The sequence below is a fragment of the Amphibalanus amphitrite genome, unplaced genomic scaffold (assembly GCF_019059575.1).
Source record: "Amphibalanus amphitrite isolate SeventyFive unplaced genomic scaffold, NRLGWU_Aamphi_draft 000100F_arrow, whole genome shotgun sequence".
Classification (NCBI taxonomy): Eukaryota; Metazoa; Arthropoda; class Thecostraca; order Balanomorpha; family Balanidae; genus Amphibalanus; species Amphibalanus amphitrite.
This window is the reverse complement of record NW_024881595.1, coordinates 93,148-327,313: the sequence shown is the minus strand read 5'-3', so window position 1 is coordinate 327,313 and position 234,166 is coordinate 93,148. Positions and strand designations below refer to the sequence as shown.

The 234,166-nt window shown below is 49.1% G+C and overlaps 6 protein-coding genes across 10 annotated transcripts; 5 read left to right on the top strand and 1 right to left on the bottom strand.

Annotated features, from left to right (window-relative positions):
* Positions 1–9,783: 9,783 nt before the first annotated feature.
* LOC122380518 lies at positions 9,784–20,329 on the top strand. The gene is made up of 3 exons (XM_043363718.1): positions 9,784–10,045; positions 15,754–15,813; positions 17,756–20,329. Exons 1-3 carry the CDS (start codon positions 9,980–9,982, stop codon positions 19,415–19,417), a joined length of 1,788 nt encoding a protein of 595 aa, XP_043219653.1. The 5' UTR covers positions 9,784–9,979; the 3' UTR covers positions 19,418–20,329.
* A 20,717-nt stretch (positions 20,330–41,046) lies between these two features.
* On the top strand, positions 41,047–45,832 carry LOC122380517 (ATPase H(+)-transporting accessory protein 2-like). 2 transcript variants are annotated; one of them, XM_043363716.1, is made up of 6 exons: positions 41,047–41,161; positions 42,864–42,932; positions 43,179–43,306; positions 43,589–43,816; positions 44,135–44,591; positions 44,944–45,832. In XM_043363716.1, exons 2-6 carry the CDS (start codon positions 42,881–42,883, stop codon positions 45,021–45,023), a joined length of 945 nt encoding a protein of 314 aa, XP_043219651.1. In that variant the 5' UTR covers positions 41,047–41,161; positions 42,864–42,880; the 3' UTR covers positions 45,024–45,832. The 2 variants fall into 2 exon arrangements, with proteins under 2 accessions (XP_043219651.1, XP_043219652.1); XM_043363717.1 differs by lacking the exon at positions 41,047–41,161 and adding an exon at positions 41,226–41,239.
* A 28,593-nt stretch (positions 45,833–74,425) lies between these two features.
* Positions 74,426–128,722, top strand: LOC122380516 (integrin alpha-PS2-like). The gene is made up of 23 exons (XM_043363715.1): positions 74,426–74,829; positions 90,599–90,741; positions 96,419–96,522; positions 102,103–102,223; positions 102,637–102,698; positions 106,095–106,143; positions 112,672–112,847; positions 113,178–113,387; positions 115,329–115,431; positions 118,677–118,774; positions 119,224–119,360; positions 119,663–119,838; positions 120,421–120,569; positions 121,881–122,083; positions 122,685–122,797; positions 123,070–123,197; positions 123,480–123,652; positions 125,124–125,302; positions 125,479–125,570; positions 125,881–126,108; positions 126,219–126,332; positions 126,508–126,627; positions 126,872–128,722. Exons 1-23 carry the CDS (start codon positions 74,642–74,644, stop codon positions 127,052–127,054), a joined length of 3,249 nt encoding a protein of 1,082 aa, XP_043219650.1. The 5' UTR covers positions 74,426–74,641; the 3' UTR covers positions 127,055–128,722.
* A 4,457-nt stretch (positions 128,723–133,179) lies between these two features.
* On the top strand, positions 133,180–170,913 carry LOC122380515 (NAD kinase-like). Of its 3 annotated transcripts, none has more exons than XM_043363714.1 (9): positions 133,180–133,729; positions 154,472–154,555; positions 162,813–162,942; positions 163,222–163,419; positions 163,655–163,757; positions 164,051–164,242; positions 168,689–168,846; positions 169,583–169,665; positions 170,461–170,911. In XM_043363714.1, the coding sequence occupies exons 1-9, from the start codon at positions 133,602–133,604 to the stop codon at positions 170,636–170,638; spliced, it is 1,254 nt and encodes a 417-aa protein (XP_043219649.1). In that variant the 5' UTR covers positions 133,180–133,601; the 3' UTR covers positions 170,639–170,911. The 3 variants fall into 3 exon arrangements, with proteins under 3 accessions (XP_043219649.1, XP_043219648.1, XP_043219647.1); XM_043363713.1 differs by lacking the exons at positions 133,180–133,729; positions 169,583–169,665 and adding exons at positions 147,726–148,103; positions 169,371–169,453 and having other exon boundaries at positions 170,461–170,913; XM_043363712.1 differs by lacking the exon at positions 133,180–133,729 and adding an exon at positions 147,731–148,103.
* Positions 170,914–172,611: 1,698 nt separating this feature from the next.
* Positions 172,612–199,755, bottom strand: LOC122380514. The gene is made up of 6 exons (XM_043363711.1): positions 198,978–199,755; positions 191,540–192,749; positions 189,893–190,086; positions 177,145–178,497; positions 175,867–176,066; positions 172,612–173,392 (listed from the first exon to the last, which is right to left on the bottom strand). Exons 2-6 carry the CDS (start codon positions 192,720–192,722, stop codon positions 173,215–173,217), a joined length of 3,108 nt encoding a protein of 1,035 aa, XP_043219646.1. The 5' UTR covers positions 192,723–192,749; positions 198,978–199,755; the 3' UTR covers positions 172,612–173,214.
* Positions 199,756–203,134: 3,379 nt separating this feature from the next.
* Positions 203,135–228,593, top strand: LOC122380513. 2 transcript variants are annotated; one of them, XM_043363708.1, is made up of 9 exons: positions 203,135–203,810; positions 206,858–207,005; positions 214,935–214,997; positions 217,007–217,131; positions 218,104–218,279; positions 219,109–219,251; positions 221,413–221,508; positions 224,641–224,765; positions 228,265–228,593. In XM_043363708.1, exons 2-9 carry the CDS (start codon positions 206,859–206,861, stop codon positions 228,404–228,406), a joined length of 1,017 nt encoding a protein of 338 aa, XP_043219643.1. In that variant the 5' UTR covers positions 203,135–203,810; position 206,858; the 3' UTR covers positions 228,407–228,593. The 2 variants fall into 2 exon arrangements, with proteins under 2 accessions (XP_043219643.1, XP_043219644.1); XM_043363709.1 differs by lacking the exon at positions 203,135–203,810 and adding an exon at positions 205,915–206,495.
* The last annotated feature ends 5,573 nt before the right edge of the window (positions 228,594–234,166 follow it).

Genomic DNA, 234,166 nt, shown 5'->3' with positions numbered 1-234,166 from the left:
TATAGACAACAAAGCCTTTTTCCATGGCATCGAAGGCGAAACTTCAGGGGGCATTGAACTCCTCAGCTGAAGTATCTGGTCAACTTGGCAACGCTGAAAGTGAAGTTCAAACGGTCTGCTGAGCTGGGCATGTGATGTCCAACCAAGCATTGTGAGTGCACTTTGCAGTGCAGCAGCATCTGCGAGCGATATGGTCGATGGAAAGAACTGTTATCAGTAACGGTTCGTGATTTGATGTTATCCACCGATAACCATTCTACCACACGTGTGTGAAATTGGGAAACGAGATACCTATGTGCTATATGGAAGGTAGAGAAATGCGTAACAATTCATCCAAACAACTGGGGTCTGACAATCATGACAAGATATTCTTCTAACCCGAAACAAATTTCACACGAAAAAAATGGTGTAATTCAATTCAGTTATTCAATTCACCCGGCTTTTGCTGCAGCCCATCGCTGCAGCTATACCACCAGGCTGAGAGTGCACTTTGACACACGTAAATAGCACCATATCTCGTTACTGCACAACTATAAGAATTAAAGAAATATAAGAAGTAAATACGAGTATAAGAAACCTTACACAATGCGTTGGAGACTGTGAATGGGACCACGTGACCCAACTGCTCTGCGGAGACTGCAGTAAGCTGCAAGAGACGTAAATGACACCGGGCCGGAAATGGACGAGTAGACTGCAGTGAGACACACGCCAGTAGCACCAGTCCTGGCATACGCCGCGGAGACTGCATTGCTGACAAAGTGTCTAACTCTAACCCATTACGCTGGAGACTGCACTAAGCACACAACAATAACCACATCTCGCAGCCACGCAGTGGAGACTGCAGAATGACATACGACAGTAGCACCAATTCTCGAATAGCCGTGGGGACTGCAATAGGACACAAGTCAACAACACCAGTCCGCGAATGCGTGACGGAGACTGCAGTAAGCCGCATACGTCAATAACACCGGGCCTTGAATGGCCGTGGAGACTGCAATGCTAGAAAGGTGCCTAACCCAATACGCTGGGAGAATGCACTATGGCATACAACAATAACACCACATCTCGCGGCTTCGCACTGGAGACCGCAGTTAGGCACACGAAAATAACACAAGTCCTCAAATACGGCACGGGGACTACAGTAGGGCATAACTGGGGCATACATACATCAATAACACCACGTCTCACGACTGGTCCTTGGAGACTGCAGTAAGGCACACGTCAGCAGCACCGTGACCGGTCATCTAATGGCCGGGGAGACTGCGGCAGGGACACAACAATAACACTGGTCCTCGTATACGTCGCGGAGACTGTAGTGCTATTTAGGTGCCTAACACCATGTATCGCAGCATTGTGAAATACACACGATCATATAGTTGCGAACATCGGATCTGGAGACCCTGCAAACTAGTTGGCATTTGATCGCGACGTGGGCCACCGGACCAATACGGTTACTCTAAAAACCATGTCCTGAAACGAATGGAGTGCCCGTAAGCTCTTGGCCATGAATGCAAGATGTAACCATGCAGTTTCCCACAATTATCTGAAACGCCTGTTGCCGCCTGATCACCTTGGACTCACACCACTCAGCTCAGCCATTACGCCACCATTGCAAATCGTCATCCGCCGCAGACCATGCTTGAGTAGTTCCGTTACAGGCAGAGAGGTCTCGAGCCGCTGCGGCCATGGGAGGGGTCCGAAGCAGATACTCCACCGCTGTGCAACGACCGATACCCACAACGGGGTCAGTGACGACACTGAGCGGCGAACGGTGTGAATGGCCCTTTGGCAGTGTTATGACACATCAATTAATAACATAGTTGATTGATTTTCGTCATGTGATGTACTTATATCCATGATATTAAATAACGCGATTAAGTTGGCTGTCCGGTGAAGAAATGCAAAAGAAATAAATGGGCTGAATAACAAGCAACGTTTTCTACGTGGTACAAACGTCAATATTCCTCGGATATGACCATTATAGAGTTCAGTGGATATGACCAATATTCTAAATTCGCAAGAAATTTTACTAGCTACCCTGTATTTAGAATCCGTTATACATATGAGCATGTTCGCATAGCATTCGTTGTGTCACAACTCGTCGCTCGAAGTGAAACTTTATCATGCGAGAAAACCACATGAGCACGAAACGGATTTAGCAACTCTTGGAAAAGAAACCAGTTATACGGCCCAAAGGGCAACCTTCAGTTGAAATTTATTCTTATCTTATACACTCACAGTGTACCTACAATGGTACATGACATCACATCTTTACATCGACTCGAATCATGAAGTCGCTCGAAACCTCCCGTTTTCATGACTGAACACATTGGCGTGGCACCCCTCCACACCACATCCTCGTCTCTCTCCCGCTGAATTACGTCACAGCTGCTCAGTGAGTGGTTTATGTGGGCCATCTCCGTCTCGGCTGACCCTAGGATACCGATGAATGGAACGTCTACGTTTCCGCCGGATCTAGATGGACGCACGCACCGGACCTGCGCTGACAATATGCTCTCCCCCGTCTCTCTCCGTGCTATCCGTGCATTCGGTTTGGTCTGACTCATGCTACACTTGCACTGGCTGACAAAACGGGGTCAGAGCCGCCAGTGTCACTGTGCAGCTGGGGTCACGTCCCGTGCACCGCTCATCCCGTCACCACCCCTATCACTCAACGTTCGGCCTGTCACTGCACTGGTCCGGTCCCAGGCCCAACGGGAGTGGTGGATCGGGCGCTTGACGCCTTTCTGACCTCTCTCTCCCCTCTTCATCTCTCTCTCTCTCTCTCTCTCTCTCTCTCTCTCTCTCTCTCTCTCTCTCTCTCTCTCTCTCTCTCTCTCTCTCTCTCTCTCTCTCTCTCTCTCTCTCTCTCTCTCTCTCTCTCTCTCTCTCTCTCTCTCTCTCTCTCTCTCTCTCTCTCTCTCTCTCTTCCTTTTCCTCTATTTTTAGGTACACGCCGCTTATGCTCACTGTCCTTTACAAGTGTCTGTCCTCAGGTATTTCAACCAGAACAGCCGATTGTGATTCTCGTGACATGTTTTTGTTATGGTCGAAAACCGCTGCAAATGGGTCATTTTCACAATCGATGCTCTAATAGTGATCTCATCAACGCCAAAATCGATACCGATTTGCATATCAGTCATCAATCAGTCACTAAAACAAGTGAAGTGCGACATTAAATGGCAGATGCACCAATAACTCACCGGTTGCACCGTATATTTGAAACGCTAAATGTTGCTAAACACATAATATTACGCATAATAAGCGCAGTTACGATAAAATGTCATATGATGCATTTGCATTAACATTTTTGAGGTATGGCAAGGTAAACAGTGTCAGCAATCACTCATTCACATCATGACCGTTCGGAATTCTGTGATACCTTTAGTTCCACTCGACCCCTGCTGCCCGACACGGCGCCTGACCACGTGACCTACAAGTAGGGTATTAGCACGCATCACGTGACAGTGTCAGAGGTGGCAGAGCGCGTGTCTGGTGCACGGAAGCGTGACGGCGAAGGACACCTGCAACCTTCGGCCCAGCGACGCCCAGCGGGGGGGGGGAGGGCAGGGCAGGGGAGGGGAGGTGACTGGAGAAGGGGCAGGACGTCGGACTGCACCACCTTTCTAGGGGTGCATTCAAGCGTTGAAAATTACTTCAGTGAAAGCTAGTGGGGTAAGCGCACTAAAGTAGATGTGTGTTGCATTGCTTTGGTAATATTGTTGTCTAGAAGGATCGATGCATCATGTCCTCTACCTACTGCATTGTTTCGTCACCAAGCATAATTATCCCTCGCCCTGGCAGGGGGGGTCGATGCGACCCCCCCCCCTAAGGTTTTTCGAAGATAGCGTAAAAACGGCGGCGCGCAGCGCCGCCAAATTTGGCACAGCCTATGGGGCAATCTTTTTACATATGACCTGAAAATTTCAGGTCCGGGTGACCTTGGGTCAGGTCACCAGGTCAGAAAAACCGGTACAAGGTCATGGTCAAATTTCAATTTTCTTTATGCACCTGTCCAACTCACAGTTTTCGACTGATTTCCTTCAAACTTTCAGGATGTGCTAAGTTCACCGAGTTGTATAACATATAGTCCGGTTTTTTTTGAGGTCACTGACCTGAGGTCAGTTAGAGGTCATTACGTCGTAATGTTAAGCCTATGGGAAAATACTAAATTCGGAAAATACTGGAGATGTCCGCTTCGTTTTATCACTTTTGTGCTTTGAAACCACGGTACTTAACAGCAGGACACTTGGTGCTTCTTTGTTTTGTGTACTTATCCATGGGTCAGGTCAAATGAGGTCAACTGCGGTCAAATGACGTTTTTGCCAATAACTTGGCACATAATGACGCTAGAGCTTAAAAAATGGTATCATTGTGTTCCTGGTGATCAGGCGAATCAAATGATATGCGATATGATGCAATTTGGTTAATTTGAACTTAATTTATTAGTTTAAGTTTACTTAAAATTTAAGAAAAACTTTAAGTACACTTGAGCAAGCTAAAAAGTATATCATTCGACGCGCCTTGACGTGCTGAGTTCACTGGTGCTTTTCTTTTTGCTCTATCTTAATTAGATCAAAAGTTATAGGCGAAAAACTTTTGACCTGTTTTTAGCTAAATTTTTACATTTATACCCCCCAAAACCCCCCTAAATATTGACCTAGAGCAACCAAATTTGCACAGGGGCGAGAACTCCGGGGGGCCCACCTACCTACCAAATTTGGTGTTTCTAGGTGCCATAGGAGCCAATCGCGAGGGGGGGGTCGCATCGACCCCCCCCCCCCTGCCAGGCCGTGTTATGAAAAATGCCCTGCCAGGGCGAGGGTTAAGAGCTTGTTTGAAATAGTAACACATGAGACATTATGTCTTTTGGCAATATCATTTGAACCGTCAAAGCTCGAATAAAATATAACTATATAGACTTATGATAAGCAGATACTATGACCTTAATCGCCGTGCTGTCTGACTTAAAAAGATGTATAAGTCACATCGACAGCTTAGACTTCATGACAACAGTTGAGAGTGTCACAATGCACTATGTTAACAGGTGAATGAGCGCACAGGCATGGTACTGATATAAAACCGTGCCTTTTTATGTCGTTTGTTATGCAACTGGAGCTCACACATTAATAGAAAGCTAAGGACTGAGCTGAAATTAACACAAAGTAAGCGCCTTTAGACGACAGGATGTCATCTCTGAAAACACCGACAACATACTCAGCTAAACCATGCTCAAATGACGCTTCCGTTGACGCACATTCACGATAACAAGCTGAATCTATTTAACCCCTGGCCTCAAAGTCAGTGGCAATGACGTCAGTGACGCTTCAAAGTTCAAACCCATGTAAAAATTTCGCTCGGAACTCCTTTGTAACGTCGAATCTTCAGCAAGAGTTGGCTGAGTCGCACACTGTAGGACATATCCGGAACATTAGCATATTGTCAGCGCAGGTCCGGTGCGTGTGCCCGTTTAGATCCGGCGGAAATGAGGACACTCCCTCCATCGGTATCCTACATAGGGTCAGCCGAGACGGAGATGGCCTACATAAACCACTCACTGAGCAGCTGTGACGTAATTCGGCGGGGCGGGAGAGAGACGAGGATGTGGTGTGGAGGGGTGGGCTACGCGGAGTGTTGTCAGCAGCCATCGCATAATGTTGTTAGTTTAGGCCGTTAAGGCACTATGCTGATCCCGCGGCGCACTCACCAATTCACATTTAATGTTCCGTTGCTCAACATAGCTTTTACATTGCATTGCATGAGTAGTGCAGACACCAAAAAGGTAAAGAAAAAGAATTTCATTTGTCTCTTTGCGTGATCGCGTGGATAGATAACTTTCATAACGCTTTATTTCCGCACATCCGGCTTCCTTGGAGAATGTTAAAGCGCGGCTACAGGTATGGTCGTTAGGTCAGATGCCATTGTAATTGTAATCACGACCAATTCCCATGCAATAACGGCAACGCGGAAAGCCGTTATCCCAGCTCACTTTCCCTTTTACCCTGCACTGCACTGTAAAATAGCCCAGATTATTACACCACCAACCGGAATATCCGGATCTTGCATCGACCTCAGGACTATGGTCTGAGTCATCCCTGGCCTACCTACTGAGACACGTCACTGAAGATATTGCGTCAAAGTGGCTCAAGAGACCACCGGACCCACCGGATGTGGTCTTACATGACCGAGGAAGGTCGCCGGAGATCGGAATGTGTTAGATCCGGGTCGCAGCCGGATGGGTATCGAAGCTGGGTCAAGCGGACGCGGTACCTCGCCCGTGGGTGGCGTCGGTGAGTAGTTAATGATAATGCGGTATCAGTCGGCTGGAGAGCGGGAGAGTAGAGATGCGGACCGCTGGAGGTTATGCCGCTGACGGTATGGACAGTGCCGCCGGCACACCCTCGCCAAATGAGTGTTTACCGACCAGTCAGGAATGCCGATAAGACGGCTTCATCATCCCGCCGTGTGTTCCGGTAAACAATGGAGGATAATTGGTTGTAATCGGTTAATTGCCATTGCTGGACATTCTGAAGATGGAAAGGCAGGAAGTTGTTTACTTGTGTATAGGAGAGGAATATGCAAGGAGATAGAGCGACTGTGAGAAGTCCGTCTGATAGCCTAGTAGTCGGAAGGAGATGCTCGGTAATCGCCGTTTAATTCCACTACCGCATGTTACGTACAGACATCTCCATCACAATGGGTTGTCATGCGACACTCTCTGAATTGGCCCATCCCCCACCAGCCCACACGAACCCGGAACATGTCGCCTGGAGGCACAGACCGTCGGCAGATACTCCACCCCGCGACCCGCCACGCTCGAGTGAGCGCACTACATCGCCGTGCGGCACCCATCCCGCCATCGACTTGCCCTTCCTGGCCGCCTGTGACCGGGCCATTGCACAACGAAACGATCAGCGCCGCCGGAAATGATGGGTCGCCCGTGCCACTGTGGCCTCTCTGCCACCCGGTGACGTAACCCGCGCAGCTGCGCCCACACCGCCAACGCCGCGGCCGACCAGCCCACCCGATGGAGCAGCGCATGGCGAAACACGTCAGGAAGAACTAGCGAGAGCGCTTCCCAATGCCATTTTTCAGCACGTCGGGTGTGAGCGCACAGTAAACACCACCTTCCGGTCGCCGCGAGCGCTCGCGGCTGTTTTGCCGAAGTCGTGATTGCGGTGATGAGGTGATAGGACCCGCTCTGCTGCGGCCCTCGTCAGGCCACTGCTGCGCGAAATGGTCCCGTGGTGGTCCGGGTTGTGGCCCACGGGAGCCAGTAACGCAATCGGTGGCATTTTGTTTGCGCACATGCTGTGCAGTGGACTGCCGGAGCGGACCGGCCGGGTCAGTTTTTGCAGAACACTTTCCCGTGTCTGGTAGCGGAGCACTATCGAGGTGTAATGAAAGGCCAGGTCACGGGAGGCTGCTACCGCTGTCTGTTCCTGAGAAAGTGAGCAGGCGACTGTGCGGCTGCGCTCAGCATTGTTTGACAGCATCTGTAATTATAACCATCTCTTCCAAATACGTGACCGAGTTATCTGAATGGTGAAATCGAAGTGAAGGTTTGAGCCATTGACCTATGCTTATCATGCCCCTGAGCACCCAGGCCTGCGAATTATGTGAGAAGGATAGAGTCCCTCCCTTGTCATCTCAGCGGCTACTTTTGAGTGCTGAGTGTGAAAAATAAACAATTGGGAATTATTATCAATTTAGGGCACATCGCCACGATTTAGTCATAATCGGTTGATGTGCAATACTTCACTGCTGTACCAGATAATTTCACACCTGACGCATGCCCAGACCTTCAAGGACATACTCTCTCTGCAGTTTTCAGCCAATCGCGTGTTCGCTGCACCTTTTTGCGCCCTGTTTAGCCCAGATGCACAATGCATGCATGCCGCACTTATAGCAAGTGTTTACAAAACATGACACGAAGAGAAATAGAACAGACAAACTGCTACACTATCACCGACAAGGGGCTGTCAGACCCCAGTGACAGCGACAGACCAAATATTTCATAATTCACATCGTTTATAAACATTTACAAGTAAAAAAAAAAACGCAATAGAAAAGAAATTATTGTCCCACACCGTGGACATAGGTGATAGGTAACATACAATTTATCCTGTAACGCGTCATAAAACGCTATGGCAGACGCTCACTTATTTGCTATAATAGACGTTTTATAATTTCTTAAGCGTAGCCCATCCCGAGGTATAGACATGTATAAAGCGAAATGTCAATGGGCGACATTCCTCGTGGTATTCGTTTTTCGACAAACCCGATAACAGCCCGTAGGCATTGTCATCATTCCATCAAAAAAATCGCAACAGAGACGTATACATTGCTGATTGGGTCTATCATTTAACAATATTTCCGCCAAATATGGCATAAAAATACAAAAGCTTGTTTTGGGGCAAGATACGTATAGGGGAGTGTGGGACACACTCTGTCACTTTTTACAAAATTGGCTCTGGCGCGCACACTTTCAACAGCTGGTGTTTGATACTTTTATGGTATATCCCCCACAGCAAGAGCTTCAAATGCCCCACTGGTGTTCCGGCTGCATCTCAAGTGGTTTCGACGCTAGAGTTGGTTATGTGTCGATGCGTCATCTGACAGAAACTGTGCCCATATATAGAGTAGGTTCTGTCAGCAATGGGACACGTCCTTCTTATCACCGCACGCCATCCAGTGTCCATGGAATGTTTCATTTAAGTGTTTTCCACTAGTTTTCGTATTATATATAGAAAATGACAACCAGATTTGGTCCTGGCAACGAATTTTCTCACGTCTTCTATCACACGCCTGAAATATTTTAGACAACTTCAGGGAGAGGAGGATTGAGTGTTAAGTGTGAACCCAATTGCAAATTTTGGACTTTGGTTCGGCTCCGCCACCTGAACGAGCGTCGAGCGAGACGTCGGCATGCACAAATTCCAACAAATCTGAACAGATGTGGTTGATTCTGGATTGAGTGACCGAATGTGCCCCACTCGATGAAAATCAACATGATTTGTTTTTTATTACAATCCTCAACTATATGGACAAAATTATGGTTAGCACGATCATGCTGACATACATAGCTACCCGAAGGGGTATTCAAAGTCACCATCACATTATCTGAATAGTCATGACCTAACGTTTTATTCTAGTAAAAAATGGATTTCCTTGCAAAAACAAACTTTTCACATTTCATCGAAAATGGTCACGGGTATGTTGTTGTATTGATAGGACAGGACCTTGCCAAGCAAAAACAAATTTATCTCAAATTACCACGGTGACTATAAATTCAAACTAGGTACGCTAGGTACAACATAGTTCAAGGTAGGTACGTTTTTCGGCTACTAGTCGTTTATTGTTTTCGTTTCGAATTTTCGACCTTCGCATCGAGGTCGTTGTCAAGAAACATCAACATTTTCGAAACATCATCGTATATAAAATAATAATCAAGCAATGAGAGAGACAAGACCTGTCCCTGAATCATTTTTGGTAGCCCATAAAAACATTCAAATGCTGACAAAATTTAATATGTTAAATGGTTCTCGATGGTGCCAAAAAAAAAAAAAATATCGCAGAAATCCCACATCATTTTAGGATGAATTGTGTAGAACTGTACCAGTCATTAGTTTTGCAAACTAGTAGCAGCAGTGAAAACGATAAAATACCCGCATCTCAAAACGTTTCACTAAAATAAACTAGAACTATGAATTATGAAGCCCTTTGGACAATCTTGCAACACAAATATCATCAGATTACCTACGTCCGAAAGTCGATGTTTCTCGCAGAATTCCAACAATGCGGCCGGATTTCGCCGTTCGATTGCGCGTGTAGGAAGGGTGCATGATGCCGGCACCGGATCGATAGTGCCGGCGAGTGGCGGCCGCGGAGCCGGATAAAACTACCTTACTAACCTACTTCGAGCCAGTGCGGGTCCGGCCGTCGGCGCGAGGTGGTCTCTGTGGCGAGCGTGGTGCGCATGCGCAGTGGTGAGCCGACCCAGTGCCGCCGGAGTCGAACGGAACAGCTGATCGGAACTCGTCCGGTGAGTGACTCGGCGACTCGACTTGTGTCTGCTGGCTCTATACCTGAGGTGGTGGACGGGAGTGTGTGCTTGTGACCGCGAGTGTTTGTGTCGTATGTCAAGAGCCAGTCTATCTTGAAATAACGTCTTTAGTTTTAAGTTCTCAAGTCTAAAAAGTAATGTAGGTAACCGCAATGCTATTGCTTTGTGCTAGTCGCATGAAAGGTGCAACCGAGACTTAACACATAGTAAATGTCAATTTATGCCTAAATATTTTACACTTTAAAGACATCTGAAAGATGCTCGAAAATGCTAAGGTCACACTTTCTTTGCAGATATGAGAAGGCTAAAGGTAAATGGTTCCCACGTACGAGCAATTCATTCATTTGAAAACAAAGAACTAAGCGAAGTGGCAAAAGTATACTTTTTAACTCATAATATGATAATTGATCATGTTGCGCATCATGAGTGATGAGACGCTGTGGACATTGAAACCTGCATCCATCCCTACAAGCTTTGTATGTAGGTAACTCCTTTCTTTCAATCGTTATTTGACAAAAACGGTTTATGACTTTTATTATATTGAACCTGACCTATCAAGTGACCGTTGGCCACCATAACTAGCTGCAGCCTGATCATTACTAATGGGTAAAGTCATGCTTCTGAAAACATCTCGTGGTATGGGCTCGATTATTTATTTTTTTAAGTAGAAGCATCTGCTCATTTTTTCTTGTTTTATTACAATAAGGTCATGAATTTACCTGAACCCAAGTCAGAGACTTACAGCCTCGAAAGGTAAAACGAAAAAAATGTTATTGCTTACCTCTAAGCTACAAAACTTCACACTTTTTGAAAATAAGCTATAATGTAAGAGCCATAATTACATAGGTATTGTATGCGTTGCCAAAGACATCGTGTACCTAATATGTTTCAAAACCCGTTCTGATAATAACTGTATTCATCAGTGTTGCACGAAAACTGAAAAAGACACTTTGCATCTGTCAGTACCTATCCGGGAGTGCAAAAACAATGTGATGGGCGACAAATGATTTGCCTCTGGTATGCCATTACTCGTATTAGGTAGGTATGTGTGCCATTCGCGCTAGCGGTTTTTCCTAAAAGTAGGCTAGCAGACTTGACTATTTGTTTGATACCATGCCCTCCAATTCACTCACATCTTTGTCCATTCACTTTGCATTCCGCCCAACAATGATATATTTCCCCACATCATACAAATTGTGATTCGCTCATATGACAACAATAACAACTGCATAAGTACATCAGTCGTGATTCGTCTCCCTACCATATTCGGGTCACGCTTAGTTCACACAACACATGTGATCTAATTTTATGCCCATCGCTTTCTCGGTCGCTTAGTGACCCATTTTGCATTACGGTCAATCACTCCCTGTATGTATTCGTATATGTATTCGCCCTCTCCAGCGATATTGTAATTGTTCATTCACGTCTTATCACCAATGATCTCTCTACCCTTCCTTTATCTCTCCATAATCTCGCCACCTCTCTATATCTCCGCGCGATCTGCTCACGCGGCCCGCGGCGCGATCTGGTCATCCTGTTCAGTCGGCCACTGTGCCGCGCTAACGGTTCCCGCGGGTCCGGCGCGCGCTGGTCCGGCGCACCATCTCACTGGCACATCTCCCACCGCTGTACGGACGGCCGGGAGGTCGCCGCTGCAGCCGTGCCGCCGCAGAAAACGGACGGCGGTGCGGACCCGCTGCAGTCAGCAGACGGCTGTGGTGACGGTGTGGGTAATGTAGACGGTGTCAGAGGTCGCATTGTCTTCAGAAAAAATGGCGATTACAGTGATGAAAGTAAGAAGATGGCCGACGCAGACTTTACGCTTTCACTCGAAATTTGTTCCTTGAATGACATGAGGCTCACGCAGATAGCAGTATCTTTTGAGCATGCAGCAATCGGCAGTCAACGGTTGATAGTTTTCAGCCAGCAGTTGGGGCAGTAGATGTCGACAGACGGTCCAGATACTGAACCTGTGCCCAGTGGACCGGAGAGCTACAGCGCTGCGGCAAGCTAGTCTGGTCGTGGAGCTGAGCAAGCCTGTTCGCCGGTGTAACCGACTGTCAACCGCTCCTCATCTCGACGAAATGTAGCTGAATGTTTTTTTTGTCGTTCTCAGAAATTTCACAGCTTTACTATTCAAATCAAATCGACAGACACACACTTTCTAACGATCAGCTTCACGCCTATGTATCTTTCACTCATGAAATTGAAATATCGAACGTTCTCACCCCGGGCGGTCTGACTGCTCACGAGTCCTGTTTCCATGTCTGTTGGTCCCAACCACATCGGCACGTTTTCGTGTCCGGTCGTGTGTCCTACTTCTCCCGGTGTGATCCGTTTGCACATGGTCCCACGGGACGCCGCAGCCACGGCCGCTAACCGCCGCGCCGCTGACCCGCGCTGCCCTCGCCACGCGAGACTGGTGGTTAGTCTCGGTGAGACGGTGTACCGGTCACCTCTGTGCCTCCCGGGCGGCAGAGCTGGCAGCCGCGACCGCTCACGACCCATTGCCGGACGCTCCCACGGTACTCCGGCGCCGGTTGGCGTGCATTGGACCTCACTCCGCTAACTGTACTCCTCTCCGGCAAGCAGAGTCGGTGGAGACGACAGCGGTCCGAGCGAGATGACAGACGGCCGGCCGTGGAGCCCCGGGCAGAGAGTGACCGCAGGACGGAACTGGAGCGCGAGATGGGTCGGGTTTAGAGCTCACTACTTCGGCCAAACGCCGCTTGTTGCTAAATTAGCCATGCTGAACTAACTAGTGCCAGACTTAGTTTGTGGGTAACGGTGCTGGTATTATTCAATTACCAGGAACCGTGCACTCTGACAAACTTCTCGCAATACCCACTGAGCATTCTCTTTCAACATAACAAATAGTTTGATAAGTAAAGTAAAAATCTGATAACACGTGAATCTCATTCATCTTTGGACGCCTTATTCAGCCACAGCCGGTGACGTTACGTCTCCTTTACTGTCTCAAACCGTGTCACCGTTTCTCTAAAGCGCGGCTCTGTAAAGCAATAGCCGTCGATCGACCATATGGCGTTCTCCGTTATCCAAAGCGGCCACGCTGTACGACACGGTATGGTTCGCCAGCTGGAGGAGCTCCAGTCAGTCTGTGTTGCCTCTGCTCAGGCTCCTTGCTGGGGAGAATGTGACTGATGACTGACTGGACTGATTGAGCAGACTGGCTGATAGAGATTCAGTCAGAATTGGTGCTTAGTCGTCGTCGGAGGCAGACTGTGACTTTTGAGCGCCTGGATGGGTGTGACTTCTAGTTGATATATGGAAAGCCGGTAACATAACCCACATCTCAGCGAGGCCCCATGCGGAGAGAGAGTGGGAGGAGAGAGGAAGTGGCACTCCCATCCGGACCGTCCAGCTCCGAAAAGGGAGAGAGAGGACGGTTCGACACGCTTGGTGGGTGGTGCGTGGGATGGCCCCACTGTTTTTGTTACAGCGGAACCGGACGTCGATTGCTGGAAAGTTTATAACAAGGCCGAAAAACTAGATCAATGGAACAATGTTCCTAGTGTTGGAACAGGCTTGTGACTTGATTTGGAAATTAAGTACGCTTCTTTATTCGTTGGATAATGAAGCACGCCGCAGACATGACCATGTAGCATACTAGTTATGCGGACATTTAACAATCTATCGCTTCTCAGGTGTGATTCCTTTTGGACTTTTTATTCATATCAGATGCTCATGGAGATACTGCACTCTAATCTTCAAGTTTTATCAAAAAAGGCGCTGTTGATTCCCTCTGCCTATGAAATGAAAACAACCCAAGTCAAACTTGAAAACGCTTTCGAATCTAAAATGATTCATACAATGCTAGCCGTATTTGCAGCAAACGTCATTACACATTTCTGGTCGCTGAGCACCGATTCACTGTCGTGCCTCCTTTGGCCCCGGGACCTTACTTGCACTGTCACCGTAATGAACGCGCCGTGACTGAAAGCGACCTCTGAATGACAGACATAACTCTACTGGCCCAGTCATCACCCTGCGGCGTCCCCAGTCCCACACCGTACCGCCCTGTGTAGAGACTGGAGAACCGGACACGGACGGCCGGGCCGGGGGAAGGGGAGGGGACACGAGCCCGCTGCTGGCCGGCTAGAAAAGGGAAACCGGTGGGTGTCACGGCTGTGGAGCGGGTCACGGCGCGGCGGCCGACCGTGCCGGCCAGTCGGTCTCGCCCTCTCCCCGCGGCCATGCGTGTTTCCATTCCACGCAGCGGCGAGCAGCGGCGGCCCTCCGCGCGCAGCAACGCTAATCCACGAGCATAATTCACGGCTAGTTGGACGCAGCTTGGTGTCTTTTGCACCAACCCTGCAACAATCATGATGCAACCACACCTATTTCAAAACGTGTGCAATTGTTGTGAATATGACATCAATCTCAGCCTAACACATGACCTGTGCTCGGTCGTGCTTCAAACAGCCTTCGGCTCGGGCGTTGCCTCAGGCGTCACGGTAGACGTAGCGTGACTGGCAGTAGTGACACACAGTCCCTCGAAGGCGGCGCCTGTCAGCCGTGTCGGGCGGATACAACATCGGAGGGACGGCGCCCGGTTAGCGCGTTCCCTGCCATGTGACGACATCCTGGGAGATTGGGGAGTCGTAATGTGACGTTAAGCGCCCGGTAATGGCTTATGTTGGTTGTCAACTGTCGGCACCCACATTGGTGAAACGAGCTGCCTGAAATGATAACGACGTTTCAAACACTCGCTTATGAAAGGCAGCGTTAGATCAACGATCGTGCACTGAGCAGGACATGAACGGTTGCGGATCACAAAAATGAATGAGTTTTGTGAAATAACCGTCATTCGATTATAATCAATGTCATACAAAATCCACGAGCTGCTAGATGTCAGCAGAATCTAAAACATACACCTTTATCTATTTCACTTTCTCTTCCAACGGAAATTCGGATCCTCGCTAATCCGTTCCCAACGGCTTTCCCGTGTCGGCCTTCAGCCCACCCAGCCCCCGTCCGGCCGGCTCCGCGGACCAATCCGGTCGGCTCCGCGGACGAATCCGGTCGGCTCCCCTCTCTGTGGCCTACTTCCCGCCGGCCGGCACCACCGGGCGCCGTCACATGCGGGTAACGGACGCGTGACGCCGCCAACGGCCGCCAGCGTGACGGTGAGAGTGACGGTCCGGTCCGCGGCCGTCACCCCTCCGTCTCCCCTCTCTCTCCCCCAATGGGTCACCGTCACTGCCCTGTGACGTCCCTGTCAGACAGGGTATAAGCGAGCAGTGATTAGCTCCGGGAGAGCACCGTTGTCTCCCGCTCCGCCGCTGACCTGTCCAGCCTTGTTTGTTGGTCAGTGGTGGCTGCAGGTGACAATTACCCGATGTTGTTTGGCCCAAATACGCGGCGGGACCCGGCGGGACCCGGCGGGCAGCGCGCGGCCGAGGACTGCGCTGGAGAGACTGGAGGGTGCTGACGCCGCCGGGGTCGCCCGAGGGGAAATTCTTCAAAATATGTCGGCCACTGCCGCAGTGGAGTGATCGATAGCGAAGAGATCCTGATCTGAAGTTTATGGGACAGTGTTGGTAAATACGCGTAGAATCAAAATGAGCAACAGTGACACAGCTGGAATGTAGATTTGTTGCAGTCACCTCGATGTCGTATGGTATTAACCGTATCATTATGTGACCAGAATCTCTTCTTTGTTACAGATTAATTCACCAAAGATGACGCCCTTCAGGATAGCTGCGGGACTTATTCTTCTGCTTCAGGTGAGATATACCTACCTAACGCCGATGCTATGGCCATTAACTGAAAAATTGGTAATATCTGAAGATGAACTTCACTGCCTTCTTCTTAAAGATTAAAGCCTTTCTGCTATCAATTGTTCGTTATTATTTCCAGCACTAATGACAATTCATACCTAAGCTCACTAAAAACGTGATAGAAGCCCTTTATCGCGTTTAACTGGATTGGTGCACTATAATGACGGATGAGAGTAAAAAGGTTCTGCTTTGGACGGTCGTGAGCAACTATATTTTGCCGATCATGATTTGGGCTAGTAGTCAAGCTGTACAACTGGGATGTGCGAGAAAGTCGCAGTCTATTCAGTCTTTGTGGAGCGGAGCAGCATGTTTTGCGAAACGTGGGTTGGGCATTGTAAGAGACTCAAAAGGAAACTTGTCTTGGACTGGTGAAATGAAAAGGAACAAGTAGTACCGGTATCAAGACCGACCATTCTTGATAGACCATTGATAGACCAAGAAGTCAATTACCATGGCCCCAAGCTTGTGCGATAGTGGGCTTATTTCTCAATGCAAGATTTTGATAGGATCTAGGAATATTTAAATATTCAAATTAATTCTGTCATAATGTGAGCAGGATACGTTTTAAGGTAATGAATAATATTGAGAAGCCATTAAAGCGAGCATTTCATATTATAATCGGCTTCTTTATCTCACGAATCGGTCGTTTTTATTACGCGTGAGCAGTTCCCCGTCACACAATTAGGTCACTTGGCTTCGTTAAACACAAGCTGCCGTCAAACAAGGCAGCATGTGGAGGCAGGCTGTCTCGTTGTAACGGTGCCCGGCCAGCACTGACACCGTCTGTCCGCGCCGCAAACGTCGTGCCTGCTGCGCCACAAACGTCGCTCCGTCTCCGTCGCGCCGTCCGCCAGCCGGCTGACGCCTCCCGAGGCCACATACCTGGCACGGCCACGTCTGTCGGTCGACATGGGTCACACCAGTAGGCTCTGGTAAAGCCAGCGTCGGTTTTTCTTACTGACCAAATGGCCATCAGCTGTCGCTACCGGATTGTGCTCAGTCTGTGGTCTTAGAGCTGCTGTCTCAAATGACCAACGGCCCCTCCCTGTAGAACTGCCATAGGCGGTAACTCGGGTCGGCAAAGTGTCTCAGCCACAGCGCGGTCCGTTTGAGCCAGTTCGGCCGGCCGGCTCTTAAAACGGCGCCTTTGAGTGCCGAGTGCGGCGCCTCTGAGTGCCGAGTGCGGCACCTCTCGAGTACCGAGTGCGTCGGCGCAGTAACGGTGACGTGGCCGGTAATCCTCTGCCGGCACGGCGTCAGAACAACGGCCAGCGCCATTAGCCGGCCACAAGTAATCGAGGAGCGGGCTCCGAAGGTGGGCCGCGGTCAGTTAATCATCTCTGGAATCCAAAAACCACCCAGAGAGGTGCCCGGGTCACGATGAGCGTAAAAGATAATTTATTTAGTTGTGTTGGCGGATGTTCGGAAATGATGAGATAAGTTAATGATCCCGACACCGAATTGGATGCTGTTGAGGATGAGCGCATGAATGAACATGTTGAATGATGAAGATGATAACCGCTATTCCTACGTTGAATTAACATGACAGGCATGGCGATAGAAATAGCCTATTTGAGCTTTGGACTGTATCATGCCACGATATACCTATGATATGAAGTTTAGGTAGCATTTGACCGAGATATCAAATTGATAGCCAACTATCAAACTATGGTGCGTGGTAGATTTGAAGCTGTCAAATTTTACGTTCACAGCTATTGGAAAATAATCGACAATCAAAGCACCATAAATTTGCAGTCGCTCTGGAGCTACATAGCTCTGAAACGACATTAATTCCCGTATCAGTCGTTTAAAACCACCGCATATTTCACTCGGCGTGAGCTGGCCGTCTGCAAACATGTCTAACGCTCCTCCATCTCTCCTCCACCAGCTCGCCTCTAGCGATGACGTCAGCAATGCGGCTTCCACACACGACCTGGACGGCTCTCCGGACCTGCTGTCTGCCCACCTCCCCGTGGAGCACCGCGGCGCCGGCGGCGGCGGCCCCCTCCTGGGCGGCCTCTCGTACGGACCGCCGCCGTTCGGCCCTCCCGCCCACCCCGGCGACGGCTACGGCCCGCCGGCCAACGGGATCGGAGCCGACCCGTGGCTGCTGCCCGCACCCGACATGCCCAAGATCCTCAACATCGAGGTGCAGTGTGAGAAGTCGAGCATGCGCGTCAACGTCGACTTTGACCGTCCGTTCTATGGTATGATCTTCAGCAAGGGACACTACTCGGACGGCAACTGCGTGCACATGCAGCCGGGCTCGGGTGCGCTCAACGCCCAGTTTGAGATCTACCTCAACTCGTGCGGCATGGCGGCCTCGGAGAGCGGCAGCTACGGCCAGCCGAACCCGACCGGCAGCTTTGTGGAGAACACCATCATCATCCAGTACGACCCGCTGGTGCAGGAGGTCTGGGATCAGGCGCGCAAGCTGCGCTGCACCTGGTACGACTACTACGAGAAGAAGGTGACCTTCAAGCCGTTCCAGGTGGACATGCTGAACGCGGTGACGGCCAACTTCCTCGGAGACAACCTCCAGTGCTGGATGCAGATCCAGGTCGGCAAGGGACCCTGGGCCTCCGAGGTGTCCGGCATCGTCAAGATCGGACAGACCATGACCATGGTGCTCGCCATCAAGGACGACGAGAACAAGTTCGACATGCTGGTCCGCAATTGCGTTGCCCATGACGGTCACCGCGCTCCGATTCAGCTGGTCGATGAGAACGGCTGCGTGACCCGACCCAAGGTAATGTCCAAATTCCAGAAAATCAAGAACTTCGGCTCGTCGGCGTCTGTGGTATCCTACGCCTACTTCCAGGCGTTCAAGTTCCCCGACTCGATGAACGTCCACTTCCAGTGCGTCATCCAGGTGTGCCGCTACCAGTGCCCGCCGCCAGCGTGCGGATCCCTCGGCTACGACCTGACCCCGCGCCACCCGGCCGGGGACTACGAGGCAGCCGGCAGCGACCGCGACGCCACCGTGGCCGGTCACCCCGCGGACACCAACGAAGTGGACCTGCCGTCCCGGCTGCAGCACCGCCAGGGCGACGCCGCGCGGCCCGACGCTCCTGCCTCTTCGTTCCCCTCCAACCCGCTGCGCCGTCAGCAGTCGGGTCCGCGCCGCGACACCCTCTCGGGCCAGCCGCGCGCGCTTAGCGACGAGGAGCTGGAGCGGCAAGCCGCTGAGGCCAGCCATCACTCTAGCTCCGAGCGCCGGCGGCGGCACGTGCAGCGCCGCGAGGCCACCACCGACGTCGAGACGGAGCGCATCATCCAGGTGGTGGCTCCTGGCGACGTGGCCTTCAGCCTGAACGCCAACAACGAGACGGTGGTGGTGTCGGAGTCGCGCGCCAGCGCCGGCCGCCACAGCGTCTGTATGTCGGTGCCCGGTTTCGTGGCCGGCCTGGTGATGCTGCTGCTCGTGCTGGCCGTCGCCTGCATCGTCTCCGTGTTCCTCTTCTCGAGGGTGCGCGCTGTCGGCGGCGCCAAGGCCAGCGTCTTCGCTGCTGGCATCGACAACCCCGAGTTCATCAAGGGCGCCGATTGAGCGCCCGGGTTCACTAGAGGTTATCGGACAGACTTTGCGGCAAGTGAGCTGCCATACGCAGAGAGCGTGCGCCACTCTGAGTGAGGGCGAACGCGCCTATCTCTGGGGACCAAGCAGGCAGACGTGGCCTTGTGGTAGCGACCCATCCACTCAACGAGCGGCTTCCACTCGCGTTCTGCCCTGTTCCGGTTCACCCGTACTGCCCCGAAACAAGCTGCCCACAGACAAAGCTGCGCAGTGAAGAGAAGGGACTACTCGCCGTCTTTCTAAGTCACCCTGATGTGTAATAATCTTAGAAAGCGACCGAGCACATTGGAATGAGTGAAAGGCGTTACGGACTAAGCACTGCTTGGTAGATGATTTGAGTGTCGATTGTTGTGCATACCGATGTTTTCAGTATTTATTTATCACGCGTTACCGTTTTTCATATTGCTCCGCGTAGGCACGAAATTCGCCAATGCTTCCACGCACAGCCGCCTGTTGTTATAGCCTAGGACACGACCGGCGCGTTCTGGGAAGTGTGCAGTAGTCCGCGGCCGGTGAAACGGGTCACCGGTGTCCGGCGCGTATCACTCGCACGTGCCTGGCGCTCCAGTCCGATATGGGGCCAGATGCGCCAGACCGTGACGCTGACCCACTCCGCTGCGAATGTCTTCAGCCCGCCGCCGCCGCCGTAGTAGTGACGTCACCCATGTGGTGATGACGTCACCTGTGTTGTCAGAGGGGGCGGAGCGGAGGGCTGGGAGCGCGGGGGCGGCCGACTCTCACGGTCTATGTGTACAGAATGACCCGATGTCCGGCGCCGCGGGCGACAGGGAGGTCACAGAGGTCACCGGGTGGCGCCGGCGCCGCTCACCGCGCCAGTTTCGTGACTGGGTGTTACCGATGACGAAATACAGACCACACATGAGATGGGAATGGTTTCGCGGTTTTGCGGGAACGCTGAGATTGAAATGAACGGGAGAGCTGTGGGCGAGGCAGTCAGTGAAAACACAGGTGTGTCACTGTGCGACTGCACCTCCCAAAGAGAAACTAACTGATCATATTAGGCGAACATAGGGAGTGCCGGAAGTGGTTCTTCAGAAATAGCCATCATTTCGTCGAGATCTACATACACTGACCACTCTGCAGCATATACCTATGTAGGTAGGTATTAGCGCTCAATAAACATGTAAATATGCATCATCGGGATAAGTAACCCTCACACAGAAACTAGACATCGCCATGCCTAATGGAAAAAAAAATGCAGAAAAAGTCTCATATCCTCATGAACTACATAATTGAAGTTTTCGCTGGTCGAAAATACAGGATAAAAAGTGATAAAAAGCAAGCAATCAAGCAATCAGAACAATCACAATGCATAGAGTATTCCTTATGAATATCCAGTCAGCCGATCCATCAAAATGCTGCACCTCAAAGTCGATCTACATACCTGCACGCTTCCCATCATAACCCACCACGCCCTAGCGCCACACCTGGCTACCACCGACATCCTTCCCGCTCCGAGTTCAACCCCCGGCGGCGGCGGGCTCTCCGCGTCCCGGTCAGCTCCGAATCAGGTCACCAGGGAGGCTGGAGGTGTCGGCTGGGCCTCTCTCTGCCGGCCGCCCGGTCACTAGATTACCACTGGCACCGGTACCGTTGCCTGACCCGGGAGATACAGTGTGGGCTGCTCTGGCTGCACCCTGCAGCTGCTCTCCCGGTGACCGCGGTATATACCGTGCGAACCGGACGCATGCGGCGCTTATGGACGTCTGTTATGAGGCCTATTATGCTTATTGATTGGATGGGTTGTTAAAAGAACAAAGTGATTTGGCACCTGCCGTATCTGCATAACGCAGCAGCATCTGAGCAGAAGTATTCTATAAAAAAGACGACGCACTGTCAGCACGATGATGATTAGGAGCTAGGAAGAAAATTCTGGTCACCATTCAAATTAAGACTGGGCAACATGAAAATAATATTACGGTTGCTATATTGCCATCCGTAGGAAATACTTCAAGCACAGCTGTAAAAGTTTCAACTGGAGACAGAATACACTTCTCAAGATGGAAACCCGTTGGGGAACTAGGCAAGCGACATCTCTTAAGACAGGTCACCAACTGAATATAAAGTAAATCCTTCGCCATTATGCAAACTCAATGCAAACAATGGCTCGCATTGGCAAACTGCCAAGCCAAATGTAAATGGTATACCGCATCGATAAGCCTCGGCACCAAAAGTGGGCAAAATCGAAAGCCAGACACACACGTTGCACCGTTATATCATCACCGCTACCTCCATCATTCTTTCGTAACCAAAATCACAATCGGGTCTTCCTCGGTTTTGGTCATGACGAAGGAAAGACGTACTGAAGTCATTTCTCACAAGTTATATGTGTATAGTTATAGCCTGTAGTTATAGCCTCGCCTGTGCATAGTTATGATGGCCACATCTACTGTGGGAATATCACTAAACGCACTAAACTAACTAAGCACACACTCCACTCCACATTGCGCCTGTCACCTCCTCGCAAAACTCTACCTTGCGGCCCGCAAGTAACGGGTTGGCACCCACCGCTGTATATCGCTGTATCGAATTGACCGCTCTATCTGCGATGACCATCTCTCTCTAACACTTCATCTTCACCACCATCACCATCTTCATCATCATCAGCCCCTGTGGAGACGCGGCATCATCATCTCGACGGGGTCCACTGCGGATGGCTGGCCTCAATGAGGAAACCGCTGCCCGTCTGAGCCGATGGCAAGAGAGGTGACAGCGCTACCGCACACCATCGCTTCATCGCCCATCGTCTCATCATATTATCGCCCCATCGGGCTCCCTTCTCCGACTCGGGGCTGGATCGTGGTGGCGATTGGTGAGTCGGGGGTCAAGAGAGGTGGTCTTTGAATATGAGTGCTGGCTAGCCTCGGGGCCACATAATCATCCCCAACGGTTACATCATATGATAAAATGATCAGGATGATAGGACGGTGAAGGGAGATAGCAGGATCAAACGCAAGGGTACTGTTCGGTACGGATGGCTCTGAGGCTCTCTTACAATCGAAAAACGTTTCACTTAGATATTGTTTCACTTTCCCAATGTAAAACGCCTCTGGAGCCATAAGCAAGACAACGGGGAATGGTATGCTTAAAAGTATTATATACATTTGGTAGGTATATCCTACACATCGGTACATATTTCGGCTCACCCGGTGCGGTAAGGTTTTCTTTATTGTTTCTTTATTTAGTTTTATTTCATTATATAAGACATAATATGACAATAAAGATATATGAACAGGTATAGTCATAAGACACTGATTGAGAGCCACATATGGCATCGATGCAGTTCACCACCGACAGGAAAAGTCCTATTCATTTACATCGATGCATGTGCATGAATAAGACATAATCAAATACGGCCAGTGCCCAAGCCTGTTTGAAAGCTGGCTCGATTGTTGGAAATCACTTCATGACAGTAGGACATGGGACTAGGAGTGATACTTTATCCTAATGCGTCCAATGTCTATCCGGTAGCGTGTGACGGACTACATTCGGTAGATCGTAAACCAAATTCAAACTCCAGGACCCGCGCTGGTCTGTCCGAGCAGGGGCGTTCCGGTCACATGGGCAAGTGGTGTGCCTCGGAGATCGACAGAGATTAACGACCTCTCCGAGTCCGGCGTGCGTCGAGTGAGAGCGGCGCAATCGGTGACCGATATCTCCGGAATGGTTCACTCTTATCGGTAGGCTAACACGGTAGACGGGCAAGGTCTGTGGCGTGACACGGTTTGCACTGAATGTCTTACAACTGCAGCACGCTCGTGACAAAAGGCTTGAAGTGACACATATCGTGGTCCATTTTAGGGGCTGGTGCTACTCAAATCCGAGGTCTGAGGACTGAAATTCACAGCGCGCGATATGTGAAAGCTGATACGGTCCAAGTGCGATGTCCATTTGGGGCTGACAAGGTGCAGTCAAATTATCGGATTAGGCCAACACTCAAACGTGCTCGATATCTGCAAGGGCCAGGGGAATTCGTATTCATAGTTCTACTGACGCGCGTTATGTTTATGAAGGCTGTACCCGTTCTATTTTCTACGCTTTATATGTGCTTCTTGAGATTTTTATCTATACCGTCGATTTGTCTCGTCACGGTGTCAACAAATTAGCATATAGAAGACTAAAGGCTTTGATACCGAATCAGGCGAGGACGGATATGAAAGCTTTTCCTCAGAAGGGTTATGGATCATCGGATACGACGCACATGTAGTTAATGTATGAAAAACAAACATGCTCTTCCAGCCACCCTGCAATATACCCCTTATTGAAGCGACTTCACCAAATTTCAACACACAGGAAGGAAGCAGCTGCAACTATCACATCGCAAATCATGTAGTACGGCGTGGGTCGCTGATGAGCTCATTACTCCTATTCATTAACATCCAGCTCAATCATTCTCCCAAACCACCGGCCCGGCGCCTGATGCATGGTTCATCGCCGGATGTCTGCCGACCCTTCCCATGGAGACGCGGACCTCTGCATGCAGCGCTGGCGCCGCGGTAGACGAGCCCCGGGGCGGCATCGGCGGCAGACGAGCTCTAACGGTATATGGTCGGCTCTAGCTGACCGAGACCCGCCCACTGACCTCGGATGGGTCATATTAGGTCATGTGGCAGGCTAGGAAAGGGGTGGGGTCAGACTGGGCCAAAGGGTAGGGAGAGTCAGGGTCATGGACTGAGTCACAGGGAGGGACCGATACGGTCAGACTGAGTGAGAGGGCGGAACGAAACCGGTCACACTGGGTCACAGGGCGGAACGGAACGGGTCAGACTGGGTCAGAGGGCGGACCAGACTGGGCCAGACTGGGTCAAATGCCGGCAGGGGGAGGGTTGGGGTCAGGCTAGCCACATGGCGGGAAGGGCTGGCTTAGAATAGGTTATGGGACTGACCAAGGTCAGAATGGCTCGCAAAAGGCGAGCCGGGTCAGACTGGGTCAGAGGGCGAAACCGGTCGGGTCAGACTAGGTCACAGGGGAGGGGCTGGCTTGGGCCATCACCGGACGAGATGGAGCGGGGTAAGCCAGACTAGCGTGAACGGAGGCGGGAAAGGGTGGGGTAGGTCACCATGTCGGACACGGGGGCGTGGCTGAGCTGAGAATGACCCGTGAAAATGTGAAGCAAGAAGACGGAGCAGAGAAGTGATGAGGGAGGGGCGGTGTGACACCACAGTCAGAAACTGACATGTTTGATGCAACATAGCTAGCCGTGGCTAAGTTTAGCCGTAATGTCAAGTGCAATCGTGTGAGAAGTGGGTGCGGTGGCTGCACACCTCGCAAGGTAAGCCGCAGCGGCTTCTGACGCTCCGAACCGAGACAAATGGATGACGAGTGGGTACTGGGTACCGTCGGCCCAAAAGCCAATGACATCACGGCTGGTCCACATTTCCCACCAGCTCGGCAGCCAGTGGAGCGAATCCTTGCTGACAAACGATTCAGTAACACCGTGGCTGTTAGATTCAGTTTGCTGGTATAGTTGCTGTTGTCCCACGAATGCTGGACATTCTTGGGAGGCACAAGACTTGTATTTTGCGCAACGGCTGTGTGAGCGAATTCATGCAGCGTATGAAGGTAACGTGCAATAAAAATTCCTGCGAGTTTATAAAACGTAACAAGTAGCGGTAATCAAATTAACCCTCGCATGTGTAGGGGGGGTCGGATGGACCCCCCCCCATGGTTTTTCGCGAATAACTCGCGTAAAAAGCGGCCGATCGCGACGAAACTTTCAGTACCCTCGCATTGATCAATTTTACACCTACCCTGAAAATTTCATGACCCTGACCCAAATGACCTTTGACCTGTGACCTCTTTTCCGAGACCATGTTTGGCCGGAATCGCGATTTCGCGTATGTCGGCTCGCACTAGCCGCGTGTTTGCAAGCTTTTTGTGGTTTCAAACGTTCAAACATGTGATTTGATGTTACTCCCGTGTGTGTCAAGGTCACCTGAAGGTCAGGTCAGGTCATTGACCTTTGGTGACCTCGGGTGACCTCGGGTCACTTTTTCGAGTTTTACATGTTTCTAGGCTAGTTTTTGGAGCTGAATTCGAATTTAGCAACCATTTGAACATTTACGAAGTAGTTTTGGTGACTTCGTAACATGTTACGAAGCTGTCAGAGGCGGTTGACACGTACTACGAATACCCATCACGACGCCTACTGGTTGACCTGACCTGACCTGACCCGACCTGGTCTAAATGCTTCAAGACATCATCTGTGCTCAAAACTAATACGATATTCGTGATCAGCACCCCGAAAAACCCCTTAGCAGCCACACTTTACGACTTTCTAACAGGTCCCGATTTTCCCGACTTTGGGTCATTGACCTGACCTGGAAGGTCAACCAATGACCTAGGACCTTAAAATTGGGTATCATCGGCTTCCTCTCGTCGCGGGCAACACGCTCGTTTTTTCCGCGAAGCTCTAGCTCGATCAGGGGCCAAACGGCAAGGGGGGGGGGGTCCAACCGACCCCCCCCCCCCTACACATTAGAAGCTGGCAAACGCCGCACACATGCGAGGGTTAAGTCGCAATTGACCTTTATCGTAAAGTGCTGAACGTCAGGCGATAGTCATAGTGGGCAGCATGTTCGGGATGACAACATAAATATATCTGGAATCATAAGGCGACAAAACAGCCTCCTGCATAGTTAGCAAGTTTAGAACCATGCATGCTCCGTGGCTAAGGGTGTGACACAGTCACATATTGCCTGTAGTGCTACTTAGTCATCTGGTACAGAGCAAAGTTTCCAAGCCAGTGCGTCCATCCGCAGCTCGAGGTCATGTCGTCACGGAGCCAAAGCCGTGTTGTCACACACTTGTCACGCCCAGTTGGCGGCGGACAGGTCGCAGAGGTCACGTGACGTCGTCACGGACCGGTGCTGAGGGTCACATGTCATCACAGCCAGACGGCGGCGTGGATCACGTGAGATACTGCAATGCTGTCGCCGTCAGAATTTGCTAGATTCATCAGGACAAAGCGACTGTTTCACGGATCCCTTGCAACAGCGACTGGTAACTAACTGATGTGGAAACGTTTGTTTATCGATTTATCGTGAAGATGCGCTGCAAAAGCAGACAATATTTCAAAGTCACTGGATATTTATCCGAAAATTGTATAGATAAACCCCACTTGAAGGCATATGCTGCTGTAAACCATGCCTTTTGGAGAAGACAGCCTCTTCCGTCCTCCATAGATACCACATGGACATGATGTTTGGTCGATCCCGAGCCCTAGCTCTGTCCGAGTCTTCAGACAACAAGGCTGACCGTTACAGGTCATCGTTTTTGCCGGCGGCGAATTCTGCGCGAACGCCTCCGCCAAAGGCGTTAGCCCGCCACGAATGCACGGTCCAATGTGGGCTGTGCCGCTTCATTGATCGCGCGAATAGGTCATCCCGCCGGGGGTGTTCCAGCTCAGTGTTGCGGACTACCGGCGGCACCGCCCGTGCCCAGTGTACGACCTATAAACGAGCGGGCGCCGTCGGCATTCATAACCGGGCGGACGGTGCAGGGCCGCCTACTTGATCAGTGAGGCGTCCCCGGCACGCCGCTAGCGAAGGAGAGGAGCTGGGCAGGAGCCGGAGAGCCCGCCGGCGCCGCGCAGGGTCGGGAATGCTCCCACAGGGCCGCGGAAAGCAGCGGTTTGAAGATAAGGGATGATCGAACTAGAACAGCGCAATGTCGGTCACTCGGTGGAAGCCAGATGCACTAGAGCGAGACGTTGCAGATGGTGTGATAAAATTAGGAGGCGTGTCAAATATACCTACCTATCATAATTCCACAGCAAATGAAGAACTGAAATCAGGCACACAGTAGGCAATGCTCTGACGTTCCTAGTGGGCTGTGGGCATTAGGCATAGGAGAAACAAACATGTAGGTATGCAACCGAGGTTAGCAGCATCATGTGGTCCATAAACAAAACTCAGAAGACACCTGGAATTATGTTAAAATTTAAAAGCGATCTTCTATACCGCAATCGTTCATTTGTGTAAACGTAACATGACTTTGGAACCCCAAAGAGGCAATGGAGCATATCTACGTTTCCATTCCAGCCAATATTTTCAGGCCAGCCAGTTCGTAAGAAATCTAAATCGAGCCTCTATACCACAACGTTCTGTTGTGTGAACGGTAACATGGGTTTGAAGCCCGAAAGAGACAATGGAGCATACCTACATTTACAGCTGATATTTTCAAGCCAGCCAGTTCGTAAGAGTGAGGCATTATGTATTATAAATGTTCAGCTATCCATAAACTTTCGTCGAAGCTAGTAAATGAGCATAATGGGTTAAAGAGTAAAGACACACGCTCACTTTTCTATACTGTCCAGTGTCCAGCACTCTACAGTCATCAAATAGAAAGGTTTTGTGATGTGGCATGATTGTTTGATAGCCTTTCTATCGTTGCACGGTCCAGAAACTGATGCGGAACACTCAAACACCTGTTCAGTGTTCATCCAAGCTCGGTATCTAAATACGAGTGAGACACATGTTCGTTTAGTTAGGGTCACTTTATAGCGCCCGCCGCCCGACAGGATATACAGCCTGTACCAATATCTGATCGGGTTTCACTAAGCTCAAATTATAGGAGGCGGTCACCTTTCACGACAGTATTCCACTAAGAGCTTGTGCTTTGTCATGAAGCTGGGCCAATATCGCACCAGGATCAACCGATGCGCCACAGACATTGAGAGCACGAGTCCTCTCCATTGCAACACTACACCAGCCTCCAAGACGCGCTCGTGTTGGCAGGACACGAGTCCATCCTTAAGATTCCGGAACAGAATGCAAACGATATTACCACACAGCTCCCATCACCAGATCCATCCCGCATAATGACCATTTTCACTCGTTTCCTTGGTGAGCGGCTGTTCCGCGTGACTGCAGACACCTCTGCAGTCCATCCATCTCGAACGAGGCCCACGAGGCGGCGGGGTGACCGCTGGAGTGTGACGAGAGGACCCAAGATGGTGTTTGACGATCGCGATATAGTGCACGGGTGAGGACCCATAACCACGCCCGTGACGGCACATTGCATTTCATATTGTGAAACGTATCAATAAATTTGAAACATGTTACAAACTAGTCGCTTGTTTATTCCTTGCTGGCACCTTGCATCATTGTGCCAGGAAGTCAGATAGGCTTACGAGTGGAAAGTGCACATTTACCATGCTACATCTGCAGCAACGGTATACCTCAACGGAACATCTTGGTCGTTTATTCAATTACAGAATACAGCCATTGAAGTGAATGGCTTGAATGTCCACATGGACCCCTGGCCCAAATAGCCGCTCCACAATGCCACCGGAAGGAACAAAGCGCGAGTGAAAGCGAGACGCGATGTCACTCTTCATTCAATAGATAAATTGATTTATTATGCTTCCGGGTCAGTCGCAGCGTAACGTTTGTGCTTTTGAAACACTCTTACTTCACGCACAATCAGTGGGTGCTCCCGGCAATTATAGCTGTGACTGGGTCCAGACGACGCTTGGTTACGCCAGCGCGGCAGCTATCAATCTCCCATCAAGTAGGCATGGTTCCGGAACGGTCTCCCTTCCGAGACGCCTCTTGACGCGGTGCCCAGGGAGCGCTTTATGACGTGGGGAAATGCCATGCGATGTGGGGCTGATGTCCCATTGTTCTTTGATACGAGGTGGCATCCGTGACATCAAGCTTTAACGGTTGGAAACGCGTACCATTGTGGCTACCTACTGTTGAATGTTGGACTACGTGAAGTCATTTCATCAAAGTCAATCGCAGTCATTTACCGTTTGCATTACCGTTTCCGAGCTATAGCGTGTGTTTGCCGTATCTAATGCTAACCCTATGGCACACGTGAGCACGCGCAAAGAGAGCACCCCCGGGCGCATCCTGCCCAAAATTTAATACGACCTGTTGAATCACGTGACCCACGAGTGGTAAAAATTTCACCCTCCTGCGTCACTCGACGGCGCCGCAATAAGCGTTTTGTGCGTAACCCCGACGGCGGCGGCGGCGGCGGACTTTTTAGGATTTATAAGTCATGCGGTAAACGTTTCTAATAGTTCCGTTTTGATTAAATAGCGAACACTGATGTTGGTGGTAGACAAGACAACAGTTATTTTTTTTCCTGAAACAAACTGCAGCAAATAAACCAATATGCACAGGTATGGAGACAGTAGACACTACAGTATCTTACAATTTACATTCGCACTTAAAATGTCCAAACTTCTGGCGTGTGTCACTAAAGTTACATCATGTGCGGCACTACAGGTTGGTAATTGTTTTCTATCTTTTCTTTTCACGCTATGTGACTGGATGCAATAGGTGCTCCGAACAAGGCTATCTGTGGGCAGGTCTGCCCGAGTTTAAAGTGGTAATCTCTCTCCGGATATTGTGCCAGCCACAAAACAATGGTGCGACATTACCACAGACCGGAGGCACGCGCTGCTCAGACACTTTATGACGTCATAGAACTGAAACAGCGCACCCGCGTTCACTCTTTGACACTAAACAGGCTCATTCTTTTCGGTGCAGGGCGACTGTATGACGTAACTGGTATCACATACGGAACACTGAAAAGCGGTGAGAGGTAAGAGCATTTATACCGCGCATTTATCCTTTTAATATCGCTATTTCTTAGTTCACGCGCTCAACGCACTGCGTCATACAAAACACGTCAGGTGCCAACAGCACTTGAAATCTAAGCAAACTTAAACCATCAGTGGGTAGGTATTTATTTCCACCACAGGCAGCGCAACATAGAGTCTGTACTGGCAGTGGGGCGTCAGCTTAAGTACTAACTACCATGTACCAACCGTTATTAGCAATACGTTGCCCAATTCTGATAATGAAACTTACGCTATCTGACCGTCTAATGTCACCTCTTGCCACATGGCTCAAACAGCAGAAGATAATATACTGTTCGGTGCCGCAACCCATCATACAAGGCTCTAAACAGTTGGTCAACTCATCACCGTACCATCCTCTCCGTTTCTATCTCAAATTAGCCTGGTGATGTTCTGCCTCACCCTGTCCCTATTTTCCCCCTACCAGAAAGCCATCTAGCCGTGAGAAACTACCGAAAACCAATTGTCTTCCACTGCATTGCCTTAATTCCTACAAAACTTGGTCAGGCTCCACAACTTTGCATAACAAATTATTGAGCAATTGCAAAGTCACTTTTGTATGTATGTACTTACCTAATCATATCGACGCTGCTTTCTACAGATGGGATTGAAGGGAACTAATGAGCTAAATACAACAAATCTACACTAAAAGTGTCAAAAAGTAAATGCTTATTAAAGATATATACAATATGCAAATCACGTGGTTGCACACGTGGCTTTGTTGCAAATTTTTGGACATTTATGCTTTGTCCATTTAAGATGTATTTTACACCCATACGGAGCGAGGGCAGGAGGCCAAAGTTACTAGTCGTTTTTTTTTTCCTTATACAGATATAAGGAAAAAACAGGCTATTTACACCTCAACAGGAGGGGTGAATTACACTTATATTTGGTGCCATCCAGAAACATTGAAACCGTATGCCGACTTTTCAGGAAACGTTTCACTCTCTCACCTCGCTAAGTTCCAGATTATAAAAGTTTAAAAGGGCTTCTTAAGAGGTTTAAAAGGGCTCCTTCGATGCCAGCAGTTCCAGTCCAAAAAAGGCGGGGTCGCCCCACCTCTCGGCGGAAACTGTTTGAAAGGTTAGGGTCTTTTTGAGGGCCTTTGAAGATAACAAGAAGCTAATTTCAACATCAGAAACAGCCAAGGCCTTACAAGTTATCAAAAACAACCACTGTGACGGCTGTAGCCACTGCAGGAACTGGCTGGACCAGAAGTTCCTGGGCCAAATAATCAGCTGCCTCACCGCCCGCCCTCATGGCCAGCGCGAAGCCCCGATCTGTCACCGCTAGACTTCTGGTTTTGGGCAGTGACTCAGTAGCTCTCGCAGAGCTGAGGAAGACTCAAGTCGCATCACTTCGGGAGCTGAAGAGCACAATTCAAGGCTTTGCCGACAGTCTGAACGCTGAATATGAAAACGGACTGTGAGGCACCTCCGGACACGTGCCGAAACGGTGCATCAAAAGAAGGGGCGGATATGTGGAATAGGTTTGAGTGACGGTGATATCGTTGTTATATATTCAAATGTCCAACAATTGCGAGTGAAATGATATGCAAATTTCCTTAGAAAACATTGTTCTTATGTGCATTATGACCTTTTACTTTTTGACACTTTTAGTGAAACACCCTGTATATGCGAATTCTTTGGGAGTCTGTGGTTGCGTTATGCCTGTCGGTTAGTGCCAGTAAACGGGCACTGAAAACACCGAGATTGAATATACATTAGCTTATGCAAATGATAAACAAATCCCAATTTGTGGTCCGTTCAATTCTTCCCCCGTCAACTGAAAAGACCGGACCCGCGGCATCCTCAAGTCCGCAGTCCCCCAATCAGTGCGATCCCGCCGGGTACCACCTCCCCCATCGCTCCCGATCCCGACCGGTCATGACCGGCGCTGTCGGCGGTTTCATCGGGCGCGCTCGGCGGCACGTCACGGCCGACACGCGCCGCCCGTTGCGTCACAGCGCGCACGTGACGCCGGCAGCGGCGTCACTGGCGAAATTGTCCGGCCGAGTGCTCGCGCGCGACCCGCCGCCCCTCGTCGAAAGTGTAAGCGGGCGCGCCGGGCGACCGGTGACCCGAGCCGTGACGAGCGGCGGCGCCCGCGGCGGTCTAAGAGGACACAAGGGTGCTGTGGGGTCCCTGTTTTATGCCTGAAGCAGGCGGGCTGTCGACCACCTTCAACACTAAGTCGCAGACCGCTGAGACATGAAATGCAGGATATTCGCCTAAACACGCCGATCAAACAGTGAACCGTGGTCAATCTCTGCAGAGACGGCTATTAGTTACATGCGAGCTTTACAGTTTAGGGGGAATAGGTCAAAAACGCCCCCCTTAAGCGCGAAACCTTCTGACACTCAACCCAACACAGATTACTCAAACCTTTGGGCACCATCATGTAGCTCATTCTTTTTACTACGCTTTGAGACCAAGAAAAGACACCTGCGTGTGGTATTTAAACCCCAAAAAGGTTTTCACATACCCTTACAAAAGGGCGTTTTGCCCCACACCCTGGGTAATACGCCCACACCCATGTGCAAAGCGCCCCCATCCCATCCATCAACAGAACATGATGAACATGGCAGAACTTGACGTCATTCTGACGTCATTTGTGGTCAACCTATCATAGTCTTTGGAATATTTTTTTTTTTTTGCATTGCAATGTGTGAAATGGATGCCCGGAGGAGTCCTGAAAGTTTGGTGACGATATCTGCAGTCGTTTAGGATATATCAGCAAAAAAGGACAGGGAGAGGCCTTTTCGGCCCCGACCTACAGGGCGCTACCCTGCCCTCTCACCACCGTGCAAAACGCCCCCCTTTCAGAAAACTGGGGGCGTCTAGCCCCATGCATCGATAGGCGTCTTTCCCCATACACTCCATTTCCGGTCAACAAAATATTGACAAAAAACGCGCCACTAACGCCGCAGCATAATAAATTCAACAGAATGACAATAAAACGCAGTTTTGAGTGATGTGCACAATAGCAAGTTTTGTGATATAAGAGGGCATCAAAGTATTAGGAATCTTCTGTAAAAACAACAAAAACAACACCCAAAACCAACATCAGCACCTACCCACGCTGCTCCTCAAGACGCAGAGCCGGAAATAGAGACCTACGTAAACAAGTAGCTGACTGTTCTGAAAGACAGGATAAAACACCTATCCGTCGATAAGAAATACGTTTTTTTAGGGGAGGCGTATACCCCGGGGGTGCGTTTTCCCCACAGTTACCCTACGCTATACCGAGAAAGAATTATATGAAAAAAACAAGTATTTGTAGTTGTGACGTAATGACATAACTTCACCAACAAACCCACCTTGAAATGCAGAGCACGACCAGACAATTGATTATCGAATATGTATAATGTACCTACCTAATTCTAGCCTCGGTGACATTTTAGCAAAACACAGCAATAAGCAATGTGACCATTGAAAACAAATACCAAAGTCAAGAATGTACGTTAGTACTGTAGTTGAATGGAAATGCTCAAATTAATATCGAACTGAGAAAAAATCACCTGAAATAATCCTGATGATATAAGCATCACTCAAACGATGCACAAGACCAATTTAATAAAATATTATTCATTTAAGAGTCAGCAGGCCTTATTCAAATTGTATTGCCTATTAGCTGTTGTAAGAATTAACTTTCAAAGCGAAGTATTTGGCAGAAACTCGGCGTCAAGCCTGCGCCCTCACACGACTTCTAAAATCAAAAGACCGCAACTCGTCGCATGCGTTGATAGCGCGACTCACAACAGCAACTCAAATGCCCCATTTCTCAACTGGCTCAGTCACAGTCCTTGTGGAACGTCGAACGCAACTTAGAATGCGTCAATCGCGGGCCGACATAATTTTACCACAACACGTGCAATGTGCCATTGACAAGTCCGTTCCAGTACCGCAGCCAATTATCGCTGCCTTTACGAGCCGTCTAGTTTTGTAACCATCCAAAGGGCCTGGGACGCTCCAAATGGCAGTCAAGTGACTGAGAACTGGGAATGTTAATGTATTCTTTAATTGTCACTCTGTTGCGAACGGTGGCGATACATGACAAAGGGACCAGGCGCAATAACTTGCTCATCATTTCATTAAAGGAAATAGTTCACTTTCACGAAATTATTTTTTTTGCAACGATTTATGATTTTTTATGTTCAAAATAATCAGCAAAGAAAATAAAAGCTTTTTATAACAAAAGATTTTTTTTTCTATATTTTGATATAGGAAGAACTTTTCAGTTTCTGTAAGGCACAGGCGATCCAGTATGAAAAGAGCATGGGTCCCGAAAATTCTTCAGAAACAGAGAAATTATCGCAGCCACCGGCATTTGGGCGATCTGCTCGATCTGATAATGTTCCCCTGAATGTCCTAATTGATCAGTACGAGAATTTCTCTAGAGTTCTCGTAGATAATTTCTCTAGTTTCTGAAGAATTTTCGGGACCCATGCTCTTTTCATACTGGATGGAAATATATGCAAGGCACACATCCTCAACGCAAGACACCTTTTTCGGGACGAGAAATAGAATATCTTTGCCTAGGGTGATCGTTGGGCTGTAAAATCTCCTGATTTATGCTCGTCTCAGCCTAAGCTACAGAACTGCTATTCCAGTTCAAAACCCATGTTAAAAAGTGAACTATTTCCTTTAAATAACATTTCAGGCTGTTTTTTTTTTTTGTTCCATGGCAGTTCTTATAACCGCATGCCAGTAGCTGCGGAACACCTTCAATTAACCCGCGCATGACTGGGGTATTTTCCATAACGCGAGTGACTGGGGGGGGGGGGGGCTCTCCAGAGCCCCCCTCCTATCTCCGAAACTACTGGGCCGATCGTCAAAATTTGAACGGCGTCTGATAGCCCTGGAAAAACTGTCGAGCGAAACCTATTTTCATTGGCCTCGAGGTCACCGATGACGTCACAGGTCAGGTCAAAGTAAAAATTATCGACATTTTTGCTAGTTCACAATTTAGGCTCTGAGTTCTGACCACCGGACGGCCGGTCCGATCAGGCTCATTTTTGGTTTACGCACTCCTTGACGGATGCCTTAGATACCCTGAGGGTACCGAACTTTTACTTCGAATTTTTAAGGTCAAGACCAGGTCATCCTAGGTCACGAAAATTGTATATCATGTATCGGTCACGTGACGCATATTTTATGGTCCATTTTACTCGTAGATTTCGAAAATAGTGTCGTCTATGTCATTTGAGGTCATTGTCAGCTGAATTTACGGGAGGTCAGGTCACTTTCAGGTCAGAAAAGGTCGAATTTTGAAAATGAAATTTTTCAACAAAAAAGGTGCCTATCAGATGCAGTTTGAGCTCAGAAACACGATGGTGCCATTTATATTGCTGTACGACGTCAAAAACGTACTAAAATGGATTTGAAGAAACATAAATTGTAAAATTTTGACAATAATGCGAATAACTTGGCTATTTTTGAAGATATTGGGCTAAAACTTGCAAATGTAGTTCCTCAGTGTGTGTTCTATCACATATATTCCGGTTTTTGCGAAAAGTCAAAAACTTTTTGAAAAAATATATTTTTTTGTAATTGTAAATACATATTTTTCAAAATATTCAAAATATTGAAAATTCGAGATAGCAGTTTGATAGCTACGTGTATTTGTAGTCCACTCATGCAAAGAAAATGGATCTAGCTTTAAAACTGAGCTCTTGAGAGCGTTTGCCGTAATTCAGTATTTTACATATACATCGGCCGACATGAAGTCACTCTGACGTCATTTCCGGTCAAACTATGGTAGCTAGAAAGTTGAAATTTCAACACAAGGTGTCAAATTGATGCCTTTGAAGGTATCGCAAGTTTCGTGTTGATCCGTCAAACGGTTTAGAAGATATTGCTGAAAAACGGGAGAGGGGGGGGGGGGCTCTGTAGAGCCCCCCCCCCCAGTCATGCGCGGGTTAAGGAGGGGGGGGGGGGGGCACTGCCGACTTTTGGTCCCATTCTTTCCATGCAACGCCCATAGGGCTAATGTTAAAATGCCAAAATCATAGGGGGGCACGGTGCCCCGGTGCCCTCCCCGTTCCGCCGCCTATGCCGCATGCAATTTATCAACCCTCGCCCTGGCAGGGCATTTTTCATAACACGGCCTGGCAGGGGGGGGGGGTCGATGCGACCCCCCCCTCGCGATTGGCTCCTATGGCACCTAGAAACACCAAATTTGGTAGGTAGGTGGGCCCCCTGGAGTTCTCGCCCCTGTGCAAATTTGGTTGCTCTAGGTCAATATTTAGGGGGTTTTTGGGGGGTATAAATGTCAAAATTTCGCTAAAAACAGGTCAAAAGTTTTTCGCTTATAACTTTTGATCTATTTAAGATAGAGCAAAAAGAAAAGCACCAGTGAACTCAGCACGCCAAGGCGCGTCGAATGATATACTTTTTAGCTTGCTTAAGTGTACTTAAAGTTTTTCTTAATTTTTAAGTAAACTTTAATTAATTAATTAAGTTCAAGTTAACCAAATTGCATCATATTGCATATCATTCGATTCGGCTGATCACAAGGAACACAATGACACCATTTTTTAAGCTCTAGCGTCAATATGTGCCAAGTTATTGGCAAAAACGTGATTTGACCTCAGTTGACCTCATTTGACCTGACCCATGGATAAGTACACCAAAAAAAGAAGCACCAAGTGACCTGCTGTTATGTACTGTGGTTTCAAAGCACAAAAGTGATAGAACGAAGCGGATATCACCAGTATTTTCCGAATTTAGTATTTTCCCATAGGCTTAACATTACGACGTAATGACCTCTAACTGACCTCAGGTCAGTGACCTCAAAAAACCCGAACTATATGTTATACAACTCGGTGAACTTAGCACATCCTGAAAGTTTGAAGGAAATCAGTCAAAAACTGTGAGTTGGACAGGTGCAAAAAGAAAATTGAAATTTGACCATGACCTTGTACCGGTTTTTCTGACCTGGTGACCTGAAACAAGGTCACCCGGACCTGAAATTTTCAGGTCATATGTAAAAAGGTTGCCCCATAGGCTGTGCCAAATTTGGCGGCGCTGCGCGCCGCCGTTTTTACGCTATCTTCGAAAAACCTTAGGGGGGGGGGTCGCATCGACCCCCCCCTGCCAGGGCGAGGGTTAAGACATATCAATATGCACTGCCTACATCAAACTCTGAACTGACTAAATTCATGCTGCCAGAAACAATACTGGGGACTGTGACGAGCTACACCAATAAAGAACCAGTCACGATCTCAGTCATTCGAGCGAAGGCACCAATGCGCTATTCATTGCTTAGGTACTGTTGATTATTCAGTTTAATACGGATAATGCAATGCATAAGCAAAAAGTGATTTTCACATTATACTATTAAGAGCACCAGCACTGGTGCAGAAGTACATTTTCGTAAAAACAGCTCGCTCAGTGTGCAGGTAGAGCTCCGTTACTCCGGCAGCGCTGTGGCAGGCCGATATTACACGCCCCGGGAGCACGTGCAGTGTCGTCCGGTCACGACCCCCGCGCCGAGAGTGAAAGGCCCGCCATCGCAGACCACCGAGCGTGCAGTTAGCGACACGACGCTTTCTAGCGTTATGATGAGCGGTTCCAAACTGTTGGACAAACTCGGCTGGTTATTGTCCAGGGCCATATGTCATACAGAGCGCCACCTGTTTGACGTGGCGCATAAGCATTGCGGGATTTTACGCACCGGGTGTCTTTTTCGAAAGCAAAATAAAAGAAAAGAGCCGTGTTAATGTGGGATATGAAGATTATATTATCGTTATACCATGATTACCCAAGTTAGAGCTGGAAAAATATACACAAAACGCGTCTTTTTACGGTTTTCGTCTTTTGGATACCGGGTCGTTGGCCTAATTTATTGCCGAATCTTAAAAGTTTTTTAGCACAAGACCTTAAAAACATATAAGCATATTTTGTCGTATTGTTTAGCTTTATTAGTTCTTAAGAATTGAATACTTAATCGGACCACAGCAAATCGTTCAGGTCGGAGCTTTCGAGATGAAACTGCAAAAATTTGTCCGCGTTTTGTTATTGGGGTTCGGTAGTAGTAGTAGGTAGTAGTGGTTCATATTAAAAAGCCATCCACAAGACAAGTGGCTATTATGGCCTTCACGTCAATAAAATCGGATCATAACATGCAGGGTAAAATACACACTCATGATGTTACACAACCTAAAATATACATATAGCCTCCCCAGTCGGTATATTATCGATCACAACAAACTGAAACATTGCGCATAAAAATGAACGATTCCTTGTGAACTGAGAAAACTCGGGCCGGGGGGGGGGGATGGCGAAAAGGTAACAGCAATTTTCGTAGGATGTATGTAGGTATGTACGGGGTATCGAAGTGCTAACGACCAAAAGTATTAACGAAGAATGCATGCGGTGCGAAGACATTCATTGTTCAGATTCATCAGATTTCATGACATAACTTATAGGCTGCTTTGTTTCCCGAATATCAACTTTTCCGCTCAACGGACAACGCATAAGCTGGCCGTTGATTACAGTCCTTTCCAGCGACTCAGCCAGCTCCGTGTTAATTGCGGAGGCCCAGGAGCTAATGTTGGGGTTCGTGGATCGGCCTTTTGAAATTTGAGCCAAATGCCACGTAGAGGCTACGTATAAGCTTTTGTGGGCTCTCCGGAGGCCATGTGGGGTCCCATGAGACATGAGGAGTCCGTAGGAGTCCACGTATACATATAGTGCCTTCAAGAGCCGGGTTGTGAGCTGGTAGAGCCGGTAATGGCTTCCAAGTTCCTGCATTATGCCCCAAAAGACCGGCGAGGATCCAAGAAGCAGTTATGATATCTCGAGGAGCCGGTGTGGGTGCCCAAGAGGCAAGAACCTGTGTAGGGCCCTTATGGGCCTAGGTGGGTTCCTCAGAGGCCATCGTGATTCGTGGGGGTCCTCAGAAGTCAGAGGCCGTAGTGGGGACGTTCAGCAGCCAGTGTGGGCCGGAGGTCAGGTCCGCCCCCTGGAGCCTGCTTGCGGGCCCTCAGACCTCAAAGGCCGTCGTGGGGTCTTTGAGGCCAGCGAGAGGACTCCAGTTGCGGTCATATGGTGCATCAAGGAGCCGGCGTGGGGTCTAACAAACAGTGTGGAGCCTCAGGAGCCTGGATGGGATCCACATAGCATCTGCGTCAGCCCTCACAAGCAAGTGTATGTATAATGTATATGTTGCGGGCCAAGTGCGAAGGCTAGTCCATTCGCGAATGGTCTAGTCCAAGTGCGATAACGCACTTGGACTAGGCCGTTTGCGAATGGACTAGTCCATGTGCGTTATTGCAGTTGGCCTAGGCCGTTTGCGAATGGACGGGCGTTTATGCTCCCAGTCCAAGTGCGAAGTCAGGCCAAGTGCGAAATTGATCCAGCAAAGTGACGTCAACTTGGCAAGTCAACTTGGCATATGCAAAGTCCCGTGTGAAATGATGCGTGCAAAGTATTGGTAACTCAACCGGCGTCACTTAACCTGGCCTGGTGACCTGACCTTAGGTCATCTGGAGTCAGCATTTTCACACAATGTGCGCAGAATATGGAAGAAAAGGTATACAAAATTTGGCTTTGCTGCGCGCCGCCGTTTTCTCGTGATCTGTGAAAAACCACAGGGGGGTTGAAAGCAACCCCCCCTGCAGTGCGCAATGCAACACAACAGTTTTTCGAACACTCACCGCACAGCACTCACCACACACAAGCCGCACCGTCCCGGTACACCACACCAGAGCAGAATGAATCGAGCGCCACAAACTCGACCAAGGTCAGGTCGGGTCATCAGCGGGGAGCCCGGAGCACGGTACTAATGGTCTCCGCACACCACGCGACTCTCCGCTGTTCGAAGGTCACGGGGATATTTGACCTCCCCAGATCCAGATCGGTGGCCGAAGCCTGGCCAGCGGCAACACGTTGCTATAATTTCCGCGTTGTGCAGGGTTCAGCGGAAAGCCGCATCCCGAATGGACCAGGTGTGTGGAGACCTTAACCCAGAGTTGCGCCAGCTCGCAGATCTACTCCGGAGAACAAACTAAACATATAGACGCAGTGGCGTCGCCACGGATTTTCGACTAGGGGATCTGGTCGGACGGTCAGTCAAAGTAATCCCCACCAAATACTGAAAACTCCTGGGATTTAGACAATTTTATTTTGAGAATGCATCAAAATCGTTTTTAAAATATTTTATTTTATTATTGATCGATTTTCGTGGCCAAAAGTGTGTGTGCGTGGGGGGGGGGAGGGGCCGGGGGCGTCGGACCGGCATATTTTCAAGAATGTGTGTGTGTGTGGGGGGGGGGGGGGGTCCGGACCCCTCCGACCCCCCCCCGTCGGCGACGCCCCTGCATCGACCAGCGGTCCCCCATTCATTCGGAATCGTACCCCAATCCGAGGATCCATGCTTCCGGCGGCTAAGTGCAACGCCACAAACCCGTCCGTTCGCAAACGGCCTAGGCCATTCGCGAATGGCCGGCCATTCGCAAACGGACTAGTCCGTTTGCGAACGGACCGCCATTCGCAAACGGCCTAGTCCATTCGCGAATGGACTAGTCCGTTCGCAAACGGACTAGCCTTCGCACTTGGCCCGTAACATATATACGGGCCGGGCCCGTGGGCCGTGTGCCCCACTCTTGTCCTTGTCCTTGTCTGCATTTTGACAAATGCTGCCACCCTAGAAGCTGGTCAACACATGTGCTGCCACCTGCATGGAGAGCAGCGGGACTAACCACAAGCTAGGGCTTCTCGTGACATTCGAGATGCTCCAGTCATGTGATATCGGTTCGCGTACTGACCGCTAGATGGCTGGTCAGCTGACCCGTATCGATTATAGAGCTGCAAATGTTCAGTAGCAAATGATACTTTGCTTTATTATATTACTTTGTTCAAAAATATAGTAGATTATGAATTAATATTTTTTCCCTCTTACTAGCAAAATATTCGGTCGTAGAATAACCCATATTTCCGTAGTATTTTTGCATTAGTGGAAGCTGGTTGCACGTTTCCCATCGAATATCGATAAATTTGACGACAAATACGGCGTGGCTGCGCCAAGTAATGGCGTAATCGATCGAACAAAATTTCCCATTGGACATCGCCCGTTCGATTTTGGATTTTTGGAAAAGGTAGGTAAGGAGTGTAAGGACTCGAAATTAGGGAGTTGTTCCACTTCTTTCACTTCTCAGACAACGTACTAATTTCGAGTTAGGCCCTGCCCCTGTTCATTTATTAATATTTCGCGTTCCTTTTCCTTCTATGGATGATGTTATGAAATGATCGGTATTCTTCCTACTTTGCAGAGTTTTTCCAATTGAATTTTCATGACAGTGTCTCCGAATACATGAGCAAGTAAATGTGTGTCAGGAACAGATTTTCCTATTCATGTTATCTGTTAATAGTTAATATGATGCATTTACCCTGCTCATGTATCCCTTATTAATGTTGACGTTGGTTTGCCGACAAATGTAAGCCAGCGGCCCAGCATTTATCTAATTGATATACCAGGTGATTTTTCATGGGAGAGATGGACTAGTATGCATTTATCCAACACATTTTATTCTAAACATTTTTGCCTTGAGTATCTACCAATCATTTACTAACAATCAACATTGAACAATGCAACTGAACCACCTGCTTTCAAGTTTCAACCTCATGTTTGCACCTTCCAATGTATCGTCTGCATACATCCAAGTAAATTAAAGTTAACAAAACAAACTTCAAACATAATTAAATAATGGTAACCTCAATTTTATGAATGATGTTAGAAAATGATCTTATGCTCATGATACAATGAAATGATAGTAAAATAAAGTCCAAAAAGTATTATTTATCTAGGTACTGTAATATATGCCAAATGAAACGATGACACACATGTAACAAAAATTGACATTTTTTCAAAGCACATATTGATCTGTTCTCTTATAAATTTATGGGAGGGAACCATGAAAGATGCCTTTTAAAGTGTCCAATCATCCAATTCCAATCAAATATGTGTGTTTGTAGGCTTGTTCTGGCATTACTTTATCTGCCAAGATAGGCAGACTTGAGAAAAATTGAGTGACTGTACCTTTTTTAAATGTTCTATACAACTTGTCAGGAATTCAGGAGAGGAAATGCGAGTTTGAAAAAAATTGTGTCAATTTAAGCAGGTGGGTCTCTAAGTCTGCTTGCACTATTGCCTCACCAGGCACTCATGTGTGATGAGGTAAACTGCATCTTGCAACATTCTTCAAGCCTAATGCCAAACATTGTCTGAATCATCCTCACATTTATTAGCTGCCACCTGCCAGTATGGCTGAATCTGTTTCCCAATTGTATCAGAGCTTCATGTTGACATATTAACAGATTTCGTTAATAGGAATTCAGCAAAAAAAAAAACTTTTTTACTGGTTTGGTCGGCAGAAACCAAAGTTGATGGTAATCAACTTTATGGTAATCAACTTTATGACATCAGATTCAACTAATGACCTCTAGTCATCCTCTAGTCAACAACTCCTTTCACCTTCGGCTGTTTGGATAAGAAAAGTCTCTGGTGGCTAACCATTAATGATTAAACATCAGACATCCTGTAGATTAGGCAAAGTTTTCATACCTATATTTTGGCTGAGAATGGCATGTATGATGCTACACTGCAATGGTGCCTAATCAGACTGACCAGGTCCTGAAAGTTGCAGGGTGTATGGAGAAAAGTTCAATGCAAAATAAACCTGACATTTGCAGGGTGACACACACAGTAATTTGCAATTGTTGGTTTCACTGACATTTGTGGCAATGGCATGCTCCAATGTTTTAGGTGGATGTTAGCTAGGTTTTTCTTGCTGTTCACAGGTGAACATCAAATCAGCATGAAACATTTAACCCAGTGTGTGGTGCTAGGTCTGCTGGCATCAGTGATAAGTGAGTACCTACCTACTAATGTTCTTGCTGCCAAGTGCTACCTAGTTGCCAAAGATGACAAGGTGTCACAACCTTGTCAAAGACATAGGTACTGATAATGAAAGTGCAAGGAACTAGAAACCTTTAAAAGTACACTTTCTTCACTGGATTTGTTAAATGTGATCTTGATTTTTTGTTTGGTTTGTGATAAATACTTATTTCAACATAACATGGCATGGTCATAACACATCTTTGTCTCTGTTTCAGACTGTGATGACCTGTTTGTTGTGAACTCTCCGGAGGGCGGGATCGCCTTCTCGGACTCAGTCAGGGAGGTCAAGTCCAGTGAGCTGGAGAACATCCTCGACACAGTCTCCGGAGTCACCTCGCCAAAGGTCGGTAAACGCGCGGTGCTAATAATTCGTCCTGGTAATGAGCACCTCACTTTCACTGACAATGCTTTGAAGGGATTGCTCTGACAATTGAATGTTTATTGTTCACATCTCATGCGTCCTTCAGATAAGGAAATGACAGTCCATAAATCTCTGCAGAACAGTGTGAAAAGGTGTATCAATAGATTAGTCATTTTAGCTAACAGCCTGCTCTTGTTTACCTCTTTTGTTCAGGCTCTGCCCCTCCCACCTCGGCTCTAACCTCACACTGCTCTGTCTTCACAGGGGAGCTGGGCGGGCGCGCGCGTGCTCTCTCCGTTCCGGTACCCTCAGCTGGTCTCCCTGGTCACGGTGGCCGTCTCGGACCCCGAGCCGCTGCCCGGCTCCGACCACTGGAAACACTTCAAACTGGACGGACCCTCCCCGGACGCCGACACCGCCTTCCACAAGCTGCACGTGCGCCTGGCCGGCCAGCCCAACACGCTGCCAACAATCAAGCTCGAGGCCGAACAGGTAAACGGCAGGGGTAGTTGAAGGGTAGGGGAATGGGAGCAGTCTTTTTTTTTTTGCCTGGCACTTCAGCTACTGTGTCAAAACTATTTCGAGTTTGTACTGATTTGGCTTTCGATTTTGAGCTGTGTTTCATGACAAGAAGTCACGTGATTTGTCTTTTGTAAAAAGTGAGAGTTTTAGATCGTGTGCCCTTTTCGTTTCCCCAATGGTGAGGTTTGGCCCCAATACGCCCAGTGTCCTCGTGCTTTTCTGTTTATTCTTATAACCTGTCCTGTCTTCACGAACCTCCGTGACTGACCCCGCCGCCCCCTGCCACAGGATGAGGACTTCACGGCCGAGGCGCCGCAGTCTGCCGGCTCCCTGAACGCGTCGGAGCCGGCGGCGCGCCTGCTGCTGCGCGAGCTCTCTCTCCTGGACGGCGCCGGGGCGCAGCTGACGGAACAGCCGGGCCGGCGCGCCGTGCTGCTCTCGCTGCACGCGCTGCCGGGCGCGGCGGCCGAGGGTGCCGGCGCGGCGGCGGCGCGGCAGCTGACGGAGGCCGTGGAGCGGTACGCGGCGGCCGCCAGTCAGGCCACCGACGGCCGGGCGCTCACGCTGCTGCTCACCCAGCCGGTGGTGAGCCGGCGCGCCCGCTCACTGATGGCCGATCCGACCGTCGAGCCGGATACTGTGGACCTGAACCTGGCCGGAGTGTACTCGGACGACTACCCGGTCATCTTCAACATCCTGCTCATCACCTCCCTCATCCTGGTCTACATTCTGGTGGCCTTCTCCAGTGAGTATGCGCTCGGCTGTACCGCAGCGACGGGGCTGTTGCTAGCGGGGGTGGGGCGAATGACTGAACAGGATTTTGTTTGGTGGTTTTGCTTACGATTGTCTGTCAGTAATTTTTATTTATTTAAAGTTTTGGTTCAAATGCCTTCACTGAATGTGCTCATCATCGTTTCATCACGTTGTTTCCCAGCGCTTAGCTTACAACGATCGCGTTTCTATGCAATTATCTTAATCATAGCCGCCTATTCTTAATTTTTCCCTAGTTGCTTAGCCCATTACTTCCGACTAGCTTTCTATGCATTTGACCTATCTATTTGGACGATAGTGACGCCATTACGTCCCTTTGTTTCCAGTCATGACCGCCTACATGGACCCGGGTAAGGATTCCATTATCTACCGCATGACCAACCCCAACATGAAGAAGAACAACTAGGCGACACAGACGACACGTTCTTCCGTCACTGTGCCGCCACATGTGCGCGCATCGAAAGCTCCAACCCTCATCGGAGCAGCTGCAATTGAACACCCATGATCTGCGGTGGAATCACTACCGCCCGGCGCATTTATATAACAAGCGCTGGACTGGGACTGAAACAAATTCCTCGAAACGTATATGATTTGTCCTCATTTGTGATATATCCACGATGATACGACCCCAGTAGAAGTACTCGTTTATGTACATACAGACAGATGGAACATTCCATGCCCTACAGCCGTTTAGTCGTGTGAGTGGGAGGCACCCCCTGAGTTGTGTCCATCGGCGTAGGAACATCTGCCGTCTAACCGTGGCCTGTGTTGCAGCTGTCTAGCTCGTAATATTGGGTGCGACACAGGGGGACGAGTGCTGCCTCTGAACATCCGTGTTGTGAACAGTGTGTCTATATGTATGTATATGGCGGACGCAAAGTTCTCAAAGGCCAGAACCACTAGATATGGTGTTTTATTATCTGTTTGGAAAGGAACGCAATCGGAACGTAGAACAATACCGTAAAGGCAAACGCCTGGGATGTTAGAGAATGAAAAGGCGATAGTCTTTTTGTTTGTTGATTTGTTGCCATGGTGACAATTCTTGGTGGAGATGCGGACAGCCTAACGTTAGGAGGTCGAATAATCGAATCATGTGAGGAGTGAGTGTGACATGCACGTTTCACGTGTGTTGTGAATATCTGGAGACCTTTATGTAATCTTGTGTGGGATGCTACGTGTACGTTGAATATAGTAAATAAAACTGACTTAAATGATCGTAATGTTTCTTGTTATTTCGCCGTGGAATACTTGAGATTGGCGCTATCGTAATTTAAGCCCCCGTATACCGGTATGCTGAGGATTACGTCTTACCTAAAATCGGACAGGTTATGGTGAAAAAGGAAAGAGTGAGGAAGAGGGTACCATACTGCATGCGAGTATGCATGCACAATGCTGAATGCGCATAGACCTAAGACCTGTGGTATGCACCGATGTGCGCTGAAAACCGTGTAATCCAAATGTGCTCCGGTCGCCAGCGACATCTACAGCAATTGTAGCGATCAACGGGCATGCTGACGGTGAGACCTGGGTGGAAGCTAACAATAGCCTCATAACGCTAGCTCTCATATATCTTCACAGAGTGCTGTAGGTAACGCGAACGTAGCGACAAGCGGCAAGGGGCGTTAGATAGTTTGTAAACAATGAACATATTTGGGAAAATGTCTGGACAGCATGGGTCATCAACAGTCACTCTCACCTAACGGCTAACTGATTTTTTTTTTCTGACGAATTTTAATCACACTTGTGATCAAAGTCAAGATCGGAAAAACGACGCGTTTTGTTGAAGTAAATACAACAAAGGTATTCGAATGTGAACAGCCAAACACGCATGTGCATGCAGGTCCCAGGCCGTATATGCCCCATTGGCAGACAATGAAAGACACGGTGGGCACTGGGCATGACGCGAGTCAAAAAAGTAGTTCAATGTGATCGGTACTCGGTAGGTAATCTTTTAGTTAGCTTTTGCTGTTGCTATAGGTACAATATACATTATACATGCAGGTTGAAGCTAACAAGCTATTTCTATTGGTGTATCTTGTTGGTGATGTTTGCTTTTACCAACAGCATTGATCGTTCATCTGTGTTTGCAACAGCAGCTGCTCTACGGTAATGCCAAAAAAAAAAAATAGTCACTTCGGTAGCCGGTGTAGCGACCATAGATCTTAATTCGCACATTTACGGCAGTGGGCACGAGAGAAGCGCTATCGTATTTTCGTAAAGCAATACATGAACTCACCGGACAACGAAGCGTTACAGACCAACGGTGCATGGTTAGCTGGACATGAGGTGCAACTGTCCATAACTCATTCTCACATCTACTTCGCCAAATAAAACAGTCTATTGTAAAATACAGCTCGGCAGAGCCCCATAAATTAGGTGCACTGAGACGGCGCTCTGGCCCGCGGCTGATTCACTGCACTGTGTCTGAGCCGCGTCAGCCGGGGTGTAAAAATGACTGAGAGCACGGACACCACTAGCCGACAGCCGCTAGCGCTCTCAGCCGCTACCCCTCACCCCATGGTAAGCTTGCGTTCTCTGCTAGCGGCTGCCACTGTGCACGCCTGCCCTCGAAAAGAAGTGTTCGAGCAACGTTTCTGCTGAGTAGCCGCCTGGGGACCGAAGCCGATCGACGGTCCCCTAAATCAGTGGCGACATGCCGCGGGGCAAAAAAGGGCCGCTGGACCCCTCCTGGCGCGGCCAACTAAACGTACACATTACCCAGCGCCGCCGCCCTGCGTGCCGACTGTAAAAACGGACACAATTCGTTACTGGGACCGACCGTGACTATGATTTAGTGTCCACTGATTTGGAGGTGATTTATCTGTGATTAAAGGGGAACGCCGCCACGGGACGGCGGTGCCCGAACAGAGTCCAACGGGACCACACACCCGACATAAGCAATGATAACATTATATATTCGTGTGAGAAACACTGAACAGCGTTGGAATGGGCTGAGGCACCTAATTGCCTATATAAGCTTTCCAATAAATAGAAGATCCATTTAGGGTAAAACGGAAATCGCTACGTAACCATACATATAACACATGCTAATGAGCGCAACAGCCCTCAGTTGTCCGGTACACTTATCTTTCAAACAATGTGAGAGGATGAGAGCTCTGCAGATAAAAAGCTGCCAAAAGTCAAAGCGAGCGTGAGTGTCCATCACTTATGATTCCGAAAACGAACGGTGCAATTAACAGTTTCAATTCTGTAGGCATAATTTCATAACTGCGTTTCTGTTCCCCTCTGCGGTTTAACCCTCGCCCATGTAGGTGCAACCCCCCCCTGAGGTTTTTCGGAAATAGTGTAAAAACGGCGGCGCGCAGCGCCGCCAAATTTTGGGTACCTTATGGGGCAAACCTTGCGCATCTTTTGATAAAAAAAAATTGACCGGGTCATGTCAGGTCACGGAGTTATGACGTCACAAAGGGAACAGCCTCCGGCCGGATTTTCACAAACTGAGTGCCAACGCCCGAGGTTTCCTGCCGGTGGTACGGACATCGGTTGATGGATCGTGATGAAACTTCCCATGCATGTTGGGGCAAGTATTGGCTATCATATGGTATAAGAAACTTGACCGGGTCAGGTCAGGTCACGGAGCTATGACGTCACAAGAGGAACAGCGTCCGGTACTATTTTTGAAAAGCGCCCGAACCACTATTTTGCTAATTCTTGTCACCTCAATGGGAATATGCAGCAATATTAGCTTCTATAGGGAGCAAATGGACCTCCCAAATCCAAAAATACAATCAGATTTCAAAAATTTAAATTTTGATTTTTCGAATTTCTGCCGCCGACTGTGACCTTGCCGACTTCCGGCGCTCCCAACGCGCCATTTTTAGAGCTAGGGAAACGAAATACATACCAAACGATAGAGAATTGATCAAGGAACACGATAGTGAAGTTTTCAAGTCGATATCGCCCACCGTTTTGCCGCAATCGCCGCGGAAAGTTGAAAAAAGTCTATTTTTCCGAAAATTTGACCTTTGACCGGTCAAAAGTAGGTCAAATGTTGACCTAGGACCAAAAAATATACCACCAATCGCGAGATCTCGGCGAGAGCAATCCGATGGTCTTTTCCGCTAAGCTCTACGACGCTCCGTTTTCAAACGCCAAGGGGGGGGTCGCACCAACCCCCCCCCCCCCCCTGCATGGGCGAAGGTGGCAGATCGCCGTTTACGGGCGAGGGTTAAGGGGCGAAAGCACTTTGAATCGATTAATTAAAGCTATTAAAGTTATTTTCATGACGCGATTAGTTCCCAGTTCAGGCTTCATAGTGCACGACTATCAAAATATTTGTTTGTTTTGGCCTTCCTTACCGTCTTCCATTTTCACATGCAGGTAACGATCAGGTGCTGAGTGATTTATTACGACATTCATCAACGTTTTCCACATCCCCAATGGCTTCTGCTGCCCGCTGACCAGCGAATGGCGTGGTCCGGCGGCGGGCCAGCGCTGCAATATCTCAGAGTGATGACTTTATTTGGCCGCCTTCATGGCTCCGTTAGCCGCTCCATGTAGATGACTTTCTGAGAGGTTCGGCACTGCTGCACGCATCAATTTGAAGAGATAGACCGGCCGCGCTACAAAGAGGTAGGGCGGGGAGGGGCTCTTTAAATGCCGGCGATAATAAGCCTGGTGAAACCAGCTCGTCAGCGCGGTACGTGCGTGAAGGCATCTGCGGCCGATGACAAAGTGTCAGCTAAATACCAGCATGATTGGCCGCGGCCAAAAAGTGACAGCTCAAGCAGGGCACATTACCGGGAGAGAGTGATGATGGACGGAGAACAGAGCGCAGAACGGGAAGAGGGACGAGGTTCCGCCGTAGCCCTTTACCTATTCGTCCCCGGGTCTTCTAGCGTTCTGTACATAGATCGTCTTCATCAGCTGAGATATACCGACCCCGGACATTTGTGACACATCTTGGGTCAGACCTGGGCCTCCGGAGGGCCTATCGTTCGCTCCGATCGAGAAACCCTATCATTTACTGCACGCGCTCGACAATTGTGGTTCTGATACGACCCGGCCAGACTGCGATAACGCTGATTTACCGAGGCTCCAAATTAACGCACGTGCACCTGGACTGAATCGAACAGAGGTGGGCTGATCGGTGCAGCGAGAACATCACCCCTCCAAGTGCCCCGTCAAAGTTCGGCCGCGGCACAGCGTAATACGACCGACACAGATCGAACCCGGGCGTCTGCGATCCACCGCTTGATAGGCCGTGTTATGTGCTACATTGGAATGAACGCACACAGCGATGCACGTATGTTAATAAGCTGGCCAATAAACGTCAGATTAAAATAAATCAATTGAATGGAACATCAAAGGAATTGGGCACATGTGTGCGACAAAAAATTAGTGCGGTATGGGAACTTTATTGTTGAATTTTATGCCTACATTGGGAGACACATTTCTGCTATAGCAGAAATCATATCAACAGAAATCAGAAAGTCATATATGACTGTATCGTGATCCCCCTGGCATCCATTCGTTTTTCCACCAGGTCAGTCCCTTATCATGTAATGAGCATATAAGGGACGTTCCGTTGTTGATAAATCGCTATTACGTAGTCAAAATAGGTGGCTATACTTCTAATTTTTATGGAGATCTTATAGATACGAGTATCATATGGGCACCAATGAGATCACCAAATATACCTATCATCATACGAATCTTGGCTAACATTCCTATGAATGGCAATGATCGCTACCTACATTAAATCCACGAATTAGGCACACGGATGACGGAAAACAGAGTAGAAATATATGGAAATGCCATTTGGGGACGGCAAATTCAATGAAATGGCGAAGAGAAGGTACCTAGACCTAACTTGAATTGCTCAACAGCACTTCCTTTCGAACACCTTCAAAGACAAACAGCAGCCTAATGTGGCATCAGTTGACGCCCCTTTCGTTCAACGGACGCTGCCGTTTTCCCAAGATTGACAAAAACACCCGCAGTTTAACACCGAGCGGCAATAACAAATGAGACGGTGTTGTGACGGTGGTGTGGCAACAATGGCCTGAGGTTCTCCCTGCCTGGAGATTATTCTCAATCCTGAGTGGGTTGTGTGGTGGGCGAGACGGTCATTTCTGAGCCGATCAATCACCAGAAGAGCTGCCAGACAGAACTCCGACTCTCACAGCAAGGCCGGAATAAAACGCCTGAACAAACTGTGTCTGCAATTAAAGTTTGGAAGATTTTTGCGGACGAAGAACCAAACTTCTGAATAAGATAATTGAGAGACAAACGCTTTCAGCGTTAGGTATGAAAAAAATTCACCTTTTGAAGAGATGAGCAATCTTCGTCTTACTTGGTTAGTAGATGACCAATCTTATTGGTATTCTTTGTCAATATTGGCACTAAGCTTTTCTCTGTTGTTCATGATCTGACTTTGGTCTTTCCATGTACTTCAAACACATCTGCATGTGCAATGCAGGTGTGCAATGCGGGTGTGCCCAGCTTTCAGAACATACCAATGACACTCTCCTCCACCCGACAATGGAAACGGGTCGCAGATCGGCTCTAACCGCCGCTCTAATTAACGAGCCGGCTTGCACGCGCATGTCTTACTTCTGATCTCCAGCAGAGCCGTGGTGTGATGCCGAGCCGCAGCCAACGACATAAAACTCGGCATTATCTGATGACATAGGGCGAGAGCACAGAGCATCGGGACATGGCCCAAAGCGTATCCCACTCCCTGGCCAGACAGAGCGAACTAAGAGGCGAGATAACAGATTGAGTCGTAAAGTTTACTATCGAAGTGCTGTCGCTGTTGCTCGGTGAATGTTGACTACGATCACAGCAGGAGGTACGTGTGTTTGGCTCCTGCTGTGAAAGAAATATTCAGTAATGGCAGAAGCTTTTGAAGTGTCGCAATAGCAGGCGAGTCAATTACGACCACTAACGCATATAAAATATTTAATGTTAAGTCAATGGGCCGAAACCATGCCGTGAGATATACGAATGCTTTACGTAGATTTTTCAACGTCGACTCGTTCGATTGTTTAGCATTAAGCAAAGTCACCAGAAACTTTTACAAGGTTTTACAAGGAAACGTTTACAAGGAAACTTTTGAGAGCCGTTAGAAAGTTTTATGCTGCCGTAATTACTGCCTTATGAACGTTTAGATGAGGGCAGTACGAGTATTGTTCACCCCGTGCATTATTTTACACGCTTAAACCAACACATTTTGAATAATTTGATCATATTTAAAGGCACATGGCCCTCATATCAAAACTCGATAAGCACCATTCCACATTGCTCCACGCCACATCCACATATTCTCCTTCCACGGTCATACCAGCTGTATAACCCCATCCTGATGACACCATCCACATGCGGTACTGCGCAGTCGGACCCACCCTTTCCACCGTCTCCTACCCTTTCATGCAGTGCCTCGCCCATGACGCAGTCTCCATGACCACATCACCGTTTAGGCACGAAGTGCTGACGCCAGCGGGCCATGTCAGTGCCCGAGCTGCTGATGTATTCTGTGCAATGCTCACCGGGAGAGAAGACCGCAGTTCTTCCTCACATGAAGAACTGCGGCCGTGTATCTCTGACGAAGTTGGGGAGGAGGGAGACAATGAGGGAGAGCGGCGGAGAGATGAACCAGTGCCGGCTCTCGGCTTCAATCAAAACAGCTGGTAAAAACGCTGGCGGCAGTACCTAGCACCTAATCAATCGCCGGTCAGGTGAGGACAGTTACACAAAGTCGAGGCAAAGCCCCATCGGGAGAGGGACTGGTGCTCCCCATGGTGACCTGATGTCATTTTGAGCTGATCACCGTGAAGGCGATGAGTCGCAGAAAATGAGGCTGATGACTGATGAGAGCTTTTTCCCCAACGATACATATAGAGTTAAAATGGAATTATTATTCTCTTCACTTATATGTGATAACTGAAGGCCAACATTACCAAGCTGAGCCACTCCTTGTATAGCAAAATGAGTCTACTTTCGTGTTCTGATTAACTTTTTAAAAATCAAGGACCGAACCATTAACCACGGATGGGAGACGGGGTAAGATGGACGATGGGTGAAGAACGGTGAAAGATGGATGATGGACAATGGATGATCTACGATTGAAGGGTGTGAGGAGAAAAAAAAACGATAGCTGGCGAACTGAGGACGGCCCAGGTCAACCCTCCTCTTGTCACGCTGAACAGTGCACATATGACGGCGTTTTTACTGATGACGTGCCGTCGGCGCTGTCATCCTGCCAGCGTGACTGGGCGTCCCGGGGCCGGAGAACAGGGCCCCATGTGTGTGTGCTGACAGGGAGAGAGCGGGACTTTGTGACCGGACAGCTGACCCCGGGTCACCCAGCGGGTCTCCGCGACATCACAGCGTCAGAGGGCCGGTGTGGAAAGGAGATAACAGTCGACAATGTGACTGGGAGACAGCCTGGCTGTGACATCTCTAACGGAGAGCGTCTTCTCATTCTGCACTGTTCGTCTGCGGACCTCCCCGCTGGCGACGGGCACAGCTGCCCGTCCCGACTGGCGCGGGTCTCCTTTCACCGCTCTGTTACGCTGCAGATGGCAGGCCCAAGGCAGGCCCGTGCCTCCTGGAGCCCCCACAGCCAGAAAACGCCGCTACTGCTGCTGCAGATAAGGCGCATCTGTTTGATGTGATGAATTGGGACCGTCAGCACAGACGCGACCGGCGTCCGAGGCCGTTCCCGCAAATAGCTTCATTTGTTTAGTGCGCAGATGCGTGCAGAAATTGCACAATCACGAGTCATTTGGATGCAGCATTTACGTGCGGGTAAAAACCATTTTCATGCTTGAAGATGGACCTCTTAAGGCCTGGCTACACTATGCGTTTTCTGCGTGCGTTTTTGCAGGTTTGCGTGTTTTGCGTAATATCGTTCTAGGAAAAAAGTTATAAACAATATAATTTTTACTTTGGTTATATACAAAAGCTAATATAACTCTTATGTAACTAAAATTTAAGGTGAAAAACATCACAAAAACGTAATATCGTTCTTTTTTCTAGAACGATATCACGCAAAACACGCAAACACGCAAAAAACGCACGAAGAAAACGCATAGTGTAGCCAGGCCTTTATTCTCCCAATTTTCACTCTGCAGTAAAATATACCTTCTGTTTATCCCACTGTGACCAAAGAAGTCACTATCGATGTGAATATGCCAAACTTCCGGATTTTTGCATTGTTTTCAATCCCAGCATAGCCATAACGCAGCAGAAAGGCCGATACTAGAATTAACCACGCTAACCACCATGTCCAGTGCCCCACCCTTGTTACATACTGTTCTGTCCGACAGCCATCAGAGGGTGCAGCTAGACGGCGCCTTTTGATTCCGGATGGAAGAGGCTCGGTGGGATATTGCAGAAGTTAAACAGTCTTTGTAGGTAGGCATTTAGGTATTACTCAGTAATCCTGCTGTACCTGTAAGGAATAAAATGATGGTTGATACTTCACAAAATCAAAAATGTTAGGTATGCCCATGGTGTTTTACTAACACACACGGGAGTCAAAGGTAGAAATTTAGAAGGAGTTATCGAACTCATACATATTGCGTCCATTACACACAAAATATTTCCGCCGTGCTACTCCGCACCGCAAGCGTTTTCACGTGCGCCGTGCAATTCACATCCCGGCGGGGGGTTGCCATTATGCTCTCTTCCTACGCCTGAGTACCACTGGTTTACACAGAGTCACGTGCACTCGCTAATGTCGGTCATTATGACTCAATTAGCACCCGATAGCAGGTCTCAGACGGAGACTGAGAGCTGGGTAATTGCCGGACAATCGGACGGGCGCCCTGCGCGACAACCATGCCGCAGAGGGTGCGCCAGTCGCTTAGAACCACATGCGTCATTAGTTGGGCATTAAGTAGGGCCGAGAAACGTTGAGGTGATGATTTGCTGATTTAGCGTCGGAAAGGCATGCACTTACATACAATGTTCATTACTCCTGGCTAGCGCAAAGTACTGTTACAGTGATCTTCAGCTTCTCGAATCCTGAAAGATGCATCTGTAGTGTGTACATACCTTTTTACTGGCCTATTTTGAATACCGATTTAGGGTAACCTATCTCGACACATTCTAACACATCTGTATAAATAGTTCTATTTTATAGACAAACCACCCGGAAATAGTTAAGGCAAGGACAAAAAAAAAAACTATGTGGAAATGCGCTTAGGCAATGCTAACGTTAAAATATTTTTTATCGATCCACGCTCCGTAAGTTGCCGGTACGGCTGTGGGCAATCATAATGCATTATTTTGTATAATGCATTTACATTTTGATAAGTTTTGAATCTATCTTATCTCAAACGACAGCGGGATGCCTACTGATGCTCAGTTATTTAAAATCACAACCGAATCGAAACGCAGAAACTTCCGCCTGGCGTAACTGACAGCAGTGCTGTCAGTGCTGCCAGCGTTGTCAGTGCTGACAGTGTGTATCTGGGAGTGCCCTGTTTGCGGTAGCAATGCCAATATGCGGCTGTCCCCAGCCGGTTACAGCTGTCAATACCAGGCGCCCGCTGGTTTGAAAAACAAACGGGTGGCCGACTGCACTGAAGGGACGGCGCGGCGGGAGCGTTGGTAAGTACCACACAAACGACAACGCCCGGAATAAACACACAGAACAGCACAGAGCTATCGAGTCGGAAGTCAGTCCCAATAGACGTTGTTTGGCTTTGAACAGGCGAAATGAGCACTTTTCATAAATTATTTATTCTTCGGTGCAACTTGCCATGGCATGTCACGTTGCTCTCCTGTGAAGCCTCCACTGAACTATATAATGAAAGTCTCTCAGTCTGAACTATAAGGGCTTTGGTCTGAAATAGCATTGCCATCTATTCCAGCACCGCCGCTTCCCTACCGTCGGCTGCGTTCCACCGGCTGACCATGCGTGCCTCTCAGAGCACGTAGGCATGCTTTACACGAGTTCCGACTCTCACAGGCCTCACATCGGACTTCTCCGACATTTCCCGACGGGCCGGTGTACTGGATCAGTGACATCGTGATGCAGCCCCGAACCACGTCTGGCGCGTGCAGGATCGAGATGAATCGGTGCAACGCTGCGGCAATGGTGACGCGCGTGCCAGTATCCGGCGCACGAAAGAAATATGGCCGACTGTTCTGGGATAAAGAGGCCGACAGTCCAATGCTCATAATATGGTGCTCCGACTGATCCGAACAATCGGACGTGCATGAAAATCCCCAGTGCAGAGTTACAATGGCAGTTGCATGGCTGTCTATTGCGGCGCACAATCATTTTTCATATCAAATGCATTATGGATCCGGGACGTTGTTCGCATAGGCAGGTTGGCTATTGCATTCATTTTATAAGACGATTTTCATAAAAAGTCGTTTAACCCGGCAGGCGGTGGGCCTACCAGCCACCTTCCACGCGGTGGGGGGGGGGGGGCACTTTTTTGCCCCCCCCCCCCCGTATCTCCGAAACTACTGGACGGATCCGAAAAATTCAAACGGCGTTCGATAGCCCTGTCAAATTTGTCGAGGGAAACCAAATTTCATTGACCTCGGGGTCACCGATGACGTCACAGGTCAGGTCAAAGATAAAATGTTTCACCGTTCACAGGGCTTCTAGGGAAAGCGCTATAACAACGAGTAAAACGCATTTTGTCGAAAATCAGCGATAAGGCGTCAGTTGTCTAGTACATATGTTGCTATTAGAGGTCACTGGTCATACCAGGTCAGGTCACAGGTCAGGTCACCAAAGGTCACCAAGGGTCACCACATGAGCCCAACTTTACTAAGGTTATGTGATGCATGTTTTATGGCCAGTTTTTCATTTCCAACTCAATGGTGTTGTTTATAAGAGCATCAGGTACGGTTTAGGTCACTTTCTGGTGGAGGTCAGGTCAAGGTCAGGTCAAAAAAGGTCAAATTTCAAAGTTGATATTTTTGCACAAAATGGATATCGATTCGATGCAGCTCGTCACGGGGAGTCTAATGGTGGTCTTTGTTTTGCGCTACGAGGTCTAGAATTGCTAAAAATTGAGTTTGAAAATTTGACGTCATCAATTTTGAACAGTTTTTTCGCTATAACTTGGCCAAAAAATGAGGTATCGATCTCAAATTTGGTATGTAGATAGAAGGCGGTAGGGACTATCACATATATTCCGGTTTTTTCGAAATTCAAAAAACTTTTTGGATTTTTTGGCTATTATATTCAAAAAATCTATTTTTGATTTTTGGGGGTCAAAATCCAAAAAATTTGAAAAACCGAAATAGCAGTTTTGTAGCCCTTTTGATTCCACACCTTTTATGTCTAAAACATTTTTCTGTATCTCTAAAGCTGTAGGCCTGACAGCTCTTCCCGCGAAACCTTTTTTTGGGTCGAAAATGGCAAAAATGACGTCACTCTTACGTCATTAGCGGCCAACCTATCATAGCCTTTGGAAAAATTTTTGGTCACCATGTGCGCTAGCTGCTCCCGGGAGGGTACTGAAAGTTTGGTGACGATCGGCGCAGCGGTTCTCGAGATATATCGAAAAAAGTAAAGGGGGGGGGGGGCAAAAAATTGCCCCCCCCCCACCGCCTGGAAGGTTAATGATCGGTGATTATGCCAAAACACCATTACAATCTTGCACGTCATGTCAGATTGAATGAAGAAGATCCGTCTATTTTGTGAATGCAAATAACGATTTAGACCATTTGCCATGACTTGCACTAGCCGTTGAATGATAGAGATGGTGAACCGCAGGTTGTTTGAAATAGACAAACACTATTCGTTTGAATTGTGTTTTTCTTTTGAATACTGTTGTGTCGGTTGAGTGAGAGTTGTAGATTGCGAAATACGAAGAGTGACTAATGACATCAAACGTGTAACCAAATGTGACTGTTTTGGCAATTGGTTGCGACTTGTCGCAGTTCAATGCTGTTGCATTGCTATTGGTAAACATGTAGCAACACAACATAGTCGGTGCAACGAATGTCACACTTCAGCTGTGTTGCAGAGCAGTTAGTGATAGTTCAAACCTACCTATGTATGTAGTTTTTGGGATGTTTGGCAGGGGGAGAGGAGAGGCATTCTAAGCCTGACGAAGTATCGCTCTTTGTCTTTACAGTATTTACCGTCACAAATTAGCGCGTAGACTGGCCGGCACAATGAGTCAAGTCCCCGTTCTCTGACTTCAGTGACATCACCACGGTCTCAGTTGCCAGTGGAGTGAGACCAGACCTGGCCCGCTGCCCCGGAACTGTCGAACGACAGCCTCGCCGTGTCGTCTTCACTGGGAGACTGCTGCGGTGACGGCTTCGTTTCCGATCACATGGGTGATTTTAATTAAAATGTCGACCATTTTAGGTATACCGCATGCATAAAAGTCGGGACCAAAAGGCGTAAAAGATTTCGCCAAAAATGGAAGAGACCAAGGGGCTGCCATATGAGGTGTCAGGTGACACATTTATTATTGATATATATATATATATATATATATATATATATATATATATATATATATATATATATATATATATATATATATATATATATATATATATATATATATATATATATATATATATATATATATATATATATATCGTTAAACAGCACCGCAGTTTTGGCTTTAGATAGTTTTCTGTTAAGTTTTTGTATCTTGTTGAAAGTTTTCTTGATTGTTAGAAAATCGTTGCAGAAGTTTTGGCTGGAATCAAGTTGTACTGATTCGCTGCCAAGTATGGAAAACATAGCCCGGTGAACGACTGCTCCGGTTGTTTTTCAATAGAAAAACACAATTCTAACGAATAGTGTTTGTCTTTTCAAACAACCTGCGGTGTGATTCAGTGATTCAGTGAAAGTGATTCAGTGACCCAGTATTGTGAAGTGTAAGTGTATATGTATCTTCGTCACCTGCAATATTTGTAACATGGCTATTTTCAATATTTTGCAATTCAAAATAGCTACACTGACCAAGGCCCTAAAACATACCATGTTTGACACTGACGACCATGTTTAGCGGTACTTTTTAGTACATTCCTTGAAAATGATTGTCTTAAATACAATCGAAACGCGTCGGAAAACGTGACTTAAATGAGTATAACCGATATAATCAATACAGTTCCTGATTCAATCAAGAAAACATTCAACAAGATACAAAAACTTAACACAAAACTATCTAAAGCCAAAACTGCGGTGCTGTTTAACGACATATGCCTCAAAGAAAATATCCTGCCCAAATACTCTGATATATATATATATATATATATATATATATATATATATATATATATATATATATATATATATATATATATATATATATATATATATATATATATATATATATATATATATATATATATATATATATATATATATATATATATATATATATATATATATATATATATATATATATATATATATATATATATATTTATATATATTATATATATATATATATATATATATATATATATATATATATATATATATATATATATATATATATATATATATGCATACATCGTTGAACACGACAGCATTCCTTGTGTTGTTGAGCTTCTTGGACTCATTTTCAAAGCGTCGTACTATACTTTTCTGCTCAGACGTTAAAGTAAATAGAAGTTGACCGAAGCCATGCTAACGACAACGGCTTTGATACAGATGTCTATGTGAAACCGACAAACATGGGACGATGTATGAATGCGAATGGGGACTGTACTGATACGTATAGACGCGGTGTGATTCGGTCGTACGTCAGGAGAGCCCTAAAAGTTTGTTCGACGTGGGAAGTGGCTCATCGTGAACTGAAGCGAGTGAGGCAGATGCTTGTCAACAATGGCTATAGTAACCGTGACTTCGACGACATTTCACGTGACATGATTGACAAGTACATGACAGCATGCAACACCGACTCAAACACAGGACACAACCCCTGTAGCAACATCGACATATACTACAGAAACACCCTCACACCATCCTGGAAAAAAGACGAAAAGGCCATGCGAGACATCATTTCGAAGAACGTGACACCGGCCCAGCCTGACCATCGCTTACGATTCAAAATATACTATAAGTCTCCTCGCACCTCTTCACTCATCATGCGGAACAACATGGAACAAACCACAACTCTACAACAGACCAACGTAGTATATCGTTTTCAGTGTTCTACCGGGGACTGCGCAACCCGTAACGTATACTACGTTGGACACACGACCACATCACTCAGCCGCCGACTGACAATGCACTTACAAGACGGAGGACCTAAAACACATCTTTCAGAGCACCACGGGATTCGACTTACCAGAGACTTACTGACAGCAAACACCACCATACTGGCACGACAAAACGACAGACGACGACTAGCCATCACAGAGACCATTATCATTCGAGACACATCCCCGATCATCAACACACATACAAAGACCCTGACGAACATCCCTCTCTTTGACAGACAAATGACTAACACATAGGTTTACTGTGTGTACATACGAGTATGATGTGCTTTATTGTTCATCTTCGTTCATCTAGTTCGCCTCAGGCCGAAATGCGAAACTTCTTTTGCAGAAACGTGGTGCCGAGTTAAAAACATAATGATGTGATTTGCAATTTTGTATATAACTGTGACAATTCATGCGCGGCATCTATCGTTTATAATTTTGTACTGATGATGATCAACGTTGATCGAAAGCTTTACTTTAAATAGACTATTATTCAACAAAGAAGTTTCATTTTAACTACATGGGAAAACATTTATACCTAGCTGCAGCTCTTACTTTAACAATCATTGCTTCCTTCGGTCAACTTCTATTTACTTTAACGTCTGAGCAGAAAAGTATAGTACGACGCTTTGAAAATGAGTCCAAGAAGCTCAACAACACAAGGAATGCTGTCGTATTCAACGATGTATGCATAAAAGAAAACCTGCTTCCGAAATATGCAAATATATATATATATATATATATATATATATATATATATATATATATATATATATATATATATATATATATATATATATAGATTAAGTGCACCTAAGCATAATTCGTGAAGAAATTTGTATCTATAGTTCGTTTTTTTCAAAAGGACGCTGGCTCCAAGTATGTTTTTCGAACAAGCACGTGTTTTAGCGAGCAAAACGAGCAAAAACTGAACCTGAGAAAATCGAACGTCGACTAATTTTAACATGTGATTTCTTCCCGATAATTTCCATATGGGCGTTTTGGAAGCCGATATGATAACAGCGGTGACGTCATGCTGTCGAACATGTATTTCAATTTAACTTATGACTATCATGGACGGAACCGCTCACTCGATTATAAGCTCGGCAACAGTGAAAAACTAAGTTTCACTCAAATTCGTTGACACTTGTCCCACTGCACGGGCATTTGGGTGCCTGCTGCCACCAGTGACGTCATCATAGTATGTTCATTTTTAAGAAACAATTTCCAGCTACTTACCGTGCAAAATTTGAAATCGATTATTTTTTCGGTAAGAAATTCTTGGCCAGACACTGAAGCTGCCAAAACTCACGTGAGAGCTTCGATATTGAACTTTGAGCCAGCGTCCTTTTGAAAATAAACGAACTATAGAAGAGTCAAAATTTATTTATTCGGATTTCGGAGAATATAACGAGAATCGTATAGGGAGCAACGGTTAATCTAGCTTTACATTAGAAATTGAACACAGTGAATCATATTCGCCTACGTCTTGTTATCGTCAAATACAACGAAAGTCTGACGGCTGACGGAGGGCCGCCGCGGAATGGGTGGCGGTACGGTGAGACCCATGGGTGGCCCAGCCCACCGACCCACTTGGCCAACACGCCATGAATATTCCATCGATCAAACCATGGCGTGCCGTTTTGAAAAGGCTAATTGTTTGGTCGAGTGTGTGACAAATGGCCGCGTGGCTGAGAACAAGTGACGGCTGCGACTCTCGGATCGGTGTTAGGTACAGTGAAGCGGTATGTAGCGGCATGTGACCACGCGGCACGCAGCGCGGTAAGCATGCAGCTCCTGCAGCTCACGGCTTGCGAATCACGGTTACGACCGTACTTATCGCACACAGCAAAATATTTATGTCTCGCGGCTCACAGATGGTTGACCTTTTGAGTCCAGACATTTCACATGGTCACACACATTGACAGAAGTCAAGTCCATCAAAGAATGCGCCACTCAGACATATTGTGGGACACATACATAGGCCTTTCCACCAGCCTCGGCCGACTGAGAGAGACTTCATTTCACACCTCGGAGCGCGGGCCGGCCGCCACCATACCACCCCTCTCGCCCGGCCGGCCGGCCGGTCACTCATTAGCACCGCGCAGATCACGGCTCAGTTTACAGTCGGCCGGCCGGCCCTGCACCTAATCCCGCTAATGAATTCCTCATGGCGGCAGTGTCAGAACCCCACTGATCCCAATGGGCCCGGCACGGCGGCTGAAAAGGACGGGAGGGATTCCGTGGGAGACAACCAGAGACAAACGGCGCAACCGTCTTGTAGAGTTGCCCTCCAAATCGGCTTTAACTACATAATTACGCTCCTCGATAAAGACCTATTCCCTGTCTCCCGCTATCCAATATCCACTAAGTACTAGCAGCTATTTTTGAATCAATTGCGCTTGCCATGCGATGCTTACTAAAGCAACATTAATAAATCATATCCACTCAGATCATCTGAAAGCTGCGGTCTGAAAACAGTCTTCAAACCGACGCGAGGAATGTCATCTCTCCTTTGCGATGGAGAGAACAGCGTGCTGCCGAGTATTGTCCATTGTAACGGTTGGAAGATGAGCTCAGACCACCTCAGACTTCCATTGTTCGAGTGTACGGAAGATGAGGCCGATAGGGTAATACGGAAATTCCGCATAACGTCCGGGTAACAGCAAGCCCAGCATCGCTATGCTCCAGATCAATGACATCAGACATGCCATGGATCAGTGCATTAGCAGAAGGATATGGATCTTTAAAAAATCATCATTATTCACTATGCCTGCATAAATTAAGTACCTACGAGTATTTCTTTCCTGCATACCTATCTTTATCGCTTAAAATTATGTAGGTACTTGACAAACATTTGTGTCCCGTGTTAGGAAACGGATGCCGTTCATACGTGTAAGTCGTAACATTTACGGTCAATAAACAAACAACAGTTAGATTTCACTTACTTTGTATAGTTAGTAGTTGCTTATCGATTTAAAAAAAGTGACATAAGTGGTTTAGAATCGCACAAGTTTTACTTTAAAATCGCGGACAGCTGAAAATCCATCCCTAGCATCACTGCAGCCTTCCCAAGCCCAATCCAGACTTGTGACTACTGTCAGTTGCCTATCTAACACGGTCCGGCCAGCAGAGCGTCAACAGGACATCACTGTTGCGGCTGCAGTTGGCCTGAGAGAGGTGCATCACTCACCGTGACCTTAGAGGACGGTCAGAGACAAACAGCGGGAGACAAACAACGGGAGACAAACACGCCTTCTTCGTGGGCGGCGGGTGGAGACACTGCATGATGGGGATGACATGCAGGCATGTCATGTCAGTTTTAGGTGACGCCCACAGGAGGCGAGGAGAGGCGTATGAGCTGTCCGGAGGAGGGATAGGCGTTAAAACAGATCAATCGGTCGATCGAAATTCGAAGGCCTTTGGGACCAAGGGACTGTTGTTGAGCGATTGGTTCCCACGCGTTTCCATGTCGACTTGTATGACGATCACACATCAATTCAGCGTTTATTTAGCTTATTAGTCAAAACAGAGACATTTCAATAGACATTCAAACAGAGGGATTTTAAAAAGATTCAATTTGATTTCCCAATACTCAATGCAGTACTAAGAACCCAAAAGTTGAATAAAATCACTGAACATCTTTGCACCTTCACATTTATTGTCGTGTCTTTCCTGCGTGACTGCTCCGTTTCGACGATTCTTTAGAATGGGGTCACTGTTTTAGCTGGGCTGACTCGATCTGTTAACCGCCTGCGCCACCAATAGCCCCACCGGGATAACAATTCACTCAAAGCAAAAACGAAACATCCGTCAACAATTCCATCTCGGTGCCTGGCTGGTGCGGCAAAAACAGCGCAGTGGCTGGCGACCGCAGGCCAGTGAGCGCCCGCGCGTGGCGATCGAGATCTGTGTTAGTGATGGAAATCTGTGCGAGGGGATGGAAACTTGTGGTGTAAGTGATGTAAACCTGTGTGAGGTGCCGAAATTCTGCAAGTGGAAACTTAGTGTTTCCTATCTACATTTTTATTCCGTCATCCCCAAAACTTAAGCTTTGAAGTCCGCCACGGGTCTTATCTTCATTTCAACACTTTTCAAAGAATAATGATGTCCTTTCCAATGTTTCCAACTCATGCCACCTTCGTTTGTATGATACCCTGTTAGGTATTTTCCATTTAGGTTTGAGTCATAACAGCTCTTGTACCACCAGCCTGCCTTAGAGTGCTTGTGGGTCGCACAATTGATACTGGAGTGCGTGTCTTGATCTTTGTCCTTAGTGGTGAATCGCTGTCCAATATGTATCCGCAAGCTGTCACCGGCATCGCCACTATAGTTTGCGGCTCTCAATTGGTAGCCATCCTCCTCTGAAGAGATTCGAAATCCGTCGTACACGGCGTGCCTCTTTTCACCATCGAAATCCTCCATATTTATGCGAAGTTCGTAACGACGGTCTCTTGATCTGGTCGTCAACCACAAGTTGTTGAGACCCCACCAGAATTCTTTATCCAGCTCACCGAATCCCTCTTTATACGCGGCCCATCTCTGGTAAAAGTCCTCGCGGGGCTCGATATCGGCCCGGCGCTGGATGACGGTCCACCGTCCGCCGTCTGTCTCCAGGTCGCAGTAGGCGGGCACCTCTCCGGCGGCCCCCAGGCCGGGCCGCAGCAGGTAGATGCCGCTCTGGGAGCCGGCCGGTAGGTCACTGCAGTCCCGGGCTACAGAGTCACCATCAGTAGAAGCATTCTGAACTGTGTTGAGACGAATTGTTATCCCATCAATCCGCGCCTGGTGACTGACGGTCCTGTTCTGAACCGTCTCCAGATTGGAATTCAACTCGGCAATAAGAGACGCATGTTCACCAATAAGGGATTCGTGGAGGTTGACCTTAGAGGTCTGGCTGTCGAGCCGCGACTCATGTGAGTCGATTCTCGACCCATGACCCATTATCAGAGAGTCCTGTTCCTCGAGATGCAATGCCCGTTCAGCGAACCGCGACTCCAAATTTCTCAGCTCAGATGTCGTCACGTTCAATAGCAGCTCTTGGCCTTTCAGTCGAGCTTGTTGTCCATGTAGTTGAAGCTTATTATCACTCAACTGTGCTTCAATTACTTCAAGTTTCGAATCCTGTTCGTCAGCTTTGCTGTCCCCGGCTGCTAAGTCGGAACGTAGCCTGTGCTGTTCTTCCACTAGCCTGTCCACACGGGCGTCAAGAACATCCAGTCTGGAGTCCAGCGCATCCAGTCTGGAGTCCAGCGTGTCAATGCGGCTGTCCAGTTTGATGGTCAGGGGCTGAATGGCAGCAGCGACGGCACGGTCAACAAGCTGCCACAGCTCGTTCGGAGTGATGTGAAGTCCCGCTGCGACCTGCTGCTGCTGCTGCTGCTGCTGCTGCTGCTGCTGCTGTTGCTGCTGCTGCTGCTGCTGGACAGAACACTGCGCTGGCAGTGCTGCCGCCGTTAGGAGAGCCGCCACCACTGCTGGCAACAGGGACGACATGGCTGCGGCGACCCTCTGAGGACGACAGAGGAGACACCGACCTACTGACGACTCTGAGCCTCAGCGGCAGGCCCGGGCCGGCGCTCAGTAGGCTCGGAGGGACACACCGGGCACTGCGCGAGCTTCAACCACCTCGCAGGCTGGTGGCGGACTGATGCGGGGCAGCTGCGAGGGCCAGGCCCGGCTGGAATGTCGACGTGGCATCGCAGACACATGCCGTATGTTTATATGATGGCGGAAAATCCAACGACGTAGTATTAAGTTGGCGAACGATTGGAAATCAAACTTACAGGCATGCTGTTTTCAACATGAAAAGCTCTGATAATCATGCACTTCTGAAGCTTATTTGCCTTATAGGAGTAGTAATTTGAAGTCCGTGGAAGCATTACTTGTATTATTTTGAAACAGAATACTAAATATATGTAGTTACAAAAAGTGAACAGAATACAAACATAGGTATGGTTAAATTTTTGTTTTATACAAGTCTCCCTTCATCCTCGCCGACCAGACAGCCCCACTGACCAGAATGAATCGTTCAGTCTGTTTTTGTGCGTGTCCAGTGGTGAGCGCGCATTGTGCGTGGCCAGGGCGGGCCTGTGTGCCCGGCACGGGTAGGGAGGTGGCTGCGTCTCAACTGATTATCCCCATTCATGTGTGATCTACGGGTCGCCGCCTGTCGGTGGGAGGGCCGCGCGGCAGAAGGAGGAGGACGGCCCGCGGCGCACCGTCACGGCGACTGAGGGCCCAGGGGAGACAAGGGTGGGATAGGTGAGGGTGGGCGTGGGGTAGCTTTTGTCCACAGACAGGATGCGCACGTGTTTCGAACACAAAATAAGACGGCTCGGAATGACGTCTGAATGTCTTCCATGAAAAGTATTTATAGAAAACACGGGTAGAAATAAAAAACTGGAAATCGTCGAGCAGAGGAAGAGACGATTTACAAGTTTATATTCCTGCGACATGGTTTCACTGCGCATTCTTCCAACGATAACATGAAATTGACGAGGAGTAAGCTAGCATCACAATCGCCAACAACCACGAGCAAATAAAATAAACACAAACGATGCTTGTCACGAACTCCTTCAATTATGGAAATAGAACGGTAACTTTAATTGCAGCTCCAGCTTTCCAGAATCAACCAATGAAGCAATAAAAAGCATATGCTGCATTGCGGCAATGAATAACCCCTTTCTCGTGACGAAACGGCTGTACGCAGATAGGAGACTGGAACTTATGCATGCAGCAGCGTTTCCATGATTCTGAAGCGAGCAAGATTCATGTGCTGCGTTCCCGAACAGCTATCGCGGATAACTAAAATGAAGCACCGCATTTACAAGTCGTTAGTGGTGGGGCTGGATAAATCGTCATCGCCGCAATAATCTCAGCGTGTCGCGAGGAGCCTGCCCGCTCCACTGCGGCGGGGGTGTGAGCCAGCGGCGGCGCGGCAGCGACTCGTTTGCATTTGGCCCGTGCGCCGCGCGCGGCCGGTCCCGTTCGGTGCGTGCCCCGACCCGCCGACAAACTCACCCGACGCACGCACGCCGCCGCCGCCGTCGCGCCGCCCCGCGGCACCCCGAATCGTTCCTGCAGTCATCGTCCGTGTATGGCGGCTAAATTAGCATCGGTGCCGACCTGCTGGCGAACAACAGACGCGGCTGGCCAGCGGCGACTACAGAGCCGGCGCCGCGCGCCGCTTACAAACACACACGGCGCACAAACAGACGCGCGCACAAACATGGGCACACACAGACATACATACGTGCGCACGTTCAGAGTGTCCAAGACATGCACCTCACGATTGTGAAGCTGCACAACGGAAGAGACGGGAGGGTGATATCTATGAAGGAAGTAGCAATCTCGTAGGACAGTAAGTGCTCAACACACGGAACCAGACCGGCCGCTCAACAACAGAAGGGGCGAGACTGAGACCAAGATGAATGGCCTCCGACACCGCGACGACCGGAAATAATCAGCTCCGGTGCATCCTGGACCGTCCCCGCCTCCAGACGCGTGTAACTGCAGCCGTGTCGCGCAGGGGGCGGAGGACCCGGCGCAGCGGAGGGAAGGGGAGGGAGGCGGCAGGGCGGCCGGCCCGAGGCTGTTGTGGGAGACCGGCGCCGCCCGGAACCAGGCCGGTGTCTCCGGTTTCCGGTCCGTGCTCGCCCTCCAGACTGTCGGAGTCCCCTCCCATCAAGAACAGGGGAGGCAGTGCGTGGGAGGCGGCGTGAGTGCGTGGTGACCTGGTGACGCGTGTACTCGTATATAAGTGCAGCTGGTGCCCCAGGCAACGTTCCCTGTCGCCCGAGCTGTGCATACCACTTCTACTGATCATGCAGAACTAAAACATAACCTCACTCGGCGGCCAAGCTCATTAATATCTACAAACACCATACCAATGAAATTCATCGATATTACACAAGTATATTTTTCATTTTTCACATTTTTAGAGCCGTTTTCAGCTGCACAACCGTGTAGTTTCCGTTACGATTTGTCGGATCCATCGGATTCAGCTGAAGCTGCATTGCAGTACATATCAAATAATAAATGCATGCTATGACATGGATTATTTAAGCACCCCAGAGCGACATTGATTTAACTAAGAGCTTTACTGAAATGAGTAAGTTTTAACAAGCCAAAAAATACCAATCAATCCCAGGACTCGGTTAAATGCTTTTTTATTCGTCATCCTTCCAACGGGCCGATATGCCCATTTACAGGAAGGTACCCCTCCCCCCTGGGCTACGGCTAATGTGGGAGCCCACCCCACTTCCGGTGACACAGCTGGGGACGACGCCCGCGGAACGGGCGGCACCGGGGATCGAACCCGGAACCTCCCGCACCGCGGGCTGACGCCTTACCAACTGCGCCACCAGGGCCTTTGACTCATACCATTGGCCATGTTGCGTGGCACGATATTGAAAATCCCTGCTCCTCTGGTTTTAGAAGGTCTGACTGATGGCACTTCGGTTTGGCACCGAAAGGATAAACAGATGGCAGTTTGAATTGGCGTCGCGGGCGCTCCTTCACCGATCATTGGACTGGTGCTCCTTGATAAGTTGTAATCCTCATCATATGGTTTAAAAACGTCATTCATTACAAAGCCGTGATCATTATTCGTTGATGTCAACTTTGCTATGATTCCAAATAAGTATACAAATAAGTAAATAAAACACACCACACTGTACCTTACAAAGCATGATTCCAATAGGAAAATTGATCATTTTTTAGGATCAACAGTTTTCGGTAAATTTTGTTATTATTAAGCCTCTCGTTTCCAGTTGTAAACCGTCTCTAGCTTATCGAAATCCTAATTTTAAGTGAGCGCAAGCGATTATCACAGGACAGGAGAAGTCTCACCAACATCAGAGGTAAAAACGTATACCCTCTGCTTCTTCCCACTTCCTCGCAGCGTGCCGCTTGCGTCAAATGTGGCTCTCGCTCACCTGGGATCAACTTGGCTAAGCGCGATTCGATGTCATTTCTGATGAACTGTCCATGCAACGAATATCAATACCCGCGATACATATCTGCGCCATGCAAAAATTAAATCCCGCCCGGCTGAGCCGAGTGCTCGGCGCAGTTTGACACACCGCGTGTAAATCATCCACGCACCGGGACCATTGGAGCCCCGGCCACGTGCCGCGCCGATCGCTTCATCCACGGCCGAGTCGTGATTTACAATCTGCTCGTCAGCTCCGGCTGACCTCTCGGTGCCGGCCCGGGGGTGCCGGTGCCGGCGCCCTGCCCGCACTGATTACTCAATATCGAGGAGAGCGGCCGCTCGCTCCGGCGCCTCTGACCGTGCCGTGTTGCACTGCCGCCGGCACAGGCAGACAGGAGGGATTACCATATCAAAGAGGGCCCGGGTGTCTGGCGCACAGCACCGGTCATCGGCTCACGGCAGGGCTGCAGGGCAGAACAGAGGGACCAGGCAGGAAGAGGAAACACCTACGTCATCAGTCAATGAGACGAGGGTTGAACACTGCCGGAACAGCAAGAAAAGGCATCGGCAATAGACGGTAAAGACTTTTATCTGTATCTCTTTTGTACGAAATATGCGTCAAAATATAATGGTAAGACAAGGGAGGATTCTTTAAATGAAAAGTCCCTAAAAGAGAAAGCTTGTAATGATCCAGTACCGATACCACGCGTTACTTCACTAAACGCGCGTTGATAATTTATCCAATTAGCGTTGACGCAAGTGATTTTTGATGACCATATTTGATTGCCACTTCCGATTCACCTTTGATGGAACAAATCAACAGGCAGGGTAGGTCGAAGATGCTGAAACTGTTACCAATCGGTGGATGTGCTTTTATTTCTTCTGTCGAGATTACTTAGCTGCGTCGGTATGTATCGTAGCCATTTTGTTACAGGGGTTGATCATGGCATTATGCAGTGATCCTTCCCAAGGATTTTATGATTGTAGTTTGACTTATGTCAATAGAAAGGCAGAACTAGCACGCTGCATCTTCCGATTTTTTTCTCAATAATCAATTAAAGGTAGACTGCCACCTTTTTTTCACAAAACGGTTTTCACTAGAGCTGAGCCACCTATGTCCCAGACTGAAGTCGGTTTTCCGAAGTTCGAACCCGTTTGCGAGAAATCGGAGACCAAAGTTCAGTTTGATGCCATTTTTTTAGTCCAAGAAAACCGACATCTCTACTGTTTATCGATAACTTTGAAACATGAATTTTCTTATCTTTTGGTAAATATATGTCAAAACTTTGATTGTTTCGAGATCAGAGAAGAATTTTGGAGTGTCAAAATAAAAGTTAAACTTATATATTCAGTAGTTCATTTTTTCCAAAAAAGTGTGGGAAATGGGGTTTAACATGGGCCAGACCCATTCCAAATGAGCCATGATTTTTAAATGTTTTACGAACTTAATAAATGCAAAATAAATTAAACATGGCCAATTTCTTATGAAATCATATATAAGTAAATCATAAAATACCTTACATTTTCAAATAAAATGTAATAATCTTATGACCTTGAAGTCTAGTGATGTGTAAACATTGTCGCTAGACATTAACCGATTGATAATTGTATGATAATCGACAATTTTTTTCGCGATTCACGTGATGATACTTTGTCAGGTGAATTCTAAAATTTTGTTTTGTCCAGGGAATAAATCATAGGCCGATCTGAGAAAACTTTTTGAAGGTGGCAGTCTTCCTTTAACTACTCTCAACTAGGAGCCGGCGCCAATAATGCATCGTCTGCAGCATCTGTATTTTGCGCTTCTCAGACCTCTCATGCTTTGTCAGCCCCAAACTGATGCCCATTTCATTTATGCGGCTATTAATCGTTTTGGTGCCGTTCGAAGTGCTGTAAACGGGTCGTTACCCGACACCAGTAAATTGTCAGGCGTTTACATCAAGCTATTGACTATTTATCTTGAGGCAGGACAGATACCCAAGCAGGATCTATGGCATGCTGTAAAAGCAGAGTGCTTGAACATGAACAGGGCTGTCCAAAAAGATTCAGTAACTCTGTAAAACGTCTACTGGAATGTCACAGTGACGCTCGCTTTAACATGTTAGTTATTTTCGAATAAACATAATTAAAGTTTTCTTTGCATGGACAAAGTTAAATGTGTAAGCTTGCACTGCACCAATATGCGAGTGTACTGTGCAACAATCTTATGCCGTTTAGAAGTTACCCCTATAGCAACGCTGTCTGAATCGGCAGCCTAAAACAATAGGTCCAATAGATCACCCCTGCGGCAGCCCTTCCAAAGAGGCGTCGTGGCGCGATTTTTACCGGCTGCCTTTCGTCACCCACTTGACGTCCCGGTGGTCCTGTTGAGGAGGGGCGGCCCACCGCCGAAGCCCGGGGTGGTCCCCGACAGTGTCCGAAAACAAGCGCCGGCCAAAGACAACACGGCACTCTGATAGGAAGCCGGCGCCGCGATCGGAAAGGCCTGAGCTGGGACCGGGGTGACCGGCTGGCTGAGAGTGTCAGGCTGGTACTGACTGGACTGGATAGTTAAGTTAGACAATAACGTGTCCACTGTCCTTCCTAAATAGCGTGAATTTGGGAGGACGTAACTGAAAGTTCGGCTTCTTCAAACTGCTCTGTGTAAAATATCTAGTTATGAAGTCAAAGTTTTAAACAGTGACCTAGAATAGCGTCCCAAGCCTGTAATCATCTTAGTGTAATTGTTCAGTTAGGTATCCTGCCCCCCTCTCCAACTAATCATTTCATATCCATTTGCAGGCGTAAATGTGTGACATGGTAGCAAGGTTACGAGTTGCAAAGCAATTTGCATTACCTTACAGTCATAAAACAAAGGGTATGCTTCACTCATGACACAACACTGATTAATCGTTAATGTTAAAGCGCCTATGTTTCCCATACTCTATTCGATAAAATATTCCAATTATTCTTCTTTTTTGGCCAGACGCTTTTATAACATATCAGCGTGAGTTCAACAACTCCATGAAGCCACAAACTGTAAGGATTATATGCCATTTGGGAAACGTATAGATGTGTCGATTTCGCAAAAAAGAAAAAGAAAAAAAATACTTAATTCCGCTTACATCTCTGCATTCAGTTGCGTCAAGGAGTCATTTAGCAATTTTCTCCCGGAGCTCTGGTGAAATCTGCTCGAGTGAGGCGGTCGGCAATAAGAGGCCTGTATACCCTGGGCTCTCTACCCTCGCTACTCTGTGAGTAATTATATTAGAGGCAATTACGCTCGGTGTGAGGTGTGCCAAGACTCGTAATTAGGTTACGTCCGTGTCTGGATTGTCAATGTATTAGCAGCTTAGTGGCTTTCAGCTTTAGCAGCTCTCCATTGAACTAGAGCTGAACAAGAGGCCTGGTGGTACCGAGCTTGCGACTTCGATGAGCTTACGTCGGGTCAAAAAAGGGACGGTCTTCTCCATAATATAGTAATAAACACGTCTTCTGAAGCGCTGAAAAGGGCAGGGGCATTTTAGAGCTGCTCGTTTTTACGTGCTAGTTTTCACTCGATTTAGTACAAGAGATACCGCACTTTTTGGATACTTGGGGAGCAATTACCAGCCACCTTGATGAAGAGTTCCTGGCATCTTTTCTTAACGAGCGACAGGCAGCAATTAAGCACCTTCTCTTGACGCGAGAAATGAAACATCTCAACACGTCCAGCATCATCATCAATGGCCCAAACGTAATGAGTTTCATCCAGCCTCTGTCGGCATTCCAATGGCCATAAAAATACGCCGCCGCCGAGCCAGTGGCTACCAATCACCCGGGTCAGTAGGGCATGAAAGGAGCCACGTCTGCAGTGGTCTAAACACTGCACGGCCGGCCAGAAAGGCCCCGCGGCTCGTGTGTATCATTAGTGACGGCACGAAGGCCGCGCCTTGCCGACTGCAGTACTCAGGTGATGAATGATATTGCGACGGAGACTCGTATAGGGGTACCGCTCGCGACCCGGCCCGGCCAGAGCTGAGGGCTGATGGGGTGCAGACGGTATTAGGGTTGTAGGATGTGCGGTCGTTTAGTCTCGCCATGGTCCAACTGAATTCAGATTGACAGCGGTGTTCTCGAGTCTCATCAGTATAGCAACATACAGCTCTGGTTGAGTCAAAGTATGCTTTTTACATGTGTTTTAGCTGTGAGTGAAATTACAGCGCCGATAAATCTCCGCAGTGTAACTCGCAATTGATATGCAAACAAGATTACGTGAAATGGATACGACGTAAGCACTTACATATTCACTCAGAGTCAAAGCCCGCATTGCTCAAACGCTCCACTACACTCGTAGCCATAAATACCGCCCCAACCGTCCCTAAATTATCACCGGCGACGCAGTAAAACGAGACGATGATTATCACAATCGTCGTAACACATTGCCTACAACACGCCCGCCGGAATCAAGACCTCGAGAAAAGGAACAGTAAACAAAGGAAGACCCGGGCTACTGCGTGTGAAGACACCCACGGCATGTCATCGTCTTCGGCACCATCGTCATCATCGTCACCGTCTTTGCTGATGGCGCTGGCATGGAGGCGGCTGCGATAAAGGTAAAACGCATTTTTTCATGAGTCCCCGCAGGACCAGCGTGGGTGGGCGTGCCCGCCACACACGAACTAGGACGGTACTGTGGGGGTTCGGGTGGGGGAGGCTGTGCCCAATAGGTAGATGGACCACGAGTGAGATGTGAACCCGGACCACTGAGGATGTTTGAGATGTGAGGGTGCTGCGAAGCACAGTCAAGTGGTGCCATCAAGTAAAGAAATAAATTAATGGACAAATAGTTTATCGTTATCAAGTCATCTAATTTTGCAACATGTGTCACGGTGGTCTGCCTAAAGTTGAAAAGCGGCGACTTGACCTCGATGTGGATTATCAGCCATGTCATACTGAGGTGATATGAACTTCTCAATGCCCGGGCCTGTAAGCAATGATCGCATTTCATATAAACAGGGCCAGGTCGGCCGACTTGACGCCGGTGGGAGCGGCCCGCATGACCGTTTTGGTCAACTTCCACTAATCAACCATATTTTCGTATCTGCTCGTACTTACCCTTCGCTACCGCAGTGTTTTCCCAACATCACTCCATCATTCCACTTAAGTCTTGACGTCGCAATATCTCATTCTCACATCGTTCTGAAATCCGAACTTTTCTTTCGCTCCCTTATGACCTATCACGTGCCTCCTTTCACACAAAACCTCCTGCACCGTATTCAGCGACTGGCACTGCTGACTCCCGCTACCATGGCTGTATAGAACTTCATCACAATAAAAACTCTAGTAGAACAATTGGGTCAGGTGCTTTGTGCCTCAGGTGGCTCAGCTGCTTCAAATCCGCCACCGTATACCGATTCCGAGAGGGACCTCGCTGATTCCGAGAAGGACGACGCTGGGACCACCTCGGCGACACGTTTCCCGACCGTCCTCCCCTCCTGTCCTCTCGCTCCCCTCCTCCCCTCCCGTCTCGGTCATCGCCAGCGACAGCCGGGGGCGCTCGTGCCGTCGTCGGAGACCCTCCCCAACATCGTCACCGACGCCCTCCCCTCCCCTCCCCGTCGGAGGGATGAGGGGCCTGGGACGCACCTGTCCCGGGAGCGCGACAGAGGGCGCTGTGTTAGCGGGCTCCGGAGGAGGCTCCCTGGCGGAGCCGCCGAGCGCCGAGCGGCGGACGGACGGAGGAGCCAGTGCGCGTGGCGGTCGGCCTCAGAGAGGTTGGAGCGTGGGCGGCGGGGTGGACCACGGACCATAGACCACACGCTGACCAGGACAGTGGTCCATGGTGCTCGGACTGTTCGCGCTGGTGAGACGTGACGGGTGTGAGGTGCTGTGACGCTGTAACGGAGCTGCGGTGACGCTGTCACGCAGTTCGGAGAGTGGGAACTGAGATGGCACCCTCAGTGATGTCGTCGATGTCAGTTACAGTGCTAGTGTTGACCCTGGCGCTCCTGTTGGGACCCGTGCCTGTGACAGAGTCGTACAATGTGGACGTTCAAAATAAGGTCGTCTACCGTGGTCCGGACGACGCCATGTTCGGTTTCAGCGTCAGCGGGTACACAGACCAGTACGGCAGCTGGTAAGTACAGGTCGGGTCAGGGTAGGTCAGGTCAGACGGGGTCAGGTCACGGTAGGCTCGGATCATATCGCGTCGAGTCAGGGCAGGTAGGTTTGACCTACCTACCTGCCCTGAGGGTCGGGTCATCTCGCGTCGGGTCAAGCGGCATCAGATTGAGTCGGGTCATATTGGGTTGAGTTGTGCAATATGGGCAGATCAGGGTGGGTCAGGCTCGGTCAAAAGAGGGTGGAATGTTCTGCGATTAGCGAAAATATGCTTTTTATAGGAGAAGTCAGGATAAATAAGGTCGCATGTTTGTAGTTACTTACCAGCCGTAAATATTTAGCCAGTACTTGTTAGGTCAAAACCTCATCACGTCAGTCTGTTTCAAATGTTCCATGCTTCCAATATAAAAAGCCAAGTTGAAATTATTCTGACCGGTCAGGCTGATATTTTGGCATGGCGTAGAAAATGGCTAAGATTGGAAAGATCAATTTTCCACCTCATTTCTATAATGAGCTCGGATACCACAATGTACTTTATCAATCTCTTGACATACTATAGCCCATTGAGCTCGTAAAGCTCAAGCGCGACGAGAATCTTGTTTTGGTAAATTGATCCCGCAGCGTAGTTGGAGTACAAGTGCTGTGCTTAGACATTCGATAACAGACGCAATAATGCTAGCAACATATGCTTACAATATTCAAATAATGCAATATGATCCAAGTTACATAGCAATCCTCACATCACAAGAAGAGATATCACTCAGGAGTAACGAGGATCATGTAAGATTAACGCCGGTGATCATTTGAAATGTCGTGATATGATCTTTAAATATACCAGTTACTATACACCGAGGTACGTAGCTGCGAGAAAATTGCTATGCTAATTTTTTTGTGGTTCGCCAACAAGCGTGATTAAGCACTTTAATATGTAGCATCATGTATGCCCATTTGCAACGTAATTCAACAATTAATAAAAGGGTAGCTGGACAATGTGGATATGTAACTAATGCTTAAATATGTGAGTTTACCACACATTTCTTATCATGGGCATCATTCACAAGATCTCCTAAACATTGGCAGATCACGCGGGGGAGCGAATTTTGGGCTAATGACCCCCCCCCCCCACCCTCCTGCAGCGTCCAATACCACCTTTTCCTCCAGGGCTTCTGAAAGCATATTTGAACAGGCATGAATTAAATGCAATACGATAATAAATCAGGCATGATAAACACATCTCATTTAATAATGAAGAAGCATATAAACCGATCAAAACCAACTGTGTAATTGCGAGGCGCTTCAATCTTCAAATGCAGCCATTCACTAACGGTTAGCAGTTGTGCCCGAGACTCGCTCATAAAGAGTAGTAAGAGCGTGCAAGGATTGTGCAACGCTTCCAAATCGCCAGCCTCGAAATTCTAATTATTACTCACATAAGCCTTTCCATGGTCGTGTCGTAATAATTATGTATACAGTTTCATTCTCTGCCTCAGCCTGTCACTTGGCTTTGGCTCCCCAAGGTGCCAAGTTCTGATCAACGAGGTCATTTGCCCAGTTCAGCGAATCATGGTCTCATGTCTCCCAGGCTGCCAGCTTTTGCATCAGTTGTTGCAAAGCTACGATAATTATCACGGGCCAGCCATTGCAATAATCACCAGTTGCACATTATCACTTACAACAGCGAGGTGCAGCAGCAAATCTGAGCACCACGAGCGTGTGGTGAGTTTGACTGATGAGTATTGATGGCCTTTGAAGAGGTGAGAACCAATCATGCGAGGTCGGCTGTTTAGCTTGGCTCTCGCGGCGGGAGATCAGATTGATTGGGTGCGATTTGGGACGCTGGGTGGTGGCCGGGGTTCGACGAAGGGGGCCTGATCTTCACACTGGGAGGCCGCCCCGGATTTCCGCCACAAGAGCTCACCACAATTTGCTGAGAGCGAATAGTGGAATGATGTTATGGAAGCTAAGATTTTATGAAAGCCATCTTGTTCTTCTCATCCGAATTTCACTTGAGGGTTTGATTTACTGTCCCAGTTTTATTTTTGCCGAAAGTAATACAGTTCAGAGCAGTTCTAAGCCCATCAAGTATGGAATGGTGTGCACTGAAATGGCGCCAGTCTGTGCTAACAATCTATGTGGCTGTTTGGATAAGAAATTATGAGAACTAGTCATGGAATGCTTCAATATGATAATTCTTTTCCGTGCTGCGCGTCTCAGCCTGATATCCGACTGAAAACATCTTCCTCACTTATCTTGAGATCAAAAGATCACAGCTCTCACAAATCGCCGTCATGCCGAGTGACACCGTTTACTAATACCACGCGGCTCGCTCAGTCTCGGGGCGGCGCTACAAATCCACGGGGATCTGTCGTACCGGTCCCACGCCGTGTCGACGGTCTCGTCTTTACCACCCCCGCCCCGTCCCTCCCTCCCTCCGCCCCGGCACTTCCGTCCCTCGTCCCCTGTATCGTATCCGTATTTTTAGTCGCCTAATTATAGCACCGATCGGGTGACATTTAGCCCTCTCCGGGACCGCTCTCCGGGTGCCATGCGTCGCTCCCGTCGAGCGCGTCCGTCGCGTCGGTCCCGACTCTCGGCAGCGTCGGTCCCGACTCTCGGCAGCGTCGGTCGCGTCGGCGGAGCAGCCGTCTGTCTCGCCCTACCTCCTTTCTTACCCGGCGAGCGGGCCGGGCCTGAGAAGGCCGGACCTGAGAAGGCCTGTGACGCTGTAATTATCTGTCCTCGGCGGGAAGCTGTCCGTGGTCAGTCAACCGGTAATGGCCGGGGGAGGGAGTCGATGATTGGTAATGGTATCGGCCGACACCGGGTGCGGTCAGCCACTTCCGATAGACGCCGACGCCGTGGAGAGACTGAACGGAGTGGGAGCTATTGTAGCTGATTTCAGTTCAACATCGTGTCGGTTAAAAGGAAAATTCTTGCTGCATATGGATTATGTATGCAGTGCATCGCAGAAGTCGATCACGGTGGAATATTGCTAACTGATTTTAACAAATTGTATTTCAAATTTTTGATAATTTTAAGTAGTTCGAAATACAATTTTGACACGCTGTCAAACACAAGGCGTCTCGACACTCATTCTCAGTAGCGATTTTCTGCTAAAGCTCTAGGTGGCAGGCTCGTTTTCCGTCCCGACCGCCCGACGCTTTCACTGCTCGTCTGGCTCTGCTCTGACGAGAAGCACTATCACGGCGCTATAAATATTTTGGACCCGTCTGCCGCGGTCGCCGCCCCCGCCCCTCGGACGGAGACATGTCTCCAGTGCTCCCTTCCTTGGGCCGTCCGTACTGGTGCGGCACCCGCGGACCGTTACTGCCCGGATAGCAGCTCGTCAGCTGTGTTTTACCCGGTATAATAATATTTGGCCGGCCGAACTTCAGGAGGCCAATGAGCGCAGACAGTCTGGAGGTAAAAACTGCTGACATGGTGGCGCGGTCACAGCTACATCATTAGCACTTCTATCCAAAATTATGAAAATTTATTTGAGGCACAAATTCTTAACAGCGATGGAAGGGTTAGTCTTGAGAAAAGGTTGCAACGCAACCACATCAGAAGTTTTCATTTGCGCGATTTCTTGATGATAGCCACCGATCCACAAATCAAAATGTGGAATGCTGCCACACAGCTCTGTTTGCGTCCATCCTAGACCACCGTCGACATCCAAACTCACAGGCGGCCTCACCGCGCGTGGCGATAACGGCGCAGCTGGGGCAGTCTCGGCGCTCCTCTGCGCGCCGTCTGCCGGTATAGCGTGCTACTGATGGCCGGGAGGCGCCGGATGAACCCACCACATCTGGAGCTCGTTAGGAGCGGGAGATGGTTCCGGTGGTCTCCCGGTCAGTTAGGCCGACCGGGGGACCATCCCCAACAGGTGGTGACGGCCAAATGACTTCCCAGCCCCTGTGAGATCATTATGAGGGCATCAGGCTACACGACGGTGTGGTCTCGCCTTAGGAGTGGATACCGGCGGTGCCCTTCAAAGGATTCGCTTGCCGGGTCAAGTTCGCCTGATGCTGTCGTGTTTATACCGTGCCGCGACCTTGCCTGCGTGACGAAATATCCGGTGGGCCTCCGGTCACGAGCTCGGCAACTGCACGCGAATCACGACATTGACGTAAAGCATGGATAAGAGTAAGATGGCCCTCACGATACGGCTACTCCATCAGAATATCAATCGCCGCAAGATTTATCACACGTTGTACGTCTTACATCAGTCGTGCCTGTCAGGCGTATCGCTACGGTCTCCGTCCGGCTCGTGAGTTCCGTGAGTGTCGTCGCAAGCTGAAGAGTCCCTGAGGAGTCCCCCTTTGAGTCTCGTCTGGGACTGTCGGCAGACGGCCCCTCAGAGTCGACACCGCTTCCTGACAGAGCTGACCTCGGTGGGACAGCGGCCGTCTGTCTGTCCGGCCGACGTAGGTCCGTGTTTACTGACCTCACCACTGGTTACTGATGAGGTGCCATCCCACAGAAACAGCCGTCCGAACCCTGTCCGCCCCGTGGGTCCCACCCCCGCCGCCCCTGCAGAGGGGAACTTCGGGGCGGGAACCTGTCCCTCATGGGGTCTCTGGCAATGTCGGACCATCTATCATACCAATGTCGAAATGTTTTTCCCGATTTAACAATGTTTGCCTCTTAAATTATTTGGTTCACGGTATATTATCTGGCAGTGTCGTTTCTGCCACTCCCATCCCATGCCTCCGTCGCCTCACTCGGGTGCCAGCAAGCGCTGCCAAAGCCCCTCCAGACGCCCAGGAGTGTTCGCCCGTAGAGAGCCAGGAGTCCGTAGTCCGGGGCTGCGGCCAACTCCTGTCACCTGCCTGACGAAAGGCCGTCGTATATCCTGTCATGGCAGCTGCCAGGGGTCACGGTCCCACCGCTATAGCGTCGATGTTGATGTGCCAAGGTGTGTCGGCGGCCGGCGCCGTAGCTGGGACAAGATAGCGTGCATTGTGCGCTGTGCACTCGCTTTGAAGTCTGGCGACGAATAACTCTTGTCACACACAGTCGGTCTTTTCAGAAAAAAATCTGCCACCAGAAAATCACTCACCCGTCGCCTGCGTTCGGTTCCACATCTGGGGTTCGACGTGCATCTGCGCGGCTCAGTCTTCCCCTTTCCATCCCCCTTTCTCAGGGCGCCGGATGTGCGACTCGCCGCCGCGGGCGGAGACAGACCAGCTGCTGTCGGAATCGACGATGGCTCCGTCGCGGCGGACGGGGGCCGTCGGTAGGGGTAACTGGGAAAGGGAGACGGCTCGAGAGGTGTCGGGTTGAAGAGAGGCCGCCGCAGCGAGGGAGGAGGGTGCGGGTCGGTCCGTGGAAGCAGATGTGCACCGGACCCGACTCGGCGCTGTTTTGAAATCGGATTCGGTAGGATTCTCGGTCGGACAGCGTGTGTTCGTTCCCATGACATCTGCCAGTGCCAAACGGAGGCAGTTCCTCCCAACAGATAATGGGAGCCAGGGCTCCTGGAGGGGTGGCTTCCTTCGTATTAGCCAGCCCCTCCCACCAGATAATGGGAGTCGGGTCTTAGTGGAGGGTCTGTTCGTCTGTCTGGGATGTGAATGAAACCATGCCTCTAAAGTAACGTCTACCGCTTGGAGCTTGATGAGTCAGCAAGACAACTGTTCTGATTATACATGCACTTCCAACGTTCATGACAGTATCTCCTGGTAACTATGGCCATTTAAAAAGCAGCCCTCTTTTAGTGACAGCGCCGGCTTATAAACAGCGACCCTCGAGCCGAGTTTTCTATTGGTTCCTTCGCACAAATATACAGTTCCGAGTGATGGACGGGCATCACTGGCGCGGTTTCCGGCCGCACATATGCGATGGTCCATGAGGCATGGGATGTGTCGTGCACACGCCAAATAAACAGCGACGGCCGGAATGGGGTGCCGGGCGAGTGAGCGGCCCTCCGACGGCTCTGAGGTCATGCGGAAGATCTGACAGACTGATGGTCAGAAGGGACCCGGGTAGTGGAGGAGATCTAGCCGAGCTGGGAGCAGCGGCCCACGGCAGCTGGATTGGCAATGGCTTGCAATAAGTTTCTGCTTTTTTTGACGTTTTAACTACCAACCAAGTTATTTTATGGTACATCAACCTTTTTCGAAGTGTTAAATGTGTGAATTGCTCGAACCGCCGAGTGTCAAGGTAAAATTGCAAATGAGTCCGCGTTCTTTTTCATCTGATCGGCGAGCAACGACTTGACATAACAATTTATTTTAGGGAGTCAAAGAGTCAAGCTGAGTCCGTCTGAGCCGCTTGAGTCAGTGGGGCCACGACATACGCTATACGTCATGGAGACATGCCGTGGTTCGGTCCGTCGTGTTTTCGTAAACGCCCAGACGGATGTTGAGGCGGCGGCGGCGGCGGCGGTGACGCTCGCTACTTCACCACCGTCACCAGCTCCGGGTCAGGTCACCAGAGACCTGCGCGGTGGTCGGGCTCACCACCATCGCGGGATGACACAAGTGGGATGGTTACCAGACATGACGTCAAATAGCCGGGATAGGTCGGATGTAGGAACTCACGTAGGCAGTGGAGCCTACTTGTCATCTTTTATGAGAAGTTCGTCACTCGAATGGGCGAGTCATTTTGCATTATTTGACCGCACAATGCAGCGCGTATGTTTGTCAAGCTTTAGGAGATGTAAATTCTTGCATTGTCAAGGAGCTATACTAAAGCCAATGTCTACATCGTTACTTTCTTCCTTTCCCATTACTACCTTCCCATCCACGCACATAAACATCAAATACAATACCGTATTTTAGACAAGCTAAGAACCACTTTGGATTTCTATTCTGTGTTTACCAGGCGACATGTCACGCAGCCTGCGCCGCCTTACAGGCGCGCCACGGCCGACCGCCCTTACCATACAGCTCGCGTCGCGACCATTCATTCATTGATTCATTCGCTGCGGCCATTCATTCGTGCGTCGTAATGAGATTCGGTTCGCCCGCCGGATTGCATGCCTTATTTGCTGGTGGCGGAGCCGCAGACGGCTACGATCACGACGCACAACTTTCTAAAGCCATAATTGGCTCCCAGCTCGTCAGAATTAAGGTCTCGACTGGTCACAGTTTGCTCGCTTTTCTTAGTCTCAGTTCAGTGTCAGCAATATTTGAAACCAGACCATTTTGTGAAAGAAACCGGCTTAGTTTGCACATTTGAGGTTGTATAAAGCTACCCATTACATGACGATCTTTGAATAACCGATTAAGTGTGCGTCATGCGCTGTGATATGACAATCAAACTCGTAGCTCGCTGTTTTCTTTTTTCATTTCAGCCACCTCGCCACTCTCGCCTTCATTTTCCGGTTCCCACAGCTCACCGTTCGGTCAGTCACAGACCGATCCACGGTCCGCCCCACCCCGCCCCACTGTCGCCGCCTGATCTACACAGTTCTGCGTGCGGCACCGCCCCAGGTGCTCCGACACCGGCCGCATATTTACGTTGGAGGGACAGTGTTTTGGATGGCCCTGGAGCGGCGCCAGCCTGTCGTCTTACCAGCCCACAATAGCTACTGTGTATCTGTCGCCGCGGTAGCGCCGGCCCGCTGCGGCGGTATAGGCAGTGACGCGTCACTGATGTCACGGAACTGCAGGAAGGATACGAGGGTGCCGCCGTGAGGATATGGAGGCTGAGAGGGCTCGCTTAACCCGCGCCCCACTGGGGGGGGGGCTATTTATAGCCCCCCTCCCGTTTTTCTGCAATAACTTCCAAACCGCTTGAGATATCGCTGCCAAACTTTCAGTACCTTCGGCCGCATCAATTTGACACCTTGTGTCAAAATTTGAACTTCGTAGCTACCATAGGTCGGCCGGAAATGACGTCAGAGTGACGTCATGTTCGGCCGATTTCGACGCAAAACATTGAACCACGGCAATCGCTCCCAAGGGCTCAGTTTTTAAGCTAGATCCAATTTCTTTGCATGAGAGGACTCAGAATAGACTGCGCTATCAAACTGCTATCTCGGATTTTCGAAATTTTGAAAATTTTGAAAATTTTATACAATAAAATTCAAAATTTACACTTTTACATTTTTTTCAAAAAGTTTCTGACTTTTCGAAAAAAAAAAACGGAATATATGTGATAGAACGCGTTATTATGACTAACTCTAGCAAGTTTTAGCTACATATCTTCAAAAATGGCCAAGTTATACGCATTATTGCAAAAAATTCACAATTATTAATTTTTCAAATCAATTTTTCAGCACGTATTTGACATCGTACGCCAATATAAATAGCACCATCGTGTTCCTGAGCTCAAACTGCATCCAATAGACACCTTTTCTGTTGAAAATTCTAACTTCAAAATTTGACCTTTTTTGACCTGAAAGTGACCTGACCTAAGCTAAATTCGACTCAAAATGACCTCGAATGACACAGACGACATCAAATTCGAAATCTTTTGCCTAAATGGACCATAAAACATGTGTCACGTGACCGACGCATGATATAATATTTTCGTGACCTGTGATGACCTGACCTTGACCTGAAAATCAAAATACAAGTTTGGTACCCTCAGGGTATCTAGAGCATCTGTTCACGAGTGTGTGAACCAAAAATGAGCCTGATATGACTTGTAAGACGGCGGCCAGAGCCCAAAACGTGAACAAGCCAAAATGCTAATAGTTTTTACTTTGACCTGACCTGTGACGTCATCGGTGACCTCGAGGTCAATGAAATTAGGTTTCGTTCGACAGTTTTTCCGGGGCTATCAGACGCCGTTTGAATTTTGACGATCGGCCCAGTAGTTTCGGAGTTAGGAGGGGGGGGCTATGAATAGCCCCCCCCCCCAGTAGGGCGTGTTATACGCAGACCCCAGTGGGGCGCGGGTTAACCCGCGAGTTGCTGGGGGGGGGGGGCGTTAAACGCCCCCACTTTTTTCGCCGGGCCATAGCATAAAAACGGCGCGCCGCAGGCGCGCCAAATTTTGGGTACCTGTAGGGAATTGATTGAAGTCTATTGTGACAAAGTTTCAAAAAAATCGGTCGGAAAATTTTTGAGATATCGAGGTTTTAGTGACGTCATGATTTCTGAGTTTTCGACCAAAAACGGCATATGTTCAAAAAATCATATAAAATCACAGAATAGACATACAGACATGCCGTAAACGCCATTAGACTGCCAATACCATGATCAATCAAATGGCTATCTTCGATTATTGATTATCGTTCCGAATTTTCCATAATCTGGAACTGAATCTTGGCATTTTTTCGTGACTACTTCACGACCATGATACATGCATTTCTTAAATTGAACTTTTTGAGCCAAACACGTTCACATATGATAAAATGAATGTCACCATCGTGTTCTACGCCCCAAATTACCTGTAAAACACGTGTCACAGGCTGCGAATATCAGTTTTGATCTTCGGGGATATGTGCCTACCCGGTTGACCTGACCTTGACCCTGACCTATGCTTGACTGACCCCTACATGGAGCTGACACTCTTGTAGGCCTTATATGATGGATTGTGCACCGTTTGGACAGAGTTTATGACGAGAGGCGCCCATTGCGAAGTCCTGAAGTCCATGCTACTGAAAGCCCGATTTCAGGTGTTTGACCTGACCTTGACCCGACCTGTGACCTCAAAATTCAACTTTAAAGTACTCATCTGAAGCGTCTCGTCGCGCTCTTTCGTTTGCCGCCTCGTGCGTTTCGCTGCGCCGTTTGGTTCTCGAGTTATCGGCTGGGGGCGTTTAACGCCCCTCCCCCCCAGCAAACGGTGGGTGGCGAAATACCCCAGCAACTGCCGGGTTAAAGGGACAGGGTTAAAGAAGAATTGGCAAATCACAAGCTCCAATCGCATTGTGGGTTAAATTCGACAATAAGCAGCACCTATTGCGCATAACTCATGCAGCTGTTGGCAAACATTTAAGAAGTTACATTAATTCAAAATTAAATTGCGTTGTTTGGCGGCCTGTTATGATATAAGTGGAGTGATTTGTTGTGGTTTAACACCTTTCAGTACAAAGCATTATTAACCAAACAGTGCTGCGATGGCTGGTATCGTTTCCAACCTACACAGAAACAACTTCCCTTGATTTTACTGTTGTAAGAATCTGATATGATATTGTTCCCGGCTCGGCCGTTCGCGGTGACTTCACAGATCATTATCTTTTGCCATTGAGCTATAGATACCTGGCTGAGTTGGATTATTTTGCTATTGGCTGGCACGACTTTGCGCAATGACTTATAGTTGCTGTTAATAAATTCAAAAATGACGAATAAGTAAAAAGTCTGAAAAATCCAGCGGTTATCAATAAACGAGTGTTGAATGTTTTATTGAACGTTTTTTTATCAAACGTTTGAAAATGTGAGTAAAACATTCTTGAAAACAAAATGCTATCATAAGCATCGGTGAATAAAAAAATCCCACATAACTATAGTTCCTTCAATAAATTAGTGACGTCACTGACCTAGATTGGCTGACGTCACCGGCGTGTATATGCGTATCTGTCAATGTCGACATTCGGTGCCCGATCGGTACGATGACAGGCAACCCGGTCCTCTGCTCCGCTTCGGTCAGCAGACAACAATTACTGTTTTTGAACAGCGCGCAAGAAGTGTTAGCATAGGCGAGCGTGTTGGCTCGCTGAGTCATCCAGCTTACGGGATCCTTTGAAGCGCACCTTTGTTTAGAAACCAGTCTTGGCGAAGTTTTTGTAGCGCCGCCGCGCCGGAAGGCCACGGCCGAGCATCCGCATGTGAGAAACCCGTGGAAGGACGACTTATTTCAGGAGAATGGCGTCACAGTCGCCGGCAAAGACCAGGTTTAAACAATGACGCCGCGAAGCAGGGCGAGACAAATCCAGACCACGCAAAAACTCCGCATTTCTCCTAACTAGCTCGCCGGCAGCCCGTCCGACCGTTTTTGACCATCGATCTCTGTTTACAAACAACGTCGCCGGCCGGCTCGTTGGGTCGGCCTGGACTGAGGCCTTGAGTCTCATCTATCCAGCCTGGCCCTCCCTCTGATTACCCAGCTGGTCTGCACAGTGCACAGCTCCATGCCGCCTGATTGGGCCTCTGTCGCCGTGTTTATACTTCATGGTCGCGGCCGCGCCGGCGCACCCGCTGCAGGAAGTGATGACGGGACTTGACCGGCCATTTAGAGAAGGCGAGGTGGAGCTCTGAGAGCCGCCCTGTCCTCTGGCTTCTGTGCATAGCCGGCGCGAACGGCCGGCGGCTGGTAGGGCCGGGAGGACCGCTCAGGGTTGCAACTTCATAGCCTACGTTGTAAGCACAAGGACATTGCGACATTGACTATGGAAAAGTTATGACTATGAAAAGTTAGAGTGGGCGCGGTAAGATTTGGAAAATATCTGACGGACATCCAAGTTTCACTTTCCATCAACAAACAAAACTTTTTGGGCTTTATTCCCCCCCCCCCCCCAAGCATTGTCTTCCTCATAACTTGGCTGTGGCTGAGTTTGGTCAGTTGACGGATGGCGGGTAGGTAGTGAGCTGGGAATGCTGGGGCGCCAAGAGCCATCACTGAGCTATTTAATGTTCAGTGATATAGCAGAGCTGTGCTGTATAAAGCGACTCACGGCGTTCACCACCGAGCAATCCACTGACCATCTGCGATTCAGCGCGACCGGCGTGACTGCCCATCGCGTGACGCGCCGCACTACCCGTGACCCCAAAACTGTGACGTCACAAGGACTGGGCGGGGTCGCGGCGGCTCGGGTTGCCCCACAGACGATACGAAACTGACCGAGGGGCTTCCTTCGGTCAGCGCGCCAGCGATAGACACGCCAAAAGAACCCGTTTTGGGCAAACAATGCGGCGATTAGAAACGCACACGGATATGTCACGGTCAGAATGCGGTCTAGTGACTGAAGTTTTTTTTTTTTTTTTCTATGCCGCCACCCATTATCAGGTGACCAGGAGTGCCCCCTCCCTCTATCCCAGCGACACACAGAACCTTACGTTAACACCACAATAACTTAAAATTGCAAGTCACGGCACTCCCTGCTAGGAAATGAAATGTAACATAAAAAAGCAGAAGGGAGAAAGCCATACGAATTAGGGGAACAAAAAAGAAGCAAAGTAGTCAACACTGCAATCAGTGGTGACTGCCCACTACTGAAAGCCCCCAATTAATCAGCACACTCACACATCCATCACACTCACAACACCCACACACGCCGGGGAAAGTGTCAAAGTCCACTGGGGCAGGTTAGTTAGAGGGGGATCCACAGTCATAGCCAAGTCATCATCAAACTCTGGTCAAATTCAGCGCATGTCAGCAGCAAGGTAGCCCGGGCTCCCAGAGCACCCAACGAAGCGAGGCTTGTTGCCGGGCACTCCAAGGTCCCAGGCCGCCAAACAGATGGGGTGGCATATTACAGTATCATGCACACATCACACTTACACACTCATTTACACAAATAAATGATATCATGCAACCCAGCCAATGTAGGTATGCGCCCTAGTTTAGGCACATATTTTTACACACTTGTGTGTACTCAATTCAAACATGATAAAATGCCATGATGCACACCCAACAGTGTAGGTGTGCAACAAGGTCCATTCTCATTCTCTTACACACTTGTGTGTACTTAGTTCAACATAATTAAATGCCATTGTGCACAAGAGTAGGCATGAACAGAATGTCATACACTTACTCATTACACACTTGTGTGTACTTCTGTCACACTTGTCAATTGTCACAATGTACACTGCACGGGGCGTACCTAATCAATGTAGGTACGCACCTAAGATCATAAACATTCACACTTACGTACAAATACATGCACATGCAATTATACATATACATACTACATACATTATAGACACTTGTATACGTATCTAGGCAAATATACATATTCATTACCATGGGCATGGTAGCGTAGGTATAGGATGAGAAGTCAAAAACATCGCCTGTGAGTAATGCGTTTATCAATACTCAGTATTTATTAATTAAACGCTCTTTTACAATTCTTTTCAATGTATGTTTGGAAGGAGGTACATGTTGAATTTGAGGAAACAGGGGGGTTATAATTTCATTCCAAACTCTAGGTCCAGTCCATGCTATTGTTTGCGTTTTATACTTTTTGTAAGTAAATATTTCTTCAAAATGTCTGGCAGAGCGATTGCTTCTGCCGATGGGATGAAATCTGAACATCCGATCTATTCCATCTGGTAGATTATTGCATATTTTTCTATGCAAGATGAGCAGCATTTGCTGATTTCCAATGTCTTTTATCTTGAGAAGCTTAAGTTTTTTGAAAATTGGATCAGCATGTGCCATCTTCGGCTGACCATCTATAACTCTAATAACACGTTTTTGGAGTTTTTCAATTTTTGACAAGCTTGATGAGTATGTATTACTATAAATAAAGCAACAGTAATTGACATACGATAAGAACAAAGCATTGTAAAGCAGTAACAAATGGTCACTGCTTAGAAAATATTTTACTTTGGTAATCATACCAACATTTCTACACAGCACGGTACATAGCTTGTTAATGTGTGTGTTCCACTTCATATCTTCATCAATAAACATTCCAAGGTATTTAACAGTTCCAGTCCTTTGAATTTCGACACCTCCTAGTTTCAGCATTACATCCTGTCTGTTTTTCTTGTTTGAATATATTTGGTACAAGGTTTTATCTGTGTTAACTGATAGCTGGTTTGCAGAAAACCATTCGGATATCTTGGGCATAATGGCATCGATGGAACTTTGTAAATCTGCTTCATTTTCACACTCCATGAAGACTGCTGTATCATCTGCATACAAATATGCAGTAAAATCCTTGCTAATGTTCGGAAAATCGTTTATATATAAAATAAACAGGAGCGGTCCCAGGATAGATCCTTGCGGGACTCCCATATCTATTGATACTGTTTTAGATCTTGTTTGGTCTATTTGAACACATTGAGCTCGCTCGTTCAAAAGTTATTCACCAGTTATTCACCAGTATTATAGTTAGTTATTCACCAAAAAGTTATTCACCAAACCGCAAAAATGTCAAAAATTTCAACTTACCGGAAGTGCGGCTATGTAGTAAAATACCCCTTCAAATCCCTGACATTCCATATGAAATTGCCGCAAATGGTGAGCGATCTTTGTTGTGCACTGCCTTGGCCAATTCAATATCAATTGATGTTTCCATGAATCAGACCACAGTGGGCTGGTCAAGTAACCTCTGGAGGATCTATAACAGTTCCGTTACAAGGCGAAGCCCTCAGCTCTTCAATGAACCCTTGCATCACATATACACCACCGGAAACAGTCACAAGCTGCTGCAAAATGCAGCAAATCCATACATCTTCAATGAATTGATGGTACAGATTCAGAGAAACAGCTGATCGACTCCATGGCTAGCTCATCAGCTGTTCAAAATCATATCATCGTCCCATGATTTGAGGTTTTAGAAATATCTCCTGTCACCCGAAACCAAAAAGATTCGGATCATCACCATTACGGACTCTCCCAAAAGACTCCGTCCTGACCGCCTCTGACTCGCCATTCCCGATTTGGCTCGCCCCAGTACGGTAACACACCGCACACGCCGCGGACCCTAACGAGCACGGATTTTTCTCGCGTGCGTGCCTTTCCGTGACCGATCTGAGGCGTCCCGCGGGGTGCATATGGTGCTCTCCTGCTCTGAGCCAGCAGGGTCCGCGGACCGCCGCCGTGGCATCTCTCGCTGGTGTAACGGTCATACCGCTCCGTCATCCGTGCCGCTGATCCAGAGATCACGTGATGGCGGGTTCACTGCTTCCGGGCTGACGCCACCGGTCAGGTGACGTGAAATCTGGACAGTTCCTGGGCTGACACTAGCGGTCTTATGACCAGCGTAGTGGTTCAAGGGACAAATCGGCTTTCTTGATCGATAGTGAGCTGATACGGGGTTACAAAGATGTTGAAACGTACCGCCAAAGATGGCCGACGGCGTATCAATGGGCAACCTACTCATGACAATGATGTCGACGGTGCGATTTCCTTACCACACCTGATCGACAAAGTAAGTGCGATCATGATAACAATGAAACCGTTTTAGCCATGCAAGCTTTTAGCTTGTGTCAAACATTTTCCTTGTGCTGATATAATACGGATTACAACTTTCGCCACCCCATCGCGATTCATGGACATTCTGCGTAACAATGACCATATAACTGAGTTCTACGACTTCCCTTCCTACCCTCGTAAAGCCAGCAAAGTATGTTGTCCCATCGTCTGTGAACTGTTTACATCACCCCTCAGAACGCCGAGTCTGCGGATTTTACTGTTCGCTCTGACGTCAGCGGCATGATCAGACGCGGACGCTGACCCGACCCTGACCCAGCGTTGACCCGACGCTGACCCAGCGTTGACCTTCGAGCCCTGGCCAGGCACGCTGTGACATTTCCTGTGACTATTTGCCTCTGACCGCTCCGTAGTTTGCCAACTCGCCCGAGTTTGCCCGGCGAGAGTGAACTGTACTGACCGTGTGTATTGAACGGCCTCGTTTGCATGGAACACATGGCGTGGCATTGACCTAACCGCTAGTATACTTGGAAAGGCTCTGGGGTCAGGACGGTGAAGGGAGAGCCCAGAAGTTATATACGCAGAATCGGAGAGACTAGAGGGGGATGTGACCATTTATACTTTGTTTCCTCAATTGACATGTAATGGACTAAATAGACTTAATGGACATGCTTCCTCCATAGAATGACTATATTCAAGTTGAGTGATTAAATGCTATAACACACTGTAACGGCTCTCGATTCTTCAGCCGTAACATGCGTGACCGTTGTTGGTTTCTCCTGCAGGGTGCTGGTGGGCGCGCCGCGCGCTCAGACGGAGCAGCCCGGTGTCGTGCGGGGCGGGGCCGTGTACCGGTGTGAGGCCGAAATTTTCGGACGGGCCCTGTCGTCCTACACCAACTGCCTGCAGATTCCGTTCGACATCAACGGTAAGCATGCGGCCAGTGGGCTGTGAGGATTAACTACTGTTAACGCCAGACCCCTTGAGACCCTAATTTTTCGCGATTATTTTTTAATGCGTGGAGGAATTTCAACCAAGCTCAGGACATGGCCGTTTCAAGACAGGCCGAAACTTTTATAATTTAGATATTTTATCGCCATTTCAATATTTCAGGCACTTGTCATTGACTCGTAATGTTAACTGTTTTTCCATCCTGGATAGAGGCTTTCTACGTCATATGACATTAGGCTCCGCCCACGACTGCGGCATTGACCCGTGCCCATCAGCGACCTCTGTACAAACGACACCCCTGCCATCTGTGAAGGACTATGAATTTCGCTGACGCTTCACGTGCTATGAGTCAATTGCAGCAGACGGTCAAGTAAATGTTAGGCTCTTGTTGACTCTTGTATATAGGACCAAGAGGACCATCACTCCTCAACCTACTACTCAGTCGTGCTTCGAACAAACGTTAACGATTCCTAACAAATACGATTTTCGATGTAGGGTAATGCGTAGTAGTAATGCGTAGTAATAATAGTAATGCGTAGTAATGCGTAGTAATGCGCTTAGAGAACAAATTATTGAAGAACAAATTACCAGAGTCTACTGCCTGGGACACATGCCCGCTGAGTTCTTAAATCTCACAAACGACCTGGTGGTGAACGGCTTGGTCAGCCCCAGCGCTCTAACATGGACCACCTCACGAATTGCCGGCCTTGCACGAGAGTGGTGAGACAGTGCAGACGAAGGACGACGTCTGTGACCGCGGAGGAACAAGGCGTGCCGCCGTCCCGCCGGTCACGAGGGACACGGCACCGGCGCACGACTGGGGTGGACGGACCAGATCGCGGGTGACATAAAGATCTGAGACATGACAGCCTGAGTGAGAAAATGGGCTGCGCAGCGATACAATTCTTCTTTTCCGGGTCATACCCGGATATATGTATATCCATACACGATCGTAGCATGTCAGCATTCAGTAGCGAAAATCTGGATGTGAAATACCTTTTCATTTCTAGGAATCGAGAGACTCGAGAGACGTTTTCAATCGTCGCGGCTCATCAAAGCCCACGTCGATATCTACAAAGCTCTCCGTCTAGTTGCCATTTCGTTTCGCTCTCCGGCGATCGACCGTGGCTCACATTCGTATTCCGTGCCTCTGTGCGCGACTGTCGTCAGTATGCAGTGATTGGTATTACCGTGCACGTTCACCGTTGGGCCGAGGTAAGCCCTACCCGCGCGGACTGCAGACTGCGCCAAACGGCGGTCGAGCGACGGCTGACAGGAATCGGTACCAGGTATCAGGGGATCTGCACGGCTAGGCCAGGCCGCCAGCGGTCCTCTCACTCTCCACTGGACACATGTGGGTCAGCAGGGACTCGGCGGAGACCTGCCGGTTCGCCAAGGCGAGGCCTGGCGAGTGGGAGAGCGAGGGGCACAGAGCCAAGGGCGAGGGGCGGGCGGAGGTGCGAGAGGTGCGAGTGGGTCAGGTGGGTGCTGGAGAAGGGGGCCACCGCACGCACAGCACGGTGGCGGTAACAGGACCGCTCGCTGTATAATCTGCGCCGCTGATCCCCGGTGGGCGGACAATCGACAGAAGACCGTTCGTCTGGGTACATTCACTGGAACCGCTCCTGGTTCGATTAGTATTTATATCGGCCGATACGCACGCTTCTGATGCAGTTCTTGGAGAGAGATACGCATCTCGAATAACCTTGGCGTGGGCGAGACAAGAGCTGACCGCAAAGCCCCCGCCAAATATGTCCCCTTGAACCTGACGACAGCCTGTCGGTTACAAACTTTATAAATTTTACCTCCCATTGAAATTCGAAAGTGTCCGGTAAATGAACTGCGCGTGCCGTATGCAACCTTTACATCTTGTGACCGCCACTCGTGCTCCGATCAGTCTGATACCGCCCTGTCCGTGTTGCGCAGGCGGCAGTCGCCGATACCGTCTGCGTCAGATGATACCGTCTGTGAAGACATTCGTCCTGCCACCTCTCCGCGGCAGTCACAGGAGGCCACACACGGTCTTTAGCCGCGCCGTCTGTCTTTGGCTCCGACCCACCTGATAAATATTTATAGTCGACGTATCAGACTCCGCGTCTATCTCCGTGTGACGGCTGCACATCGAGATGTGTCCGAGCCCACCGCCGTAAATATCTCCCACAGCCGCACACGCACCGATCGGATCGCTTACCGTCCCGCGCTCTGCGGCGCCGACCAGGTAGCTGTAGGTCACAGCCACTTGCGCCATCGCCTTTGATGTGTTAATTCGTTACGGCGCTCCGAACGCAGCCGGCGAGCAGGTGAAATTCATAACCGAGCCACGCTCGTCGTATATCATGCCCGGTGAGGCGCTCGCGGGCCTCTCGAGCTGTAATTACCGGCTCGGACGTGCCGCCCTCCGTATTGGTCATCACCGTGTAACGTTTATCTCCAAGTAACGATGATAAGACGGCTGAAAATTACGGCACGCGAACGTGGATCGACGACACAAAACAGAACTGCTCGGCTTCTCAAGTGGAGCGCGTTTCTACACCTTTTTAGGCGCAATTTCAAAAATTTAAAGACCAAATTCAAAAAGTTTACATTCAAAATGCACGTGAACGTTTTGAATTTGGTCTTTAACTTTTTGAAATTGCGCCTAAAATGCTGTAGATGCTCGGGATAAAAAGACGCGTGCGTCATATGACTACATGTCGAAGGCGCGGTGTGAACAGGTAAAAAGAGCATTCAGAGCCAGGCGATATATGTAGTAAGGTAGGTGTTTTGACGGTAGGACTCGAATCAGAGCATAAATAGGTCCATGATACGGTTTTATTGCTTGTAATATTGGGCTGTCTAATAGCCAATATCACATCAACTACTTTCTCCTATCTCGCTTGACGATTAAATGGGAGAATAATGAAGATCCAATATCTTTGGACAAGGTTAAAGGTCAGAAGACCAATCATGTGCCCAGGCACCAAGGTTCATTTAAAACCATGTGTCAAGTTTTACTTTACAACACTAGTTATAGTTGTGCACCTACATCAGCGCAGTACTAAACGAAATGTTGATTGATAAATCTGCAAGTGATATATACCATCTTAAATGGACGAAGACTGCTGAACGTAGCGGCCCTAGACCGCAATGTTCGTTAACCATGCATTATATGTCTTGTTCTCCATAGCGTAGCTCCAATTTCCGAATCTGCATTACGGTTGAGTATAAATGGCGACGGTTTTTGTTCTGTCGGGTCAGCGTCTCCTTAACCTTACCCGATGCATCGAAGATAAACTGTTGTGGAACATAATCCGGAAAGCCAGCAAGCAGAGGAACCCCAGCTGGGCCGTAGTAAAAACCGTCAGAAGACGTTCACCTAAACAAAAGGCAGAGGAAGCTTGTGATTCCGGCATCGCACGCCGGTTATCGGCAGCAAACAACAAATTCCCACGAGAGTTCAGCTTTCAGGATCCCGTATATCAGACAGAGGGAGGTCGGGTCAGCCGACGGGCGACATTCAATAACGGTCTGATTACGGGGGTGGGCACGGGTCCGGCCATCAATAACACCTTGTTCCGGGCGAGACCCGACCCGGAATGCATATTCATGAGGGCCACCGGGGTTAGGGACCGTGTTCCGGCCCCACGAACCGTCCGCTCGCGTGGATCAAATGTCGCTACATGCCGGGATTAGACGAGGCGGCCTCCCACCCGGGGTCCTCGGCTCGTACCCACCTCGCTTCAGCAGGGTTTCCCAGTCCGCGCACCGGCCACCAGTCGAGTACGACTGGCAGCGTGATCTGTTGATCTGACGTGGCGGTACGGAGGAGCGTCTGCTGCCTCTGTGCTTTATCCGCCGTATCGGAGCGGGCAGAGAGGAGATGCCTTTCAAGTGACGTCCACCATCTGTCTGGATAGTGAATAGGCCCGCCGATGGAGGAATATTTAGAGAACGCCAGACGGCCCAAGTGCCGCGTGACAATTAGGCTCATTGACAGGCCCCTCGGGATCACAAGGGAAGCTATTGGCTCGTGTCGTCTGATGTAGGTAATAGATTGAATCAACAAATCGAATGCAGATGATGTTTTGAGAGTGAATTGCATTTCAATTTTATTTCGTCTTTTCTGGTGTCGTATTGTAGACACGCGTTTTATCTGGTCGCATATGCTTCTGACATGCTCAGGATGTCATGCCACGCAAATAACTTGTATGGAGACCTCCGCCGCCGCTCAAGGAGAAGACGCGGGCGCCGTACCTACCGATACACCTCTGCACATAGAGGACACGGTGACACAGTGACATTTATTTTCTGCAGAGAGTGAGCGTCAGGGTCATACCACCCCAGAATGGGTGAAAGGGGAGGCCACACCGCAGAAGGCGCAAGGATAGCCACACCGCACTGGAGGGGTGGTCAGATTCACTACGTTGGGCAAGCATATACGACGCCTGCGTATACATTAACTCCGTCAGACGGAGCGGGCCACCAAAGAGCTATAGGGCTCACGAAGTAGTTTTGGACGGTCAATAACATTGATCCAGCTACTTGTGAGAAGAGGAGATTGGTGACACTGGCAGGGAACATTGTCTGAGCCTGCTCACGTCACACAAGTCACTACATCACTATAGTGATAAAGTGACTTTTGCAGTTTGCTCTAAACCGTCAAACGACGAAGAAGAGGAGGTGAGTCAGACTTGTCCCTGGCATCCCGCGGAGCGGGTCGCTGTCGCCATAAAACCATCAGACACCAGCAGCGCAACCAGCTTCCCTTTTGTCCATCCGTCCCTTTAAGGCACTGCAGGTCCTGCCAAACCACCGCCTCTGCGGCTGCAGTCACATTTCTACCCACATTGACGATTGTCTGCGACCAGAGGCCGCAGGAACAGACGCTGATAGTGATTGACTGTCCGATTGCACACAGAACGTATGCACCACAGCAGAATGCCAGTACCATGCAAATGACGCCAACCGAAAGACGAAACGCCTAACCCGAGCCAAACTGCAAGTCACATCGGGTACCTCTATGGAAATCGGCACTATACAGCTAATAGATTATACCAAACCATTAGTCTTCGAATGTGTTCGGGCAACAGGATTCGTTTCTAGCTCGACTCCCTCTGGGGCTAATGCTGGCTGCCATGGACCATTGACTCCACACCGGTCTCTGTTATGCCGATGTGAACGTGAGGGTTGTATCTAATCGACGAGCGTGACCGCTAGTAATGTGACAGAGGGCACCGGTATGCAAATGCCGATGGCCGGCCTGGCCGATAGCGCGCGGCCAAAGGTATCGCCCGAACCGATCTTAAAGGCTCGTTTTCAGCGGTGGATCGATTGCTAGACAGGCTCAGGTAGGTTCTTCAGACGTTTTAACAGCGCCTCAACTGATAGAATGGCGCTGGGTAATTAATCAGCGCTAGTGTTGAAGTGTTGCTCGCGGCATCTCACGTAAAATGATGTAGGTGAATGAGAGCCAGAGAAAATGAAAAACAACTAACTTCATCTTCGTCCCAGAAAGCGACATTCAGCATACACGGAAACAGATAACAGCTCAATGCCCGCAACCTGTAGGCTAAATTCTTCCAATACTTAGCGTGTATGCGTTGTCCACTACAATTTGTCACATCGTTGCAGCTGCTGTTATCCGTCTGCATTTCTGATAATACCGTTCTTTTCAGGTAACAACGTGGCCGCTGGCCGCGCGATTGACGAGAAGTCCGAGCAATGGTTCGGAGCTACGGTGACCTCGACCCCTGGCCGAGACAACACAGGAGTAGTAGTGGTAAGTGGAGAGCTGTTGGTGATCCGCGGGCCAATCAACAGGGAATGGGAGATGTCTGAGTGGTAGTGATGGCTTGTGGAGATACCGTATAGATCACGTGACCGGGATGTCGATCGTGACCCCTATGGAGAGCCGCCGAGATGTAAGTATGCAGAGTCCGTCACAGCCATACCATGCTCCCGGAGCGACCGCGGTCCGGGACAGCTTGTTGGGGTCACGCCGGGTCACACCGGGTCAGACCACTGTCGGCTGTCGCAGGACGTGATCGATGTCTATCTCGATCCCCATGCCGAAGTTGGTGCCGTACCGCGTTCTGTGATCGTCATCAGTAGTCAGAAGACGGAGGACAGAGACGGGTCGTGGCATCCGAATGGCATCTGAGCGGAGAAGAAACGGTATCCGAACGGCAGAGAAACGTCGGAGAGGGGCGGCGGAGGGAAGGCAGAGAGATGACGGAGAGACTGTGGAAGGATGATGGAGGGACTGCGTAGTCCGCATTAGCGAAACAGAAGAAAGACAGAGGAACAAGGAAAGACAGCGGAGAGTTGGCGGAAGGATGTGAAGAACCGGCGGAAGGACGACAGAGGCCAACACGCGGGAGGCCGGTGCGTAGATCGGTGTGATGAAGCAGCGCGGCAGAGAGGCAGTGACCCAGTGATCCGGTTGGCGCGGGAGACCTCAGCCCCATGCTCCTCTGTGCTCAACGGCGCGTCGACAGGCGGCTCGTGCTGCTCCGCGTGTTTATATAAGCCAGTCGGGGCGGCGGAAGGCGTGTGATGGGGGCGAGACGGCTGCGGCGGTGGAGCATGCAGGGGCGCCGGGCCAGGTGTTTTTGTCGGAGACACCCACCAGGCGCACTGCTGCAGGCTGAAGAGCTGCGCGTACTGCGGCAGCTGAACGGCCCATGATCGCACCCAGCGGGTCGCGATGGCCCCTCGTAGCGGGGAATGTCCCATTCAGCCCACTGCTGACGCCCAAAACGGAAGCAACGCAAAAACAGTCGCAACTGCTGCTTTTTGCATCAGGGTGCTTCCCCTTTTAAAGTGGTCATTGTTGGGGTCAGCAGGGAGTGCCGCACAGTCACAGTGACGTCCCACTGAGGTCTCCAGGGGTCACTCTGAGGTCAGGACCGTGCCGATCGGACGCTGTGACCGGTCGCAGCGGCAGGTTTTGTGAAGAGGTCCCGCGGAGAGCCACACAGAGCCAGAATACCAAGCGGTCGTCGAGCGCGCGGGAGAGAGCGTTCGACACCGATAGATTGACAGGCGGCGCGAGTTTGGATGGACAGGACACGACAGATGCTGGCCACAGGCGCAGCCAGGAGCCGTCTCCGCCTGCAGGTCACTAAAATACTGCCGTGTTCCGCCGAGAATCGATGTCAAATAAAAATGGATGAAAGTTTCCAGGACCCGGCTGCCTTCTGCAACGCGGCTGCAGTGCGTGTGCCAGTCAAATGCAACGATGACAGCTACAACAGTGAGAGTGACCAGTCGATGACCTCAGAGAGTCATCTTCGAACGTAAAACGACCCGTCGTTGGGCGGAGAACGAGACGAGTCGTTAGCGCGGCAGTTGGAGCGCGTCGGTGACGAAAGCGGCGCAGCGGCGCCGACCCGGTCGGTAAATCACCAGCAAACACGTCAGGAATGACCGAGCCGACACGCACCGTTCGTTCGTCCGGCCGGGCGTCCTCCGTCACCGCCGCGCCACGAATGCCTTCATGGTAACACAGCGATGCGCACAATACGGCGCACGAGCGTGGTTTACTCCGAACAGCCCACATCCTGTGCTCTGACTTCTCCTGAAAGCGCACACCATGTATCAGAATCCGATCCACGCAGGGCCGGCCGGACATTCCACTTACATCGCTCGTCGCCCTCCGACGAAGAGCCGACGAGTGTCTCACTCGCGCCCGGCCGAGGCGTCGTCGGCGATGCCGGGGCCATGCCGATCCGTCGGCCGATTATGCGCGAGACGCGAACCATGCGCCGGCATAGCGGCTGCCAGGGGTCCCGTTCCCACCGGGGCGAGGCGGGCGTGCGACCTCAGCGAACGCAGGTCGGTCATACGGCACTCGGTGCTTATTACGACTGCACGAGCTGTGATGTCGAACGTGTGTGCCCAAGTCAACGCGATATGACTGGCGGAGGGCGGTTCGAACACATGTATGTAAATCCCAGATAAGCATTCATAGGAGGGTGTTCACGTTTCATGTGCCAATCTATCACCTGCAAAAAGCAGAAGCCGCTGCAAATGCATGCCACCTGTCATTTCGACCAGCAGCCCATTAGAAACAAACGCAAATAATCGCATCGATTTTACTGCAGTCACAGCTATTTGTATATTTTCATTGCACGCTTCAGACGAAACACTTCTCTTGACAACTTAAGCCCCGAATTGATGAGCAATTTTAGAACGTCATGCAGGTTAACAACCACCTTCTTTATAGCCATTGTTGAGCTTTGACAGCAAGGCTTGCTCACTGCATATTCCAATACATCTCAGCATTATTGATTGCCTCCGGGAAGCCCTAAAGTGAAGAACAAACAGCGCACGGCGATAGAGCCGTGGTTCAAAAAGCTCTCGGGACTCTCCTCTCCCTCCATCCCGCTCATCTGTGATCTGCGTGACGGCCGGCCGTCCGGTGCGCACAATCGCCATGCAAATATATTCATGTTTAATGCTTGTAGGAGCATAGATTGGCTCGGAATAACGATCGGGCAGAGACGAATGGGCTATGATTGCGAGTCGGGCGCCGGGGCACGCGCGCCGAACAAGACGAACAGCGTGAAGTGTTCACTTATGTACAGGCCGGTCGGGGAGGGTCTCACGCGTCTCGAGTGACCGCCCTGCTGTCAGCGAACATTGCCTGAAGATGGAGAGGGCCGTGTTGGAGCGCTGTTCAAAGCGCTGATCCGACCTGTTGTGGCATATTGCTTTTGTTGTGAGAGGATTGATTGCGGGTTTGTTTGGGAAGGTCTTGTGCTGCCACAGCGATCACCCCTTTGTTTAATGTCTGGTCAATGCCTTATCATTCATCGTCAGGCTATTTCAGGCTGTTGAAAAAGGCGTCAAATCCGTTTTTTCAACGACATATGGTATCACACAAATCTCAACAGGAAATTATTTGAATGTAAATGAACATTATGTTTACGCTGAAGTGTCATATGCCGATTTTATCACGATTATGTTACGGAAAGACGGCGTCAGCTCCTAAAATTTGGTGACGCATTTCCGGGCCAAGAGATTATTGAGGTATGGAGGCCGTAAATTCTGTCTGAGTGCAGGCCGTTCGTATAAATCAGCCCAGCTATCAGGCCTTTGATGGCCTGTGAGGACCGGAAGCCCAGCTGGGTACCGTCTGATCCTCATGTCGAGATCGTTGATTTTTCGTTAGAGGGCGGCTGGAAATAGTGTCGGCGATCGGAAGTTGGGAACATTGACGCTGGCACCGGTCATACGGAGCTGGGAGGAGGGATGACGTGTTACTACATCGTAAACTAGACCTGCTGCACGGCCAGCAGCTCCTCCAGTGGAGAAAGGAGGAGAGGGAGGGGAGAGATATGTTTGGGATTGATGTGGGGGGGCAATGGATGTAGCTGTACTTTGCTAGACCCTCATCAACACGTAGGTATCATCGTAAGATAATCTTATAATGGTATGCTTTTTGGTTAAGTTTTCATGCTCCAAAGTAGGTATGTGCCAATATTCCTACAAGTGATTACAGTTCTGCTTATTTTCCATAATGACATGCGAACCAAGCCGTGTCCCATATCTCACGTGAGCTTCTGCGTTTTCTCGTCTGATACAATTTGTCAAATGTTTCAGTAAACATTCCGAGCCAACGTTCTTTAAGCACCTTACTTCCTAATATATTCATGAGCTCACTGTCCGCCGTCCGGTGCGTGCCAGGAAAATGGAAAACTGAGGTTTATCTTCTCGTCAGCAGTCGAGTGGTTCCAAGATTAGTATCTCAACGCTACGTCCTCACAACTCAATTATCGCAACACGAAACTGGCCCGGTCGGCGTTTGGAATGCTCTAATTGGTGTGCAGTGTTAAACCTACCACAGCTAATGATGTTTTTTATGTCACCGGAAGTTTTGAACTAACGCGGAAGTCTGGTCCTGCAGCAGACGCGCCGCGGGGCAGTCAGATGATCAGCTGCGTGACGATGGGAGGGGATAGACTAGAAGTGCAAGTCTGGGAGGTGTGTCACTATTTTCTTACTTACAGAAAGGCAGCGGGTTATAAGGGTCATACGCTAGTATAATCTGACTGTATGAATCTCATTCTTTTAGCGTTTGGTAGGACTGATCAGTTGATCACCCCGAACTGATCTATTCTAGGTATCACTACCAATGAAAACTTTCATTCTGATAAAGTCAGGGTAGCGTACACAGCTGCAGGTGGCCATGTAGCCTTCCCGCAAACAGGTGTCCGCTCGCTGTCCTCTGTCCCCTGTCATGTTGGGTGTCCTCCATCGTGTCCGCTGTCCAGTGAGGGGGTCCTCCCTTCTGTCACCGACACGGGTGGCTGCAGGCGCGTCGTCCTCTGCTCTCGAACAACCCATTGTGTTGGGCTGGCTGCATGCAGTGTGCAGCCCTGGTCAGGCAGTCAGGTGCAGAGCTCAATGGGCTATACTGGTCAGGCTGACTGTTTGAGGACCATCCGAGAGAGTCTCCTTTGCCTGATCTACGTTTCCTGGCAGCTGACTGGTCCTCACTCGCCCGACCAAAATCCAAAACAGATCTATCGATAAGCCACAGGGATCGACTCGCTCCGTTTGTATCGGCATTTTTGCACGTTCGTGTACTCGTGCTTGCTCCCATCTGTTCGACCATCAATAAGTACGTCTGTTCGCCTCTCCAGACCTGTCTGTCCGTCTATGCGTCGTTCCGTCGTTCCGTCGCTCCGTCGCTCGGTCGTTCGGTCGGTAGGGCGGTAGTGAGAGCCGGTGGGTGTCCATCGCCACCCCGGCCACCGCGCGTGGTACGTCTCAGACGCCGTCATACGCCGGACGGTTATGGTTGGCAGCCTCCTCTGATACTGCACCACCGGCTGCTGCTGCCGGGTAGTGCTGCTGCTCCGCCATCTCGCCGACAGTATCGCTTCTCGCAGCTGTACGCTTAGCTGGCGAATCGCAGGCCGATGAACTCTAGTTTTTGCCCGTCTGACTCTGTAACCTATATCGTTTATCATGATGCGCATCTTTTCCTGTGAACGCGGCATTGTACACGGGTTTGAGCATAGTAATGAACGGTTTTATTTTTATGTGGTGCTTAATTTAGATGTCATTAATGCGCGGTCAGTTTGTATTAAATGCTCATTTTACCTCCGGGGGAGCGATGACAATAGCCCCACGTCTACATATAGTTGACATGTTATTGTTCATATGGATTAGCGTAGCTTTAAAAAAGTCCATGCTTACTTTCTTGTGCACTCATTCCGACCATTGCATGTCATTATTATGTTTCAAACACATGTTTCAATGTTACACAATCGTGTGCATGCGCGTGCAATGTGCAACACTCAACAGAGTACGTTTCACAAGTGTAACCGGGTTCGCTCTTTCTGTGCAGGCTTGCGCCCCACGCTACGTGTGGTTCTCGAGTAACCAGCGGCGCCGAGAACCCGTAGGAACCTGCTACGTCGCCAAGAACGGCTTCACCGACATCCAAGAGTACGCGCCTTGTCGTACAGGTAATTGTAGACGCAACGACACGGATATATGGTAGTAAACACGGTAATACGCCCTGCATAATGTCACTCAGTGAGAAGTCGTACCAATAATTCAAAGGGCACATTAAAATGAAGCGCAGGAAGACGAAGTTGACTAATGGTCAAATGTTTGCGTTAAAACTCACGATGGGAAGATAAACGTCAGACAGATAAAAACGACGGCGGTTTGCGTATATGCGACATTTGTTGATGATCAAATGCATGATTCATGTAAGCCATGAGGAAACTTACCATTCGTAAGGCTTCTTCGATGGAAGTCCACACCTTTGTAAACGGTACATATCAAATATATCGTCCGTAAATAACTGATATGGACTTTCATGCACTCCCAATGTCCGCTTCCTTCATTACAAGTGTCTCGTTTCTGTCGGCAGCGGACTGGGGCTACCATCGCCAGGGATCGTGTCAGTCGGGCTATGGCACCGCTATCAGCAAGGTAAGCGCACCGGGACGGTGTCCGCCGGTCATATCTCCGTTCCCCTCCACCCGACCTCCTGCGTGACCTGTCTGCGATCCTGTCCACTCGCGGAGGGTCGTCTTCGTGCTTCTAGCTCCATCCCAGTCGATAAACTCCTGCTCCGGGCTTGGCTCCGGCTCCAGCTCCGGCCCTGGCTCCGGTCCGGCTCCGGCCGCGGTAGTCCGACCCGTCCCTGCTCCGGCTCTGGCCCAGCCCCGGCTCCGGCCGCTGTAGTCCGACCCGTCCCTACCCCGGCTGCGGATTCTACGCACACCGCGCGGCTCGTCACCGAGTAAAAACGGGGCGGACCGCTCGTAAAAAGCCACGTGGCGTGCGGCGGGCCCTCTGACCGCGGTGATGACGGCCTGTGCATGGTAACGCGGCGGCGGCCAGATGACAGCCGCGAGATGAATGGATGATAGCACCGTGAGTCATCCAGTAGAAACGCGATACGGGTAGTGTGGTTCGGATTGTTTTAGCAATGCTTTCAGATGGAAAATAAAGAAATTGTTGTTTTCGCCACGGTGCCAGTGGTGTACAAACACCAGTTGTTAGCACACGAACAAATGTTAAAACATAAATGTTGTATACCAGGGCATAAATAACATATGGAGTAATGCCAGCTTTATACCTACTCGTGATTTACGACAATCCGATAAAATGTGCCTAACAGCGATTGCATTCACAATTCAATGAATGTCGGCATTTTATCTTCGAGCAATATCGTTGAGCTAATTTTTCGCACTTTATTGGCACCGAGAGCTTCATATTTCATCCAATAACCGCAGCTGCTGCAGTAGCCTATCCCCAAACAAATTTATCGGAGATTATGTCTTAACCAGTGAGCTGCATCAATATTTGAGCCGACTACTGCGGTGCACCTTGGGGACGCACAACATGTCCGTTACGCACAACTAATGGGTTGATTTCTGCGGTCAGCTGTGAATGATACGACATTCGGCACAGCGCGAATGCCGGGGACGATTTGCGAAACAGCGTGTTTGTGCGAACAACATACGGCATCTGCGGCTAGACCGATCCGATGCAGATTCAAATTGCAGGACGGGATTTGTGTTAAAGTTATTTGAATCCATATTGCAGTTCAAGTAGCAGGCACGATACCCGTGAAGCACCCCATTCAAGGACGTTTTTTCAGTTGTATTCATACGGGTTGTGAAGAGCTTTCCGGATGTCATGTAAAATGGAGGCGAGAATCAGGACAGAGGACCGCGCAACAAGCCGTAAGAAATAGTAGAGAAGTGGGACGCATCTGCAAATACTCTTCACTAAATTGGAGTAAATTGGAGGCCAATCGCTGTAAATCTCAAGTGATTTCACATGTTCCAGCAGCTCATTTAATCTTAAAAGATCGATCAATTATCTTTGACAAGTAAAATAGGTTACAGTATGTCGATTGCAGTGCTAAGACAAGCCGCCTCTCTGGGCCGAGGGTCGGTCGTGTTTATGTTTCCACGGCGGGGGTGGGCAGGGGCGGACAGGACCCCACTGCGGGCCGTCGCGCGGTCGGTCGGCCGGCCAGCCATCCGCACGCACAACTAGCCGACAGGACCATTTATCAGCGACGGCACGTGCGGTACCCTGGAGACCAGCGGGCCGGCGGGCACCACGGGACCCCGCCGGACAGCGTCGACCCCTTCCCGAACGCCATCCAGCCGACCGACCGCTTCATCTGGTCCACTGGAGACCAGCTGAGAAAGGGAGGGAAGAGCGGAGTCTGGGGTTCGAGCCCTTGAGCTCCGAGCGGTGATCAGACGGCCTTTGTGTAGTGATTGCGAGCGAGACTCATCCAGTCAATGGGGGTTAACGGTGGATGGTTTTTGTGGCGTGCTTATAGAGAAGCATAAGGCACGTTTATGTGAAGGACAACGTATTAAAAAGATTGTCCTACCCGATCCCTCAATGAATATCACTATCCAGCGAGCATTTGGTGGGCTCGGGGGCCAGATGCGAGCTCTCAACACTCGGTACATTTCGTCATCAAGTGTCAGCGCCGGGGGAACATTAGGCTAGCGGGTGCAGAGAGAGACGGCCAAGTCGGGACTCGGGACGAGTTATGTGTCCTGCACGCCCCACTGCCAGAACAGCTGGAGTCGGTTTCCGGCGATTGGAAACGGCACGTGCAAACGACCGTTTTACGCTATTTGCTTCAGAGCAACCCGGAATTACATCCAATGAGAATTTGTCATTTTTTAAATAAATTTAGCTCGAATGTTTGAATGGACGGATTGACAGAGCCGGGGCCCACGCTAAGCAGAGCTTGTTGCGTAGACTCCGACCCCTAGCGTCCGATCGCGCAATTCCGGGTAACGGGAGAAATTAGATGCCAAACTTTAACGTGCCCTTCAAAGCCCGGCACGGCCTGTCCCACTCAACAGACTTCAACTGGCTGCGGCTGCTCCCACCAACCGCAGACCATCCCCGTCAGGAGTCTCAAATATCGAGCGCCGGAGCGACACGAACCCGGGCTCTCACTACCGGGAGTCCGGTGCTCTACCAACTGAGCTACGGACAGGCATTCAGACAGACAGTCATTCAGCAAAGCTTGCAACTTATGGACGGTTCGCATTTACGTTACATAATTACGTTAATATTTCTACGACTTTACGACTTTTCAATATATTCCTGTTTTGCAGTTCATATCAACAATTTCAGGAGCAGATACCAAGCATTATTTGTATTGCATGCAACGAATTGCACTCTATTTCCAAGTAATATTCAATTTTAGGGAACTTTAACCGAGATAGATTCAGCCCACTTCCGCATTCCAGGGGCAGTTTGTAATCGCGAGGCCCGATAGTTCTGTGATCTGGTGGGCTGTCAGGCGGCTGTCACTTCCAGCCGAGTCTGGCCAACCACTGCCCACCCGTCTGTCGGTGGCGGGCGGGCGGAACAGACCGCGGCCACCGACACCGAACCGACTTCTGACACGACAGGCCACTAACTGGGGCGAAACCCTGACAGAGCTGAGTGACGCACATCGAACTGACTTCCCTCCGAATCATCTCAGGCACACCTGGGGCCGCCTATCGCACCAACAAAGACTTCACCTCTCCCTCCCTCGCCCTTCCCTTCACCCACCTCTGTGCACCTCGACCTCACACCCTGCAGCTTTGTCTCTGCTATCAGCGACAAACCAGACCGGCGTGGGAGCGCGTCACACTGCAGCGCTGCTGGCCAGGTGCCGGTTTTTGGAGGAGGACGGCTAGCACGCGCCGTCGATCAGGGAGAGACTTTTTGCCGCCAGTCTGAAAGCTGTGCCGCCGGCCGCGGGGGACGAGGGACCGTCGTTGTCGTCGTGTGCCACGGCGTCGCCGGCGACGCGCCTGTTCTGATCGGAGTGTTTTTCGTCGGCAGGACGGGGATCGTCTGTTCGTCGGCGCCGTCGGCAGCTGGTACTGGCAAGGTGAGTCGCAGTCGACGCCAGCTGCTCCGGGGAGAGCGGAAATGGAGCGGGGGAGGTGGTTACGGGTTTAGGGCACCACAAATGCACATGCTTTGGTTATGTGACACCCATAACTTCAAAAGTTAACGCAAACCCCACAGGCAGCCGTGGAAACACTGAGAAATCCCAGTAATACGGCATACGAAGCGACAGGAAAGCGCTTTTGCTGGTTCAACTTTTAACAGCTAGGGAGGCGAGGTATTTATTTATCTTTCACCACGCTATGAAGCCATAGGTCGTAATAAGTCTGCTGGAAAACTGTGCGGTCATCCGACAGCTGGACTTTGACGGACACCCCATGGCGTTCTAAGTATCTTTAATAAACAAAGTGCCAGCTCGGAGATAAAATCAAACAGACGTGTGTGTAATTCAGCATTATCACACTATTCCTTCTGTAGGCTTTGCATAGTAATGTCATCATCCAGCCGGTGCCTCTTTCACCTCTTGGCGACTAGCTCTCACGGGCATAGACGACAGTTGCAGAACCTTCGGTGACAGTTGCAGCGCCCATAGCACCGACCACCTCCTGTCGTGCCGGCGCGCACTCAGCACCCCGTTCCGCTCCGTCGAGTCCGTGGTCCATACGGCGTCACGTCCCGCCCGTCCGGGCCATTATGCCAATATAAAGCCCGTCACCACGATCAGAGTGAGTTGTTATTCTGCCAACTTCATTAGGCTGATGACGCGGCCAAACTCGGCGGCATAACTCAGGTCGGCGCGGCAGGGATTGCGTACCGCCGCCGGCCCAGTTGATCTCATCTATTTGTCCCCGTGTGCTCGCGCTGCCGCTCGGCCGCCGCCTCCAATTTGAGACTGCACGTGTCGGCGACGACGGCTGGCAGCGGCCGGCCGGCCGGTGTGGGGCGGAGGAAACCCAGCTGGCCCGCGCCGCGCGAACTGAAACAGCCGGCCGGCGGGCCTGTTGGGCGGCCGCCAGCAGTGCCGGGACGGAGAGGAAGGGGCGACGGAGGTGGTGATGGGCCGACCACGTGGCCACTGCTCCTCAGCAGTGCACGGCTTAACGAATGGATGCACAGGAAATGTTCCACACAATCTGCCAAACGGCCGCCGCTGGCGACGCCAGAGCACCGCTGCGTGGACATAAAGACAAAACATCGCGGAACCGGGAAACATGAGCCCTAACGCATGTTTCGCAGAAACTGACATTGGGGATGGGCTAAAGGTTAAAACTACAGTGTCTCTGTCACCCATCGAGTGTTGTTTCATGTCACTGGTTCGACAACCCACTAAGAGCGCTGTCGATTCTCCCTTTTGATCGGGCCGAAGACAATGGGTTTAGCATTCAGCCCAATACTCTGGCCAAATGACACACGAGCTATCCATATCAAACGGTCAGCTCAATTGTTGCACAAACAATACATTCAAAACAGCAGGCACAATGCATGCAACTGAGAAAATGGCTGCCTGATGTTGGCTGCTGAGGATGTTGTCAAGTCTTATAACCACTCTAAAACAAGTCACTCGAGATAGTCATCCGCGATCCATCTCATTTCATAACGTTTAATGGTATTTCGGTGTCTCGACCAGAACATCATTTGTCAAATGTTGGCCCAATACCATCAAGACGAGTGAAATTTATCGTCTGACAGAAAATACGTACCTTTCGGGAGGCCATAGTTTTTGCCAAGCAAACCAGCTTTTTATTGAATTCAAATGGCCAAATGTTAACCCTTCGATGCGGTTGGTCAACCAGTGGCAACCGGTCGAACGTCAAAAGTACTCGTATATCTAAAAAAAAACGCATTGTTCCGCTGCTAAGCCCTTACGAAATACGAATTTGCCTTTTGCATCTTATTTACACTCTTAGAAAGATGTAGGTGAATTCTTTACTGGGCATGATACAGTGTGATAGATGCCTCGTTTTCCAACTTCCGTCGTCCACAAACAATGTCTGCCTTGACCCAGGTCACTGCATGTGGGCGACAGTTACCGACCCTCGGCCCCAGAATCTGAGCCTGTCAACAACAACACTCGGCGCGCGTCCTGGCGCCAGCGCACACCGCCTGTTCTGAGAGCGTCCCGACAGCGCGCTGACGGCGACGACAGCGTGCGCCGGGATGGCCGCACTTTTTGCCGCCGACTGTGTACAGCTGCGCAGGGTTTGTCGGCCAGCCGCCGGATTGTGCTCTGACGTAACGCAGCAGGGCAGTACGATAGAATACTCGTCAGCTGCTAGAATGAATGTTGAATGAATAATATTGCACATTTAAACAATATATTATTCGAGATGTGCTAAATGATGGCTACCTGACAAAGCTCTATTTAAATGATTAATAGATTAAAAAAGATACAGATTAAAAGGATACAGAAGAAGCAACCGATTAGATGATAACGACCAAAATCTGTTATCGCTTGCGAAGCTAATTTAAAATAGCCATAACCAATAAGCGAGTAATACCTATTTAGTGCTGATGGAGAACTAGAGGTAATGTCATCAGGATGAAATACTGCACTTGAATGACGTGATTTGCATCAACGATATATTCCCGACTATTGACTGAGTGAGTCATCAAAGTTATTGACGCAAACTTCTCATCATTCAACCCAGTACATGCTTTGTAAGAAATGTGGCTCACCGACGGCAGCATCAGCTAAAGCAAATTCATTATATTTATCAATTTGAATGAACTTTCGTGGACATAAAAAAGCTTAATTATGTAGGTATTTCTTTCTGGTAATAAACCCATAGAACAGTTTGTATAGAATTGTTCAATGTATGTGCATCTAGCAATTTTTAGGAGTTTTACAGGACTTATGAGGCAACTACTTTCATTAATTCATGTAATAATTAGCAATCACCGAAATGAAACATGTGTTACATACCTTCCTTTCCAACTCCAAAGCTTCTTTTCTAAGGTAAATTGCCCCTCTCACAAATATCATTTCGAAATGTATCTGTCAACTGGATTGCCCCGCTTCCGACAACTAAGGAGACAGATCAAGAACTTTTTTAAGACTGCCTTACGCCTAAAATTTCGCGCATCTCCATTTCCAGCCCAGTCCCCGCTCACATACCGCTCCAAGGCGCAGCGCGGTGAGGCGCAGTTGCGGATTATTGCTCGTCAGGGGTTGTAGCTCGCTCACAGCTTTCGTTAGTGCCACCTGCAACAACGCAGCCCCATGTTTTGCTGGCACCTGTTCCTGTCGCATCGTGCCCAGCGTTTTTAATCACCCGGCGATAGTCATAACTTAGATCCAGCTCAGCTGGCGCGAGAAGGAAAACACATTTTATTACGCCGTTAAAACCCTTTTTCCATTTGTCTATGCTCGGAGAGACATGTCACAACCGTTACATGTTAGGAAGCACCCTGCCGCTATCCGACCCAACACGGCTCACCTCTCAGTGACCTGACCTGACCCGAGAACAACCCTCCTCTCTGGACCAAGTGTAGCCCCATCGGCATGCACCCATCTCCACCTTTCCTTCGATTGATTAGGTGCCAGCCACCGCCGCCAGTCTTTTTGCCGGCTGTTTTGATTGGAGCCGAGAGCCGGCGCTATTTCATGCCGACGCCGACCCGTGACGTCTGAGACGGTGGAGGCTCTGTTTTGTGAGCCACTGCCGGCCCAGACAGACGCGGAGCCGAGTCACGCATCGTGCCCAGATCTCGGTCAGCAGTGGCTTCTTCTTCAGCCGAGGTGTCAGCACCTTCCGTGCCACGTGGCGTGACTTTATCACAAAACTGCTGACCAAAAAAGCTGGCGAGATGAGGCGCCATGACAAGGAAGCGTCTGATGACTGATACTCGTACGTTTCATTCTGCATTCTTCATTCTGAGTCGTAGATATCACGAGTTGGTATCATGCACGACGCACGGACCACGCGGCTGTTGTTTGTCAGGTCAGGCTCCATGTCTGACTCACTGCTCGGTATTCGGTCAGGCAGTCGTGGCCCCCAGGTGGTGTTGTGGCGCTACATGAGCACATCCTGCATAACAGCTTCGAGTATGACCTCGCACGGTATCCCATGCCCGAGCCATGCGTCATAGCATTGTCTGAGTGGAGTCAGGGTTGATAAATGTACGGCAGTCTCTGCAACGTCAACAAGTGAGTGATCACATCCACATACATTACGTCACTGGCTTTGATAGAGTTTTGTCACTGCAGGACTGGGCAGTAAACGATACTTTCCGAGCGACCAACGCGGTACATGATTTATCTGAAGCAATTTACACAATGTGCGATGCTATAACAGGGCACACTACATACAATGCCTGCATTAAGATAATCCTTGCAAGATATTCTTTACGTTATTCCAAATTTCTCCAAGATGCAACGGTTAGGTAAAGTCACCAAATGACGATACGCCCACTTTGTTCAGCTTTTGCATTTATTCCCTGTTCTCCTACGACACACGGACTGTGCTTGTAAACGTTGCATTGCAGTTATAACAGGGTTATAAATCATACTGAGCCATTAATGACGACCGCCGAGTGTGCCGCTTACCGAGGAGAACAAGTAAGTATATCACACTGTCTCACCAAGCTCTCAGCTCCTGCCTTCTTCACGCGCAGAGCTCAAACATCGTAAGCGGCCCAAGGAGAGTCACGTTTTGTGTTCTCGCAACGTAACCGGGTGCTCAACGTCTGTGCTCTCCAGCAGCCTAACAGTGTGCTCACCAGTCGTGTGTTCCGCCTACGCCACAAAGCGCGCCGCTCCGCGCTGCTGAATTGCTAACCACCCTGTCTCGATCTGACCACCCTCTCCCCCGCGCGGTATCTCTGTTTGTGTGTGCGTTGTGTGTGAGAGGTGGACAGGTCTAACATGCCTTGGCTTTCCCAGTCTCCTGTCGCCACTGTGTTGCCCTGTGTATCCGCTTCTGTACGTCCCTCTCCCGGCAGGTCAGCTCTACAATCTACCTATTCAGGCGGCGCGGCCCCTGCCGCCACCACAGTACTTTAAATCGTCGAGGATAGGTAAACTTCGGCACGTTACAGAGCCGCATTTTCGACAGCTATGCTCCTCATCTGTCGTCATTCATAACACGGCGGCCTTCGCGCCTCTGGCAGCACCACTAATCAACGGCTAATCTTCCGAATCCCCGACCAGGCCCGGTGGGTAGCGCATCTGGTAGCCGTTTTCAGGAGCCTGTTCGCCGTCCAAATGCCTGATATGAGAGACAGATGGCGTGATTTGATTGGCGATTGGTGTTGGGCTCGTGAAAACGGCTGCCGGTCCGCCCTGGGCCTGGGTGGGGTGGCCAAGCACTCTGCACCTTGACGACTGCCGATACACAATCACACAGCGGAATGAGACTGGCGAACAACAGAACAACACAACACCAGATAGGAGGAAATTATTCATGATCTATTTACTTGAATAATCGAAGACATTTACACGTAGTTCGATAGCTTCTTTTGTTACTCAGTATATTCACTTATCTAATAATTCAGGCATGTTGCTCTGCTGCATCACACCAACATAATTATTTGCTCGGTACTTGCGCTTCCACTTCACGAAACCATTCGGCGATATGATATGCACCAGGCACAATGCACATTGCAGAGAAGCGTACTTAGAAATGCATCTATTCACCTCCCTTGGCAATGTTTTAGAGCGAAGCACGAGTAGAGCTTTTAAGCTTACGGAAGGAGAAGATTGTTTAATTTTTCAAAAGTTATGTTTCGTATACATTTCCACGAATGCAATTCTTGCCGCAAATACTCGCATGCTATTCACTTTTATTTTGTTGTGGACTTCTTATTTAGTAATGCGTTTATAGAGGTGTATTATTCACGGAGACTTTTCAGCAACATGTTGCTGAAAAGTCTCCGTGAAAATTCGCGTATTTATGCTCGTTTATAAGCATAGGTAGTAGAAGCCACATAGCAACAAATTTCCATTCACTTTGTGATTTGGACCGTGAACTTCCGGTTACATATGTTTACAAGGCGATTTACGAGTACTTCGGCAATAACACGTTTGACCAATGTTTATGGATGATCTGGTACAGACTGTTGATAAGGAGTGCACTGGGCCCTGTCAATCACACCACTCCTACATCTATCTGGGTAACCTGAACGGACAGCTGTTTGCCTGCGACTTTTATGGAGCGATATAAGACCAGGTACTCTCCGCTTTGACCTCGGTAACCCAGCGAGGTCACTGCTGTTCTTTGTTGCCATATGCATCGCGGTCATCTGACTTTCAGAACTGTTCGCCCATGCATTGCTCCAAAGGCCCTGATTACCCGCGGAATGACCTAACGACCAGCTTCTAGATGCATTTCGTTCCCTTTGAACCCCATGACCTGACCCGGGACTACCTATCTGGCCACCGATCAGACCTGAGTGACAGCCTCTCTGAACTTTGGCAAAGGCCACATGCTAACATGAACTGTATCGCTGCTCGCCCGTCTAAACAACAGGCCAAACATAAAAACAACGGGCCTATCGGCCAAACTCACCTCATCAGCGCCCTCTCGCAGTCTATCTCTGTCCCACTCTGACCTCCGCTCCCTGACCCCAGGTCAGCTGTTCAGCCAGCACCTGTACTCGCGTCCGGATCTCTCCGGGACTGGCGAGGGCCCCACCTCGCAGGATGACAGCTACCTGGGCTACTCGGTGGCCGTCGGGGAGTTCAACGGGGACGATCAGCAGGACGTGGTCACCGGCATGCCGCGCGGCGCAAACCTCACCGGAAAGGTCAGTTCGCAGAGAGATCCAATGATTGGTCAGAGATTAAAGTTTGTTTAATGCATGGTTTGTTTATTTTGAGCACGAAGGATCACTAAAAATAGATGGTTGCGAGACTTTTACCGAATTAATAAACTGGATGCTCACCAGTGCCCCAACTGGTCCATGTTCCCAACGATAGCTTTTTTTACACCGAGATTCTGAAGCTGTTAGCTGACAATCCTCATTCTCGCGACCCCCAGTCCATTGACCATTGTTAAATTTTTATTCCCCTACGATTCAATACTTCAAGCCCTTGAATATAGGGTATTTTGTAGTTTCCGCATCCTCTTTCGTCAGGTGGTTCTGTACGACAACAACCTACAAAACCTGTTCAACCTGACGGGCGAGCAGATCGGCTCCTACTTCGGGTACTCAGTGTGTGTGGCCGACCTGAACGGGGACAAACTGGACGACATCATCATCGGCGCGCCCTTCTACACAGACTACTCCAACACGGAGGGGAAGTACGAGACCGGCAGGGTCGTCATCGCCTACCAGAGCAGTCAGGTGAGTCTGAGGCGTCCGTTGGCCCGTAACTGTGGCCCCATGCCAACATTACACAGTGCACACTGCACCGACTCCATGTCGCGTTCATCTGCCGCCGGCCGCCGCGCCTAATCATCTACCTCGGAAGGCTCAGCACAGTGACACATCGACCACATTTCGGCACCGTGTCAGCCTCTGGCGGCATATGTGACCGCACTGAGCCGGTGATAATGTGCCAGTTGGCAGTGTGTGCACGCACCCCGCTCCAACTGGCGGCTGCAGCGACCAGTACGCTGCAGGAGCGACCCGCTGCGAGCGCGACCGCGCGGCGGCGGCGGCGACGGCGGCGGGAGGAGGCTGATGACGCTGTGACCCGCCGCCGCCGCTGAAGCCACCAGACGCCTCGACGGTCTCGGCGTCAGACCGTACATCACATGACGCCTCTTCTTCATTAGCGATCGTGACACTAACGGTAACCATAGAGAGGCTTGAAGCCAACCAAGCACCGGTGTGTGGAGCGGTTGGGCCGAGCTTAGCGGTGTTAGTGGCTGACCTGACCCGGTCGGACCATGTTTAAAACTCAGCGGGAGGAGTTGGTTGGGGATGACAGGGTAGGCTGTCAGCGAGGTCGCACGGGGAGGGTCACTAGAGACGGCAGCGGCAGCCTCTCAGGTCGGACTGTAATTACAGGCTTACAGACCTCGGGTCACTGGTGTCGACGGACCCGGACCCTAGCAGCGATTGGTCAGCGTGGCGGCTGCCGCTGTCGCTGTGATTACGGTCCATTTCATGGGTTAGTGCGCAACAATTGCAGACGGTCGGCAATCGTCGCCACACCTTCGTCACAGTGGCGTCTAATTTGTCGTCAGCCGGCACCTGTCGGGGTGATGAAGGGAAATGAAGCGAGTCTCTTCTCTCAGCACTGTTTGCGCTGGGTTAATTTTATGTTTTGACTGTCACTCAGATAGAAAGCCATTAATCAAATGTGAGCAAGGCCTGCATTCCAGCGACAGATTGCTCAAACTCCTGTCGCTTTTTCATCCTCCGGGCTAAACACAATCTCTGAGAGACACACAGACTAGCAGATGTATAGAACGACCAAGTCAGCGGGCACCTGTGAATGAAATGTGATCATTATTATTCGGCGTATGCTGATCAGCCCCTCCCACCAGTCAATCGTAAGGCGGAACGGTCATAAACAGCAGAGAATGACGTGCGAACCTACACTTACTGTCGACTGTGACGTTTTCATTGTGTGAAGGAATGTAGAGAGTGGGTCAGCGCAGCCAAATTAGTATACTGTTCGTACGATTATAGGTGTTAGATATAGAACGTATGCCTGTCAGAGATCCAATGAAACTTAAATTGTTTTGCACGATCTTCCCGCCTACATTCTTACTGCGGTTTTTTATATAATTATTTGTCCATCTTAGTATATCTTGATCACGTTTTGCGTTGCACGCTGCTTTCCTCAGCCATTTATTGCGCAAGAAAAGTATCGCTTACGCTTCATCTAGCTTGAAAGATGGCGATAACAAGTAACTAGGGCGATGCGTAATCCAATTTAGGCGTAAATATCACGTCGATGGCCGCTTTCGATGATAATGTTTTGGTCTTGAACACCTCATTCCCTCTGTTTATCTCTCCAAATTGATGCGTATGGCTACGGTGACAGCTTTCAACTCCATCAAACCAGATAGTTCTGTGGCTAATGGAGCCCTGATAGCGGCCAAATAAAGTCATCACTCTGAGATGGTAGCACTGGCTAGTGGCTACCACCGGACCACGCCATTTGCTGGTCAACGCGCGGCATGCATGCTTCCTTGGCCGTGAAATAAATCAGATTAATTCCGCCGTCCATCAAACGGAACATGACCCAAACACGAGTCGCTTTTGTGTGAACGCCGAGCTGTTGTGGAGCTCCCATGACCCAGGGTGACAAAAACCTCTGTTTCTTTCCAGCACCTGTTCAAGCGGTTCGACTTCCTGGACGGAACCAAGTCCAAGTCGCGGTTCGGCTTGGCGCTCACTTCCCTGGGCGACATCGACTGGGACGGATACCAAGGTAAACTCAGACCCTGACCCGCTGGTGCACTTACATACCTACACGGAAAGAAATATAGTAAATGTCCGTAACAGACCCAGTCATCGCTCTGGTTCGCTGAACTTGTAATTCCACAATATGTTTGTTAATATAAATCGTTCATACATTTTCATGCACATTTGACTAACGGAAATTGAAATCTCGGCGGCTGCTTGAACCGTAAATTTTTATTCATGTTTTAAAAACGCACGAGAGTGGGTGCTTCGCCTCTTCAGTGGCGCCACTTCGGATCATGATTGGCTCCCTGCTCCCGCTGAGAGAAAGCACGGGTGGTAAATCAGACGCTAATGGATGGATGACCCCGCCCCCTCAGCCACCCTCTCCGCCCCCGATATCTGGTCAACATCGCACTCATGTGCCGACACGCGCTCATAACCGGACAGCGAAAACCACTCAGTTTTCCAGCTTCACCATGGAGCTCGTGCCTGCACGGTATAGAACTGAGGGAGGTCATTTTCAACGTAACGTAGTGCAGCCGGAAATGGGTTAGGCGTGCTGATGAACACAGCTCGCAAATGTGTCCAAAGTGATGATGAACACAGATTGGAAGACCACCAAGCTTCAGCGAGCACTCTCAGGAGACACGTGTACTCCGAGTGCAGGTCAACATCTCACGAGAGTGCCGCCGAACACGGCTTCAACATATCCTGTAAATGACCACTGCAGCGGGTGCATTAGCGACATCATCTTGCCGCTAATGCAGTTCGGGTAATCGTGGATCCATCAGGAGTGACCTTGTGCCGTCCACACCGCTGCCCTGGAGCCGCGGAACGGCGGCATAAACAAATGTTTGGTGGGCAGGCCGCGTGTCGGCGCGGCCTAATACGGCACACACACGCGACACCACACCCCTCCCTCGCGGCTAATCTGATCCACGCCCTGACACGTGACCTACCCGCCCCCGGGGGCAAGGGGTGACCGGGGGCGCCGCCGGGTCACCGGGTGACCTGGGGATGGTAACGGGTCACGGGGAGGAGGCGATCGGGAAGCGGAACAAGGCGGGCTGTGTGTTCGTACGGCGGCACGGCGACCTGTTGACCGGGATAAAGGGGATGTTAACCACATAACTTACACTGGCGAGCCGGGGTCGGCGGGGTTAACTGATCTGTCGGGATGGTCGTAGATAAGGTCGGAGCGGGTGGTAAGAGGTAAGGACTAAGGAGAGCACGTGACGCCATAGCCGGCCGGGTAGCATGCGTTGCTTTCCACAGTATAGCAGAAGTGAGGACGATATATAAAGTAAATGATTGGGTGTCATTCACGAGGAAGATGGATGGGTGGACTGGCATACATATGGCTGGACTGGCATACGAGTACATATGGCTGGACTGGCAAATATATGGCTGGACTGGCATACGAGTCATTTGATAGCCTTTTAAGCCATCTCTGATAGCCTAAACAATAACAAATAATATCACAAAACATCTCCTTTGGTTGCCATTGACAAAACTGTTTTTAGTGCTTTTAATGGCAACTATACATACATAGTGATATTACACAGAGAAGCTGTGCACCTATAAGCTTGATAAGTCAGAGAAGTCCAGCGTCCCAGATTCCTTCGATTCCATCTCAACTTCACCCACGGCAGCCCGTTTTAGTGGGACAATCGCTGTTAGAAAACACCGATACTCTAATGGAATACAAATGGCTTGATTTCCCATCGTATATTCCGCTATCGAGTCTTCTGAGCGGCATCTGGATGCCATAAGGTTCAACACTCCAGACGCCATATGGAGCTGAAACAATGGGCTTTTTGTGCCCTTAAAAAAGCCCAATATTTCGTTCGGGGAGGACTTCAAGTAGCCATATCGGATAAGTTGTTGATTGCGTTAGCGTTCACGGCTGGAAAATAGGATAAGATACTAGATGACGCTGATTGTAACGGTGTGGGTTGGCGAATCCAAAATAATTACCGGCAAACTATGATCGACATGGAATGTTTCCACACTCTATTTCGATCTGTTGTCGCGCGGCTCGCAAAACACTGTGCCCATAACGTCCGTTGGGCCCTTCATATCCATTCCATATGTTTCGTCCGTGTGGGTCGTGCCAATCGTTCCGTCTTTTCCGCAAAATCCGTGCATCCGTCGGGCCCGTGAAACCACATAATTCAAATTCTCAATCCGCTGAGTCCGTATGATTCGTCCGTCAAATCCTTGCAGTCCACCGTCTTGATCGTCTGGTTTGATCGTCATTGTCCCATCCATCGCGCCCTGACCATCACACCCGTCGGCATGCCTGAAGTCCAAAGAACGTCTAGGCGTACCCAAAGGTCCAAAGAATGTCTAGCCTACTGTCTGTAGACTGGGGGGTCTGTAAATGCTGCCCAGTGTCCACTGTGGCCATCCTTTCCATGCCTTACGACCTCTGCCACCCTGTCTGCCACCCTCCGTGCGTCGCATGGCCGATCAGCTGACGGCGGCATTCCATCTGCCCCGTCTCCGCGACAGGGGCCGTAAATTTCGACGCGATCATAAAGGGTTTATGATCTCCGCCTCCTTCCGATGGCCACAACGCGATGCTATTAAATCGCCGTAAATACGCCAGTCCGGTAGCAAAAACGCCGACAGTGGGCCGCCCGGCGAGTGGACGGGCGCATTTCAATGAGTTATGACGGATGGCCCGTCAGCAGGACGCGTCGTCAGCCTTCGGCGGCGTATACGGTCGTGCACGGGAATACACCAGTTGGACCTTGGTCAGTCTGTGTCCCTCCACTGTGAGATAGACGTGAGCTGCCTACCGCTGCAGAGCAGATCAGAACGCGAACGGTTCGGTGGGATGGGTTAAAACAGATGTGATGTCGTTTAACTTTGATATCATGGTCAGGTTATAAGCGGGAGATAAGTGAAATAGGTCACATATTTTGACGATCGACAATTGATTTCGTACGTGCACAACTTCATCACGGTCATAAGGCATATCGACATGACTACCTACTTGAAATGTCTGTCTGCTGAGGCAAGTACGATTTGCAATGAAATTTTATCACGTATCTTGCGAACGGATGCAAACGCATACTTGACATTTCGTGGACACATCAATATGCAGCTAGATGGATGTACCGTCTGACACAAATCCACTTTGTTTCGCTGCCTGTTCAAACGATCAGCCCACGCCAAATAAAGGAAACGGAACTTTTCCCCGCCCAAGACCTCATGAGCCATGTCTAACCCTATCTCTGATCTCACGCCCTGTTTCTCTGACAGACATTGCTGTCGGAGCGCCGCACGATGGAATGAGTGACGAGGGAGCTGTCTACATCTTCCACGGAACCAAGAGTGGTATCAACAAGAAGCCGACACAGGTCAGACCCGAAAGCAACAAACAAAATAAAATAGATTATTTATTTCGAGCCTACTACTTAAGTTGTAACGCAATTACAACATGCTTTCCCCCAATGAGGCCGAATATTTTTATTTAAAAAAATGACATCTTTGAGTGAAAATATTCGGCCGCTTTTATTTTGATTGGATACCAAAAAACCCGTTCATTCACCATGTACGCTCCTGTATAAAGCCATCATTCATTATTTTCCGTGACACATTTCATGCCTTCTAATTCCAAAGAGAGAATTACTTCGTATTACAGCGCGAACCCCTGTCATCGACAACATGTATCAATTCCATTTAATGACACATAACTACCTGCTAACGACGGCTGATAACGGTGCGCCCGCGAGCCTCGGGTGTCGTTAACCAGCCCGGGGGCCGTCGTGACTCCCATCTGGTGACTGTTGGCTGTGTCCAACGACAGGTGATCAAGGCCTCCGAACTGGAGCCCAACCTGAAGTCGTTTGGGTTCTCGATTCACGGCGGTCTGGATATGGACGGGAACCAGTACCCCGACCTGGTGATCGGTGCGCATGACTCCAATGCCGCTGTCTACCTCAGGTGAGCTAAATAAATGATGCTGGTGTCTGAACCACAACGTTTCACGGAGTAGCGTCCTCGATGAGCACGTTTAACCAGAATCAGTCTGCTTATGGGTGAAATGTCCAATTGCCTGAGATGAATATTAGAAACGTGCGTCGTGCAGTAAGTGTTTTTTTTAATTTTTGATAAAATCGCACACAGTTTTCGATCACGAAAATTAATTTGCTGATTGGTTCCACTACATATATTAGTAATTTGATCAATATTGATCGCCAAAGGTCAAAGCAGTCCTCCCGAACCTTTCCCTCCCTTTCTATCAGGTCACGGCCGGTGGTACACGTAGAGTCGACCGTGGTGTACCTGTCGGGCTCCAACAAGCTCCTGGATCTCAGCCCAGAGAACCTCAACTGTCCGCTGGAGGACAACCGGCGCGTCGCCTGCGTGCCGCTCCGGTTCTGTCTCACCTACGACGGTGTCGGTGTGGACAAGAGAGCAGGTAAGAGAGAGAGAGAGAGGGGGGAAGGGAGAGAGAGGAAGAGGAAGAGGAAGAGGAAGAGGGAGAGGGAGAGGGAGAGGGAGAGGGGAAGGGGAAGGGAGAGGGAGGGAGAGAGAGGGAGATGGAGAGAGAGGGAGAGGGAGAGGGAGAGGGAGAGGGAGAGGGAGAGGGAGAGGGAGAGGGAGAGGGAGAGGGAGGGGAGGCAGGGAGAGGGGGAGGAGGGAGGAGAGAGAGAGAGAGAGAGAGAGAGAGAGAGAGAGAGAGAGAGAGAGAGAGAGAGAGAGAGAGAGAGAGAGAGAGAGAGAGAGAGAGAGTCAAACAAGCGTGACGACTAGGCCTGGCGGCAAGAGACACCGAAAAGAGGTCGGTAGACGGTGATCGATGCGCCGTAGATGACCGACACGATCGCTGTGATAACAATACCAGCTGCCCTCCAATCGACCGCGGCGTGTCTCGGTTTTGTGCGCGGCGACACCTGCTGAAGACTGATGGGCCTATCTATCCTACCGCCACGGCTAACTGACCTGACACGCCCGCACTGACCCGCTCTGACGTAGCTGACCTGACGCTCATTTCACGCAGAGTTCGAGGTGCAGTTTCGGCTGGACGCCCGGCGGCCCAAGTCACCGCGGATGTTCTTCGTCGACCGGGTGAACCAGGCGCGGATGAACGTTACCACGCGCGCGATTTACGGCGAGCAGTGGTGCTACGAGACCACCGTCTTTGTGGAGGTAAGGCAGCGCTGCGCTGAGAAGTGCCGCAACGATGCTTTAGTTCTAAGCTGGTGACTTGAAACTTTTAAAGGTAGTGTGCCACCTTTGAAAGATTTCCCATTTTATTTTTCTTAGGATAAGAAGCTTCTGTTTTTACCTAATATCGCAAAAAAATCAAAAATGGGCCTGGAATAGTGCCTTTTTCGCCTAAAAGTTTATCGGTTTTTCGATATGTATAACAACTGTAGTGGGCTGACGTGCAAACAGGCGTCGGCAACAATCGCGAATGCGGCGCACATGTGACAATAAGCAAAGGTCATTATAGAGTTGCGACGTACGGGAATGAGTTATCAGCTGTCTAATCGTAGACAACACAATGTCGAACTTAAACTGTAAGCATTGGTATTGTTTCTTTTATTTGGCTGTCGAACATTATTTATGGTTTGAAATATGATTTTATGTAAAATAATTGATATGAAAAAGCCGTCTCTTAAGTTATGACCCCATTTCACCATACGCAAGTGGCAGAAATGACAATGATCAGCTGACGCATTTTTCTTGGCCGAAGTCAGAGCGCGCGGCCCGACGCACCACCACCGCACCACAAAGTATGAGCAGAAGCCGCGCCCAAAGCCAGGGCCCCGGTAACGTGAGGTAGCCGAGTCGGGGCAGCGTGCGCTGACCCAAGCCGGGGCCGCAGCTTTGGGCGCGGTCTACCGCATCCCCGCGGGCAGCCCCGGGCTATCACATGACACCGGGAGGACGCGCGGCCCCGGCTTGGGTCAGCGCACGCTGCCCCGACTCGGCTACCTCACGTTACCGGGGCCCTGGCTTTGGGCGCGGTCTACCGCACCACCTAACAGGCGTGTTCGAAACCGCAGGAGATGATGATGAACGGGTTTATCGAAACTTGATTGGATGAGCATATCGGTAATAGCGATTTCAGTGTGTGCATTTATTGTTCATAGTGGTGTGAAATGTGGTTGGGGTACGACCGACAACCCGTCGGGGCGAATTTCGCACTGGGGTACTCAAAATTTGAAGAATTTAAGACGTTTCCATGAGTTTTGAAGGTATGGATAAGTTCTAAAAATCCGGTTCTCCTTATCTGGGCCATTAACTCCATACGGTCCAGGAAAGCTGGCACACTACCTTTAAGTGCATACGATGTCAATTAGCTTAGTGGAACACATACAAATAGCACAACCGTCTTCTAATACCAATTAAAAACTGATGAAGCAATGACGGTGAGGTAAGGCGTCATCCTCTGAGTTGTCGCCGCCCGCTAAACCCCACTGACCGACTCTGTCCCCCCCCCCCTGGCCTCAGGGCACGGTGCGGGACAAGCTGACGCCACTGGTGGCGGAGGTTCACTACAGTCTGGTGACGCGGGGGCCCGGTAAAGGCCCGAGCCCGCTGACGCCCGTGCTGAACCTGGACACGCCGCCTGTGACCAGCGACACGCTCTCCATCAGGAAGAACTGCGGCGGGGATGGTGTGTGTGTGCCAGACCTGCAGATCACCGCCAGACCGTGAGTGCGCGCCGAAATCGGAGAGCTTGGGAGGGGAGATCCGCTGCTATAGACGGCTATGAAAAGTGGGTTGAAAAGATATGAAAGGGAAATCGTATTAAACATGAATGCCCAGTTGAGGAAACTTGGAAACCGTGTTCCATTCGCTTTAGGGACCTGCAAAAAAAAAAAAATGTAATGGTTTCGTGTTGCACGACTTCAGCTAGATATACCCAACCTTTCCATTCTGGTTTCTTACATGACTAGCAAGGTCACTCAGTGTGGTCGGGAGACCTCAGACCCGAGGTGAGGTAAACCAACCGGCACAAAGCCTTTAGTGCTTATTCACTTTGTGAAGCATACAATATTGTCATAGCAACCTTTATGAGCTGTTTACTAGCCAAAAAGTCCACTTATGTCATGCTATGAAACAGTTAAATGTTATGGTCTTTATCATATGCGGCACTGCTCAGCGTATCCAGTAACTAATTGTCTTCATGAATGTGCGTAAAACTTGCCTTTCCCCACATTGACTGTGAGCACAGTCAAAGTACTCTCCTCTTTCTGCATTACGCTGTGTTTGTTCCCGCGCTGACCTCTAACCGTTGCCTTCTTTCGACAGCAACCACGCCATGTACCTGCTGGGTTCCCACGAGCGGCTGACGCTCGACGTCAATGTGTTCAACGCGCACGAGGACGCCTTCGAGTCACTGTTCTACTTGGACCTACCCAGTGGTGAGTTCTAGTTCCTATAGTATTCGTACACTAGCATTGGTTTGTCTTTAGCTGTATCTGTTTTAATCAAACGGCTGATAAGTAAAATACACTTGCTGTGTCTTATATCCAACTATAATGTTCGTTAAAAATTGATTGATGCATGCCGAGATTCCAGGTATCCAAATTCCAAATACTAGGCAGCCTCAAATGTAAGGCATATCACGCATTTATACACTCATCAGATGACATCATAGCCGCTTAGCGCTGATTTTACGTCTTTGTTTTCTCAGGAGTTGATTACGTGGTTACGGAAAAGGCCGAGGACTCTACAAATCTGCCCCTACTCTGCACGACAAAGAACCTGGAACACGAAGTGTTGGTTTGCGATATGGGTAACCCGCTGCCGGCCAATTCTATGGTGAGTGACGAGAACGTAAAAATTGTTACAATTCATGGATATAGGCCTGCGCCTTAGTCTGAGACGGGACGATAGTCTGATGTCTTAACAGCCGTGATGATATCATGTCTCGTCGCAATTATTCCAAATAATGGCATCACTCCAGTTGATCGATCAACGACTTGGTCAATGCAGTTGAACATCCAATAAAAAATGTTTCTGGGTTATACAGCCCATCTCCCTCCTCCCTCTATCCCTTTTCCCTTTCCCCCTCCCCTCTAAATCTCCCCTCGCTGCACACAGGTCCATTTTCTGGTGCACCTGATGCCCCAGAGCACGTCTGAGGAGGGCCAGCAGCACTACCAGTTCACGCTCTCCGTGAACAGCACGAACGCAGAGGATACCACCACGGTCGGCGATAACGAACTGTCCATCTCGCTGCCCATCCGGATACACACAGAACTCGTCGTCTCCGGGTGAGGAACGAGAGGAAATAGATAACAGCTCAAATTCACAGCTAGGCGGTGTTCAGAGAGACGGGAAAAAACTTAGAGAGACCACTCGGTGATCGATTTGGTGACTGTCTCTAATCTTATCCCAGCCAATAACCACCCAGGAAGTCGGTACTCACATTAGAAGATAACGATAAACATTTCTAGATGAGCCAGAATCTGAAAATAAACCAGACGTTTTGTGTTAAGTTTTATGGCGCTTTGCAAAATTGATTGGCACTGCTATTGCATCAATAGTCCATAGTCAGCTATCTACATGCAGTCACCGATTCCGCATTCGATCACGTTAACCCTATTCCTGGCGGGGGGGGGCCTCAGGAGCCCCCCCCCCTGAGGTTTTTTGGTTATTTCTCCCAAACGCGTTGAGCTAGGAAGCTCAAATTTTCTGACTTTTCCTAAAAGGCTTCTACGCAACATGTCTGAAAATTTTGAGTTGATCTGACCTCAGGTCAGGTCACCAGAGACGGTTTGGTGACCCTACCTCAGAAAAGTTTGCAATCACGCCAGAGCTAGAGTTTTTGACCGATCAATTTCTTCTCTTCAGGGTTTAGTTAGGGTACCAGTATGTGCAATTTGTATATCTCGGAATTTTGATATCGGTGACCTAAGGTCAGGTCAATTTCGCGACCTCCCCATTATAAGTCAATGGGGGAAAAATCAACTCCCTGTTTTTACCACTAAAACGGGTCGGAATGGCCCCATATACCATGCATGACTTCATATACGATCAACCTTCACTACCTTGAGGTCTGGTTTGCTGTTGGGCAGCTGTGAGGTCATGTGACGTCATCAAAGGTCACCAAAGGTTTTTGGCCAATAACTCCGTACAGGAACAAGATACAGACGCGTGGATGGTCTCATTGTGTTCAGCTCGTCAAGACGCATCGAACGATATACATGATGACCTCGAGGTCACGTGACCTGAGGTCAACCTTTGACCTTGACCTTTCGAGGTCAGCATATATATCATTCGATGCGGATTGACGAGAGGATCACGATGATGCCCTTAGTTTGTTCCTATCTTGACTAATTCGAAAGTTATTCGAGAAAAACTCTCTCCATATCTAGCGCCGCCATTTTGACTTTTTCGACCCCTGTGACGTCATCTTTGACCTGACCTGAAAATGACCTTAGTAAAAATTGTAGATCTTGGCCGTGCGTATCCGATGCCGTTTACCGCTTGTCGCTATCTTGCTTCGTTCTCGAGATCTCAGGGGGGGGGCCGAATCGGCCCCCCCCGCCAGTTTCTTGTCCCGGCGGAGCCCGCCAGGAATAGGGTTAAGACCTGAGTGGAATATTTTTTTTACGAAAGATAAAACATGCTCTTGCCCATTATTCCACATTAAAAGCAATAAACGAAAACGCGTCTGACCAGACCCTGTCTATCATCTCCCATACCGACCCCTTCCATTACTGACATCCACTCCTCTCACAGAATTTCACTACCGGAGACGGTCCACTACAACGAGGGCGAGTACCAGTCCGACGAGAAGACCCACGAGCGGCACATCGGACCTGCAGTGTACCACGTGTACGAGCTGAGCAACGACGGCCCGTCAGACATCGTGGCCGCCGAGGCGTACATCATCTGGCCGACTTACACCTATCCGGATGGTAAGAAAAGGAACACACGCGCAATGAACGCGCATTTACTGCATTTGAGGGAATATAAACATGTGTAAAATAAAGCTTCCGAAGATCAGAAGGGAAATAAGGTGCAGCAGGGGGATATCGATCAGTATAAGGTCCGTGGCGGTAAGATAAAACTGATATCATGCGTTTTGTTACAGATAAGCACCTGTTGTACCTTCTGGAGCAGCCTTATGTGGAGGGGCCCGGCACCTGTTCGCCCGTCACCGGCATAAACCCGCTACAACTCGAGGTGGGATATTTTCCCTCTCCGTGACACTGTCATAGAATAATTTCAGGTGTTCGCCTCAGGTTTCAAGAGTGTTTCACCTAGAGGCATATAGAATGTGTGGTCTTATGCAAGTAAGGATAAAAGTAGCGATTTACAAGAAATCAATAGCACGATTATTTTATTCGAGATTCATCGCCAGGTGGCTTTTTCAGACAGTCTAACAAAACAAACAGCTCTATATATCATATCCTGCCGACTAGACTGGAAGTCGATCTTTATGAATTATGCAGTTTATTCGCCCACCTAAATCGAGCTGACGTGTTTGCTTCAGATCGAGCCGAGCGAGAGTCTACTCAGCGGCGAATTCGGAGTCGAGGGCGCGATGGTGGCGCCACCTCTGCGGCGCCCAAAGCGTAGTTCTGAAGCTGACTTCCAGGCAGCGCTAGGCTGCGGTCCGACCGTCTGCACCCAAATATTCTGCGAGATCGGCCCGCTGGCTGACAAACAGAATGTTATCATCCGAGTCAGAACGAGAGTCTGGGTGGACACCATCAAAGACGTGAGTGCGATGAGTGCATAATAGATCAAGAAGTAAATGTTCTGGCTGATTGGGCAGATTGATACGCAAGAAAAAAAAACTGCTCTCACATTATGATTTTCTAATTTCAGGAGATGAAGGACCGCGAGGCCCGTGAGTTCACCGTCTCCTCCAAGATGGTGGCCCGGGTGACGGCACTGCCCTACAAAGTCGATCCGTCCTATATGAACCACACCGTGCACGCGGTAAGGAGACGATGAGTTCTAAGGCTTGAGCTTACGACTTTATTGCTTTCAATCGTTATTCATTTTGATGATCATGTCGCGAGAAGAATGCTTTCACATCAGCTACTAGGCACCAATGCCCATTTTTTTCACGGCCACAGTCTGCTGACACGCTTTCCCGCTCGTCCTGTCACAGGTCACGACCCGTGTGGAGACGGATGACGACAGGTCAGCCCCGGTACCCTGGTGGGTGATCGTGCTCGCCTCCTGTGGCGGAGTGCTCATCCTGCTCATACTGGTACTCATCCTCTACAAGGTATGTATTATGTAAACATCGCTGTCCGCTGATGATCGAATAACGAGCATATGTTACAGCTAGATGGAGTTCTGTTGAAGGAAAATTTAAGCGTGAGGGGACTCCCCTGTCCCTGTGAGCCTGCCCTGTTGAAACCAGGCTGCTAGTCAAAGTGCCAAGTGTTTGATGATGGAGGTACGGAGCACCACTGGAACATTTAACTGCTGAACCCTGTTTCAAAGCTAACATTTCTTCCTCATTCCAGCTCGGTTTCTTCAAGCGCCGGAGACGGCCTGGCACCGCCGCGCCGGCCACCAACGGGGGCGGCAAGCACAAGAACGGCGGAGGAAACGGTTACTCTCCCGCCGCGCATCGAAGTCCCGCCGGTAGCGCCACGAACGGCAGCTCCACGTACTACGGTTTCCAGAACGGCGACGAGGCGTTATGACTAGTTCGTCCGACCGCCGCCGGCGGCGCCACCGTCACTCCTGAGCCGGGTATCATTTCTGTTTGGTAACGCAGAAGTCTACCAGAGTTTCGTCTGCTGGTGACGAAAAGAAGCTCTTTCCTGGTGCGAAATATCACGAGACCAGACGTGGGACCAGCTCTACGGCTAATGGTGAGCACTCTGTGGCAGGGAGCTGTTAGAGCGGACAGACTCGAACTCGAGGCTCCCTCGAGTGGAGTCTCGAGCCAGGCCTCCCAGGTGGATAGCCTCGAGTGACTCTCCACGGAGCGTCGAGCTGCTGGTCTTGTGAGACCACACACTGCTCTGGTCCTCACCTGCGTCCAGTCACAGAGTCCAAAGGACCACCCGCTCCTCCTCGGCGGGGAAATCACAGGAGCGTGAACATCTGCCATTGAGCCCGTGCACAGTGGCGGCCAAAGACTGCGTCCGGCCAAAGACTAAGTTGGCACCGAGGGAGACAGTTTGGGCCTGCAGCATCTCGTGATTGAGCAGTGACGCAGTGTGCTGAGTGGTTGAGTGGCCAGAAACGTCTAGTCAAACCGCGTTATACTGGTGCTTGCTGAGGCGAACGTCGATGGACGGTGTTGGTGTCAACAGTTGTTGATGGCTGGTGAATCGAAATGTTAGTGACTTCTTGGAGTCACATTTTCAGATCTGATGAATGAAATCTGCTTTCATCTTTTTTCAGGTCATACCTGTAAGCGCCGAACATGATCTGCGAAGCTGATCTGGTTAGTGTCCTTATTCGACGAGCCTGTGGTGTAATCACGCCTCGTGTTTTTATTTAACGCTGTTTATATACGTATATCATTGGAAATTTTCCTAAGCCTTGGCGAATGGATACCTACTCACCCTCTGAGATCTGACAATCATGAAATCTCCAATCGTCTCATATTGTTCCACTGGCTCCGCCACAGGCGTATATTAGGTTCCTGATTTTACCTTTCAAGTAATTAAGAGATGTAAGTGATCTGTAAGTGTGTGTCAGAAGCTGTTGAAGTCGGAGGCAACTAACCGTTGTATACCCATGTTTAACACGCTTTGTGGATGCCATATAAATTAAAATTAATTTAAGGCAATATTAATTTCAAGTCGAGCTTTATACAATCCCTGCGACTTTTCATAGAGCTTTCAGACGACTTGAATTGACAGTTAGGACGCAGTACTTAAACTTTGGTGTCGCAATGTGACACGAAACATATATCACATTAAACCAAACTGTGCATTTTGTCCGTTTTTCATTGATTCTTCGTTGTATGTACTATGCAGTGAATGAATGTTCATGAGCTTAAGCGAAGCACTCATTAATAAGACTGAACACATCGTCATGTTCAAGCTTCCTGAGCTGCACGAGATGCAGCTTTGGCACAATAGTCGATTTAGATGACGGAAGTGGATCATGTTAGGCGTCTGCTGAGCGCGTAGAAAGCGACGTGTGTTCGCTGGCAGTTGTGCTGGCAGAAACAGTGAAGCCAGTAGGATGTATGGTGTGGTGTTTTGCCGAGCACGCTGTGTAGTGCAGGCCGTGAGGTGCACGGGACGCAGAGAGTTGCTTCTGCCACCATGTTTGTTGCGTTGAGATGTCGTGGAAAGTGCCATTTTTATATTATGATGCGAACTTGTTTCCGTAATACAACCTTAACTTTCTGCCCAAATGTTTAGAGTGACATTTACGACGAAATCCTTGACAAAGTCGAATGTCGTATCGACCGATGTTTTTCTAGAGTTGCATCCTTCATACTTTCGCATACGAGTATACCAATATTTTGCATTCTTGTATCGTGCACTATTGATTAAAACATAATGCTAGGACCACAATATGACTTGACCGCCATGGCCCCCAAAATTTAATGACATTTTGATTAGTAACGACAGTCCGCACATATTTCTATTTCACAAACATTTTGATTCAATTAATATATCGATACTTTCAAAAGAAACTACAAGCTAGCGACACGTATGACAAATCAGAGCGCACATAACTACTTCCATATAATTGACCGTGTGAATATGAAGACATTCCAGTCAAACACCTGCTACCGCGTCGACAGGTGGTCAATTATCCTGGTTAGTTACCTACGTCAAAGCAGTCGACGCCACCTTTCATCGGCAGTTCGTTTACAAACTCGAATAAACATTTATTCCTCCCGCGCTGACTGAAAGGAGCCAAGCTCCTCAGTCACTTGGACCAGGTTCCCTGTTTTCCCAACAAGCGAGGCTCTTAGGTGGTGATCAGTGAATAATTTCGATATATAGAAGAATTATAGCGAGATCCAATAGATGCTGACAGCCTCCGTGCTGCACAGGAAATTCATTCGCCCACCCGCGGCCGCGGGCCAATCGCCGATCTACTTCTCCGGCACCATCGCTGCGGGCGGGCCACCGCCGCGCTGGCCTACGGTGACGAACAAACGCAATTTGAACAGAATGGAGGAGAAATTCTCCGTACGGCGGCCGCCAGTGCATTGTAAATCTGCCGACGCTGCGGCCACCGATTGACGGTGAAACGAAGGCTGCGTTTGACGGCCCGCGGCGGGCGGGCGGTGACGGCGGGCGGGCGGTGGGAGGGCGGCGGGCTCCACCGGCCACCACTGACCAAACGCACACTCACCGCTTCATTGGGCAATGTGGCGTGCGCTGCCTTCACTTTCGGAGGAGGAAAAAACGAATGGCTCGCCAGAACACCGTCGTGTTTGGGGTTTATGGGTAGACGAGTGAATTATATGGCTGCGGAGCCAATTGTGGACACTGGAAATGCAGGTGACGAAAGACTAATAAGCAAGTGAGCGGTGGCGCGTCCATATTTCACACATTTCACATGCTTCCTGAAGGATATGTTCCTGTCCAATCCGCCTGTCTTGGATTGACACCCGGATTCAGATTCAGATTCTTTATTCGCGACAAATCCATAAAACATGGGTTTTCATTGCCTCACGTCAAACACGATACAAAAAAGACGAGATTCGGGGCAGTACAAGGCAGTCCACTTATCGCGACCTACGAGTTGCCATTCTGCTCTCGCAGTAAGTATTTCCTGAGTTGACGCCTAAAGCTGCGTACGCTGACATCGAGCGGGAGACGGTCGTAGTCCCGCACGGCGCTGTAACACAGCCGCCGGCGCCCGGCCTCCGTGCGTATCCTCGGTAACACATGTCGGCCGGCGTCACGCGTCCGGTACTGGTGCTGTGTCACTTCTCCTATATGGTGATCGCTATGTCCTCGGGTCTTCCCGTGGCGGCGACTGAATGCACCATACACAGACGATGATACCTGACAAGCTGCGCAGCGTCGAGCCAGTGCAGAATGCAGATCGCGGAGAACGTCACTAATATGGTCGTATTTGCGTCGGCCACTGATAACTCGGGCACCGAAGTTCAAAAGTTTCCGCACTCTGTGGAGTTGCGTGTCGCCGCATGTACCGTACACCGATAAACAGTACCAGACAACAGAGTTACCGGGCGCATGAACCACGGAAAAAAGGTATGTCAACGGTCAATGCAGCCTTACTTGAGACATACCGTCAAAACAGGAATGATTATTAGAATCGTTAGTGGATGCCACCATACGCTACTGACTACTGTTGTTAATGGAATTAAATCATTTTTGGCTTATTCCTTTTTTGCTACTAAGTTACGAATTACGATGCACAATACTGGAACGTTTGTAGATAAAGTTTCAATCAGAAGCATAGTTTTCATCTATCGAAAGTCGAAACGTTTGGTTGAAAAAGTAAGTTTCGAAGCATACCTATAGGCCAGGTAAGGTAACAAAAACTTATTATCCTTTGATGTCGTTTCTTATCTTATTTAATTTTATTTTTTTACAAAGAGCTTCCGAAGGTAAATGTAAAGAAAGCGAATAAGTAAATCGGGTGTCCCCAATCCTTACTAATGCAATACTATACTTGGCTTTTCAAAGATTATTAATTCACATGCATTATATTCATATTATCATTCCGAACCTCAACATTCGCAATCATTGCTCATAAATTATTTAGCATTTCTACTGCCCGATCAATCGCTGACCATCATCACGCACTCGACTTCCTCGTGAGACCATGCAGGAGGCCAGCACGTGCCTGGGCACCATAGCAGTCTATCGTTGGGCCGCCCGCTGCGTTACTGCATCGGCGTGACAGCCGAATGGATGGCTCTGTAGGCCCGCAGCTAACGAGCCCCCCCCCCCCCACCCCCACCCGGCCCCCTCCCTGGTGGCAACATGGTCGAGCGGTATTGGTGGGTGTATTGGCCCGCGCATGGGCTCCATGAGCTTTCAATGAATACACAACGACGCGTCAATAGTATGTTGAGCTGGACTAAGAGGATGTTTACCTTCTAGAAATGTCTTATCCATGAGGCGCCTCGAATCTGGTGTGCACGCTGCTCCGATTCTTTCACTTACCCTCGACCGATAGTGTTCGGCTGATGACTATCGGCACGGTACGATCGAAACTGATGCAAGTCACGATCTCCCGAGGGAGCAGGCGGTCCCGAGATCCATTTTGGACCATCAATGTATCTGGTTATCGACCCACGCCCACTGCACGCCGCTCAGAGCCTAGGCACCGTTATACGCCGATTCCCAGGCGTATGCTTCGGTCAGCCTGGTGCACCCACACATCATGTGAAACAAGCTTGTTGTGTTTAAGTGTAGAGTGACACATTTCCGCTACTGTTCTGGCATCACTCAATGGTACTGGTGCGGCCGGGATGGGGACATTAACATTCCTGTAGTGGGTGTAACCGGTTCGAGGGCGGTACCGATGATCCCAATCTCCCGAGTCCCACCCCGGACGAACGGACGACGGTCAGCAGTGGCATGAGAAACCCAAGAGAGCGTCCGCCTACTGCAGGCCGTTGTCTTTAGCGTCCACTGTCTACCGTCTACCGTTTTGGGTAGGGGAGACCCGGGAGGTATGGGCCCCCTGGAGGTATGGGCCATCGCAGTTTTGAAGAAGTGTTGCGCATTTTTACACATTTGACCGCGTAAACTGGTAGCAGCCATTCCGTTATACAACCCACAGGATTTCCAAAATTTTCCTCAGTCTTCTTTGGCAATGAGCGGTGATAAGGCGTTTTTGCCCTCTTCGAGTCAAATACGGTGCATACAGAAAATTCGTGATAAACTTGAAACAGGCTCGATTTATAAAGTCAGACCACCGGTAATATAAAGTTTAAAGCATGCAAATTCAGACTGGATAGACCATTTGAAGCTTTCTTGCAAGATTATGAGCTGAGATGCTACGCACATTCTGGCGTCCTAACCGGGAGGTTCGGGCCACCCACCCCCAGTGATCCGAAATAAATAAAAAGATGCTTTCATTGAATGTCCCCGTCAATAAGTTTTATTTTTGTCGCGCAAGGTCGAAAATTTACCTTCAAATTTCATTCGTACAGAAATAATATTATTTATCTTATTTCATGGAGCGTGATTGAGTTTACCAAAATACATATGTGCCCACGTGACCCCCATGAAGTAAGCTGTTGGCCGCTTATGCGGTTCCTGGGCTCTAAGAGAGATCAGGGTAGATAGCAGCTACGAGTATTGTTCTCATTATCGATAAAAGAATATGAAACATGGCACCGGCCCATACCTCCCGGGCCATGGCCCATACCTCCCGGTGTATTTTGATGGATCGAAAAAGCGCATGATTTATTGAAAGTTATCTCGAGACAAAATAGTTGATCCCAGATGCCTAATATCAGGCACACTTTGCAGGCGAAAGGCAATTTCACGTACACAGAGTGAAAAACCGGGTCTAGCCACTTCCCACTGGAAGAAAATTGCCTTTTCACAAAACCGGCCCATACCTCCCGGGTCTCCCCTATGCTGTCTGCTGGCTGTATAAGCGTCCTTTTCAGTCGTCTTGTTTTAAGTGTCTGCCGTCAGTTGGCAATTACTAGGTGTTGTCTACCATCTATTGTATGTGGTCTGCCGTCTTGCAAACTGGCTACTCTGTCCACTATTCACCGTCCACCGTCCACTGCCTAACGTCCACCGCCCAACGTCCACCGTCCACCGCCTTTCTCGAGCGGCGGTCGAGCGACGGCGTAGAGAGGGAGAGGGAGAGCAGCGCGCGAGAGAGTCCTGGTCGAGCGGCCGTTCAGTCGTCGCCGGTCGGTCCTAAGAGGTGTACCGCCCGACTCTGGTCCACGCCCCCCGACCGGCAACCCGACCAGGTCAGGTCAGGTCAGGTCGACAGCCACTGCGGCCCCTTCGGTGGTGACAGGGTCGATCAACAAAACTCCGGGCTGGTGAGTGCTCTGTGATAAAAGGCGACGCGGCTGGTACACGTGGTTCTTACGAGTCTGATTTTGCGTTTGACGTGGAGTGGTTTAGGCTTTGCCGGCATCAAGTTTCATGATTTCAAAGACAGTCGGTCTGTGTGCGCGTTGTGACAATCCGACCGCTGTGATTTGATGCGAGTGAGAAGTGTAAGTGAAGTGTGAGAGCAAGTTGCAGCAGACAGTTGAGGTACAGTTGCTTATAATTGTTCCACTTGTTTGGGGCACTAGCAGCAAGCAAGATGAACGAAAAGGAGATCCAGCTGGCGCATGCGATGCTGAACGCAGAAACCGAGGGATGCAACTTCAACGCAATCAAGCAGATGTCACATGCTAGCATTCTCCAGGAGAAAATTGAAAAGGGCATGAGGTGAGTGGCGTCCAGTTTCGATAATGGTACACCTACACGGGTAATCGCTGCACTCGGCTAGTTTCGCCTCATACATCTTGTGTTACCTCTTCATTTATGGACGAGATAAACGCAATAATGACGCCTCATGAAGATAATGATAATGGATTAGCCCTGTCATACCACCCATGTCTCATTTAGATATACAGACACTAGACCGCGATAATTTGATCATTTATAGGCACCTGAAGCCATGAAAGGTCATATGAACTCCGAAAAATGATGTGCCAGGCCCCAAAAGTAAGGCCTTATTTAGTGATCGTCTGAACTGAAAGACGAAACGACCGATGACCATTGATACGTCACCTAAAGCCGCGGAGCTCAGTTCACAGATCCCTTTTGTCGCCATCTAGCCATTTAATAATTTCAGGCTGTAGCTGGCACTGACAGTTTTTCAACGTCCCATTGACTGACGTGCGCGGGCTGCGCCAGACGGCAATCACCTCACGGTCGTCGCAGTAAATACCGGGTCATTTGTTGAGTGCCTTCAGCTCATTGTGCCATCATCTAAGCGGAGCCGCGATGGTGCCGCTTAGTGCCCACCATCCGCCGATTGTCGACTGGACGGCGGGCAGTTATAGTGTTACGACACACTAACCGTTGTGTTATTCCCGAGCTGACACAAAGGGCCGGCCCTGTTGTGACCGCGCCGTCGCCATCTGACCTGGAAAGCCGCTCCGAGAAAACGGCTCGTCATCCACCAGCCGGTCCCGCGGGCGGGCTCAAAATGACGAGAAACTCGTCGAAAAATGTTTAGGAAAACCCTATCCCTGCGTCTTCAAAACGATAACTCACAATCAAGGATGCCTTTGTCGGAAATAAGTCTCCGGTCAATAGGCGGTGCTGGAGGCTGGCACATCGTTTACAAGCCGTTTTCACCCGTTTTTGTCACCTCGTTAGTTTCCAGGATCGGTCATTGTTATGCGCGTCACCAGCGCGGTGCCAACTCGTCAGCCGGTTTCACGTTGGCCAGATTGGTTTAGTCACGTCCGAACAGATGAACTAGTGAAACCTATCTTTACCAAAGACCCAAAGAGCCCGACGCGGAAGTGATGAAGCAAGGCAAGCGGACCTGATAGTCAATGAGATCATCCCGCCCCTGCTTTTAAGTATTTGCGGATATTACAGCTGTTTCACCTTTACTGAAAACCAATGCAAGCTCAGCAATGTCATCTGCTGTCTGTCAAATCGCATTTACAGATATCTAAGTTGCTATAGAGCCGTACGTTATTCAGTAAATGAAAAAGGCCCCATCTCAAAGTGAGAATTTAGGTTTCGAAATACTTATTGAACTCCATAGAAGATAATGCTTCTTAACCCGCGCCCTGATGGGGGGGCATTTTGGCCCCCCCCCTGTGGTTTTTCTTAAATAGCGAGAAAACGGCGGCGCGCAGCGCCGCCAAATTTTGGGTACCTTACCGGGCATCAATTTGACACCTTCACACAAAATTTCAAGTCACAGGTCACCTCAGGTCAGGAGTTATTGAGGTCAAACTGAGGTCATGTTCGAGCAAAAATGAGCAAAAAACATGACATCTTGAAACGCACACGAATTCTACAGTTAACAAGCAATTTTAAAGTTCTTTATGTGGTTGTGTAGAGAAAAGACGGCGCTACAAAACTGCTATCTCGGATTTTCAAAATGTTGGGATTTTGACCCCCAAAAATAAAAAAATTGATTTTTTTAGAAAAACTCAAAAAATTTCCAATTTTTTCCGAATTTCGAAAAAAAAAAACCGGAATACATGTGATAGTCCCTACGCTCTTCGATATACATACCAAATTTTAGATCGATAACTCTTTTTTGGCCAAGTTATAGCAAAAAAACTGTTAAAAATTGATGACGTCAAATTTTTTAACTCAATTTTTAGCAATTCTAGACCTCGTAGCGCAAAACGGAGACCACCATTGAACTCCCCGTGACGAGCTGCATCGAATCGATACCCATTTTATGCAAAAATATCAACTTTGAAATTTGACCTAATTTGACCTGACCTTGACCTGACCTTGACCTGACCTTGACCAAAACGTGACCTAAGCTGGCCCTAAAGTCTGTCTGACCCACATAATCGCATTTGTCATGTAAAATGGACCATAAAACATGTATCACACGACACTTTCATATTGTGACCCCCCAGTGACCTGACCTCTGTGACCTGACCTGGTATCAGTGACCTCAAATAGCAAAATATGTGTTTGAAGAACATTTCTCCACCGATGATTTTCAATGAAATGCATTTTACTCGATTTTACAACGCATTTCTTGAAATGCCTGTAAACGGTGAAAATTCGACCTTTGACCTGACCTGTGACGTCATCGGTTTGACCGAGGTCAATGAAATTGGGTCACAAGGTAGTTCCCCGTTGGGGCTATCCAACACCGTTTACCGCTTGTCGCTATGTTGCGTGGTTCTCGAGATCTGGGGGGGGGGGGCAAAATGGCCCCCCCATCAGACCGCGTTGCTCGGCAGACCCCATCTGGGCGCGGGTTAATCCTGACTGCCTTGCCATGAAAAGCAAAGAAAAATATAAGTGGTTAATGCTAAAAATGTTTTTTGAGAATATCTAAAGTTCTCTCGTCCCGGACAAACCAATCCACTCATAGTGGAGTGTTCCACAAGTGACCAGTCACGCCACCTCTCCGTGTTGCCACGCAGGAGGCCTCGTTGGGCCCCCACCCGGGCTTGTAGCCATGATGAGTGTGCGGCACCGCCAATACGTGTGCGGAATGGCACTCGGCTGCAACTGTGCCCTCACCGTGATTAATCGAAAAGACTGCGACTGCAGTGTTAGTTTTGCCTCAGCCTGCCGTCGGGCAGTGCCGCCGTTCGGCAGTGCATGTCTTGCCCGTATAAGGCGCCGGAATGAGTCGATGGTCGGGGTGACTCGAAACGTTCGGCGTTGGCCAATACGTCTTTACGTCGAGATTGATCGGAGCGTTAACTTGTATAGGGCCGTAACTCTGTCATAAAAGCTCATAGCGCAATGTGGTAAACGACCAGCGAACGTGACAGGCTATTCTGGAGGATAAACACCTCTGCTCCGCAGAGAGGATGACAATCGATCGTTCAGCTAATGCGCCCGTGAAAATGCAATTGCATTGTTTGTTATGCATGTTATTGATATCACCGTGCTTTAGGCATTTGTGACTACATAACGGAGTAGTAGGCTATATGCGAGGCATCCCGGGTTTTTATTAGTCCCAGCTGATTGCGTTATTGAATCATCTTTCACAATTGTTGACCTTCTGACCTGACCTTGACCTTAATAACTGCTGTGCAGCGTGCATGAGTTAAGCACTTCCAGAGCAGCTTCATCAACCCCTTGACAATAACCAAGCTGAAACCGCGCTCGATATATCTTACAATGCGTTCCCCAGAGCCCTAAATATGAATAGGCTCATTTTGACATTCGACCTGTATTTGACCCGGTGTGTGAACTAAAAACTGAAATTTAAGAACCGCCTCAAATAGGTACGGCTCGGTGAAAACGTGCCTGCGCTGCCTTGTGCAGCTCGCTACGTTGCTTAGTTATGGAGATAAACTGGGGAGGGCGCTTAACGCCCCTCCCCCCTCCACCCTCAGTCAATATTCGACTGGAAGCTCAATCAGGCGCGGGTTGACCACCCACTCCTCACCCCTTAAGATAGTTCTCGCGCCCATAAAATCGCTCATTGGCGCTACCATTCACCCATTCCTGGCCATAGCTCGGCCACCCACGACAGCTCCTCCCTAGTAGCGCCGTAGGGCAATCAATCAACGGCAACTGTCTGCACACCGGCGGCGTACCCTGCCCTCCATCGCAAGGCGACCTCCCACGACCCTGCCTGAGCTGAGCACTGAGCAGCCAAGAAGACGCTCATAAACGCTCTACCGCTTGCGGACCGCACTAGAATGGGTACAGAATACCCCGTACTCCTCGCACACCACCAAGAATGCACGTACAGCCCACCGCTAAAGTAATGTAGGGTTTTACCAATCTCAACGGTTGACTTTGACTGGCGATTGTTTAATGCGGAGTGATAGAAAAGAAGATGTCAATAGCTAAAGTTGCAGCTGCAAAGGTGACGATAAATATAAGCTACATTCAAAGTTTCAATGTAGTCTGGCTAATCGTACCTAAGCTTCAGAAGCAGAACATACCCATGACTGAAACCACACATTACTTCTGCTGTGGACTGTACATACAGCATCGTGCCTTAGGGAAGACAGACATCTGACGCGACTGGGTTCCCCGGCACGGCCGTCGGCCACCCACGTTAGCATGGGCACCTGCAGTGACGCGTCTACGCTGCGGGGGCTGCACGCCGGGGAACCGGGAAACGGATGCAGTGGCTCCGTGTAAGGAACGAGGCAGTGGGGAATGGGAACGCAGCGTCATTTGGGACTATTTACTCAGTGGGGGTTGTGACAAATATTGGCGGTTCAGACTACCGCTACCTAAACAAGCTACCACCTGTTACATAAATGCAAAAAGGAAAGCAGTTAAAACTTAAAATGTTTAAATAAGTGACAAGCGTGTCTCGCAGCAACGTAATTCGACTTAACCGGGTAACCCCAGTCCAGTTCGCTCATTTTCATCAAACGGCGAAAGTTAAACGTAAGCCGCAGCAGTGCACTCAGTTCCCGGTAGCAATCTGACCGTGTATGCTGTTAACCGCTGACCACAGATCGTTTAGGCGAGAGTCAAGCACTTGTAAAGCATTTACTGCACAGAATTAGCTCTGCTCAATGGCCGGTGTTTTGCCTACTATGCGGTTGGCGTTCTTAGCAATGGGGCTTACACCTAACCGCTCTGAATAGCCTGTGAACATGCCAATAATGTTGTCGCAGCATGTTCCTATCCTTGCCTCATGAATGTAAAGCAGACAGTGCTATTTTGCTACAAATAAGCATTAGTTTTGCGCTACGAAGTTGATATTATTTCAGTTTACACAATAACGATACAACAGATAAATAGTTGCAGTGCTTATAAGAAAAAGAGGAAACGCCAATTTTCTTGAGCTCGATTCAGCAAAAGACGGGTTCGCCATTCGACGGGCAAATTGCCACATATAGGCAATACATATATAATATATCCGTGTCATATTGCATTGCTTCATAGACCATATGCTACACAAGACAGCCGAGTCACGATACATGGTCGCATGATGAGTAAAGATAAATCACAATCAAACTTCAAATCAACCACTATCAAAATGGGAATCAAAACGGTAGCGACATACATGCAGAGCCGACGCTGCCACGAATTTGATCATGGGATAAGCTACCCGGGTCTCAATGCGGGACGTTTTAAGCACAATGGACTCCCATGGACAGGCGAGACGGCCAGTGACGTAACCCTTGAATGAAGCGTGACTTGGCTCAACTCCCTTTGACAGGCCGGGGCTCCGCTCCGCGGGCCAGTGACTCGACAACTCTCACAACTTGACAGGTGATAACTAGGGCATCAGAGGGCCGATAAGACAAAATCACAGTTCAGGTCATCACTCTGAACGAGTGAAGTGATTTTAGCTGGCGTGACTTCACATGGCCCCCGTTTTCCCACACGGTACACGGCCGAACATCGGTCAATCTGGTTAGTGAAGTGACTTTTTCTGTCAAAATGTCTCCGGTCCGATCATACCAGGGTTCATCGAAGCGGAATTGACAGCTGGACAAGTGACGAATATATCCAAACTATTTCTGGGGCCAGCGACACGGGAAAGATGAACCCATTGCACACTTCAAAGGTGTGACAACAGGAGTTTGATAGGTTTCCGATTCCGTAAACTAAATTAATGATAAAAAAATCCGGCAAATAGCAACGGTAGAACGTATAATGTGGGACCCGCGATTCCCACCGTCTGGTTGAGCATGTCCGCTCGATCTCGGGCGGACGAGTAGGTGACCGGACGAGTGGCCCTGCCGCTGGCCGCTGGAGCCGAGCATGCGCCGCCCGGCGACGTCAACGGCGCATGCGCCGTGACCGGGCGTTGGGGCGATCAGGGTGGGTCAAGGAAAGGAGAGGCATTGTGATGTGAGCGGACGTTGCGGCCGGATCTAACACAAGAACAATAAGGATGTCTAAATCACGAATAGCAAGTGTCAAGTGACAATGAGATGTCTGACAGGTAAATATGAACGCAGAGTAAAACGACGATAAGAAATCGCAGTCCGAATCAGGTCGAAATCACCCGCGTGAATGTTTTACACCAGATAGTTGTTAGGCGAACCTCTACATAGAAATGCCGGTCCACTTCAAGCTAATTACGAGCAAACTCGCTCTCCGGAAGTGTGCAGCGGCGGTACAATGCTCGGGCTGAGAACACCTTCCAGACAGGACAATAGAGGTGTTGGGACCGGCTTCGACCGTATCTATTAGAGTGGTGACAACGCCGTCCAAACCTGCTTCTGTCCCGCCGCGGGCGCAGATTGGACGGCTGGCGAGCGGCGAAAGCGTGGAGAAGTAACAACCGAACGGCGAGCGCCCCGGGCAGCACAGACGCACACGCAGCACTGAACGCATATGTACACGTAGGTACTACACAAAGCCACATGTAAATATAGGTACGAATACCTATGCATACCGCAAACAAAAAGGATCCACAATGAAATCAGCGATTTATTTTCAAACAGTTAAACGACAGTCGGATTAAATGACCGGGAGCGTCTATTGCACCCTGGAGCTGCTGAGCTGCTAATCATGACACTGACTGCTGAGTCTTTTCATGCCTAGAGTGGAGAACCTTGCGATGTACGGAAGACGACGCACATCAGCTGTTTTAACCTTTATAGGGGCCTCTCTATCATAAAAATACACTGCCAAGCCACCTAACCCGTGTCGTGTTCATCCGATGACATCGAGGCGGGATGTAAGTGGGATGGGTGGATCGGTTTGTTCTCCTGTTTCCTGCTTGTTGGAACAGGGGATAAATGCACGACGTTCAAAATGAGCTCAGGTTTTTCGCCAATATCTCAAAACGGTGGCGCGCAGCGCTGCCGTTTTTGGTACACCTGTCCACATATCTTTCTGCACATGTTTGAAAATTTCATACCGGAGTCTTTCAAGGTCAGGTCATCAGGTCACGTCAAGTGACCTTACCTCATTAAAAGTTCCAATCCCCGCTACAGCTACACTGACTGAGCGATCGCTTTGAAATTTTCAGCAATTGATAAGCGTAACAGCATCCATAAAATTTAAGTATCAAAATTATGATATATGTGACCTAAGGCCAGGCCAATTTTGCGATCTCTCCGTAGGTAGGTATAAGTCAATGGGAGAAAATTGAAATGCGCCTTTTTTGGATGAACGTCGTTCTAAACACCCTAAAACATCATTTTATAGGTAAACATGACACATTTAATCGGAAAATTGTACCCGTGGCCCCTTTTTGTGCCCCTGAGGTCATCCAGGCCATGAAAGGTTCCCAGCAGTTTTTTTTTTACAATAACTTTTGAAAGAGGCATGCTAGAGCGCTGAAAACACCTCAGATGTCTTCAGTTCGGCGATACAGATTGACTGCTATGCGAAATGACCTCTTCCGATCAGGTCATGACCTTGACCTGAGGTCAAATTTTCATCAAGGTCAAATCATATTCGACGTCTCGACGAAAGGAACACGATGCTGGCAAAAGTATATAGTAGCTCTCTTGGTTATTACAGAGAAACATTTTCGTAAAAACGGCTATTTTAGAGTGTTTGCCATCTTGAGGCTAAACCGTTGATCTGAGGTCAAATCTGAGTACGTGTTAACGAAAGAAAGTTGAAAGAGCTATCGAATGCGCTTTTCCGTAGCACTGTAGCTCTGTTGGTTCTGACTTCTGAGTTATACGCCGGGTCTTCGAAAAATATTGAAATAGGCAAAATTTAACCCTTGATGACCTCTGGCGATCTGACTTTTGACCTGACCTAAAAAATGACCCGAAGTGTTTTATTTTTTCAATAAGTATTTTGGACGCTCTTTCAAATGCCGCCTACCGCGTGTCGCTTTGTGGCCCAGGAGACGAGTTACTGGGGGTGTGAAAACGCCCCCCCCCCCCCTCCTCCAAATACGACAGAGAAAATTCAGACCACCAGCACGGCGCAGGTTAAAAGCAAAGAACCCGGGGTTTGTTATAATTTTCCGATCTATGACATTTTTGACAAGAAGACTTGTGTGTGAGGACTGCCGATTATTTAAAGCAGTAAATGCCAATTCAAAATAGGTACAATCACACTTATTCAAAAGTTCAAAGCAAGTGTAGAATGGCATCATTACCGAGCAATGTATTCTCCCCAGTCCTCAGAGCAGTCCAGTGAGAAGCGAGACGCATTCTCCCCAGAGCAGTCCAGTGAGGAGCGAGACGCATTCTCCCCAGCAGAGCAGTCCAGTGAGAACTTGAGAAGCGAGACGCTTTCTCCCCAGAGCCCAGAGCAGTTCAGTGAGGAGCGAGACGCATTCTCCTCAGAGCAGTCCGGTAAGGGGCGAGACGCATTCTCCCCAGAGCAGTCCAGTGAGGGGCGAGACGCATTCTCCACAGAGCAGTCCAGTGAGGAGCGAGACGCATTCTCCACAGAGCAGTCCGGTGAGGAGCGGAACGCATTCTATTTCTCCCCAGATCAGTCCAGTGAGGAGCGACGGACGGGCAACGTTAGTTGATAAAATGCGAAGGTGGCGCTCTCGTCGCACCTAGGTGTCGCCCTCCACGCTACGCTTCAGGAAGTTCACCGAGGTCTATGGCATGGGTCTGAGCTGTCTACACCTTGCATGCATCTCAGAGTTCAGCATAAAGCCGTCCATTGTACGTTTTTTTCTGCATCACAAACATGCTGCCATTTAAGCCAGGGCTGGGGATCGCTTCAAAGGTCTGTGGGGGTCCAGCTTGCAGGGTCTCTAATTTCAGGGGCCTTTTCTCTGGATCATTCACCTTGAAAGGGCTTCAAACAGATATCAGAGCCCACCAGCACCACTTAAGGTCCTCTGACCGGCCGTTATCAACTGTTTGTCAATCAGCTCATAGAGCTCTGGGCCGGTCCCGTGAAGCACCATGCAAGCCCGAATGGATCCAGCATTGGTCTGCGAGCGTTCAGGAGTCGGGTCGGTCTCCGGAGTTCCTACATTGGCCTTAGAGGGTTCATGCTAGTCTCAGCCTGAGGAAGTCGGGGTATGACGCTGATTAACAGGGCTCCATTTAGACAGAGGTTTGCAGAAAGGAAAGCAACTTAATCTCGAGGCAACCCTATATATGTATCTCCTCGGATAATTAATAACCGTTTTCACGACGGGCTATCCGGCGCATGTACCTAATTTGACCAAATCTGCACATAATCTCTTTTACAGCAAATATCTTTGTTTTATGAATTTATTTCGGTGTTTTAATCGATGATGCTCTCTGATAATTTGACAAAGCAGCCATATAAGCAATTAGTACAACCCTAGCTGATAGCTACTAAGAGCCACACTGAACCTAATTTGACCAAATTTGCACCTAATCTGCACCAGATGTGCACCAAATGTGTACCAGATGGCCGTCGTGAAAACGGCTTTTATGTATAAACATTATCTCGCTAGCAATGCAGAAATAGGTATATGCTAGAAATCAAGACAACAAAACCAGACAACAGAAAACGGCTATTTCGACCGAACATGACCGGCTACAAAATGCTGTTTAGATGACCTGACATCGTAAGAAGCTTCCAGCAAAGCTCCAACAATGACCCGATTCGATGTGCTCTCACTCATCGCGCAATATTGGCCATACGCGCAATGTCGTTTATCTGTGTGAAACACGTCATCACTTCTTCGTAATTTTTATCATAAAAACGTTACCCGAACACTTTCAAAGGCGCTACTCAGTATCGACTATCGACATCATTACCTGCCACGGCTGTACCGGCGTCTACTCCCTGATCGATCGCCCCTGACCTTCACCGGCGGGAGGCCGCACAGAGTCTGGGAGGGGAGGGGCAGTCGCCGGGTCATGGCAGGTCAACTGCAACCCCTGTCCCTCCACGACCCTGTGCCTGTCTGCGGCAGGGAGGTCACGGCCAATATCCCCGGGCCACCCAGGAGCCCCTGCAGTCCTACACGTGCTGAGTCATCTCCTAAATCGATTACTTACGGATTAACGGCACAGTTCTCAGCTAGTGGTTATTAACACACATGTATAGACTTCCTGGGGTTCCTCGAACGAGAGCGTGCGGTAAAAACATGGGAAAACACATTATCAGACACGTGATCTAGGCAAACTGCTCTATTTTTTTGCATATTTAAAGTTTACGGTGAAAAAACTGGGTTTGAGGCACTCTCGGGTATTTTGGTATTTGAAGCACAAACTTAGCAGCACATCTTGGCATGCATTATCCATTAGGGAACACCTGAATCATTTCGAAACCTGAGAGGATTAGTATAAAACCACAGAAAACGAACAATGTCACGCCGGAAGAGCTTCATTTTTATCCGGAAACGTTTTGCATAAACTTGTTTGACTTTTTGTCGGATGGCTTTTCAGGACACTATGGACTATGCTAAGGTATGTTTTCACTTTTCTACTAAGCCTGGATTTTCTAAATCCTTATGAATCTGCTAGCCATCTCCAAAAATGGTATGCCGTCGGAAACGTATCTTACTTGACAACAAAGAAGAGAGTCCAGTTGCATAAATCATCTTATCCGAAACAAGTTGGTATCAGAGGCGGATCCAGCACAGAGTTTGGGAGGGGGGGGCAAACCATAATAATTTATCGATTCTTTCCATGCCTCATCCATAGGCGTAATGTTAAAATTATGCCGCTCGGGGGGGGGGGGCAAATGCCCATTTTGCCCCCTCTCTGGATCCGCCACTGGTTGGTACATATAAGTAAGTAGGTATGTCTGTGCTATTACAGTAGCATAGATTTAGGCCTCGCCGGTAAAGTCGCACGACTTGTAGTATTTACTTCAATGATAGGTATACTATCATTGGTTATGTATACCTGAAACACACATCAGTAGGTACCAGGGGCGTCGCCACGGATTTTTGACTGGGGGGGACGGATTGGCTGACTAAAAACCCAAAAGTTAGTTAGTTTACCGTACAATTTCAGGCCTATGTATGCACTATACTTGTAGCGCATACACAATACACATGTTATGTTCTCGCGTGGAGGCGTTATTAGTCACACTCTTTTATACCTGTGCATGATTTGGCGGCACGAAGCGCCGCGAAAATTGGCAAAAACTCTTGGCAAAACTGTCCCAAAACGCATAAATTTTGCATCCCGCGTAATAAGTTTGATACCAGGACAGTTGGGGTCTGGTCACCAAGTCCAGCAGCCCTGCCTCTAAAAAATCGTGTGGTCCTCTGTAACCCGCTGTCAACCATAGGTACAGCTTTTTTTCCAACTTCTGCGCAGTGTAGCTGCAGGACTGCGGGGTCGGAGTCGACTTCAGTCGTAGTCGACGGTTTTGGTCGGATACGGAGTTGGAGTCACCAAAATCGTAACAGACTTCAACTCTGAAGTCAGAGTCAACGTCATCCCCGAGGATGGGTCGAATAAGAGCTGGAGATTCTGTTGGCCGTGGTGATTGTAGGGGTCATGGTAAGACCAATGATAGGGGCATACTGAGCATTACGTCCTCCTGGGCTCTCTCAGACCAGGACGAGGTCCTCTCACCCTCAAGAATCAAGCGTTCAAAGGCCATGGTGAGACCTTCTGCTGTCGGATGGCCTCGAACGGGAAGAGGGCCGTTTGAGAGTGAGCTGAAGGTCTTGACTATTACGAATATCCTATGTAAAATGTGTGGTCTCTGCAAGCTGTTGTACTACTGCACTCTGAGACTTTGGGACAGATCTTCAGCCCTTGTTGGATATGGTCGCCCCTACAACTGGAGCTTTGGTTCCCTATCGAGGACCTGGGACGGACAGTCCAGAGCTGCACCTCGTAGGCAATGTTATCTTTTAATGTGCCAAGAAACGTTCAAAGAGACAAAAGCATCACATCACATGTTTTTTCACTCCGATGCGGGCCGAGGGATGCCGTGGTCGGAGATGGAGTGGGGACTCCGAGCGTTTTTTTTTAAGCCGGAGTCGGAGTTACCAAAATCATCTACTCCGCAGCCCTGTAAGCAAGTGTCAGCAATTCGCAGATTCAATTTGTATACGAGTAGGTATCCGCAATTTCATCCCAAAACGACAATACACCAATGTCGTAGGTCACTTTTTAAATCATTCATGGGAATATTTTTGCGGGGGACGTCCCCCGGCTTCCTCGACTGGGGGGGACGCGTCCCCCCGTCCCCCCCGGTTTCGACGCCCATGGTAGGTACGTATGCGAGGTTAACCCGCGCCGGGCGGGAGGGGGGTGTTTGAACACCCCCCTGTGGTTTTTCGCAGATATCTCAAAAACGGCGGCGAGGAGCGCCGCCGTTTTTGGCACACCTGTTCGTGCATCTTTTCCGCACATGTTGTGAAAATTTCAGACCCAGGTCGCCTTAGGTCAGGTCACCAGGTCACGCCAAGTGACCTCACCTTAGACAAATAAGAATGCTCGTCATAGCTACACCGACTGATCGATTGCCTTGAAACTTTCAGCGATTGATTAGAACAATATTAACTATAAAATGAATATCTCGGAATTTTGATATCGGTGACCTAAGGTCAGGTCAATTTTTGCGGCCTCTCCAATATAAGTTAATAGGAGAAAATTGAAAAGCGTCTGTTTTGCACGAACGCTATTCTAAACACTCTCAAACATCTAGATGTAGGTAAAATTGACACACTGAACCGGAAAATGGCTTAACTGTGACCCCTCGTTATGTCTCCGAGGTCGTCTCAGGTCACGAACAGAATCTAACAGTTTTTCGCTAATAACTTCTGATAGAGGCGTGGTAGAGCGCTGAAAACGCCTTAGATGTGTTCAGCTCGACGTTGCGGATCGACTGATATGCAACATGACCTTTTTCGGTCAGGTCATGACCTTGACCTGAGGTCAAATTTTCAAGTTGACCTTTCAAGGTCAAAATATAGTTCATTCGACGCGTCTCGACGAGAGGAACACGATGCTGGCAAAAGTAATGTCATGGCTCTTTTGAGTCAAAAGTTATTGCCGAAAAAAACGTTTTTCGTAAAACGGCTTTTTTTTTGTTTTTGCCCTCTGGGCTCTGGAGGCTAAACCGTTGACCTAAGGTCAAATCTGAGAACATTATTCAGAGAGGTCTGTAAAAGGGCTATCGAATGCGCTTTTCCGCGGCGCTGTAGCTCTATCGGTTCCCGAGATAGCCGTCGGCAGTTTCCAAAATGTTGAAATAGTCAACATTTTACCTTTGGTGACCTCTGGTTACCTGACCTTTGACTTGACCCAAAAAATTACCGAAATGTTTTCGTCCTTATTTTGGACTTTCTTTCGATTGCCGCTTACCGCGTGTCGCTACGTGGCCCAGGAGCCGAGTTAGAAGGGGGAGGGTGTTCAGACACCCCCTTCCCCCCGGCCCGGCGCGGAATCTCGGAGCACCGGCCCGGCGCGGGTTAATTACCGTGGTAATAACATCAAGGTCGATCCAGGATACAACACAAAAGGAAGTCCGAAGTAAATTACACATTTACAATAATCATCTCGGCCATACTCTGTCGATGGCGCAGTAAGATGACACCTATAAAATAAATTGGTATTTACGATGTTGATAGGAAAAGATGTACATACATAGTATGCTAAACGCATAACATGACGCACGTTTCAGATATAAATTGCCAGCTTGGCGCCTTCGTCCTTGAGGCTGCTAAACAAAGAGCCTGTTGCCTGTTGTGCGCTGCAGTGCCAGCTGTGTGTCTGTGTGACCTGTTGACCTGATCACCTGTATCCAATGAGCAGAAATAGCAGCTGTTTGGCGGCTGGTGTGAGCAGGGGCCTGGGAGGGGGGAATGGGGGCTGTCAACAAACACTGGCAGGGCTCCACGGGTGCGCTGCGGCTCGCCAAACAGCCAGTGGTGTCAGAGACCTCACCAGAGACGCACAGAGACAAGCACACGTCTCGTTGTGGTACTGTGACACAGATTCAGAGGATTTCTGGCTACCGAAGACCCGTTTAAAAACGATTTCGTGAAAACCAAGCTTTGGACGACAGACGCAAGCGTTGGCAGTGACAGATGTGCTCACTGCTCAATTTCGTCCATTTAAAGTCCGCTGCCAAGAAAACGGGCCCAGACTCATCGAGTGTAGTGTGAGAACAAGTTTCAGAAAATGATCGGGTGTACTCCGAAGACGTCCCCTGGCGCGGAGAAGGTGGAAGGGTCGGCGACTCCACAAGTGGACGGTGTGGATGGACAAGATGAAGTGGACAATGATGTGTGTGGAGAGCTAAACCCCAACTTTCGGCCGGACGGGAGACCTCGCTTCAGGTCAGTACATTCCGATCAGTACAGTACCGATCAGCCACTTCCCACGACAGATTAAATTTATTAAACAAACAGGTCGTAAGTAGGTGCTTAACAGTGTGGTTTATTTCAAGGCCGTGTATCCAATTTTAGTTTGCCAGCTCCCCCACCCGGTAGTGCCGCCGCTCAGCGGGCCGGGCCTGTTGCCACGATGGCACACGTGACTGTCCCCATCCTCAGTCGGCCCATACCTTGTCACGATCCGGCGACACCGGCCCGCCGGCCGTAAAAGCCTCTCTACAGCTAACCGGCTTAATGGCAGACTGCAGTTAGTTACTGCAGCGCGAAGGTCAGACTCGATCCGTCGGCGGCCGCGGCGCACTGCCTGTCGGGGCACCATTACCGGGCTCAGCCCTGGCGCGGCCGTCTCCCCATAGAATCCCACCCGCCCTGACGTCAGACCAGGTCAGAGGTCACTGTCGGCCACGTCAGAGGTCACGCTGGGAGCGGCGGTCGCCGGCTCGTCGGTGACCTGCGCATTGTCGGCCGGGCCAGCGCCGACCATTCGGTCCCCCCGACCCTGACCGGTGCTGGCCGGACGGTACCGACGGAGGGGCGTTTAACGTTCGCGGCTGGCGTCATCGGTACTGAACTGTCCATGAGCTCGACAGAGGAGGTGCCGGACGCTTAGATTCATTATGGCTAGGGGTGGAGTTAATAAACATTCCTGGCGTATGATAAATCAGGAAGACGTATTCACTTTCGTGCGCTTCGCCAATCGATATAGGTATGTTATAGCGTGTCCTGCCTCCGTTGTATCTGATGTAAATTCTTGAATCTATAAGCAGATAATGATATGATTGAATAAAAAACTCAGATTTCTAAACGATACAAAACAACTTAAGAAATTATTTGGATTAATAATACCGAACTTTTAATAATAAAGCCGCTGAAAAATATTAAGGGATATTGGCTTTTGCAAGAGGACGGCTAAACTCTTCTTGATTTGGGTCGCTTGCTTCGGGTGTTGTTTTTGCACTTATTCATGTTGCTGCCGATTTGATAGCGAGAGATAAGCATAACGGTGAAGTTAAAGCAAGCCACCGGATAACACATGTTAAACACAAAACGTCTTTACATTTATTCAGACACCATGAGTAAAAGCGTCTAATACTCTGTATTAGTCAGATAACAGATAAGCTAGGTACATAACAGCGGATTATTGTAATACTGCAATGCTTGCAGTTAATTTTATGACACCTTACCATACTTATGTATAGTTTTTATGCATTGAAAAGGCATTGTGGCGTCAACAGGTTAGATCAACTTCAAAGTAAGATTACCTTGGGTAAGCCTATGAATAACGCACGGTGCTATTTCTAGTTCACTATTACATGCTGATAGTTTTAGGCATACTATATGCGACCTTACTTTGTTTGCATATTTCTACATGATTTAACAAAATGGGAAATAACAAAATATTGTTATTTCACACCTTTCTATGTACGTGATTGGGAACTTTGCAGGATTGTGACAAAGCCCTCCTCTAACCTTTAAACGAGCGAGGCTGGGCGAAAGTGTACTCATTCATCTGTGACGATGACTGAATGTGACTCCTATCATCTGCAGACGAGTCGAGCAGCATGTGCAGCTTGCAATGTGAAGGTGTCGCATAAAAAAACTTTTTACGGTTATATAAGCAAATTGTAACCGTGAATATTAGTCAACATTTCATCATAATAGAGTATTTGTAATGATGCTGTGCATTGTGCAACCAAATAGTACCCAAAGCTAAATTACTTCTTGCAATGACTACTATACAAAACATAAGATCGCTTAGATAGCCACCCCAAGCTCAGAAATGGTCCATAAAAACTGTCAAGCTGCCGGAAAGTGTAATCTGAAACCGGCTGGTGCAGGAGCTCCCAGACTCAGCTAGCCAAATGTGGATTTAAAAATTTCATACAGCGTTCGATATTTTCAGTACAGTAGCTTTGGAACGCGGAAAGACGCAAGACAGAAACCTGAGTCACTAAGTTTTCTTATTAGCTGTCGCATATCATGAGTCATGATTAATTTATGGTGCCTGGGATCAGTAAAGGTTACAGTGATAGTTTACAAAACAATAAACATACGGTGGGGTCATTGATTATTTGATGAGAGAGGTGAAATGAGAGGTGAAAGCGAAAGATAGTGACAATAGTTAGGTACCTGCTGCAAGCCCCGGTAAAATACCACCAGGTGGTTGACATGTAGTCCTGAGAATGTAGGTATTTGAACGATCAATATTTAAGGTTATTTTCAATTAAATCCTGAATACCAGATGAAACGTAGCATAATGTGTAGGAATAAGGGCTAAATTTCCCCTCTGCACGTTGACAAAACCAACGTCATGTTCTTCAGCGTAAAGTTTATTCTGACCAATGGAGTGCGTACAATATTGTAGTGACTTAACCAGCCAAGTTTTTTTGTGATGATCCAAGGTGGCAGCCAGCTTGGACCCGTGCACCAACTGCGCCACAGCACATAATATATTCGCAATCTTGATCAGAAAGCCTAGCATGCCACCGGCCAGAGGTCGATAACAACAAAAGAGAGGCAGGTTTCATTACGAACTCAATCATCCACGTATCTCTTTTGTTCTCCCATGGCTCCCTCAAGGCCTGGTCGGGACGGTAGCTGTTTGTTCTAGACCTCTCACAGCTCTCCTTCCCGTGAACCGGTGACCCCTCTGGGGCAGGTAACATCGCTCACACACCACCTTACATCATGAAGGTGTGCCACTCCATTAGTCGGGCCCGCAAGGGGTCGCTTCCGTGGCCCCTCACCGCTGAGCGCGGCGGGATATCCCCAGGGTCGCCCTCCGCACGGCGGCGGCGTCGCCATCTCAGCCCGACCGGAAGGAAGCACCAGCGCCGCTCCGCCGCGCCGCCGACCTCTGACCTGACCTTGCACGGCTCCGGGCACGACCAATGGCGTCGTGGCCGGCCGTCATGCTGCGTCGTGCCGAGTCTGCCCGGCGCAGCGAAGGAGTCTGATCAGAGACGACCCAGGTAACGGGCAGGCGGCAGCAGACAGTGGTGCCCCCTCTCAGACGGAGCTTAACTCCGCGCCGCTGCCGTCGGCACAGTCTGAGGAGAGGAGAGGACGTCCGACCTTCCGAACCCCCGCTGCAGTCGTGAAGTGCAGCTCGAGCCAGGCGGAGGTCCCTCACCGCGGACGGAAAGGGAAAGTGTAAAGTGAGACGGACAGGACTGAGTGATACCATCCTGCTGCTCCAAGAAGTAAAGAATCATAATTACAGAATCTGGAAGGAAAGTGTCTCGTTCGTTGTGCTGAGGCCACTTCCCATCCAGTCCAGATTCTTCCGCCACGATGCCGATGCCTCTGAGTCCAGCGTGCCGGGCTCGTAGGCCTCTGAACGGTGCCAATGGTCACCCGGACACTCACATGAACCGCTCCATGAGTTACAGCGGACACTCATTGAGTGCCGCCGCCAAGGAGGGCGAGAACGGCACAGGAACAAACGGAACTCATCTGGGGCATGAGGAGCGACCTATGCATCGGTCAGCGAGCCAGAATGGAAGTGCCATGAATCTGCTGAAAAGTCGAAACGGAACATCGACAAATGGACATTCAAACGGCGACATGGTTCATGATAGCGAGAGTAAATTCCGACCAAAGACACCGCTAGCAGCAGTGTTTGCCGAGCACTTGTCACTCAGGTAGGTGTCAGCGAATGTAAGAGACAACAGGGCTGTGTCACTGCGGAGCATGTTTGCAAAAGATAATACAAATCAATTGACGTGTTTGAAGCTGCCTGAATAACTTTGTTTATAAACACAAGTATTTTAGTTCCACTGCACTGGCTTTCCCTCGCATGTGTGCGGCGTTTGACAGCTTCTAATGTGTGGGGGGGGGTCGGTTGGACCCCCCCCTTGCCGTTTGGCCCCTGATCGAGCTAGAGCTTCGCGGAAAAAACGAGCGTGTTGCCCGTGACGAGAGGAAGCCGATGATACCCAATTTTAAGGTCCTAGGTCATTGATTGACCTTCCAGGTCAGGTCAATGACCCAAAGTCGGGAAAATCGGGACCTGTTAGAAAGTCGTAAAGTGTGGCTGCTAAGGGGTTTTTCGGGGTGCTGATCACGAATATCGTGTTAGTTTTGATCACAGATGATGTCTTGAAGCATTTAGACCAGGTCGGGTCAGGTCAGGTCAGGTCAACCAGTAGGCGTCGTGACGGGTATTCGTAGTAGGGTAGACCGGGGCAAGTCGCCCCGCCGAGGTAAAACGCCTCACCGATGTTTCTCGGAACTGGCAGAGTTCTGGGGAAACATCATCTCTTCTATAAAACGTGCACTACATGATCATTATATGAGCAGACTGGAAAGAAATTGTGATGACTCTTTCGGGAGATATAGCCAAAAATGTGTTTTTTGAGTGATTTTTATGTTTTGTTGTCAGATTATGTATCATGGCGTTCTTTTATGGTCCACATCAGGTTAACGACTTTTATGTATTTTGAACAACTATTGTCTAACGCTTATCATGCCGGGTTGGTTCGTGTTAAATTATGTCTTGCTGGAGTGCAAGGCGTTGTTCTCTGACCGAACTACGTGATGGGGTAAAACGCCTCAGTAGGTCGCGGGGCAAAAAGCCCCTGGGGCGTTTTACCTCATGTGTTGTTCGGGCTACCCACTTTCTAATGTTCGGTAGCTGGCGAACGGTAAGTTTCTATGTCTTTATGTGTATTTTTCTCAGCAACTGGATGGCAAAGGAAGTATTTTGTTAACATTTGCATTGCAATAATTTATTATTTGGTCTTATGAGGTAGGTGAAAAACCTGCTCATACAATAGTGTCATAGCTGAACACCTGACAGGATGGAATGTGCTAACTTCAGTGCCGTGCCTCCAGAGGTCTAACGGACCTCTCACATAAGATTTAGCCAACTACCATGTTAAATCTTTAATCTAAAGTATAGGGCTACTTGCCCCAGGCCGTGGGGCGTTTTGCCCTGGGGTTGGGGCAAAATGCCCCATTTGCAGTTGCTTCACAAATCACTTCCTAGCTTGGAGTCCGATCATAAGTGAATGAATTTGAGCGGTGCAATTTAAAGTAAAATGTCCAAAGAACGCATTGAGCACAAATTTGGCCTTCCAGGTGATGTGGGACAAAATTTATGTAGCAAAATAAATTATCTGGGGCGTCTTGCCCCAGGCTACCCTACGTGTCAACCGCCTCTGACAGCTTCGTAACATGTTACGAAGTCACCAAAACTACTTCGTAAATGTTCAAATGGTTGCTAAATTCGAATTCAGCTCCAAAAACTAGCCTAGAAACATGTACAACTCGAAAAAGTGACCCGAGGTCACCCGAGGTCACCAAAGGTCAATGACCTGACCTGACCTTCAGGTGACCTTGACACACACGGCAGTAACATCAAATCACATGTTGGAACGTTTGAAACCACGAAAAGCTTGCAAACACGCGGCTAGTGCAAGCCGACATTACGCGAAATCGCGATTCCGGCCAAACATGGTCTCGGAAAAGAGGTCACAGGTCAAAGGTCATTTGGGTCAGGGTCATGAAATTTTAAGGGTAGGTGTAAAATTGATCAATGCGAAGGTACTGAAAGTTTCGTCGCGATCGGCCGCTTTTTACGCGAGTTATTCGCGAAAAACCATGGGGGGGGGTCCATCCGACCCCCCCCCCCTACACATGCGAGGGTTAACTATGTTACTTTCTAGCCAGTAGCAATCCATTTAATCGTAGATTTATATTGACGCGGATAGATGACTTCCTGCAGCTACAAATCAGTGACGCGTGTATTTGTGGTCTGTATGGTAACTACTAACTAGTGTATTTGGGAAAGTTTGCATGACTGCACTCCTGATTGCTAGTAGTTAATTTAAAAAGTCAATAATGCATATATGCTAAAATTGTTGTCTTTTGCAATGTCAATTGCCAAAAAAAAAAAATAACCGGGCTTCCGTTCCGACAGCATTGTCATTAGACAGGCTAGTGACAAAGTTGTCGAAACCTGACACATAAACCATTTTACTTCTCTCAGATCATAAAAAATGTTTTACTATTAAGCATCTTCGTGCAAATATCATCAAACATATATTTATCACATTTCATAATCCTGACCGGCTGCGCACATGTCTCATGAAGAAAGGAAAACAAGCTCATGATCCAAGCTCATGATCATAAGATCATGAGCTTGTTGGGACGCCCTGACAGAATAATAGCCAATAAAGCAGCGAAAGCAATGACGGTAAACTTGCCGGAGCCCGTATACTTAAAATGTCTCGGTATTGTATCCTATGTCATTATACGGGAGGCCAGTGCGCCTTAGCTAACACTCTATTTCTCTCGTTCTTTTCCAGACGGACGCGCTCGCTGAACGCCCCCAGCCCGATCCAGCAGTTCGGACCATGCGGACGCATCATGAAGAACTCGGCCATGGTCATGTGAGTACATGAGGCGCCGGTTCACCCCTGACCCCTCGGCACTGCCGCTGCAACCACCGGGTTCCCAACGGGACGGGACGGGATCAGGCCAAGTTCACCCTGGGAAGATGGCTTATGATGGTGCGATATGGGCTGTGGGGCTGGACGTAAATCTCTGCAGATATTTGGTGGTGATTTTGGTGCAAGCTATGATCAAACGTTTTAGCACTAAGTCGATTAAAAAGAAAAGCCGTGCGTACCCCACCAAAGTGGATATCCCACCATCTTTAGAAGTGTTTATGCTGAACAGAAATTCTAATTATAACATTTGGTAATTGTTCTTGAACACGCAAGGCAACAACGCCATCCCTGTAAAATCCCGATACATATAGATAAAACACGTTCCGTGCATCTTGATCACCTCAGGTAGGTACACTGAACTATTGCATCATATCGTGCCAGCTAGAACACATGTGCAAGACATTACCTGTATATGGAGCTTGTGTCGCCTGCACCCGGCCGTCCCTTGTCGTCGCTACCAGGCACAGCTTCGATGCCCAGGCAAACTATGGGCAAGGGCAATCGATGCATAGTGTCACCATACCCAGACACCCGTTGTCGCGATGGGTGGCGAAACGTTACGGGGTGTTAGGTAGGTATGGTGGTGCGACAGCCCACTCGATACATGTGGTAATTTTAATATTGCTCAAAATTCAAAACGTCATAGGTTGCCATCGATAAAAAATCTGTTTTTTCTTCTTAAATTTTGCACTAAATGTTTTATTTGAACGTTTGCCATTCGTCTTGCCAAACGTAAATTCATAGCACGTCTTGCATCCACACCATTTTGTCATCAATGACAAAAAAGTTACTCGTGGCATGTCTCCACGATATTAATCACTGGAACTGTATTGGGTCAACGACCTCCCCGCATTGTTCCTTCCCCACTTACTGTTGTTTGTTGACATTACTTTTAGTTCTGTAGCGGCCCATTCATACCTTCCATGACAATGCACTACAGCGTCTGCTTTGGACGATGAGGCTACCGCACACTTCTAATAATGCATGGCTGGACTTTCAATGAAACTTTACATGTTTGTAGCGTTTTCTAACTAGCGCAATGATTTTTTTTATAATGTCATCAATACAAAAATCAATACAAATCCACTATCATTCCGTTACGCGAATCAATAATATCTGCATCCCTTCAACAGGTGTGCGCACTGCGCATGCACCTATAGTCCTATAGCGTCCCGTCCGAATTACACCTGAAATGTCCTTCAAACCTCAGCTGAAGACAGTCTGAGTCTGTAACCTATTTGTTGGTAACAGGAGTTTAGAAGAGTTCGTAGTTCATCGTGTTTACTACATTATGTATTCCTTGTTCGCTAGATTCTCAAAAACTCGTCATGTTTCGGCGAACACATTTTTTATGGCGACCTTGCCATTCACCGTGGCCGGTAACACGCGCTGGCTGGACCACCCCCGTTCCCAGAAGCGCCAATATCGAGCGGGCTCGGTGCTACCGTACCGTTGCACCACCTTGCCGCGTGCGGGGACCTTTGTGCATTCATTGGCCATCGTCTCCGCATATGGAGCTACATATCGTGAACGTGGGAACCGAAGACCAGAGCGACTTTTTGCAAAATGAGGGCATCCATGTAGATGCAAAAGCAATCTCATAATGTTCGAGTAACAAACTATAATAGTGATACGTTTCAAAAGTGCCTATTTATCAGAGTGTATGGCCACTAACCATTCTATCAATTAAACATTGGAAAACTGCATATATGTTACACACAATTTATTACGGATTGGATTACCAAGCATAATGTCTTCCCCGGCTGTAGTATCACCGCTTGTGAACATCACTCGTGCCCCCTCTATCCGGTCTCGTAAACCCGCTATCCTACCCGGCAGCCCGAGCCTGAATAGTTCCTCCTCGATTCCAATCACCGTGTGCACGGCGAGCCCGCCCCCCCCCCCCCCCTCCAGCACAGCCGGTAAATCTCGGTCAAATGGGTCAGGGTCAGAATGGCACGGGATCACCCGCAAACGAGCCGACGAGGTGGCGGTTGTCAGAGAGATTGATGCTCCATTATATCCGACGGAAGGTCAGTTCTCAGAGTCGGTCACGATGGGTGCAGGAAGATAAAGAACAGGTGCATCACCTGTGCAGAGCACCGTCAAAAGGAAGAGTTATGGTTGTATAACGAAGTGGGTGCTGACTGCTGAATGTTTGATGGAGGATTATGTCAGTCTTGCGAGGTTCGAGGTATTACAGATTCTGGCTCTGATGGAGTGGAATAAATTGAACAAGGCAGGCGGTATAATTCTGCCTATTACATTGGATCATTGCACTGCACTTCCACTTCGAATCTAAATGTTCTTGTATAATTCTGAAAAGTCTTTCTTACAAATGTCGAGCTTAAAGCCAAATTCATTCAAATTATATAACCCAACGGAAAATAATTCAAATTTACAAATGACAACCCGTATGAAACACTTTTCCAGAATTGCCCCCATCGAACGAAGAGACACAATCTCCGCCCATTCCGATCGACCTACACAAATCATTGACTGCAGCCGGTCACCGTGGCACACACGATATATGTCCGTCGTGAGACGTGGACCCGGCATTTGTGATGGCGAGGGTCACCATGGGTCGATGGTTGGTCGGGGGGGGGGGGGGAGAGTCGGTACTGAGTCACATGCGCGCGACGATATAAGGGAGGTGGTGGCCAGTAGTGGTCAGTGGTAGCAGGTCAGTGTGGGGCGAAGAGGCGGCTGGTCAGGTCAAGGTGCCCTGACGGGGTCAGCTGAGGAACAGTTCACACAGACCGGCCGGAAACGAGGGGTGGAAAGAAGACAGAACGAAGAGCCACTCGCCTGTGCTTGGAAGAAATACAGACCAGAGAACTGAACGTCGGTCAAACGGCGTCGGAAGTCAAACCTAAACAAGCGATAACCACCACCGTGACTTCCTCTGGCACTGGTCATCAAGAAGCAATGCTGGTGCTCTCTGATCAGACTTCGGAGCTGCTGGACGGCGGCCCCACACCGCGCATCCCCGGCTCGACGAACGGCCTGACGTGCCCTGTCTCGCCCCGAGAGCTGACCGCATCCTGCCGGCGGCAGGCACTGCCGTGGAATGTCAGCTTCCGCAGGTAACGCAGCGGTGCTCGGCGGAAAAGGGTTAAAGCGCGTCCGGTCGTCGGATCATCTGAGTTTTAAATAGTAAGGTTGACGAAGAGGGGGTGAGCTGTTTCGCTTATTAGCATCTTTGTATTTTGAAGTGAATTGAATGAGAGAACGCTATTATTTTAAGTCTTCGCACTCATCCAGTATTCTGTAAACTGTGTCGAAATGCCTAAGTTTGTAGCAAAGGGTCCACAAGGTCACGTGATACTGTACGAAAAGCTTGAAACGTATTGCTACTGACTTGACAACAAAGCCTTACAATAAATCTGTTGCAACCATAGTATTATTGCATTTATATTCTGATATTCGAACAATAATGCATAAGAAGCAGAGTGGCACAAGAATGAGCGATGCATCCATATCATGCTCAATGCATGGGCATAATGATCTGGATGGATAAAAACGGTTGTTAAAAAAGCGCCATATCGTGGAGGTCAATCAGCCATCTGGCCTTTTCTGATGTTTGCTAATTTCATAGCGACCGGGAAAGACAAAAAATTATCTTCATAAATCATGATGGCAAACATCATACGCTAAATACGGCACCCAAGGCTGAGTGCAGTAATCAATTGCGTCACGACCTGACTCGGCTTCGGCTTCAGCGTTTGCCGTTTACGGCTCACATCAACAAAACACTGTCAAGGACAGGATATTGAGCTAGCGAGTGGTGAAAACATGACAAAATGGAACAACAACACGACCTACCGCATAATAACCACAATAATTTTCCCTGGAGATGCGGGAATCAAACAGCATTCGCAAAAATATTGTGCAAAAAGGTTGTATAACAACTGTTTTCTTTTTACAATCTATCCAGCACTGCTCGAGTCGGGGTGATGCATGACCTGGATGTATGAGTGTCCCAATCTCTAGGACAAACCTTACGACAGTTCGAGATTTTCCGTGGGATCGTCCAAATATAATTGAGACACTTAGAAGCGTTTGAGTGTTTCGACCTCTAGCCCTCTAGGTACAGCAAAATCTGAGGTTATCCCAATCTTTCCAGCAGGGCCTGAAAGTTCCCCCATCTTTCCAGCAGGGCCTGAAAGTTCTCCGATCTTTCCAGCAGGGTCTGAGAGCTCCTCAGCTTCCGGGGAGCAATTCTGGTCTGATCCCAGAGATCTTCGTCTTCCTCCGATCGGAGCTCAACGATTCATCATCGGTGGTGGTCCCACCCCGAATGCGAGCACGAACGGGCTGACGACCCTCAACGGTCACCAGAAGCCTCCATCAGCGCCAACCGAACGCCTAGTCTCTGGTCCGAAGGATGACGCGGACAAGGAGGCGCCAACCACAGGATGTGGCTCGTTTTGTGCCTGTGTCCGCCTGCCACGTCTGCTGTCAGTATTCAGCAGGGGGAGGCGGAGGAGTGCCAGCGTCCACCCCACTCCTCAACCCGTCAACACTAGGCCGGCCGAGGGAGTCTCGAACGGGTTCGTCTCCCATGAGCTGACGGAGCCGCCGCGGCCGGCACTGCTGAGCATCCCCGCTGGCAGACGGGAAGGGGACAGCGGCTCAGAGAGGGACGGCGGCTCAGTGGCGAGGGACAGCGGCTCAGTGGCGAAGGACAGCGGCTCAGTGGCGAGGGACAGCGGCTCAGAGAGGGACAGCGGCTCAGTGGCAAGGGACAGCGGCGGCTCAGTGGCAAGGGACAACGGCGGCTCAGAGAGGGACAGCGGCGCGGTGGCGAGGGAAAGCGGCTCAGTGGCGAGGGACAGCGGCGGCTCAGTGGAGAGGGACAGCGACTCAGCGGAGACCCGCAGCTACAGAGCGGTAACGGGACCCGCGGCAGAGGGACGTCTCCAGCTGCCCTGGCTGCCTCCAGAGGAACAGCTGAGTACCAACCTCCAGCCGTCTGTGGTGGTGACCTGCACTGCACCGCACCGCACAGCAACGTGGCGATCGGTTGTACTTTCGGTGGACGGATGGATGGATGACTTTGGGAGTGAAAAATTTGATGATTTTTGTTTAGATGCGTTACTTCACCGGCATTATACGTTTACACTTATTTTCAGCCTTCTTTGATGATCATCTCAGTCGCTAAGAAACAAACGGAAAATTTAAGCGACGAAAGAATGCAAAACAAGATAGCCAATTTGTATCATAAATGATTAAGCGGAGCAAGGATATCCCCTGTTGAGCACCTTCTATCACAGTATGAAACTATCAAACAACATCCATTAATCTTTCTCGCAAATATATTTAAACGCATTCCTTGCCTGATTTCTTTTCCTTTTTCTTTTTTACTTGAAACATCACAATGTGTCGCATGTATCTGAATAATTTGGAATTTCGTTGCACCACAGCTGTTTGCTTATAAACTGTGCTGTTGTACTGTCTGCAACACAGTGGTTAACCCGCGACCTGGTGGGGGGGCTATTTTTTGCCCCCCCCCCCTCCAGACTTTTCGATATATCTCCAGAACCACTGCGCCGATCGTCACCAAACTTTCAGTACCCTCCCGGACATCAATTTTACACATTGTGACCAAAAATCTTTCCAAAGGCTATGATAGGTTGGCCGGAAATGACGTCAGAGTGACGTCATGTTCTGCCGTTTTCGACCCAAAAAAGGGTTTCGCGGGAAGAGCTGTCAGGCCTATAGCTTTGTGAATACAGAAAAATGATACAAACATAAAAGCTGTAGAATGGACAGGGCTACAAAACTGCTATCTCGGATTTTTGAAATTTTTGGATTTTGACCCCCAAAAATCAAAAAATAGATTTTTTGAATATAATAGCCAAAAAAATCCAAAAAGTTTTTTGAATTTCGAAAAAACCGGAATATATGTGGTAGTCCTTACCGTCTACTATCTACATACCAAATTTGAGATCGATACCTCTTTTTTTGGCTAAGTTATAGCGAAAAAACTGTTCAAAATTGATGACGTCAAATTTTCAAACTCAATTTTCAGCAATTCTAGACCTCGTAGCGCAAAACAAAGACCACCATTAGACTCCCCGTGATGAGCTGCATCGAATCAATACCCATTTTATGCAAAAATATCAACTTTGAAATTTGACCTTTTTTGACCTGACCTTGACCTGACCTCCACCAGAAAGTGACCTAAACCGTACCTGATGGTCTTATAACCAACACCATTGAGTTGGAAATGAAAAACTGGCCATAAAACATGCATCGCATAACCTTAGTAAAGTTGGGTTCATGTGGTGACCCTTGGTGACCTTTGGTGACCTGACCTGTGACCTGACCTGGTATGACCAGTGACCTCTAACAGCAACATATCTACTAGGCAACTGACGCCCTATCGCTGATTCCCGACAAAATGCGTTTTCCTCGGTGTTATAGCGCACTGCCGCACTCCCTAGAAGACCCGTGAACGGTGAAACATTTCATCTTTGACCTGACCTGTGACGTCATCGGTGACCCCGAGGTCAATAAAATTTGGTTTCCCTCGACAAATTTGACAGGCCTTTCGAACGCCGTTTGAATTTTTTGGATCCGTCCAGTAGTTTCGGAGATACGAGGGGGGGCAAAAAATAGCCCCCCCCCCACGAGGGGGGGCAAAAAATAGCCCCCCCCCAGCCCCCCCCCAGGTCGCGTTATAAACAGACCCCACCAGGGCGCGGGTTAAGAAAGTTGATGCGAGCACCTTGTGATTTTCATTGCAAAACGTGCGTGCGTGAAACTCACAACAGAACCATTATTCATTGCACAGTTCCGTAAGTTTCATCACTGTGAGGAACGATGAATGAATGCAAGCAAAAATGATTACGGAGCGAGCGAAGCGAGCGTAGTCTTTCCTTAGATTAACAGAAATTTCTGAGTATGAGCGGTTGGCCGGCCGGCCGTGCGGACGCTTTTGCGAGGCTTATATCTCAGCAACCACTTGACCGATTTACACGCGGTAATTTTTGTAGGGTAGCTTCATTCCTTCTACAAAGTATTGGACTGTTCCCGATGCATGTGGGTGACCCCTTATGCACGTGCCACGTGCAAAACGAAGAGGTGTCAGCTTTGTAATTGTTGCAATATCTCGGTAACTACTTGGCCGATTACGCTGAAAGTTGGCATGTAGGTAGGCATCCACTAGGCACTGCATATCCATGTGCCAGAGTTAGGGTGCTGCTGCACGTGCGCACGTGCAGGGGTCGTTTCCAGATCTCGAGAACGGCTGGACCAATAGCGCTCAAATTTGGTACACGGTTAGGGACCAGTTAGTAGGGTGCCGTGCACAAGTCAGTTGGGACCCATTTTGCACGTGCGCACGTGCAGGGTGCCGCTCCCAGATCTCGAGAACGGCTGGGCCGATTGTGCTCAAATTTGGCACATCGCTAGAAACCGGTCAGTAGGGTGCCGTGCACAAGTCAGTTGGAGGTACCCCCTCGAAATTTCGCACGTGCAAGACTCACCCCCTCGCTCGCTCCGTTAGTCGCCCCAAAAGGCGCTATACTGGTTAATAAAATATCATATGCATGATTATTGGCGAATGTAACGCTGAAAGTTATTTTCGTCTCCTCGTAGCACGTGTGTAACTATTTAAGCTTCTCCGAAGACTAAATAAGGATCGTCTCCAATCTCCGGGTGGGCAAGATACGATTATTGACTTCCTTGTGCGTGATCTAATAGTAGTCGCCCGTCAATCTAAATAAACCCGGTATCGATATCAGGCCCTCCCACTCACTCGCCTTCCCGTATATAGTCCGATATCGGTGCCGGGAGCGTATCGGAATTCGTCTACCGACATTAAAGTTAGACATCGATGTCCATTACGATGCCGGATTCTCAAGAATTGGGATAATCATTTGGGCATCGGAGTGTATAAAAGCAGGATCATTATGTAACAGTCGTGGGATTGCACGACAAAATCACGATTACTGTATTAACTATCAAATAAAGCAAAAGCAAGATAAGCTTAACGATAAAATCTACTTTGGCAGAGGTAACAATCCTGCTTACAGCAATCAGCTGCACATCGCCTTGCTGCGCGCCGAGATAGAATTGCGGTAGCTCGCATATTGCCCTTTCAACATATTTTAAGGTTCAACCGAATTGGAACTCCCGCCCAAGATGTATCCATTTGCTGACCGTTTCCCCTTGTTTTTGTTTCCCACAGGACAATCCAGGACCCTGCCAGCCAGCGTCTGACCTGGTACAAGGCGCCCATGGCCGTGCTGGTCATCAAGAAGGTCCGCGACCCCACCGTTCTGCCGCCCTTCATGCAGCTAGTCAACTGGCTAGCTGACGTGAGTGGCGAAAAGGAGCACCGTCGTATGTACCGTGGCAGACGGAGTCGGCTGTGTCAAACAATCACGAATTAGGACCATGCCAAATTGACGTCAGAATGATAGTGGTGATTACAAACTGGTTTTGGATTAGTAAGATAAGGTTTAAGTGCTGCTTGCGTAATGAAGGTTGAAAAATGACAAATAACGAAACTTAGCCTTCATGGGTCGACCGGTTTCTTGCAAACATGAACCCAACTCTTGGTCAGCTGTGTAATGACTGGTCTTTTTTACACACAGGAGAAGAAAATGATTGTGTTCGTGGAGAACTCGACGGTAGACGACCCGCTGCTCAAGAACAACCCTCAGTGGGCGGCCACCAGCCACCAGAAGGTTCAGACGTTCAGGGACGGACAGGATGACCTTACGGACAAGATCGACTTCATCATCTGTTTGGGCGGGGACGGCACACTGCTCTATGCCAGCTCACTGTTCCAGGTATTATGGGCCGAGAAAGCTGCTGGGATTGAAAAAAAAAAACTACCATAGATTACATGAATCATGTTTTCCATGATTCATGTTATCTATGACTGTTCTCATACCGCTGCAAAGCTTCAATAAGATTGTATGCTAAGGTCGTATGTCAGCAATGTCGCCTCTTGTCAATCCAAGCAATCCGCCACATATCATTTTATCGTTCTTACTCAGTCAACAATATACCGTCTTTTTTCAGCAATCTGTACCACCTGTGATGGCTTTCCATCTCGGATCTCTGGGATTCCTCACTCCGTTCAAGTTTGACAACTTCCAGGAGCAAGTCGACTCCGTTCTTGAGGGTAAGTCTCCCGCAAGAAAAAAAGAAGTAGTGGTCCACTTTCAATTTCAGCGAGCCAATTACAAAGATAATCATTTACATTGTTATTATATCTTACCTTAGAAACACAATGCTAGCTTAAGTTGGTGGGGCACAACGCTTATTGGTGGGGCAACATGGCAAGATGGTGGGGCAGTCGCCCCACCAACTGTAGGAAGCTCCGCCTCTGAACTTTCTACAAAATGAGCAGCTTTGAGGTGTCACATAATTATGGCAAAAATAATTACTGACCACCCTGACCTCTGACCTCCCCAGGTCACGCGGCTCTGACGCTGCGCTCCCGACTGCGCTGTATCATCCTACGGAAGGACTCGGACACACGCTCGGAGCCTCCCATCAACCTACTGGTGCTGAACGAGGTTGTGGTGGACCGCGGTCCGTCGCCGTACCTCAGCAACATCGACCTCTACCTGGACGGAAAGAAAATCACCTCCGTTCAGGGCGACGGTAAGGATATAATACGAGACTAAATAAAAATAAGGACTAAGGCGAAATTCCACGACTCCAATGTGTTATGCTTGTAAGTAGGCATTCTTATTTTTGTGGTTTTGCAGTGATGATAACATGCATGTCGAAGAAACACGGCAATGTATATACCGGCAATACCTATTACCTATGCCGTACATGGGTTCTTGAGTTTGCATAATGCCGGACTTGCTACCTGCCGGACAAGAATAATCCTTGGTCTGTTCACGTGACGCAGCGGCTGAAGAAAGATGGGAGGCTGAAAACTAGTGGAATACTTGTTGCTATGCACAGGCGATTATAAACCAGCTGGCAACTAGCAACAAAGAGTCACGTCAGATCCAAGCCTATACAACTCCGTCAGAGTAAGGGAAACGTGTCTGTGTCGTCATTGCCCGCTGCGGCATACCTACTAAATTATCGGCCCGGAATATTACAGAAAACTTGGGCGCGGCGCCCATAGAGATCTTATATACATAGAGATGACATGCACTTAAAATCGTGGCGATTCAGTGGGTCTTTTTAAGCAACTTATTTTCAGCCAGTAGCGTGCCAATATGGCTGAGGCATTGTTAGTCTGAAGAAATTATTACGTAGCGAGCGAAGCAAGCGTAGTCTTTCGTAGATTAACGGAAATTTCTGAGTATGAGCGGCCGGCCGGCCGTGGTTACGCTTTTGCGAGGCTTATATCTCAGCAACCACTTGACCGATTCACATTCGATGATTTTTCTAGAGTAGCTTCATTCCTTCTACCAAGTATTGGACTATTCTCGATGCATGTGGGTGACCGCTTATGCACGTGCCACGTGCAAAACGAAGAGGTGTCAGTTTTGCAATTGTTGCAATATCTTGGTAACTACTTGGCCGATTGCGCTGAAAGTTGGTGTGTAGGTACTAGGTAGGTAGGCACCCACTAGGCAATGCATATCCATGTGCCACAGTTGGGGTGCTGCTGCACGTGCGCACGTGCAGGGGTCGATTCCAGATCTCGAGAACGGCTGAACCGATTGTGCTGAAATTTGGTACATGGTTAGGGACCAGTTAGTAGGGTGCCGTGCAAAAGTCACTTGTGACCCATTTTGCACGTGCGCACGTGCAGGGTGCCGCTTCCAGATCTCGAGAACGGCTAGGCCGATTGCGCTCAAATTTGGCACATCGCTAGGGACCGGTTAGTAGGGTGCAGTGCACAAGTTAGTTGGAGGTGTCCCTTGCAAATTCGCTTGTCCAAGGCCCACCCTCTCGCTCGCTCCGTTGGTCGCCCCAAAAGGCGTTTTACTGGTTAAAAATATTGCTGTTCTTTCCTGGCTGATTTCATTCCTGAGGTAGGTAAGCAATGAAATTTGTAGCATGATTTCATTTTGTGTTTTTATTGAATTCCTTAAAAGCTCGCCTAAAAGCATTCTCTCACATTCAGGCTCTCATCAACCCGGCAGGCGGTGGACCTCCCGGCCACCTTCCGCGCGGTGGGGGGGGGGGCATTTTTTGCCCCCTCCCGTATCTCCGAAACTACTGGACGGATCCGTAACATTCAAACGATGTTTGATAGCCCTGTCAAATTTGTCGATGAAACTCCAATTTCATTGACCTCGGGGTCACCGATGACGTCACAGGTCAGGTCAAAGATAACATGTTTCGCGTACGTTAAAAATAGGGCGTACGTTGCCTAGTATATATGTTGCTATTAGAGGTCACTGATAATACCATGTCAGGTCACAGGTCAGGTCACCAAGGGTCAGCACATGAACCAACTTTAGTATTTACTAGGGTTGTGCGATGCATGTTTTATGGCCCCCCTGACATGGTCTCCCCCAAAAAAAGGTTACAGGTCTAAGGTCATTTGGGTCAGGTTCATGAAATTTTCAGGGTAGGTTCCTTGAGATTTGGTCAAGTTTGGCGCTTTCGGTCAACCGTCGTGAAAACGGCTGTTCTGAACCTTTCTGAGCACGGTGCAAGCTCAAATATACATATGTTGCATGTTCCCATTCAATGACACATTAACCCTCGCCGGACCTATTGGTTTTTTACATACGCGCCGGCCGGGGGGGGGGGGTTGGTACGATTTCCCTCGCCGTTTCGCCCCTGATGAAGCTAGAGCGTCGCGGAAAAAACAAACGTGTGCGCCGTTACAAGACGCAAGTACTGGTACCCGATTTTAAGGTCTCATGAGGTCAGGTCAAGTGACCAAGGACCAGGGTTCAGTTTTTCATAACTTCGCAAAAAAAAACGGTCGGAGAGCCGCGATTTTGGCATCATCGTGTTCGCCTCGCTCAGGCGCGTCGAATGGTATACTTTTTGTCCGGGTGAGGTCAACTTGAGGTGTTGACCTCGGGTCAAGGGCAGGTCAGATCCCCCAGATCACGAAGCTGGTTAACAGAGGTCATGTTACATATTACTCGAATCGGCAGGTCTTCCTGAGTTTATTGGTGGCTTTCCCGACTCGCTAACTCAATTTGATGGGGAGTTATTGATGAAAAACTCTAATGACCCAAGTATATAACTGCAATGAAAACCGTAAGCCTCATGCTAATAATTATGTTAAAAATAGGGCCAAGAAAATAAGACATGCTGGGCAAACTGACAAACTGACTTTTGTCAAACCGTCTTACGGTTTTCATTGCAGTTATATATGTAATCATGAGCCTCAAAGCCGCCCTTTCTTTAATCAATGACCCAAGTGACCATAAATGACGCCACGCAATGTCAACAATGCAAAAATGAAGCATCGGACCTTGCAAGGCGTGCAAGAAATCACGACTCCATGAGCTGGAGACAGTTTGAGATAGTTCTCGGCGCTAACATAGCAGTTTTCATTTTTCCCCATTGACGTATACCTAATGGTGAGGTCACGTGGCCGACCTGACCTCATGTGATTTTTAGGGAAAATCCGAGACATATGTACGAGTTGTGAGACCTCTGGATGATACAACATCCTGTTAAGTTTCATCTCCCTGTGAAAGTTCCTCTGGTACTGACGGCGTTGCGAAGTTGCGACATCTGAGGACTGTGCAGAGGTTCACATATGACGTCACAGGTCAGTGACCTGACCTGACCTGAAAATGCGGTTGGTGTCACAAGATGCGACTTGGATCAAAGGTCAGCTATGCCAAGTTTCAGCTCTCTATCGCCTGCGTGTTCGGAGCTATCGTGAAAAACCCTATAGGGAGGCGGCACCCGCCCCCCCCCCCCGTCGGACGGCGAGGGTTAATGATACATGCAGTACCTGATACGAGCATAAGGTTAAAACATGCCTAATATCATTTCAATAATAACGCACTTATATAATAACGCATAACAAAAAAGAAAAACTGTACTTAAAAATAAACGGATGTGAACACAATCTCCTTGACCGAATCCTTACAAAATGCAAGTCACGGGCCATGGCACCCCAGAAAACTTGCTTAAAAAGACCCACTGAATCGCCACGAAATCAAGTGCTTTAACATAGGCGTGTCATCTCTATGTATATAAGATCTCTATGGCGGCGCCGTCTTCACGCTTCATCAATTGAATGGAATTCATGTAATCGAGACGTTGAACGTGCAGTCACCAGCGTCCCAAATGCATGTGGGGATCCAATAGCCCGGACCAAATTGTAAGAAAGATGAGGACTACTCATAACTTCCTGAAAGTGTCCGAAGCGATGCGCGATGATTGCTTCCGCTGCACATCTAGGCTCATGGCGTAAAAAGCATATGAGCGGACCAGTCCGCCCTTGAACCTGTAGAGAGCAAATCAAGATGCATTTATCTTATGATTCACTTTCATTTTAATTTAGGTCTAGCTCATGCGATGAACTATTTGATTACTTTTCATGACAACCCTAGACAGTCTAGACAATCATCTCACAAAAGAAACCGCATCAGCTAAAGCCCAAGATTATGCCTTTGTTCAAATTACCCAACGTCTGAGCACAAAGTGAAAGCATGACAAAGACGAAGGGACAAACCCAAGAACAAATGAAAACACTCACCGGTATGCTGGCCCAGACATATCTCAACCAGATCCAACAGTCTGAGATTACATTAATCAGATTCGCGACTGTCCGTTGGCCACCTTGTCATATGGCCGGCGCTCATAATCCACTTGTTCGTTTTTCAATCCGAGCTATTCTTGGTAGCGTTGATAATATCATCTTATAAACAAGTATTGATCTCACTTATCTTATCCACAGTTCACGATCACGCCAGTCACAATCGCACTCGCGTTTATTCAATCGCGCGCACTCAAATGTTCGCACTCATGGCGGCTGCTTAGTAGTTGCGACTTCCAGGCGACTTCCGTTCTCGCCCGTCCGAGTATGTCGCCCCGGGGCATAGCCGCCAGGGGCGGCGTCAGGGGTGTGCGCCCGGGGGAGGCGCCAACACCCACTCATCAACGCCCATCAGGATATCAGCACTTTGACGGCTGACATATCCCCTCTTCTGCCAGGTCTGATCGTCAGTACGCCCACGGGTAGCACGGCGTATGCGGTGGCCGCCGGTGCCAGTATGATCCACCCGAGCGTGCCGGCCATCATGGTGACGCCCATCTGTCCGCACTCGCTCTCTTTCCGACCGATCGTCGTGCCCGCCGGCGTCGAGCTCAAGGTCAGTATGGGGGAGGGGTACGGAGTGTGGAAGGGGGAGGGTGTCAAGTGATTGGAGGGAGTTGCATGTTGTTCTATATACCCTGAGTTGTATTTGTGTTGAATAGGCATATAGGATTGACCGAAATATCCAATGAAAACGTTTCCGACTGAATGGATAGTGGATACGCGATACAGAGCGGGAATAACTGAGAACTTCTCTCAGCTGATGGCGTCCGCAAACTTAATTGAACCAACCAATTTATTGAGTTGTGTAATGTGACAATATTCACATAGGGATACGGTCCATTTGGAATGTTCTATGCTTTTCATGGCTGTTATTAAAGCAAAAGACAGAGTTGATGTCTGAATGAAGACGAGATATTTCCGCATTGGCATGAGCTGTCCGTTTGATCTAACTTTGATTTGGATTTGGTTGAATCATTTGATAACTTTGTGCCCATCAAAAACATACCTAAGTGTCTCGAGCTTCCCACATATGATCTCTCCATACCCTGACCTGACCCGCCGGCTGACCTCGGTCAGATAATGGTCAGCCAGGAGAGTCGTAACACTGCCTGGGTGTCCTTCGACGGTCGCCGCAGTGAGGAGCTGCTGAAGGGAGACAGGTGTGACCCATGATCACCCGAGCTGCTGTGAATAGCACGCACCTTGACCCCGGCTGTGAATAGCGCTGACCGCTGCCAGTCGCGCTGACCGCTGACATCTGACCGCTGACTGTTCGCTGTGTGCCGCAGATCTGCCTGAACCCTGACGCGCGCAACACGGCCTGGGCTTCGTTCGACGGCATGCACCATCAGGAGCTCAGAAAAGGCGATAGGTCGGTAGCTTCCCCCAAAAATTACTCTTCATTGCCCCCACATCCCTTTCTTGGGCTGAACAAAACTGGTTGAGGTGGTGGCTGCTTCGCACACAAGTTTCTTCGGCTGCACTAAACTTCCGTCATGATTTCATAAAAGGCACCAGCACTCTTCGGCTTTCTGCAAACAGTTCTTTATTTGATACTTATCTTTTCAACACTTAGGCACCCTCAGAAAATAACGATATCAACTTTTTTGTCTTTTATGGGTGTGAGAGGCCTGAGGCACATCAAACAGAGTCTTCATATTTCTCAATAATCCTAGATGAATATCTTCTGAGTGATCTTTCGAACGTCTCGACATACCTTTTCTGACTCCTGTGGTAGATCAGCACTTTTAATGCCACGCTTTGTTTGTGTCTGCTTATTTATAGCACTTGTCATTGCACTTAGCACAAGTTTGTATTTTGTCTCTTTACAAATAAAGAGGCTGCAACTGTGTTTTGGTTTCACGTTTGCTTATCTCATAACTGCATGCTGGTTCAATGTAGCCTGATGTTGTTTGTAGTTATTTGCTTTTGCATGTTTTGTGTTTCAGTAGTATAACTGAACAATCTTTGGATACGTACAAGATGCAGATCCAGCTTTTTTGCCAATATGGCATAATATAATATATAGTAATGATGGTATCAACAGACACTAGCATACGCCGATTCGAACTACACTTGTTTTTAACCGTAACAATGACCGCTGAGCGCCCTTACGACCCACACTCAACCCCTCCCATGCCCTGACAGTCTCTATTTCACCCCTCAGTCTGCGGGTGACGACGTCCGTGTTCCCGGTGCCCTCTATCTGTTCGTCCGACCAGATCACCGACTGGTTCGACTCCCTGGACGAGTGCCTGCGCTGGAACGACCGTAAGAAGCAGCGTCAGCTCGAGTCGGTCGACTACCCACCGCCGGGTCCCGAGTATAAACAGCATCAGAGCTAGGGCGGAGACTGCATCGCGGGGGACTGACGGGAGAGTGAGCTCGCGTGGGGGATTCGTGAGCCAGACGGGATCAGTTTGTGGAGCTGATGGTCCGTACTGTTGACCTGGGACCACTATGATCCGTTTCGAGGTCAGGCCGATCCTATTTCGGATCACGAGGTCGTGATCTTGAGGCACGCGATGCTGATTGTGTTTCACGAGATTCGTAATCGCGATTATCCGTCCACAAGGCTGCGGAGCCGGGGATCCGAGCCGCCCTCTCTAGCCCTGTTTCCATGACACTACGGACAGGATCGGATCGGCGAATCCGGATCGGCGAATCCGGATTAGCAGTGCCGTTTCCATGACCGATCCCTCCCGAAACGGGATTCGCACCGGGATTGGCCGATCCGGATCGGCTTCTCTAATCCGGGATTGGTAGACGTAACTGGCGCGCTGCGGCGATTTACTTCATAATTCCCTTCATAACGTTCTCAAGCTAATGCGAATCAAGCGGTAAGTTGTGTCTTTTCAGAGATCTGTGCCACCGTTTGTGCGCAGAGACTACCGACTGGGATTCAGCGACCACGCTGTCAGTGTCAAAGACTGTACGGCAGGCGGCGAGCCTGTACCCGGCCAGCGGCGAGACTGTACGGCCGGCGGCGAGGGTCCCCGCCGCGGCGGGTAGGGGAGACCGCGCGACCTTGGCGCGTCCCTAGTGTCGTGCGGTGCCGCTCGGGGAGGGTGGACAATGGACATGGGTGTGCTGAGTGCTGAGTGTGTAGTGTCGTCTGTCGTCTCCTCTTGCGACCATGTAAGTTTCTGCCGTGCTTTGTAACAATTGGTTAAGAAAATTTATCCCAATTATTGCAGCAAATTCATTAGCCTGCAGACCAAAACTGGCGCCGAAACGTTCAGTTCAAAATGGCGGCGGCGCCGCCTGCCGCCAAGGGAATAGTGCTGCCATATGCTGCCAAAGTGGGATCGGCCTCTCTAATCTTCTTTTTGAATCCGGATTACCCGATCCGATCCTCCAACGCGAAATGTGCCGTTTCCATGGTCGTTTGAATCCGGATTCGGAGCTAATCCGGATTCAGAAGTGTCATGGAAACGGGGCTTCTGTATAAAGTCTGTGCGGGAATGTTAGAGGGCGCCTCTGTCCTTGTCATCTACGCCACGGTGTAGACGTGAGCTCTTCAGACTCAACTGAGCTCTCGGTTAATTGAGTACGTTCGCAGAGTTTGAGATGACGATGAACCGGAGCTGCACTCTATATATGACATAGACTCGTTAAGTGGTGAGGGTGGCGCGGTACGGTACAGTGCGCTATGGATGCTTCTCAAGTGGTGTTCTTTTTCCTAAACCCGTGCCTCGGGCGGCCAACATTGTGCCTTGTAATCCGTATGATGTATATTTTTACAGTATATATTACAAGTATTTTAGATGATGACCAGGCGCAATACTACTGAACATTCACTTTTATGTTTCAGACATTGAAAACGGAACTTTCGCTTTTCAGTCTAAACTTTAATTTTTCCGTAGCCAAACTTAGCCCTATGATATGCATTTCTATCAATTGAAATGTTTCTTATTTTTTAAAAGCAATGGATTTATGATTTATTATTTTGCTGTGCAAAAAGTCACATGTTTTCTTCTGTTCATTATTTGCAAAAGTTAATATTTAACTAAAATAATTATCACTAATTTATAGTCTCTTGTTCCTGTATATATAGCAATATTTTCTGGTTGATCGTGAACAATGTTTATATTGACAAGAATCCCAATATATTTAGTTTCTAAATGCTGACGAGAGCTGCTTGTGAGATCAACAGCGTACCGTGTCGATTGTCGAATGACTGCGGGAAAGTGGTGCCTTCTTACAACGATGGACCGTAAAATATGGCCTGTTCATTATCGTAGACATGCTGTAACCTATCCACGTCTAGAAATGTTGGGATTGGTTGATCCAATCTAATGACAACTTCATACGCATGTACAGTCGTGAATATATTCAAATTTTCGAAGCGCATTGTGAAACGGCGAGCCAGACGAATGTCCATAACCGATGAAGGGTTGAGAAAGCCAAGCCCACAGATCATCACACATTGACAAGCGCTTTTCACCAACATTCAAATTACACGTAGTAAAGATAAAATCACGAGGACACGACAAGTCATTCAAGAAAGCCTGAAAATTTGTTTGCAATTGATCATGCAGTGAAAGGACGGAACAAGAAAAAAAATGTGAAAAATAAGCTGGGAGTGCGTTCACATAAAATACCTTTCTTGATTACAGGTCTCCAATGTAATATACATAGCCAAACTACAGACATTACACATCTTAGGAATAATCGCCACACTGTGCCTTTCGACAATTTAATCAGTGATCACATAAAAACAGGACACACAAATTCATAGGCTTGTTGAAAACATTCTCGACTTACGAATACAAATCACCTGATCTGTACACATGACTCTCACAGATATCATTCGGACTGACAAATCACATGGCACCTCACAGGCCCACCTCCCCACAACCACACCCGCACCGAGCTCAGAGAGCCTTTCCACCAGCTTTCCACTCCCACACCACTAATGTTACTCTAGCGGGGAGAGGGGCAAAGCTCTAGTATCCGACTCCACCACCAGATGACTCAGCCGGCGCTCCAGGCCCTCGATGTCTCCGTCGGTTTCGGCGATTCGGCGTGTCAGCTGAGAGAGCCTCTGCTGCTCCTCGCGGATGCTCTGGTCCAGCCGATACAGTACGGTTTCCAATCTGGCGAGGGAGCACGCACCATTAGCGAATGCCCGCCCGGAGAGCGGCTGCCTCGGGACGATATGGATGACGTCATTGAGATACAAACCAGGGGGTCGGGAGGTGACCTTGGGGACGGTGAGGGGTGGGGGGGGGGGGTGATGACGGAGGAGGCAGTGACGGCTGCGATCAGCCGGGGAGATGAGGCGGCGCTCCCGGCACTGACTGCCACCCCGCCGGGTCGATGGGGATGAGCTGCGGCCGCATTTATCAGGGACCGGGCGGTGCCTTTGCAGCCGGTCAGAGAGGTTATACCGGCGGCGCCACCACTCCACATCGATAATATTTCCCGACAGAGCAGATTGCCTGTCAGATGGGCGGGAAAAGGACAGGAGAGGTGACAGATGGCGCAAAAATTTCCAGAGCGGCAGAGGAAGGGTATCCGAAGGTTGGGACTTTTCAATTAGACAATCACTATTCTTTAGAATTGTGATTTTCTATTGAAAATCCCAACCAGAGCTACCTCTCTAGGGGGGTGTTTAGCGTTTCTGCCGCGATTTTATGACAGACCCAGTCTAGTCATCAATAGGTTACATTAGAACAGCATATGGAACACTTTAATTTTCAAAGCATAAGAAGCCAGTTGTCAATGCTAGGCTGTAGATAGTCAAAACGAAGCATCATAAGTCAAGCATCATAGGTCAAGCAGCGAAGCTATCATACGTCGTGCTACTATCAGCATGCACCAAAGATAACCAAATGCATAGCTAAGCTAAGCTCTAGTAATCATATAAACATCGACTGCAAAGTGCAAGTCAATGACAAGGGTTTAAATTTTAAACTTTATTTCTAAGCTTTCGCCGACAAGGAAACGGCAAGATCATCAGTGGACGGACGGCGTTTCATCCTGGTCCATCCCGTCCGCCGTTCAGTGGCCCTGTTTGCTATTCCTGCCGATAGGTGTCACTAGTGGTCGGCGCCTGATGTTAGGCTGTGCCGCAAAGCCCTGGCGAAGGATTTCGCGCCGCAAATGGTAGTGGCTGGGGAACGGGCGTGAAAGAGATTACGAGAATAGAGAGACGGAGAGAGAGAGAGAGAGAGAGAGAGAGAGAGAGAGAGAGAGAGAGAGAGAGAGAGAGAGAGAGAGAGAGAGAGAGAGAGAGAGAGAGAGAGAGAGAGAGAGAGAGAGAGAGAGAGAGAGAGAGAGAGAGAGGGAGAGAGGGAGAGAGAAAGTGAGCTGTTTGCGAGAAAGTGAGCTGTTTGCGAGAAAGTGAGCTGTTTGCTATGTTGCACCTAAGCAAAGCAAATGGTTTGTCTATTTCATCGTTTTTTCACAAAAGCACGTTTCGTTCACATTAAACGTGTCTTCAGTCACTACATCGTAAGAACAATCTCTACTCTCTATTAGCATTCATATTTGATGCCGAACATTTTTGAGCAGCTCATTGGCTCCTGATGAGCCCTGTTAGTGTCCGTTATTCAAGTTCATTGCCGATGCATTTCTCACTCCCTTCCAATCCAGTATTCTACTCTGAATGGGCTGCAAATTGCTTCTCATAGACGAACGCTTTATTCAGCATTGGAGCATGAATAATGAATAATTGTCCGCTTTGTTTCAGATAATATTGGTATTTTACGCACATTAATATATTACTCGCACAATTTCACAATACCTAGGTGAAGGAAAATGTGTCATCTAAGACATTGCGGATCATGCTTGGTTATTGGTCACATAAGAGAACAGACTGCATCGTTGTTTAGCTACAAAACAATAATTCTGGCTATTGCAGTCCTCTCCAGTCTCCATGGGGCAGCAAATCCAATGCTCTCTGGCATTCTCTCTATTCCCCCAGGGGACCGGGCCACGACCGGACCCGAGTTGGAGAGCCTTATGAAGATAGGCAGGTGCGGATAACTGCGGCGGGCGTCGTTACCAGCACTGCAAATGGAACTGGCCAGACGGTTTATTGGCCATAGACAGACGCCCAATTTCCTTAGTTTTAATGAAACTCTCCAACTGCGACCTAATGTGAGCGACAGACGAAAACAGAAAAGTAGTAGACGAAAAAAGCTATTTAAAATCAGGAATAGGGGCCAAAGAATTTTTTATATAACGCTCAAATTCTTAATCAATAAATAATATGTTTACTTCGTTTATTTTGTCTTTAAATTCACATTGAAAGATATTGTGAAGAATGGTCAATGTAGTACCACAATCGGTCAAAAACAAATCAGTTTGCCTCATAGACACAAGTATACTGAGTAGCGTAAAATGGTTATTGCGTAAAACTTCTGAAAAAGCAGCAAGTTTACAAAAGTACCTAATGCCACATTTCGTGAGCAGCAGTATGGAGAGGATTTTGCGGTGTTTCTATTTGAAAGAAAATAGCAGACATGACACCCGTCACGACCATTGGTATCGGACCATTCAAGACGGCAGCTGAAAAAAGCGTCGACCCAGTTTGAGGACATGAGCAGCCGGTAAATCACCGTACCTTTTTCTCTCGAAGGCTCCGTCGCGGGTGAGTTTGGCCTTGACCTGGTCCAGTTTCAGCTGGGTCTGATCCCTCTGCTCCTGAATCCGCTGTTTTTGCCGCTCGCTCTCCGCCCGACCGGCCTCCAGCCTGGTTCGAGTCTTCAGCTTCATGTTGAGTTTCTGCTCCGCCAGCACGGGGTTACCCAGGCGGCGCAGGACCTGAATACGGAAAAGAAGTAGCGAGGTCATAATTATAAGCAGAAACTAGTTAAGCATAAGCAGTGAAGCACGGCAGCAGGCAAGGGATGACATACAAAGAACAGACTGTAATTCCTAAGAAACAACAATCGTTCCTGCGAATGCCGACACTGTAGCTTGATCTACAGGGATGCTCAGACGAAGTCTCGCAGTCACCAAACCAAATAACCGTTGCGACCGTCATATATCGTGTGATATATTCCCCTCCGCAGCCTAAAATAGCCCCAACTGTGACTTCAAGTGGCGCCTTTGAGCCCCGGGCCGCGATGGCGTCCTATTTCCAGCTCAGCTCAATCTCCACTAATCTCCGCACCGCTCTGCCTCTCCTCCGGCACTCTGCCGCGGTCAGCGTCGTTCACGACAAAGGGAGCCGCTCGCAGCGGTCGGTCCGTGTTTACGACGTGCCGTCTGCGGGGGACGGCCACTGCCCGGCGAGCCAGAGGCCGCGAGTTGCTCCCCCGACCGACAGCGACCCGGCGGCGCTGACACGACCGGGCCGAGCGGCGGCGGCGACAGCGAAAAGGTCACCAGGTCAGCCGGACCGTCAGCAATGATGACGAGGCCGGGAGATGCCGTTCTGGGCCTTATTGGCCGCGGCTGAGCGAGCGGCTACCGTCCGCTATGGTGGATGATGGTAGCGTCGGATGCCTGTTCTCATATCCAGACAGAGTCGCGAGGAGGTCGCCAGAAAGAGCAGCTCAGCATTGGCTTTATTCGGGTAGCGGGTCTTACGATGCTGAGGTTGTGCTTTCAGAATAAATCTTATCGACTTTTTGCGTCATTGTGGCCCAGTGTGCCAGACAGTGCTGAATGCTGATGACTATGGCGATAACCTTCTTAGCATTTGCAGACGGCGGTACCACGGACGTCACATTTCTTGGTAGGAACGTTCTGTAGAATGTATAAAAAAAAACACGGACGCATTTATGCATCACTTAAAGCAAGCAAAAACATTGAGTTTTAATTCCTGCAGCTAAATTCTGGGGAATGCCAGGATTTACAATTCGTTACGAACAAAACTAAGCAAATGTGTTCTTACCTCTTGTTCCTCGTCTTGCTCGATGTACTTCCCGGTCCAGCATCGGAGCGTATCGGACCCGTCTCCTGTCGAGCCCGACGTATCCAGGTCATCTCCGAGTGACCCCGAGGTCACTGGCGAGGAGGCTCCTTCTGATTCAGACAGGGAAGACCCGAGCACCGGACGGCTGAGCGCCGGCAGCGGAGACGGTGGCGCCACCTGGGCCGGCCTGGTCTCCTCCGTCGTCTCACCCCCGCCGCGAGCTGTCAGGTCCAGCTGATGGAACTTCTGTCGTCGCTCAGCGATCTTGGTCTTGACCCTGAGCCAGAGCAGCTCCTCCGACTCCTCATCTCTGTCAGAGTCTTCACCCTCCGGCCCACCGAGCGCTACAATGGCGTCCACAGATCGACTGGCTGCCACTTGAGAGCGGCGCTCCTGCTCCACGGCCGGCTCCGGCTCCGGCTCCGGCTCCGGGCTGTCCTCCGGCGCCGGCCGGCGCGGCAGGGGAGACAGCGCCAGCGCGGCGGCGCGCTCCGCCTGTGCGATCTCCTCAAACATTTGCGCGGCACGGCGGATTCTCTCTGAACGGATACTAGCCGTCTGCGCGCTGCGCTCCAGAAGCGCCCACTCCGAGCCGGCTCGACGCATACCGAACTTGCCAGAGTCGGTCTGCGTCTCTACAGAGCGGAGCTTCTGCCGAGCGCAGGCGGCTGCTGCGCCCGAGGAGCCCCGAACTGAGGTCTTTCCGCCTCCGTTGGAGGTCAGAGAAGCGGGAGGGGAGACGGACCTCCGCCGGAACCGGCCGCCGGGGGGCGTGGCGGGCCGGCCCCAGCGGGATCCCAGGGTGGATCCCCGCGCAGGGGTCCGATGGAGGTCCGGAGAGTGCATTTCCAGGTCCCAGCGGACCGAGTTGGGTGGCACCGGCTGATCAGCGAACGCCGGTGGGGGAGTGTTGGACCTGATATCGTCCAGGGAGAAGATGGGTCCGCCTCCGCGGCTCGCCGCCAGCCCGGGAGCGTCCAAACCTGTGATAAGCTGATCGCTGACGTCCGAACACGCTTCCTCGCCGAGGTCTACAGCAGCGCCATCTGTGGAATCGTCAGCAGCCTCCGCCACCTCCCAGGTCTCAAACTCCAGACCACCTCCTCCGCTAGAAGAGAGCAACTTCTCCGACTCAGCGGTACCTCCATAGCTGATGTTGACGGTGTTGTTCTCTCCATACGACACCGAAACCTTCTTCTCAGAGACGTCGCCGACAGAATTCTTCTCGTCAGTGACGTCACTGCTGACGTCACTGGTGGTGTCATCGGTTTGTTGGCCGGAGCCGGCACGCAGCACGCCCAACCAGCTGCGGTAGTCGTCCCGAGAGCGGAACTGAAACGCAAGGAGGACTGGTGTCAGATGGGGACGGCGTTGGAGTCATAAAATAAGAGGTGCTGTTAGGGCAGAGGTAACATAAGTTGGAAAAAATCGTTATTTTGATATTGTATTGCTAGAGATTGTATAAAAAAACGAAAATAAAAGCGTTGTTACCTCTAACTTAGTGAAGACGTGCATTGCACCCTTGAGTTTGACCGCCGCTTTTCAATCCGAATTGAATAATTATTTGTTGTGAATAGTTTATTTACCGCCGGTAAAGATAACGAGTTACTTCGAAAACACATACTCAAGGCTCTGTTTTGTGTTGTTCTTCGAGCTTAGTTCAGGTCATCGGTAAATGAACACAGGCAGTTTGTGAGAACTTCCCATAATAGACAAAAGCCAACAACTACATACACCATGCATTTATATCATCAGGATCCCGTTTACAAATGCTAAGCAGATTCAAAGCCGGACTGAAGGGCTTCCATCCACCGCTGCCTTGATCAACATTCATCGGCGTTTGCACAATTCATAAGCTATCTACTGCCTCCGGGCCGCGGTTCTCGGATTATCTTCCACTCTGGTGGCTTTCTCAGTCGCCTCGCTTCAGTTCGGGTCTGTTATCGGAATAGCCTGCTACGAACCGGCTTACAATGCATAGAAAAACTGGGTTTATCAGCTATCACAAAGTCAGCTGCCACAACGTCAGCGTTGAGCGTATCGAAAATGATAGGAATGGGTAGGTTTTCCTTAGTCTCATCAGGTCAATGTTGACCCAGGTCTTGCTAAGCTGCCGGCTAACCTCTGACTTCCGAATCCTCGAGAATAATGAATTGAACGCGTCACTACGAACACGACAGGTGAGGGACGCACGCCTACCTCACGACTCACTTAGTGTCGTGTTAAACTTATGTGGCGGACATGATCATGTTACCCCTTGGAAAACGCCGACATGACTGTTGGTGCAGGCGTTTCTGAGAACTCAAGCTAAGCTACTTATGGCGCCACGCCAATAAATCTTGCCTGTTATCCATTTAGAGCACGTATTTGGCCCGGAAACCATCAAGATTACCATCGCAATTAACTCCATATGATAGATTTGTAGCATTTCGGAGCTAGAAGTCATGCAATATGTTGAAACAAGTCTGACAGGCGATGCAAAATTGGGAGCGCTCCCCGAAATAGGTACCTTATTTGCCATGGAGTGGTGCTGCATCACGAACGATGCGAGCGACTGAAAGCCACTGCACCCGGCGCTAAGAAGTCTGCTCATGATGCCGGACTGGTTTGAGTCTCTCACACACACAGCGCACTCTTCCTCAGACCGCCTCCCACCACTCCCAAGAAACAACTGCCCGCACCAAACGCACCGACCGACAATTCACAGTTCTGGTATACACATCATACATATCGCCGAAAGCATTGCAGCCCCACGCCCAAACTGATTGTTCCAGCGACCTGTTTACAACTGATATCTGGAGACACTTTCGCCACTGATGTCACTGCAGCAACAAGGCGTGGGAGGCGAGTGTAAAGTGTATCGCGGCTTTTCATCTGCCGAGCAATCTAATCTGGACGTGTTACAGTTTTGAACTTTACGTGGCCAAAGACGACCAAAAGGCTAAAATTCCAATCAGGCGGGAGAATAAACGATCACCACCGTTTATAACCCAAGGGGTCAAATGATCATGCCGAATAAAAATGGCGAATTCCAAAGATAACAACAAACCCTTGATAACTACTTTCATTTGCCATATTATCTCCCGCATGAATAAGATAGGCAGTAGTCAAGTATAACAAATAGGCACAGATACCTAATCCGCTATTCAGCAAGTTTCCCTTTATCTATTTATTTACTTATTTCACATATCAAACATATCCATTGTAAGATGGCTATTGGCTATTACATGTTTTCGTCAGTCTTGTCTTTGTCTTGACAGACATTTTAACGCTAGCACGCTCCTCTTCGAATAGATGTGGTATCTAATGTCACAATCAGTACAGCATGTCGGCAACAATGCAACTGCTCTGAACACAAATTGCGCCCGGTTTTAGCGTGACTTATCGCATTGTTCAAACATGCATCGAGCAAATTGCGCTGTCATACTCATTGTGACAACTTGCCCGTAAAGGTTAACCCGCGCCCCAGTGGCGGTCTCAGCCAACTTCGCCCTAGTGGGGGGGGGGGGGGGGCATATGTTACCACCCACCTCCAACTCAAGAACTAAGAGGGCTAGAAAGACGCGGTCAAAAGCATTCGATAGCTCGCAATGCGTACCTTTGAAAGTATTTCAGTCATTTTTCACCTTAGAGCAATATTGGGGTCACCAGAGGTCATCAAAGGTCAAAATTTGCCAATTGTCATTATATTTTTCAGAAAACATGCCGCTATCTCAGGAACTATGGTAGTTAGAAAAACGCATTGAAGAGCAATCGATAGCTTTTGAACTCTTCTTTTGAAAAGGTCAGTATCAATATTGACCTCAGGTCAACGGTTTAGCCTCCAGAGGGCAAAAACTCCAAAAATAGCTGTTTTTACGAAAAGTGTTTTTCGACGATAACTTTCTACTACAAAAAGCCACGACATTTCTATTGCCAGAATCGTGTTCCCCTCGCCGAGACGCGTCGAATGAACTATAAGCTGACCTTTTGACCTCAGGTCAAGGTCATGACCTGACCAGAAAAGGTCATGTTGCATATCAGTCGATGCGTCTCAACAAGACAAACACAATGAGACCATCCCCAGCGTTCTATCTGTTTCCAATCGCTAGTTATTGGCAAAAAAACTGTTTGTAGCCTCAAATGACCTCGGATGACCTTTCTAGAGGCTATCAGCAAAAATGACACCTTGGTCATCACGAGTGGACTAAATCATTGTGATTCTGAAATATTTGGACTGTTCCTATGCGTGCACACGGATCTAGAGGCATTTTCATTTTTCTCCATTGACTTGTAATGGAAAGGTCACGCCACTGACCTGACCTTAGGTCAGGGATATAAAAATCCGAGATATACAAATTGTAGGCGCCCATAACAGCATGCAATCCACCAAGTTTCAAACCTTTCTGACAAACACTGCAGGCTGGACATGATTGCAAACTTTTTTAGGCTTGGTCAGTTAACTTGACCTGGTGACCTGACCTGACATGACCTGGGGTCAAAAATTTCACACATTGTCCAAAATTGATGTACCAAAAGCTACCCCAAGCCCCACTGGGGCGAAGGTTAAATCTGCAATATGTGCAAATATTACATATTTTGTTGTAGATAGGTCCTATATGTATTGCTTATAATGAATAGGAAGATCAATGTTCGGTAACATACTCAATCCAAAAAATTCGCTGAGCTGCCTCTACTGCCGGCTTAGTGACAGTTCCTTATTACCTTTCTACTTGTCGCTAAGAAGTGCAATAAACAGAGCAAAGCACTTTCTGAGTGCAAGGTGCACCGCATTATTAGTTCCAAGATAGGCCTTTCCGGACATTTTATCTCATCGTGTCTCCTCTTATTCCTGTCTTCCGTGCCTCGACCCGTCCTAGTTCTCTATCTCTCCTCCAACTCCCCTTCTTTACCTTACCATCCCCACACCCAATCTAAGCGAGTGATCGTCTAATTTCGCCCACCCGCCCCTGTCCTCCCTCCCAGCACGTTTGATTGGGGTTATAACCAGTACTGACGTCAACAAGGTGGCATTGTTTGCAGATAAGTTGGGAATAATGGCACATCAAAATGTGCCGTTTGGTGATCGGGGATGTCAATTGTCTGAGGGCTACAATTGAAGAAAATCCATGACTCTTGCTCCGACATTTTTTGTTACATTTATGTTGCATGTAAGTACGTTTTGTTTAATTTCCCTTTCGTTAATCCAACTGCGCTTAAAAATTAACCAAAATATTAAGAATTCAAGCAAAGGCTAAATCTTGTCAGTTGCTAGTCACTTATCAGGACAAGAAAAGCTAGACGGCAAGGAGCGGGGATAATCAGACCATGTTTCTCCCGTTATGACCGCAAAAGACGGGCAACAATGCTCGGTAAAAAAGCCCAAATAGTAACGAACAGCGAGCCAATTACACACTCCAGTCGCACTAACACAATGTCCAGAGTTCTGCGGACCGTAATTCATTCTCTGGCAGCCAAGAATGCCGAGTGCTGTAGTTTTTACATATCCCCATCACTGAGCCATTCAAAGTGGCACCGTACTCTCATACAAGTGACCATTCCTGTTCTAAGCTGACTGTCGACATTTGCTAGCACTACCGACCAACCAATCAGTGTCGACCCGTGTTGTGACAGCCAATCCACGTCCGGTGATCCGTAACCGGTGTAGAATGACAAGCATTAGCGAGGCGTCGCTCGCCCACTGCCCGAGCCCCGTGGTACAGCTACAGCGCAGTAGGGTGGATTGATTATGAAGCAGACGGTGGTATGATACTATGACATGAAACATAGCAAAAGGGGGTGGTCTGATAGCCTCATAGTCGAAAATAAGCCTAGCGTGACGATAAGACTGAGTTATTTTCATCTCAGCTTGGGGTCGGCAAGATAGCCGGGTCAGTGGATGATTCAGTGCTTACTACACTGCTATCAATGGCTATTGCCTGTGATGAATGACAATTCAACATATGGTACAGTTTCATTTCAGGAATAGACTACTGTTAACGCCAGACCCCTTGAGACCCTAATTTTTCGCGATTACTTTTAAATGCGTGAAGGAATTTCAACCAAGCTCAGGACATGGCCGTTTCAAGACAGGCCGAAACTTTTACAATTTAGATATTTTATCGCCATTTCAATATTTCAGGCACTTGTCATTGACTCGTAATGTTAACTGTTTTTCCATCCTGGATAGAGGCTTTCTACGTCATATGACATTAGGCTCCGCCCACGACTGCGGCATTGACTCGTGCCCATCAGCGACCTCTGTACAAACGACACCCCTGCCATCTGTGAAGGACTATGAATTTCGCTGACGCTTCACGTGCTATGAGTCAATTGCAGCAGACGGTCAAGTAAATGTTAGGCTCTTGTTGACTCTTGTATATAGGACCAAGAGGACCATCACTCCTCAACCTACTACTCAGTCGTGCTTCGAACAAACGTTAACGATTCCTAACAAATACGATTTTCGATGTAGGGTATCTGTTTGAAATACGAGCGAGCCGTATGATGTGAAGCTCAGGCAATTAACTTATTATTGCGTTGTTCGATGGTTGCATAGCGATGTACAAATCGGCAGCTACTTGGTGACATCCGACATCCCATTATCGCATTATCTGCAACGCCATAGGCTTTAAATACAGGTGAATATTTCCTAACCTTATGTCAGTTATATGCCATCTGCCCGTCATTTGCAGCTTATAAAAAAAAAAAAATATCAGCGAACATGAGTGGTGGATGCGCATTGAGTGGTGGATGCTCAATGCGCATTGTAGAAGCAATGCGCAATGAGCATTTATGACTCCTTAGTCATCATGTCGCTCTCTGGGCACTGTCAGCCAAGACGCTACGCACAACTCCGCCGGCTTTCGGCACCGCTCGCCCGTCGCCCGTCCCCGCTCCCCGCCACAGCGAGAGTGACCGCGCGCCGGCCCGAAACCGCCGCAGGCCAAGACCACAGAGGCGGGGCTTAGCTGTGACGTCATAACGTATCACAGACTGACTGGTGATAGCCTCTACACACCGGATGAAAATCTTGCTCGAAATTTAACACTACGAGTCAATGACAAGTGCCTGAAATATTGAAATGGCGATAAAATATCTAAATTGTAAAAGTTTCGGCCTGTCTTGAAACGGCCATGTCCTGAGCTTGGTTGAAATTCCTTCACGCATTTAAAAGTAATCGCGAAAAATTAGGGTCTCAAGGGGTCTGGCGTTAACAGTAGCCAAACAAAAAGTGTTTGTTTTAAACGTCAAACAAATGATTGCAAACTTTTGTACAAATTGATCAACCTAAAAAAATGATACCTACAAAATTCCGAAAGCGAAAGCCACACGTAATCCCACTCACCCCACAGGAATACACCATACCCACCACGTGTCGACCCAACCAGGTCATCACCGCTGGACCGTGCACCGGACGGGCCACGCCCAGACGGGAAACCGCAGCACAGCCCAGCAGCCGCAGCACGGCCCAGCAGCCTCAGCACGGCTCAGCAGCTTACCAGCGCGTCCAGCAGGCGGCTGCCCCAGCCGGAGCGGTGCAGGAGGGCGGCGGTCACCACACCAGCGGCCAGCAGGCCCGCTGCTGCTGCCGCCATCGTGTCCACAGGTCGCGACACAGTGAGGAGTGAGGAGCGTCCCGGTAGTAGCGACACTGTGCTGAGGTACTGGGGAGCGTCCACCCGCCGCGACGCCGCTCCAGCGGCCACGCGGCGCTCTTCACGGACTGGTGCTCCTCCGTTCCCGAGTCAGCAGTGACGAGTCACGACTCAGGAGTCAACAGACACGACAGGGGTGGAGAGTCGCGAGACGGTGTTCGCAGTTGAGTGTGAGGGTCGTCACTGATCGGCGTTGATCGAGATTTAACTGATTGAAGATAGCAGCGATTGTCAGAGCGAAGTTCATCGGGTCATTGACGGATATATCTCCTCAATTTTCAACAAGGTGGCTATGTTTCCGTGAAGTGAGCTGCTCTATCACGGATTTCGCGGCTCGGAAAATATCAGAGTAAAGTTGTTCAGTAAATTCAGCATTGTAAAACGCTCAGCGTTTCCACTTGCCAGCCGGCTAGTTTCAATCACGAGCTTCCGCTTTTCAATTTAAGCTAACCAGAAGCTCACGCGCCACTTTGTCCGCCAAAGCTCACAGCTCACACAACTCTCACTCAACTCTCGGTCACTGCGCCTTCCACCTTCACCGTCGCTCACCCGACGCGTGACTTGTCACCGATCGAGTCACCGTCACTCTCTCACAAACGCCAACCGTCACACATCAAAGATCGTCACGTGATCAATCGCCACCAACCACAATCATATCACAGATCGTCGACCGTCACACGCCACAGATTGTCACGTGATCAAACGCCTCCGCTCACAATCAGCTGTCTGTCTGACATGAAGCAGATAACAGTCGAGGACCAGTTCAAATACGCCCTCCTGTAAAGTCGGATTTATAACCAGCTCGGCCGTAAGAATTGTACAAGTGGTTTGTTTGTTCAACAGCTGCTATCTCGCAGCCTTGGAGGTCAACAATGTTTGAGTATTGATTGCCAGCCAGAGGAACTGACCCTTTACTTATCAACCATTCTATAGAACTTGAAGATAGACCACGTATCAGTATTGTCTTTTGATGTGGAACGCTTTTGTATATGGTTTGTAAGCTGTTACAATTTACAAAGCAAATACATAGGCGCGGGAGCCGGGGGGCAGTGGGGGCAGCTTGCCCCCCCCCCCCAACTCTGGGGCCGTGGGGGCGGTGCCCCCACAGCTTTGAGACGGAATACCACACTTTTTTGCAAATGTATTCTTTTTTTGTTGAAAAAGCCGAGGGGTGAAAAATAAGTGGCCTAAAACCGGTGAGAAAACTAGATTTGGGGGTAGGGGAGAGTGGGGTAATTTGGCCGCTTTTTTTAGAAAACGATGTAACTAAAAATCGACCACACATTTCTGCATTTTCTCAACGCTGACAGGTGTGGCATACATTTTACTTTCTTTGACAGTAAACTTGAAATGATAGATTAACTATTTATATTGAAATTGTGACGTATTACAAAGGTCTGCAAAGCGGCCAAATTGCCCCACTAGCAGGGTTATTTGGCCGGGGGTGTGGGGCAATTTGGCCGGTGTTAGTTGGAGGCCATGATTTTTGTTATAGGCGAGTCAGCTTCGTTTTCAGCAATGACGTGTGTCCTACGACGCATTTGAAGCATTTTGGAGGTTGACTCAGCCGTCACAGTAGTCGAAAATAGTCAAAATAGCGGCTTTAGATGCGATGACAGCTTTTTACGAATAGCTTTTGAAGTAATCAAGCTAGGTCAAAACTAAAAGTACCATCGTAATTCTCTCGTCATTCCGCATCGAAACATGTATGTGTTGACCTCGAGAGGTCAAGGTCAAAGGTTGGCTTCAGGTCACGCTACCTCAGGTCGCTTGACCTCAAGGTTACGTGAGTTTAAGGTCATCATGTATATTATTCGATGCGCCTTGACGAGCTGAACACAATGAGACCATTTGCGCGGCTGTATGTTTTTTTATGTAAGTATTTATTAGCAAAAAAGCGTTAGGTAACTTTTGATGACGTCACATGCCCTTACAGCTGTCCAATAGGAAATATGGCATCAAGGTAGTCAAAGTTGGTCATGAATTATGTCCTTTATGGTATAATTGACCATGACAACTCGGCCGTCCCAGCATAGTGACTCCGAGCGCACCGGCCAAGTTGCCCCGCTTGTCCCGGCCAAATAACCCCACATTGCCATTCTGAAAATTTTTGTCTATAAAGTCGTCATGGCTGTACAGAACTAGATGAAATTGCTCTTGGAACCGTTGAACACCCTCAAAAATGGCGCTATAATGTTGGAATTCGTTTAAAGCCCAAATACTACATGTTATACAAATTTTTAAAGGGAAGTAAAAGTTGCCATTTTTTAACGAAATTCACCTTTTATTAATTTTGAATAAAACTAAGAGGGGGAAAATTTTGACATTTGTTCTCGAGTTAGTTCTACCGATGACAAATGAATAGAGACTAAAGTTATTTCATTCACTTTTATCAGCTTTCGTACAGGTGGGGGCGGCCAATTTACACCACCGGCCAAATTACCCCACTCTCCCCTACCCTAGGTTGATCTCTATTATGGTGTGCCCCCCCAGTCGGAAAGTAGTTCCCGCGCCCCTGAGCAAATATGCCGGCATCTGACTGTATAGTGAGCAGGCCAATAATGCAGATTCTGTTCATAATGCTGGTAATTCATTATGCATATTTGCGTGGCAAAAGAGCTGCGCTTCACAAACAAAAGCGCAGTCACAAAACAGCATACAACCGGCCGATAATTAGGAAAAATCTACTGCAATGTCAATGAACACAAGTGCAATGTTGTGCCAACAGGCACGATTACATCGCAACCATTATTTCTGAGCTAGCCGGTGATATCTACCGAGTCTACCCTGTCTTCATCGCTGGCAATATGGTACAGTCCCAAACCCGATCTCTGCTCTCCGCTCGCTGTACGACGGGGAGTCTAGCTGCCACCGATTCACGGCTGTTCATCAAACAAAGGCCGGTGTGGACCGAGTGACGCCCACAGGTGACGGTCACGCCTCGGTGACGCCCGCTAGACCATGACGTGACGGGGTGACCCGCCCCGCTCTGCAGCTATAGCCCCAGGACCGACCGATGACGGACGGAGCGGGGAGCTGATCGGTGGAAAGTGTCGAGTCATTTGATGATGACTGTGTTTGTGCTTTTAACCCTATTCCTGGCGGGCTCCGCCGGGACAAGAAACTGGCGGGGGGGGGGGCGATTCGGCCCCCCCCCCCTCAGATCTCAAAAACTACACATCGCAGCGACAAACGGTAAACGGCATCGGATACGCACGGTCAAGATCTGCAATTTTTACTAAGGTCATTTTCAGGTCAGGTCAAAGATGACGTCACAGGGGTCGAAAAAGTCAAAATGGCGGCACTAGATATGGAGAGTTTTTCTCGAATAACTTTCGAATTAGTCAAGATAGGAACAAACTAAGGGCATCATCGTGATCCTCTCGTCAATCCGCATCGAATGATATATATGTTGACCTCGAAAGGTCAAGGTCAAAGGTTGACCTCAGGTCACGTGACCTCGAGGTCATCATGTATATCATTCATGAACACAATGAGACCATCCACGCGTCTGTATCTTGTTCCTGTACGGAGTTATTGGCCAAAAACCTTTGGTGACCTTTGATGACGTCACATGACCTCACAGCTGCCCAACAGCAAAACAGACCTCAAGGTAGTGAAGGTTGATCGTATATGAAGTCATGTATGGTATATGGGGCCATTCCGACCCGTTTTAGTGGTAAAAACAGGGAGTTGATTTTTCCCCCATTGACTTATAATGGGGAGGTCGCGAAACTGACCTGACCTTAGGTCACCGATATCAAAATTCCGAGATATACAAATTGCACATACTGGTACCCTAACTAAAGCCTGAAGAGAAGAAATTGATCGGTCAAAAACTCTAGCTCTGGCGTGATTGCAAACTTTTCTGAGGTAGGGTCACCAAACCGCCTCTGGTGACCTGACCTGAGGTCAGATCAGCTCAAAATTTTCAGACATGTTGCGTAGAAGCCTTTTAGGAAAAGTCAGAAAATTTGAGCTTCCTAGCTCAACGCGTTTGGGAGAAATAACCAAAAAACCTCAGGGGGGGGGGGGCTCCTGAGGCCCCCCGCCAGGAATAGGGTTAACTGTCTGATGTGGTCAGTTAACGCCGGGAAAAATGTATTTATTTTACGGATGCGAATTGGATAAAATAAAAATAAAAATGTTCCGTGCTGCAGTAATGATCTGCTTATATTCGTATAATCATTTTTCTTGTAATTTACATGCATTTTATATAGGTTAATTGCATTGAATTGTTGATTAAATTGCTGACGTACGCTATAAGATGAGCTGCTGTGCTCTAAATAAATTGCTATGATCGTTTGTGCTGGACAGAAGTAATCTTGAAGGGGTATCTAAATTAAACACAATCTGGAAGAAAATACAAACACAAAGACGTGACGCTTATCTTCATCTGACATATCATGACAGGTTTGGAGACTGGAGTACCGTTTTAGTCAGCTGGAAATCTTATATAGCACAATACCAAATCGCGCCAATTTACTTTTCGTTTAAGCACCTTAGCATATCGCAGTAACTGAAGTAATAACTCGAGTTCTTTTGAACTTGAGTTTTGATCTGTAACTGATGTGTCGAATTACGGCGCGTTGGAAATGAAGGCGCGCCGCGTACAACCTTGCCAGAAATGTCTGAGTCTGTTTTACTATCCTGTCATTTCAATCCTTGCCAGATATTTTATGTATGTTAAGTCATAACTGCGCCCTTCGTTAACCCCTTACCTATGGTACATCTAGCTCTGAGCTTACGCTGACCTCGAGCTGAGTTTTATTTTCAGAGTGGATCGATGAGCGCTGCGTCTTCCTCCACGCCCGTTATATTGCAGCTCTCGAGAAAAGAAGTTCGTCGTAAATTTAGCCGCGAACCGGGTCGGAAAAAGCTCAGAAGTCGGCATTGCCGCCGCCTCAGCGTGGTATATCACCCAAAACTCGCAGCCAATCACACGAAATAGCGGAGCGTTCGAAGGTCTGGGCTGGAGGTGAAATTTCGCGGCTGATTTTCGGCACGGCTCGGAGAAATAAAGGAGCCAAGAGGGATTACAAACAGCTGGGCTAGTTGGATTCTTGGGATAGAGCAAGTATATTGCCTACCTTCAGGAAGAGCTCCGGTGTGTGACCGCGGCATATTTTGACAGCGTTTCGGTGGCTGGTCTCGGGTGCGGGCCGGATGGTGACCTCCGGAAGGCGCAGCCTCAGGTCGGGGGTGACCAGGGTGTGGCCGTGGATGGAGAGGTGCTGCCGTGTCCAGCAGTGGTTCCGCGTGTCGCGGCTGGTCTCCACGATACCTGTAAAACGGGGGACAAATTCAGACCAACTCCGAGCAGAATGGTGGGTTTGAGAGGAGCACACGGCAGGGAGGACCCAAGGAAACGAACCGAAAGACAGAATATACATATAATAGGATAAATTGGGATATAATCGGATGTCATGAACTGTGTGATCTTCATAGCAGATCATGCTAGCATTAAGCAAATGATATGAAATGATTATTTATAGCATTATCGGCACAATTCAAACGTTTGAAACACAAGGTTTATTTAGTAGTAAATCTACCATTATTGAAGAATGCTGTTAATATAGGCGCACAATTAGATGCTTCAAAATTTCACAGGAAAATATACGGCTTTGAAAACCCGGGTATATCCAGGATCACGACCAACTAAATCACTCCCCGCGCCTTTTGACCGAGCCAGATATTACTGCTCCGAACATAACATTTTGACAGCCTCTGCAGATCGCCCTCGCTGGGGTCGATCATTTGTCTCGGGTACGGTCGTTAGTGTCGCCATCCGGCGGCCAAATCGTGAACTAATGAGCCCCTAACTCAGAGCTGCCGCCGCCGCACCAGCCGACCGCTGGCGCGACGGCTGACGTAGGCGTCGTGATAGACGCCTTCCAACGTCACGGCAAGTATTTCATAGAAAAAAAAAATGAATCGGAATGACGGAGTTCATTGGCCTATACTGACAAATACAGACATTATTTTGTATATACAACAGTTCCTTTTGCTAAAAGTAAGTCATTTTAGCGATTATTTGAGGCTCGATTTTCACAACCTGTTGGATCATTTTTGGGACAGACAGCATGTTCTTACATTGTGGGGAGGTGTTTGCAGAACGGTGGTCGTTAGTGAATGCATAAATATTTTGCAGAGCCTCACTGGTGGCTCTTTATAATTATGGCTCTATAACGTTTGAAAGGTTTAATAAGCGCTTCATTTCGAGCCTACAGCATGCATGTAGCAGTTTTTGGCAGACGCTCGATTTCCACTTTTTGTGCATTCACTCACACGAACGCATGAGGGCATGACTAGCGATTGTTTGGCCCAAGATGACACGGTTCAGTTCGCCACACGTGTGGGCGCACGCTTTGTAAAGAAAGGAGCGTGCAAACTCATAAGGGAACGCTAGACTGAATAGAATATGAATAGCTTGGGTTTAATAGGTATCGAAATGTTATCGACGGAAAATGGTTCATTAGATCCTATACATTTTTTCAGTAATAATGGCTGTTATTATAGTTACTCGTATGTAACTTGTAAGCACCAGCTTTCATGGCAAGCAATGGCACTAAATTACATGTTTAAAAAAATGCATTCGGGGTTGATGAAATTGAATGAACAAAAATAGTTCCACTCAACCTACAACCTGTTTCAGTTGAGGTAAATTCATGCATAGACACTTGTGGATCTAATGCCAACAAATGAATAAATATTTTGAGGACAAGTGATTCACTTACCCTCCAATCGGGCGGGCAGGTCCTCGGCGTCGTCGCCCCAGCGGATGGTTCGTCTCATGCCCAGTGACGGCCCGCCGCCGCCTCCCCCGCCACCTGTAGCCGAGCCCGTCTCACCAGCGACAGGCACATTTGTGAGCTTGCCTTCAGAGAGCCCCGGTCCGGCCAGGGGCGGATCCAGACCTCCATGCACGGGGGAGCGGCCGCCGCTGCCTCGGGCACTTCTGCCTCCACCATCTCTGTCCCTGGCACTGCCTCTGATGTCTCCGTTAGTGTCTCGGCTGCCTCCGCTGTTGTCTCTATGGCTGCCTCTGCTGGCCCCGCTACCAGCTCCTGCACTGCTACCCAAACGCCCAGAGGAGATGGAGCCCCGCTCTGACCCGAAAGGGCTCTGGTCAGGGTAGATAGTCTTGTTGAGAAGGTCATCCTCACCGGCAAGATTTTCCTCCTGGGTTCGAGTCTGTGGTTCATCACCTCTCCAAGCCACTTCAATAGTCACTTTACCAGGAGCACGGTCATCTGAGTTGTCCTTTCCCTGCGAGGTCACTGGACGACCTACGACGTCAGGCATCATTCCGAACAGGGTCCGCGGAGCCGGCCGCGGAACTGGCGCCTCCTCTTCCTCCGGCTGACGGAGGACGGTCACGTGGTCCTCGTCCTCCCGGTTCGTCTGCCGGAGGTCTTCGTCCGGGTCCCCGGGGGGAGGACCGGGGAACTCAAACGAGTGCACGCTGGCCTTGGCTCTCAGCGGCGAGGAGCGAGACGAGGAGCGCACTGAGGACCGCTCGGACGGCGGCGCTGACCGCTGCTCTCCGGCCGAGTCCTCCCTGTCCTCCCGAGGACGCCGTTCCTCGCGCTGTGCTGAGCGGTGACCGTGGCCGCGCCGGCTACGGATGATAGACCGTCGGAGGCGCTCCTCTGGCTTCAACGGGGCCCGATCCAGGTCCTCCTCCTCTTCGGAAGGCGGGTTGGGACGGTTACCGTAGGTGCGGTACACTCCACTACCGCCCCTGCTGCCTCCCCCTCTCCCACCTCCTCCTCCTCCTCCTCCACTCGAGAAGAGGGGATTGTTCCTAGTGACGGCCGCCTCCTCGAACCCGGAGCGTCCTGGCGGGTAGGGAGCGCTGATGTGCAGGCCGCCGGGCGGCACCGGGTACTTGCGGTGCTTGCTGTGTCGTGCTCCCATGACAGGGCGGGTCCGTGTCACGCCGCTCTGTGGACGGAAGTGGTGCTACGTCAGCGGCGGGGACAGCGGACGGCCCCGCCCTCGGCGGTCGGGGGAGCGCGAACCTGCCGACTGGTCACGTATATCAGGGTCAGTGCCCCCGGCTGGGCAGGGCAGCAGTCAGTTCCATCAGACGTGACCAGCGCGATCAGTGCGGTGACTAGACACGAGTGAAATAAAAATCAGACCGGCGAGCATACATGCTAATTTTGGGGCAACATTTCCGTGAGTAACGGTTCTGACTTTGCGACAAAAATAGGAGCCAGCAGCATCGTGTCAGAAGCAACACATCTGAGTAGTTGCAACTCCAAGGTCGCAAATGTATAAAACCGAAAAGTAGTGCTTATCATAAGAGTAGTTACAAGGGCCGTTTACTCTGCTACCTACCAGGGTCAGGGCAGTGTCAATGTGCCGTGCTGGTGTGACGTGCCCCGGCGCCACACTAACAAAAAGCACACCGATCGGTAGGGGAGGATCGAACTGAACCCTGGGGCACGCCGGACAGGGCCACCTATCTATAATTGTACACCGTTCGATTGATTGATGATTACGGCCCACCGGCTATCGCTGAACAAACTCTGAAGCAGGCGTAATTAGTGCCCAATTCGTCACATGGGTCAGCCTTGGTGTCCGTGTGTTGTGTAGAGTGTGATAGTCAGGTTTCCTTCAAAGAGGCGAAGGGTTTTGCAGACATTCACGGAAAACAAAAGATATGTGGAATCAGGGGTGGAGAAATATGCCGAGTTGGGGTTGCACGGGCGCAGCCAATCCGCCGCCGCCCTGGCGGTGACCTTGACCTCCGCCGTCTGGTGCGGCTCCAAAGCCAAGCCGGCGCTGCCGGCGTGGAATTGGGAAGACTCGTGCTACCCCAACTCGGCACAATTGTCCACCCCTGTGTGGAATAACGCTTGAAATCACGAAATGCATAGTACATGAAATTGGTATCATTAGTATATATTAACACATGGTTTCCCGTGTGTAAATGGTTTTAACGCACGACGTGGATGGATTGGAGCACGAGTGTGTTAATGCACGAGTGAAACGAGTGCATTACCGCACGAGTGCTCCATTCCATCCACGAGTGCCTTAAAACCCTCGCCCGTATAGGGCGGGGGGGTCGAACGGACCCCCCCCCCATGGTTTTTCGCGAATAACTCGCGTAAAAAGCGGCCGATCGCGACGAAACTTTCAGTACCCTCGCGTTCATCAATTTTACACCTACCCTGAAAATTTCATGACCCTGACCCAAATGACCTTTGACCTGTGACCTACTTTTCGAGACCATGTTTGGCCGGAATCGCGATTCGGCGTATGTCGGCTCGCATTAGCCGCGCGTTTGCAGTCTTTTCGTGGTTTCAAGCGTTCAAACATGTGATATGATGTTGCCTCCATGCATTAGGGTGGGTGTCAAGGTCACCTGAAGGTCAGGTCAGGTCATTGACCTTTGATGACCTCGGTTCACTTTTTTCGAGTTTTACATGTTTCTAGGCCAGTTTTTGGAGCTGAATTCGAATTTAGCAACCATATGAACACTTACGAAGTAGTTTTGGTGCCTTCGTAACATGTTACGAAGCTGTCAGAGGCGGTTGCCACCTACTACGAATACCCTTACTGGTTGACCTGACCTGACCTGACCCGACCTGGCCTAAATGCATGAAGACATCATCTGTGATCAAAACTAACATGATATTCGTGATCAGCACCCCGAAAAACCCCATAGCAGCCACACTTTACGACGTTCTAACAGGTCCCGATTTTCCCGACTTTGGGGTCATTGACCTGACCTGCAAGGTCAACCAATGACCTAGGACCTTAAAATTGGGTATCATCGGCTTCCTCTCGTCACGGGCAACACGCTCGTTTTTTCCGCGAAGCTCTAGCTCGATCAGGGGCGAAACGGCAAGGAGGGGGTCCAACGGACCCCCCCCCCCCCCTTATACGTTCACGGCTGGAAAAACACCAATACGGGCGAGGGTTAATATTACTTATAATGCACGCGGACCTGCGCAGAAACGTAGCCTTGAAGCAGACAACTTCAAAAAATTAATTGAAATTTCAAACAGAAAGGCGACATTTCCAATCTTCCTACCTCTCTGAAAAATAACAACATTTCAATAAACCACACCTATATCAAGAGGTCGTTTCTCATTCCACGCAAGGCCGTACATATATAGGATTCCACGTCGTTTCTCAAGCCGCCGCCCCCCCCCCCCCATAGGGTTTTTATTTTTCGCGATAGCTCGGAACACGCCAGCGAGACTGAGAGACCTAAAACTTTGCATACCTGACTGTTGATTCAAGTCAAACCCTGTGACACCAACCGCATTTTCAGGTCAGGTTAGGTCACTGACCTATGACGTCATAAGTGAACTTCTGCACCGTCTTGAGATGTAACATCTTCGCAATGCCCTCAGTGCCAGAGGAGCTTTCACAGGGAGCTGAAACTTACAGGACCTAGTATCCTTCAGAGGTCTAACAACTTGTATATCCCGGATTTCTCCTAAAGGTCACATGAGGTCAGGTCGGTCACGTGACCTCACCATTACCTATACGTCAATGGGGAAAAATAAAAATGCTATTTTGGCGCCGCCAACGATCTCAGACTATCTTAAGTACACAGAATCGTGATTTCATGCATTCTTTGCAAGGTCCGATGCATCACTTTTGCATTTTTGACCTTGCGTGACGTCATTTATGACGTCACTAGAGTTGTAATAGTTTTTTCTCGTCAATAACTCCCAATCAAATTGGGCTATAGCGAGTCGAGACTCGAGACAGCCACCAATTGACACGGAAAGACCTGAATGATATGCAGCATGACCTCCTTTGACTATCTTCGTGACCTAGGGGGCTCTGACCTGACCTTGACCCGAGGTCAACACCTGAAGATGACCTCACCCGAACAAAAAGTATACCGTTCGACGCGTCTGTTATTTATCAATAACCGAACCCGTGCCTAGGGCCAGTTGACCTGACCTCAGAGGTCACCAGTTGACCTGAGACCTTAGAATTGGGTACCAGTCGCTGCCTCTCGCAACGGCGCAGACGCTCGTTTTTTTCCGTGTCACTGAGCAGGGCCCTTAACTCCTTCGTTAACGAGCTACTGGGCTTTATCCGCAATGTTCGGCAGGTTTAGCCCGAGGTGCCTATAGTCCTGGCTATTGCGACCACCATGAAAAATGGAAACTCGGTTGGGATAGTTTGGCCGGTAAGAAATCCTTCCAACAACGCCTGGCGCCGTCCTGACCCACTCGAGGTCATCACAAATAATTCAGGACTGATATCCATATTACTTTGTTTTGTTGAAGATGCTTCAATCAAGTGTGATTTACCAGATTATGAGAAGTGAAGCATAAAACTCCGTTACCAGTTTCTCGAAAGTTAACAGTTATTTTATGTCGACCAGTAGAACATTTCATAATTCGTGTAAACAGTTTAGGAATGCTGGATGTTCATGCATTTATCTCCGATGTCCATGCAATTATCCCCAACATTAGTGGATGCATCACCGCCATTGCAAGTCTGGTTTCATTCGTGCGACCTGACCTGACCCATTTCGATATTGAGTATAGCATGAAATTTCAAACAGACTGATTTAGACGTCGGGCCATCTTTTCGTCAGTGTTTTGAATGGATAATTGAAATGTTCGATGTTTTACGGTTTATTTCATTTACTCATGCGGGCAAATACATGTCGAGCTTCGAGCCGTCTCTGGCTTCCAGATGCTCTAGTTGAAAGCTGTTATTTATACTTATATTGAGTGTTGGCATTAGGTCACAAATTGTGATGTGTTTGCCTCAGTCACGCGCACTGCAAGTAGCAATATCACGGTTCCGTTAGGTACTACGGCATGTCTATTGTTCATAAAGGTGCATCTGGAGATGCATCAAAGCTCATACTGGATAAGCAATGCCCCATACATAGCACATCAGTCACCTTGTGACCCAAAATGTTTTCATCCAACCAGGATCCACCCTCCACCTCCTGAATGCAACATACGCATTTCGATATTCCGTTGCGCGGCCCGTCGTCGGTCTGTCTGTATGTCTGTCTGCGTTTGTGTCTTTGTGTCCTCTGTCAAGGTCCTCCTCCCGCGTCTCGCGAGTGTCAGGCCGGGCTGCCAGCAGTAAAAACAGGAAAACAGCGTCTCGGCGGCGAATAGTGCGATACGGCCCCACCGCCGCCAAAGCAGGAGTCTCAATTCGGCGATAAAACGACGAAATGCGAGACAAACGGCTAGCGCTGTTCGGCGCCGCACGAGGCGAGTGTTTGGGCAAACTCGCTGTGAAATTTTGATGAAAAGCAATGAATATGCTATGACTGGATAGCGAGAGCTTGGGAAGAAATTGCCGTAGGAAGATACGAAAGAACCTATACGACCATCGGTATACCTACGTATCGACTCCGACAAGTTTTAGCGCGGTCAGAAGTCTAAATATTTCTACATATTTACGTCCGAAGGTCATCTATGTAGACATTTAAACATGCCATCCGCATTTCGCACCATGTTTGTGAACTTATTTCCCAGGAACTGAAGAATGCTTATAGTTGAAGTTATAGGACACAAAATGTGCCAGGCCATTCACCGATTTTTTTTTTTGCCTGTGTTCACATTGAACAAATTTAGGACACAATGCGACAATGGAACTGAACAGAAATAACCAACGAGGTGATTTTAGCTTATAATGTTTAAGGGCCACTTAATTTTTTGGTTACGTGACATCTTGAATCAGAACAATCTGTAGGAAATCCACCCCTCATCCGGAAGTCGACAAAAGAAGAGACCATAGCACGAACCCAACAAGTTACATTCCCAACACCAGCGTATAAAACGAACAGCGACGACACGCTTATGGAAATCACACGCCCCAATCACACCATTTCGGCGAGCCCATTCTGGACTGTCCTTCATTTCGTAACTCTCTCGCCGCCCGGGTGAGTCACAGAAGTGCTATCGACCGTTGGTCGCCCGTCGCTGCCGACGGTCGTCTGTCGGTGGGCTGGCCCGTCGCCGCCGTCGACCCCCGATTGACGGCCGGGCGGTCGTCCATCGACCGCCCCCGGCTGGCCTAATTGGTGCTCCAGAGGGCGCGCACACACAGAGATTACCGCCGTATGGTCAGATTGGTCACAGTCGGCGTCAACACGGCGGTGGGACAGACCGTGTGACAAAGACGTCGTCCATGTGACCGCGGGGGGGGGGGGGTGCGTGGCCGAGAGGGAGGATTGGCGCGGAGGTCGGGTACTATTGGTAAACAGACGGTGCAGGCGAGATAAAACGACGCATTCTTTCAATAAGCCTCCAACGAATGCCTCCAACGATCTTGGACGAAATATAGGATCCTACGTTTTGCATTTGATAGAGAGTGATGATAAATTATTTGGATATCAATAATAATTGTAATAGTTTAAGTAAGCATCCTTTGGTGCTAACATAAGCGCGAATGTTTGTTAACTTCAAGTTCATAGACATTATGTTCTTGGGCCTTCAGGCCGCTTGACCCAAAAGGTCGCTGCACACTGATTTTTTTCCTTTCTGAAATATGCTATTAGCCAATCTGCGCTGCTTACTGGAGCGTCTCCGCTGCCGGGCCACCAATCGACTAAGTAATATTCTGACTGGCAGAAGAGCCGAATGGATTTCACGCCCGGGATGATATACGTTTCACATAGGCAAAATGGCCGCACCGAAGAATGAACTGGCGGGATGGGTGGTCGAGATCAGTTCAAAACAGCCGGGGATGGAAACGAAGCTGGGAAATTGAAATCTTTGGAATAGAAGAGGAGTGCTGTGCGTCAAAGAGCAGTAGGTACTGTCATTTGAAAGTGCAACAACATACGAATTTAGGAGAGCCACCGAATAGGTAACCGAACGCTAAAATGTGAGATTAATATTTTTATTAATAAACTGCAGAAATTAATGTTTTTCACGGGAGCAATACAAAGTTCACATACAAAGCTTAGCCATGGTGTCAATTCTTATATGACTTGATGTTGTCACTTTCCTATATCATTAACGGCAGAAGTAGCTTACACTAAACAGATTATTGCTTGACAAATGCACATTGCACAATGCACATACCTATTCCATCATAACACCAATGAATAACGTTACTAGTCCGAACGTAGGCAGGTATACACAAGCATGTAAATGATGACCATTCATTGTAAAATACGGTTCATCTTATATATGTCTGATCACAAGATCGTCTCACCTTGTGCGCGCCTTAGTTGCAGGTCGTGTAGCCCCTCCGCTGAATGTGACGACACAGTCAACTCAATCTGCCAACTGTCCTCCGGGCCGGTCGTTCGAACAGTCTGAACTGGGCCAGTGGGCGTCACGCTACCACCGCGCCGGTCTAAAATCGACCACGCCACTCAGCAGTCCTTCATTCTGTACGCATATATCCCTCTCTGAGTCTAAAACCAGAGCCGCTGGGTCGAGGCTTGGAACGTGTTTTCTTGTTGAGACTCCAACTGGTTTTTTTTTTCTCGAGCGCACTGCAGGATCCGCCTCTCTCAGTGGCAGAGGAGTGGGGCGTGAACTGAAGGGTCGGCAAATTACCCAATCAGAGCCGCCTTGTTCGCGCCGAAACCGGCGGTTCTTGAAAGCCGACCGTAAGCTCCAGAGAGCTGCACCATGATGCCGCGCGAGAGGCCCTCAGCGTAAGAAATTAGAGGAGGTCTTCAATCTTCGCACTGAAATTCAAGCGTCAATTAGATGACACGGTGTCCGATGACGATGTGGAAATTTGACGCCAGCGCTGAAGTTTCGTCCTACACACACGTCCAATGACGTCAGTCGGGCAGGCCCGGCGCTAAAATCCTCAAGTATTTAACTTTCACCTATCACCGCTGAAGATCACACACCACCTCGTCAAAAGCCACCTGAACTTGAAGGTTCTCAATCGTCCACACTGGAGACCGCAGCTGGCCAGAGCACGACACCCCCGCGGCCGGTGTCGCTGCCACTGGCAGCGCTCGTTCAAACGGCGCGTCACTGGCACAATGGAACAGGGCGGGAGTTAATTCCGGTCCCGCACCACATTCGAGCTACACCCATCACCGGGGGTGGGGGAGGGGAGGGGGCAGGTGAGCCCATCCCGCGGCAGGTGGCGCACGTCCGCGCTGGGTCACCCCTCCCCTCCCCAGCTGTACCCTATCACCGGCACAGCCCCCCTCCCCTCAGCCCCAACTCTTCATCCACTCAGCAGTCTACACGCTACCCTTGAGGGCTTTTCGCGGAGAGCTACGACCCAGGACCGGATTGATGCGTTGCCCCATGACGTCAGATACGAGAGCCGACGAGCTGAAAATGGCACAGTTTATGACCTTGTGGCAGCTTTCAATCAATACGCTGATCGTGCTGTGGGACCCGCAAGCGGCGGACTGGAGCGTATTTGCATACCAACGGACGCTGCGGGCTGGCTGGGGACGGGCAGCGACCGTCCGATAGCTGGGGACGCGCCGTGTGGCACACTGCTCCCTAGGGACAGCGCGCCAGCGCTCGCGACCTCATCGCTAGGTCAGTCATTCTCTGAGCATCTTGCAGTCACGTGTCTCCGCCTCACTGGGGCTAGTCACCCGACTCAGAGCAGAGGCCTGTTCGGGCGCTAATTGCGGATTAGGCCTAACCGAGAGAGCTGTCGATGGGGCGCCATTGTGAAAAGCCTGCTGCACCGGTGCGGAAAGGACCTCTTGGAAGGTCTGCGCTGTTCGCAGTCATCGATTGCCCTGCTAACAAGGTACAATGGTACATACCTATGCTGTAAGGAGGTGAAATATTGGTTTGATCGAATTCTGATGACTCCGCGTCTTATGTTTTATGCGAATACCTCAAGAAGAAAAAACTTCGTTTTGTTATGTTTCGTGAGTTCCTAATCGCCTTATACTTTTTCGCCTTATCCCCAAATTTTATCCTTATTTGACAAAGGTATTTTGTCTGCTCGCAGCGTGGGACGCACCACGAGGCAAACGTTAGAAATAAGATGTTGCATTTCCAACGTTATTTAGCATACGCAACATATCAATTCAGCACGTTTGCTTTTCTGAAGACGCGTCATATAGGTCTATTGCATACACAACCATGTAAGCATATCTTTCTGCAGTTTATGATGCAAATACTGATGGCCTTGGTCTTGATAAATAGGCCAATCCCGAATACGACCAGAGAAAAGTACTCTTAAGCATCACATCATCGCCATAAGCGAGCTTTAAGCTTTCGTTACCTCCTGTGATGTTGTCGTATTGCCTTTCCTTCCCTTCAGTGCGCGTGAATTTTGAGGGGGTGGGTGGGGCGGAAGCAGAACGAGGTGGGCCCGTTACAAGGTCCGGCGTGGTCGCGTCAGGAAGGGCAGGATCGGGAGGGAGGGGCGCCGGCGGAGAGTGGGATGGAGTCCATTGGGGGCCGTGCAGGGTCCGGTGGTAAGCGGGGAGGGGAGGGGAGTGAGAGGGGAGGGGGAGACCGGACCGGAAATAGTTCCGGTCCGTGGCCGTCACGCGGCCCGCCGCGCGACCGACGCCGGCAGCCGCCCGTCCGGGCGGGGGCGGGGGCGGGGGCGGGGGCGGGGGCGGGTGTCCGTCAGATTACCCGCCTCAGGGGACGCGGCACAAACAGATCCAGCTGAGCGCCGAGCGCCGGCTGCCAGAAACTAGCACCCGTCCAGGATAGACGTCAGAGGGCGAAGGTCAGAGAAAAGAGAGAGGGGAGAGAGAGCGAGAGAAAGAGGAGAGAGAGAGAGAGAGAGAGAGAGAGAGAGAGAGAGAGAGAGAGAGAGAGAGAGAAAGAGGGGAGAGAGAAAGAGAGAAAGAGAAAGAGAAAAGAGAGAGAGAGAGAGAGAGAGAGAAAGAGAGAAGAGAAAGAGAGAAAGAGAAAGAGAGAGAAAGAGCAGACAGCAGAGAGGGACGGTCTCAAGGTCAGAGATAAACGGGCCGTGGGCTGGATGGAAATGCGGTCATTGCAACAGGGGCAGATTGCAGCATGAATGTTGCACCAATTGATCTGTCTGCAAATTTGTGCGGAGCATCGACTATAGAGCTCAGATTGGCTTTGGTTTGGCTTCAATAACCTATATGAATAATTAACAGCGGTCTCGGATGACTCTTCCTTTGGAAACAACATTCGAGCCTATAATGGCAGTAGTGCCTGAATTGAAATTGAGCTTCGATACATATACACAGCAGCAAGAGTTGTCAGCTCAACATGCCTGACCAGTGCAGAAAAGTCTACTGGAATATCAAGAAAAGCATATTCCTAAGCCTTTATTGAACAGAAACCAGTACCCCGTTTAGTCCGTTTAGTAACTGAAGACAGTGAGTGGAACGGAGAATGAGGTGAACCCGACCATCGGCTTCATATAAAACAACGTTACCTATACTGTCATGGGCATAAAGCGTATTAAACGTACCCGGCTCAGACCAGAAAATGTCCGAAAAAATGTAAGTCCTGTTCGGCACGTCTCATAAGCAAACAAAAAACGTGTCTTGCCCTCTCCATTCCCTGCAAGAATCGTCGGTAGCCCTTGGTGTCTGTCGCCCACCATAAAGCAGCAAATGTCAACGAGGCATGATATACTCGGCGTCGGCGTCTATCGCGCAGCTGTCACCATTTGCGCTAATGAAGGTCGGCAGCGGGAGGCAAATATGACGCAGCAGTGACGAGAGGCGGCGGCGGCGGCGCAGATACGGCAAACAGAGCGCAACAAGCGACGTCGCACGCTCGGCCGCCGAGCTAACGGTAATCCGATATGATGGCCGTGGGAATACACTCCGGAAGCCGACCACAGCGACCGCCCCGCCGCGGAAGGGTCAATGGTAAGCTCTCGATTAGCGGTGCTCTACAAGGCGGCTCAACAAGTGACATCCGTGCAGGCGCTAGGTTTGTGTTTGCTGTACCTAACAGCCTTGTAACAGACTATCAGAGGATTTACTCGTGTTTCACAGCCAGCCTTTGGAGTTTACTCACCAAAGGGTCTTAAAGCCAAGCCAATGACAAACGCTATATGCATGAAGATGCTCGTCCTCGTCTTTTCTCCTCTAAGTTCCTCAGTTCCCATGTTGGCGCCCTCTGTGATGCCTCAGGGAGCCGTTGTTGGCAGTTCAGGACTAAGCTGTGACCATCCGTTTAACTCGATTTTGCCGAGGGTTGCGTGGCCGTAAATTGTTGGCCGTTTGTTCGGTGTCTGACGACAACCGAGGAGACAAATCAGATGACGTCATCAACCACACGCGCTTGGTGTTCGAATAACGCAGAAGCGTGTCGGAAATCGGAATTAGGCGACATGTGTCTTATTATCAGCAGGCTATCATTTTTCACCTTATGCTATATCATAAGCGACAAAAACTATGACAGGTGTGATTCCTCCTGCAATAGAAACCTCTGGCAGATGATATACGCCTGGAAAAGTAGCCAAAGACAGAAAGTTTTACTCCAACAAACGAACCATCCCGACGAAGAACATCTCTCGGAACACTTCCGTGCAAGATCAAGAGTGTATAATTATCCTGGGCTAAACACCTTCTTTCGAGAGAAGGGTCATCCAAGAGAGGAGGACTCGGGAGAGGACGCCTGTCCAAGGGAGGACCACCCAGAGAGGACAGCCGAAGGAGGGGTTTTGTAAAGGGCCACCGCGGAAGTCAACTCTCACGTGCAGTGCACATTCGGGCAGAGAGCTCGGGCGGAAGACTGACATACTCTCGGTGGTGGAGGACGATCCTCGAGTACAGAGTCACCCCCGAGCGGAGGACCCGAGCGGAGAAACTGTGCGGAGGACCCAGCTGGAGGACCAGCCCGGGAGGACCGGCCCGGGAGGGTGACGTCGTCGCCGTCGCGCGCCGAGTATCGATCGTCGGCGTCGGCGTCGGCTCTTGGTGTCCGTGTGTGTGGGGCGGCCCGCCCAGTGAGCCGCCCGGCGGGTGGTGAGTAGCGACCGTCGACGGTGTCGCTGCGGAAGCACCGACGGACAGCGGTGTCTCGTCGGCGATCGTTCTTCAGACGTCATCGCAGGCAGCACGGACTAGCTCTCAGCATGGACCTCTGACGGATTCAGGTGAGCTCCAGTCGTGCAGGGCGCTAGTGCTGTGGTGGGGGAAGTTAAGTTTTGAAGGGAATTGGTACAAAGGAGCAACGATATCAGAGCTAAAAAAAACTGATGGGCAGGACACAGATGTAATCTTTTAGCTCCGATATGAGAAATTCCGCTGTCTGTTGCTTTCCAATTCTTAATGTCATGAAAGGACAAGCAAAACATATCATCACGGCATTTTCACAAAGTCCGAAACAACCCTGTATGTACTCTTGCAAGTCAAATGAATATTTTCGTCATTATTTTCACGTAGGGTGGCAAGGTCCGTTCCAACCGAAATCCACCAAATATTCCACTCAAGAATGTTAGAAAGACGTGCCATATCTAAGGGCGATAAATGGCCAAACCAAAAGCATTGCAGCAGCTACAAATGACTTTCAATCCCGATTGTTCTCTGGTATCAGTGAAGCGACGGTTTGTTGTGGTGCAATGAGACTAGAGCAAACTTTAGCTCGGTTTACAAATCAGGCGAGTGGTTTGAAGTAGTCGTTTCCATCGCCCTTCACTGCTTCTTAACTAAAATGGCTAGTGGCATGCTTTTAAGAGAGATGACGTCAGCTTGTCAGTGGCAATGGCTTTTTAGGCAAAGCACTGGTCTACACGTCAACCATACAGCCTAGTCATCTGCTCTGCTCCTTATCACACATCGCAGTTCAAGTCAAAGAAACGCCCAAGCCAAATAATTATTTTATGTTACGTACGGTAGCTTCGTATATTTCTCTCCTTCAAATATCAATTTCATTGACACGTAATCAAACTCCGCGTCGATGTTTCGATGGGGAAAGAGGATCATTAGCTTTTACCGGTGCAGAGCTGCACACGAACTTCACACACTTTTCTACGGAAACGACAACGTCGGGTAATTGAACGTCCCGCAAACCCTGAAACTGAGCCGAACTCATCTTCCTGTTTATCCGCTAGGCCACACTGACTAGATCCTGCATCGGTCTCCCCTCATTGACGATTCCCTAATGTCTTGGGCTCTGAGCTAACTTTAGACCCAATCAATGTGTTCGATACAGGCTTCGCAAAAACACACGATCATTCTGCTTGATGACAACAGGAAATGCCTGGTGGACCGATCGTTGGTTTTGTGGGATTTCCTTTAGCAAGTAAAGGATTAGAAACTGCTTTTTGGATAGCTGGATAAACGGGAAGAAAGCGGGAGCGTCATCAGTGAATGCGTTATGACATCTCTTCTCATGTGCTGCAGCTGAGGACGATTGAGATCGAGAATAGCACGCAAATGTGTTTGACTTTCCCAAATAAAAACTTATATTCGCAAAGAAATTTCATCAGCCGTAAACATTACATTTCCATGGAAAAAAATCAAATTTGTGGGTTATATATAAATAATCCTTGCTAAACCTCAGATAATCTATGGGGTGTCCCTCCCTTGCTTTCATCAGTCGGCCTGTAATAAACAACTCACAGACCACTTTCAACGGGCTTTAAGTCCATAAAGTAAAGTAAAGTGAAGTAAAGTATAAAGCCTTCTGAACAAGGATAATGTGAGAACACCATTAATAATTTTTGCTCCGAAAATTGACTTATTTTGACTTATTTTTTATTTATTATTATGATAAATATCCGTACCTACTGGCATGTTTGTATACAACTACGTGTGGTCGATTCCCTACTCGGAGCGTCGTGGTATCCCAATAGGCGTTCATCTATCAGGCCGCGGTCTAATAACGTCCACGTGCGTGTGCTCCTGTTCACGAGAGGCATTGGCAGCGTCGGCACGCGCTTCCGGCGCGGCGCGGCGTCCACAACGGGCTACGTAATCACCCCGACATCGGACGGGAAGGACCGGCGGCATCCATTGTGCGATCGATTATAGAGAAAAGCAGGAATGGTGATATTTACGAATACAGCATGGCAGTACAAATCACGCACACTTTATGATGTTAAATTACGCCTTTGGCAAATTTTTGATAAATCTGGATAACTCAGTATTTGTCACCAACAATGTCGGCATAGATAGCTGCATTTCAAGACGGGTGACGTGGCCAAATTTGCCATGAAAGCTGCTTATCACAATTAGCATGATGCAACTACAACACTTGACACGGGTACCTGAGGATTTGGCATTCACGTTAAACAACGCCTCCTCACAGAGATGAGGCGTTGCTCTTGTTCTGATGGGAGCGCTTACCCCCACGGGACAGAGAATATTCATGGTCCACTTTTACAGTGACATTTAGACACATAAAGTTCACGATTAATGACACCCGGAAGATTCATGGTGACCATTAAGCTTCGCAAAGTGATTTGTTGCTGCGGAAAATAATCACACAAGGCTGGGATGGCGAACATCGCCGCCATTACTTCAGATGAGGCTCGAGACCGCCACGGAACCACCTCGGTGGAGAGCAGCTCTTCCTCGAAACCGCCAGAGAAATGAAAGAAAAGCCCGTATATCATACGAAGAACAAGCACCAAGTTCTCGTCCTTTTTAGTTATGACTGATGCCAAAAGTGATAAATGTGACTGCTCCCTGAACATTGTTATACAATGATCTGGTTATCCGAAACATATTGGTATATGAAATGTATGTATTGCGAGCGGTACGCCCGCAGTTACCAGCAATGAAGTAGAGTTCCTTGTCTTCGCTGTTTGCTGTTTCTACATTCCCACTTTCTCTATGTAAGGCCTGTCACCCTCACAGATCTCTCTGACCATCCCGTATTGTCCTCACAGGCATTTGACCACCTCCTCGTCGTCCTCTGACAGATCACTCTGACCAGCCCCTATCCTTTCTAAGAAAGGTATGTATTTCTATCGTCCTCGCAGGTCTCTGACCGCATTTGTCGTGCTCACCGATCACCCACTGTCCTCTCATAGTCTCTGACCAGGTCCAGTTGTCCTCCCTTCAGGTCTTTCCCATCCATGTCCCATATCATCCTACGGGTACCCGACCACCTCTATCAACCTCACAGACCTCTGGCCACCTTTTATCGTCCTCTCGCAGGTCTCTAACCAGTTAAAACCCCTCCCGTTCTCCGCAGGATGCCGCGCAGGCGAGCGGCGCTGATGCGCCCGCTGGCCGCCCTGGCTGCGCCGGGCACCTTCCTCTTCTGCAAGCTCTCCCAGCTGCAGGAGACTGCCAAACGACGCGTCACAGAGCGTGAGCTCAAACAGCTCAACCATAAAATCGTGAGTAGTCGGCTGCACAGCTCGTCCGGCGCACGAAATGCGTCGGATGGGATTACCGTAAGACTGCCTAATAAGGTGCAGTTAATTATGGCAGAGTTTTATTATCTTCGGATAAAACTTCGATTGAAGTTGAAGCCCCATGAACCCAACCTTGATAAAATATGTTGCCAGCATTACACTACAAGCCTCCCATGATGTGTTCTGATAAGGGTGCGGTGGTTATTTACAGTGACATAACTCGCGTAATATCGCGTCATTACGTCAAACTCACAATACAAATCAAATCACACAGAGAATGGCCTTAGAAGCTGAACCACTTCAAATTTACAGAGGCGGCTTCGTTGACCTTTCGGTAATGTTAGCGCCCGACATTGGGACAGACCAATTGCCGACCGTTGTTCACCCTTATTGATCTAACAGCACCCTATTGAGCGCGACACTGGCTCACATCTATTTCACAACTGTTTGCGGCCCAAGTGATCATTAGCAGAAACCACCGCAGACCGCCGGCCTTCACCAGCATTGTTTGTTCGGCAAAACGTCCGGCGCTGTTTAACCAGCTCAATCGATGGTTGGCAGGGATAACGAGCCTAACTCAGCCCACCATCGTGGCCGATATGCGAGACTATAACCTTGAAAATAATTGAAAATAAATCAATACAGGTTTCAAATGGCCGTGACCGAGCCATTTCTACTAAGGGGTTGGTGGAAAACGAGAAGCTTCTTCTCCTGCCTTGCCAATTTGGGTTTTAGGCATGAGGCTCGTCGATAATGTCGATATTTCCAAACCATTCACATGTCTTGAAAGCGATAATTTAGCCCGTATTCAGTTCCACTCCCAACTAAATTTGCATTCATCATCTCTGTTAGCTTGGCTAGCCCGTTAGCATTCTGCCTGCAGCAAAAACTCAAACCATGCGCTCCTCCAGCCGACACGTCATTAGTAACCGCCTGACGAGCCTTGTCGTTGGTAATTGCCGCGGTGCCATCGCGCCCGTGGTCGGCCGGAGAGATGATTCGAGCAATAGCGCCCGACCGTCTACTGGCTGTGATTCGCATTGGTCGGGTAGATCCCCCATTAGCCGGATGATCGGGTGGCAACAGCTGACGGCTCTGTCACCTCCTGGATGTGGGTCGTGGTAGTCCGTGCCTCCCCATGGCATCTGTCCTCCCCCCATCGTACCTACCACAACGCTCGTGGGATATCGGTGTGTCGAATGGAATGGGGAAGGGGACGGGAGGGGGCAGTGTGGAGAGAGTTTCATGAAAATCAAACGTCCCTTTCAAAGATGATTCATATTTTGAATCTTAGTAGAATCTTAATTGAATATAAAAAATGAACGCTGCAAGTGCAGACCCTTTCAGAAGCGATAATCCAATCGCTAATCGCAATTACCTTTTAACCTTTCTTGCCTACGTTCTGTCTATGCGTCAGGTTTTTACATATCAGGGAATTTCCTCTTGCACGTTTTGCAACACCCAACATCGACAGCTGATATGTCACGTGAGTCATGCAGGACGGCAACAGCAATGTCACAAAGTCACAAAGTCAAAGTCATGCGGCCTGTAATGCATATTGTAGTTGGAATTTATCGACCGAGATGGCATGTTAGTGCAGAATGCAGTCACGTTACTTCCTACGATTGCCGCGTGTAGTCTGCATCTGCAAGGAAGTACCTTCCCAGTGCCTTCTTTTTCGTCGAGATATCAGACCAACGCGATTTCAGAAGCTTTAAAATAGGTACTTCACGACCGCTTCGCCGAACCCAAGGAAAAAGTAACGTATGGTCTATTCCGGGCTTCACCTGACGAAATTCACTTATCCGTGCCGCTGATGCGAGCTAATACACCTTTTTGCACTCAAAATAGGCATCTTTTCATTCAATTTCGGCGAATTGCATTCAATTTCAGCGATCTCTCTATTCCGCCGAAATTGAATGAAAAGATGCCTATTTTGAGTGCAAAAAGGTGTAGTTACGTTCCTGGCATTGTGCGTCAGCATCATACCAGAATACTACAACACTGACTGATGCGCATCGTTCGCCGAAGTTCTTTTAATGCGCACGATAAAATCAATATCCAAAAAATGAAAAAATGAATGTTTGCTCTCACTAAGCGGAAGATGTTGTGATGATTGTCAATTATTGTCACTCATTTCAATATTTGATAGCAAGTAGAAACAACTTCCTCTGCTGCATTACAATAAAACAACATAAAACATGAAAAACAATCCTAAGCTCGGTGGCCGCCAGCAGCAAGACGCTCCATGAACGTTATCTACAGATATCGGACCCGCGAACTACAGCAAGGTTTCGAGGTCACGTGGCGTGCAGTCAGCGCTTGATGCCCGATGTTCCGTGCTGCCCATCCGGTGCGGGCTCTACCAACTATCGGGAATCACGTGACAAGCCGCAACATCGAAATGAGACGCCGGGAATGCATTACATTATAGTTACGCAGTTTACAGGAATTCCATCACTGGGATTGTAGTTGAAGCGGAGTAGCAAATTACTATGGGCGTAACGGGATACAATTTACGCTTGGCATCTGGCCTAGTCATTTACGACGTGTGCTGTTATAACCCGCGCCCTGATGGGGGGGCCATTTTGCCCCCCCCCCCCTGTGGTTTTTCTTAAATAGCGAGAAAACGGCGGCGCGCAGCGCCGCCAAATTTTGGGTACCTTACCGGGCATCAATTTGACAACCTTCACACAAAATTTCAAGTCACAGGTCACCTCAGGTCAGGAGTTATTAAGGTCAAACTGAGGTCATATTCGAGTAAAAATGAGCAAAAAACATGACATCTTGAAACGCTCACCAATTCTACAGTTAACAAGCAATTTTAAAGTTCTTTATGTGGTTGTGTAGAGAAAAGACGGCGCTACAAAACTGCTATCTCGGATTTTCGAAATTTTGGGATTTTGACCCCCAAAAATAAAAAAAATTGATTTTTTTTAGAAAAACTCAAAAAATTTCCAAAAGTTTTTCGAATTTCGAAAAAAACCGGAATATATGTGATAGCCCCTGCACTCTTCGATATACATACCAAATTTTAGATCGATACCTCTTTTTTTGGGCAAGTTATAGCGAAAAAACTGTTAAAAATTGATGACGTCAAATTTTTGAACTCTAGACCTCGTAGCGCAAAACGGAGACCACCATTGAACTCCCCGTGACGAGCTGCATCGAATCGATACCCATTTTATGCAAAAATATCAACTTTGAAATTTGACCTAATTTGACCTGACCTTGACCTGACCTTGACCTGACCTTGACCTGACCTTGACCTGACTTTGACCAAAACGTGACCTAAGCTGGCCCTAAAGTCTGTCTGATCCACATAATCGCATTTGTCATATAAAATGGACCATAAAACATGTATCACACGACACTTTCATATTGTGACCCCCCAGTGACCTGACCTCTGTGACCTGACCTGGTATCAGTGACCTCAAATAGCAAAATATGTGTTTGAAGAACATTTCCCCATCGATGATTTTCAATGAAATGCATTTTACACGATTGTACAACGCATTTCTTGAAATGCCTGTAAACGGTGAAAATTCGACCTTTGACCTGACCTGTGACGTCATCGGTTTGACCGAGGTCAATGAAATTGGGTCACAAGGTAGTTCCCCGTTGGGGCTATCCAACACCGTTTACCGCTTGTCGCTATGTTGCGTGGTTCTCGAGATCTGAGGGGGGGCCAAAATGCCCCCCCCCCCATCAGACCGCGTTGCTCGGCAGACCCCATCTGGGCGCGGGATAATATACGAACATAGAAGAACCACTCATAATGTCGTAAATCCACATGACCAAAGCTGAAAGCAATGGTATGCGTGCATATTTATAGCGTCTTATTCCGTCTGCCACGCCCGCTAAAAAGCTGGCAAATTGCCACCAAGAGGTAATCTAATAAGACTTTCAATTATGGGTCCGATAGTGGATCGAGACGGTAACGATTCACACCCACTCTGGGTCAGAGATAAGCCTCGGTGCTGTCGTCAGATGAATGCCAGGTGATAAGATCAAATGTCACTCGCAGATGACTCGTTTGGGAACGAGGAAATCAGCTTTGGGAGCGCTCGGGTCTTCCGGTTCATTCGGTTTCGCAGGCATTTCGTACGTTTTATGTTGATCAAGTGATGCGTCACTACCACTGATCTACACTGGACACATTTCCACATACTTGGTGGATTTGGAGAGATGAATAATAACCTGTGTTGATTTGATAATTACTTTTCTTCATGTTCCCACGTCACTCATGCTTTGAATAATTTGCATGAGGGCACCGACAGTATATTGTGCAAATGCCCAACTGCTTACTGTAGCCTAAATGATGATTTCAAGAAATGGCGATCTCAAGTATTGATCCAGTCTCCAACTTTGTTCAGGGCGCAGCTGCTATAACGAGGCTCCGACCATCACTTCCCGGACTCTGAAGTCGCCGCCTTGCATCCGAAGTGACGACATGACCTTATATTAGTCCAATTATCAAACTCGTCCGGCGCTAATCGAGGGTCGGAGGTGAAATGGCGGCTCACTCCTCCCCACGTGTTCAGAGAAACGTCCGTTCAACCGGAGATCACGGAGGAAACTTTCCGATGTCATTCAGAGGTCACCGTCAAGCTGTCAACGGATTAAAATATATCTGTCGCACTGCGGGACTACGAAATGTACAGCATTCATAGGCAGAGAGCCTATGCAAGCCTTTTTCGGTGTTTCGGAGCTAGTTTTATTTCAAAAATTCTTCCAGTTGACAAAGCTTGGTTGTCGTATTGCATGTGCTTGATAGCAAACGTTTGAACATTAATTAACCTTCCAGGCGGTGGGGGGGGGGGGGTATTTTTTTGCCCCCCTTTAATTCTCTATGTTACCAAATATTTCTTGACATTTTAATCAGCCGTCTCTGTAACGAATCGCTCATCAGCAGCTTTGCCGTCATTTCAGAAACTAAGCTCAACTTACATATATTTATTCTGAGCAGAGTGCGGCAGACTCTGGCTGCTCATATTTCGGCCTTTGCTCGCCCCGGCTGAGTGCAATCAAGGCAGCGGCCGCTCCTCTCACTACGAGGCGAAAATTGCAGTATTCGGCCCAGCCGGCTGGAAGGACCATCCAGGGCCGACGGAGCGGCGGCGGCGGCGGCGGCGGCGGCGCCGACAGGCGGTTCATCAGACTGAGTGATGCGATAAAACGACGGCTGGATCCGCCCGCTCCGCCGCCACCGGCGCAGCCTCCGCCGCCGCCGTTACTGGGGGTGATTGTCAGAGGTTTTTTTGTTCCGAAGCAGCGCAGAACGGAGCGACGCTACGGGTATCGTTTGGGCTGACGCCGTAGGCGGATGACGGAAAACATGGAGATGGGCCCGCGGCAACGAAAAAGGACGTGATGGATAGGCGATGGCAAGCGGCATTCGTTCAAACGCATTAAGGATACTTTGGAACAAATTAGATGCATTTATAATGAAAACGCCAGTGATACGCTAATTGGAACGCACAAGGAAGATTTCAGCTGACATCAGGCTTGGCACTCTAGCTAGTTTGTCCAAGATCAAAGTCGTTGGTACTCTGAAGTAGGGCGTAACCTCATACGAGTCGAGTTTCTGTTGAGTCAACCGTTTCATCATGTTAGGTCAGCTGTGTGATCATCCGTTTGATGATCCAAAGCGTCTCCAAGCTTAGTACTTCTGACGTTCGATGGCGGTTTATTGGGCACGTGACGTCATATCTGAACGTGACGTCATCCAACGGCAATAAAGGAGCCTGTGATGACGAAAGAGTGATCAGTGAAGATGCACCGAAATGTTGAAAAAGAAAAAAGGTCAGATATAGCATCAATTTCCATGTAGCCCGAAGCCATAATCCCTGAGCGATCAATATCGTATAAGCTAGCTTGGATTTATGAGGAAAAAGCAGACGAATCTGGTCACGGCAGAAGGCTCCAGCAAGAGATAACATCCACCGAAATCTCTGCTGATGCGTCATTTTGCCAGAGCTTCAACGGCATGCAGGATGCACACATTGTCCGCTGTAGTCTACCTTCTACTGTGAGCTGTGCGTTACCATTTCATCCTTGAGATTATCCCTGATCATGAGACTGGTTCTGGAGCTACCCCCTGACCCCTGCGCCCTTTTCCAACCTGCCCTGCCGACGGTGGCGGCCAGCCGGCAGATTGTCGCAACAAATGGTGATTGTTGCGGATAAGAGTCGGGATTTGTGGGTGGCTCGGAGCGCCTTCTCTCCTCGGCGGCGGAAAATGGCCGACGATCAGCAGTGCCGCGCCCCATAGAGGAAAAGAAGTGGCCACCACGGGACGCGGGCTCATCATATTATAGGGAACAGCGTAGCTAGCAGCTACTATGCATTTGCTTAATTAACGTATCTCTAAAATTTACAAACAGACATTCCGTGTCTTCTTTGAGGCAATGTCTTTCTTTCGCCTGTTCTTCATCGGTTGTTTTCGGCTTTCTTGTTCGTTATGCAGGAGCGAGCCCCGCGAAGAGAGCACTAAGATAACCTCATTTGTTAGCGCTGTAACGACGCTATGTAGGGCGACCCTGATGGTCTTTATGTGTTTCCCGTGGTTCCAGGATCTGTAGATAGCTGTGGGAGCCGATATGTGACGGTGGTCTACAGAGACTGTCGGAAAAACTCACATTAGCTGTCCTCCAGTCAAATGGCAATGGAATTTGAAATGTAAAGCCAACTTCGACTGGCTCATACAGCTAAATCACATTTATTTTGTACCATGAAAAGTGAAAGATATTTACTGTATAATATACTTTGGAAAGAGATACTATTGAATATATTTGTCAGAAATGTTACCATTGTAATGTGGAAGTATAGGGGTGTAATAACTCGCACAAATGCCTGAATCGCGCGTAGATACACCAATCATAAGTAATAGTGAGATGAGGCATACACTATGCGTACGTAAAGCAAACAACAGAAAATTAAATTCTATCATGTGCGCACATAACGTATCTTGAAAAAGTCGAGGGCGGTAGCATTGTATCGTAACGTAAACGTGGCTCCAGGGACGACCGCTGAAATTGCCCGGGGACCCTGGGAACAGGAAGAGGAACAGAGGCCCGCCAGATGAAAGGACATTTCCACAAGTGGGAGATGGATCTACCTTCGACGTAACTGGTGTCGTGCGGCTAGATAATTAGGTCATCTGCAGATCAACGCGCAGTCTTATATCATCTGAGACATGATGAATGGCACTGAACTGTCATCTATCACATGCTGAGTTCAACAGATGGGATGAAACATATGATTTACCATCCTAAGACTTGAGCCTTAGAGATTGGACACACGAACAAGAAAGTGCGTGAATTGTTAACTGTTATAAACAGTGCTGAATTAACAAGCTGTATTTTCTCCGCTTACACTTACGTGATATTAGTTACCTAAGGTCCTATTCATTTTTACGAACATATGTAGAATGGCGATGTTTTCTATGCACCCCTGCAGCGTGGAATTAAAATCCAATTAAAATAACCCTGAGGTGGAGACCCGCACGATCCGAGCGTATAACGAGGTCGTACCGTGACCACCCATGGGATCTGGGGATCTCACTGCCATGCATACCAATGTCGTAACGACATCACAGGATTAACAGCTCGCTGGGGGTTGCGGGATGCAGTGCAGCCATGCAGTGCAACCTGAGTTGGTACCAAATGGGAGAGAGTCGTGGCTGAAACAAAAAAGTGAGTGTGAAGCGTTCAGCTACGTAAGCAGGTCGCAACGCTGCTGATCGTTGGGTGCAAGCAGATTATTTTTACGCAAAAGGTAAACAAGCACCGGAGGCACGAGAAAATGCAAAACTAAATGGTCAAAATGCTATTTCCACCAATGTTGTTTAGACGAGGCGTTGGCTGGTGTATAGTTATGATGTTCGTGACATATTGTTCTGTTTGACAGGATAAACTGCTATTAAAACTGGATGAATCGGAAACGGAGCCGGCCAAGTCAAGGGATGAAGAGGTGAGCCTGTATGTTTATCGTACACATCAATCCTATATTTGTTTGACAAGACTCTCCTGATACAGCATAGCGTAACAAATATTGGAGCGAAGCACTTGAGTGTGTAATGCGTATGCCGTTGTTCAATGTTTTAGAGTAGAACAAAATGCTTAGTATGCCGATTTCGCAAAGCAACGGCAACTAAGCAATCGTCCTCGTGACAAGCACCCACAGTCCGCCAAACTCAGCCGGACTCTGTATTCATGTATTCTGATTGATACAGCCGTTAGATTCTCAGCCAGCGTTCCGCCACATTGCTAGTCCAAGAGCGGTTGGCGAGCAGCGCTTCAGCCACCGAATCTTCCATCGTGGATGGTCACTGCGCCACCGAACCTAGGCGCCGTCGCTCGCAACTTTAACACAGAATGGTTTCATTTGCATAGAAATAGACAGCGATGAGGCAGTAAAAATTCCATCAATATGTGACGGTGTGTCCCTAAATGGACGTAAAGCTGAGGAGAATGATGATGTGCTCAAGGACCGACCCGAAAATGCAGGTTTTGAAAGAGTCGGGAGGTAGAATGTTCGTTACCTCACTGGGGGGCAGGTGTTCGTGAAGCTCATGTCGTAAATAATAACGGTTACTTTCCAGAAAATTGGCATCTGATGCAACACATAAGGCAGGTTTCATTTCTTCTGGGTTCAAAAAATCCATTGGGAGCATTATTATAACTTGGTATAGCTGTGCATAGTATATGGTATTAGGACAGTGCTGGGCGGATGCAATTTATCATAGATATTCTAAGGGTCATTTTTTATGTTTAAAAACTATATGCATTTTTTCAATTAAATGCCAAAATTGTTTGTATATTTAAACTGTGAAACTACATATGTTACGTCTATCGAAACCAAGTCAAATACCAGAAGGATTATTTTAAAATATGTAAACTGCTCAATTTCATAACATCCGTATACGTTTTATCTCGTACTCAACTCGCTCAATTGAACTCGCCCACATCACCCGCACAGAATATTCGGCGACGAGCACCCACTAAGTCCCGCAGCCGCGAGCACCGCGGATTACGTCCCCGTGTCCTGTCACCGCCCCCGGACACCTCCCCGGAGCCGGTAGCGAGCGTCGATGGATCGGTCTTCCCCGGCGGATATGGATATCCGGTGGGGGCCCGTCGACGCCGTCGCACCCCCCGGGGCAGGAGGAGGCGTGGCCGACACGGCACGACGCTGGCGACGCTGGGCATCGACGCTGTAGCGAGAGAGGGGTGGTACCCCAGCAACGGGAGGCACCCAGTGTGAGCGACGGCCTGTCCCCTTTCGTTAGCCTCCGGACAGGGGAGAGCTATCTATGGTGGCCTCTGATGGCATGTCAGAGATACTGAATGGCCGTTGTTGGAAAGATGGTGATGAAGAAGACGAGACTGCCTGTAGGAAACATGTGAGTGATGAACGAAGTGACAAAATTGAACACAATGAGTTATCGGGTTGGATTAATTATTTTTATCGGGTTGGATGAACCGTTATACTCCGTTATAATTCTGACGCTACAGCATACATTATTGCTCTGTGAGAAATAAATCGAATTGGAAGTAATGACACCGAAGACAACCGCCTATGTTGTCAACGCGAACGCTAGGACGGAACGCTGTAGGTTGCGTAGCTACCGCTAGATGGCAGGGTCAGTGCGCGCCTGAAGATAGGCTGTGCCGCATAACACCACCACGAATAGTGTACAGCGCGGTGCGGCGGAAAGAGTTGAGCCGTTTTGGTCGCAACTGAACTCGTATTTCATTTGGTAATACTCAGCAAAATGCTGCTATTTTGTTCTCAAATCGCAGTACACATATCCCTGTCCTTGTCATCACTCATCGCTTTACCTACATGTATACTTTACATCTTTTGTATCTTGCTTTTCTTGTCTTGTTGTTGAATCCTAAAGTAGCCGACAGGCGACTTCTCCATCTATTTGTTGTGCTCTTTCACTCTCTTTTACACTCATCCCGCTCTCTCTCCAGTGTGTTGTGTGCATCAGCTCCAAGGCGACTATGCAGACCTTCCCCTGCGGACACTGCGTCGTCTGCCGCAAGTGCTTCATCAAGACCATCCAGATGACGGTGGCACAGCGGGCGCTGCCGCTCAGGTCAGTCCGAGGACTTATCATGCAGGTGGGCAGTCGTCGGTAATTCAGGCAAGCGGCCATTCACTCAGTCTGAAGGTGATGTTTATCGAGCAGTTGTTCCTTTATCCAAGAAATTATCAAATTTGTTGGCATGATTTGAATGAAAGAAATTGGATGAACTGAATTAAACTGATGGATTGGTTTGAATTGGACTGAATTGAACAAATCTGATAATTTCTTGGATAGGGGTAATTTCAAATCCAGAAACAAATATTCAGACGTATTTATTTCTAATAACTCGCATACTTAACCTTTCCCCTTTACACGCGAGAAAACTATCCACCCAGGTGATTGATCATTCACTCTGCAGCCCTCGCATGTTCCACCCGACATCACAATGTCACCGAGCTCCGTGCTCCGCTCACGAGCCGTCGAGTCCCCGTGACAGTGCACCCGTGTTCCGGCTCTCACTCTGAGGGGTGGCACGCCTCTCCCATCTGACCACCATCTGTCACAGTACACCGCACAGCCGCATTTAATCATGGTCCAATTACATCTACCTAATTAATTACGCGGCGCTCTAGTGGCGGTGACGTCACAATGGAGAGTGGCAGCTTCTGGTTGCCATGGTGACGGCCCGGGGCAGAGACAAGGCGCTCCTGTCGCCTCTGATGACTGATGACGGCCATAAACTCGGCTGTGACCGGCGCAACGGCAGGGATACCCAACCAGAGCAGCCGTTTCGAAAGGATTGGATTGCGGGGACAGCAATTTATCAGGCTCAACTCCACAAATCTCTTTTAATATTACATTTGTGAAATTTGCAATAACTGAAGGTCATGCACGGTAAAGAATCTGTAATACGGGTAATTGGAGCGGATGTCATGCGAAATTGTGTCTGGTCAACCATCTTTGGTCACCGGTATGAAGGTTTGTCTATGTTTGCGTTACATCTTTTTTCGATATCCACGGACTGTGATATCCTGTTTTCAGGTGTGTGCTGTGTCGTGAGCGCGTGATTCGGCTGAAACAAACCTTCAATTGCTCATACGCCATGCGTCTGCCGCTCTCCGTCTCCCAGTACTCCATGACGTCATCCGTGACGTCATCGCCCGACTGGGACCTGCCGTCGTCGTCCTCGCTCTACTCGGTCTCATCAGGCTGTTCAGGTAAGGACAGCAGACTTCGCTCAAATATGCCTAACGAGTTTCATCTCAAACCTAGACCTCTTAACTACTTTTCCACGCCCAAAGTGAGGTGCTTCTTTTGCTACTTTTCGATAGTTATAAGAAGTTTTTGGCAAAAACATTAATGTCTAAGATATTTCAATCCACGAAAAGGTCACTACCTCATTTAGCCCTCCACGGCTGACAGCGGCGCAATATCCCTCGGCATTATCACGTCCTTTCTAAGACCGGAACTCCCAACATCCTTTAACTTCACTCTGAGACGGGTATAGCCCGTCTATTTCCACATCCCCGGGCATCCCACCGGTTACATATAGAACCCCTCTCCGAGGATTCCCTCATTGAGTGCGGCGATATATCTGTGCTCTGTGCGGGACTTTCTGTCTCCATTCAGCGGGGCCTGTCCGGGGCGGCTATTGTGGGCCTGTCAGCAGCTTCAGAGAGCTGACGGAACGGACGGCAGGCGCTGATGGCCAGTGACCCGCGCTGCCGACCAGCTACATCAGCCGCAGGGACAGGAGCGGTCATTGTCAGCAAATAAAGCGCTAAATATAGGACTGTATCTGAGCTGAGGGGCTGTAAGTGCAAAATGTTGGTGGCAGAGACTATTTGCGTGTCTAGGCATGTAGAAAGGCATGGAGGCTTGTCCTTCCAACTGTGTCGGCTTCTTGGAGTGATTTTCTGCGGGATAGTCCAATGTATCTGAAGCGATCCGATTAAATACCCATGTAAGGTATCCATGTAAACTTGTCAGCTGCATGTGCAGTGTACCACCAATTCAGTCTGACTCTCTATTATGTTTTCTACGCAGTTGTGTCAGCCGACAGCCAGGCGAGCCGCCTCAGTAAGTCTTCCCTCCGCTCCGGAGCCAGCAGCGTCTCGTCCAAGAAACGTGTCACATTCGCCGTCTCGCCACTGCTGCATATTCCGGCGCAGACGGCACAATCAACGCCGGTAAGTAACCTGTAGTGAACGTACTTCGGTGCATGCAGATTTAGGATTGGATATGCATTCATGAAAAATAGAGATGCCACAGCCAGCTGTTATTCGATAGCTAGATGCTATGGAGTTACAGAACGGTGGGAATTTGTTAGCTCAATAAGACAGGCTTGAAAACAAATGTAGTAGACTCTAGTAGGAGTAGACTAAAGATTCTGTATGTTCTTACGAAAGACATGTTGCGTATGGTATCTAAACGGTAGAGGTTTGCGGAGGGTGCACTAGGTAAGTAGTTTACACAAAGATACGCGGTGGATCGTAGCTAAAATAACAAGATTAGAAGATCCCTTATTAACAGCCTGAACAAATTTCCGTCGTGAGATTAGTTCCAGGGGCCTGTCGTCAGTCGGCTTCGGAATTAAAGTCGGAAAATTCCACTGAGCGAACATTTAGCACCCCTGACGGCGCCATTTGCCACACCTCGCTCTCCGTTCGGGATGGTTTGCAGCCTGAAATGAGCCCGGTTCCAGGGAACCTCTGGACTCCCTGACCCCCGCCAGACCGGCCGGCATACGTCGGGTAACAGGAGACACCATATAGGCGCACACCAACGTTCACCCATTTCACGACGAGGTGACCTCGGGGAGGCATTGACACCGCTCCGTTTGTTGGCAATCCGATGGAAGCGCCGAGATGGGAGCCTTCCGTTGTCGCTCTGTGAGCTGATTGGTTGTCTTTGGCCGCCGACCGCGCAGGGAAGAGCGGGCAATTGGAGTCGGTAAGCAGTGAGGTGTATACGAGATACGTGTGGCGTGTGGTGCCGGTGCCGGGTCTGGATATTCCAGCTGGCCCATTCTGGGCTAGTCGGTACCCCGCGCACGTCGGACTAGACCAGACGGCGGAATGTGGATAGTTCCTGGATGAGCCTGGCGGCGTGATACAGTGATACAAACTTACTGAAAAGGATTTTTCATAAATCATTCAGCCTTTAAGATTCGTGCTGTCAGTCACCTTTACCCTTTCCATTAAACAACTAGGAAATAACTGTATATGGCTATATAATGTCAAATGGAATAAAACTGAACTTCTTCCTTACTTGACTGATGGCCACAACTTAGCTCCAAATCCGTATCACCTTTGACGTTATGCCTGCTGAGTGAATCACAGCCATTTACCTTGATACCTTTGTGCGATGGAGCGCCATTCAGGTGGACAAAGCCGCCTCCCCTCCCCACCAGCCCCGGGGGTGACTCACCTGGGGCTCGTGACACCACGTATCGATCCCGGGACCCTTCCACAAACCACGCATTACCGGTGTGTGCCACTCGACGAGGTGACACCCACGCCAGGACAGCTGGACGAGCTCGTCCGTCCACAACTCACCAACTCCGGGCCATTGCGTGGGAACGCCTGGCCCAACTCGTATACGAGCCAGGTCGGTAGGGCGAGCGATAAATAAATTCCACAGTCGGTGAGTCGTAAGGTTTCATTACCGAGGAATGCGACCGACTTTGTCACTTTGGCCGCTCGAGTCAGCAGACAAGCTATCTGCTGTGAAACAAGCGTGGAACCCGGGCCGCGGTTCGGTTAAGTGGAATGCGTGCGGCCGGGCAGTAGACTCGGAATACCCAAAAATAGACGCAGACACGCCAGTAGGGACTAGATTTACACCAGTAGCCTTGGCAGTTGGGCCATAAACAGCGGTGGTGGGTACTTATCCCAAGGCAATAACGTCAAAACATTATTGACGAGTAATGCAAATGATAAGGATTAAGAAATGCAATATTCAAGTCCAACTGTATGAAGTGATCTGTGAAATGTCAGCTACATACTAACCAGCGTATTGTCATTGCTGTATGCACGATTATCAAGAAAATGATACATGATCATTATTAATTTACTTGGTCAGAATGTCATCATGGCTCGGCTTTTGTGCATGGCTTCGGTGCATTATGCGTGCTGGTTCAAATCGTAGACAGAATCGATATTCAGTCCAGCCACACCTTTCAATTAATGCTATCATTAATCAAACGCAAATGGTTCCTGTGACCTCCAAAGCGGACGGCAGCTGGCTTCCTACGTTAGCAGCGCTCCGAACTGACATAGCGCGTTCGCTCTGACTCGTGAATGGGAGTCTGCAACTGCTATCCTGACCAGGTCATCTGTCCTTTGGCAGGGGCTCACGTCATCTCCGGTGCAGGGGAGCAGGCCGGCCCGGCGCGAGCAGACCGCCAGCGAGCAACCAATCAGAAGAACCGACAGCCGCGGCAAGGTCAGTAAATCAGCCAATGAGATCTGAGATTCGTAGCGACTGAGACGGGCGGGACAAAAATACAACAGAAAAAATAGCGATAAAAATTACGGGGAGAGAGAGAGAGAGAGAGAGAGAGAGAGAGAGAGAGAGAGAGAGAGAGAGAGAGAGAGAGAGAGAGAGAGAGAGAGAGAGAGAGAGAGAGAGAGAGATAGAGAGAGAGAGAGAGAGAGAGAGAGAGAGAGAGAGAGAGAGAGAGAGAGAGAGAGAGAGAGAGAGAGAGAGAGAGAGAGAGAGAGAGAGAGAGAGAGAGAGAGAGAGAGAGAGAGAGAGAGAGAGAGAGAGACCTCGGCTGTGAGAGTAGACGTCAGAAGAAGCTGCGGACCTCAGCCGCGGTTCCAGTGACCAGCCCGGTCAGCCACCGCCGAATCTTATCGAGCTGGTCGCACGGGGGCCGGCTGTGTCAGCACAAGTTTCCTTTATAGCAGTCTGGGGAGCGGCTGGAAACCACAGACGCGGTTTTGCCGAAACTTTCGTCGTGCTTCAACCCTGACAAAGTTACTTTTGAGCTCCAGCACACTTCGGGACAGATGCAGCCATCGTAGAGCGTGTTCTCAGGCAGTTGACCGCCGGATATTTGAGAGGCTTCTGTCCGATTCTCTCTCGAGTTGGGCCAAGTTGTGAAACATGAACGTCTGATTTTCGTTATTTGTCTTGTTTATCACTTCGAGCAGTGATTGCAGCAGGCTAGAGGGTTCGCTTGATTTCGATTCTTTATTTTGTTAGCTAGCTGAAGACTGGATGCTGATGCCGGTGGAGCCGGCATTTGATAACACATAAACGAATGTTAGAGGGATTGTTTCGAAACTAGCATCTACATTGCGGAATGTATACAGGCTACCCATCTCAATCAGCCCACAACTAAATATTATAATACAAATTTTAAATAAAATTTTGAACTCGTATCCCTTTCACGGTAATAAATAATTTTAGAAGGACATAGCTCGTTCATTTCCGCCAATAGCGTAGTGTTCATATATCTCAGCTCACATTATTAATCTCTCGTCGTGCCCACGCACTCAACCGAGGCAGGGCAGTCAGCGCGTTCACCGTGATTAGAGTAAACGTCTTGGACGGTCGACATCACATTGTAACAATAGAAGGTCTCCAAAAACAACAACACGCACACGCGTCAGTCAACGACCTATCACCATCCACGCAAGCCTGCGCAAGGAAGAATGGTTCAACCCCTCCCCAACCTCCCGGGTAATCGGCAACAGTGCCTGCAGCCATCCAGACCCAACAATATCCCCCGGCGTGCTATCGGCCAGACAGACGGCTAGCCGGGAAGCGAAATTACATTGTTTTGTGATCTGTGTGCTGGGCAGTAAAGTTTAATTCTCCGCTCGAAATTGGAAAGCTTGGTCAAAGATACTGGTTGGGTAAGAGTCCGATAAAATTGCAAAGAAAATAGCTCAAGGTGTAATTATTTTCGGGGAAATGTTCAAGGAAAATGTATGTTATGTCAAGTTGCCTTCTTCTGTAATGGACCATACGTTTTAAGGTATATTTGTAAGTACCAGCGTATGTGCGCGGTCCCTTCATGAACTCACACCGGAAAGACCTCAGCACTAATATACTATAACATTATGTTATTTTACACGCATATACGGGCGGTGAACTGTAACCATATCGCGGTCCCGCCCTGATCCCGGCTTTAGTGCGTGACGGTGCGGCCGCCCCTTATATGCAGGGGAGCAACGGGTTGGCTCATTTACCGGCTTAACATGCCAGCTGGCCGCCTACCGTAATCTGATATGCGTTCCGGAAATTAAAGCACGGGTCGGGTCCGTACGGGAATTGAGGCAGACGCTGTGGCTCCGAGTTCATGTCGTGAATTCAGTTACGGTTTGATTATTTATAAAACATGAACTCAATAGAACATCCCAATGGTGAGGAAAGGGGTCGTCCGAGAATGTCCTTATCTTTGGTGGTTAGCATGCTGTTAGCATTGACATAAGCCACGTGAATGCTGCTCCAAAACAAACGCGCTGTTCAAGAAAGCTTTAATTCATCATACGGTTATTCAATTCAGCAGGAAAACCGTGTTGGAACTAATACAAAAGAATACCGCTTTGTAGCTTACGCAAACAGCCATAAATCAGCTGCATGAATTTCAAAGGTAGCAGGATGGTGACGTGACAGTTAATTCATGAGGCATTAGTACTTACCAACACCCATATGCCAGCAAGGCCCACAGCGTAATTCGACACGTCAAACGATGAGCTGATGGCAATGACGCTTTATTCGCGGCTATGCTATAAAAACCTGTGCTACTTAAAAAAAAACTTTGTATTGTAGCACAATAATAGAGGCAAATTTTGTTTCTTCCTTCTCTTTATTTCTTTGGTCATGAATATTAAAAGCAGCTATGTCATCGTGCTCCATTTGTCTCACCATTTTATCCCACACCAGTAAAAAGCAGCGTCTAAAGCAGTAAATTTTGGTACTTAAACTATTCCAATCTTGCATGTTGCCATAAATTTTATATTTTCATAAAAAATAATCGGATTCTATTGTGCTTGGAGTTTTGACGTTAGCCAATCTACACTACATAGCGTGGCCTGTTGCGATCAATGACCCATGCCGTACACTCAAGGGATTCGGTGTTATCAGGATACCAACCAAAGCATGCCATATTGCCGGGCGCAGTCCTCGTTCACCAAGAAAGAGCCTTATTTTTTGCAACAGCAGGCCGTAATTTTGCTACAATTGAACGCGCCTATCCACAGCGCTGCGGTCTGTGTAATGCGGCACAGCATGAATTCAGGCGCCCGCACTAGCGCCATCCTGCGGCAAGACCAATAACTTGCCTGTAGGCCCGCCGCCTTTGTTCCTGATATCTCGTGGTATCATGGCGGTGAAGGCTTATGGCTGCCGGGTGATGCTCTTCAGTTAACAAATATAATGTTGATATAAATGACAAGTATATTGACATGTAGTGACATGCAGACCCAAGTGACTGACGCCTCCATAAAGTGACGAGTGTTCTGGTCGTGCAGCTGCTCAGCAGATGACCGATGATGTACCCACAGCTGACCAGTGTTCTGGAGTGTGCATGATGTGACTGACGTCTTTATACTGTGCCTCCAGGTGACCAGTGTGATGCTGACCGACCGGCGCCTGCCTCCTATAAAGGAGAGTCACCGTGAGCCGTCCCCGCAGTCTTCCAGCCGCCCCTGCTCCCCGGCACCCTCGTCCCAGTCGGCGCCCGTCAGGTCAGTCGAGGTCAACGCAGGTCAGTCAAGGTCAGGGCAGGTCAGGGTGGATAAGGTCTGCCCCTGCTCCCCGGCACCCTCGTCCCAGTCGGCGCCCGTCAGGTCAGTCGGGGTCACAGCAGGTCAGGTCAGGGTCAGGTCAGTCAAGGTCACGGCAGGTCAGGGTGGGTCAAGTCTGCCCCTGCTCCCCGGCACCCTCCTCCCAGTCGGCGCCCGTCAGGTCAGTCGAGGTCACGGCAGGTCAGGTCACGGCAGGTCAGTCAAGGTCAGGTCAAGTCAGGGTCAGGTCCACCCCTGCTCCCCGGCACCCTCGTTCCAGTCGGCGCCCGTCAGGTCAGTCCAGCACGGCGAGGTAGAGCAGGTCACGGCGGGTCAGGTCGGTTCGGGTCAGGTCAGACCAATGGAGTCGCAAAAGGTCAGATTTCACACTGGATGCGACCATTGAAAATTCAGGTCAAATTACATCGATTACATCTCGATAGATGCAATATCAATTACACATCAAAGAATGCACTTTCACATCCTGCTTCTTTTGTAAAAACCCAACGGAGCGAGACACAATTCCTCAGACCGATCAAGCTGCAAGAATCGCGCAGGGTTGTGTGCTGAACTACAAATAGACCAGGCAGCTCAAACAATACTGTTCATTCAGAGTAAGATGTCAGGGGTTGCCCGAACACAGCGGTTCGTCTCGTCCATTATTCATGCGAGCCCACTGATGGCCGCAGATTAGCTTGGATGGGTGAAGCCCGATCGGTGCTCGGGGTAGATACAGTTTCCGCCCCGTCAGTTTTACTGCGGCGGCGCGGACAGCTCAATGGAGATATTCAGTTTTTAAGGAGCTACCGCCGTGATTCAAAGCAATGTCTGGTGGTGAAGACAAAATCATGGCGTAATATTGATGTCATGCATATTGCATATCAGATGAAGAATTCAGGATGTAATTTTTGTCATATAGATACTCAGAACATTCAGCAGGTAAGTCAGACGATTATGAGATAGGAAATATGAAAAGCAGCTCCATAGAACACGTAATTGCGATAATATCTTTTTTACCCTTCTTTACACGACAAAAGTTTCATTGACTACCTTAGTGGAACAAAATCATTCTTAGTGGAACAAAAGAGCCAAGAACGGGAGTCATTGAACGCCATTGAGCGAAAACCTGGCAATGGTGTCAAACCAAGCTGAACCAGCTTTCAATCCGATGCATTGACTGCGAAAAACACCACCAAAAGTTCACTGTTTTTCCGTCATTGTGATGCCGGCGAAATATTTCCTCCTCACTGGTTAGCGATCACTGCTGTGGGCGGTTAACGGTCCGCCAGTTTCGACAGGCTGAATTTCAATTGTTGAATGTCCCACAGCACGGTGGCAGACGCTCATAACCCGGTTTGTGGGCCGAGACCACTGAGTAGAACAGAGCCGCTGACGGTGATGTTAGCTTGAGTGCAGTTCACTGTCGAGCATTGAACACAGTCGTCGGGCAGTGTCCGCAGCTCGGCCACAAGCACCGAACACATTTACAGAGCCAACTGTATCCCAACACGGGGAACCGACCGAGGTTCTCCCCGACTGGACGTGTAGCCTCTTCCAGGGCTGCATCGACCTCTTAACCGAGCTGCACCCCGGGTCGTGTTCGCTCCAGAGCGATATGTGACCCGCGTTGCCCACCTCCCAGGCGGCTGAGCCTTCACCCCACCGGCCATATATATGGCGGCAAGTGCCCCGGGCCCGGGCGGCCGCAGAGAAAATCGTTCACCAGCCGGCGGCGGCGGCAATAAGTCAGGGGATATCGACCTCATATGTCAGTCGGACCGCGTCCCGGCGTGCCACCGAGCCGCGACCCCGGGCCTCGGTACGATCCGGGCTCAGTCAGACCCCGGCCCGTTGGGCCACGACCAAAGCACGGCTAGAATACGGCGAGAGCACGGTCTAACGCCAACAGAGCACAGCTAGGGCACGAGTGTCAAGCCGGTCTCACTACACCCTATACCACTGACCGGTACTAACAGACCGAACCACGGGCCGGCCACAAAATAGTCAGAGCACGGTCTCCATACGCATTCAGCACGACCGCCACGCCTGTCTCATCATATTCCTACCACCAGGGCTCCGGACTGCCGAGTCGATGGATTTTTGGTGGTTCCCACTTCGACTCTGGCTTCCAAAATAGATTCCGCCTCTGACTCCGACTACGACTCCAGTTCTGACTCCAGGCTAACTGTCGACTCCGATCGACTTTGACACCGACTCCGCAGCCCTACCCACCACACCCACCACGTGGAACGGACACGGAACAGACCTAGCCCAGCGCGGCCAGCACCAATTCGGCTTGGTCAGCTCAGTCGCCGCGGCAGGGCGCCAATTTTGGCTGCGGATAATGGGGGCCCGCTCCCGCCGGCTCGGCGAAAACGCTGCTCCCAACACAGGATATCGTGGAAACGGTGGCGATATGAGCACTAGGAAGGTCCCCGGAGGCAACATCTTCGGGAAATGGGGATTCCGACAACTACAAAACTAATGTGAGCATTTTATTAGACCTTTCTCGAGATAAAAGTCACAAAATTTCAATATCGTCTAAAATTTCCTTGGCATTTTCAGGAAACATCACGTTGCGAAACGATTAAGTTCATTCACCTCCGTTGCTTGATACACTACGCTTGCGTAGCAACTCACCATAGCTACCAAGAGCCAGACGCCTGCCAGCAACTGCAATCTGCCTTATCGGCGGCCAAGTTTCTCTGGACTATTTACCGGCCACAGTGGAGCACGCTATCTAACTAAAGACCCCTCCGGGTGCAGTCCCCACTAAACGGTTCACGACGCTTCCTGGTTAACCGACAGAGTCCCTCGTAGTAGCCGGTCCACGTAATTGTCTGGCACGGATGGCAGCCCCGTCCCGTCCCCGCCCTGTGAGCTCACAGACAGAGCCGACGCTACGCCAACGCCCGTGGCCTCGCGTGCCGTCTGCCAATGCCGGCGCGGCGCGGTCTCGCTGAAACGGCGATACAATTCCACTAAGTGACCGGGCCGCCTTCAGCCGTCTTCTCATGGCTCGATCCAAAACAATGGCCGTCTGTACAGCGTCAGGTCAAGGTCGATCGAGGCGATTTTACTAGGATGAGTAGAACAGGGAGGCTAGCTAAACTACAACGCTGTGTATTAGACATGGTACTTGGAATCATTATTGGAGTCAATTACATCGATGGTAATTGCACTTCAACGCAAGCATCCTTTGACACTGAAGGCCAATAACCCAAACCTTTCAGGGTTGGAACAACCTAGCCACGCACTGCGTCGTTTATAATGCGTATTACGGCTTTATGTTTATAAAGGTTGGGTCGACAATCTTGTAACTTCGACATTACACAGTCAAGCGTCTTCTAAACCGACCTAATAGGCCTATTACGTTATATTCGCAACTCACGTGTCCTTGAGCCCCCGCCGCGGCCCTCCACCAGACCAATCTGACCCCTGACCCGACCCGTGCCCTCAGGTCAATAAAGTCGGCGGCGGCACCGGTGCGTCGACTGGTGCCGGTGCGTCGCGTCGGCCGTCGCCGCGCTCCCCTCGCCGATGACGACGAAACAGAGCGACTCCTGCCAGACGACGACGACGAAGTCACCAGGACGGCCTAGCGGGGCCGAGAGGGACCCAGTGGACCCAATGGGCCCCCAAGGAGGACCCAAGAGCCCAGCCGGTCGGCCCGGCAGCCCTCAGCGGCACCAGCAATAAGCAGCAGCGTGCCGAGCGGCCATAGTGCGTAGGCTGTTTGTTCGAGGCGGGCTAGTGGCGCGCAGGTAGACAGATATACCTATACATATATCGTGCTCAATGGAACGCGGGCTCGGCGAGCCGGCGCAGCGGTAGTTACGGGGGCGCGGCGGAGGACGGAGGGCGGAGGTCGGATGGTGGAGGGAGGAAGGCAGACGGAGGACGGAAGGCGATGAACTGATGGCGGAGACCGGAGGACGGACGGTAGCCGGAATACGGTGGACAGTGGACGGCGGAGGGCGAAGGGCGGAGGGCGGTGGACGGGGCGGAGGACGGAAAGCGGAGAGCGGAGGATGGAAGCTGAAGAGCGTAGGGCGATGGTGAACAGCGGATTGTGGACGATGGATGGCCGAACATATGCATAGGGCCTAGGACGAAGGTCGGCGGAAGTCTGCCATTTGGAGCTACTGTGGGCGGGACGAGGGCGGCGAGCGACGTTGGCTACGCAGTACGCTGACCATCAGCGCAGTGGTCAGGACGGTGGGACCATTAACGACTCCCGGCAGTACAGTCACGGATTGCCGTGCCAGCAAAAGGCAGCGTTATCGCGGCCCAGTCGACCTCAGCAGGAGCAGAGACGCTCGGAAAGCTAACGAGCATAATTATCGCGCCTCGCTATGTAATTAAATGAAATGGAATGCGTCGAAACCTCGCGCATGTAGGATGAGACTCCATACGGACCAGTGCACGGTAGGCGATCGGGCCGGTCTAGCCTCGCGAAACTTCAAAGACACTGTTTTCCGAAAATTGGGAAACAACGCATACTAGTCGACAGAAAATTCATCAAAGATTACGATTAAAGCATTTGCATGGCTCAGGAGACATTTTTTCGTCGACAAAAGTATCGTTAAAGACAGCGTTCCGTAACACTTCATAATCACAGCCGATATTTACGCTCTTTGAATATTTTGCGGAACGATGAAATTGCTAGGTGTTGAGCATCCATTTTGCATGGAAAGTGAAATTTAGATGTTAAGACGATTCCGCCATAGAAAGCAAGTAGACAAAATCAGTTCAAAATGTCTTATAATTAAGTTAACTTTTTATATTTTTTTCTACCACTGAACATTACGTTCACTGAATTAACCAAGCCCAGCAAAAAAAGTTTTACGAGGATGAACTGAAAATAATGCTGTATCGCATGCACTTAGACACTATCTATTAGGAGAGCCAGTGAAAATTTGCAGCCACTTGCAGCCCTGGCATCCAGACACCTTTTTCTTCTAAGGGTTGGCCAAGGCTTGGTGCACTTGAGCACAAGTGGTAAATGCCACAAAGGGTGTTTTCGCGATAGCTCAAAACACCCAGGCAATAGAGAACTTCAACTTGGCATACCTGACCTTTGATGCACGCCGAATCTTGTGACACCAACCGCACTTTCAAGTCAGGTCAGGTCACTGACCTATGACGTCATAAATTAAACTCTGCACGATCCTCAGATGTCGCAACCTTGCAACGCTCTCAGTGCCAGAGTAACTTTCACAGGGAGGTGAGACTTGCAGGACTTATTGTCCTTTAGAGGTCTTACAACTTTTATATCTCAGATTTTTCCTAAATGTCACATAAAGTCAGGTTCGTCACGTGACCTCACCTAAAAATCAATGGGGAAATATGAAAACTGTTATTTTGGCGCCAGGAATGATATTCAATTGTCTCAAGTACATGGAATCGTTACTTCATGCACTCCTTGCAAGATCTGATGCGGCATTTTTGCATTGTTGACCTTGCATGACGTCATTTATGACGTCACTAGGGTCATACGAGTTTTTCGTCAATAACTCCCGATCAAATTGAGCTAGAGAGTCGACAAGGTCACCAATGGACTCCGGAAGACCTGCCGAATCGAATGATATGCGATATAACCTCCTTTGACCAACTTCGTGATTTGAAGACCTCTGACCTGACCTTGACTCGAGGTCAACACCTTACGGTGGCCTCACCTGAACAAAAAGTATACCATTCGACGCGCCTGAGCAAGGCGAACACGACGATGTCAAAATCGTGGTTCTGCGGCCATTTTTTGCGAAGTTATTTACCAAAAACCAAACCCGCTGCTTGGGTCACGTTATGAAATGGGGCCTTGCCGGGCGAGATTTACGCTGTTTCATGACATGTATAAATTGGTAGGACATAATCGTTTAAATAAAAAGTTGGTTTGGAAGCAATTTTCTACGGAGGTACACACCATTTCAATGTCCTACCCAGCTCATATCGTCATAAATTTCGCTATACCCTCAAAAGTATTCATGCGTTATTCGAGCGGCAATTAGGCAAATTGCAAGCTCACCACAGAGCACAAATCCTAAAAGAGATAGTCCTTATTTAGACCATATGCTCATTGGATATTCAAGAAGGTTGCTCCTAAATATTGTGGTTCTAGCTTCAAAAACATGGATGTTATGAATGCCGATAGGTTTCGCGAGGCTACACCGGCCGGATCGCCCACTGTGCAGTGGTTTGTAGTTATGTCAGCTACTGCAGGCCCATTTCAGCCAAATTAAAATGATATAGTTCGGGCGGCTCCCCCATTCGGCACCAAACTCGAACCGACTGGTTACAGTGCTACTCCTAATATTGATGACGTTTGGACGGACTGAATACTTTTCCAAGAACCAAGCGTCCTTTAACCACATCCCTCTGAAGCCTGAGCCCCTCTAGACAGACACCCACGGCGCTTGCCGTTCCGGTCTTTAACCGTACCACTCGCTCGCTAAGACTGCCTGCGTGACGGGGCTCACTTGCTCAGCTACAAACAACGAAACTCGGCAGCGCCAAAGTCACGAACTTGGCCGAGCCGCCTCTCGTTGGGCGTTATACCTCGGCCCATCCGAACTTGGAGGCCTCCCGCAGCTCACTCCAACAAATAGCCCGAGTTGAACGGATGACTGGGCTGAAGGCTGACGGCTGACGGCTGACGGCGGACCGTGGACTGTTAAAGGTTGACGCCAAGTAGCCAACGACTGAACAGTGAAAAATGTGCCTAGCATGCAAGTCATACAGAGCCGGGCTTATTGTTGAGAACAACCAAGTTCAATTTTCTAGATTTTCCGTTGCATAAACCGCTGTCAAGTTGTCCCTATTTCTTTGCTAGCATAATTTTGTCTTTGATTTTTTTTTTTGTAATATAAAAAAATTATCATGTTTGACCAGTCAACCCATTGGGACTATTTTACAATGCTCATGAAGACAGAGCAAGCAAACACGTGATATGCTAAACGGGACACGACCACCTACGACAGAAAAAAATGCACGTTCTGACGACTGACGGAGGATGACAAACCTACTGGCGTCCAGCCGCCCACCCGCTAATTGATGGTCCTATACGGGCGCTCCGTCCCTCCAACGGTCCTCGCTGCGCCGAAATTGAATCGTTGACTCGACGCATTTTCATAGCTAACAGGAGCCCGATCCAATAGAGTCGCCCCAACCTGACACGCCCCGGGAGGGCGGTGCATCTTGGTCGGTTTGGTCCGGTTTATTTAGATTTATTTATTTAGACATACAACAACATCCACAAGCATCGTGGCTTTTCAGTTGAGGTGATTATGAGGTGATGCGTTGAAGCCAACCAACCCCCAACCCGGTTGGATGGGGGTTGGTTGGAGGGGCGGGGCAGTCCTACAGAAACGCCTAAATAGATGAAAATGGAAAAGTGGCAGATCAGGGAGTTACAACGAAGCCAGGAGAGGCCGTGGAAAATTGAGGCAGATTGTTTATGGAGATGCAATAACGGAAGAGAAAGCATCCGTTCGCAGTGTCTGTTGATTTCAATGGACCGCCCAGACGACGTTGTTATTCTCTAGACCGCGAGTCGCGACTCCAGAAACGGCCGGCAAAATCAGACGAGACTCCCACTCACGCCAGACACCACGTGACCCAGACGTCCAGCCAGTGACGTATGGGTCTGGCACCGAGGCCGACTATACCGGTCACCATGTCTGCAGAGAAAACCTCTGAATAATTAACAACCAATTCTTCTTCGGTTGCTTAGACTTGGATGTTTTATGAATAGTGAATACCCCATGCCCCTTCCATGTACAATTTTCAAACGCCGAACACTTTATGAGCAGGCAGAAACATTTTGACGTAGAGCTCATAACCGCAGTAGCATCCACCGGTTAGACAGAAAGGCACGGCCGGTTTCTTAACGGTTGGCTGTTTGGCACGTGTTGGGTGTGTTACAAGAATAGCAGCAGTTGGCAGCTGCAGCAGCGAGCTGGCTTTGTATAAAACATGAACAATGAGCGAGGCTGCAGGAATATGCAATATCCAGAAAGCCCACTGCTGGCAAAAAAGTCACCAAAAGTCAAAAGCATCTTTCCTTTTGTTCACAATACCTACCATGCATCCAAAAACTTGCGAAACAAATTGATGGTGCCAATCTAAGGTCGTATAAACTTTCCTGCAATATTTTGAACAGCGGAATAAACAGTCATATTTAGACATGCAACCAGATACTACATCTCAGTCCCTGGTCCCTCCTCTCCTCTCCGTTTCTCGCACAAAGATAGCTCACGACAGACAGTTCGTCAGACACCAAGACCGCCTGGGACAGCCATTCTCCACACAAGACAGCCCAGGCCCCAGATAGACGCCTCCGGACAGGAAAATCCAGGACAGTGGAGGCTCCCACCAGGACAGTCCAGACAGTTCGCCATCCATCAGACCAGTCCCAGAGTTCCATCGCCGTTCCTGAGTCGCCACCGCCGTGCCGCAAAAGCCTCGCTAACCAGATGCGGCCGTAGCCTTTGTGTAGCGGGCGGGGCGTAGCCCGGCCTTAGATGCGTAGCGCCGCATTGCCAAGCGTAGGTAGAAGACGTTAGGCCGATAGTAGACGGAGGCCGAGATTCGGATACATGTCGATGAAACACCGGGAATGGAGGAAAAAAGCGACACTCTGTGGAAATGCTCGGACAGAAGGGTGCGCCCAGTCGTGGTCTAAGTTTGTCCTTGGGGTAAACTGCGATCCGCTGGGCCATGCTGTGTTGAGTCCGGCTGGGCTGGTCGGGATGGGTTTGAGTTAACTCAGTCTCTCAAGGAGCCGGAGAAGCCAGTATCCGTTCCGGAACGGTTGGGTCCGGTTCCGGGCCGGCCTGGAACGAACTGGCCAGCTCGGACCAGGCGGAACCTACCGGTACGGTTCTGGCAGAGCCAATATCAGCTGAGACAGAGCCAACCAACCCTGACCGAGACTCACAGAGTCCTCCCAGCCGATTCCAGAAAGAGCGAGCACCGGATCTAGACTTCCCCGTAAAGCCAAGACTTGCCAGGCCGGTCGGACGCGACTCCGACATCGAACTGTCGCGTCCGTCATTCGGTGTCGAGCCCGGCTCCATCCAGCACGCTCCGGCTGTAGAGAGCTGCCCGGCGCGAGCTGGAAGGCCTCAGACGCAGCTCCGTCAGCCGTCTGACCAGTGCCAAACGCTGTTTTGTATGGGACGCCGGGGAGCGCGCCGGCCGCCTGCGGCGAAATGTAGTGCTGTGTAGTGATCGGTGGACCGTGTGGGCGGGGCGGGCGGGGTCGACGGGATGTCGCTGGCTGTAGAGATGGTTCATGTGCGTAGCGCTCGGCCATGTAAGTCAAACTGGAGCCATCGACGAACCGCCAAGTGTCCTCCGGACGG

What these genes read in the sequence shown, in the direction of transcription:
- LOC122380518 (XM_043363718.1), top strand. Translation starts at nt 9,980, where the DNA reads ATGCGCAGTGGTGAGCCGACCCAGTGCCGCCGGAGTCGAACGGAACAG. An exon ending in AGCTGATCGGAACTCGTCCG is followed by an intron (nt 10,046 to 15,753) that starts GTGAGTGACTCG and finishes TCTTTGTTACAG; the next exon opens with ATTAATTCACCAAAGATGAC. An exon ending in GACTTATTCTTCTGCTTCAG is followed by an intron (nt 15,814 to 17,755) that starts GTGAGATATACC and finishes CTCCTCCACCAG; the next exon opens with CTCGCCTCTAGCGATGACGT.
- LOC122380517 (XM_043363716.1), top strand. Translation starts at nt 42,881, where the DNA reads ATGAAACATTTAACCCAGTGTGTGGTGCTAGGTCTGCTGGCATCAGTG. An exon ending in TCTGCTGGCATCAGTGATAA is followed by an intron (nt 42,933 to 43,178) that starts GTGAGTACCTAC and finishes TCTCTGTTTCAG; the next exon opens with ACTGTGATGACCTGTTTGTT. An exon ending in CATTCTGGTGGCCTTCTCCA is followed by an intron (nt 44,592 to 44,943) that starts GTGAGTATGCGC and finishes CTTTGTTTCCAG; the next exon opens with TCATGACCGCCTACATGGAC.
- LOC122380516 (XM_043363715.1), top strand. Translation starts at nt 74,642, where the DNA reads ATGGCACCCTCAGTGATGTCGTCGATGTCAGTTACAGTGCTAGTGTTG. An exon ending in ATGGCACCGCTATCAGCAAG is followed by an intron (nt 102,699 to 106,094) that starts GTAAGCGCACCG and finishes TTTCGTCGGCAG; the next exon opens with GACGGGGATCGTCTGTTCGT. An exon ending in TAAACCCGCTACAACTCGAG is followed by an intron (nt 125,571 to 125,880) that starts GTGGGATATTTT and finishes TGTTTGCTTCAG; the next exon opens with ATCGAGCCGAGCGAGAGTCT.
- LOC122380515 (XM_043363713.1), top strand. Translation starts at nt 147,946, where the DNA reads ATGATCGGGTGTACTCCGAAGACGTCCCCTGGCGCGGAGAAGGTGGAA. An exon ending in AAGAACTCGGCCATGGTCAT is followed by an intron (nt 154,556 to 162,812) that starts GTGAGTACATGA and finishes TGTTTCCCACAG; the next exon opens with GACAATCCAGGACCCTGCCA. An exon ending in AGTCGACTCCGTTCTTGAGG is followed by an intron (nt 163,758 to 164,050) that starts GTAAGTCTCCCG and finishes TGACCTCCCCAG; the next exon opens with GTCACGCGGCTCTGACGCTG.
- LOC122380514 (XM_043363711.1), bottom strand. Translation starts at nt 192,722, where the DNA reads ATGGGAGCACGACACAGCAAGCACCGCAAGTACCCGGTGCCGCCCGGC. An exon ending in AGCAAGACGAGGAACAAGAG is followed by an intron (nt 176,067 to 177,144) that starts GTAAGAACACAT and finishes TTCCGTATTCAG; the next exon opens with GTCCTGCGCCGCCTGGGTAA. An exon ending in GGAGCCTTCGAGAGAAAAAG is followed by an intron (nt 173,393 to 175,866) that starts GTACGGTGATTT and finishes CTCCCTCGCCAG; the next exon opens with ATTGGAAACCGTACTGTATC.
- LOC122380513 (XM_043363709.1), top strand. An exon ending in AACAGCTCAACCATAAAATC is followed by an intron (nt 207,006 to 214,934) that starts GTGAGTAGTCGG and finishes TCTGTTTGACAG; the next exon opens with GATAAACTGCTATTAAAACT. An exon ending in GAACCGACAGCCGCGGCAAG is followed by an intron (nt 221,509 to 224,640) that starts GTCAGTAAATCA and finishes CTGTGCCTCCAG; the next exon opens with GTGACCAGTGTGATGCTGAC.